The 288,358-nt window shown below is 42.6% G+C and overlaps 4 protein-coding genes across 11 annotated transcripts; 2 read left to right on the forward strand and 2 right to left on the reverse strand.

Moving 5' to 3' along the window:
• Positions 1-3,050: 3,050 nt before the first annotated feature.
• PUM2 (pumilio RNA binding family member 2) lies at positions 3,051-75,987 on the reverse strand. Of its 7 annotated transcripts, none has more exons than XM_042803672.1 (21): positions 75,721-75,984; positions 52,654-52,722; positions 45,084-45,189; positions 44,611-44,798; positions 43,811-43,983; positions 40,243-40,513; positions 39,849-39,942; positions 37,827-37,949; positions 36,519-36,658; positions 34,672-34,810; positions 27,273-27,416; positions 25,945-26,226; positions 20,892-21,128; positions 14,072-14,339; positions 13,386-13,515; positions 11,301-11,435; positions 10,901-11,038; positions 9,114-9,239; positions 8,017-8,138; positions 6,726-6,918; positions 3,051-5,998 (listed from the first exon to the last, which is right to left on the reverse strand). In XM_042803672.1, the coding sequence occupies exons 2-21, from the start codon at positions 52,702-52,704 to the stop codon at positions 5,867-5,869; spliced, it is 3,192 nt and encodes a 1,063-aa protein (XP_042659606.1). In that variant the 5' UTR covers positions 52,705-52,722; positions 75,721-75,984; the 3' UTR covers positions 3,051-5,866. The 7 variants fall into 7 exon arrangements, with proteins under 7 accessions (XP_042659606.1, XP_042659608.1, XP_042659607.1 ...); XM_042803674.1 differs by having other exon boundaries at positions 11,307-11,435; positions 75,721-75,983; XM_042803673.1 differs by having other exon boundaries at positions 11,307-11,435; positions 37,827-37,952; positions 75,721-75,983.
• A 13,539-nt stretch (positions 75,988-89,526) lies between these two features.
• Positions 89,527-100,452, forward strand: LOC104365777 (b(0,+)-type amino acid transporter 1). The gene is made up of 7 exons (XM_033004561.2): positions 89,527-89,644; positions 90,489-91,249; positions 92,821-92,954; positions 95,586-95,715; positions 97,726-97,850; positions 98,295-98,382; positions 100,219-100,452. The coding sequence occupies exons 2-7, from the start codon at positions 90,506-90,508 to the stop codon at positions 100,450-100,452; spliced, it is 1,455 nt and encodes a 484-aa protein (XP_032860452.1). The 5' UTR covers positions 89,527-89,644; positions 90,489-90,505.
• Positions 100,453-119,903: 19,451 nt separating this feature from the next.
• On the reverse strand, positions 119,904-129,776 carry LOC104366734 (ras-like GTP-binding protein rhoA). 2 transcript variants are annotated; one of them, XM_033004571.2, is made up of 5 exons: positions 129,704-129,776; positions 129,147-129,234; positions 124,358-124,462; positions 123,087-123,724; positions 119,904-122,299 (listed from the first exon to the last, which is right to left on the reverse strand). In XM_033004571.2, the coding sequence occupies exon 4, from the start codon at positions 123,720-123,722 to the stop codon at positions 123,132-123,134; it is 591 nt and encodes a 196-aa protein (XP_032860462.1). In that variant the 5' UTR covers positions 123,723-123,724; positions 124,358-124,462; positions 129,147-129,234; positions 129,704-129,776; the 3' UTR covers positions 119,904-122,299; positions 123,087-123,131. The 2 variants fall into 2 exon arrangements, with proteins under 2 accessions (XP_032860462.1, XP_009972006.2); XM_009973704.3 differs by lacking the exons at positions 129,147-129,234; positions 129,704-129,776 and having other exon boundaries at positions 124,358-124,480.
• A 272-nt stretch (positions 129,777-130,048) lies between these two features.
• LOC116964584 (rho-related GTP-binding protein RhoB) lies at positions 130,049-132,411 on the forward strand. The gene has a single exon (XM_033004555.2). The coding sequence runs from the start codon at positions 130,309-130,311 to the stop codon at positions 130,897-130,899; it is 591 nt and encodes a 196-aa protein (XP_032860446.1). The 5' UTR covers positions 130,049-130,308; the 3' UTR covers positions 130,900-132,411.
• The last annotated feature ends 155,947 nt before the right edge of the window (positions 132,412-288,358 follow it).

The raw sequence follows: 288,358 nt of genomic DNA on the forward strand, positions 1-288,358 counted from the left end.
GTTTTGCAGCCTGAGAGGGCACAGCAAACTTGACCTGTAAGCAGAGGGACCTCAGCAGGCTTGGCCAGTTCCCCACCAGTGACATTCCTCTGCAGTGGCCGAGTACCACAGCAGCTCCGCGCTGCTGGGGGTGCGATCTGCAGCCAACAACCCAAGCGTTGGTGAAACTACAGCGTGTGAACCCGCCTTGCGATGGGCAGAGGAGCAGGCTGCCTCCCCCAGACAGCCCCCACCACCTGCGCACCCTTGTGCCACGGGGGGGTTGTCTCCCCCCCACCCCACTTAGGCTTGACTGGGGAAAGACCCGGCAGCTGAGCTGGGGAAGGGCCGTGCGCTGCGCGGCGGCTGCCAGGAAACCTGAACCCTCCAGGAAGGTCTTAAGCTCGGACGAAGCTCGTTAGGGCTGCTCAGCTCAGCTTAGGAAGGGGTTTCTCCCTGTCCTAGGGTCCGTTACATCAGCTGTGGCGCCTGCAACACGACCCTGACTCTAGCTTGTAGGTGTAGATACTTTGGGGTAGGTACTGCGCAGGCGGAGGAAGAAAAGGCAGGCGGCCTTGTGTGCCCCAGAGCACTAACGCTGGTGAGAGGGTGAACGGTTAATTCCTGTGTTTGTTCTTACTAACAAAACAAAGAGGGTCTTTAGAATAGGTCTTCCTACATTTCAGCTGCTATAATAAAAGGCCGCTGGAGCGTTTCCAATTTGGTAATGATGGGGGAATGCTGCTCCCAAAACGTATTTTGCATTAAGTGAGTCTGGGAGAATCAAGGTGGAGACAAGGATCTGGAGAGCAGAACCTACCCACTCCCACCCGCATGCTTTCGGAGTCATGCTCCATCTTGTGCTGTTTGTGATGCAACGACTGGTTCAAGCCCTGCTAAAAGCCCAGCCCAAACTCAGGAGTAGAAAGTGAACCCGCCCAGCTCCTTGTGGTTAGGACATACTCCTGTGAAGTGAGGGAGGTGGATTCAAAACCCCAAGGCTGATAAAATAAACTAATTCGAGAACCTCATTTGCTGGGCAAGTTCCCCAGCCGCAGAGCTGGCGTGCAAGAGGAGCAGGCTCCCTCCGAAGGGCCGACGGAGGAAGCACTCCCGCTCCCCCGCGCTGAGGACCACCAGCAGTTGGGTTAAACCCGTAAGCTTGGTGTTCTCTCCTGGCGCTCTGCCCTGGAGCGGGGTGGTGGCTTCCTGATAGCCTCTATGTTCTGAAACTTAATGCGTAAGGCTGAGTTTTGGTTCGCTCTCCTCAAAAAAAAAAAAAAAAAAAACAGTTGCCTCCTATTCTTAACACAGGCACTGCACTAGCAGGGAGAAGCCCTGGTACCCTCTGGCTCTGGAACGCTGTCACCACTTGACTGCCATCCTTCCATTCTCCCCCTGGGGAGGAGGTGACCTAGGACTGGTCTTTCCATGAAAAGGGTGCTGGTTTTTAACCCCTTCTGACGGAGTGGGGGAGGCCTGGGCTGCTCTGCCTCACGGGAGGGGCTGACACCCCAGGCTCATTCTGCAGCATCACTCAAATTGTCTGTTCCCAGGTTGCAGGATCTACGTTTGCCAAGTACTCCCAGGCCTGCACACTGGCCCTTGAGGAACCAAGCAGAGTCCCAGGAGGGATATGCTGTCCTCGTCAGGAACCAAGTTTCCTCACCCCCAAGCCAAGAGGTACTTGAATTAGCAACTTTTGGGCACAGGCAGTGCGAGTGCTTCTGACACTGCTAACAATAGCAGGAAATACTTCTAACTGAAACTCTTCAAGTGTGCCTGTAGCACACGCTCATGGAAGCACCAGTGCTGCCCGTGGGCGAATGAGACCTTGGGATTGCTTCAGGTGCTCCGGGTAGCTGAGTACGATGTGAACCAGTGTCAGCCAACCAACAGACCCTCCTCCCCCGGCGTGGGCTGGGACAGCCGAGCTCAGACACACGGCACGTGGTTTTTCCCCTTCCTTCCTCAAACGGCAACACAGACCTACGTCATCACCCAACAAAGCTACAAAACAACCTGCCGCTCTGGGGAGACACAATGACCACCCGCCCCTCCCCAGACAAAACTGAGCATCAGAGCACTGCGGCTGACCGGACAGCAACCATTAAACAGCAAATTGCTTTTCTGCAGAGTTAGCATTGCGTTTCCTCCCAGGCACATGACTTAAATGCAATCTGCAATTTTAATGGCCAGTCGCTAGAGCTTGAAATGCTTTTGCAATTGTGCTCTCAGCTTTACTTCCCTGAATGACACGGTGGGAGTTGTTGTCACCTCACTGTTTACCCATTTTCCTAGTTATTAATATGCTGAACATCAAACATTCTCGTGGAACAAAACTGATTGACAAACCTGATAAACCTAATTACCACGCCACTACGCAGTGAGTCACGAGCGTCTCTTCAAATGCCTGTTTCTTAGAGCGAAGAAAAATGACTAAATTGGTTTCTGAATCTCCCACCAGCACTCTAAAACATCTAGACATTATGCCCCCAGAAACCTCAATCTTCCCCATACTCTGATGAAAAAGGATCACTGGATCCATCAGTGATGGAGGTAACAGTGTTATGGTTGTTCTGTCCATGAGGGACCACTTAGGTGAGTAATTTTAACACCAAAAAGCAGACTCACTTCCCCTGCAGTTGGACAGACCACTTTGCTCCACATTTTAAGATAAAAATGGTCCTTCAAAAAAAAAAAAAAAAAAAAACCAAAACAACCCAAAACCTGGGCAGTAACAGAAACTAGCGTGGATCCAGTGATGCAACAGACAGCTAACAATCTCTTGAATGTTCAAGAACTCATCCTGGATCCAGTGGGGTATGAAGAAACTGCTGTCAGGCTGTAGCCTAACTCTACATCAGTGAAAATTTTTTGTAAGACAGTATTAAGGCTGAGCTGCTCAGAACTGGCCTCTGGAAGCTCAGGGTTCTTCAATAATTTACTGATTCCCGTCAGATCACTAGAAACGGGTGTTTTCAAAGCTGAGCTCCGCAGATAGCAGACAAGTCATGTAACTGAGAACATAAAGAATGGCTGGTTTCCTACAGGAAAAACACAAGACCAGATGTATTTCACACAGTGTTATTCACACATTTTCATTTTGATTTTTACAGTATATACATGTGAACATTACATTATTCAATATAAGCCACCTGGAGTCAAACCTAATCAAACTGGTCCATAAACAATCTATATCAAGAAGCAATACTTGAGCAAAAAAAATCTAGTGGTTCTACCCAAAACCTAAAATAGCTGAAAGGAAAAACCAGTGATTTTCATGTTCCTGGAGAGAATTTGTGCAAAATGATTTTAGGAGAGCAAGAGGACAATTATGTTGAAGATACTGAAAGCACTAAGGATGATAGTTCTAGGACTGTTTAAATTCAACCATGGCATGAGTGCTACAGGGACAAAGTACTGGGACATTATCGGTTTCTGCCTGGACATCCCCGAAAGCCCAACTCACTGTCTGAAGAGAACGTCGGCTCTGTGGGTTGTAACACACAGCCTTGGCACGCAGGGAGAAGACGATCACTGCGGAGAATTAATGCGTCCAAGGAAGTGGCTCAGAAGTCATTCTGCGCGCGGCTACGGGAAAGCTGTGGCTCCAGAGACAGGGCTTGTAGCTCTCGAGAGGAATTTTGTGAACTGCCATGCAAAAACTACTTGGCAATTAGAATTGTGCTTGCTAAAAAGAATTAGGCCTACCATCACTTAATGCAGGCACTAAATGACAGATTTAGCAACTGGAAGTTTCAGAACGAGCTTTCTCATTTGCCTATTCATGAGCTAACGCTACCACTAAAGAAAGTAGCGCCTCAGATATATGCTTTAATAAGATTTATGTAAACCTGATATAAACAGTAATAAACAGAATTCCTTATACAAGTTCATACCACTACTACTTTCTTTCCTCATGACCAGACCCCTACCATAATAGCCTTTTATTTGATCAATGCTCAAGACATTGTTTTCAAACTATCTCGTTGATCAAAACTTTAGGTTAAGCCATCCAAATGAATGCTTTACACAAAATACTTACTTCAACAACATACAAAGCACTTTCTTTATCTTTCAGAAACTGAATATACAAAGTAAGCTTTTTCCAAAATATTTCCATAGGCAAAGGATTAAAAAGGATTTTAATTATACACATATGGTCACAATTCTGCCTTAAAAAGATCATTGGGAAATGTACATAAGGCCGCTTGTAAATGTACATTATCTTTATGTTACTGTTACAATGTCATATGTCCAGAGAAAAAAATTGACAGTATCATACATATTTGCTTTACGCTGGGAGAAGGCTATTCAAAAATACAGTACTCTTCTGTACAAAAAAATCATGCCACATTTATTAAGATGGAAGAAGCATTGGTTTCTGTGATAACCAAATATTTCAGTCCATTTCTTAGTACGCTTATTATTCCAACTTAAAATTTGAACAGATTGATTTCCCAAAGTGTCCATATTAACAGAATCAACAGCTGTGTTATAAACAAAAACATAATGTTTCTCACAATAGATAAAAAGAAAGCTGGTTCATATTTTTGAAACCATATAAAGATAGAATTTAAAAAAATCACTCTTGATTTGCTGAAATAAATTTACATTATACAACACTATATGCGAGGGGGAGAAAAGGGAATGGGGATATGAATATACACTAAAATGCAAATTTTTGTCCCAAAAAGGGGTAAAACAAATTACATTTACAGCATGAAGGTTTACAAATGTACATCTGTACAACCAAGGTAAGCATCACTACTAAATTAGCAAGGCTTGTAATAAACATCGAAACGAGAGATTTGTTTTCAAACTGTAAACTTACACCTATTAACTACACGTATACAATGCATATATTTATAGGAAGCAAAAAAGCTATCTGAGTATTTAATCAATCATGCTTAAATGTTGAGCTATCAAGTTACTTTTCAGTGGCCCCTTTTCTCTTCATCAATACCTATGTTTTTGCATCTACATTGAGAAAGCAAAATAAATGCTCAACACTTTCAAATCCTTACAATTCTATATGCAAAATAAAAAAATACAAATCTCTACTCTTCCTGCATTGTAAAACTGACTGTAAAGTTAATACAGGGTTCACTCCTTTTCCAACAGTGTACTGTAGTGAGTGGAAGTACCACCATCATTTTAATCCCTCTACCTTGTACAACAATTAAATATATAAGTATATACAGCACTTATTTTTAATACAGAGCTAGAGAAAACCTTAGGGCACCATTTTAACTGTATCCACAGCAAGTGATGAAAGCTAGTCTTTTAGAGTTTCCATTGTTTTGTAATTTCCTACTTTAATTTGCTGTGCCCTGCTTATTATTTGGATAGTATATTGTGAACCACCAAAATACAACTTAACTTTTCAACATGTTAAATAATGTTTATGCAGCTGATCAATTTTAATCTGGTATAAAAGACTTCACACAAAAGGGAAAAATAAGGATTAATTCTATATACAACTCTATAAACCTGTTGTGCTATGATGCTGGGTAGACCTACCAGATTGCAAGCCAGTGTATTAAAAGAATACTGTACTTTTTCCCTTTAAAAACTATTTCAGTGACTTTACAAGGTAAAAATTTACAAAATATGTGACAGCTATTTTGATACAATTACATCATATACAGGCATTCTGTGCTTTGCCAGCCATCCAATCTGATAGGTCTCCGGATCAGGGCTGGAGATATTTTTTTCTTTTTTTTTTTAATAATTCACTCCCCAAAAATATACACAAGAATAAAAATTTTACAAATGGATGAACAAAGTCAATAAATAGATTTAAAAAAATCAGAACATTTATAGTTAAGTTGTATGTTTTGATTATTCACAATTCAATTTTTCTTCCATTTCTTTTTGTCTTTTACAGCATCCCATTTGGTGGTCCACCAATTGGCCCCAGATCAGCACTGTTCTTCAGGTAATACTTTTCCAACTTGGCCAGAATGTGTTTGCCATAAGTATATTTACGCAGAGTTGTGATGTGGGGTCGAATCTGTAAGAAGAAACCCGTTATTTTTTTTTCCCCCCCCAAAAAAAAATTGAAATAGAGGTTACTACACTTTAAAAATATTATGTAAGAAAATGTCAGAAGCCTGTATTTCAAAGTTTTGGAAGTTTCTGAAAAGGTGTCAAAGTTGGTGATTTTGACTCACCAAACAATTGACGTGTTTATCACAGGAAAAGGGAGGCAACTGCTTTTGTGGGAGTGCCCTGCTGGTGCCTGGGAGAAGCAGAGCTCCTGCAGGAGTATACGGGGCCCTGTGTTAAACAGCCTGGGGCAGTTATGGCAGTAGCACTTTTGTCCATATCTAGATATTCTGAAGTAGAAAATGTGGCTTTATGTTAGGAAGCGTGGGAATCAGTTCTGATGGAACTGCAGAATGGATTTATACCAGCAACAGCAAATAAAAAGAGAAACTTGTATTTCTTCCCTTATATTAACAAACGTGACAGATACACTACATTTTCATATTAAAAGTATTTTCACAGAGAAGCTGGCACAAAGAGAGGATATGAAATCCAATTTTTGAAACTATTCTGTAGATTTACATTTTTAGCTCAGTGCTCAGAGACCTGAATATATTCTCCTTTATCAAGCTCCACTGAATTTAATGTTTATACATCAAGTTCTAGATTACAGAACTACTGAGTTCTACAGCTACCGGGAAAGGTAGTATAGACAGTATCTTCTGAACCAATAAAACCATATACAAATATACCTTGTGCATTATTATCTTCCGCTGAGCAGGTTCAGCCATATCAATCATCTTCTGAACAACATAGTTGGCATACTGGTCCTTCATCATGGTGTATAAGGCACTGTGAGGACCATCATTCTGGCAACAGACCTCATCAATAAGTAAAGCTCTTTCAGCACGAGATGCATGAGTTACACATTTTTCTACCACATTGCTGAAAAATAAGACAAACGCATTCTGTGACTGAAGATGTAACATTTAAGTAGCAATTTTAAATGTATCTGAACAGTTCAAGTATCTTAGCACCACCAAAGAGTACACTGTAAACGCATTAAGTCCCGATTTCCAAATATTTAGTCTGTAATGATTGAGGAAGTTAAAAGATTATATGCTCCTACTCATGTAAAAAGTAATTTTCTGATACTTAGTGTCAAATGTTTCTTTTTTGCAGAGGAAGTCTCTGATCTTCCACATATCTCAGAAGCTGGAAAGGCCATCAATGCTTGTAAGATAGCAGTGATTCTGGTCCTAAATTTGTGTTTTAGAAATTAAGCAAGTACTAGGGAGAGGATTACGAACAGTTTCATTTAGGCAAATAAAAATAAAATCCAGAAAAATTTGCTAGTTTGCATTCAATCAATTTTTAATACAAAATCCCCCATGTCACAGTACATTTCTACTTAATGTTGATGACAAAATTAGTCTCACTACATCATCTAGGATGAATTCTGAGGTGTGTTTCCTTTAGCAAAAGGCAAATAATCTGTATTTCAGCAAAAAGTACTGAAGGATGAGTTTTAGGTTCTAATTCTAGAGTAGTTCAGGACTCCTACAATAGTCTGAGACTTCCTAATGCATAAAAATCCTTGTCAGGCTGAACCACCACTTTTTAAGACCAACCTTTTTATACTTGTAAAATGCCTGGCTGGACTGACAGACAGTCAGGATGTCCCACCTTATCATCAGCATCTCAAGCAAGTTCTGGGAGAGCTTTTCACCTGGTCTGGGGATCCTCACATGGAGACCTGGAACCTGTTCCCCGCACTTGTACACAGTGAACAAAAACCATCCCCATAAACCCATGGAATCTTCTTTGTTTTGCTGCAGAAGAGCATTTCCCCTTTCCCTTTCCCAAACCTAATACACAAATACCACTGTCATTCATCTCTAGAAAAATAGGAAATTTCAGGAGGCAAGTAACACAACAGAAAAACCCCAAACTATCATATTCTTTTTGTAACACAATAAATCAATCTAATACTACAAATCTAAAAGGTTAGTGAATCTTTAACATATGAAGGCCGTGCAATACCTGGCAAATTTGTGCTGACTCAGAGCTAGAACTTTTCCTCTTATTTCTGAAACTATTTTACTCTTGTCCTCAGGACGACCATGCTCCAGTACATGTTGAATAACGTAATTTCCGTATTGATCCTGAAAATAAGATGACTTCAATTTTCTTTTGTGTTCATACCAAGTAATCCACACAGCTTTTGTATATTTGTATAAACTTTCAAGTAACTATTTGCACAGATATAAGGAAAAATACACTAATGTCAACATTACAGAAACAAAGTGATGCAAGAAATATTGCATCAAGAATTACTTAATGGACCACAGAATTTACATGCAAAACATAAATAATCTGTAAAAACAGCATTTTGCTAGAGTGCCTTTTGTCCTCTTAAAGAAAGAAGTGCTCAAAACTGAGAACATCATTCTTTAACAGCTGTAGTATCTCCCTGAAATTTGGTTCCCCAAGACAGTTATAACTAGAAACTTGTATATACAAGACACCATTGCGAAATAAACTAGACTGTGAATATGTAGCAAAAGGCAACTCTTGCCTTTTTATGTGTGGAAATTCCTACTGAACACCGAGTCGCTTCCAGTATTTTAAAGTGATTCTATTTCAAAGCCACTCGTAGCACTCATTTTGTTTGTCTGAGACCAAGACAGGAAATCATGTTGTATAAGGTCTTTTGCCTTCTTTTAGAAAAGATGCCCTTTTTGTGTAAGAATACACAACATTTGTATATTTGACAATGTATTTGTGTTTAGACATTATTAGAAGTTATCTGAAGGACACCTGAGTGAATCAAGACAGAAACTACAAAAAGGCAGTCTTTGTAATAAAACAACAACAAACTAATTCTGTGCATTTACAATGTATATTCGAAGCTACAGTCAAAAGTGTAAGAAAAAGGCTTTTTATATCTTCTTTGCCTCCCAACTTCCAAATGCTTTTTCATTAAAACTATGGAAGGAAAGAAAAACAAAAAATCAATGTCTACAAAACTAAAAAGAGGCAAATGCATTTAAACTATTTCTTAAATTAAGAAATAGGAATAAATTATGACAACTAAATAAAGCTCCAAAATTCATTAAGAAATTAATATATGCACTAACCTGCACTAGCTGTTCTGTGTGTTGATGCAGCTCTTCTAGGATTGGCAAAGTCTGCTCAGCAGTACAGTGTTCCAGAATACGCTGAATTACTCTACAACCATATGGATGAGTTGAAAGTACAAATACCTTAAAATAGGATTGCAAACTGAAGTTAAACCAACTGAAGTTTACAGATATAGTAACATTACCACATTCAAAATGGAATTGAACATGCTTGAACTACTTCTATAAAAAAAAGTTTTGCCTGCCAATATCAGAATTCCATCTCCAGTAGAAGTCAGGAAAAGATGAAAACACAGGTTTTTTTGTGTGTCAAGGACACCAGTAATTATACAACTAAGAAGCCAGATTTTCATAACAATGTTTCTAGCCTACTTAGCTTCAAAGGAAAGCCTGGAAATATGACCCTTAGGTAAATACTGTTCAACTTTTCAAGCCTTCCCTTCAACTTTGTACTTCATTTTCAGATTCTGACATTTATAAAAACAAGGTCGATTATTATGGCTGATTTTCACTAATTTCATATTCCAGCATATACAACTGGCTCCCCGTTACAGATAAAAAGTTCATAAATAAGTATTTAAAACGTACAGTCAAAATCTTGCTTATTCCTTTTGCTTGCTTCTCCAGAAGCCAGGTTTATGTTTTGAGGATTAATTCAGAACATTTAAGAGTCAGTGTTGGTCAGAACTGCACACAATCTCATCTGATTAGACATCGATCTGAACAACACAGGCAGGTGAACAAGATACGTATTGTTACATGGCATGACTGAAGCGTGGCATTTTTCATCTGCCAATTTAGATTAGCTAAAATTTTTTATACATAATGACTTGGAGCTGAGGATGGACAGCCAGTAAATAAACAAGAGTCACAGTTTAGTTTTTAAACTGTAAATAGAGCCCCCCTTGACTATCTCATCTACTCCATACACACTTTTTGATGTAAAAAGACCTGGCCCTAGAAACCTCGGTATGCCATTTACTACCAGCTACAACAGTAATTCAGGTATTGCTCTTGTGTAAAATGTGAGAGGATATTGTAGATTTTGTTTAAAAAACCATTTGGCTATCCATTAAAGTAAAATTTAGTAACACAGCCAAGTTAGTAAGATTTTTACAATTCTTCGAGACTACAAAAGTACGCCTTTGTCTCAGAATATTAAAATCTTATTTAGTTGCAGCATATTCTCTAGCCTGCAGCACAATATCAATCTTATATTATTAACTTTTTTGGAAACAAAACAAAACCCCCAACCTTAAACAAACAAGTACCACCCCCCTTCACTTAACCCTAGCCCATACGTAGGGAACAGATTAGTACATTTCTTCAAAGTATTTCCTTTATGATAGACATTCATTGGGAAACACTGACAGACAGACTTGCAACATAAGCAACAGAAAATGGAAATTTTTATGAAAAATATATGCTAGAGAGCAGATACTTTTTTATTACCTCAAAAATGGCAGTGTTAAAAGTTAAAGGACATTTGAAATGATGTATCACAAAACTCAAACAGAAAGCTTGGCCTTAAGCCAAATACCTCTATGGGTATTTATAATACATCCAAACAGGTCTTTCTAGAGCCTTGTCTCCAACAGATTAATCTTTTTACAGCATGTTAGCTGTCTCTTCGACAGCTTTTCCATTTTATCATCCCCTTTTTTATCCTACTTAAAACAAGCTAACTGCAAAGCCTCAAACACTATCTTGTATCTGCAAATGATGGAAGAAGATCTGCAAATCAAAGCAATCCTACAGAAGAAGAAATGAACTGTTGACACTACCTGTCCTTTGAATGCATCAATGATGAACTGGAGCGACTGGGGTTGAACACATTCAATACATTTTTGTACAACATGGTTTCCATTTTGATCTTTAACACATTTCAGAACATGACCATCGAGCTCTTTCACCATTTCATTCTGGAAAAAAAGATTATCCTTGGCTTTAACAATTGATTTTTTTCCCCCTCCACACCTCAAACAAATATTCCATTTCATCCTACCTGCCCAATCTTCATATTCACTGGTCGTTTACTTGTGTACCTCAGCCTTTTAATTTAAACAACTATTTCAGTCCCTAGGACATTTCATAATGAAGGGAATGATCAACAATTTAAGCAGGCAAAAAGATAGATGTAATAAAAAGGAATAAAATTAAAAAAAAAGTAGTGCTCTAACTTACAATTACCTGCTGGTCAGGTGAGATTGACTCAAGTGCTTTCTGAATAACACGACAACCATACATCTGTAGAGCTAATGGCAAAACATGACCCCGTATGCGTGTTGCTAGGGCTAATTTTTGATCCAGGCTTCCAAACTATAAGAAAATAAATATGCTGTTAACAAATGAAGACATATTGCAGCATGCTGGAATTTAAATGTCACTTTCATGATTTATCACAGGTTTATTGTGTGCCTTGAATGATTTTTCCCTTTATTTTTGGTGGCTACATTTACCAGCATCTTTTATTTTCTAAATGCAAAATTTGTAGTATTCCACATTCTAGTCACATACCTGCTATCAAATGCATGATCTTGAAAGACAACAGAAGAAACTGATGTAGTTTATACTTGCCTGTCTGTACGAATACTTAAGTGCTACAACCCACTTATTTAGACAAATGATACCAGGCAAATTAATTACAGATTACTATAACATATTAATTAAAATCAGATCATCTCTGATTCACTGACCAGGACAAATTTGAGGTATCTTACATCTTATATACAGTAAGCAAGCTGTAACAGGAGGGGGAGGGGCAGGGAAGATCTCAGTCCCTGAAGGAGCTTCTTGGTAACTTCATGTGGCTTAATCACTCATACCATGGGTGCTTCGGGAAATCTAGAAATACTTGGGATTTGCAGAGCAAAATCAAAATGGTTTTGTACACTGGCTGTATTAGAGAATAATTCAAGCAATGTTTTTCAGCAGTAGCTAATTCCTACCCATATTATTCCCTCCACGGTGCTACTACAACCTTCTGTGCTGCTCCATGTTGAGCAGAGTAGAAACCAGTCGAGCTTCATAATACATGTAATTCTGTTCCCAGATGCCCTCACGAGCTCCTGGGTTGTCACAGTACAAGAGACACAACGAAGCTATCATCTGGACAGTCAGCTGGGTGGCACCAGCCAACATTCATGCAGCAATGCTAAGAACTGTCAAACTCCACACCAGTAGTCACCTAAGACTTTGAAGAAAGCTCAAACAACTTTGCCTTCCTACTTAAATAATGAACAAAGTTGCTTACTACACCTCCGGCCTAGTGCACTTTTTTCTTGAAAACTCTTCTGCAGAATTAACATGAAAACAATCAATTGACAATTATTATCTATGTATCCACTCAACCTAACATTACAGAAAAAACGAGCAACTGATGACCCTTGAGCAAGATCAAGATCTTACACACCATACATCAGCCACACTTTGCAGAAGATATTTTGAATTGTAAAAAGAGTATCAAGTAAAAGAAAAAAAAAGTGAGCACATTGTTTCGTAGATTATTCATTAAAATCTACATTCCTGTTTACAGCAACCATCTTGTTTCTTACTGGACGTTTTCCAGTTTCACCTTCTATCTACCCAGATACTTTGATATGGTCCTTGATTTAAAGTGCACTATGCTAGATACCTTTCCTACACAGAACTTCTTCCAGTACACTGATATTGCTTGTTCTTCTCTAAGTCAAATATTGCAACTCTTTGATAAGGTGTTTTTTTTTTTTTAACCTCTTAATTTTTAATAAAAAACAATGCAATTTTAAATACCAGCTTTAGTAATATTTGTTATGTCTTATGACATCCTTTCCTCAAAATTCTTCCACCTCAATACATTTTATGTGAGTTTCTTCATATACAGCACTGGATGAAGTTCACACAGCTATTTATTTGGATGCAAGAGCATTTTCCAGACCCACTCTTTACCAAGATGCAGTAGCCAATAAAAAGTATTGGTTCAAACCTTTGCTCTCCATCATCTGCTCAAAGTGTCTGCAAATTACGCTAAAAGGCTTTAAAAACTTGAGTGCACAGCCTGTCCATTCATCAGTGTTCACTAACGTATGCACCAACAGTGTAAACTGTGCTCGTTATGAAAAAAAGCAGGGGATACAGAACAGAAAACACATGGGCAGTGTTATACGCTTGGGTTCTGTGGTAAAAGTCCAGTAGAACTCTGCTATGATGTTAAGAAAAACCAGTTAAATTTAATCAGATTTTACAGCATTTCATTCGCATTTCTGTTCATACACTTAGTGTTATGCATACCTCAAAGAACTTCTGTATTACATAGTTTCCAAACACATCAGTCATCAATTGATATGCTGCTTGCAGAATCTCATTAAATACCATCTGGCGCTCAGCTGGAGTAGCTCGCTCCAGCTTTTGCTGTATAAATCTAAGTGCAAAAAAATCGTACATTATACTTTCCATAAACAACAGGAAAACCTCTCAAACGCTGTTTCAATGAGACACCTCGAAATTCTAAAGCAAGTACTCAACATTTATAAAACTTATTAAAATGAAAGTAATGCCTTTGCATATAAAAGGATACATTTTAGTAAAATTATACTTAAAAACTTTCATTTGAAAAGGATTAAGGATGAAAAGAATAACAATAACCAAGTACCTGATGATGTATTGCTGAAAAATGGTTTTACATTCCAGATGTCAGATATTTTGTTTTCTTAATCAATGCCTTTTTGATACCTAAATACTAGAGTTTACAAGTCTAGTTACGAGGCTATTTCTACACTGAGAACCTCTACAAGCAGCTAAATTTATACTACTTTTATAATGAAATTTCCTAGAGAAGAAAAAGGTCAGTGTAAGAGCATGTGCTCCAATTAACGGCATGCTTTGTATTAAGATGACTAGCAGCTCATTCAAATGTTTGATGTTAATATAACAGTATCAAAGCAGTAAAATATTATTAACTTTACTATAATAATTACCTAGAACCGTGCTGGTCTTGGGAAAATTCAACAATATGCCCAACAAGGTCTCTTAGTTGAAGATTAGGGAAACGATTGTTTCTGAAATCTTCCAGCAATCGGCTACGTCCAGAAGGCATAATATCAGACCTACTGTAACGAAGGCGTGAAGGAGGGAAGAGCTGACTGGTGGAGCTAAAAAGACTGGAGGTACTTGCCGCACTGCGATACTTTGCTTCAGCTCCAGGTGCTGCAGAAATATAGCGACCACTACCATTTGTCAGTCCTCCTACAAGGAAACAGTTCTGTCAGTAAAAGCCATAAGGAAAACAAGCAACAGCAAAACAGTAAGTGTACTAGAACTATGGATACACCCTGGAGCCAAAGAAAACAACAGTGTTGTCTTGTTATTTGTATTTACCTCATTATGGTTGGAGGAGTTAGTTAGCTTTATCTTCCAATAAATAAAATCATTCTCCTCCTCATTTTATTTTATGTGAAGGGCACCAGGAAAAGAAATGTCATTAGAAGAATATAATGAAGCAGGTAAAGTGAGCACTCACTCAGACTTACAGAAACTTTAGAATTGGGTGCACCTCAGCTTAGTGAGCAGATTTCCACTTCACAAGTAATACTGACTGATACCCTTGTTCGTAGTCTCAAAGTTAGCCAATTGTTTCAAAATAGACCATGAAATCTGAACTACCCTTCACTCCCTACTGAGGTACCTTTCCAACTTGTAGTGTGAAAGGGCATTTTTGGGGAGGCACACATAGTGCCTCTTGTCATGCTGTACCTGTTCTGCAGGATATTTGATGACTTCAGCATCCCACACTTTCAACCTGGTACCTCTTCTGAGCACTAAATATGTCAAACTTCCAACCAGGTAACTAAGAATGCTCTACTTAACTCTAAAACAACTGAAGACACATCAAACTGGCATTCCTTTTAGAAACATGAAGCCTTTTCCTTGCTGCAGAAACATTCATTGATCTTACTACACTACTTTTCCTTACTTTCTAAGAACTGAATTGCCTTCCTATTTTTATGTCCTACTCCTTTTTGCTAATGATTCTACCTACAGCTATCATCATCTCAGTCCTGTGAACTTCTCCTCAAGTATTGCTCTCTAATCAGTTTATTAATCCTCTCTCCCCTCCACTTTACAATAGGCAGCAATTATTACAAGAAGCAGCATGCAAACAAAGCATCTTTCCCAACTACAGTATTATTTTAAAAGGGATACTGCTACTATACTACAAGCAGAAATATTCAAAGACAATTCCCACCTAGAAACCTCAACTCCACTACTTTAAAAAACCCAAACAAAAGCACAGCCTAAAATTACTGATTATGAATTGGAAAAGGAAAGCATTTTCAGCTTCCCTGTGTAGAAAGTGACACAGTAACTGAAAGCCCTTTCAAAGCCAACAGAAAAAGTATCTACATTTGAATTGAAAACAAATTGCAGTATGTGCTGGTTGAATGGTGCTCTATTAAAAAATTAATGTAAAAAAAAAAAAAAAAATCAGCTGACAGTGCCCCAGCCAAGCCTTCTTTTGGTTCCAAGTATTTATAAGGCCAGGCAACAACAGTGTTACAGTGGGCTGGTAATACATTAATGGCAAAGTATCTTTTTCAAAAGGTCAAACTGCAGTACCAGACTCTCAGATGTTAGTGCTCTGCAAGACATACCAAGCATCACATTTATTGCACTGTATAGGATTATGTCCTAAAATAGAAATTAGTATTTATTTTACAATTAGTTTTCAAAATTCAGTGGTAAGAATCAGTAAAGGATCAGTAAATATTTTAAGCCGCACAATACCTTTTAAAAACCACTAGGTTTTCTTTTAAAGTAAAGCCTCTTAATTCTTTACAGTCAGAAAAATCGTTTTTTAACTATCAGTTTTAGTTTCCATCAAACAATCACTATTTCCAGAAAAGAGCCGACAATGACATCATACTAACAGACAAAAAGAGAAGAAACCCAACATTCTGCAGTTGAAGCAGTATGCAGAGTGATGCTCTATAACCATTTCTCTTCTAGGAACAGCCTTCTAAAGAACAAAAAGTTATGCACCTGAAATTATGGTATCTGCCACCTAAATTATTTAAATATCTGAACAAAATCCTAGCTTCCCTGTAAATGCTCTGTAGTAACACTAATGCCACGAGAGGGCAGCAAAGCACGTTTAAAATGAAGTCTTACAGGCTACATTCCTCTTGTAGCATCTCTATTGCTCCACTAATCACATGCTCAATTCTGTGCCAAAAAGAAATAGAGCCAATGGGGCAGTTTTGATTATCTGCTCACCAACTGCATGGCTGTAATTAGCATACACAGTCATGGAATTGCACATGTGAATCAGGAATTGGTTTGGCTTTTTTTTCCCCACTGTAAATTGAGCCTTCATGCAAGTGTAAATTAAATGTCACAATTTATCCAGCAATTAAAACAGAAATTAAGAAACTTAGTAGCTTTTAACAAATATGCTATATACGTGCAGTGGAACTGCACGTATACAATACATTTCACATTCAGGATTATCAAGCCTTTCTTCAGTCTGATTTGGGAACTATCCCTTTTTAAGACTTGGAAGACAACTATGCTGCAACTTGGAGACTCCTGTCTAGCCTGTGAAACTACTTCAGACAATCATGTTAAGCAGGATCATAATACAGGAAGGCTGAAAACATATCCACTGTGCCCAGAAGAACCTGTCATACTTCAAAAGCACACAGAAAGCTTAACCTCGTAAACCCCTCGACCTTATTATAAAAAACAGTGACTTCAGAAGTAATTAGCTTTCCTTCTCACGTAACCTTTTATTACAGCAGCAGTGTTATAACTCAGTGGCAATGTTGCAGATTTGAAAAACAGTAAAACACCCAAAATAAAAGCACACTGTCATAGGTATTTGTTATATGCAGATACACGTGTATACAATGGACTAAATTTCCTAAATACTGTACTCATTACTTTCTCCATCCAAAATCACCACAGCATTAGTGTGGACATTAAGGACACCTGGTCTCCTTCCTGAAAACTCTGAGTGAGAACACCTTCGAAGTGGAAAACTGCAATCTGAATTCTAGTTACCCAAATCCTCCTGGATAGCCTACCACATCCCATGCTCTTCAATAACTGACTCAGGACACTTGTTTTACAGATTCTGATTCCAAACTAGAAAGGTAACAGCCTAGGTCTTATAAATTATTTGGGGAACATAGCCTACTGAATAAAGCACCTAGTCTAAAATGAAGTTTCAGTGCAAACAGCGAAGTTTTAAAAGACTTATCATGCATCAGTGGTCACACAATATAAACTGCTGGGGAATAAAATGCACAGCTCATTTTTCAGATAATCACTTAGCTATCAATTCTGATCTCATTAAACAAAGACCTCTGATGCAATGAATAACATTAATTTGTTTTACAGTGTAATTGAACTTAAATCCTTGTGGCTGGGCCACAGGGAAGAAGAGGCACAGAGGTATAAAGGGGATACAGACAATCTAAAACAGAGCCTTCAAGGACACAAGGCATGTTGTATTACCAACTCCTTAACACAGATAGCACATTTAGTGTAAAGGAGAACATGGAAAAAATATGAAAAACTAGATTTAGGCACATTTATTTGGATAGCATTAGTCTGTTAGTACTTATTACTAAAGTATTTCTTCAATTGTTTCTAACCAAGACATAAAACAGATTTACTGCATGGTAACTGTTGTTTAAATCAGTCAGCAATATTATTTTCTAGTAAAATACATGAGTATATGAACACTTCAAACTTAATTTCTACAAAGTATTTGTTCAACTGTAAAAAAAGTAGCTTCATCTGATCCTCAGCTAAAAATTTCATCTTCGTATGGGAAACTTAATTACACATATATATGTACACAAATATATGTGTGTGTATATATATGTATGTATATTTTATGAATCAGTGCAAGTGCTTAATAATGCCTGGTTTACTGAAGAAGCCCTACAGAGTAGGTACACAGCAGAGGCAATGCAAAGTTCCCCATACTGTCTTGCCCAGGGGCCTTGACTCTTACCCAGAATGACCACTTCTGAAGATAAACCAGCAATCTCAACTACTAACAAGCTTGGCTTGCAACCACAGAAACTAATTACCTCCAAAAGCCCAGATTTAAAAAAATCCTACTCTACACCAAACCCTTAAAATACTGCAATGTACTATCAGAGTAAGCACTACTAATCTAAAAGGATTATTTGTAACAGGAAAAACACTTCCTTTTGTATTTTTTTGTCCCTGGGAGTGAAAGGGTAGTTCAAATTCATGACCTTACTGCTCCAACTGATTACAGTAAAGAAGCAGTTACAGACAACTGAGAAATCCCTTCAAATGCAGGAAAACTGAAGATAGAACAAATTAATCAGCACATTCCTATTTCAGGATGTTGGGTAGGAATTGTTGAAAAGAGATAAAAACAGTAAAATATCACAAATTTCTTGTAAAAGGGAAATTGGTCTTTTAAGCTACAAATTGCAGCAGTGTCTGACAAAGGGGTTATAAAACCATGCACCCTTTCCCAGTATTGTGCTCTAGTATTCTGGTGGCTGAAACAGGAGCAACCGAGTTTGATGTCCATTAAAATAGGAGTTAAACTTAGCTGAACCTGTTGATATAAGCAGGCAGGACAACAAGTTTTGAAGGTGGAGGGAGAGCTGCATTTGACAGGCATTATCAGAATACCAATGGAAACTGCATGCAGACATGAACTTACAATGTTGTTCTACTCTGAAAAGTGACTACGTGATAATCATACCCTTCTTAAAATATATTCCCTGTTTGACTTCAGGTGTAACTTCTCATTTGGTGAAAAGGCTTGTTTACTTTTATTTTTGTACATGGGAACAAAACAAATGCTTCCAAGAGTGACTGATGAACACACCAAAATAAATTTAACAGGACAGACAATTAACTCCAGAAAGTCTTCAACTTTTTGCGATGGTGCACCTTGGATGTAACTGCACAAAGATATGATGTAGGGCACAGTGCAGGAAACGTTTAAAAAAAAATTACTGCATTTTTCTGAAACTAAAAATCCCAAACACCTCAATTTCCAAATTTCAGTCTTATTTGGTAAGGTAGCAAAAAGTTTGTCCATAATTAAGGTCCACTTCATTTAGAAGATGAAGAGGCAGAATATGTGGAAGCCAACAAGGTTGTGTCAATTTTCAGAGTACAACTGTACATTCTGGCCTTTACACGTTGATCTAATACATGATTTTAAATATTTTGCTTAGTTCACACTGCCAAACAGTCCAAAATGGATTAAAATCAGTATTTAACAAATTCTGCTGATAGAGGTAATCCTCTATACTGATCACAGCTTATTTTCTCAGAATTGTCAAAAAGTCTTTTAACATTTATCAAATGTGAAACAACACAAAACTTTAAATGTTTTGAGTTTTAGATAATGCCTTCCAAAATTTGGTTTAAGTATAGTTTTCAGCATTATGAAAACTATCGTGAGAGTACTTTGAAAAGAAAGAAAGAAAAAGATTTCCATGATAACCCCATTGTCAGATGTTCAGAACTTTCTCAAAAGCCTCCATTTGGGCTGAAACTTTCCATGCTTGGTCTCAGCCCAAAGGTGCACTTTGTAGACCTGAAAAAGGAAAAAAGGTAAGTAAAAAAAAATAAAATGTGCTGAAACATTCCCTTGCCCAGTTTATTTCGGGTATTCAGCACTTAACCATGAAGGGAATACTGAACTGTAAATGTAATATATTTAAATTACTTTTAACCTTGTTATACAAATCACTCAACACACTTCTCACTTAAAAGTGTATTTTGGTAGGCACTTCTAATTTTTTTTCCTGTTTTATTTGCACTAACAGAAGTACAAGGCATTACGTGCCTATTAGATGCACAAAACTGTGCACTGAATAGTTACTGGAACAACAGGCAACTCAATCATGTTGAGTACATCCAGTTTCTTTGTATGGATTTTAGCATCCAAATTAAATGACCACAAAAAAGGGAAACAGGGAAAGTTTATCAAGTAACCTCAGGTTAGATGCATTATTTTCTAAACATACTGTAGGCTGTGTTAAGGTTTCTTTAGATTTTTAACAAAATTTTTAAAAGGTTGAGCTCCCATGTCATCTAACTAGCTTAAAAATTTTCTAAAACATTACTATCATCATTCCTTAAAAAATACATCTGATAACAGAGAGCCACCACTGACAAAGCCTTTGCTACTTCTTTCACAAATGCACTTTCTTTTTTTCCACCAGCCTGGTGATAAACTATTGTCTTCCTGGCAAAGCATCTGGGCCATGAGGTAGTAGGCTGATTCAAAAATCACTTTTCAATACATTTTACACTGAGAGCTTTGCTCACTTTTCTACTTTATCATGGAAAAGGGCAGTAGTGAAAGTTACTTCACTGTTAAACACAGTTTCATCTTAAAATGTCCTTAAAGCAGTAATACACTGAAGTAGAACCAAAAATAATGCACCTTTGCCTGCCGTACTGTAGAAGCATAATATAAAAAGGACCAATAAGTCTTACTGGACTCTCTATCAGGCTTCTGCAAGGCAAGAAAACCAGCCGTTGGCCCGATACTGCAAAAAGCTGAGTGCCCTCCACTGTTAAATCAATGAGCATTTGAGCGTGCTCTTCACCTTTCAGGAATGGCCCCTCTTCATTACAAAACTGTTTAACAGCAAAGGTAATGTGACATCTCTTATGCAACATATATTTTACACATAGAAATACATACAAACATACAAACAAAAAGTGGTTTTTTGGTTTTTCATTTTTGTTGGTTTTTTTTTTTTTTTTTTTTTTTTTTTTTACCTAAATGCAAACTGGATGAGGATCCATGTGATGAAAGTGATGGCGGTGGCGTAAGTGAATGTCCTGGCGTTTGGCTTGGCAGAGGCATGCCTATTGGACTTGGAGAGGAGGAAAATCCCAGACTATTGTAAAATGGCTGCCCTATGGGTGCTAGGCTGCTACTAGATCTTTTGTACAAGTCAGAGCTAGTAGATAGAGAATCTCTCCTTGTGGCACTACTACTTGCAGAACTGCCAACTGAAGAAGAAATAAAAAGACCCTAATTACACAGTGTCAACTGAATAAAACCTATCCCCAACTACAGCTGGGCAATAACAGATGCGATCACAACAATTACAGCAATCGTTATGACAAAGACAATTACTGTGATAACCACACATACTTTTAAGTAAATCTAAGTGGGTATAAACATACCACTAAGTAATTTCACCAATGCCCAAGTCTTTCAACATTTCATTCTAGACTTCTCACAGAAATATTGCAGTACTCTGTTTTAATTGCCTGGCTTCAGGCTTTGGGACAAATATGGAAGTTATGAGATTACACTGTCACTTTATAGAATAAATGATTCTAAAAATATTTCTACTAAACTCTTTGATAAAAACTTTTTCCACAGTAAATTATTAGTCAGACAGTGATACCTGATTTCAGGAAAAAGGCTAGAGACAATTGTTTGTTGTTTAAGGGTTCAGAAAATAATCTATGTTGTTATTTATTGTGAACCCCTTCACCTGCAGGAAAAAAAAAAAGACTACTTAAAATTCCCTATGAGAATCATGGTTCTCAAAGAAGTGTTTTGAAAAGATATTATAAAGAGGGAATAGACTAAGAAGAGGAGAAGCAGAGCAGAGACAGGAAAATTAAGGTGAGAAACTAAAAATGTAATTTTACTGCTACCAGTATTTCTGAAAATCAAATTAGACTAGAAGCTTTGGATAACAGTGTATTAGTGAAGGACTGGTTATCCTGCACAGCATCATTCAGCAGGGCGATGAACAGTCTAGGATAAATTAGGAGAACAATAAAAAGTTTTTAGAAATGTTAAATTCTAGTATCTGTTCCATACCAGTGAAATACTAAAATAGAGTGCCTATTTTAAACACTGGAACATTTTTATACTCATGAACAAAACCAAGATTATGGATATTCTGATAACAAAGATGCTTCTTAAGCTGAATTTGGAAAACTGATTTATGTTTCAACTTAAAAAGGAAAAGGTCAGAATTTATACTTCCATAACCTTTACCTCTGTCAGGTACCCTCCCACTAAAGCTGGCAGCATGGCCCAATATAAAGGTTGCCTGACACTTCCCATTTCAAGGCACTAATTTGTTTTCTCGTAACATTAGCAACTTGGCTAATACTTTTCACAGCAGGTACCTGTTTGGACCGAATTTTTCAAACAAGTTCTGCCCAAACAACACTGCCATTTCAGAAAAACAGTCAAGGAAAGATGCTTTACCCTTAGCAAAATAATCCAGCTACCTATTAATTGAGAAGTTAATTCTTTCATGTACTCAGACCAATATGGTAGGAACAGGAGACCTTTATTTTCATGCTCTCTTTGATTTGAGCTAAAAATCTTAGCAAAATCACAGTTCATACAAGTTCAGCACAGATCTGCTACAGACTCATAGCTGAAAACTTAAACTCCTATCCATATACGGCACATGTGAGATTGCTGATAAAGGTTTTCCCTGCAATTGAACTTCTAAGCTTCTGTGTGCCATGCCAAAAATGGACTCTGAAACTGCTGTCCAAGATCCCACCTTGTGTTCGGAAGGCCCATCAAGCAGTGTGGAAAGGAAGTTTTCTACTTCAGATGAAGAGGAGACAAAAGCCAAACATAAGAAATAGACCAGGGAAATAAAAAAAAAAAAAAGGAAGAAAAAACAAGGACCAGGAGGAGTGAAAGGTCAGACAAAGGAGCCAACAAGGAGACTGCAAGAAAAACTGGCAAGCACTTTCAAAACCAGTGGGACTGAGGATGAAAAGAAAGCAGATCTGAGGAAATGTTAGGCTGTAGAAGGTATATGTGACCGTGGGGCAAAGACTGAAATAGTTAGCTGATGATGGGAACATCACACAGTACAAGCAGAAACATATCTGGGAGGGGGAGGGGAAGCGATAGATAAATGTTGCCTGGAAACTGGGAAGGAAGACATACTAGAGGAGAAGCCAGAAGGAAAAGATGCTGTACTAACTAGGCAAGGAGACTGAGAATAAGAAATCAGAAGAGCAAATTAAGGCAACAGTTGAAAGAAATCTCAAGATTTGAGACTAGCTCTACAGGTTCTGGCTCAGCTAGCGAACCATGTGAATGTTAATACCATGCTACATGATGGATTGTTATTTTTCCAACTATGAAAAAAGCTAAGCAAACCTTTGCTTTCTTTCAGGGTTTCTTATTCAGCTAAATTACTGCAGCTTAACAAGCCACTGTGAACCAGCTGAGCTGCATTTTAACACACATATAAAGCTCACAAAAACCAGAAGATAATTTGAATTAGCTTACCTCTCTTCACCACTGTCTATGCTAATGCAATTACTTTACACTCGTTACAAGCCAGAAGCAGGCATCTGAAAAGCTGCTGTAGTTGATCTACTTCTTAGCTACCTGTTAAGCTGCAGTAACTTTATCACTTACATAAACCTTTAAAATGGAGCATGAATAACTTTTATTGTAAAAAAGCAGAGATTGTAAAGTACATACAGCCATTATACGGTATGCTTGCTTCTTCCTGTTTTTGCTTTGTTGTACAGTCATTCAGCTAGAACATGCTCACCTTTGCATTTTTTTTCCCCTGCAACAACTGAAAACGTAAGGGCAAGATCTGTATTGCCATCTGTCGGTCTTCATGGCTATCTTTTAACTGAAATTCAACTTTTACAACACACTGAGGGGAGTTACAAAAGCTGAAACTTCGGCAGATAAAAAAATTAAACTTGTTTTTAATTTGCCTCAACATGCATTAACACCATTTAGTGTAAGTACTCATCTGTATAATTCAATTTTTATATACATACAGCTCAGGAACTCGTAAAAAAATAATCAGGAAGCACTTTTTAAGTGGCTATTATGGCAAGTACAATTTATACTTGGCAGAAGGGCACTTTCAATATATTTTTATTTCAATAATACTACTAAAAATATTCCAGGTTTAGATAGCACCTTTCATCAGCACTTCTCAAACTGCAAAAGCATAAGCTTCCTGTTTCCCTGTGGAAACTACCATGATAATTAAATCACCTAGGATATTGCTGCAAGATTTCAGCATGTGCTGTCTATGCTGAAGGCTTTGGACAAAGCTCTGGAACTGATCTTTGCTATAAGAAAAAGGCTTAATCTCCTGCGTCAGAAAGAACTACGCTGACTCTTCTTAAGTAGACACACAACTAAAATTTGTGTTCTATGGAGATCCTTGTGATAATGCTGGATGAAGACTTTTATGACTTAAAACTATTCTATCTAGAGACTTAAAATGGGTGCACTGCATTAAATATGCAGATATGCTTATCATTATCTCTCAATTAAATGAAACTGTACCTAGAGCAAAACACTGCTGCTAAGAATTCACTGAAATCCTACAAGTAGCTCAGGACAAATTATATGACCAAATACAGCACAATTACTTTGTAAATAAGATTTACCTGCTGTGGTGTTATGGAAGCCCAAGAAATCCTACACAACTGTGAGTAGCCTCTACTTTTCTACTTTTTTTTCAATTATTGTTTTTTAAATTAAAGAAGGTATGTTTAGCATCTCCTACTTAACTTTTTAAAACCAGATATTGGAGAGCATCAGTGTAAAACTTGGTTCTGGATTTCCTAGCATTAGTTTTGTTAAAGTAAATAGTTTTCAAGATTATTTTATGAAAAGCAACACCAAGAAAATCTCTGTGTTGGTATGAAGTGTATCTCATGTCACTATTCACCTCCACTTAGTTACCAAATAACAGGTATAATGTTTTAACACTGAAGGGTGCGTTCTTCCTTCTGTTTTCCCATATATTAAGCTATCTTGTAATAAACTTCACTTTTAAAATTTTTTATAACTTTTGATTTTTTTTTTCCTTTTAAAATTATTTACCTTAAGGCATTTAATTTTGAAAATACTGTTAGAGTACATAAATTTCCCCAATTTCTACCCATCTACAAGATAAGACTATAAACATAATTCACTGATTTTAATAATATAATAATTATTGTTATTATTAATAATAATGATAATAATGATAACGATAATAAAAAATTTGGTGCTGTAAACTTGGAGATTAATAGCCAAAGAAAATATTCTTTAGAAAATACATTTTGCTTGCCTTATTAATAGTGAATCTGAACTATAGAAAACCTACCTTGCATGTTTAAAAACTGCTATAGAGTAGAAACACGATGGCAACATCATTTTTTTTTATGTACAAACAGGTTGATAGTATTTAGGAATGTCTGTTGAAATAATTTAAGGTGCCAAACTTGCACAGAACTATCTAGGCTTAACTGTATCTAAGCTTAAACCTGCTAGAGTTATAACAAAGACTACTCTTGGGTATTAAGTCTTTCTGTTTTATAAATCCTATACAAAATGTTATGGAAGCAAACACCTCAATATTAGATCAAATTTAGAAAGTCATATGCTATTTAATTTTTTAAAATATTAGGAATTTTCCTAACATGAAAATTACAACAAAAGAATGCATCTCTCAAACATTATCAATTGTTATTTTAAGCACAAAACGAAGACTTCCTTGAAAAGAACAAAACTTAATAAAAACAGTAACAAACGTCTGGGGGGCAGAGTACAGTGCTCAATACGAAAAAGTATTTTGGAGGTATCTATGACTACAGGGTATTCTTCAAAAATGCATCTTGTATAAAGAGCCCAAGTGAATTTAAGACCCCTTTTTTCTTCCCCTGTAAGTGGTTTTAAACTTGAATAACCTGTTTTTGCAGTCTTTTTAGAAATTTATCTGTATATAACATGTCTGGATACGGATACATTTTTTTGCTTAACACAGATGTCTCACAGAATTTCCTCACTATATTAACAACCTACCTGATGAGCCAAATCCACCAAGTGCAGAGCCGATAGCTGCTCCTAAAGAGCTGCTACTTCCAAAGCCAAGAGATGTACTTCCTGGTTGGCCAGGACCATGTGAAAAAAGGGAACTGCTCTGGGAGTTACTGGTCAAAGAGTTACTGCCATAAAATGAATTGGACTGTAGGCTACTATTTGTTTGCTGTTGCTGTTGTTGTGGCTGGGCACCAAGTGGCCGAAATAGACCGTTCGTGGCTCCCGCGAGATTGTTTGCTGTTCCTCCAGCTGAAGCAGCTGCAGCTGTAAAACACATGTTTTCAATCATAATTACTCTCTCAAACATTTCTGACTGAAAATGGACTATTCATATCTAAATCATATTTTCTTGAAGCCCTCTTAAACAAGCAGAAATTCACATATTAAAGGACTAAAAGAGATTTTATAGTATTACACAGTCTCAATTACCCGAGGAAAAAAATGAAGACAGCATATGTTGTAGGCTAATCAAGGCTGTAAAACTGTTAATGTAATTGAGGGAATTTTCAGTGTAAACATAAGATATTACTGTTTACTGAACTGTACTTTTATATCCAAAGTTGCATTAGCAGAGTTGCAGATAAGAGTAATTCAAAGACATCTTCAGCTACTAAAGTCAGAAGTGAGTTCTGCATAAAGAAGCTTATAGATTAATTTAACATCTCATTTTCTGACAGATTCATTTAATTAACCTGCTGTATTTTGGATTTTAATTTAGCGAATGCAATAAATATAATGGTTCAGTAAAGTAGTACCAGACCTTATCACTATAAAAAGAGAAAAAAGAAAAGAAGAGAAAAAGAGAAGAAGAAAACTAGAGACTTTTAATATAACTAATTCTCCTCTTCTGCTGTCCATTCTATAGTTTTTTTCCTTGCCACACTTTTCAAGAGAAAAGCATAGCAAGACCCAGAGCACTCCATCTTCTGCCAGGCCGAAGCAATGAAATGATGCTTCCTAGAGGACACCATTTAGGGGACTAATGAGAAGGGCATGTTATATGCATGGGGAGAGGAAAGAGGAAAATGTTCATATCTGACAAGCACCAACATTCGCAGAAACATGCCTGTATATGTATGGGGAGAGACTGTAAATTTGAATTAAGAAAGGAAAACTACATCGCTGAGAAACATCACTGTCTCTCAGAGACAAAGACTAAGGAAGAGCACGTATGGTATATCCTTCACAACTAGAAAACTTCACAGATGTGTACAGAACACATCAACAGTATCAAACAGTAATCAACCAACATTACTGTTAAGATTCAGTACAAAAGTGGAAGAAACCTCCATGCATGATCAAATACTTACCTGCTTGTGCTGCTGCAGAGCTGATTATAACAGGAGTCGAGGCCACCAATCTGACTGGTGCTCCAAGGCCAGTTCTCGCTCCAGGGCCTACTACTAAGGCACCAGTCTGATCATAATAGGCAGTGGGAGCTAGTACTTGATAGCCTAAATAACACAGAATACAAGAATTAGTAGTTCAGACTCACTCGTATAGTCAGCATTTCTTCTCTCCTTGAAATATTCTGACAACAAACTACATGGGGGAAAACAGCATTTCTGCTGTATTGACTTAGAACATCAACTGGACATAAAAAACCACCCTGTGAACATCATAAAACAGTGTGACAAAATCTTATTTAGGAATGCTCTACATAATTTTTTTTAAAACTAGAACAACAGCTATATTTAGTAGTCTAAAGTTGAATTTTATTTTCACGGTTAACAAAGTAAGTTTCTAACACCATAACAAAAAGGTACAGGAACAATGCAACTGGCCATATTTGAATCACTATCAAATCCACTTCTTTCAGCAATTTAAAATATTCTACATTTCTCTTGAACTCCTTTGTACATGGGAAAGGTACTAAAATCTGTACAATTAAAGGGATGAACTAAATGCGAGTTTGGCAATTCCATACATTACTTAGCCACCCTTAGAAGTCCATCTACAAAAACACATTGGGAAAGGAATTCTGTATATGCAGGAATACCTTGGACTAGTCAGTTTCACAATAAATAAAAAAGACTGTGATCCAACTATAATTTCATTCAGTTGACAGTTAAGAGTTAGAACGGGGGAGAAAAAGGAGGAATTTAAAAAGGAAAATGTAGGAAGGAAAACAGGATACAAGATATGAATGAAGGAAAGCAAAAGTTTCAAAGAAGAAACCAACACCAACACCCCCCCCCCCCCCTTTATTTGGGACAAGAGCAAGAGAATTAATTTTAAAGCTCTGACACTTTCTAATGAAGTAAAAGAATTGGAAAAAGAATCCCTAAAAAATAGAAGACAAGAGCTAGGATAACCTAAGAAAGGGTACTGACAATGAAAATATAATACCATCTAATTTTTAGGTTGACTATTCTTATAAAGCAATGAAACAAAACACAAAAAAATTTCAGTATTCCTCCCATGTTCAAATATATACTAATGCTATTAAGAAAAAAGTCAAGATTGCAAAAATCACACATCTATTTTTGTACATGTACCAAGATTTTGCATGCTATTTTAACTCAGTTTCCACTTATGTTCAAAACTAGGTTTGGCAGAACTCTCTCTGAAGTACACTTGGACCTGAACGAAGACCTGGGCTTCTAATTCCAGGTGAGCACCTCAATCTCCAGGCTTCTAAGTCATATTTTCTCCTCAATTTCTAAAACATCTGTGTGATCTCTTCTGCCTAGAAGTCCTGCTCCAGAAACAGAGCTGGAAACACAATCTGCCTACTGGCCTGGTGGTTATGGTACTTTGCAGGGAAGCTGGAGACACAGGTCCAAATTCTATCACGCCATGAAAATCTGGAGATATGAAGGAGACTCAGATAGTAACTGAAGAGGAATGACAAAAATCCAGATATTTAGGTCCAATTCACAGTTCTGGAGATGAACGAACGCACTATGCTCCTTATGAAAACTTGTCATTACTATCATTCCAAACCTGTTTATGCTCACTGCTCACTACCTGTTTTGCATTCCAGGTACATCTACCTTCTCTTTCCCACCAACAGCACAGGAAGACAACTGTCCTCCAAGGAGTTTGTCTGAAAGTTTGGATAAAGGCAACCAAACCAGGTTCTTACAACTGAACTGGTCAGGAAACCTTCGCTATAGGTGCCACTGCCTCTTCCACCTACAGAAGTGTGCTGTGATGTTCCCACACCTTCACCACTAACAAAGGTTGTTACACTGACAAGGTAGGGAAAGGTGACTGCTGCCTGTTTCACTGTAGTTCTGTAGAGAACACAGCACAGAATATTAGATTATTAGTGACAGAGTAGGAAAGCTCTTTATAATACCACATATGTTCCTGTATGCATTAGCAATGTTTAATTACTAGTATGTACATAATTCCTACTTTTACTTACAGCATGTTCAATTGATAATACTATGTTGGTGTCCTGCCATTTGTTACTGCTGTATCATATGAAACAACTTTTTCAGAACTCAGAATTGGCTAATACTTACCAGTATTTACTCTGTCCACCTACTCTCGTCTAATGTTCAAACCCATGGGTAATGCTATAGCTGTATAAAAAAAAGGACTGATCATACATTTACACCCTTGTGCTCATCTGAAACCAATACACAGCATCTTATATGACTTCAGGCCCACAATGTAAACAAGCCTATTTTCCAATGCAAAATAGTTGGGGGGAGAGAGGAGAAAACAAAAAACAAAACAAAACAACCAACCAAACAACCCAAAAAGATAACTTACACAGTTACACAGTATTGTGTAAATTAAATTTACTGAGATTAATACCAATAAAGTCCAATATATTAATTTTAGATCTTCTAAAATAATTGACTAGTAAGACTGCTGAACTAAAGAACAGAAGCAATTTCCACTTGCTTTTTACATTACAAAATGCCCAATTTCTCTTGTTACTTCCTTGTCACTATCTTATCTGTGATGCCACCCACAAACAGGTCATTTAAAATTTGTAATAATAAACTAGGTCATTAGCATCAAGATATTGTCCGTTGCAGAAGGTTCAAGCTATGCGTGAAAAGTGATGGGTGCTTCTGTGTTCCTAATCTCTGAAATGAATACATTCTGACCTGGAATAGAAGGCATCTCGGCTTTCTACTCAAATCTACTAAAACAAAGCAATGCATTTGTGAAATTGCCAAGACCTTGCTAAGTGAATCTGCAGCTTCAAAGGTATAAAATTATTTGCTTTGACATCAAAAACGCTATTTCAGAGAGACCATGTCAGATCAAATAACTGAAGAATGGTCCTTACAGCAAAACTTAAGACTTCTACTTTCCCTTCCTTCACTGTATTCTACAAACCTTGCACCCCACCCCAGAAAGGTGATCACAAAGATAAAAACTATTTCCCAGCCTTCTCTCTTATCAAAGATAAGATGGTGACTTGCCAGATCTCCTCTCTAATTTCCTCTCTCCTCCTGTTTCAGTTTTTATTACCTCTCCATCACATTATCATCTCCCTGTGGCCGTGCAATTTCCCCTCTGAATTAACAACTATCAAAGCTCATTTCAGTGCCTTCACATTCAAGCTTACTGTGGTCTTCCACTGCAACCAAAAAACTAAAACATACTCTGCTTCCTAATCAGTTCCTGATCACACCTTTTATTTTAGAGTTCAACTGCTCTATCTACACTTACTGTCTCCAGATCAGCGAGGAATATGAAAGTAAACAATCTGTTTTACCAGTACTGTGCTTTGCTGAAATGATTTCTACATGTCTCCAAAACCACAGACTCTGAAAACTTTCGGGACTCTTTTCACACAAACCTTAAATGTTCTTAAAGAATGAGAGGAAATCTGTTCTCTTGGCTCCTGCAGCTCATTCTTAGTGTTGCTCTTATCCATCTAGTAATTTCTTCAGTGTCTTTCACTGGATACTTCACACTCTCTTCTCACATTTTTGTATGTAATACCACAAAGCTCTGCCCAGATCTCCTACTCCCTTCCCTCTGTACAACTTCCCTTGCTGATGACACCCAAACGTATGTCAGAGTTTTTCACTTCTCTCTACTGAATTTAAGTTAACAGATGTGACACTTCTTACTGCCAACTCAATTATCTGCCCCTTTTAATGCTACCATCCTGGCACCTCTCTCCCTCGCCCATTCAGGAACATAACCTGCAAGTCACTGTAGAAACCTCTCTCTACGTAGAAAATGTACAGTTTCTCCCTTCTAGACATTCCCAAGATCCAATTACTTTCCTCTGAATACAGATCTGAAAATTTATTCAGCTCTTAATCTTCCATCTTTTCTTAAATGCTGGAAGACTTCACTCCAGTCTCCCAAGCTCACCAAAACCTGAACCACTATAACCTTTAATTTGTTCTGATGAAGATATGCACAGACTTATCTCTGCACTTGTCCTCTCACAAATCAAATCCCGAACTTACTATCCTACCAGTAAATGATTTACTTTCTATAACCATTGTAACTTTGCCAATACTTTAACTCATTGTGTCTTCCACAATTAAATTTGACTTCTATTTCATACTCCCTGGAGGCACAGAATGTATGACCCCGCTGCAGTGTCACACTTCAAATTCCTCTAGGTAATGAAAAATGCAATGCCAACAGACAGAAATTGTTGATTTTAACGTTTTAGATGTGTTTTCCAGCCAACTCCATTTACATGCCCACCTGCATGCTAGTTGCACAGTCAGTGCTAACAGCTTCACTTGCATGAATTCAACAACGCTAAGTTGCTTCTGATCTAGCCAACGCAGTCAACAAAGGCTCTGGAGGGCTGCAGCTGACCCATCATTACACATCTATGTTAGGGTAAACTGAGGAGCTCTGCAGCCTCTGTACAGCAATTGCACTAGGGAGATCTCCACTGAGCACAACGGCTCCTTAGACAACTGGGGTCACAGGTAGATTCCTAAATCTAGATGATTCAGCCACGTCCAGCTGTTGTCTGCGATGAGGACTGGTTTTATTCGTAGAAAAGAATATATACTGATCATAGTGTGACGCAGCTGGGAGAAACCTCTGTCTTTGTCTTGCACGTTTATTCAATCAGACACTGTTTTTTTAAGAATCATTGTTACTGAAAGACTTGCTAAATTAGGACTGGAAGAATTTAAAATGTAATTGCAGAACTCCAATATAAACTGTATTTCACTTTTGATTGTTTTAAAGAAACAAGACTTAACAAAAACATGAAAAGTAACCTGGATTTCAGACATTATCTCTTTGCACTTGAGATAGATATGTACCCTAAGTGCTACATGAATATACCTCCCTAAATAATGAATACAGAAATAGTTGAAATATGAAATTTGAAAAATAAAACAATCCCATAGTTGGGATAGCTCATTAATTTCAACCAACATGAAGGCTGTGGCAAGAAGAAAGCACATGAAACAATTTCAAGACAGCAGTACAGATGAGCTGAATAATATGCTCTCTTTTATTAATTTGCAGCAAAGCCAAACCACAAATATTCTCTCTATAAAGAATATTTGAAAGCTTCAAAGTCAATTTGGACCTATACTTTCTTGTAAAATATATAAGTCAATTGAAACAAGAATTTCACATATTTTCTGCTTGTTTATTACATTATGTGTGTTGTTCAGTGGTTACTACCTGGGATTCACTTAATCACATTTTGGTATCTAGATGTAATTTAGTGATTCTTCACTCAATTTCATAGTAAGTGAATAGAAGGCAGCACCTATGAAGCAAACCCCACTTTATTCTAAATCAGGTAACTAAAATATAGTCAGATGAATCAAGACTAAGAGTTCCTATTTCTCCTCATGAGCTGTAAAAGGAGCCGTAACTATCTAGCTCCAAGACAGACATCTAAAACAGTATCATGATTCCCATCTGAAATGGCTTGTATTAATTTCATCATCCTATATTCTTCTCCTTCACCTAAAAAGAGGAATCACCAGCGCTACCTATGACTCACGGCAAAACCAGCTTATGATGATTGAGAAAATAAGTGTCCTTTTTGTTTATATTTTGAGCCCCATTCCCTGTAAGAGTGTGGTCAGTAAGGTTGAAAGCCAGTTGCACGAAATTCCTATTATATAATTGTCTCAAATACGTTCACATTAATAAATTTTTTCTCTGGCCACACAGGCAAGCAGCAGATGAGATAAAGAAGCAACCTACAATGGATGCTGAATAAAAAGGTTCCTGCCCTCATGCAAAACCTCTTGGGGCTTGTGGAAGAACTAAAAAAAAAACCTTCAAGTCCAATCTTCACAGGACAGACTCTTGCATTACTGAGTTTATGTATGTGACCACTCAGTATTACTTTAAATCATCTGTTTAGAAAGGGGGCCTTTTTTGTGGCTTTTAAGAACTACCCTTGAATTAAGATAGACACTTTTCTTTTTGAAAATAATGCTCTTTTTTATGTCTTCCTGTAATGGAGCCACAAATTCAGGCTGGGTCAAGGTCTCAGACATTGATCTGACTAAAGCTAAATGCCACAGGCTCTTTACAAGGCATGGACCACTCCGCAGTCTTAGAGCTCCATCTCCAAAACAAGAACTAATAAGTAACTATAAACACACCCATACACACACCCCTAAACAACACACAAAAAGTTACAGCTATGCCTTTGAGGCTTTTGCAAAGGTGCTTACAGCATCTCTGATATGCCTCACTGTTTGCAGGCCTTCTCCACTGCTTTGGTGAGGCAGAGATACCACCTGACAGGTGCTGTGACAGTACACTTTGTTGATTCCTCATTTTAGGTGAAAGAGAAAGACGCTAAAAGCTGAAGATACTACTGCATGAGAAGAAATAAAAATAGCAGTTATAAAACAAAACAGACAAGAAAAAGACAAGAGCCAGTCATCTGTTCTGCACCTAGAGGTGTAAAATCTGCTAAGTGTGAGGCAAAGTGCACAATGCAGGCCCAAAGCATCCATCAGCAAACTCCAACTTCTACAGGTTGTGAGGTGTTTCACTGCAGTGCTGACAGAGGAGAGAACCTGTACAAGTCAAATGCATTTGCAGCTGCCATCAATGCTCTCCAACTTAACTATGTAAAATCTTAACTTTCATACTGAAGAATGCTCAAGCATACTTAAATTGTTCTTGCTCAAGTAATTGTACCAAAAACTTAAAAGTGATGCTGAATGTGAGGCTAACACATTGTGCATTTATGACATGCATACTAAGACTAAGACTAACCATTCCCCAGGTAAGTCAGAAGCCACACATGCTAAAAGGATATGAGGCTCCAAGCTTTGGAGTGCTTCCACTTTCAAGAATGTTGTGATCTTCAGAGACAATTAAACAGTAATATTCTTTTACATTTCCTAAATTTGGATTTGGAATTTTAGATTTTATTGTTACTATTATATGCCACTAGTAAAAAATTACTTAAAAAAGACAAATTGATACTTCCTGTTGCATCAGAATAACCAGACAACTCATGACCTTCTAAGGCAGCATGTAGTTGCTTCATTAGATATGAAATTATCCTGCAAAAATCTACGATAGTCCTTGCGTATATATTTGTAACAACAAATACAGAGAAAATGCTCCAAATAAAAAAATGCCAGAGGAATTTCTTGTGCTCTAAGAATTCTGTGCCACTATTTTAACTGAACAACATAAAACTATATAGAAATTAATTCTAAGCAGTTTATCATAAATATAACGGGACTTTGATAGTTAATTTATCTAACACCAATATTTTAACTTTCAGTGATTCTCTTAATCCACTGATAACATACATACCTGGCATGCCTGTAGCAAGACCCTGACCAAAAGCCAAAGCTGGATTTGCTGCTGCAGCTGCTGCAAGTGACTCTGCCTGCTGCCCTTGCTGACCCTGATTGGGAGTAAGTGGGCGCTGAGTTGCACCAGCACGCAGAACCTGGAAAAGACCAATACAACACTCTTTCCTTAAAAGGTAAGAAAACAAGCCCATTATATGCTAAAAAAGGCCTAGAACAGTTGCTTTGCATACTCGATGTCATTTAGCTCTGAATTTAATTTTGAAAATACTTCACCTTATCGGTTTCAAGGATAGCTACATACAGAGAATAAAGGCATAAATTACTTTGCTGACAAATGTGACAATAAAGTATCTGCTCTGGACAAGAGTTCATACATGTTTCATCAATGGTAATGAGTATAAAGTAAGGAAGAAAATCTGTATGAGCAATACATTTATGATCTGCATTATTCATTAATTGAATGCCTGTCCTTCCCTGATAAATGCATTTGTTTACATTATTTTCAGGCAACTGAATGATGTAAGTCTGAATACTTCAGAGCTTGTAGTAACTCATCTAAATAACATTATGCTGCCAACACTGCTGTAAAAAATGCACCCACTAAGTTTTAAGAAGTCACATAACACTCCATCACCATGCAACACAGGCTTATTTTATTACATTCTGACAGCATATCTCTGGGAATCTGACTGAAAAGCAATCTAAATTCTTGGAGCTACTTTATTCCTCTTTGTTAACATAGTATTTTCCAGGTCAAAAATGAGAGAAATACAATTTACAATATATCCCCACAACACACCTTACATGTGATTTGCATAAATTCAGTATTAATATAGAGAAAGGGAAAAAAAAAAACCACTGGAGAGATGATACACATTCAGGTATCAATGAAGTTCACTGATAGCAATCAGTGGGAGGAAAGATCCACCTGAATATTAAAACAGTGATGAAGCTACTGTGGAACTTCATGGTAACTCCAAAGTGAATTCTCATCTTAAATTTTTAAGAATGGCATTGAAATTAACCATATTGCTAATAAAAAAAGAAAAATTTACATTCATTCAAGCATAAGATCATTATAAGATTTGGGTTCTTCCTTTGTGGAAAAAGGCCATTTGTTTATACTTAAAGATCATATAATGGCTTTAAAAACGCATCCAGAGTAACAACAGAAAATTAGCATTTCTTTTAAAGTTACTTAAACACATGTAAATTTAAACAAGTTCTTGTAACAATTGCTTAATCTTGACTTACCCAGGCAAAAATAAAATATGGCACCTGGTGATGTTGTAATACTATTACTCCATCACAGAAAAATATGCAGGGGAATCCTCCTTTCTCATGAAGCAACAAAACTACTGATAACACATTTATTTCCCTACTTTTTAAAGACACAAAGAAAAACGCGTAACATTCAGTTTTCCAGCTAATAAAAACACCAATCAATTTTTCCCCAAGCTTAGACAAATATCCTCCTAATTACTGAAACATCTCTTTTCATCCCCTTACGTTAGCTTTCTATATTAGTTTTTAACTTTACATTGATTTTTTAATAACTGTACACGCAGCATTACCTAGACATAAACATGACATCACAGTGACCTGGATAAAAGGAACTATTTAAAATGGTTTTTATTTTAAAAATTGGGACTGCAAATTAAGTTGAATATTTAATATACAGTAAGTGAATTTTTAAAGACAATGATAATCAGTAATGTAAGGAAATTCATTTATTGGATACAACATCATCTGAATTACATCACATTTTCTAGAAGCTGATCTTTATATACTGAAAATGTTAAGGTAAGGCTTTAAATGCATATCTCCTTTTTATGAAGGACATACCGGTTGCTGTCCCTGTTGTGCCTGTGAAGCTGCTTGCTGATTTGCTGTGGTATTTGCTGCTGCAGCTTGCTGTTGAAATAAATTGGCTGGATACACCCCCCATGGAACACCATAATACTGAGGTGGAACCACAGCAGGACCTAAAAACAGAAAACATGATTATTCCAGCTATTGCAGCTAGTTAAAACAATTGTCTATATTGTTTGTAGCATCCCTCATTAATCTATGTTCTAAATGTCAAAACAGAAATCAGTATTAAAAAGAAATTAATTCCTGTATTAACCAAAATGATAAATGAACACAAGTGGGTTAATTTAAAGGATTCACATCAAACCACACCTTCTTTATGAAAAAATGAATACCCTTGTGAGACTCAGATTACAAAGAAAAAACTTCAAGTAACCAAAGCTTGTATATCAAAGAACGCTCAAAATCAGTTGCCAGGGTTGGAAAAAAGATTTCAAAACATCACAGAATGAACCAAATTCATCCTCCTGATAGTGATAGACCGAGACTTTGATCATCTGTTGTTCTTCCTTTCTGTATGCTTCTTTTGGTTATAAACACAACTACTGCCTCTGCCTCCCCTGACTATGTCACACTCCTCAGAGTGGGCATTTACCTCTTCCAGTCTATTGATAAAGAACATATAGAAGAATGAGCTCTCCGTATCACTGTATTGTAAAAATAATGCATTATGTATACAGATATTTTAGTTCTTTCTACTGCCTCTCCTGTGAAACTACCAACTGGAGATACAGGAGTTTTTCCAAAATGTTATGCTCAGATCTGAGCACTAGCTGGAACTTGAATACTCAGTAGTGTTTCACAGAGGTATCTATTAATTTTAAGAGTTTTTCCTGGGCTTGGGGTTTATCTGTTGTCTGAGCCTGTTGGCACGCTGGAAACCATCTTTATTCTCATGCTCACTGGGAATGAGAAAACCTGGAATTAGAAAATTAATGCACCGAATAAAAACATAGAAGGAAAGGCTGTGTCGTGTTTTGAAAATAATACATACTACTACTGTCAGATGAAACCTTATTAAGGATAAACATTTTTAGAACAGAAGAAACCTAACTGTTGCATATAAAAGTCCAATGGAAATAAATACTTGGAGTTTGGATATAACAGAAATTGAATCCCTTTACATTTTAGTGAAAATTGTCAAAAACGCAGTATTCATTTTCCTACAAGCCCCTCCTTCCTAAAAACACATTTACAGAGAATAAACAGGATGGATTTCAGATTTTTTCTAAGTTCGTTCAATAAAATTATCAAGATAGACACTATAAAGTGTTCGGTTACCTGCTAGGGTAGCTGCTGCAGCCAATCCAGCTGCAGTGTATGGGTCAGTACCTGGAGGAGCAGCACTGATAATGTATGGGTTTGGCACAAAAGCAGCTGGAGCCAAGCCTGCTGAGAATACGCCTGCTACAGTAATAAACAGAGTTTAATTATAGCTAACATACTTAGCAAGCATGATCATATTCAAACCAATCAAATCACAAAGCATATCTGTTAAAATCAGAACTGCTTGTTCTTTGGAATTTTCTAAGAGCAGGTACACCATTACAGAAACCAACACTTCCACACCTTCTCACCAGTCCTTTCTTACTAATCCCAAGGCCTAACAGCTTTGTTTTGCTGGATCTAGAGAATCCAAGAAAATTTATCTTCTATGTATCTATCTACCTTTATATAGAAGGGATTATTCAGAGTGGAATTTAGATAGTTAAAGTTGGGCAAGGTAAAAGTTACACTGATCTTACAACTAAATCTGTATCAGGCAAATCATCTATTGTCTTAAGTGAATCAGCAGATAGAATGAATCACCTGCCAGAGATACAAATCCCTTTTTACTGACAACAGGTAAAAAAAAAAAAAAAATCTAACCACATAGTTTAAAACAGATACTTGGCTTTTAAACAGCCAGTTATGAGATGCTGATCTTATTTTCATGAATCCAAATTTGATAAGGACTGTAATGGAAGGAGACAACCGAAGAAACTCAGTCATCAAACCAAGCATCGCTACCCAGAGTTTCCCCTGTCAGTCAGGTCCACATACTTTCTCCAACACCGAGGCAGCAACTAGTCCAGCAAGCACAGCACATCAAATTATGTTCCTCCTTCCAAATAGGAGGCTTCTTGCTAAATTTCTATCAATATGCATATCAGAGCAGACTGCACTTCAAAGGAGCAATATACAACTGCAGTTTAGAAGTCAAAAGGCAGAAGAGAGGACTTGTGAACTCACACAAACCATCCACCACACTCCCAGCTCTAAGGCTGTACTAGTCAACTACGTAACACTCAAGAGCTGACACTTTTAAACCCCAGCTATAGGCTGCTAATCGCTGTCTCAACAGACCTCACAGTTTACCTAAACAAGCAGGTGGGAAAACTTAATTGTCACCGTATCACGGGAGAACACGGACACATCCGTTTGGAGATGCTGTTTCCTATTTCTGCCTGCTCTTCTGATCCTGAGAACTTTTTCCCCTTAAAGAAGGAAATAGGTGCATACATCTCGATAGCCTCACGGTGGAGAATGGGAAGGGCAGGAATCCTTAAACCTGTCCTACAGCGTCAGGATTTGAGAAGCTCCCTTCCTTGAATAAGGAACTGCTTCCATGTGCATTCCAACCTCCCTCACCCTAAACACACAGCTTCCCCACAGAGGCAGACAAAACTGATGCCACTGAAATATATCCTCCTTGTTCAGTTGATAGCACATTAAGAAATTTATGCATTTAATTCACTCAATTACTTTAAAGGGGCAGGAAAAAAATGCTTGCTAAAGAATTAATTCCATCACCAAGGCACCTGCAAGGATAAAGAGCTACTTGTTTAAAGTTGCCATTAACAAGGAAAAATAAATTAACACAAAAGTTTAATTTCAAAATCCTACTATACAGTGTTTTTTAACTGGATTACTGAAAATACTAGACTGCAGCAGAATAACAGAATTGCATATTTTTTGTTATTTTAGTAAATAAAGCTAGTGTTTTCTATCACTACTTACAGCAGAAAAGCTTTTTTACTTTTTCTCCCATCAAAATTCAACTATTGTGCTACACAAGCAAAAATCATTTTTATTTCCTTGTACACAACTGTTCAAAGTAGGTAAAAAGTTTACACCACAGAAAACTCTCCAAGGACAGGACAGTCTTATGTAGTCATTCTGAGCAGTCTTCAGGAGAACTGATAAAATGGGTCAATTGATCAGTACCTGAATTAGAATGCTGGGGGTAAAACTGAAAGACTATATCCCAGAAACACACCCGCTTTTGCCAGGAATGCCTACTGGACTTTACAAAAACCTCACCTATGTGTGGCTGCTGAGCTGCAGCCAGTGCGTATTGCTGCTGCTGGGCTGCTGTTAACTGTTGAACAGTCAGAGCATTAGTCCTCTGGAAAAGCTATCGGAAAAGAAAAAAAAGATGAATTTCAGTTTTCAAAAGTCAGGGCTACAATATACTGGGATTTACTTAAAACAACAAAAAAAAAAGATTTTAAACCAATCTTCTATCCTAATAAGCTATTAAACTAGAAAATTATGCACCATTATTCTCCCAGATTAAATACACATTTATTTGCCTTTGACTAAGTCACAGACAAACCAAAATTAAATGCATTATGTACTTAAATAACCAATTACCAAAGAGGGTAACGCACAACTTAAAGGACCAATCTGACATGTTTTTAAGTCCAGTACTAACCTGCTGCTGAGAATTGTAGTCAAAAAGTCCTACAGTAGCTCCTGAAGAGTCCATTTGTACCTGATTGCCAGGATAGTCAAACTGTAGAGAATCAAGACCAACTTGTTCCATGGCATCTAGATTCTGATTTTCTGGATTTGAAAACTCTTCTACCAGAGGCTTGTGGGCTGTAGGATTAGGAAGTGGACCTAATCCTTCTGTGGTGCTGGGATTGGGGCCCAAGCGTTCAGCTACTTCTGTTGGGGAGGCTTGTCGACTTCCAGGGGTACGACTGTTCAGAAAAAATTCAAGATAGACTCCTCAGTCTTAAATAGAGCTGTCCATGGACAGAGTACAGCATTTCTATTTTAAAAGGATCTCTGAACTCAGAGACTTTACAAAGGGAAGTGACAGACTGACTTTTAACCAGCATGCATTGATGGCTCAAAATGAAGGAGACATTTCATTTCAAAGCATAATTGTATTTATTTTTTAAAACTTTAAGACTATACAGCTCTTCAAATCACTGTGAGAAAAAAAAAAACCTCTTTGAGGCTGTTTTGAGTGAAATAAAGTAAACTGTGGTCACCTGTAACTTTTGGGATGGTTCTTTATTGCATTTTGGGAGTGACAGGATTATTAGAAAACTCACTGAGAGGTAGTTAAGAAAAAAGGAAATTGTTAAGTGCATCTCGTGCCAAAGGAGAGAAAAAGACAATAAAACTTAAACTGCAAAAGACACACATACAACATAGCAAGTATTTTTCACGTATCAAAAGCAAAGAATACATATTTTTACCTTAAATAAAATGGACTAATAACTGCCTCATTTAGCATTTGACTAAACCATTTAATTTTCTATGCAACTCATTTGATAGACTACACTATACCAGATGATTGGTCAGGGAAAAAAAAAAATGTTCCTAATATAATCCCACTGATTCCATCTCAGTTTCCTTAAGAATAAATATAGACAGTTGTTCCTGAAGAAACCTTTAGGATGGAGCAAAACGTAGGTGTTTGATTTCTGTTGACAGTAAGACAGAGATATGGAGCTAGGAATCATTTACTATGCCAAACTCCTGAAAGTTCAGTTTCCAAATATGAAGGGCTGGTGGTGATTGAGATGTAGATAGATACACTTCCACGTCGCTAGGTGCATTAGTGTTTCAATTCCATCAGAGGGGATGAAAATCTAGCCAATACTACTGACAGAGCCTAGAAAGCAACTCAACTGACTAGTCACTAGGTATTTACTTTAGGGTAAAAGCTGAATTGTCTCATCATCACTGGTAGTACTGACTACATCCCCACTGACTACAGGGAACTTCTGTGCACCTATGAACACCTACAGGCAAATAACTGAAGTGAGATAACAGATTCACATCCTGAACAGATTCCAAACCCTGTATCTGGTTAGATTTAGGGTACCATAATTTGGAGTGGTACCTCACTTTCTGTGTCAGGCCACATTGTTTAGACTACCAATTTCTACTGTCAAAAATTTAAGTCAGCTACTAGGCAGGAGCTGTGTGAGAGAATCTATGATCCCTTAACAGCATTACTGTGTTGGCAGAACTTGATAATTATATATTATTTCTCAGAAAATGTACAGTTAAGTTTGTATTATTTGTGAAAACTGGGATCAAATGCAAAATGTTATCTTGCAAGAAGAAACTATGTTTATTCCAGCAGTATGCTGCCAGACCAGTACTGCTAATTCCAGGACAGAGACACAGCCTTAGTACTACCTGTTCACTTCCCTCTTCAGGGCTCCAAAGTTGAAGTATCTGTTTCTCACTGAAGAACAAGATTAATGCAAAGAAGTCTGATAGTACTTAAGTATTTGCTGAAACCGGGTCTAAAAGCTGTATAGCTAGAAAGCAATCTTTTATTAAGTTTATTCAACAACACTGTATGATTATTACTTTGAACAAAATACTTCAAAGATAAAGCAGTTACACTAGATTTTTTTTAAATGTAGTAATTAACCTCATGACGATCATCTGTAACATACTTGCTACCAACCAAGCATCCTAGCTAGAAACCACGTCTTGATCAATGTACAAAACTTGAGTTTGAAGTCATTTAGTATTCCTTATTTTTCCCAAATGACATACGGTATCAACAAAGCAAAGAAGAAAAGGAAAAAATGCAGTTATTTCAGTATATATTTTAGTTTTTAAAAGCTGTAAGTACAGTAAAAATACAAAGAGGAGGACAGGACAAAGTTTCTTTGTTAATACTTATTTTACCTACTATAAGTTGCTCCTTATATTGGTGCTGTTCTGTTGCTATAGTTAAAGTTGTGTCAATACTTCAATTATAAACCTCTGTTTGGAGGGTTTTATACCACCATTGTATACGGCCCATTTAAATTAGATGGCCTTTTTTTTTTTTTTTTTTGAGAGGTTTACTGGCTTTGGATGCTTTTTTGCACTTGTGTATTTTTTAATAATTTCTCTCTGATACAAAAAGTACTTCGCAAGCAACTATTTAAAAATTGAAATAGATACTGGTAAAGAAAAGCAGTACAAAATTTATTCTGCATTTTCTGCATATAATAATGAAGGTTACTTTGTTTATTGTGCATATTGCAGCATGCATCCGAAAGGAGTTAATTTGAACTTTCTAATATGGTTGGTATTATATTATTTTCAATAACCATTTTGAAAAATAGACTTGAATCCTTTCTTAGCCTCAGGTAAATACATTTTTTACAGGGTAGGAAATACTTACGTATGGGATTGAAACATGCATTTTAATATACTTGTTCAATTATGAACTAATGAAACCATAACTATTCGGTTATGTTCATCACATTAATACAAATTTATGAGCAGCACTCTAGTTTTCTGATCTTGTTAAATCTTCTGTATGACAATTACAAATGCACCACAGTCATTTAAAACCAAAGATTAGTCCTTTAAAAATTCCCAATTTAAAACGCAGATTAGTATTAAGAAAAAAAACAGGCTCATGTGTTGTCATATAGGATTCACAGTTCAAAAGCTTGAGCTTGGTCCAATTTTTTTTCCCCTAAGAAAACAACCAAACCACACCACCATTCTATATTATGAAAAGGTGACATTTAACTGTGTGAATAGGGAAATACATTCTTTCTCCTTAGTCAAATAAAAGTTTTCTATAAAGACTTTTGTGGGGAAATAATTGTATTAGGCTGTGGTATCCACTAGCAAATTAAAAGGAAAATTAAAATTCTGTAGGACTTGCTCTCCACAACAACAATCAGATGAAAAAGTTAGAGTATTAACAAGAAGCAGAGAGAGAAAGGAATTTAGTTTGAAATTAAAAGGGTTAAAATTTTCATCCCTCTTTAATTCACCACATTTTGTAGACACCCATCTACTTTGAATAATTACTATAATAAGATGAATTTGTCTCATGAGAAGTGACACACACACTAATGACATTCTAAGAAACATGTGGCACACTGGGAAAGGGCGGACATGAGGTAGGAAGAATCAGTCTGCAGCTGGGTAATGTTTAAAGCTGACACACAAACCAGAACACTAATAATGCCCTTAGGAGACATGCTCATCTTCTTGAGAAACAGTTAAAAGCTTACTTAAAATCTTTGCAATCGGCATCCATTCCATTTGGCAAACCTCTGCCATTTATTTTAGTAACATCCTCATCATCTCCTTGTTTAAGATCTCTGTTTTTGTCCTCCTCAAATGGAGAAGCCTTGCCTTTCTGATCTCCTTTCTCAGGTCCATCTGTTTCAGCATCTCTAGTGCCCTGAGGAAAAAGAATCTGTTTGATTCTGAATATTGAACAAAACACAATAGGAACACCACAAGGTGACCTAATTCTACACTACAGTGCATGTAAACAATACAAACAGTTTGTTTTCAATGAAATTGCATTTGGTGGGTAACTTGCTCATCAAGTTTCAACCACATGCAATTAATAACTGCCAAAATGTGAAAAGGAATGCCAAGATTTATAATGGAAGAGCTAACTCAACCTTAACTATAGCGGTGCTGTTAAAGCAGTAACACTTCAAATTAGATAAAGTGTATTTTATACAGTTAAAACATCTACTACAAAACAATCCCGTATGGAAACACAGAATATGAAGATCTAGAATAAAGCCCATCACACATTTTAAATTAAGCTATTTACAATCTTTTTCCTATCTTAGGAAAGTACTTTTAAGACAGCTATTTAGTCAAGTTTCCCAAACCACTTCCCTCTTTGGCCCCCTCCAACCAAGGAAGACAGACAGACAGCAACTACATATTTCCTTCTAAAGAGAAGAGTTAAAAAACTGAAAACGGACAAATGGAGTAGAAAATATAACCATGTAAGACAGTAAGATCACAGTAGGGTAACTAGGCAGGCTTAACACAATGCATTACTTACAAAAGCTCCTTTCCTAAACCGGGAATCCAATTTATCAGCTGGAGAGGAACTTAACACATATTCTACCATGCTCACTCCAAGGCCACCACTTTCTGATCGTGGAGACAATACAGCATTTACTTCACTGTTTCCATGAAAACCCTGTCCAGGCTTTCTCTGTACCATAATAGGTTGGGACATAGAATGGTCTGTTAAAAACAAATAAATAAAACTATTGTATTTTTTAAAATACAACTCACAATGTTTTTGCATTTCATTACAGAGGCAATATTAAACAAGACCAAAATTAAATTAAATAAAAAATTCCAAATGCCAGTTTTGAAAAGTGTTATTGGCACACAACAATCAGTACAGAATACATTTTCACAATTAAAGGAAAACTGAATTTAATACACAATTTAAATTCATGTTAGTTTGAAATAACATTTAGTAAACATGACTGATTTTTCAATACATATACATCCAACACTTACGAGGAGCTCCCCATGCAGTCTCTCTCCACTCATCACCAAGGAATATCCCTTTTTGTCCATCTTTTGCTGAATCATCAGGTTCCCAAAACTTTTTGGCAGGTAAAAGCTGTTCCAAAGAACAAATGGTTTTATTTAAAAATATACTTACAAATGGGCAAAAAACAGCAATATTAAGAGAATATACAAGTAATACATTTTAGATACCAATGTTAGCTTGTCCTTGGTTTGAGTGAGGGGTGCGGTTTTTTGGAAGCAGGTAGAGTGGGGGAGTTACAGCAGTGGCCCCCTGTGAGAAGCTTCTCGAAGCTCCCCCTGCTCCAAGTCAGCTCCACCTCTGCACCAAGGCCAAGACAATCAGCTGCGCCTCTGTGATAATGTATTAAAGAAGGGACCTGGTGAGGAGGAGTCGGACTTGTGAGGAGGAGTTGTGGCGGCTGCGTGAACACCAAGGTCAGTGGAGAAATGAAGAAAGGATGGGGGGAGGTGTGCTGGAGCAGAGACTCCCCCTGTATCCTGTGGTGAGACAGCAGGGAGGCTCCCCCTGCCACCCATGAAGATCTACAGTGGAGCAGACACTGATTTATGGCCTGTGAGGGGCCTCATACGGATATTTAAGGTGACTCTTCCCGAAGGAGGCCAGGATACTGTGGGAAGAAGCAGCCCCCACTGTTGTAGTTCAGAGCTGGGAGGATTGCAGCATGCGGGGGTGTCCTACACCGGAGCATCTCAAGAAGGGCTGCAGCCGTGGGAGGGACTTCAGTTGGAGAAAGTTGGTGCCCCACGTCAGAGCAGTGTAAGGAAATGATGTGGTCCGTAGGAGGGACTCATGTCAGAGAAAGTTTGTGGAGGACTATCTCCTGTGAGAGGGGGACAACTATGGAGCACAGGAAACAAGTTCCAGAAGCTCTTCCCACCAAAGATGGAAGAAGTGGCAGCACTGACTGCACCCCCCATTCCCTGCCCCTGCGCCACTGGCGGGAGGAGGTAGAGATATTGGGAGCAGAGCTGAGCCTGGGAAGAAGGGAGGGGTGGGGGGAAGGTGTTCTCAAGATGTGGCAATGCTTCTCATTGTCCTACTCTGTTAAGTCTTGTTGTCAGTGTCTAAAAACCTATGTTCTTTTTTTTCTTCCCCTAATGAACCTGCCTTTTGCCTGTGACCATAATGGGTGATTTGCCCCTCTTGGTCCTATCTTGAATCCCAACCTTTGGCCTATATCCCCTCTTCTCAGCACTGCTGGGAAAGGAGGGAGTGAATGGCTAGGTGGTGCTCAGTTGCCTTCTCAGCTCAAACCACGACACAGCTTTACATAAGGAAGCACGCATTGCCAAGGAATAATTATAAACTCTTAAAAGTTATGTTCTGTTACTGAAGCTAATGCTGTATAAAGAAATTGCTCAGATGACTCACAACAAGACTGAGATTCGGAAGTTATGAGATACAGAATATAGAAGCAGTTGTGAAAAAAGCTAATCAAATTAATCTCTGTATTAAACCATGTCAATCCTCTCAGAAACTTTTAACTAACACTGTCTTCTTTCCATGTTGGCTCAGAATCTTGGTCTTTAACTAATACTATCATGATAATCAGAAACAGCAGCAGTTCATTGTAAAGTTCTGTTCACTTAGAAATGCATCATGTTCTGAATTTTAGAACGTGACTAACACACATGGCGGCAAGTCAGCTCCTTTAGACCATAGGGATCTGCTGGTTACAAATCTGTGACGTTCAAATTTGAAGTTCTACCAATGATTTCATTTAGCTGTGCGATATTTTTTCATTACTACTCTAAAGCAGAAAGTTCCAAGTTAGATCAGTATCACTTCTTGTACTGTTTTCAAGGACAGAAGACTTAGTGCAACATGACAGAAGTACTGCACAAACAAAAATACCTCAAATGTCAGCATCCTTTTTACTTCTGCTACTTATACTTTATTCCTCTAACTTTTCCCATTGGTACCAGTACAACTGCCAAACCCTGCATATCACATTTTCTCTTGAACGTGTAATTAAAAACCTGTTTTCTCAAACTATGTATTACATACTTTACAAGGTCCATCAACTAAAACTACGGTAAAAACAACTTGCAAAAAAAAAAAAAAAATAGGGAAGAGCTCTGAAGACATCCAAATGTAACCTGATACAGCTTTGTTAAAAAAAAAAAAACAAAACAAAACAACAAAAAAAAAAAAAAAAAAAACAACCAAACAAACAAACAAAAAAACCCCATACATTCTGGAGCTTTGATTCTCCTGTTATTTAAGTGACTTAAAAACCCTTCCGAACTTCACAGCTGCTTAGTATGAGCCTGGATTAAACTATTATACAAGAGTATGTTTTTAGTTATTTCTTAATATAGCATTGAAAGAGCTTATGAAAACAGCTTAAAGAAGGGGAAAAGATTGCCATTAGCATGCCACAATATTAATGCTGAAACAAAGGTGACAAGAGCTCCTCTGGAGTAACCTTAAGGATTGTTGATTGCTGGTTTTCTGTGCTGCCCAGAGCTCTCACCAGGAACAGAGTATTTTGACTAGCTAACGTACTAGAATTCCTGGGTTCCTTATAGAAATTCATTAACAAAGAAGGATTCAGAGTGGAGGAAGATGAACAGTCAAAGCTCAGCAAAACTACAGGACAGTATTAAACCTGCAAGAGTGTTACACTTTTATGACCTGTCCTGACAGAGACATCCACTTTCTCAGTGCATGGAAAGATCACCAGGTGTCAACCAAACATACTTCGGCAGCACCAGGGTATTAGGTTTACCCCAAATTTAAGGGGTAAAGTTAGCCATCAGACGACAGAGAAATAGATTAATGGAATTTTACAACTACAACTCAACTAAAAGCAAAATATTATAAATTTTAGATCAACCTATGCAATCTACTCATCCTTTTTAGCTTTCTATCGTACCAAGTTTGCAATACTACTTATTTTTCACTTTGTAGGACAGTGGTACAACAGAAAGTAAGCATTTCATGGTATCTATAAAACCTTGGTTTTGAGAAAGAGAATCATATTTCATTTTAAACACAGTCTGAGACAATTTCAAATATGTGTCCAGCTGAGAGATGAGAGTTAAGAAAAATACAGAAGTGAAGGTGTCACAGACTAAGACAATCTTGTCAGAATAAAACAGATCAACTACTACCTTGAGTGTCAAAAAATCAGCATCACCTTAAAGTATGCTTACCCTGAAATTAGTAAATTCCACTATCAGACAGGTGTTCAGAAAACACAATTTTAAGAATATGCAAATTTAGAAAACACACTGCAATACTGGTTTTGATTTTAAAACTCATTTGCAGGTTTTTTTATCAGAGGGAAAAAACCCATCCACTGGTAGAAAGCAACAACAGTACTCGCTGCAAAAGTACAGGCTGTTTCCAGAGGATTTTGTTGTAGTTTATGGGGGATTTTTTGCTATTGTTTGGGGTTGTTTTTTTTAACCTTTGCTTTTGTTTGTTGCTTGTGGTTTGTTTTTTTTTTGTTTGTTTGTTTGTTTGTTTTGTTTTTGTTTAAACTACATACTCTCAAATTCCAAACAGATATATTCAACTGTTTGCAGTCTTCACCTACGCTGGTAGACAATGAATACAGAATATCCTTAACACAAAACACAATGCATCATCTATACAAGAAGCTAAATTTAAACTGTATCCTATTGAAGATCAAAGATTCACAGAGATTTTCATTAAAATTTGTATACAATAAAAATGATCCTCAAATAATTTAAACAAATTGAACTTTTTTAAAGTTCGTAACTTTGCACCTCCCTGAGGGCCAGTGATTTATATTTATTTTTTAGTTGTTTTTGACAGATGATGGATATGACACACACTATGCTCTTTTTAAAGTGATGGTTTAGCTATTGGATTCCCATATAGCCCTAGCAGCTGTGAACTATTTCATTATGGAACTCAAAAAAAAAAAGAGTACTTTTCAGGAAAACAAAACAGCGTGCTCCTCTTTAACAGACAAGAAAAATCCTCCACTTGATTACTTCTAATGAAAAAGACTTAGTCAAGAAGTCACCACAAATTAATACAAGTGGCTAAAATCATTGTTGCTTTGCCCTTTGATAACATGCACTTTGCTCAGTATTTCCTCCATTTAATACAATAAAAAAAGAAACTTTACAAAGATACATGCAATCCTAATTCAAAATAATGGAGAAGATTGCTGTATTTCTTACTAAACTCTTCCAAGAGTACACTAAAAAGTGTCTTTTTCAGTATCAGTACTGATCCCTGTTATGCCTCTGCCAGATGAACAAAGCCCTTTTCTATGCATAGATAATAACCAATTATGCTAAAGCTGCCTCTTAACCAGCTCTCTGGTAGGTAACTGCACAGTCTCGATTACTGGCTCTTGAATTAAGGATTTCATTATTTTATTTAAGATCAGAAGTTACTCCTACAGAGCCTTCTAAAATTTCTCCAAATGAAGTTTTGACCCCAGAAACGGATGTATTGTCCCTAAAATGAAACTGGTGTGTGCTTTGGCCTTGTAAGTTTCTAGACTAGATGTTATCAAGAAAGATTTAGTTTTGCATTTTGTTAGGCAATTAATTTTATGTATGCCTGTATTAGGTCACACCAAAGGTCCTGAAGCCCACTATGCTGGCCCTGAAATAGCAAACAACAGATGCTTGGAGAAGAGAAATAGCACCATGTGTCAGTATTTCTTCAGAATATTATCATGACCTTAACGGTCACGATAGCTTTTGGGAGCTGGAGCCAGAAGCATCATCTGTGTTTAACCAATTTAACAGCTAAAATTTTAGGAGACATTTAGAGAAAGACGCCTGCAATACAGCAGATCTCTTGCTAATAAAACTTTAGTCTGTTTCTTTACAGAATAAATTAACAAAGAATTGCAAGACAGAAACAGATCAAGGAAACTGTACATCTGGCTCATGTTATGCTGTCCTATTCCTGATACTGATTGATACCAGGCTCCATCTGGATGCAGCTCAGATGGATAGCTTAACAGAAAGATTTCCAGTACAGATTATTTCCACAATGTGTTATGGATTCACAGAATGGTTTAGATTGGAAGGGACCTTAAAGATCATCTAGTTCCAACCCCCCCTACCATGGGCAGGGACACCTTCCACTAGACCAGGTTGCTCAAAGCCCCGTCCAACCTGGCCTTGAACCCTTCCAGGGAGGGGGCAGCCACAGCTTCTCTGGGGAACCTGTGCCAGTGTCTCACCACCCACACAGGGAAGAACTTCTTCCTTAGAGCTCACCTAAATCTATACTTTTTCAGTTTAAAACTGTTAACCCTCATCCTATCCCTACACTCCCTGATAGAGTCCCTCCCTAGCTTTCCTGTGGGTACCCATTGAGTACTGGAAGGCCCCTGTAAGCTCTCTCTGGAGCCTTCTCTTCTCCAGGCTGAACAACCCCAACTCTCTCAGCCTGTCCTCATAGGGGAGGTGCTCCAGTCCCCTGATTGTCTTTGTGGTCTCCCCTCTGGACCCACTCAAGCAGGTCCACGTGCTTCTTATACTGGGGGCCCCAGAGCTGGACACAGCACTGCAGAGGGGGAGAATCCCCTCCCTCTACCTGCTGGCCAAATTTCTCTTGATGCAGCCTAGGACACAGTTGGCTTTCTGCGCTGCGAGCACACATTGCTGGCTCACAGTCTGTTTTCCATCCACTAATACCCCCAAGTCCTTCTCCACAGGGCTGCTCTCAATCCACTCCTCTTCCAGCCTGTATTTGTGCTTGGCATTGCCTCGATGTATATGCAAGGCCTTGCACTTGGCCTTGTTGAACTTGAGGTTTGCACGCCAAGGTCCCTCTGGATGGCATCCCCTTCCCTCCGTGTCACCGCACCACACAGCTCAGTGCTGTTGGCAAACTTGCTGAGGGTGCACTCAAGCCCACCGTCCATGTCTACAACAAAGATGTTAAACAATGCTGGTCCCAACACCCACCTCTGCACATTATGGTACAATGAAAACAGATTTCATACTGTATTCCTTTACATTAGCATATGGACTTGCTTGAGGATTCAGAGTCGGTCTTGATTTTAGTAATGATGTGAAAAGTAAGACGTAACAGCCTCCTAATGCCAAATATTGATTCCCAGTCAGGGAAAAAGACTAAGAAGGGTTAGAATCAGGGACAATAAATTGATTTCAGTTCAAAGAAAAATCTATCCCAAAAGAGAAAATGAAGAAGGGAACAACTTCCCAATAGCCTGAAGCAGATCACTTGACATGACCTCCCTTTCACACCTTTCAAAGTAGACAGGGGGCAGCATGTAAGAATGTAAAACTACCAATTCTACCTTACAAGGGTGTTTATGAGAACATTTCCTTTAGTATTCTGGAAGGTTAGAACAGCCACGTAATCTATTCCAGAACTAATTTATTGTTGTGCAATACATTAAGAAAATTACTAAGTCAACCTAGCTATGTTAACCTCTATTACCTCAAGATACCTGGAAGACACTGTTGAAATTAAAGACATAATAACCTATTAAGTGCAGAGTCACAATATAGTATCCACTTCTGATGCTGTATCACTGTACTAGAACTCTGGCTTTTTGTGCATGTGTTGTTTTTGCTGTGCTTTTTCTTTTTTTAAATGTCTTCACAGATCCACAGAGTATCATGAAAACAAAATCATAATCATGCAGTAGTATCTCCCTCAATCTGAGATAACCTAAAATAAAGATCTGTATGAGCAGTCATATATACCTCCATTTAATTCCCAGACATTTGTGCATGCCTTTACTTTCACTGCTTTCAATCCTTCACAGTACTTTCTGGGTGGCAAAAGAACAAATACCAACATGATTTTTACCCATCCATTCTATCACACTGTTGTGTTCTTAGTTCAACAAGAATTTATTTCATTACCATATCTTGTCAGGGCAAGTAACCTTAACACAGGCTGATTACTTTCTAAACAGTTCAGGGAACTGCATTTGAAGGAGCTAAGTCATCCTCCATGTCTTTTTTTTCTCCCCCTCCTTCAAAAGTATACTGACTCAAAAAACCCTAAACAAACCAAGCCTGTCAAAAAAAGTCCTCCTTTCTTCTAGCTAAATTATATAAGATCGCTCTTCACCCTGGCTAAAATCTTCTTTTAAGGAGTAATTGCCAGTAAAAAAATCATAAATTACCACACATTTCTGCTAGGGTATGCCAGTTTCTGTTTTTTCTGGAGTCAAACCTATTTCAGATCCCAGTCTGCTTGGCTTCTCAGAGGTAGTAAGCAATTGTTTCACTAGCTTAGATACAGTGACACTGAAAACATCGTTTCATAGAACTGCACAAACCTTCCAACAAATTAGCCTGTCACTTCCCCAAGAGTATCAGGCATCTAATAAGACTGATATAGTAACACAGTAGATCTAGAAACAATCATCCCAGTGTTCTTGCAGAGTACTTAGTTTATCTTCAACTTATAACAGAAATTTTCAGTTGCCTGAAAAAATCAATTTGGTCTTAAGAGAAGCTCTTTGTTTCATGTCATATCATTTAAGACTTCTTAAATTGTATCAGCATTTCCAAACCACCAATTCAGTTTTTAGGCCTCAATAATTACCTCTCCCATTCCCCGAGATTCTAGGGCAAGAGCTTGAAACTCATGATTCATCTCATCCACAGATCGAACCTGTAGGGGGAAAAACAAAAGAATGATCCATTAAATGTATTTTCAAAAGTTGAGTTTGTAATGCTCCATAAGATTTTTGACATTTTAAAGCACACACAAAATTTGCTACTCAGTCTAGGCTGAACATGAGTTTAGATGTCACAAACAGATACAGTTAGTAACCAATTTAATGAACCATGCTAATATAACAACATGCAAGAAATTCCGAGAGACTTAAAAATTCTAATCTTCGTACATCCGGATGGAGATCACTCACTATGGAAACAATGACCAATATTACATTTGCAACAAATGCAAAAAAAACAAAAAAAGTGAAATTAAAGATTTGGACATACAGTATCCTTTGGAAAGGAGATGGGCTGTTACACGTAATGTTACTGAGTACACTTAGCAGCAAACAAAGAAAAGCTCACAAGACAGGTCACAAAAGCTACCAGCAACATGTTGCTTTTAAAATCTAGTAACTGACTGCATTATCACAATTTCTCATGCTTTCTTCCAGGAAATAGCACTCTTCCTTCTCTGTCTGTTGTCTTTTTTTGTTTGTTGTAAGTATGAAAGGTGTGTTCCTAAAGCAAGAGTTGTTGCTTCAACAAACCACCTCATTTTCCACAGCATGCAGACACAATGCACCGGGTGCATTCTTTCCTGAGAAAACGGTTTCCACAAGGAATTTTCAAAGCTGTGACAAGCTTAGAAAAACAAATTTAAAAAGGGAAATTCAGAGTTGTTTCTCCCTTCCCCTTCTTCCTCAACAGTGAAATGCGTTAGGGTAAAATGGTAAAGTTATTCCAGTTCAAAGTAAAATTAAGGTTTCCCTCCTGATACCAGTCCTTCCTCAGGAGTTAGTTTCACCTGGTAAACCCATCTGTTTACATTAACAAATAAAACAAAATGAAGTTACTCCATACAGTTGATGACACATCAAGATCACTTTTCAAAAAACACTCAAATACTGGGCAAAGAAACAATCTTGTGCTTTTAATATTCTGGCGCAAACAACTCTGCCAATAAGTTGGAAAAATGTTAACTACCTGTCAATAGATGCTCTGTTCTCAACATTCTACTCTCTAAATACTGCTATTGCCCTGTAATCATTATAAGTCATCAACCTCTGAGGGTGTGTCTGTACTTTTGAGGAATAAATTTCACATCTCAAAGAAATACTTCCTCAGAAAAAAAATTTTAGTTAGGATGGATTCTGAAATCAATTCCCAACAATTTCAGTGAGCTCCTTAGGAACAAATTTAGTTTCACAGTAAATTAGGGGGAGTGGGGAAGGGAGGAGGAAGAAATCAGCATGTTGACCTTTTAAAATGTCAGCATCACTGGCAAGTCAATTAGCTTGATTTTATTATTTTAAAAAACTGAAATAAGATTTTCATGTACCCTTTAAAAAGCTAGACATTTTTTCCAAATGAATTAAAAAATAGATTATTTATAATTTATGTGAAAGAAGCTATTTATTAGCTTCAAGTGATAATCAGATTTTTGTGTACACACACAGAAAAAATTGACTGTAGATGAGGAATTATTTAGAAAGAAAAATCAGAAATTCAAATCTTGAAGACTTCTGAATTTGGATATTACAGTTTCTGAAAACAGAATTTCTTCTATAGATGGCTGAGTTGATTATCTTACTATAAGCCCCTGCCCATGCTGAAGTCACGCACTTTAGTTACAATTACAATCAAATAGTAAATTAGGTACTTCTGACTCAAAAGGTAGCTTTGGTCTAACAGTATCCCTAAACAAAATTTGAAGTAAAAGCTTGCCAAACTATATTTACCATACACACTACCCAAATCACTGTTAGATTAAAAAAAAAAAAGCAAGCTTGAAAGATGTTTAAGTTTTTCAGTTGTGGGTTTTTTGGGGTTGTTTTCTTTTTGGTGTTTGGTCATAGGTTTTTTTATTTGTCTGTTTTTGGGTTTCTGTTTTGGTTTTTCTTTGGGTTTGTTGGTTTTTTGTTTTGCTTGGGGGGTTTTTTGGTTTTGGTTTGGTTTTTTTTTTTTGTTTTTTTTTTTAATTTTTGGTAGTGGTGGTTTTGTTTGGTGTTTTTTTATTCTGCAAGACCTAATACCAAATGCTTATTTTTCACAATCCAGCAAAGTTCAAAAACAGGCCACACACACTTCCAAGTCTCTAAGACAAGACAGTTCAAGAATCAGGGTAATACCACAGCCAACTCCTTTCCTCTCTGAGCAGTTCAGTCAACTCTAAAAAACTGACTTTTTCTGAAACTGTAAATAAACTTTAGTACACTGAACACTGATTTGGCTCACTGACTCCTTTCTTACAAACATGAAATTTAAGGTAGTGTTGTCTGTTACTAACAGCAGAAACAGGAATAATACAGATCATGAATACATGTTTCACAGACCGGTTTACGGACTGGAGAAAATCCAGGCAGCACTAATGTCTTCTCAAGATCTGACTTCTTCAATGCTAGCCCTATCACTACAACAACAGAAGAAAACATCCAGAATAATGACAACCAAGCTAGATCTATGAAGACATACCCTCTCCCTAAAGGAGAAACTGTGGTTAGGATCATCTGTGCTACCAGGAAGTTATTATCTCTAAAGCAGTGCAAACATTCACCTAATTCATACGCTACGGAAACAAACATTAATATATGCTCTTTTTTAACCTAAAATTCAGAATATTCGAAAAAGAATTTATCTGTTTTTATTAATTCCCTGTCATCTGATATAATTTGTAAATCAAGAGGCCTATGAAACATATTGCTCAACATTTACAATTTTTTCCTGGTTTTGGTTGATTACTTTTTTTGCTGTTAGGATTTTTGGTTTGGTTTTGGGATTGTTTGACTTTTTTTTTTTTTCTTTTTTTCCTCACCCCACAATCACTCTGAAGACACTTCTTTCTCCATTTACCACCTACCTGCTTTTAGGATTAGCTGCTAAATCTAATCTTAGTTTTCGGGGAGTTGAATGCTAATAAGTCTTTACAACTAAGAGAAGCTGGAAATGATTCCACACTTCTGATACATATCAGATTATTCCAGATGGCCCCCAAATGATGCACAAATAGGTAATACACACCAAAGTAGTCTTTAGGTATAACAATTCCTCACACACTGCTGCTAAATAGAATGGTTTAAGCATATTCATGAACTTTTCCCCTTTAACATACTGATAGAAAATTCTGATCTTTTTCCCCTTCCACGGAAACTGTATACAACATGCCAGCATGTATTAGTCCATTTTTCATCATAGCATTAGGAATGAGATTTTAACACAAAGTAAAACAGAATTATTTTTTTAGTAGACTCTTTGCTCTTAAAGTGTTTATTCTCTCCCTCCCCCTGAAATTCACAAATGATTTTAAATCTAGAGTCCTACAAAAAAAACCTTCCTTTACTCTGTCAAAACTCCTAGTAAGAGTACTTATTTCTCTCTGTATTTCACTACTACCTCACAATATGCCCATGAGACAATCCTCAATACTGAAGGCTGCAACGTTCAACCAATAAATTGAGTTCATGACAGATCTGAGCACATTTAGCCAACTACTGATGGATGGGACCATCCTTCCATCCTTCACCTAACAGCTTTTACCACTCCCCTTGCATTGAACTTGGCAATTATCAAGTAAAAGCTTTGATTCAGAAGGGTTTTTTCAGTCTTTTTCTGTGCATGAGAATTTCCCCAAATCAGAATTACAGAATGGTTTGGTTTGGAAGGGACCTTAAAGATCATCTAGTTCCAATCCCCCTGCATGGGCAGGGACAGCTCTCCCCTGGCTACACCACCACAGCAGCAACACCACTACATCTGACATGGGGAAAGCAACAAGGAGAAATTGCTTCAGAGCAATGTGGAGTAGTAGTACCTGGCTTAGTGGCAGCTAGATGATAAACCAGAAGCATGAAACAAAGCCCTTACATAATTCAGGACACAACTCATGAGGTAGAGTGTTGACTGGATAGGAATCTAGGATTACTGCAAGAAACATTACTTAAAAATAATATGCATTTCTGGAATCTGGGCACCTAGATTCAGATCTACGAAGTGCTCTCCCCAATAACCCTGAATCCTGCCAGAAATAAGCTTCTAACCATCTTCTTGCAAAAGCAAAGATCAGTCCCTTCTTTGAAAAAAAGAGTTGGAGAAAAAAAAAAAAAAAAAAACAAAACCCACACACCCCCCACCACCCCCCCCCCCAAAAAAAAAAGATACAAAGACTTCATTTTATAAATCAAAAGCAGTTAAAACAGCTAACCAGAAAGTAAAGACACTTTCCCTGCATGAAGAAATTCCAAATCTCATCCTGCCCCTCCCAGGTGGATACTCTAACCACCCTGACAAAGAAAAGAAGGTCACATTTTGAAATGATGGTACTAGGCCAATTCAACACAAAACACCTGGCAATTACAGTACTGACTGGAAGGAAACAGAATCTTCTGTTCGCATTGCAAACGCTTGAGCTTTTTTCTTCATTTTGCTGAATGCTTTAATGCAAAATACCTTTAGTTTTCAACAGGGGTGGTTCTTCTGCAACATTTATCTTATGTATATGCTTATGGTAGAAACTTAGACTTATTAGCAAGGTTAAAAATAATTTGAGAACACTAAAATGGCTACATTTTAAAACACAGTACATAGTTAAACACTGTCTTGTAAAGCCATGCCAGAGACTTGCCTACATATACAAAAAGCTCATTTAACATTTCAGATGGTTAGGCAGCAAGAAAGTACTATATAAAAAATATTTTAATACAAATTAAAATGCTAGATACAAATCTAGTGGAGATTTATAACAAAGGACAATGAGGGAAAACTACACAACAAGCCTAAACTGCAAATCCTCCAACCTCATAAAATACTGTAGTTCAGGGCTGTACATAGAGATATCTCCTCTAGAATATTTTGCCAAATTACCTAAAGTTTCCTTGTTTTGGTTTAGAAGATAGTGCATTCAGATAAAGAAACTCTCAGCAGCTGAACAGACAATTACTGGACTCACAACTGAACTATGTTTTGTATACAAGTTAGTTACAAAATACTAAATATTTTGTGTAACATTTTAAGAAAACAAGACATTTGTTTCATTAAAGCTGCCCTTGGCTAGATTATCTTCCTGTACCTCTTTGAGGCATCAAGGAACCAAAAACTCACTTACTGCCAAACTGGTTAATAAAAGTTGCTGCTCCTGAGTAATTCGAAGTCTACAGGTATGTTGTGTTTTGAAAAGAGATAACATTTTTTGAGCACCATGTATGTAACAGTAATGCAACTGCAGACTTAACCATTCCAAAATGGAGCAGTCCGAATAAACAAGTTGTTAGGCATTTCTGACAAAACACTTCAGCAACCGGTTTTATGTCCTAACACACATTTCCATGGTCATAATCTCAAAAGCGTAATATCTTCCCCCTAATAAGTATTTAACAATTTTCATTACATTAAAAGATAGTGTTTTAAAACCAACTCAGACTTTTTGTAGGCAATGAATTCTTCAATCTCTGCATTTTAGGCTTCTTAACACATTTTGAGATCGAGCTATACTTTTACACTGTATGATCCTTGATACATTCAAATGCTCTAAGAAAACCAAATCTGGTTTGTCAGTCTAGTTGGCCTGGCTCAGCAATTACTCTGGATCTTACTGCTCTTTGTTTTATTTCCCTGTGAACTTTGTATTGTAAACTTGCAAAGCAATCCTACCAGAGCTGAGGACACCAACAATTATATCAAACTAGGAGATGTCAAGGTAGGTTTTCCACAGTATGTAGCAAGGAGGGAGAAAAAAATAAATATATCTACTCAGTCAAAGCACTGCCCAGTCTGCTGAAAAAAATCACAACAGGGCAAGGCGATCATAAGAGCTCACACTTGTATACAACACCTATTGAAAAGAAAGCAAGGAAAAATTTCATTGGAGTATCAGTAATCTGGAAGCATGCACACAGGAGAAAGGAGTTTCCTATGTTTTTAATCAAAAGCAAAGATATATATATATATAAATATGCTGGATAGTGTGTCTCAAGTTACTGCCAAGTTTGGAAATTACAGATCTACTTGCAACAGACCATACAGAGCAAGCGTAACAGGATACCACCTCCCATGAAGAAAAGCAGAGAAAAACGACAGACATCTTGCCACCTCTTTCTGAGCTACATGATGGTTCACTGGCCTAACAAGATTCAGAAGCCTTGGGTTCTGTTCCCAGCTAGGGAATGAAACATGCTCTAAGAAATAGGTAATTGCATTCATTCCCTCCAAATATAAATTCTTCCATCATTTAAGGAACTTACCTCTTCCCTGCAAAGGCTTTCACGCCTGTCTTCCCACCCAACAAGTCCAAGCTTTGTCCCAAGAGTGGCAGAACTGTTAGCACAAGTTTTTCTAAACTACTGTCAGGTGTCCTCAACCTCAGGATTTTAATCCCTACAGTCAAATACTGGCAGAACTACCAGCCTTACATAAATTATTAATAACGCATCTGTACCGAAACCAGATTTTCTAACTATAACAATTACACTGCTTGCTCCATTTGGAAAGCTGAAGTGATATATTCCAAAATAAGTAGGGCATATAGTTTATACTAAATAACTCGACAGGTTTCTCATAGTTTATACTAAATAACTCGACAGGTTTCTCAAAGTCTTTTAATCATGTAAGAAATTATCAAAAGACTTGTAAGATATGTAGAGAACAGGAAGTCAAGATGACAGATTTTGCAGAAGTTTGCAAAATAGAAGTCTAGAAAAGAGACAGTTGATCAAAAGTTGATATATAATTTTACAAAATAGAAGACAAATCCCATAAAAACTCATCCAATGAGTTTTTGTAACCAGGAAATTATTTTTAAAAATTTTCATTAGAACAATTGATTAAAATACTATTTGTCCATACATTTTTTAGCTTATTATTAAAAAGAGCTACAAGAAAAGTTATTTCTTCAAAAAGGGGGCTGACTAGTCCTTTACTGCTTGTAAATCAAACTGAAGAACTTTCTTTTATGTAAGAATATGTACAGGTTTCATCTTCAATGTGAAATAGTTTAGGTGCAATCCTATCCAGTTTGGCAAGACTCTTCACCTTCTCCCTACTACACTCAGACATGCGTATATTATTCTGCACCTCACTGCAAAGCTCCTGCATAAAAATACCACAAACAAAAAAGACACAAAGTACATTCTGAAGTTTTGAAACAACGCTGTGAAATGCAATCTGAGTTACAGTTCTTGTCTAAACATGCTTATTTAATTGGTGATGATTACTTTACATGTACATGACAAATATTTTTTTTCTAATTTTAAAAATCTACACTTTTCTTGTTAAGCTAGTCAGTTAGCATCACCTTCCTACAATAGAGTAATAAATGCTACTGGTGATGCAGAAGTTGAGGAATTCACGAGACAAATTTCTGACCATTATTATTCCATTATATACTGAAAGGCTTTGTCAGCAGTAACACTATACAGCTACTTCTATAAGGAACCTTAATGCTAATTTGCTGCATTGATGCTTTGAGACATCAGCCTTCGTTACTTCATCATTAGCTCTTATTCAAAAACTTTTTTCAGAAGTTTAAAAACTTAAAGAACTTGAGTGCTCTCTAGGGAATATGCTAGTAAAAACAGGCTTAAAACTTTGCCTTTTCTGAAGGTGAAAACTGTGTAAAGCCAAAATTTATCTACACACAAGCAGGAACTAGGGACAATTTATCTCAATATATATTGTAATGATTAGTAAAACATGTAACTTTCATTTTAATAGAGCCAATAAGCTTTTTGTAAATGTGTTAACAAGAATTGGAACAATTAGAATGTACAGGCCTAGAATCAAGTAAAAATTTCCATAAATTAACTTTCTACATTGCAATCAAGCCTTTTGTTTTGCTGATGTGTTTTCTTTAGATATCTAAATTATTTTCACTTTTCTTTTTGCTATCAGAGAATCTGAAACAGAACACAGACACCCCACCCAAAAAGTAAAAAACAAGCTTTAAATTTGTGTTTCAAAAACTACTTATTTTTTAATACCACCTTAAAAAGGATGTGATTATGTTCCTGTGGAACATAATTAAATTATAAAACACTATCATTTATACCCAAGAAAAAGATTTTGTACGCACATATGCACATACACCCCTCCCCCCATTAAAAGTAGGGTTGAGGAAATGACAAAAGTCACTGACAGAATTTTCATGAAACTGTTTTATTTTGTGCTATCATAGCACTGATATCAGAAAAGTTCCTCCCATCCCCAGGAATTCTGGATATATAGCAAGCCCCTTCTTCAGACCATTTACTTTCATTCTTTACTCCTGAACATGGCAGATGCATTTACCGTAACATTCATTTTTCAAGGATATAGTTTTCAAGAACATGAGATGCAAAAACTGAAGTTCTGACAGCAATTCTACCCAGAAGTTTCTGGCATCATGAGTTGTTCTCCCTCGCAGTCCAGTACCCTTTGAACAAGCTCTGTTGGTTTGGGGGTTTTCTCCTCCAGCAGGCAAGAGGAAACCAGGGAGTACCAACACAGTCTGATATTCACAAAGTGGATGTTAAAACCAGAGATGAAGAAACGGAACTACATAGTCTTTAGGCAATGAATTGAATCAAGGGTAGTACAAAAAAAAAAAAAAAAAAAAAAGAAATTCAGAATTCTTAGACTTATCACTCCACTGTTAATAACTAGTTGCTCTAAGGAAAGCTGCTAATAAAACACACAACTTCTCTGTATCACCAGAACAAAGTGCTAGTGAAAAAAAAAGAAGTTTCAAATATATGCCAGTCTGCTTCAAAATCTACCTTGATTCTTCAAGCTTTTAAAGCCTGCATAAGCTCAAGGACAGCCAGAGAACATTAAAACATGTTTCTTTAAACATATTTTAAAATAATTACTATAGGGAAGCATAAGTGTTCTACTTTATCTGTCTACAGCAGGGGAATGGACACTTAAAGAAGTTGCTGTTATCAATTTTTTCAGCTGTTTTCTAAGGATGCTCTCCTTGGACAATATGTGTATTTAAACTAACTGTAAATTTCTACAGTTGCCTAAAAGCTGGAGAAAACAGTCAACTGTAAAAAAACCTAAGGAGACTACTTCTAATTCAATAAGCCTCATTTCTAATTCAGTAAGAGCAGCAGCTCAGCCTTGGACATTAATCTCTCATTAAATGTTGGCCAGCATAGTCTTTCAAAGGAAGAAAAAAAAGAAATCTAAAATAACACCACAGACTTTATACGTATGACAATTAAGCTACAGGAAACAAAGTAGGCTATATACAATTCAAATTGAATAAAAGCTTAGTAACAAAAATTAGTTCAAATACTGGCATTCTTACATCTGTGTAATGACAGATTTAAAGACAAACTTTTAAACCTTTTTACTTAAGAAACCAAAAATTTAAGAGTGCTTATATGTAAAAGTAGTTATCACCACATAAACAGCAGAACTTAGGGTAGACAGGAGGAACTGTGGGAAAAAAAAAATCTTTGAATTACCATCGAACAAAATATAAGGAGGTAATCTTAAAAGCAAAAATTTCCAATTAGATGTCGAAATTCCAGGTTATTCATTCTGATCCAAAATAAAGTATTCCCTCAAATCATTCACCCAACTATATGCTGTCCCCCTGCTACCCTTCACATGTTTACCCACCACTTTGCTCCCTGTGAATTTCAACCTGTTGACTTCAGTAAAGAGAAAACACTTTCACATAACTATTCCTTACTTTCAGAGATACACAAGGGCCCTCTTAACCTTGACTTTAATGTAAACTGTACCAAACCAATGTAGTTCAGAAAACTAAATGTAGCTCCTCCGTGCAATAAAGCATTGTCATACATTTTCATAAGACCCAATTCTGATCACATGAAAAAAAGAAAGCAAACTACATTCTAAACCTGCAGATAGATTAAGAAAAAATAAGTAACACTGACCCAAATTTTAAAGATTATTTTCTTGACACCTTGAATGATGGAAGAAAGTGAGTAAGAAAATATGAAGAAATATACTGCAAATGCAAAACGCGTGAATGACTGCATGTGGCCATTTTCTCCCGAGCTTATTGGCTCTCACCACCTTATCCTGGACATCTATGCAAAACCCTCCTAGAACGCCTACAACAAGTTTTAACTTTGGGACACAACTCCACAACCACATAATAATCATGTTTGGAATGAGGCCTCACTCCTAATCCCACCTAGAACCTAGACCACAGGGGAATAAAATACAGAGAAACTTCAACTGGCTCTGTAAGCAGCCAGCTCAGATCTCTGGTTCCCAGCACTTCAGGCTCCAAGGCGCATGAATATGTGTCAGCTGCTTCCAGCCCCGTTACCTCCAGAAGCAGTGCTACCATTCAGATTTATGCTACTGTCGGTAATTCCTCACAGTCCTGAACTGATTCTGCACAGAGCTACTGCTGCAAAAGTATACAGGATAATTTATCTATATGTAAATAAAACGAAGTACAGAGTTGACCACTTGTTTTGTTGAGACCAGTTTCCCTATGCTAATTACTGAATAAGCACCAAGTACAAAGGAGCTTCAAAGAGCTCTCAGTCTAAGCATAAAACAAATGACAAAGACTGATAGAATGAGAAACTGGATTGGTGAAGAAAGAATAAAGTAGTTGTTCACATTAAGACACTCAACAACAAATGAGTGCCAGGTATTTGGAGACATCAAGGCAGGTAAAAATTTAGAAACTAACTCAAGAAGTATGTCAGCAGAAAAAAGCTGAAGAAAGCACAAACTTTCTTATGAATATACTTAAAAATACAACTAATATTACAATCCACAAAGAGCAGGTAGCAGTTCATAGTTTGATAGCATGAGTCAATATGCAGTGGGTGGGAACTGGTCAAGTATCTCACAAGCTAAAACTATCAGCTGCCGTTCAAAATGTTGGTGAAAAGGTCAGAAACTATCCAGATGTCTCAACACAGCAAATGTAATTAAGGAAGAGTCTCTGAACAAGAGAAATTACATGGAATAAACTTGTTTGCACAAGTCAGATGATTGCAATTACTCTCCTTGTCCTGACAAAAGTTAACATTAAGATATGTGTCAGGCACTACATGTTTGGAACTACTAAAAATACAAATCTGCAAAACTCAACACTGACATTTTCTTCTCTCTAGATAGGCAAGTGATTTAAAGTTTATTACAGAATATTTCTCAGCGCTCTTCTTCCAGTTGAATTACATGAAAACACCTTTCAGAAAGTCACAAAATATTCCTTTATAGCTATTTCAAATAAAAAAAGAGAGAAAAAGACAGGTAAGTTACCTCTTTCCAGCTACGTCTGCTGCCAGAACTGAGTCACAAACTGGTAACAAGGCGAGGTCTCAAATATGCAGGTTGCAAGACATGTAGGTTTTCTGAACATGCAAAAAGCCACCACCTTAAAATTCACCTGAAAAACCTATGATATTTGCTCCAAATTATATAGCACTAGTAAGATAGAAAAATCTCACCAAGAACTTATTAAACAAGGTTGTTTTAACAGGGGATAGAACATTTTCCAAAACAGGCATCAAATGCCCTCCCACCAGCTCTCCCTTAACCACAATGGAAACTCCTTCAAGTCCAAGATTTCTTTTCCTAATTTGTGAGGATTGAAGAATTTTACTAATTTACAAGTTTGAGGCCCTGCTTAAATCATACATCTGGGTTTCTAGTGAAATGGAGCTAAATAATACTGTAATTAATTGAAGAAAATAGCAAAATAAAAAATTAAAACCACTGCAAACTAAACACAGAAAGACAACAACTTCTATGACAGTTATAAATATATAACTTTGTTATATATATATACACGTATAGCAATATTGTAAGTTATATATATATATTAGTTCTATAACACACAGTTGTTGTAGAACCTGTTGATGGCAGAAACAGAAATAAATAATCTTCAGCACAGCTTCAGATGGTTGTTAACTTTACAGGGAGAAGGAGCCATCAATCAGCCAAAATAAAACTTGAGCATTTACTATGATAGACTAGTAATATCAGGAAGGTATTTATGTGCTGTGTAGTTGCTTAGCACTTGAAAGCCTTAAAGTATCTGTTTATGAAAGGTGTTTTGAAAGCACTTTAAAAGTTATATTTCACAATTATACTTTATTTTTAAACTTAAGTTGCAAACAAAGTTAGGAAATCAAAAAATACGGACTGCAAACTCACTGAAGATTTATAGGGACAGTTTTAAGTATAATCTATAAAAGGAAGAACTAATGATTCAGGAAATGCGACTCCCACTGTAAGGTCAGGAAACAGATTATGTTGCTCCCAGTTTGACTGCTGAGATTATGTTCATTGTTCCAAGGGATGCCTACATGACTGTGAAGTCTCATATGGGAAAATTATTTCCCAATTTCCATTGCACAAACATATTAGCATATCTCATTCGAACAACAAACAAAACAATTTATTGTTTAAAATCAAGGCAAAATTTTCACTAGAAATTGTCCATTTTATCCTGGAGGCAAAAACGATAAACACTTGCATAGTTTATTAGTTTAATAACATCCACACATCTTCTCACGGCTATATTAATTCTACTATAGCCCCCATGGAAGTCATGCTGAGTACTTGCAAAAACTGATACATAGAGCTTTCCTCCATACCAGAGAAGTGCTAAAAAGCTCCTGAACTCAGTAAGACTCTTTCCTTTGTTCTCTCAGTGTCCCCCCCCCAAAGGATTTTTCTTTGTTACAGCAGCTATTCACAAAACTTCTCCAGAAGTTCGTAAATTCTAACACAAATGAGTTACAGCAACTGCAGATCAACCAAAGCTTTGTGCAAAGACACAATTTATATTCTTTTGTTTATAGCAACCCTATCCTTTGGATGCTTTGAAAAGGCTGCTACAAACAGAGCATTTATGTGCCGTTCTTTTGCTTATCAACTCTTGCTTCTTCAGAATCTGACAAAGGCTCTGGCAGACCTAGCTGCAGGACTAATGTTTTTACCATCAGTTCCTACCTTTTTCCCTCTATTGTAGGCACAGAGAGCAGAAGCGCAAACAACATGTTAAAATTCACAACCAGATGTATTTAGCTTAAACTGCTGAAGTGTGTAAGTACCTTTGAATGAAGGAGGGAATTAGAGGTCAGATAAGGGAAAAGACAGGACAAATAGCTTGGGCAATATCACACTGCTGTAGCTCTTCACTTCAGCACGTGGGAAGAACACTTGCAAGTACTCCAACATCCACGAAAATATCCTGAGCTTCCCCCAAACCTCATTTCCGTAACTCCAAATATTATGGATTGACTGCTTATCACTAAGACTTTGCATTCCAGACAATTCTTCATTACAGAAATGATGTAAATTAATGACAAACAGATCACTGACTTATCTGCAGCCCCCTGGGCATGTTAACAAAAGGATGATGCCACAGTGGACAGTGGTCTTCCTCAGATGCTGTGCTATCTAAGAGCCTGAAATGCTTTTCTGGTCCTAAGGGAAAGGAAAAAAAAGTCAGAAACCCAGATGAGACAGTTTTTAGACTTAGTGCATTATCCTTTATAGTTCTTTTAAACATGAAATATTTTCAAGGAAGATGAATGAGACCCGGGGACAGTTATTTCTCAGTTAAGAAGTTCATACTTAATCCTGTCCATCAGTGACTAGATGTTCACTACTGTTTTAAAATCAAAGGTGACAATGGCAATCTCCTGACTCAAATTAACACTTCTGGCTTTGACATCTTGTATGGAGGAGCTGCACACTCGTTACCTTTCAGCTGAGTGTCTAAAGATTTTCAGATATCAACTCCAATGAAAATGAGCACTCCTCTAGCCTCTCCCCTCCTTCATGTTGCCAATTATTCTGTATAGCCTCCCATTCTGTCAGCAAAGCTGTTCAACTTTCCAAAGTTTTTGCCATGAGTAACTGCTGTCCATCAATTTTCTGTTGCTACAGCTGAAGCAACCATAGAAGAGCACAGACAGAATGTGAATGTTAACAATACTGCACATTTCTGTGCCTCTTGTTCTGCAGTGTTCTATGAGCCAATGATACTAGTTTTGCATCAGAGTGGCTAGCTAATTTAGACACCGTGTCAAGCATACACTTATCAAAAAGATTTTTCCATCTCAACTAAGTGTTGAATTCCATTCAACTGTGTTGTGTTTGAACTTCCTGTTCTTCTCTTAAATGTGTGTGGCACCTGAAATTTTTCCATCGCATTCTTGATAATTTCCAAATCAGCATATATTAAGCCTCAGTTCTACCATGGAACTCCAGGATAACCCACTTCATCTTTCCCTGTGCTATCAATGGCCTCTAGCACTACTGTGTGTTTCTAGAGAGTATTTCAGTTGGAAAGAACCTTCTAATCCAACTGCCTGACCACATCAGGGCTGACCAAAGGTCAAAGCATGTTATTAATGGCATGAAATGCCTTCCAGCTATTGATACTTCACTGATAATTCCCACAGTTCATTACTTCTCAATAATCCCTATTGAGGGACACTGACAAGCAATTCCTCAATTTTTTAACCAGAGTTAAAATTAGATATCCTACTAAATATTTATCCTTATTTAAGACTTTGTCTTGGCTTGTGCTTAGTAAGATGTTCAGTTCTTTTGAAGACATTTCAGATGGCTTTCAGAAGACCAAGATACTGTTTTCCTATTCTTCACAGGAATTGATTTATTAGAATTAATCAAGTATATTTACTAGCTTCTTATTCTGTTAATCAACTTCTTTAGCACTTCAACTAATTTGAAGATTCTTCAAAATCCATCAGTGATTCCAGACAAGTTGACCTGTTTCTCTTAAAACCAAAATGCCCACAACAACTCCTCTACTTCTGTGTAACACTCAGAGTCAGACAAAAGTATCAGGTATCTTCTGGTACGAAAGTGAATACAAGGTTTTTTTCCATGTTCTGTATTTACTTGAATCTACCTGTTAAGGCCACAGGCTCATGCAAGTTTCTTGCCAAACGGCTAATAGAGTTTACCAAGGTAATCTAAGCAATCCTTATTTTCAGTATATGAAAATTTCTTTTTGTGATTATTTTTGCTAAAAAAACCACTGCTGAATTTACAATTTTCCATTTTTGTATTTCACTTGCTATACACTTTAAGTTCCTACTGAATCAGTGGGGTCAGAGCTCCATTGTCTTTACAAAAAAATGGTTCAGTCCTGCTATGTTTACCTAAAATGTTTTATTACTTTGACATTGTCTTACATTCGACTACACTATGACATGCTAAAATTATACAAAATCAACAGTTTTAAGATATACTTAGATAATGTATGTTGAATCAAATATTTCAATACCTTCATTTCTACTTCTTGTATATAGATACATAGCTATATAACAATCTGGGCAGCTGGCTCTAAGTGGTCCGGCTTGAACAGGGGGGTTGGATCAGTCTATCCCCAAAGGACCCTTCCAACCTCAACCATTCTGTGATATTTATCTACTATACTTTCCTCTATTAATTTTATTTCTGATTTTTCTCTAAATGCATTAAAAAGTCTTTCTTTCCTATGTTAATCTACAGAGATTCTGTCTACCCAGTGCTCATGGAACACAATTGCAACTAAATTCCTTACAGTTGGCATAAATTTAATTTTAGAAAACCCATTTCTTCAGTACTTCTAACTCAAGAGTTGTCCGTTCTTTAAAAGAGAAACAAAACAGTAACTTCTGTCTCAAAATCCCCCAGAAGACCAGTACACAGAGGACACTCACATCAAAGAAGTGAAATGGAGACGTCTCCTGATCTGCACTTGATTTCTGTTAGTTCACATTGCTAAGGAAGAATGGGAGCAGTGAAAAATGGCAGAACATAAAGGCAGTACTGATTACAGTAAGTTGGAAAACACTGTTTTCACAGGGGAAATAATGCACAACAAAGCACGAGTAGTTTCCCCTTCACTGTATCTTCATAATGTATAAAACAATTGAAGCACTTAAAAATTTGAATCCAAAATCTGAATCCCCAATTCAAGTTACCAGAAAACACACACAAGGTTCATGACATTCACCTGCTGGAGGAATGCAGAAATATTTTGATGGACCTAACTGAATTAAACAAAGCTGCTGATTAAGACATGGCTCTGATTCCCACTGGGGATAGAAAGCAGGTGGCAGGAGAGAGATACAACTGTTATTCAGCATTTACTTATCTGTGAATAATTTTATCTACACAATATATCAGCCTTGGGAAATGCTAGTGAAAATCCGCGCTGTTGTTCCTGTAACAGACTGAATATTGGGAAAGAAATACTCAACATTTTCATACTCAGGAAGTATGTCCAAGTGGACAAGTGGAATACTGTACAATTTTATATTTACAGAATTGCCTTTGAGTTTCTGTATAAGTGCAATACAGAATGTGATACAGCATGAAGCAGGATATCAGAAGAAAAAATTTGTTGTTTTGCTAAGCAGATCAAGAGAAAGAAAAAAAATAAGAGTAAAACCAGGAAAAAAAATGCCGAAAGAAATTAAAGAGCAAGAAAAAACAGGTCCATAAAAAGACATAATAGATACTCATGCTTTAAAGGTCAGCAAATGTTGTTTGTTTGCATTTGCTCCTATATTTACTACATTTTTTGAACACATTCTGTAAGTCCTTGGGCTAAGGAAGGTGCACAAAGTTCCTCATGGACTTAAGTTTGGCACATTGCATAAGTCCTAGGGGAAAAAAAGCCATTCCTATCTGAAATTCATAATGAAGTTTTTAAAGAAAAATAAGGAAGATGTATCAAAACAGGATTTTTCTCTTCTAGGTTACTATCTGCAAAAGGAGAAAGCTAAATTTTGATCTACACTTAATTCTACTACTTCTATTTTACCTGAACATTTTTTTTTTTTACCTGCAAGTGTAACAGGTAAGATTGTGTGTTAAATCCGTATTACTACTCATAAAGCCTACCAAAAGTTAGTCTCTTTTCAAACTAAACCAGTTGCTTTGCATAAATTCAAACCTAATGATTTGATGGTACTCTGATAAAAACATAGGTACTTACAGAAATAGGAAATGCTTATGTAAGTTAATGGTTCAAACCGAATATTTCAAAACCATTTTATGCAGTTTCATTTATAACTGCTTTAACAAAATGAATTTGAGTTTTAAGAGTTTGGGTTACTGCAGGCTTTGAAAAACCAACTCACACATATCTTTGTTAAAGATGTGGATTCAATACAAAACACAGGAACTATTTAAATGGAAAAAAAAAAAGCAAAACAAAACAAAACAAAATCAAAGTCAACAACAAACCAAAACATTACCTACTGAATGATCTATATGACTGATTTCTCCTATGGGCCAGCAGTATTTGCTGGAATAGCCACACAACTGCCCTCCAGCCTGTCTCTGGAAGAAACACCCACAACATCACCCTAAGAACATCCACTGAGGGGTGTCTGGGCACTGGAAGCACCTGACACTGCAGCTGCAGGGGTGGTGTGAGGAGTGTTTCCACCTGAATTGGGCCCTGATGTTGCTCCAACTACAGTTTCAGCTGGGGCAACCCCTAATCCAAACCCACTGGCTTCCTGACCAATGTTCACATGCATCATTCCTCAGCTCTCGTGCCAGACCACTTCATTCATGACTAGGACAACACATGGAATGCCCAGTCCACATACATAAAAAGTCTCGATAACATAAAAGGCTTTCCCACATAATTTTAAATATGTAGCTCTTAGGATTAAAAAACTTCAAGCTATGCAAGAACCACATTCATTATAAAAATGTTTATTGATTTCAACTTTAAATTTTAAATACCATTACCAAACTAGGCCTTTAGGAGAAACAAAGCAAACTGGGTTTTTACAAGATAATATATTAATATGGTTGAGTTCCATATATTATAAACGCTTGCCTCCACATATTCCTTTGCTAAAAACAATCAAGATATGATTTTTAATCATAATGGTGGCAGTTTCTTTTACAGTATTACTAAGCACTATGTGTAAAACCACTAATTCTGTCATACTGCTACGTCTGATTTTATACATTTGTAGACTATGTAGTGAAGTAGCACAGCAAACTAACTTGTCTATTTGAGCTATATCTCATTCTTACATGCCAGCCTCAGTTTTTTTCAAATGTGTTAAGCTTTGTAAGGTTCTAACACAGTAATTGACATTAAGCTTCTCTAACCCACATGATAGTACCTTTTGGGGTTTTCACAAAATAGATTTTAGGTTCAGATTAGAATGCAGTTTGCCAACTTGGCTTGAAGCAAGTATAAATGACAACAACAAAAATCTTGCTCCAATATTGACAAAATCCTGTGTGGGAAAGAACACCTGTCCCTAAACACATACACTTAACATTTCCACATATTCTCAAATCTACCATAACTGATGTATTTTCAATATTTTAGTATGTAAATAGACATATAATAAAACCCAAAATACCCCCTACAATCTTAACTAAGTGCTTTTCGAGGGGAAAAAAATGAAAATTAATTTTCAAGTCCAAGAAATGTCTTTTCATGCTGAACAAGTGTAAGTCCAAACAATAAAAACTGACATATATGGAAAGATATTTAATCAGAATTGAACACTCAGTTCTGAAGTTGAAGACAAAAGATACCACAGTCCTCTAATCCCTACACAATTCTACCTTTTTTTTATCTAGACTTATCGACTACTGAATGTCCAATCTTTAGGGAGATATATAATATATAGATAGATATAGAGTAGAAGGATTTTTTTAATAATATCAAACAAACTTCAGTTTGTAACACATAAGATCTAACGCTACTTTGGTTATCATCGATATTTGCTTATTATCAAACATCAGTTCTGCAACTTCTTCAGACTACACGACTAATTCATTGTAGTATGCCCAGAACTAAAGTTGAAGCAATATATGTCATAATGGAGATAAACAGCAAGATACTTGAAAAATATGAGTCAAAACAGGCAGGATTGTTATTTTTAGCTCAAATACACAAAGTCATCTCCAGTGAGTCTAGCTTTGTATTTAATCAATACGCACATGTAAAGACTTACGGAACTGAACACACCAACCCAGCTTTTAATTTCCTCTTTGAAGACATTTCTGAACAAATTCTATATGAAACTTCAGACCAGACACACAGAGAAAAAACGTATACTGCTAGTTCAATGCATTACTCAAAATTCTTCATCAGAGTAACATGCATGAAATCCAAGAGCGAAGTTATAAACATGGGTCTGATACAACTCTTATTTTCATTAGGATTTGCATGCTGAGAGCTTTATAATGGCAAGACAGAGAGTTTTGCCCATAGCTCAGTAACACCGATGAAGCAAGAAGTAACCTATCTTAGAATTCTATGAAAAATTAAAATTGAAAATAATCAGTATTACAAAAGGTACACCAGATTACTTAGTCCAATGTACACAAATTTACATTGCAAAAATCTGCCTTTTAGAAAGGCTGCAGATGGTATTTAGCACAGCCAGTAGAGGACAGAGGATCATGTCAAGTTTAGTGGAAATAGATGCATGTATAGATAGAACAGCTAGCAAAAAAGTCGAGTGTGGATTAATACAGAGATACTTTTGCTACATTTGAGAGTTTTACATTTCTTTCTCAACTCCTAAGATGGTTGTCATAACCTCTTCAGACATACTTCTTCTACATGTCTACAACTGTTCTTAAAAAGCCATGTTTAGGAAAAAAAAAAAAGAAAATATCTGTTAACCAATAATGAAATACAATCTTTAAAGATATTGCTAGAGATGACATCTGGTCTTTATTTGTAAGCTAAACATTTCACATACGAGCTTGAAAAGCTCCTGCCTACTATTCTAAAAGCCACAGCAGGTATTCTGAGTGGGATTCAAACAAAATCCTGTTATAGAGTTTCAGTATACAAGCCGTTACTATAAAATAATTTTATACAACTTGTCTGAAACTACACCCAAGCAGCTAGAACTGAATACGTTTACATGTTCTGATGTCATTTAAAACTCTTTTCTACTATATGACTGTGAAGTGCCTCCAACTTCATTATAAGAAGCACTACATAACTGGTATTTGTTGTTAGAGGAGAAAATAAGCTTTAAAGGAAAGACTTCTTGTCCCATTTCTGAGGCAAGACCTTGGGCACTGGCTTTGTGACAACACTGTAATAGTTGCATTGTGTGGAATAATCAAGACAACAGCTATGTTATGGGTGGGGAAAATTCACATTAAACGAGGTAAGCATTTTCAACTAAATTTATTGAAGAGAAGAGAAAGAAGATTGGTAACTCACATATCTATACATATAATACACACAATGAGAAGTATTTATAAAGCATGTCTACTCTATGTACTGTAGTTCTATGTAGACATATAGAGTTTTATGGAGTTTCCTTTATAGAGTTTCTATTAGAAACTTTTTAAAAGAAAAATACAATGTGCTAATGCTTGTTTCACAGGAGATTCCCAACACAGAAAGAATTTAACATTCAATAGAATTTAGGTTTCTTTTTACTGCAATGGACAGTGAATTTTTATATAATTCCACATTCAAAAAGAAGCATGAAGACATACAAGCAGGAATTCAAACCATCTACTGGATTACTTGCCTCTGTGTATAAAAACTTGGTCTAATCATTTTGGGGTTTTAGAAACCACTGTACAAAGAAAAAAAAAGATGAAGTTATCAAGAATGCTTTTAGAAAATTCTACATATGCTGATTATTCATTACACACTTCACATATCATTAAATCAAGGGGGGAAAAAAACATCTAAAAGTGAACTAGAAAGTGCTGTTGAAAATCAGATCCAGTTCACAATATTCAACAAGCTGATGTTCTGTTAATGTACTTGCCCCAAACACCTGCAATATCTGGACCTACAAGAACACTGCAAAGAAACACCCGAGAACGCAAATCTCGAGGAAAACATACATAAATGTGCACTACAATCCTACATAAGATTTAATATATACTGCCATAATAAGAAGTATGCTCATCAAAAGGCAGGTGAGTCCAGCTTTTTCAGCCAACTGTTACTTGCACTATTAGCTCAATCATGATACCAGATACGAATATAATTGCCTCAGCACCGTGCCAATATTCCTAACACAGAAATAAAAAGTACTATGGAGTGATACTACAGTGTCATTATTATACTGAAGTACCATTTCCTATTAATGCAGAAAAAAAATACTATTCAAATAGCACTGACTTTCCTACATATCCACAATATCCACATAATAAACTGCAGAATCTGCATTACCAAGCAGTTTCTCACATGCATTTGCCTACTAACCATTCTGCTGGGACAAATTCCAAATTTTCAACTCTGAACACTTCAGAAAACTGTCAGGTGATTTAGTGTCATTTCTACACATATAACCCAAATGACAACACCGCTAAAATATCATTTCCCTTTTTATTTGAGTTTCCTTCTCCCACCTACTTAACATATTTATATTTGCACTGACACAAATTGGAGTTGTAGACCAGAGGAAGGTAGACAATAATTCCAGCAGCTTCTCAACAAAACTGTGACTGTTAGTATTTGGTTTTAAGCCTAGACATAACTAAATATAACAAAATACTGTTATATAAGTAAAAACGGTAATATAGGGTAATAATCGTATTTCAAATGTATTCACATCCCACATACCTTAAGAGCTATACCATCAACTCACAATAACTAAAAAGGCCTGATCTCTCAGTTGAGATGCAACAAAGACTTCAGTAAAAGAGAAACCAAAATAAAGCTTAAAGTATTTTGCAGCATAGCAGTGACAAACAATTAGGCGATATGAGAAGTTTTACCGATTCTCATCTGCAATGACCTATATAGCTCATACACGCCTACATCACTCAGAAAAAAGCATCCCAAAATCAGCTGATATAACCTCTTTATCATATCACATATAAAGCATGCTACACATTCTGGTGCTAAGCCATCTTGCTTCAAACAGTAAGCCAGAAGAATATAAAACATCCCGAGTATATTAATTTTCTCTCAAGGAATTAAGAGTCTGAGGTTATGAAATATACGAAAGAGAACAATGCCAAAAAAAAAAAATCTTTGCACAAGGACCGCCAAGGAGATTAAAACCCAAACTGTTAGTTGTAAGCATGATCCACTCAGGGCAGCTGGCATTTTTCTCAACTTTTTGTTATTGTAGTCTGCGCAGACACGTTTGAAGGAAAATTAAAACCTAACACTTCATTGTGTGGTATCAACCACCAAAAGCATTTGGCCTTCTCGCTCCACCCTCAGAAAGCAGGCACTATCTTTAAGAGCACTAAAAAGAAAAATAATACAAGTTTTCACGCTTTCGGTGTACCTAAACAAAGCCCATTTTATCCAAATTCCGCCCGCACTCAATTGTCCGTGGGGCTGCCGAAGCGACGCCCCCAGGTCCCCGGCTCCCCCCGTGCTCCGTACCGAACCCCTATTGTAACACCCCGCGCCGCCTCCGCCCCCCCCCCCCCCCCCCGCGCTTGCCCCAAACTCCCGTCACCCTCACGCGTGTACGCGCCTCTCCCCACCTCAACCCCCGGCCGCTTCCGAGCGCCCTGTCGTGTGTGTCCCTGTCCCCCCCCCCCCCCTCTCCACAGGCTTCTCTCAGGCAACAACTTCGCCCGCTCCGCCCCCCCCCCCCCCCCCCCTCAGCGCCGCTGGGATGTAAACTGCTCCCCAAGTGCCCGCTCCCCTCGGTTCGCCGAGAGCACAATGCCGCCCTCCCCCCGGCGGTACCGCCGCCGCCCGCCCCCCTCACGCCGCCGCCTCCCCTCCCGGCGCTCCCTCCCCACCTCGGCGCCGCTCCCCGGCGAGCCGGGAGGACACAAAGGCAGCGAGGCGCGGGCGGCCGCCGAGCAGGCCCCGCGCTGCCCGGTGACCTGCCACAACATGGCCCCCTCCCGCCCTCCTCCTCCTCCTCCTCCCTCTCCTCTCCCCTCCCCTCCCTCGGCGCGCAGCCGAGGCCGGAGACAAAAGGGGGCTGGAGGAAGGGGGGCCCGCCCGCCCGCTCCGCCCGCCCGCGGCCTAGCCAGCGCGGCCCCGGCCCCCGAGGATACTCACGGGCTGGCTGGCGGCGCTTGCTCGCTGCGATGGAGCCGGAGCGGGCCCTGGGACACCCCTGCCCGCCCGCCGCCCCCTTCCTCCTCCTTCTCCTCCTCTTCCTCCCTCTCGGCGCCTCTCCTTCCTGCCTCCCCTCCCCCCCTTCGGCCGCGAGGGGCTCACAACAACATGGCGGGAGGGCGAGCCCGGCACGCGCGGAGGGAGAGGGACAGCGAGAGCGCGGCAAACCTCCCCCCGCCGCCGCCGCCGCCGCCGCCGCTCGCCCCGGCCGCCGCCACCGCGCATGCGCGCCCCAGCCCGGCAGCGGGAGGGCAGCGAGGGAGAGGGAGGGGGGCGGACCCCAGCCCCTTCCGCCGCGCACCGCGCATGCGCCCTGCCCTGCCACCCCCACCCCACCCACCCCAGCCCCTCAGCGCGGCTGTCCTCTCCCCTCCCGCCAAATAAACCGGCCGGAACAGGGCTGTTGTGGGTTTACTGTTTTGTTGGGGGGGTTTGTTTGGTTGTTTTTTGTGTTTTTTTTTTTTTTGTTTGTTTTTTTTTGTTTTTTTTTTGTTTTTTGTTTTGTTTTATTATTATTCTCAGTTTAGTTTTTCGCTCTCGGGGAGGGGTGGCGGCGGGAGGCGGCGCCCGCCCGGAGGCCTGGGGTTAGGTGACAAAGGGGAAGGCGAGGCCCGTTTTTAGGGGTTCGCGGTGGCTCCTGAGGGCCTGGCTCCCGGGGCCACCCGCGGGAGAGGTTGCCTTGTTTCTGCAATGAACAGAAACGCATCACCGTGGTTATTAATTAACTACTGTGCCGATAGTTACTGGGTGATGATTTCGGGAAGAGTCAACTATCTCCTCCCCTCGAGAGAGTTAAATATAGGATCTCTGATACAGCTGGATGGTTGCTGTTGGTAAATACGGTGCTGGATGCTAGTAAACACTGCTATACGAGCATAAATTCTACTAATTTAGCAGCCCATGAAAAAGAGTGGGACCTCTGCTTGTCAGTGACATTTAAAATTATAGATTCGGCAAGGTAATATGCTTTTTTTGCCTTTTTACCAGTTCTTAAGAGTCTGGTTAGAGAGTGCTCCGTTTCAGATGCCATCCACAGATCAAACCTTCAGACCAAACCCACTTACCAGTCCTGCAGTGGCTGGTGAGAGCACGGCTACCGGCCGTTTTTTCTGTAGGCAGAAAGGAGGCAGGCTCTGCCAGTCCCAGTGCCTCGCTGGGGTACAGCAGGGTGAGAGCAGGTGAGTTAGGGTGCGGGAATACCACGTGTACGGGTGCTGCTGCTGGCAGCAGCAGTTGTGGGGATGAGATGTCTGTGACTACCGTGTCCTTAAAAATAGAGATGGCTTGAAGGAAAGAACCCTCACTGTTTTCACTATTTATAGACATGGTTAAAAACATGAAAGTTCCCAGCTACCAGTAAAGATAGAAACGTTTTCCCAAGAAATTAAAATTACTTCTTCAGCTTAATACAAGTCAGTTGAGTACCCAGATGTCTGCAGTCTGCTGCTGTTCATGTGGCTAATGCCTGGGAACCCGTGTCCTGTCCTGCTGCCACCTTTGGGCTGTCTATAGGGTGGCTGCAGAGCTGAAAAGCCAATTCCTTCACTTGAGAAGGCCTCTAAGTGGTGGCCTCCAAGTCAGCCCTTCCCTTCATGCAGACAGGCTGGGACTGAAGGAAACCCTGTTGGGCTCTTGGCATCTCGAACACTTAAAACAGCTGGTCTACGTTTCTTCAACTCAGACCCTTCTGGGGACCCTACCTGTCCTGGATGATTCTGATCAGTGTTTGTATAAAGCATTAAATGGTCAGGAAGAAGTCAACATGCATTTGGTAAGCGTTAAACTTGAATGACTTCCTCATCAGTCTGCTTCTCAGCTCTGAAAAACCCAGCCTGGTCACAAAACAGAAAAATGTTTCAGGGCAATAAGTTTGGGATTGAGATCAGTTCAGATCTGAGAAATACAATTACTTGGATACTTTCTGAAGTATTTTTCTAGAAAAAAAAAACCCCAAAAAACTACCACCACACATCTCACAATTTAATAATGGTACTAAAATTTTTGGCTCACGCTAAAATAGTTCAAGGAAAGTCTTTCTCTCTTACCTTTGTTCTGAGTGGAAACTTTAAAAGTACTTAATACTTTAGGTAGTTTAACTTGGTACCACCCCATTACAAAATGCTTTTTCTAGCTATTCCTATTTTTAAGGAGGTGTTAACAGCTGACTGTGCTCTGCTTACACTCCAAATGCTTCAGATGAACTCCATTAACACAGTTATGCTTTATTTTTTCTGTGGAAAAGCATCCTCAATGAAAAATACTAAACAAATATACAGTCTACAGTTTAGAAAAGTAGCCAAGGATATGGAAAGCCTAGATGCTGTTGCCTTCCTCCACAGTCTTCCTATGAGACCTTGGGCAAGGTACTTGATTGAAGAGCACTCACAGAAATTGAAAGCCACAGTCCTAACCACCCCCACTTAACTAGTGTTTAATCCTGAAGATGTCTACATTTTCTAAAGCCACAAACCAGGACCTAAACTTCTGCACATGAAAAAAAAATGTCCTACTGTGCCACAACATCCACATCACGCAGCAGTTTTGACAGACAGTGTTGTTAGATCTAGCAGGGTAGCAAATAATTAACCTGGATTTATTAAATCCAGTGTATTCCTCCATGAAAATGAAACAACTAGATGCGGTAGACCTTCTCAAAGCATCTCCAGAAAAGACGCAGGTCCCTACAAAAGCTTGGACTCTTTTAAGGCAAAATGTGCAACATCCTTCACTCCCAGGACTGGGAATCACCCAGATTTATTCCTTTGCTCAAGATTCACAGGTTTGAGTTCCTTAGAGAGAATCCCGAAAACCAGCAGACTACTTTGGCTGCCCTCTGCTGCAGCTGGGCTGTTCTGCAGGGAAAGATTCCAGATCATTGTCTCAGATCTTCTACTTAATGGTCTTGCTGGCCTTGCAGTCATAGAATCATAGAATGGTTTGGGTTGGAAGGGACCTTTAATGGTTGTCTAGTCCAACCCCCCAAGTCTAACTACCCCCAGTCTAATCCCCAGTCTAGCTACCATCTTACTGCTTAAGAGGAGCAGTCATAGACCGGTGAGCCTCCCTCAGTCTTCTGAAATAACAGCTGCAGTTAACGACCTACCACCTTCACAGAAGGACAGCCCTGCAGCTAGGAGGCAGTTAGAGCTATCTGTCCATGTTCCAGAACAGGAGCCTGGAATGGTGGTTTATATCCTTAGCATGTCCCTTGTTAGCTACATCTCTGTAGGATATGCTGATCTGGATGTATGTTTTGTGCATTTACAGGAGCAGATCCCTTTCTGAAGTTACTAATTTTCGCACATACTGTGTAGCAAATTGAGGCACCCAATGCACAATCCTGGATTCCAATTTGTCAACAGACATAGAATTAATTTTAAAAGCAGTGAGTATGAAATACCACATTCACAAGACTTGCTGCTAAATGCATTGCTATAGGCATTTGTTGGTATCTCATGGTTTAGGCCAGCAGTGATCATAATATGTGGGAGGGTTTACTGAGATAAGAGCACTGGCCCAGTGGGACAGGCATCCCCTTTGGCTAGCCTCTTCCCAAGGCCTCAGAGAAATGTGCTTACAAGCCACAGACTCTTCATAGAGCGTGCCTTTCCCATCCACACATCCTTTTGCCCCACCATTGCTTCTCAAACACAGCCTTTCCCCAACATAACCATTCAGCATGCTAATGCAAAGTTGTCTCTTCTATTGCTCTTGACCATGTAACCGGTTCATTAACTCAGCTCCTGCTGCATCTCGTTGTACTGATACTGTTGCCTTAATTCCTACAAGCTACACAGCCTGTTCCTGTCTCAACCCCCTCTCTGATACAGAAACATTTGTCCCTCTATATGCAACTGCACCCATTGTCCAATTTTAATGTTTACAACTATACATCTTTAAGCTTTTTTCCCATGCATTGGAAGAACTCTTCTCAATTACCTTAGTATCCATCAAATTCCCCATTTACCAGAAAAACTGGTACAAAAAGGCCTTCCTTTAGTATGATTCCTGGAAACGCATTTGACAACAACCAGGTTCTCAGCATGCTGAAAAGCCCAGTCTGTTCTATTTCTCAAAACTGTGGTAGTATTTCAATTTGTTTCCCCTACCTGTCTGTGCAACTGTGAATTTCTTCAAGGAAGACCATCTATTCTGTTGGGTTTTCTGGGTTTTTTGGGGACTAGCTAGCAACTGGCATAACATACTGGGCTAGTTCAAATGGGAACCCTTCGATTTAGGACCAACAGAAAATTCTCAGCTGAATTATAATAAATTTTGTCACTAATCCCATTTTTGCACTGACTCATTACTATACTGCTGTTCTAAAATGCGGGGATGCTGTCTTGCCATTCAGTTACATGGTCATTGCTCCTGTAGGCTTGATCAGCTTTTCCAAAGAAGCTGTTCTGCCAGAGGTGTAAAGGAAATGCATGAGAGGAAGCGTCAGCAAATGGAGTGGGCTGCCCTGCAGCACAGGTATTCCTGAGCTTGTCCCGAGAACGAAGTGTCTCTCATGGATAACCTTTGCTAAGTAAGTCCATGCTAGAATGGCAGAGAAGGTATGTGTATACCTCAGCCGATTATGAGGAGGTGAATGACTCAGGGACAAAAGCTGTCTTGCCGGTGAAACAAGCTTCATAAACATACCTCAGTCACAACCACCAGAGACACTCATTGGAACACAACAAGGGTAACTAATGGCATCACTTTGTGTACATGGATGTGAATAGCTTTGGAGTGGCAAAGCCAGAGATAACGCCAGCTGTTTTTTAGATTCACATTCACTTCGTTCACAGTGGCTATCAATGCTTATCTTAAGAAAAAAGCCTAGAAGTGTATTTTTCTTTCCAGTGGAGAATTATGTTCCAGGAACGCTTCGTGCTGAACACAGGCTGTGGCTCTTAGAACTGAAGATTGCATAATTATACTCAGTACAAAGAATGAAACCTCAAAGATGAGCATCAAATTGATTCTCACTCATTTCATATATTAAGCAGTAATGAGTAAACACTCTAATTTCTAAAAAGGGAAAAAAGTTCGAAGAAATATCCCAGGCAATGTAAGTGTTCAGAAGAGCTCTGAATAAGAGGCAGTAATTTTTTTGCTCACATAGAATAAGTTAGTTCAAGAATATTAGAACAAGAAAGAGTGGGAAGAATGTGTTGGGTTTTTTCTCTCCTAAGGAAAAGCATTCTAAGAATCCTAAAAGCATATCCATACATTTTAATTTTGTTGTATAAAGCCTCACCAACGTAACTTGCATGAACTAGAAATTCTCTGTATCTTCAAAAATGAGAAGCTATAGCACAAAGGACAAACTGGAAAAAAGATCTGCAACAGTAATTTGGCTTATTTATTTTCTTTCATCTTAGGTTCATCAACAGCCTGTATCAAATACTGATCCTCCCAGGTACAGCAGGTTCTTCTGATAGGGCTCTGAACAAGCAGCCCAACACCAAGTGGACTTTGCTTAGGCTAATGTTGGACATTTGTGGTCATGTCTGCTTTTGCGGTGTGATCACTAGACTATGTATTTTTCTTCTATCTTAACCATACCTGAAGCTCCCCAGAATTTCCTGTTTTTACAGTGTCAAGGAGGCCAACAACAAGCAACAAAATCTGTCTACATGACCGGACACATTATCTGAATACCAAAACGCAGCACAGCCATATTAGTTCAGAGCTAGTTAGGACCCCCATTCTGACTCACCATAATAGCACAAAGACATACCCACTGGCCCCCATTTCTACGTAGAGAATCCAAATCTTATTCTATGCTGAACGTGCCTTCAGAGCAACAAGGTATAGCACAGTGAATATACATCAACAGAAAGATATTCAGGAAAGGAAATCCTAGCTTGCTTGAGCATAAACTAAATGGTTGAGCACTGTAATACTGAAAAGTAGGTGTCAATGTTATGCATGTATTGCATAAAGTATTGCATAAATAGAGACAGTATATTCATACATACGTGGGCTTACCTTTAATTATATCTGCAGGTTTTACAGACTTCTAAAGTGCCTCTTTACCTTTTTTAAAACCTTTTTCTAAAGTACCTCATTTGTTTTCAGTGCATTCCTCTCCCTAGGCAATTAGTCAAACACAGAACAAAACTAAAAGTTCATCAAGCTGAAATAATGTATTTTTCAATATTGCAAAATTCAGGTTGTTTTTGTGGGTCAGCTCTCTCTCTTGCAGTACAGGACCCCTGTCTTCAGCTAATCTCCTATCAGGGCCCAGCAGCTGTTTGTGCATCTACACCCCCCAGCGCTGGGGTGGGGGCCCAGGGGTGAGCCCGCAGCTGTAGCAGAAAATGGAAGAGGCAGGGCGAGAAGGAAGAGCAGGACTTTGTTTTTCTACAGGACCTGCTGGGGGAGGAACTCGCCACCCACCCAACTGTACCTTTGCTGTTCCTGTAACACAGGGAGCAAAGAGCTTTGCAAGTGGGATGCAGAGATTAGCTGTTCAAGTGGGAATAATCAATTCCCATTCCCCTGGCACAGGAAAAGTAGGCACCAGACCACACCCCGCAGCCTGCGGGTGGCTTTGCCTACTGGCTTGAGCTGGCTCCAGACGGAAATCCAGTTCAGCTGGAAAACTTCTTCCACCATCGTAATACATCCTGTTAGTGGACTGCAAAACAGGAAGTTTATATGTGTAAATAAGAGTGCCTTTCCACTAATTTTGGCTAAGGGCTAAGAATTAGAAGACAGCATCTGTAGATTCATCAATTTGCATTCAGGAGAACAATGCTACTTCAGAGTGATTCTTGGACCTCCTCATTACGTCATGGATTTATCAGCTGACTGCATCACTAACAAGAGTAATTAGAAAGCTGTGATCTGGGACCAGAAAGAGTCCTCCAAGCCTTTAAGCCCAGTTCTTCATACAATCTCAAATGAAAATTTACCAAATAGAATTAAACCCGGGTCCCCAACTCCCACACATACTTCCCCTGGAAGGCCAAGAAAAGATGTGTAATCCATTTCATCCTTCCTTTTATTCATAGCTATTTATAACTTTAACCAAAGCATACAGATGGGAGTAATTACAATCTCAACACATTACTATCTTCCCAAGATCATTAATTTTTCTGTTGGTAAAATTGTACAAGACGAAGCATTAGCTGCAAAATACATGTTTGTTACAACTTCATAAAGCACCAGCCAGAGTTATAAGTGTCATGACCTATGTGACTTTTCTAGGCAAACATTTTGGTTGGTGTTTTTTTTTTTTTTTTTTTTTTTTTTTTTTTTTTTTGTTTTTGTTTTTGTTTTTGTTTTTTTTTTGTTGTTGTTGTTGTTGTTGTTTTGGGTTTTTTTTCTTGATATCTGGCAGAGTCCAAGTGAGGTTATAATTAAACAGTATTAAAATTAATCCCTTGTCCTAGCTTTTTGAGAAGCTAGGCAGTAACTTGCACGGAAGCAGGCTGAGCCCCCTTGTCCCTGACTAAGCTCATCCCAGGAGATCAACCTCACAGTGCTCCAAGTATGGCCCAGCGCCCACTTTACAGCCTATGCCTACTCCACAAACAAAACGTTTGGGGCACGGAGGGCAAAGCCTGCCCTCATGCTGGCCCTGACTGTGTGCTGAAGCACATCCCACCCCAGCGTGGGGGAAGAGCAGCGGGAGGGCGATGTGCCCCACGCGGGTGGGCGTGGGATGCGGGGATCAGTGTGATGCAGGGATAAGCCTACCCAGCCCCACCCCGCCCTTCACACGGTGACCCAGACAAAGCAAACAGGCAGAGGCAGCCCACAAAACTTTCAAGAGCTGCTGCAAGCAGTGTTACTCTATTTTTCTTCCTGGCTGTTGTTCTCTGAGTGGTTTTTCTAACCTCCTAATAGTAGAGCAGATCCTCTGCTCTGCTAGGAGACCAAAACTGGATGCTCCCTCCCTTTTGCGACTCAGGAGAGGAGGGGAGGCCGGCGGGCAAAGAGCCCTCCAGCCTTTTGGGTTATTGGGAGGAAGATGCTGTTGCGGAAGCAGTGGGGCAGGCTGGGGAAGAGAGCTGCCTTCTGTGGGCCTTGAATATTACTTCTGGCCAAGGCTTTCATTAAAAAAATAGGTACCAGCTTTGGTGAAATCTATGAGGCACTGAGTTTAGTACTTTCAGCTACTATGTCCCCTTTTCACGTAAGAAAAACTGGAATGATTTGGACCAGTATTATTACGATGTTTTTGACAAGAATCCTACAGAGGACACTATCGTATCATAGAACGATACCTAAGACAGTGAATATAAAGTTATAGGTTAAGCTCTAAGTGTGTCTTGTAAATGTTTTTAAAATAATAAAACCATTAGTGTTAGTGAAAGTATTGCTATACATCTACTCATAAATGCAGGAATGCATTTCACTGATTAAACAGAATTTTGGAATTGAAAATATAGCCATGTTTTAATTCTGTTTTTAATCTTGCTTGGTAGAAAGTTTTAATGAAAATGTTTATTTGTATTCTGGTATTTAAAATTGCAGCATTCATTTGATAATGATTCTGCAAAACAGACTTCATATAGGAGAAGATAATATAATCTTGAATTAAACTTAATAAATAAATGAAAAAATAATTCCAAAATCTAAAAGGAGTTCTTAAGAGTACAAACAAATGCAAAGAAATTCTTGAGGCTAATTTAAAGTACTTCTAGGAAAAGAAAAAGAAAACAGGACAGGTTTGAAATGCGATGTATACATATACATATATATATACACTGTGTATATATATAGCTCTAAAATCAGGAAATATGGATGTAAACAGCAATGAAGGAAGAAATTTGTATAATATTCCCTTAGTGGGTGAAAGAAAATGTAGCAATGGCACTTCATACAGTACCTGCCTGCAGTGCCAAAATGTGGAGCCCTGGGGCCAGCATCAGTTTAAGACTGTTGATTTTTTGTAGGTTCTTTCTTTTCTTTTTTCTTTTTTTTTTTTTTTTTTTAAATTAAGTCACTGCTGCAACAGCCTGGGGAATGAACCCCTACACAGATACTCCTGTTGCTCTTAATGGGTCACTTAGGATCTTCTCTGGTTGTATTGGCTTCTAACATTTGCAGTATCTAGTGGTAAAATGCAATCCTTAATTTCTTGTTTAGCTTCAGATTGCTATTCTAATCATACCAGAAGCAGCATTATCTTTTCTAATTTTATTATAAACCTTTCTAATAATTATTTTATATTTCTAATAAAAATAAAATGTTTGTAAACTGAACTTTAAGTCACAACTCTTGACCTTTGCAAGCAGCAGTGGGATCAGTGCTCATGAAAGTTGTAATTATTTCCTTTTCAGCTGTGGTTCTTATTTTGTGTTATTCCATCACTTTTCTGTAACAGTTCTTTTATTTAAGAGTACACCCATGCAACATACAAGAGTGGGACAGTTACTGCCCTACGCCCAGCTCAGTAGAACAGCCCAGAGGACATGCAATATGACACTAGTAGCTTCCTCCTGAATACAGTAAGATAACTAAACAAAATATTCAGTATCTGATATACCAAATACATCTGAGATACCAAAACATCTGAGATACCAAATACATCTGAGATACCAAACACATCTGAGATACCAAATACATTTTCTTGCAGAATATCTGTAAAACAAAAGCAAATCTTTCAAAGTTTAAGAGTTGCAGAACCAGAATATGCCGAGCCCTTACTGAGCAAGGCCAGGGAGCCCGGAGCTCACCTTTCTGCAGCCCCGCTGCAGGCTGTCTGCAGACCCAGACAGGAAGCACTAACTCAGCTGACAGTAAATTCTTGTTTTTTAGATTCCTTCTTAATCCCCTGGGCGCAGATCTGCTACTGTAACATGACAGGGAAAGGCAGTAACTGTCCAAACTTAAACAAGCTCCGGTTTAGTGATTATTCCTGTTGTGAAGCCTATGGACATCACGCATTCTCAGAAATGCCTTTTTTCGCCCCATCCTACTCCCAGTAGCCCAAGATGGGTTTTTTCTAGCTGCAGCTACACACTGGCTTTTTTACAGTCCTAGCCAGAGCTTCTTTGCTTCAAGGCATGCCAGGGGCCCTGGTCCTTTGGAGGCAACCAAGCACTGCTGGTCCCTGGGTGCAGATGGGCTGACAGCACCACGAGTGGAGCTCATGGGTCCAGGTCATCTCCAGTGGGATGGTGGCCTAAAGCTGCACTGTTTCGGGGCTCAGATGCGAGCAGAGACAGAGTGTGCTGTAGAGATAGAAGCTTAGAGTCAAACACTATAGGCACCCCTTCCCCAGGCAGATACCTTTATTTAAAGTCCTCATCCCTCTATTTTCACACAGGGCACCTGGGGTGTGTTTTCTCTCTGCCCCAATTTTTCTTCTGGGCTCAAGACCTATTTCAGAGCTCCGCTTTCCTAGCCTTTATTTCCTCCCTCTTTTCAAGCAGGCACCTCTACTTACATTGCAAGTGCAGGCACCAAGATCTGCCTGGCACTGCAGTTCAAAGCCTGCATTTTGGAGGTGATGGTATTCAACTTGGATTTGTGGATTTCCATGTTCTCAAGCGAAGGCCATCAAACCCACATCTTATGCCCTGGATGAGTTCTCTAACCTTTAGTACCTCTCAAACAACTTGGCGGTTATGTTTTTTTTTTATTTAGAAAAAGAAAATATTAACTCCTGCACAATTTTGTAAGCATAATATTAGTGTCTACCTCTAAAGAAACTTGCGGGCAATGGCTTTGGCCACTCCACCCTCAGATTGTGTATTATTTTTAATTCCCATTCTGAGATTTGTAACTCTTTCCCAAGCATGGGTCAGGGAAGCCAAGCCCAGAACTGTGTTCCAAATACCACTCCCAGGACCTAAAATTAAATATTTCAAAATATTTGACCACATATTTTGTCTAGTTCTTAACACTGTCATTGGCCTTTACCTTAAATTAGCTTTCTCTAGTCCTTGTAGCTATTGCTGAGATTAAAATAGCCCTAAGGACATTAAGGGAATTTTAATTTACAACTTGAGTATACCCTATTCGTGTTACCTTAATACCGAAGACCTAATATTTCTTGTAGAGTTTCTTTTTAATCAGTAGTGCAAAATATCAAAACCAAATGTAGACTGAGCCATGTTTCACTGGACAAAGCTGCCTTGTTGTTTAGAGACCAGTAGATGGCAACCACCTATTGCAGTGTCAAAGGTAAGTGGAAAGAGAGTTGTTTAGGTCGTGGATTTATTATGTGACAGCTGGAACAACAAAGCTCTGGTACTCCACATAAGGAGAAAGCAGTACTTTTCTTTTTACTTCTCCTTATACACATCTTTTGAAGGGGAACAGTGCAATGCCCTTTTATATAGTCATTTTTGACAAATTAGAACTGTGACAATCCATTTGACTGAAATATCTTATGGCTGCTCCTTACTGCTAATATCAGTCAAAAAAAGAAAAAGTCAATGGAAAAAAAATCCAAAGCAATCGGTCTGTCTTAGCTTCCACGGGAATAGCCTCAAGTTCTCATGATGATTAATTAGATTCATTATTATTTTAGGTAGAAACATTTAGAACTGAGTAACAATGATCCTGGGATTGGACATAGAACTCCCTTTAGGAACTGACTGAGGCTATTGACGTACCAGTTAATTAATCCTGGTTATCTGAGTGGTCTTACAGAAATTTTTTTTGACATGATCGAGTTTGAAGAAATTCTGATTCTTTCAACAACATTAGATTAAAAGTACTTCATTTCTAGGAGCAAGAACTATAAAGGTTTCAAAAGATCCTCTCAGGCCCTTCAAGAACCTTGCATTTACACTTTAGAAAAGAAGCTCCTTCATTAAAAGAGGAGAACAGTTGTAGAAATATACCTGTAACCTTACTGGAAGGATACTTAACCTGTAGTCGTATTAAGTTTTCCTTTAGCATTGATTTAACCATTTTTTGTGAATATATTTTCAATTAGGATTGGTATACATAATACATGTATGGATACACATAGAGGTAGCGTGTATGTAGTGCAGAAGAAAACAGACCTTTACACCTCTGAAGGATTCCAGCATTGCCTGTATATTGGTTTCGCATGGTAAGGTTTTGGTAGCAGAGAATCTACAGGGGTGGCTTTTGTGAGAAGCTGCTAGAAGCTTCCCCCATGTCCAACAGAGCCAGTGCAGCCAACGCCAAGACGGACCCACCGTTGGCCAAGGCCGAGCCCATCAGTGATGCTGGTAGCACCTCTGGGATAACATATTTAAGAAAGGAGAAAAAACCCTGCACAACAGCAGCTGGAGAGAGGAGCGAGAGTATGGGAAAGAAACAACTCCGCAGGCAAAAGGTCAGTGAAGAAGGAAGGGGAGGAGGTGCTCCAGGCACCAGAGCAGAGATTCCCCTGCAGCCCGTGGTGCAGACCACGGTGAGGCAGGCTGGGTCCTGCAGCCCACGGAAGTTAACGGGGCAGCAGATCCCCACCTGCAGCCTGTGGAGGACCCCACGCAGGAGCAGGTGGGTGCCTGAAGGAGGCTGTGACCAGCCCGTGCTGGAGCGGGTTTGCTGGCAGGACTTGTGACCCCGTGGGGGACCCACGCTGGAGCAGGCTGTTCCTGAAGGACTGCGGGTCGTGGGAGGGACCCACGCTGGAGCAGGGGAAGAGTGTAAGGAGTCCTCCTCCTGCAGAAGGAGTGGCAGAGACAACGTGTGATGGACTGACCACAATCCCCATTCCCCTGCGCTGCTGAAGAGGAGGAGGGACAGAAAATCAGGAGTGAAGTTAAGCCTGGGAAGAAGGGAGGGGTGGGGGGAAAGTGTTGTAAGATTTGGTTTAATTTCTCCTTATCTTACTTTGATTTAATTGGTAATAAATCAAACGATTTTTCCCCAAGCTGAATCTGTTTTGCCCGTGATGGTAACTGGTGAGTGCCTCTTTCCCTGTCCTTATCTCGAACTCTGTCCAGCTGAGGAGGGGAGTGACAGGGCGGCTTTGGTGGGCATTTGGTGTCCAGCCAGGGCCAACCCACCACAGCCTAACACCGTGATTGGCACTTTTAAAAAGAATACACTACAATAGCTAAACCAGCTAACAAGAGCACTGTCACTTAGTAGAAGTAAGACAAAATACTCTGCATTAGTGGGATACCTCCCTCCAAGTTCTCAAGCACTTTGCAAACCATTAACTTGAAATGCGTTAGCTTGCACCTTTGCAGTACAAGGTGCATATGTTTGTTCTGAGAGCTCACATTTTTGCTAGGAAGACTTAAAAAAACCTACTTCATACAGATAAAGTAACCTTTTGTTTTTGTTAAAGCTACAGCTTGATCAGCTGTGAATTTTTGAAAGTGACTTTGAAATCAGGAGAAATCCAGCTGGGATCCATTTCCTAGTGAATACTAGTGAGTTGGTATTAGGAATAGCTTCTAATACCCCTTACAAAACTCTCCAAACTTTTCTTACTATTTCCTTCATCTAGTAATAAGATTTATACTGTAAAAAAAATGTGCTCTTTAATGAAATTTGAGTTCTTTTTTCGCTTCTTTGAAGAAATTAAAGGCCTCCAACCCGATGCTAAAATTTGTGCAACTTTATTTGCTTTAACATGAGAAATTATGTGACTCGTATATGTTGTTTTTCTTATGGGCCCATGAGTTTTGGTAAGAGCTATCTTAGACTTTTCTTGCAGAAAACTGCAAAGCTAGTGGGATGATTAAAAAAAAAAAAAAAAAAAAGCAAGGAAAAAGAAATCTAAATTATTTAGAAGATGAGGAGTTTTTAGACAAACAACAAAAATACTTTTCTGTTTATATCCATGCTTTTTTTAGCTCAAATGGTTGAGGAGGACAGATAATTTTAAAGATTCAAGGTCTGATGCTTCCATGAAGGGCTGAGGAAGGTCTCAGTCCTGTTTTCTGGTACTCATCACAAAAGAAATCTGCAAGAGACTGCCAAGGACAGTAACTCTCCTTCTTTACAGTTGCAGTCAGTGAAGTTTAGTTTAAGTTCAAAGGAATCCATATGGAAATTTCCTTCTGCTCAATTCTTTGTATATGTCACAGTTCACAAAATACACCCTCGTATGCTGTTACAATATTCAGATTTATAGCAGAACCCTCCCCAAAGTCTGAAATTTTACATGTTAGATATCTAGGTAGGGGTCAGTGACATTTCCAAATATACTCTTCTCCTGCACTTTCTAAAATTTGAAAAAGCCAGAATTGCCTCCTGTTGTGCAGAAAAACAGTCTCTGAACTGTTTTTAGCAGAACATTTATTTGTCTTTGATTAAGACACTGTAAATGTTCCTCATTGAGCAAAGCCATAGCATGTTGGGTGATAGGCTTGTTTGTCTGATTACTTTATAGTGGGGAATGAAAATATGTTTGAGCACTAATGCAGGTGCTTGAGCATTGACTTCCAATCAGAGAATAAAGTACAGATTTGCATGGCAATTTTGCTTACCTGATCCTTATTTCAGATGCCCTTTGAAGCATAATTTAAAGGAGAGATTATCAGGGACACAGTCCAGTAAGGTGCTGAGTGATTCTGAGGTGGTGCTGGATGCTATCCAGTACCATTGCTTGCCATGAGATTCAAAGATAATTAGTCTTGGCAGGATCTGAACCATGGTAAATTATCAAGGTAAGACGGATAATGAAAGCATGCAAAACGTGGAAGGTGAGTTTGACAGTGTTCAGTGTGACTTCTGTAATTATTAACTTAACCTTAAAAGCCTGAGATAGTCCTTATTCAAATGCCTCAGTCTTATTCCACATTATCTCCTAACAACAGCTCCTAACATTTCCACAATGAGAAAAAGGAAGACAACAGATTCACCTCATTCAGCCACAGATCTAAGTAAAGGGAAGGAGAAATTAAGACTGAAGCAAGAGGTCGGTCTGATTAGTGGAGTGTCATTAATTGCAGGCACCATGATAGGCTCGGGGATCTTTATGTCCCCTGAATGGGTACTATATCATATGGGGAGCCCTGCCAGCAGCCTGCTTATCTGGGCAGCATGTGGTCTCCTGGCCATGTTTGGAGCCTTGTCGTATGCTGAGCTTGGAACCATAATTAAAGAGTCTGGAGGAGAATACATTTACATCTTGAGGATTTTTGGTTCTTTTCCTGCTTTTCTTTTCGCCTACACTTCTGTTATCCTGGTGAGGCCAGCTGGTTTGGCAGCTGTCTGTCTGAGCTTTGCTGAATATGCCACTGCACCTTTCTACCAAGGATGCTCATCTCCACAGGTTGTCGTCAAATGTACAGCTGCTGCCTGCATCCTGCTTTTAACTATCATCAACTGTCTCAACGTGAGGCTGGCGACATCTATTATGAACATTTTTACAGCTGCCAAACTCTTGGCTTTGTTGGTGATTGTGGTGGGTGGTTTGGTTCTGCTTGCCAAGGGGCAAACTCAGAGTTTTCAAAATGCTTTTCAAAACACAAGTGCAGGTATTGGGGCAGTTGGAGTGGCGTTTTACCAGGGACTCTGGTCCTACGATGGGTGGAACAACCTGAACTATGTAACTGAGGAACTGAAGAAGCCTGAGGTGAGTGAGTGAGCTGGGTTTTCCTTATTTAATCCTACTGCTAATATGTTTGATTCTATCTATAATTGTGGTAAGGTAATCAAGGGATTAGAGCATCGAAGAAAGACTTCTGAGCTTTCCTCCTGATTTGTTCTGTATTCTGAGGCAAGACACCTATGGATGTGTCCATAAAAGATAAAAATTAGTTTCTAAGCAAAATAACAGCCTACCTACAAGAAAGCACTAAAAAACCCCATTGACTGGAAAAAAAGCTATTAGGCAGCACTTGAATTCTTTGGGGATTAGGTTTTGTCTCAGTGTTTAGAGGATTTCACTGTAGACACCTAGATTTATGAAGAAAAACACTCACTGCTATAATCCATAAAGGTTTCTTAACACCACATATTCCCTAAAAGACTTGATCGATAATGTATGCATCAAAAATGCACTTATCTCTCCTCATTGCATGAAGGGGGAACTTCAGGGCAAGCCAAGCTTCACTGGAGAGGGAATATAACTCTCTGAATGACCTATGTCTTTAAACATCTAATTTTAAGGCATTGTTCTGTCCATGCTATAGGCATGGAGGAAGCTGATCTCCATCTCATATCAGCCCTTTCAGTGCTGTATTACCTCTTTTTACAGATCAGACACTACAACAGCAAACAACCCTTTTTTAGAAGGAGCTATGTGAGTGCAGAGTGTATACAGTGTGCTTTCTACCTGTGCAGCACACAATATTTTACAGATTAAATGAAAATACACAGTTAAATATTAACCTTAATGGCATCAAAGATCCTAGGGTCATGTGGGACTCTCTCCCACAGGGCCATGAGCACTGATATTCAGACTCTTGCAGAGTGGAGGCAACAGCATAAGAAATTGCTATATCTTGTCCTACAGTGGGAATGGGGAATGCAAAAATTGATACTTCAGGTTTTTAGATGCAGAAAGTTGCTTTAAGATCACCCAACTAGTTGTTTTTTTTTTTCCAGTGCTTTCAGATGCATAAGGTAGTGTTTGTTGATTTTATTGAGCCTTAAAATGATCTGTGGTGTTCCAAGATAGCATCCTGTCACTAGGAAAAAAAAAAATATATATAATTCCTTCCTAAAGCAAATCCCCTTTGTGCTGCCCTGCTTTGATTTAGACTGTAGAGGAGTTAAATGTGATGTAACACACGCTGGTACTTCATCCTTGTCTGTGGGATGTTCATGTGAAGATGAAGCACACCAGGAGACATAACACACTAGTCAAAATAAATCAGTGTTAAAGTAATCAAGAAGTCTGCCACAGACATCTTGGTCAGCTACAAACCAAAATCTTTTTTAATAAGATTTGGGGGTATTTTGCCTTTTTTAAAGACTAACTTTTGAAATGTACCACTTTACTGTTTTTCTGACATCTTTGGGAGACTGGTGTAAAAACTGCCTTGTGAATCTGGATCTAAGTCTTGTTCTGTGGAAAAGCTTAGTGAGTGGAGGAGTTTGAATGAGAGACGGGTGATGGTAAAGACAAAAATAAACAAAAAAAAAAAGACCAGTGCAGGCATAAAAGTGCTGCACCTAACACTCTTGTCATCCCTTTTCCAGGTGACCCTTCCCAGAGCTTTGATGATTGCCATTCCTTTGGTTACATGCCTGTATTTGCTGGTAAATGTGAGCTACTTAGCAGCCATGACTCCATCTGAACTGCTGTCTTCAGGAGCTGTGGCCGTCACTTGGGGGTGAGCTCTGCACGGGCAACACAGCTGATGCAGTCCAACAAAATACATGTTCTCTCCCAGGTTTCATGAGATTTAGGTGCTATTCTGCTCCAGCTCATGTTTTTCCCGATGGAAAGTGCCCAAAAAGAGGTGTGAAGTGCACACCAGGAGCATCTCCTCACAGATGGTGAGGATACAGCGAAGGTGCATATCCAGACATGGGGACTGGGAGATGCCCCACATTTTAGATATTTCCAGAAAAGTGGAGAGGACAACGTGCTGCCCCACTAATGTGGAGGCAGTGGTTTGGGAGTGAGACAGGAGACAACTGGGTGAATCCTGTTCACTTGGCACCTGGAAATTAGAGCAGACCAGTCTTTTGGTTCAGCTTCCCCATCTGTGAGGAAATGGAAAATGACACTGATCTCTACAGTACCTTTGAGAAGGAGAAGTGTTATGCACAGATTGGGTAGCTTTTGGTCATTATATCTTTAAGTTGGCTTCTGCTTTTCCAGAGTTGCAGAGAAACTATTTGTACCTTCCATCAACCTGAAGTGTTTGGTGATATTAAACAGGCTCTGTGCAAGACAAGGATTTTAGGAAGAGAAGGAAGGGACCATCATGATAGATGTAGGCACCATCGACTTCTAACCGGATGATCTTCCACTAGAACATTCAGCCCTAGTCTAAATATTTCCAAAGACACAGAATGCATGATAGCCCTAAATGATTCAGCTGGCAGAAATTATGTCACAGTATATCCAGAGATTATGCTGCTGCTCATCCACTTCCTAAAAAGTCAGCAGTGGCTTTGCTTCTTTGTGCATTTCACAAGATCTCCAGTTGAAGGTCTGACTGAGCTCTTGCTAGGTATGTTCTCTAATAGCCTTTCATGTCATTGTAAGTAGGAGCTTTTAAAGGTCTAGTGCTTTGTTTGAACAGCTTACAAAGCCTCACTAAGCTGCAGTGTCATGAACTTTCTCTGCACTTCCTTTCCCATCATTCCTGATTAACAAGTTATTTGTGAGCTTCCTCGTTTTTAACACATCTTCTTTTCCTGCCTGATTAACCTTTTCACCCCGAGAGTGCAATTATGGAAGGAACATTGAATTAGCAACCAGAAAGCTGGGCACTCAAAAGCCTGAAGCACAGGTAGATAGCCACAGGCTGAGCAGGGTGTAATGGCTGTGGTTCATGAGCAAGTGATGCAGCTTTTCAGGTCATTAAGAAAAGATGGGAGGAGTATGAAGAAACCAGAGGAGGACTTATCGAATTTAAATACATTTATCTCCCATATAAGAAGAAAACTGCCAGAGAGAAACATTGTTCAGTGGTGAGAAGTCCATGGACAAAAGGAGCTCATGAAACCCTCCCCAGCATTTCTTTGATGCCAGTGATTTAACAGCAACTGCAGATCTCAGTTTGCTCCTAAGAAGTTACTTGCAGTAGTCCCTGTAGTTCATTGTAGTTCATTTGGACCCCCCAGGGTCCAAACAGCAAAGCACCAATCTCATAAATGCGAAATACACAATTGCTAAAGATTTTATTATTAATTTTGTGATATATGTTGTTTTCTCTTGAGATCTTGTGGTTATGGAGTTGCTTGATCATAGGAAATGCCCAGATTCCATCATTTTGAAAAAAGGAAAAATTCTAGTTCTTGTTATTGCAAGTAGCTTAATAACTTGAAGCCTGAAGGACCATAACCCAGATATTAAGCTTATAAACTACATTTTTGAAATTATTCTGGTAGATAAGCTCCTGCCATGATTTTGGAAAGCCCAACTCTTCATTTTTGAACATTTAGGTGATACTAAGGGTACAAATGGCTTAAAGACATACAATTTATATGGAAGTATAAAGTGTTCTAAAAAACTTCTGAATTTTGGATTTTTGCCAATTAGATGAACAATGTGTTTGTTTGTGTATGTGTATATACATGTATGTGATAATTACCCCAAACACCAGCATTTATTACTCAACTAATATTCTTCATGCTGCTTCATTCCGGAAGACAAGCTTCACTTTTAGGTGAGAAGATTATCATATCTTCCAAATATTTACCTTGAACACTATTTGTAACCCTGCTACTTCTTCTGTTATGGAGAAAACAAACCATAAATATCTGAATGTGCTGAATTAATGAACTTCTGGAATTCAAACAATTGCTTTGTCTTAAGCCTGGTTCACAGAGTAGGAGAAATACACATATATGGGATTAAAGGGTTAAATTCTTATGCATATTGTGAAGGAGATTATAATGCAGGATATTTCTTCAGTTGTGGTGGGAACAGTTTTTCTGTGATTTCTAAGCTAATATTGTTGGCTGTTATAGCAGTATCTCCAGGATTCACACCATAGCATCTGTACACAAAAAGGGGGTTTTGTGGGTTGTGACTGCTTTGTAATTACAGTGTAGACGGATGTAGATATATATACACCAGGCAGGAAGAAAGGCTGCTTTTTCTAGGCAAGATAAAGTTACCAGTGACTAAATATTATGGGAACTGGAAGAAGGCTTTAAATCATTATAAACATTTTGGAAAAAGTTTCAGTGAGAATAATGGAGGGAAGAAACCTGTCTGGTTCTACGATGAGTATTCGATACATCTGTGAGCTGGATGTTATGCTGTGAACTCTTTCCCACCTCAGGGACAAAGTCCTGGGCAGTTGGGCATGGCTCATCTCCCTGTCCGTGGCACTGTCTACGTTTGGTTCATCGAACGGCACGTTCTTTAGTGGAGGCCGTGTGTGCTACATTGCTGCAAGGGAAGGCCATATGGTAAGGACGAAAAAAAAAGGGTCTGGCTTGCTTTGAGCAAATTTACCTTCTTGTGACACTAAAACAGAGAAGAAAACACCGCGTACATTCAACTGGTAGAGTGATAGCTCTTTGGTTATGTCTTTCCTGCTCAAACACTTCCTTCCCCATCTTTTTCACATGTAATGTGTATGTTGTCTCCTCTTCCTCAGACACCTAATTTCAGAAAGATACATAATTACATCTAACCTGAATTTTAAGAGCAGCTTTGAAATGAACAACTGAAATACTGCTGTGTTGGAGCAGCTGGCACAGGCTCTGGGGTGACCCAGCCAATATACCTGCCGGGGAGGGGAAACCTGGCCATGCTTGTGTAGTGTAAGGCACCCTTGCTCACGCCAGGAAGGTAGCCCAGCACTGGCAAGCTGCCTTTGGATGAGGTACTGACTACACAAGCTGGTCTCAGGGGTGTTCCAGCCTTCCCAGGAAGTAGTCCTATTCAGATACAGTATAGGATATCTCTGCTTTTCAAGTTTCATAGCAATTACAGGGTGACACTGATCCTTACATCTCCCCTAGCTGGGGTTTTTAATTAGTTTTGTTAGGTGAGGCCAAATCTGGTATCCCAGCAGAGGTCAGGCTGCTGCAGCTCCATGCTCGCTGTTCATCATGTATTCCCAGTGGGCAAACACACACACAAACACAAGTATATAACATATGTATACACACATACAGCAGGACACACAGATCTATACATACAGGCAGACTCAGCACTCACATGAACGCTTGCAGGACCTCATCTTGTTCCCTCTCCGGCTGATTGAGGGTCTGTCAGTGGGAAATATATATATAAACATATGCATGATGTGGGATCCTCCACCAGCTGGGCTTAGACATTCAGTCTTCCCAGTAGCTGCCTCTGGATCCCAGTCTCCTCAGCTGCTGATGCCTGGGCACAGAAGCCCCCGAGGCCACTGCCCCACTTCAGCTGCTGGTCCAGACTCCTCACTCGCAGGCACACCCCCCCACACCCACCCACACTTCTTCACCTTCTCAGTGCTTGGGCTGAGCTGTATTTGCCCTCCTCTGTTCTGAACGGGCATGTTGTGTTCCTCTCAGACCTTTCTGCTACTTTGGTGCTCCCTCCCCCAAACTATCTGGTGTTTCTGCTCTCAGGTGTGAAGGGTACCACCCCACACCAGCTCCACTCCTTGTACGTTGGAGGGAATCTGTAATGTATATGAATGATCAGGTTGGTGGAGATGACTGGGTTGGTAGTTACTGGTTTCAGTGGTTACTGGTTTTGGTGGTTACTGGTTCCACAGCTTCCCTTACTGATGATGGTATTTGCTGTATCTTGGCAAGCTCCGTGCTAAGCAGATCACAGCTGGTCTGAATTTGACCATACCAGACTAAGAGATGAATGCAATATGCCATTTCTCAGACACTCAGCTCTAGCAGAAGTCTTTGCATGATATTTTGGTTGGAAATTAAAAAAAAAAAAAAAAAAAAAAAAGTAAATCCAAAACCAAACCCCTTTTTCATTAAACTTTCTCAATGAACCAAGCAATAAAGACTGTAATAGTTCTCTCCGTGTTCTGGGACAAATCCTAGTGTGCTTTGTGGCTGCATAAATGTTTCAGGAGTAGACCTTGTCTCATTTTCCAGTCAGCCCAATAGAAGTCAAGTCCCAGAGAGACATGACAGAGGGCAGAAGGGTGGTACCATGCACAAGGTTCTGATGATCAGGAAAGCTCTGATTTGACTCAGCCTTTCTCACACTAGTAGTTTGAAAACCTCATCTTGCCTGCATAAACTGAGCATATTTGATATGAAATCAGTGAGACACAATAAAAATATCCTTGAGGGAGGCTTCCATGTTTACACTCCTTGAACTGCTTTTATATTATGCTTATTTGATGATTAAGATTAGCTCTGGCTGCAGGCAGAGCTCCCACCAGCAGCTGAGGGGGATGAGTAAGGATCTCTGCGTTTGTGATATGATGTATATTGTTTTGCTTTGGCTTTCAGCCAGACATTCTGTCTATGGCTCATGTGCGGTGCCTCACACCCTCCCCTGCTCTGCTGTTTACATCTACTGTATCTTTAATAATGATAATATCAGGAAGCTTCACCAGTATCGTGAACTTTTTCAGGTATGTATATGTAGCGTTTCTGTTTGCATCCATTGTGCTTCTGGTTTTTGACATTGTTTTGCAAGTATTTTCTTTATTATTTTTTTTTGAGCCTGGGCTATTGCTTTCTAACCAGTATTGTGGAGGGGAGGGGGGAAGAAAGAAAAGAAAAGTCTTGGGAACCAGCATCTTTGTAACAAACGAATGCTTCTGTCACTATACGCTTAACTGGATGTGATTCATCCTCATATTGAAATTAATCTGTAAGATTCGGATCATTCTAAAATTCTCATTGTTTGTGCTGAAAAGGAAATGAATGGAAGAACTACTAAATTTATATAATTAGTCTCATTTTTAATTGGAGATATGAACATCTGGGATCGGCAAGGCAGGCCTGACATTCCTGGATGATCTCACACCAAAAGTAATGCTGTCTTTTTTTATTTCTTCTTCTTTTTCTTCCAGTTTTATAGCATGGATTTTCTATGGCATGACTATTTCTGGTCTCCTGTATTTAAAAATCAAGAAGCCAGAACTGCCAAGATCTTACAAGGTGAAGTAATAATATAAAATCCTCAAACCCTTTTTCTATATTGCCCAAATGACTAAGAGGGCATTATGAGGGCTGGTTACTTACAGATTATGTGTGGTTGTCCTTTCTTTTTTAATTTCATGTTTTGTCTCAGCAAAGTCAATGAGGGGTAAGATAGTGTGAATATACAGGCATAAGTCAAGGTTGAATTCTCTGTCTTGATAAGCTAATAATGCACTGCCCCCTCACTGTGGAAAATATATCTACTATATCCTCTTTTTTTCTAAGAGATTTAAGAGGAAAATGAAGGATTATTCAGATCAACAATGCAGTCACCTGTTTATGCTCTCAGATCTTGGTCACACTCCTCAGAGGGTAGCCTGGGTGTAAGAACCTTGCAGAGAACAAAAAACTCAGCCAGAATGCCCCAAGTCATTTAAGATGGCCAGGGCACAGGTTTGTTCCCCACAAAACATCTAAGTAGAAGGCAATCAGGAGTTACCTGTTCTTGTCCCTTGGGCCATGAGCTGCAGTGCTTCCTCAGTGACTGAGGGAAATATTTTTACAGAAAAGATGCCAGGAACAGGGGACCCATGAGACCCTGAATGCAGGACAGTGACTTTTCTCTGAGACAAGCTGAATAAACATCCTGGTTCTCATGCTGTTTCTCCAGGAGATAGATGACAGGCTGACACTGCCAGGCTCTGTGAAGCAGTAATTAGTGTCCAATGGGGCTTAGCATGAAGGAGAAAAGCAGTGCTCTATCAAGTCTTCCAGTCACTGGCTTCTGTGGTTCTGTCCTGAAATTCGGATGCGGGAGGAGGACACTCACCCAGCTCGTTGGCTGAATGGGATTTACAGAAAAGAAGTTCTGTTTCTGAAATAGTGTTTCATACACTGTATAAAGCTCCTATGGTCCTCCAAGCCAGTCCTGTGAGGATGTCAGCCCGCTGCAGCCTTTGCTTTGATGGCCTAACTTTCCTTTACTGGAAGCAGCTCATGTCTGCAGATTCCAGGTCAACTGTCAATATATAACTGATGTCCTGCAGGATCTGTATGTGTGTTGGAGGTTTATATTTAGGGAAAAGATTTTCCTTAGTTTGAAAACAACAATTTTTATTAGCACTTTGCCAAAATTGTTAGAACACAGTGGGGAGGGATCAGAGTAGAGCATCCTACTAAGGCAGATGAAGCCCAGCAGCAGGTCTTCTCCATGCTCTCACAGGTAACCATGAACAACATTTCCTTTGGTCTGTGTCAGTGCCCTTTGTGTTGGACAAAAGGCACAAGAGTGAAAAATGGAAAAATCCCAGCTTTAACATACACTTTTTCACCTTGTGAAATTGTTTTGTCTTGTGCAGTCACTAGCCTTTTAAGGAGGGTGGCTTAAAATTTAAATTTAAATCCTTTCTGACCAGACTTGCAGAAATAGCCTCTGAGACTGCCTGTCCAGCGGTCAACACATAAATAAACCTTTTTGCCCAAGGGTGCTAAGGTTATGTGATTTGTGCATGTTGCTCTATGTTTTGTCTACAGTTCAGCTTTTGGATGCAAGGTACTAGGGTGAGCAAGAACAGACATGACACTAAAAACATTAGTTTGCATCTTCAGGTTTAAGAGGGCAGGGAAGACCAGGGATTGGGGGTGTGGTGGTGGTGTAGCTCTTGAAGGGATATTCAACGTTGGAGTGGGGATGGGCTGGGAAACACGATGTCTGGATTAATTGGGATTTGTAGGCAGTACCTCAAGTTGCAGCACAGTTTCATCTAAAAAGCCTTCTGCAGAAGTTTCAGAGTTGTTGAGACCCACAGTGGCCCAGAATTACGTGGTCTTTATGCCAGTGTTTTGCTTTCACAGGTTCCAATTATCATCCCTGTAATCGTGCTGATGGCAGCTGTGTACCTGGTGTTAGCTCCCATCATTGATCAACCCCAAATTGAGATCCTCTACATTGTCCTGTTCATTTTCAGTGGCATCATTCTTTATTTCCCACTAGTTCGCTTCAAGTGCCACCCTTGCTTTTTACAGAGAGTCACTTTACATCTCCAGTTGTTCCTGGAAGTTGCTCCGACCACCAGGGATGCAGACTGAGATAATGTCCTCCTGGCATATGGCTGCCTGCCCCTCGTGGTTTATCCTAGCACCTTGGTTTTCAAGGCTCAGAAAATATTTTTCTGTAAGGGAGAATGAGTAGAATACAAGTGTCACTAAAATATCTAGCTGAGAAAGACTACAGCCATTACTTGTCATGTTTTCTTAAAATTCTGGGGACATGCTTTTCTCATTTTCAGCTCTGCCTTGGCAGATTACATACAGATTCCAAAGGAATATGTGCTTTTGAATTTTCCATCCCAGGAAGAACTGTTTGTCAAAATCTTAGCTCTTATATTTCAAGGCAACAGACAGCAGAAGACTGACAATGAAATATTACTTCTATAGCAGGCTGTGACCCTAAGCCATTCCTGGCAATGCCTTTAATTTTTTCCACCTAGTTCTGCCTACTGTGACCACAGAGCTTCTCAAATAATGCATGGACACACCATGTTCACAATAAAACAACATTTTCTACTCAGGTATTCGCTCTGGGAGTGTGCTCGTTCCTTTATTCTGTGCTTGTTCCCTTGTTCCCTCCAGTCACAGGTGCACAGTCACAACAGTCCTCTCTCTGTCTCAGTACATGGTTCCACCACATTTCATCCCAAATCATCCTACATCTCCCACAAAAAAAAAACTCTGAGTGAGACAAGTGCTATAAAGCTCTGTTAGTTTACCTGGCTGAGAATGCACTTGTTATCTGTGATCCATCCATTTGTGGTGAGGACACAGGCAACATCACTTAAATATTGACAGTGACCCAATACCCTTCCTGTAATTCTCCCAAAGACAAGTAATTTTTCTTGTGACGAAGTGAGCAAAAAAACCCCCAATCTACAGCATATATGCCAACAAGATACTCTCATTTTGAATGAAAGAAATCACATACTGGGCTACATTAGGAGAAGTGTGGGCCAGCAGACCAAGGAAATACTCTGTCCTTTTGGACTCAACACTGATGAGGACACACCTGAAATACCGTGTCCAGTATTGGGCCCTGCTGTTCAAGAGGGAGTTGTGAAGCCATCAGAGCCAGGTTCTTCTTGGTCATGGCAACTAGGGGCAGCAGCCACAAATTGTGGCTTGAGATGTTCCAGCTGGACTTCAGGAACATTTTCTCACCATCAGGGCAGTACAACCGTGGAGTAGTGTGCAGGACAGTGCTGAGATCTCAGTTCTTGTACATTTTCCACCACAGCCGTTTCCACCAATTTCCATGATTCTAAAGGCACAGCACAAGAAAGTCATGGGCTGTACTCTCACCCATGCCTAACACACTGCAGTCGCTGTTGTTTCCCATTACCCTGAGGCTCAGCCCCTTTTCTCTGATTCTAGGGCAGAGATATATGCTGTTTTCTTCCTATTTATCCAGATTGTTTCTGGATAGGACCTGTCTTGTCATAGTCTGAAAAGGTCTGGGTGTTAGTCCCTAAAATGTCTTGTTGTGTCTCAAAGTATTGAATGTTACCCAGGTCAACTTTCTGTCAGCATTTCTTCTGCAGATCTGTACTTAACACTGCATTCCTGAGACGGGGTCACTGGGGTCACTTGGTTCTCCAGGCCCCTCCCAGCCCTTATCAGAGCTGTGTATCTGATTACAACCTCATTCTGCAGTGCCACCCCTTCTTTTCCTCTGAGTGGTGATACCAGCAGCTATAGAGATGCAACAGTCTTTTTTTCCAAGTGTTAGGTATGATAATGGGATTCCCCAGTTGCTGCTCATCTTCTAAATCCTTAGCTTAAACAGTGTTTAGGAGGATTTCCTTCCACTGTTTTTTACTGGAGTTGTCAACAAAGGCCAATGAAGGAACAGTTTTCCCTCCTGAATCCTCTAACAATGCAAAATTCTTGGGTTGCCACCTTGTCTTCCTTTCCTGTATACACTGATGGAGACTGTGCACTTTACTTAAAGGAACAGTGAGCTCAGGAGCTCTAGGTTAACTTCCCACCACTGCCCTAGGCTCTTCATCTGATATCAGGCAAGATTCTTAAATGAGCTGTATCTCAGCTACTTATCTAAAAAATTAGGATAATATTATTTCTCTGATTATAATTTTTTTGAAACAGTCTCTGTTTCCCACACATATTTATGGAGCCTACCACATGGGACTGTGCTCTTTTGAAGATCTACAGTCCATATACAAAAAGTGGGAATTTAAAGACTTATTTAAAGGTTAGACATGCACAATATTTGTGGCTTTTGCCACCTATCCTTGCATACCTAAGTGCAATCAGGGTTGGTATTGTCTGCACATAATTCTTGTGGAACAGGAGTTATAGTCACTTTTATATTATGGGTGTAGTATGCTATAGATGATGAAAAGATGAAAGGACTAAGTGGCTTACTCAAAGTCACACAGAAAATGTGTGGAAATGTGACTGTTTCTCCCAAGGTCCAGACAAGCATTTTTATCATGTAGCCCATCCTTTCTCTCTGTGCACCTGTGACACACAAACAATATTAATGAACACAAAAAGACTTAACACTTTGGATAAGCAGTCTTTGTATGTTATATGTTTATGGATATAGGGGAGCTGAAAAGCTGCAAGTGTAAAATTTTGCACCAGTCTAATTTTCTATAGATATTATTGTCACAAGACTTTCTTTTTATTTATGTCGCCTAGGGTTTGCAAGCACAGGTGTTTATAATGCCAAAACAGGATGCTGAAAGCTCAGAGAATGCCAATATAATTACAATAAAATGGACATTAAAATGAAGTGAGTTGATGTGGTTGTTTCTGTTGTTCATCCAAGAAAAACAATTCCATAGAAGTTTTATTGCATGAACATAAACAATCAGCAGCAGGCTCATCTCTCCTTGGATGGAAGGTTTAACTACATGCGCGGGTGCTTATATGTGCTTACACTCATTTTTCAAAATGATTGCTTATCTATTTCAACCCCAGCATATGCAAATCAGAACCTCTCTTTCTTTCATCAGACATTTGCAATAGAAGTGTTGGGAAGAGGCAGCGTGTCCTTACCATTCATTACTACAGCACAGTCACAAACGTGGTGGTGGGCAGAGCTCTATAGCTGCCATTGTGTGTACAGGTTGTACTGTAAGATCATGCTGGTCCTGTCTGTCTCCGAAGCTCCAGATCCCTGTGACCTGCCCTTCCTTCATGGGCTCTGAGGAAGACTGGACTATTAACATTGCCCTCAAGATAATCATAAGATCTACACTTCACCTCAAGACCCTGAGTATAATTGAAACCCACGCTTCAGCTGGCAACCTGCAACCACCAGTTGCAGGGTTCACCTTGGTGCGTAAAACTGAATGTATTCTGGATCTTTTCCTGACTTCCTCAGAAGCACCAGAGCTGGACTACACCTTGGGACAGTCAAAGATGGTCCAGTGTGTGAAACAGTACAGAAAATCCTCCTTTGGTGATTTCCTGAGAAGCCTTGATCATATGACCAAGTTGAAGTGATTGTCACCATTTGTGGTTGAGGATAAATTTCTCCATGGGTAAGAAAGAACAGAATTCATCATGATTTTAATTTTCCTCTGTTGCAGAAACACAGTTCATCTGCTTGGAATACCTGGGTTTATTTTATCAGTTCACTGCCAGTGCAGAGGGTTTAGTGTTCAGTCTCTCCTGCTCTTTCTTGAGACATAGGGAGTAATGGACTCACTGCAGACTCTCAGCAGTGCTAACTTGTTCTCCAGGTCATCATGCTGAGGGCATTGTAGAGCTTCTGTTTTCAGAGATTAAATAAATACAGCCAACTCTGGGAATCATCGGCTGTTGAAGTGTGGGTTAGAATTGACCTCTGGAGGTCACTAGTCCAACTCCCTGGTTTGAGCAGGACTATTCCCTATACTATATTAGGTCACCCATGACTGTCTCACCAATTATTGGAAAACACAAAGGATAGAGAGCCCACCATCTCTCTGCAGTGCCCTCCTGATAAAGAAATATTCCCAAAGTCCAGTCTGAACCTCTCAAGCCACAGCTTGTGGCTGTTGCCCTTCACAGTATCATATGCTACTGACAAAGAGGTAAGGTCCATCATTTTTGTAACTCTCCTGCGAGGAGTTGTAGGCTGCTGTTAGATTACCTCTTATCCTTCTTTTTGCCAGACTCAACAAGCCCAACTCCCTTATCTCCTTTACATAGGTGATGTGTTCTAGGCCCCTAACCATCTGCTGGACCTTCCCCAGTTCCTCTACTTCCCTTTTGAACTTGGGAGGCATCAGAAAATTGGATGCAACTTTCCAAGCGTGCCCTCACAAGTGTCGAGCCTACAGGGACATTGATGTCCCTTGATCTGCTGACTGTACTTCTCCTAATGTAGGCCACTATGTGTAATCCCAGCTCCTTTCAGCCAGCCAGTTCCTAGCCTGTACTGCCACATGGGGTTATTCCACATCAGATGCAGGACTCCTGCTTCTCACTGCTGAACTGTAGGGTGCATCTGCTGGCCTAATCCTTAAATTTCTCCAGGTGCCTCTGGATTGAAGTTCCACCATTTGGCATGTTGGCCAATCCCCCTAATTTAATAGCACCCGCAAATTTTCTGAGAGCACATTTTATCACATCATCCAAGTTGCCCATGAAGATACTGAACAACATTGGCTCCAGGTTCAATTCTTGTGGCACTTATTAGCAGCTGCTGACCAGATGTCAAGTCACCAATGTAGCCTTATCTTGCTGTGTAAGGTACACACTTCTAAGAGCTTCAGCTGACTCAGTGGAATGCAAAGGCAAACCCTTATTTTATACATTTTGTGCTAATATTAGAGATTTTGGATAGGCTGTGATAAATCTACCCATCAGGATGACTCAGTTTAGCAGCTTAGAGGGATCTGTATCTTGCACTTTATCATTTATTGACTAGTTAGTTGAATGTCATTAGGGTTTTTGTGTATGTAACTCATTCCTCATGGAGAAACAATTTTTGCTAAAAAAGGATGCAGACGCAGGGTCATGCAATAAACAGCTGGTCCTAGGCTTGTGAACTAGCAGTGAGACTAACAGGTAGTGAAATAACCCATTTGTTTTTAAAATTGAGCTACCGTGTCAGATTTGTCCTCGGAGGCGATGAACCCTGTATCTTGAGTGTCTGGCAGATAAATGATCATCTTTTTCTTCTAAAGGTTGGTCATTAATTCTTATTGTTTAATTTCATGGACTATGCCCTGGTTTTCTTGCAGTGAGATGACAGGCAATGGGGGAGCTGAGTAAAGGGAGAATGGGAAGTAAATTGAAAGAGAATTCCTATATGTGCAAGTCTTGGCTCGTGTGTCTGAATTACTTATGTAAAATCCAGACATGGACAACACTGAAGCAGCAAAAATACATGCCCAGAAGTTCAGAAATGCCAGAATAGAAGTTGTTCAGCAGTGACTCCTTTCCATTCTGTTTATATGTTCTGGCCTATTTTTCAGTGCATAATCTGTTTTTTCCATGGCACAACTGTGTCACTAATGGACAAAGTAAAGCCACAGTTCAGTGTTTTGCCTTTTCCCATTGTTCAGTCTGTGGTTGCCATACTTCATCAACAGGTCACGATTCCTCTGAAGAAACGGCTCCAGAACGAACATAGATTTTTCAGCAGAAGGTATGAGCCCTGGCACAAGGAGCATCACCACAGCCTCATTGCTCCCATCTCCTGAATCAGGGATTCAGACCTGCCCCAGGGATCTCTCAGAGTATTGGTCCTGCTGTCCTCCTCCCTTTTTTGTGGCCTTACTCCAGGGCTCTGCATGCCCTCCTTTCTACTCACATCCCACCCTGTTCGCAAGGAGACTAATGAGACCTAAGCCTTGCTGAGCTGTTGTTAACCTTAGTTCATTTGTGTTTGTAAGTAAAAGGAAATCATCTTACTGAAGAGGAAGCAGGAGGGTCATATTATGCCAATACCCTTCTTTCTCCCTGGGCCCAGCAGCCCCTTTTGCCTATAAACTAAATTATGTGTGTAGAGACTGCAGAAATAATGAAGGATTTCATTCTGGCTGAAGGGCTGCTCCTGTAAGCCATACCAGCTGAGCCACCACTTTGGTGTCCTTGGATGGATGCCAGTCCATCAGGGCCACAGAGGCACCTTACAGGCAGGAGCCATGCCTTACACACAGCGAGGAAGGGCAGAGGAGGTTGGATGTGAAATGTGCATTTGAAAATGCCCAGGTGACGCTGCAAAATATCCCAAGGATGGGGGTCCCTGGATCTCCTGTGGCTGCAGAGAACCAGAGCTGTGCCCCTTGGACTCAGCTGAAAAGCTTGGACCAGATCCTGCTGGGGGGGTCGTATCAAGCTCCCCCTGTACCAGGCACAAGTGTGACCGTGGGTGAAGAAGCATATGGTGACTTTTCATCCCTTTGGTGCTGCCTGGACTCCAAGCCACTGTGAGGTCAGAAACGCTCCTTAAAAATCCCCCCGCAGCCTTCACCAACTTCCCAATGGGTTGTCTCACCCAGTTTCCCTCCCCAGCACCAAGTCTTCCTGCTCCTCCTGCCCCGAGGGCTGTGCCACCAACCTGCCCAGCAACCCACTGCCCCTGTTTTTCCACTCTCCTTTAGTTTACTTTGTGCAAAAACCAGCACTCCTCAGATTTGCAATGCAAAAGGCCCCCCCCCCAGGCAACACCGAAATAATTTCCTCAGGAGACCTGAATGTGGGCTAAGGGCTGGGGTCGGTCAGTTGGGAATACCCACGGTAGCGGTGCGGCTGACAGGGATGGATGTGGGCAGGGTGGGCACTGCCCGGCCTTGGGCTGAAACCTCCGCTCAAATGTCCCATCATGATGTCGTGCCCAGGGCGTGGGTGAGGGTCCCAGGGCGTGGGTGAGGGTCCCAGAGTGTGGGTGAGGGTCCCAGGGTGTGGGTGAGGGTCCCAGAGCTTGGGTGAGGGTCCCAGAGCATGGGTGAGGGTCCCAGGGCGTGGGTGAGGGTCCCAGAGCATGGGTGAGGGTCCCAGGGTGTGGGTGAGGGTCCCAGAGCTTGGGTGAGGGTCCCAGGGTGTGGGTGAGGGTCCCAGAGCATGGGTGAGGTTCCCAGAGCGTGGGTGAGGGTCCCAGGGCGTGGGTGAGGTCCCAGAGCATGGGTGAGGGTCCCAGGGCGTGGGTGAGGGTCCCAGAGCATGGGTGAGGGTCCCAGGGTGTGGGTGAGGGTCCCAGGGCATGGGTGAGGGTCCTAGGGTGTGGGTGAGGGTCCCAGAGCATGGGTGAGGGTCCCAGGGCGTGGGTGAGGGTCCCAGGGCATGGGTGAGGGTCCCAGGGTGTGGGTGAGGGTCCCAGAGCGTGGGTGAGGGTCCCAGAGCATGGGTGAGGGTCCCAGGGCGTGGGTGAGGGTCCCAGGGCGTGGGTGAGGGTCCCAGGGCATGGGTGAGGGTTCCAGGGCGTGGGTGAGGGTCCCAGGGCGTGGGTGAGGGTCCCAGGGCATGGGTGAGGGTCCCAGGGCGTGGGTGAGGGTCCCACTGCCCGCAGGCAGCTGAGGGCAGCTCCAGGCCGTAGAGATGAGGTTGCAGAGGAAGGAGGTGCCGGCAGACGGCGGCGGCAGCCGTCTGATGAAGCCCTCGGTAGCATCAGCCTCACCCCTGCGCCGGTGGCAGGCAGAGAAGCGGGACAAACCGCTGAACTGCCCTCGGGGTGGGCAGCAGAGGCCGATGAAGGGATTAGCCCTCATGCCAAGGGAGCTGTTTCGTGGTGCAGCCGCAAGCAGCCAGCGTGCAGCCCCCCTGCTTACCCAGAGCCCTCTCCGTGGTGCCATGGAACGGTTTGATTCGCTGAAATAGCAGAAAAGCTCATTTGGCGGGGCAGGTGAATGGGATCGATTGGCTTTGGTCGTGGTCAGACAAATCCCAGCCCCGGTGCGAGGGAGAGGGGGGGTGTCCTGTGGCTGGAAGTGGGATGGGGAGGGCGAACAAGTCCTGCCCACCTCAGCAGGGGCCTCTTCTCCCTGCGGCCATACCCCACGCACCCACAGTCCAGCACCCACCAGGGCCGCCTGCTGAACAGCACCCTGGAGGCTGCGACCACTGCCCTGCAGCAAGCTCTCCCTGCCCCAGGACAGGGCATTCTCCTGAGGGCCATTGCTCTTTTGCTTAAAGCAGTAGTGGTTAGAAGGGAAGACGGCTTATCAGGCTTAAATCAGCAGGAGTCCTAATGAAGTCAGGCAAATTCATGAAAATTGAATTATTCATGGCTGTATTCAAAACAGCCATTCCCCTGCCATGTTGGAAATCCGGATGAAATGCTTTTCTGCTGGAGCTGCATACCCCCAGAGGTACTTTTGTAGAGCACTTAAAAAACCCAGCTCTGTCTTGTCCTGAGATCAAAGCTGTTTGGGAAGCAGGAACCGCCTCCCAGAGCATGCAGGACCTTGCCCAGCTGAGCTCAGGGCTTGCTGGAAACCCACAGGGTAATACTCAAGACTCAAGTTGTGTAACTGAGGACAAAATGAATCCAATTGTTTCATTACACTATCCAAGGTGAGTGCAAACATATGAACACATGGGATAATGGCAAAGGGTCAATTAGATATAATTTTTCTGTATCTCAGTGATTTGGTGGAAGAAAGTTAGCATTTATTTGTGATGGTTTGTTCCATAACACAGAGAGGTTATAGCTGTTAGGACCTGCATTTTGCTAGGTGCTGTACATACACAGAAGCCCCCTCAAGAATGAAACCTTTTGCCAGAGACCATCTCAGTGTAACTGCACCACACAATGCCTGAACTGTGAGAAGAAACACGCTTCTGTGCTGGGTTTGTGTGTGTGGAGGGTCTTTGGTAGCTGGGAAGGGGGCTACAGCAGTAGCCCCTGTGTGAAGCTTCTTGAAAGCTCCTGCAGCTCCAGGGCCGAGCCAGTTAGTGATGGTGGCTGCACCTCTGTGATAACGTATTTAAGAATGGGAACCTGTCAGGAGGAGTGGGACTTATGGAGTTGTGAGGACAGTGCAAACACCAAGGTCAGTGGAAGAAAGGAGGAGGAAGAGGGGTAGGTGTGCTGGAGCAGAGACTGTCTGTATCCTGTAACGAGGGCAGGGCTGCCCCCCTGCCACCCACGGAGGTCACTGGTGGAGCAGATGCCCACCTGCAGCCTGTGGAGGACCCCACTTCAGAGCAGGTGGTTGCGCCTGAAGGAGGCTGGGACTCTGTGGGAAGCCCCCGCTGTTGTAGTTTGGCACTGGGAGGACTGCAACACGTGGGGGTGACACACACTGGAGCAGCTTGGGAAGTGCTGCGGCCTGTGGGAAGGACTCACACCAAAGTTCGTGGAGGACTGTCTCTTGTGAGAGGGGAACCATGCTGGAGCAGGGAAGAATGCGAGGAGTGTCCCCTCACCTTGAGGAAGCAGGACTGACCCCAACCCCCCATCCCCATCCCCTGCTCCCTGCAAGCTGCCGGGGGAGAGGAGGTAGAGAAAAGAGCAAAGCTGAGCACAGGACGAAGGAAGGGGTGGGGGGGGAAGGTGTTTTTAAGATGTGGTAATGCTTCTCACTGTCCTGCTCTGTCTGTTAAATGTTGTTAGTGTCTGAATTAAAGTGATGTTCTTTTTCTTCCCCTAACTAGTCTGCCTTTGTCTGTGACCCATAATGGGTGAGTCATCTCTCCCTGTCCTTATCTTGATTCCCCAGTGTTTTGCTTTATTTTCTCCTTCCCATTCCTGAGGGGGAATGGGTGAGTGAGTGACTGCGTGGTGCTCAGTTGTCCTCTGAGCTCAGATGACACAGCTTGTGTTTTCCGTGGATGCAGTTTAAGTCCTGAAGCATTTACTGTGCAATTCAGTGTGCTTTGGATCACACATGCAAAGCGTGACCCATGAAAATGCTTTGTGGTACAGTGTTTCCTCCAGAAGCATTTTCTTAAAAGAGGTGAGACTGGCAAACTAACTCAGTTTTCCCTTTCCAGCATTCCCTCAGGTAAGACAGCAGGGGAGTGCATTCCTCTGGGGACAGAAGAAAAACAGTTATCAGTCCACTAGCTCAGCTTGTCCCCAAGGATATATCTCTCTCTCCTGCCTCTCCTGTAGGGAATACCTGGATCCATGCTTGTGCTTATGACATGTGAGCAGTCACACAGATGTCTTGTATTGGTACAGCTTCAAGCAGAAATGGATGTATATACTGCATCATAAAGCTTTCAAAGGAAAGAATACATGTAAGAAAACAACATACCTGCTTTCTTTTGTATAAGGACATAGAAAAAAAAAGTGCAGAAAAGGCAATAACTTTGGCTGTCTGCTCTGAAAATGTCCCAGGCAGATGTAGTGAGCCAGCCATGAAAGGCATTAGCTATAGCTAATTAATTTGCTAAAAGCATTTTGAAAATTATCTTGTTACTTCAACCTGGTAATGACACTGTTTCTTTTTTACTACTCTAAGCAGTGAATTCTCCAGGGTTACGATGCATTATCTGAATTTTCTCAAGCTACTGCCCTGGGACCCATGTTGCCCCCAGGACACTGAGCATCCATTCCATGGGAGGATCCACACTGTCCAGGACACTATCCCAGCATTTTGTGTGGGTGGCTTTGGCTTAGTCTTGGGTTCTATCTTGAAGTTTCTTGAAAAAATCACAGGGATTTTGCCTGGTGGTGAATGCATGGTCCAAAGAAACAGCCAGGAGAAGGGAGAAATGACAACAGAGCAGGGAGGTGAACCTGGATAGATTTTTGCTGTCACTAGGAGAGACAGACCAAGAGATGGACGAGTGAGAAGTTTGTCAGAGCAGGGACAACTCCACAGCCTACAATGCCATCATCTGGGGAAGACTCAGTTTTGGAGCTACCAAATGGAAGGAGAAAATGTATTTGGTGAAAACCAAGGTGAAGGAGTGGAGGAAGGGGGGAAGAGTAACTCAGTGTACAAATTAGATGTATTCTGCATCTTCATATTATGCACCAATGAAAACAGAAACATTTTCCCATCTAACACTGTGGTATTTAGCATGATTTCTTATATGATCATCTAGAAGTAGCTAGAGATGGCACTTGAGATCAGAGCCCCTCTGTGAAGACCCTGCTACAGGTATGGTGATGAGCATCATTCTCCAAAGTGCTTCAGTCCTCAAAGCAATAAGACAGGGAGCAGACTGTCTCAGACCAGCACTGGACTGACCTGCTGCTTCAGGGGTGGAAATCTCACTTCTTCCCTCCACCAGGACACTGAAGAGGTCACCTGGGGAGGTCCAGGTGGACCTCCTGGGCCCTCCTCTCCCCTCAACCCTCTAGCCCTGTTGTTTGCTACTGAGCCCCCCAGGTGGATGGTGGCAGATGTGGCCAAACTGCCCCTTGCTTGCTGCTGAGCTTCTGAAGGCCAGTGCAGCTCCCTCTGAGGGACACACAGGTCTTTCTGAACTTCTTCCCCCAAGTGAGTTTCAGCCCCTTGTCTTGTCCCAGACTTTAGTCTATGAAAACACTGCCAGAAACAGCTTCCTGTCTCTCATGGGTTGGTTGGGTTGGGGGAAGCTTTCAAACAGAAAAATGCATCACCAGAGACGGCGGAGAGAAAATGGGATCCAGATGTGTCCTCCAGCATAAGGTTTTTCTTCCAGAAGGAATTTTCCCACATCTTTCCCCAGATTTGGCTGTCGGGGTTTCTCTCATGACATATGGCCACCTGGCTTCCCTCCAGCTCCCAGCCATCAGCAGCAGCTTCCCAGGCGGAGAAGGTATGACCAAAATACTGCCTGCTCCCTTCCATCACTGCAGCCTGCTGCCTGTCCATCCCCCAGCTCCTGGGAGTGGAGGGCTGATCCTCTTGGGATGATCAGGGGGCTGGAGCACCTCCCTAATGGGGACAGGCTGAGAGAGTTGGGGTTGTTCAGCCTTGAGAAGAGAAGGTTCCAAGGAGACTTACTGTGGCCTTTCAATATATAAAAGGGGCTTATAAGAAAGATGGGGACAAACTTTTTAGCAGGTCTTGTTGCAATAGGACAAGAGGTAATGGTTTTAAACTAAGAGAAGGTAGATTCAGACTAGGTATAAGGAGGACATTTTTTATGATAAGGGTAGTGAAACACTGGAACAGGTTGCCCAGAGAGGTGGTAGATGCCCCATCCCTGGAAACATTCCAGGTCAGGTTGGACGAGGCTCTGAGCAACCTGATCTTGCTCAAGATGTCCCTGCTCATTGCCAGGGGGGTTGGACTAGATGATCTTTAAAGGTCCGTTCCAACTCAACTCAAACCATTCTGTAGTTCTGTGATTCTGTGATTCTTCCTTGGGAGTCCCCAGCGCACAGCCTGCCTGTTGTGAAGACAACAGGGCGCTGAAGTCCTGCTGTATTGACCTGAAATGATGCTTCAGAGCGCACAGAGCATGGAGAGTGGAGCCAAGAACTGAGCCTGGGCTCCTTGCAGCCTCCCTGTCCTGTGCCAGAAATGATGAAACGTTTAATGATTGCATTGAAGTATTGCTGCACTGAGAAAGCTAAGGCAGGAGTCCATATAGCTCAGCGTTTCAAATCCTTTGCCTCACTATTTTTCCAACTACAAAAATGTATTTTTTTTCTCCTAAGCAGACATTTGGCAGCAGAGTTAAATGAACCCTAAGGGCTGTTGTAACTTAGACCCATCTTTGGGAGCCCAGTGATGCATGAGAGTTCTGCCTTTACAAACTCCTAAAAGCACATATCACTGCTGCATCCTGTTTTTCCATTGAGACTTCCAGACATCTTCCATCAGGATGAGAGGGTGGGTTGTAGGAACCTAATATCAGTGCTGTGTCATCTTGTCTGTTTATTTGGTGAATTCAGATTTTCATTTTCATACGTTAGTGCAATAGAGAAACTCAGCAGATAATTCACTTGGGGGAAAAAAAATATGCCTGGGACTGCAAGGTTGAGGAATTTAATTCAAACTCTCTTTCAATAAATGCAACCCATTAAGAGCCTCTTGATTGTCCATTTGAATATTTCAATTTAAATTGCTGCTTAGAAAGAGTAAATAAAATATGCTTCAGTTCTGCAAATTAAATTTATCCTCAGTTAAAGTCCATTGAGAGATACCCCTAGGGTGAATTTGCCCTACATCTCATTTCTGCCCTGGGGTGTTTTCATAGCAGTCTGAGTCATCCAGAGCTCCCAAGCTGAATTAATTTCTGAATCTTATAGTTGATATCCCACAGACAAAGCCACGTCTGTGATTCAGAAAAGCGCTGATTAATCCTAAGCGGGCGGAAGCCAGGCACTGCCGCTTGCTCCTGCCCATTTCCCCCAGACCGCTGGAGTCAGCTGGGCTTTGTGCGTGTCCCGCCTGATGCTGGCTGGCACGGGGGGAAGGCAGACCCGGCAGATGGGATGGGGAAGCCATGTGCGTTGGCAAGAGGGGCCTTTCCCCATCCCAGCAGCTGGCAGCAGCTGCTCTCAAACACATCTCCAGAGGCAGCAGCCAGGAATTCTGCCGCAGCTATGCCCCCTGTAAACCCGGCCAGCACGCCTTTGCTCATGCTGCAGCGTGTTACCGGCTTTATCCCTCCCGGGGGTTCAGCTCCAGCCTCTCCAGCCTGTCGTGGGCCTGCAGGGAAGGTCCTTCCATGGCTTTTACTTTTTGACTGATGGAGAAGCACTGAGCTCCCTTAGGAGGCAGGAGACCTTACCTTGCTGGGGACACCTTGTACCAGGGCCTCATACGGCAACAAGTGATGGTCCACAGCCAGCGAGCTCTGCCGTGGGATTTCTCACGTCCTCCACATGCCGGTGAGGCGTTGAGGAGCCGCGTGCACCAGCAGCGATGCCTCAGGCAGCTGGGTTGTTTTCAACATTTTTGATTCCTCCACTTTTCCCCTGAGCATTCAGCTGCTTTTCGGGCACCAGGCAGAGGCACTGCCCCCACCCACGGAGCAGAAGTCCTGGCGGGGGGACATGACAGAGTCCCCGGCGAGCTCTGAACTCACAGTCCCCTGGTCCTCCTGCACCTTCAGCCGGGCTTGGAAGCCCCTCAGCTGCAGCGAGCGGTGCAAGCCCGGCTGTGCGGGGGCTCTGCAGCCACTGCGCCGGTCCCCGAGCAGCTGCCGGCGGCAGGGCCTGCTGGCGGGCGGTGGGGTGGTTCTCCTGCTGTGCTTTGGCACACAGGCAGATGGTGCCATCAAGATGATTAACGGCACCGAACCCAGTTTGCCAAGAGCCTATTGATTTTTCCGGAAGGGTAACAAATTTTCTTCTCATGTACCAGCACCGAGCCTTAAGTGATCTGCTGTATTGCAGGAGGGAATTCAGCTTTCAGCATGATTTAGGGAGGGCTGTGTTGAATCCAAACACATACCAATATAATCTTTCATGAGTGCTTTCACATACTGCCTTAATAACTAATTAGAAATAAATAACATTTATGTTTAACACTAATTTGTAGCTGAGTTCGGGCAGCAGACTGGGTGACAGGGTTCCTGAGGAGTCACAGTGAGTAAGGATTGACCCTGGGCTCTTCCACTCTCCAGGGGTCTTTGAGATTGCGTGTATGACCGTGTAGAGAAGCAACTGTGGTGCTAGCAGTGCATTAACCTCTTTTCTTGACAGACTGAGAATCTGGGAAGATCTCTGGTTAGCGGAGTTTACCAGGCATGGTGGTTTGCCCTTAAAGCATTTGGACTGTGGGCAGGCAGTAGCAAGGGAGCTCATGAGACAATGCCAGCACCGGCAGCTTCTCACTCTCCTCTGGGGTGGTTCAGCCCCCTGTGTTAGGCACTGTACAAACATGTAATAAAAAGATGGTGCTGAGTTTGCGATCCCATCCCTTGATCCATATGGCTATCGTCACAGAAGTGTGTCAAAAAAGCCTGATAGCTGTTACCATGGCACTTCTCCATATTTGTCTCATTATAAAGCCAAGTCTACCTTGTAATGGTCTTTTTGTTATTTTTCCTCTGCTTTTACCCAGACAGCTTTTACCCAGCTGTCTGGGTAAAAGCAGAGGAAAATAACAAGTTTGGTTTTAAGATGCTGGATGCTGCTCATTCCCGAGCCTTCAGCTTTCCCTCTGTGGCCCCTGCTCCAGGCTGAAGCACTGGCTCAGCAAAGGGGACCATGGAGATGCTCTCACAGCCACAGCAAGGGTCTGACCGAGTCCTGTGGGCCTTGAGCTCCAGTTGTTGGGGGAGAAGCCAGTGTGCCCTTTCCAACAAGATGGAGATGAAGAGAAACAAAAGTCTGAGCTGCCTCCGTCATATTTCAGAGCACCATCATCTGTTGGCAATTTTCTACTAATGCAGCATATACCATGTTTACAGCAGGTCACTGGAAATGTACCTGGACGCATTCATCATTTTTAATAGCAAAGCAGTGCTTTAGTGGAACATTAATTTAAATTTACCTTCCTGCAGAAAACCGGTGGACAGGGAGCCTTCCAAAAGATGCATTTTTATTAGCTCTCTCTTCTACATTTGGCTGCTGATAAATATTTATTTAGACTTACCCTGCCAAAGGCTTTAAACACAGCCACATTTCAACTCCTTCCACAGGTAAGTGGTGGCAAACAGCAGTCAGCGATGGGCACAGCCTACGGGCCGGGCAGCCGCGGGCAAACCCAGAAGTGTCTTTCCATGGTGTCTGGGCAGTGTGGCTAAAGCCTCACCACACGAACATGAAGGAGGTCAGAGGTGGGCTGGGGGGGGCAGAACCCCAATAACGCAGTGGGGGGACGTGAGCCCCCAGTGTGGCCCCTCCCAGGGCTGTCCCGGGGGCCCATCAGCCCAGGGTCCAGGGGGACACCCAGCACCCTGAGCTAAAGGGAGAGGCTCTTACAGGCTGAAGGGGGTAAGTTAATGACTCAGGGGGACAGAACACATTATGGCATGCAGAGGAGGAGAATCTTGGGATTGCACAGGACTGACTATGGGATGTTTAGGGGAGGAAGCAAGGGTGAGGAAAGGGAGGGAAGGAACAGGCATGGGAAAACAGACTGACAAGGGCATAAAGGGGCCAGTGGCATGTACAGTGTTGGCTGGTCCGTATGTCTGTCTGGCCATGCTCTGCGCCTGCTCAGCAGGGCCTGTCTTCTCACTGGACTCCATTTCAGATGCTTTTCCTGGGTGAAGGACTCTCTACTCTGTGTGCTCATGTGTGTTTGGGGGTCTAGGTGAATCCCTGGTGAATGTCAAGCCAGACTAGCTGGTGAGTGGGATAAGGGGCTTTGGGAGACAGGTAGCAACCGTAAGCCTGGGTTGGATGCTGGAGGCACCAGAGGTCTGTGCATTGGCTACTGGAGGGACCAGGAGGTCCTGGCCAGCTACTGGGGAGACCGTGGAGTCTGGAAGTTGGCTGAGGGACCTGTTTGTGTTTGTGCAAGAGCCAACTGGAGATGAGAGGATCCAGGGGACAGCTACTGTGTAGACTGAGTGTCTCAGGCCAGTGGCTAGGGGCATCCATGGTGTATATATGTCTGTATAAAGTACATATATATTCTATTAATGGGTTTTCATCCTGACCAACCATATAGCAGAACAAGATGAGGCCTCTTGGTGCTGTTTGTGTGTGTTGAGTATTTTTGTGTTGCTGACCATGTGCATACATAGATATCTTTTGAATATGTGTGTTTGTGCTCATATGCCCACTGGGAATACATGCTTAGCCCCACTGCCAGCTGGACCTGGGGGCAGGGAGTAGGCAGCCTTGCCTCTACCAGGTCACTGGATTCAGCAGCCTGTGACAATGACCTGTTCACTTGGGCTAGCAGTTGGGCTTGAGCCAAGGATAGCCTCTACAAAGACTGTCCTACTGCCTGAGCAAAAGGATTGAAGGGGAGAAGGTTGCTCTTCTTAATGCCTTCAAGCTTACAAACTCAACCAAAGCTGGATGATGACAGACAGCTAAATTCCCTGTTCCCAGCACCTTGGAACATCCACCTTGCAACACTGACTGGTTGAGAGACACGTGAGCTGACAGAGTTGCTCCCAGTGTCATCGAACTGCTCAGAAACAGTCATTGGCATGATTCATAAATCGGATGTTCCGCTACTGGTCTGCCTCCTCAACAGGCACTGCCCAACAGATGTGCTGAGACAAGTGTCACCCCCTCAAAAGCTGTCTCACCCCGACACAGGAGGTAGCTGCCATAAAGCACGTGTTCAGGAACTGAGCAGATTGAAATGTGAACACATCAGCAGTGTGGAGGTACTTTCAATGATGGACAACTCCACTTGCAGAGATTAAGCTGAACAAAGAGGCTTTCAAGGCCTTAGGGACACCTAAAATTTAGCTTTGGTAAATGAAGTTGCAGTCCTTCTGCCTTTTCATATGCTACTCTGAGCTGCTGTGGAGGAATACCATGATCCAGGCCCATATTTCCATCAAAACATAACAACAAATTACAGGCTCTTGTATCAGTTTGTCATTCTCCAAGTGATTGCAGAGATACACTTTAAGCTGATGAATTATTTAAAACAGATGCAGTACATTTCAGAAAATGAATTTGATTAAGTGGCAAGATATTATGAAGAAAACTGAGACAAAAGCCTAAGAGATTCCATTTTCTTAAAATATAGCACGCTTCCTGTCTGATGATAATTTTGAGTAAACAGATGAATTTGTAGGTAGACTGATAGATTGTCCACTAGGAAGACATCTTTACACAGGAAACTAATACAAAATGGAAAATGGTCTTGCTAAGCAAGACGTATTACCCTTTCTCCACTCCATCCATGAAACAAGCATTGAAAAGGAAATAACACATGGGGCTTTTTTTAGTTTCAAACTTCTCTTTTTTTCCAAAGCCCTGTACTACGTGGGTATGTTTTTGCTAAAGAACTACTGATATGTGACTCTGTAGATGTTACTGAATCTTACAGGTTCTGCCTAAATCTCTGTGCAAAACACATTCTAGATTGTCATGGCTTTCGTGTCTTATCACAGCATGTAGAGCTTTATAGGGAAAAGTCAGATCCTTTATCAGACGAGATTTGGAAGAGGTGTTTGAAGACATAAGTGTCCAGGAGCTTGTCTGTTTTTTCCCAGCAAAGTCAGCTTGTCTACAAACCTTGTCCTGATGATATTCTTAGGCATGCAGGCTACTACAGCACTATTGCATGAAATATGTAAACTATCTTTGCACAGAAAATGGAAAATTGCTCTCACATATTGCCTTATTATTATGTACTGATTTTCTTTCTTTCTTTCTTTCTTTCTTTCTTTCTTTCTTTCTTTCTTTCTTTCTTTCTTTCTTTCTTTCTTTCTTTCTTTCTTTCTTTCTTTCTTTCTTTCTTTCTTTCTTTCTTTCTTTCTTTCTTTCTTTCTTTCTTTCTTTCTTTCTTTCTTTCTTTCTTTCTTTCTTTCTTTCTTTCTTTCTTTCTTTCTTTCTTTCTTTCTTTCTTTCTTTCTTTCTTTCTTTCTTTCTTTCTTTCTTTCTTTCTTTCTTTCTTTCTTTCTTTCTTTCTTTCTTTCTTTCTTTCTTTCTTTCTTTCTTTCTTTCTTTCTTTCTTCTTTCTTTCTTTCTTTCTTTCTTTCTTTCTTTCTTTCTTTCTTTCTTTCTTTCTTTCTTTCTTTCTTTCTTTCTTTCTTTCTTTCTTTCTTTCTTTCTTTCTTTCTTTCTTTCTTTCTTTCTTTCTTTCTTTCTTTCTCTTCTTTCTTTCTTTCTTTCTTTCTTTCTTTCTTTCTTTCTTTCTTTCTTTCTTTCTTTCTTTCTTTCTTTCTTTCTTTCTTTCTTTCTTTCTTTCTTTCTTTCTTTCTTTCTTTCTTTCTTTCTTTCTTTCTTTCTTTCTTTCTTTCTTTCTTTCTTTCTTTCTTTCTTTCTTTCTTTCTTTCTTTCTTTCTTTCTTTCTTTCTTTCTTTCTTTCTTTCTTTCTTTCTTTCTTTCTTTCTTTCTCTTTCTTTCTTTCTTTCTTTCTTTCTTTCTTTCTTTCTTTCTTTCTTTCTTTCTTTCTTTCTTTCTTTCTTTCTTTCTTTCTTTCTTTCTTTCTTTCTTTCTTTCTTTCTTTCTTTCTTTCTTTCTTTCTTTCTTTCTTTCTTTCTTCTTTCTTTCTTTCTTTCTTTCTTTCTTTCTTTCTTTCTTTCTTTCTTTCTTTCTTTCTTTCTTTCTTTCTTTCTTTCTTTCTTTCTTTCTTTCTTTCTTTTCTTTCTTTCTTTCTTTCTTTCATTTCTACTGAAAGACATCAATATAATTTATTTGCATATTTGCTTCATTGCAATCGCAAGAAAAACTCTTATTTAATTGCAATGCATACCGTCATATTCACCTAATATAGTATAAATTCCCCTGCTGTTTCAATCTGACATGTCTTAAACTGTTGTGGTGGGGAGTAAACAGTGTATTTCATCTTAGAAATGGCCCTGTTGAATGATACATGAATGCTCAGCTAATTTCCATCTTCTTTTCCACAGTACTTCTTTCATTTGCTTTTTATTTTCCTTAATAAAAAGTCATATTTAACATTTACATTCACAAAAGTAAAAAAAAAAAAAAAGTTCATAAAACAGTTTGTGATTTTTCTTTCCTCTTCCTTTCCCTTTCCCCCCTCCCTCTTCCTCTCTTTCTTCTCCCCTCCTCTCCCCTCCAGCACTGGAAGAAAGGCTTGCATTAGAAGGGTAGCACCTCTGGCTCAAGTCTAGCCTGGCTATTGACTACTGGCCGTTTGCTTCTATATGGATCCTTCACTATTGATTTTTGTTCCAGGTTTAAGATGTGGGCATGTATCACTTTCCCAGCATCAGTTTTATACAGACTTTGTAGCTCTCTCACAGCTAATATCTGAGCTCTTCACATGCCTGTGTACAACCAGCAGCCCGGCAGGCCGGGGTAGGAAGCCTAACATCAGCTGGAGGGTGTATGTGAGCTGAAGGCTGCAGAGGCTCCTGGAGACACAATTTAAATGGGAAGGATGAACCAGCACCTGCCGAGCTCCATGCTGCTATGGGTGGATGGCTTGCTTCCAGCTACTTTGCAGTGCAGACCTGCACACTCTCTTCTGTATGGTCATACAGACCATAGTTTGCGATGGAATAGAGGAGCAATCCCAGATACATATGTCTTAGGCTAATATCCTGACTACTGGGCTATACCCCCTTCTTTCTGTATCGCAGATCAATGCTGAAATACAAAAAAAAGGAAACTATCCAGTCTGTGGACTTCTCATGGGAGTTGGGTGCCCTAAAAGATGAACAACTGTCCAAATAATTTCTTGAACAGCCACATAGTAACTTGCTCTTGCAAAAGTGTTTTGGGACAGATAAAGAGGAAGAGCATTTGGATATTTTTACAAAAGTGGCAAAAAAGAGAATTTATACAGCTTTAGCAAAAGAATGATGAAAAAACCTCCCACTGATTTCTCTCTCCCAGTTGTGGAGGAGTATACAGTGGAAACAGATTGCCAACTTTTTATTTCACATAAAAACAATAAAAAGGTTAATGTTAAGAAATAGAAACTAAAAACAGTCTAACAACAGTATAATTCAGAGATATGTCAGTGAATACTGGGACTGAAACCAGCTACCCTTATCTTGAACAAAGCACCTTTCTGGAGGAAAATATTTGTTTATTTAGATCGAAAACAGACACCAGTCAGTATTCTGACCAGTGTCCTACTAAGCAACAGGCAATGTAAGCTCAGATTCACCAAAGTGGTCTGAACTTTCCAAGCAGTAAGTGCACAGCATCTTTGCAAAACTGCCTCTCTCCAATCCAATACCTCACATCGGAGGCACCTGAGACACCTGTGTTCTTTAAATTATCTGCTGTCTAATCCTCCCCACCCACAGATACACATATAAAATGGAAATAACAATTTAAATCTATCTACATAAATACAGCTCTTTGAAATGAAGTAACATATTTTACTAACTGAATCAGGAGAGCATTTATGCACAGCACACACATCCGAGTTGCATGGGGAGAAGAGTTTTAAAGTTTGGGTACAATATCAGGTTGCATCCTGGGGATTACTATAGACAGGGAGTAGAGGAAATTGAGGTTAAGAATGGTCCAGGAAGCAAAATAGAAAGGGAATGGAAAACAAGTCAAGAAAAAGAAAGCTCCAAGAAGTAGGTGGTTCACAGTTACTTTAGGCAGCAGTTTAAGTTTCTCGGGTTTGAAAATGGAAATAACACCTACTTATCACCAGGAGGTGGGCTGGTAATTCATGTTGAAACCTGCTTGTGCTCTGAGATTCTTGGAAGAAAGGTACTTTTGGAATATAAAGTGTCATCCTTGAAGCATTTGTTATTATGGCACAGTGTGGTTGTGGACTTCTAAACTGCTACTAAAAAGTGATGTAGAAGGAAATCAGCAACTCATCCAATAATGAATACTTGGCCAACTCCAGTATTTCTACCCATAATACTGTCAATAGACAAATACTGGTGGGAAGAATAGGTAAGAAAAAAATCGTAAGCGTGTATTTTACTAGGTCTCTCACCTGGAAAAGCTGGTTTGCTAAGTGTACAGCTCTAGGTGGCATAATAATTTTATAAATTTGTGTTTATTCTAATTTTGTTTCCCCCTGGGAAAGCATAACCAAGCTGCCAGAGTGATGAAACCAGCACCAAGGAAGTCAGCAAAAGAAAGCGATAAGACTTTCATGTTCTCCTATTTCATGACAGTTATGCTCAATTAGCCCTGTACCTTTACTTCAGGATCAAAAGGGGTTTACTTAAAGCACTTCTCTGTCCACTTACAGCGATACAGTATGTGCCTTCAAATCCTGCAGTCACATTATTTGACTGCTTCCAGAGTTGTGCCTTTAATGTCAGTCCATAACTCAGTTCCTTGGGCTGCCAGCAAGCAGTGCTTCACAGAAGGGAGGAGTATGGAGATGTACCCAGAGTATTTCCATTTTGGTCCATCTCCGTGCCTCTCTGAGATTTTCTGCTTAGGTTGACAGCATGTCTCAGTCTCTTTCCAGATTGTTAATGACTTGCAAAGCTGAGAGCATGGTTGTTGGCATTCTCTTTACTTCATGTCTTCTGCCTGCAAGTGCTAAGGAAAGACAGAATGATTTAAGATACATTCAGACAATAAAGACAAAGAGGTTTAGCGACTGAAGTCTGGGCTTTTTACTTCTCTGCTTTTAAGGCAGGAATTCTATCAAGAACTGGATAACCCTACCCCAGAGCCAGGCTGGTTTACCCCACTTGATTTACCTGTGCCTGAAGAAGAGGTGGAGACAGCACTGCCTATAGTACTGTCATTGTACCCTATGCTGTGCATTGCATTCCTGATAGGTTTATGGAACCAAGCCCAGGCCAGCTCTACGAATGAATTGTAGCAAAAGCCAGACCTGTTCTGCCAGTAGAAACCCACTGCTATTAGCACAGCAGACTATTGGCTATGTGTGTGGTGACACCCTTCCCTAAGGACAACCTTCAAGGAAGCCTGTGGAAGGGAGTGCATACTAGGAAACCTTGTCAGCACAGCTGCTTGCCACTAAGCACTGCTATCAGGAAGCCCGGATTAGATTCACTGAACAACATGCTCTTGAGCTTGTCCTGGTAGTGCTGTTTTAGGTTCCTGTCCTAGTCTGTGTGTATCTCCCTTGACCAAAAAACCTCTGTGGAGAACTGTAGCTTGGTCATTTCCATTTCTCAAGACCAGTACTCAGCTCAAATCTGGAATTGTGCTCTTCAGCCTGTTTTGGAGGTGGGGAAGGAAACAAATCCAATTTTTTAAGTGTGACGCTTCACAGATATAAGGGATTTTTTTCCTCCTGTAACATATAAGGAGTCCTTATAGCACCCACACAACATCAACAAAGACATCTACTTACCTTTCCACATGATGAAATCCAACAGCAAAGCAATGTTAAGTCCTCTTACAGAATTCGGCAGCGCCTGTAGTGCCTCTTTTGCCTCCTTTTCTCATTTAATGCACATTGGCTAATAATCACCAGGGCTGTATCAACACCCTCTTTTGTCTTGGCAGAACACTCCAGGTAAGCATATGCCCCAATGCTGGCAGCTAAAGCTTTTCCTTCTGTGGTGTTAATTGGCTCGTTGCCTGGAGTAGTTGGCTTCTTAATATCTTCATTACCCCTTAGTTCTACCTTGGTAGCCACCAGAATAATAGGTACTGTGGGGCAGAACACTTTGATTTCTGGAACCCAAAAATCAAGGATGTTTTGCTGTAAGTCAGGTCTGTCCACAGAGAAGCACATTAAAATAACGTCAGTGTCCTTGTAGAACACTGAGCGGAGATTTCTGTAACTAACTTCATTCTTCCCTGCCACATCGTAGAGAATTAGTTTCATCTCTTTCCCATCTATCTCTGTGTCAGTGGTATAAGCATCAAACAGAGTTGGCTCGTAGGACTCGGGAAGCTGTTTGTGACACAGAGCAAACAGGAGGCATGTCTTACCACAGCGGTCATCTCCGACTACAGTTATCTTTCTCCTAAGAGCAGCCATTCCTTGAAAACCAAGATAAAGTATGAAATAGATTAATCCCATGCTGGGCATTTTTTTTTTTTTTTTTTAGCTTCTGTGAAGGGTAGAAGGAGGAGAAGAAGGAGATCTCATTAGTTGAAACTCTTCCCCTTATCTCCTTTTTTCTCTCCATACTGCTGCCTTACCTTTGTTCCTTATTTTTTTCCCCTTTTAATTTATCTGGTATCAGAATCTTCTGAAATTGTGAGTATCTTGTTCTTGACTATTATTCTAGGTCAAAAAATGAAGGTGTAAACCAATTCTGGATGTAACCAAGACTCCTGCAGTGCCTTATATTTCTGTTTTATCATCTTAGACACAGTTTACGCTCAATGTTCAGTCCATAACAGATTTCATTTTCTAGATTGAATGACTTAATTTTGTGAGTGCGATGGAGTATAAAACACTGTACTGAACAACTATCCAGATCAATTTTATTAACTACATTTTTCCTGCCATGGTCTGCTAGTGGAATTCTACCAATGGTGGCATCTATCTTGTGTTAAGTCCATGCTGCTTTTGCTCATAGATCTGTTGTAATGTGGAAGTAAGAAAGCGTTCTTAGTCTTCATATATTCACAGTTAATTTATATGAGATAGAAGTTTGTTAGACTTACAGGATAGTAATTTCCAGCATCAACCTTCTCTTTCTTGATGTTCAGTATTAGATAGGTTTCTTCTAATATTGTTGCCGCTTCAGCTTCCATAGGTCACTGCTTCCCCTGCCGAGAGAACTTACCAGCACTCTTCAAAGACTATCATGATGACGACAGTATTTAAAGGAATAGGTCAATGTTTCTTAATATAGCCAACCAATCTACAAAGAGAACCTGATGACATAGTTCTTTTTTAAAGAAAACTACTTCACTGGCAATGAAGTGGAAGTTACACAATTCATTAACAAATCACGGCATGTTTACTTCAGAAGTTTCCTCATTCCTATTGCAAAAGACTCATCCTGAGTGACCATTTCAGTATTGTGTGCCAAACTACTTGTGCGTGTGTGGCTGACAGTACTGGAGTGTAAAACAGCAGGAGACCTGACATTCAGACCCTGAAGACACCTCCTTCCAGATCTGCTGAGGCATCGTAGAGAACTGAATTGCAGAATCAAAGGATGGATGAGGTGGGAAGGGATCATCTAGTCCACCCTGCCCTGCTCAGATCAAGATCAACTACAACGGGCTGCTCAGGACTGTGTCCAGTTGGGTTTTGAATATCTCCAAGAATGGAAGCTCCCCAGCCTCTCTGGGCAGCCTTTTCCAGTGTTTGATCATTCTCAAAGTAGTAAAAAGAAGTCTGTCAACTGAAGAGTATAAAGAGAAAGAACCGTCCAGTGTTAAGGATACTATCTCGAACTCTAGAGATGAAGACTGAATTCCCTGCTAGTTTCTTGGCGTTGGAAAATCCATTTCCACTCTCTTTGTCTCAGTTTTTCTGGTAGACAAAGACTGCAAGGTGTCTGCAACCACAAAAAAACTGAGAACAAAGGGAACCAGAGGTAGATTAGTTTGGTCTCTCTGCAGAGAGAACCGTTTCCAAAGGCATTATTGATGATGCAGATACGTAACTGATTAGTATAATTATGTGGTCAGACCATTTATTTCATACAGCTACAGAAGAGCTCTTCAACTGAGATGAGGGGGTTTAGATCTAAAAATTTTAGCCTAAGGATGAGGAACTTCTTTTTGTTTAGTTTGAAGTGAGCTGGAGACCTGAGGCCACTTCAGTCTTCTGTGGTGGTCTAATTTTACTCTGCCAGACCATATTTCGTGAGTCCTATTCAAGTATGAATCTGATAGTCTTGCTGTAGGAACTTGACAAAATTAAAGTCATCAGCTTCTGACTTGCCCCACTTATTCCCTAGAAGAGCAGTGCCAGCAGGTCCCATACAGATCTTTAGGATCATTAAGGCATTTCTTATTTGGGATGATGTGCTTTCATGTGCACTGAGCCTAAACCTCTGTATGAAAATATACAGGAATACACAGGTCTTTTTCGCCTTCTCTTTTTGTGCCTTGGTATTCCAGTTTCTAAGTAAATCAGTCTGGCTTCTCTGCTGGAAGCACTGATCACAAGGAGATCTGAGAGTTAAATTCTGTTTTTCTTCAGGGATGCTGAAAAGCAACGAACCTCCTGTGACATGCAACAACAAGTGATTTGGTTCCTATATATGTCAGAAACTCTTATCAGCTTAGAAAGACATATGTTTACCATTTCTGTCTGTCCTCCCACATCTACTCAGAGCTTTGTCGCACTAGCTTGTAAACTGCTCATATTTAGCTAGCTCTTGCTTTCCTGACTTCACTGAGAAGCTTTGCCTGCATGAAGACTGCAGGATGCTTGTTGCTAGCGTTACAGTACGTGTCAGCGTGCAGGACCCAGTATGCCACTGCTGGCACATACGGCTCCCTCAGCACATTATGCCACAGCAGGCAATGTACTTACTTGCCTACTTATTGACAAAAAGGAGAAAAATTACCTTCCCTACTGACCTTTCAGGCTTTTGGTACAGATTTATGATTGTACACAAATTATCTGAGTTACAGACATGCCCTTTAGAAAATCTGTTTTGAAAAAAGAGCAAGGGGGGGGGAATATAATCTGGAAACAATCTCCAGCAGTTGACTGGAATTGTCTTCTCAGCAACAAAAAATGCCAACTGGATTAAATCAAGTACAAAACAAAAGGCTGAGTTTTAATCTCAAAACCACCAGCACAAGCAATGAAAGCAAGGAAGTGGTATCTTCTTTCTCCTACTTCATACTTTCCTCATCAATCATACAGATGTATGTGGTGCAGCAGAACTAATGCTCTCCTTAGAGAGTGCACATTTAGGTATTACTGGAAGTGAAATTTCAGCTTGCTTAAAGAAGTATAGTTTAGCATATCATGCAAATTTGATCAGAAAACATAAAAGGTACAACACCAAGTTCAAATTCAGCCCTAAAATATGCGATCTGGCTATACTCCCTGGTGCCTTCCAGACCACGACCATGCTTGAACACAGAATTGGTCCTGGACAAAATTCCCTAAGGAGAGGAAAAAGCCATCTCAACCCAGAGCCTCTTTTCATTACTTTCTTTCCAGGTTTTCCACCTCTGTTCTCAGGCACCACCCCAAGAAGGAAGCCTAAGCACTTCTACAGATTATTATCCACTGTGCTCATTTACATTACTACTGCTGTGCCTCTTTGTGCTGCACTCGCAGCACTGCCATGCTGCTCAGATTCCCATTTTCCCTGATGCATCGATCCAAGCAGGAAGAGAAAAGGATTCCTATCCTTTCTTTTATCCTCTACATCTGATTTCTACTGTTCTTCAAACTGGCTCACTTCATGCTTTCGTGTATGGGCTGGAGAAAGAATGCTCCAGCGAAGAGAAGCAAATATGTATAACTGAAATTATAGTATCAATTAAGGGCCTCCTCATTTCCACTTAGACAGCTCAGGTCAGGTACCACATAGGGCAGTGACGTTTATGGGCTAAATCCACTGCAGGAGAAAGCAGGCATGTAGCACATTTACATTAAGTATGAAACCCAGGCCATGATCAAGTCCCAGGTTTTACACATTTAAATATAAATGTGTGATAACCACTGTGACTTAGGTATTCCCTATAGATTCCATTGCTGGATCTACCTTAGGACAGTGAAATGAGTGCAGTCTCAGCCTTAGTGAGTCACAGGGCTGGGTCTCCTGATGTAAAGCCTCTGAAAAAAAGAAAATACGAAGCATTTGAAACCTAGGTCAAGGAATTACACAGACTTTGCTGCAGTCTTTCTTGCAAAGTGAGAGATGAAACATCAGGCCCTTCGCCTTCTGTGTAACTGTGTGGAAGGCTACAGATGCAAGACTTCACTGGAAAATGGAGCAGTTATAGCTCAGACCATAGCTGGGACCTGGAACTACGTCTGCACTGTTCAGTTACAAGAGTCACTGCCATGGGTTTGACTTGGGTTAGTTGGAGCAGTATTTCCTTAGCATAGTTCGGAAGCTGGGACCAGCAGACAGTTTGGCTAAGGCCACCCTGCTTTGAAGACTTAAAGAGTTGAAGAGTGGGAATGTGGGCCACTTAATTTGCCTTCTCTACACTGCAGCACACAGATAATTGCACTCTGGGTGAACGACAGAGCTTTGAAATGAATAAGCTGCATATTTCCCTACCTTTCGTGACACAGCACAGATGAGATGATCAACGTAATTGCTCATTTGGTTGATTCTTTTTTCTATTTAATGAAGTGTTCTGCTCGTGAGAAGACAAAACCAAATATCCAGGCATGATTCTTCGTGCCACCCAAAACTCAAATAAATACGGATTCAAAAGCACATTTAAGCTGCACCTCTCAGGATCTATAAAGCACTTGTAGTTTACCCTGCTGCCACCCCGAAGGTGGAGCTTTCTGGCTCCCACGCCGGTGGGGCTGCCACGAGGTGGCACTGAATACCAGTGAAAAATCCACCACCGGTTTCACAGAGCAGAAGAGCTTCAAGAGACTTAGAACAGCAAATTTAGATGACTTACAATGTAGAGCAAGTTAACCCTATCTGCCTATCGCAATGGCTCTACATACTTGTGATTATATTTAGAGAAAATAGCTACAAGCTGCCAATGCTCCATCGCCAGAAGGACATGCCAGCATGGGTATGACTTCCACACAGGCAACTTCTTTCGTTTCATGAAGAATTTAAAACTCTGAGAAGTCATAACAAATGTAAACGGACGATGCAAATCAGAAATTTAGCCCGTTAAAAGGCTATAGGTATTGTAGAACACCAATGCCTGTGACTATATTTCTATTTTTTTTTCAAACATCAGTTTGAATTTATTATGTTTGCTTCATGTAAAATATGCTGTACAAACTATGTAAGATCAAGGTACAAATCCATCTGTCACCATCCAGGGTCACGCTCTTTTGACAGTGAGAAATGGGAATGGCAAAAATCTCACAGAAGATGAATTATATTTCAGTGTCTAGGATTATGTGAACCATAAGTGAACCATCTGCCCTATTGACACACACTTCTGTAACTGTCTGCTGCAAGTAACTTGTCAGGCAATTTGATATACTCAGTGAGGCATTTGGTCTTCAAGTGGTTGTTTTTAAACACAATTTTTAATAACAGCCATATTGTTCAGATCACTCATTTTTTGTTTTATTCAGGAATGCCAGCACTGGCTAGCAAAAGAGGACACTTTGGATCCAGCCCTGCGAGGCAGTAGCCACAGGACATCGTTTAGGTGAAGAAGCTTGCAGGGAAGGAGCTTGAGACAACACCCAGTTACAGAGCGAAAGCTGCCACTGGGACAGGGCGAATGCCACCCGTGATTTCAGTGTGAGACTCCACAATGCACGGCTCCACTAACGCACCCAGCCTGAGCCATCTGTTTATGTTGAGGTACTTACACCCTATCCTCCGAGCAATCTGAAACTCCAGCCTTTTGCGCTCATTTATTTTCCGCATTTTTTTTCATGACTGTGACTTCCGATCTCTCTGTAAATTGAGACCAAAAAGGGCATTTCAGTTCAAGCCTGCTACTTCTCCCAGTTTATAATTCCTCCGTTCCCTTTTGGCCATAAAGCTGGCAGGAGAGAGATTCAAACATGATGAATTTTTTCCTTTCAGGAAGGGAAGTGGTTGAGTCCTGCGTTTTGTTTTTTTTTTTTGTTTTTTTTTTTTTTTCAGCGACATCCAGCGCAGGCTTTTGTTTTATTTAACCGCCTGCCATAATCTAAGTTCCGCTTTGCTGGAGCTTTACAGACCGCACCGGGGACGCAGCGGTTTGCCCCGTTTTCCTCGGTTGCTCGCCCGGCCCCTTCGAGCGGGTCACCGCGAGCGGCCGGCGGCGGCCCCGGGGCGGCGGCAGGGACGGGCCCGGCCGCCAGCCCGCCACAGCGGCGCAGGGACGGCGGCACCCAACCGGGGGCGGGGGGGGGGGGGGGCGGTGGAAGGGGGTCCTCACCGGCGGCGAGGCGGAGGACCTGCCCCGGGCTCCTCTGGAGGTGCGGTACCGCTGCCCGCCGAGCGCCGTGAGCCCCTCCCGGAGCCCGGCCCCGCTCGCCTCCCAACCCGCCCCGCCGCCCCGCTCCAGCCCCCCCCCCTCAACCACCCACCCCGATGGCCCCGGCCCGGTGAACACCGCCACCGCCGCCGCCCCCCCGCTTCCCTGCGCCCCGCCTCCCACCAATCGTGGCGCTCTCCGCCGGGGATGACCTCACTCCCTGCCTTCCCATTGGCCGGCTATATTAAGAAAGTCGCGAGCACCTTTAAATAGCGGCGCCGGCCCGCAGCTTGCGGCAGTGGCGGCGGCGTTTCCCCCCGCGAAGGGCCGGGCCGGGCGGTTACCGGCCGGCGGCGCTTGTCTGCGGCCGTAGCGCTCCGCCGAGGCGGGGGCCGGAGGCGCGGTGCCGGTGCGGGGAGAGAGGAGGGCGCGCCCGCCTGCCTGCGCGGGCCCGGCTCGCCACGGTGCCCTGTGAGAAGCGAGAGGAAGGGGGAGGCGGCGGCCGCGGGGAGGAGGGCGCTGCCATCGTCCTGCTGCACGGCAAGGCCAGCTTGGCGAGCCTGGCCATGGCCGCCATCCGCAAGAAGCTGGTGGTGGTGGGGGACGGTGCCTGTGGCAAGACTTGCCTCCTCATCGTCTTCAGCAAGGACGAGTTCCCCGAGGTCTACGTGCCCACCGTCTTTGAGAACTATGTTGCAGACATCGAGGTGGACGGCAAGCAGGTGGAGCTGGCCCTGTGGGACACGGCCGGCCAGGAGGACTATGACCGCCTGCGCCCGCTCTCCTACCCGGACACCGACGTGATCCTCATGTGCTTCTCCGTGGACAGCCCGGACTCGCTGGAGAACATCCCAGAGAAGTGGGTGCCCGAAGTCAAGCACTTCTGCCCCAACGTCCCCATCATCCTGGTGGCCAACAAGAAAGACCTGCGCAACGACGAGCACGTGCGCAACGAGCTGGCCCGCATGAAGCAGGAGCCGGTGCGCACGGAGGATGGCCGCGCCATGGCCATCCGCATCCAGGCCTACGACTACCTGGAGTGCTCGGCCAAGACCAAGGAGGGTGTCCGGGAGGTCTTTGAGACCGCCACCCGGGCGGCCTTGCAGAAGCGCTACGGCACCCAGAACGGCTGCATCAACTGCTGCAAAGTGCTATAGGGTTGCGGCGGGAGCGCGGCGCTGGGCACAGCGCCCGGGTCACCCGTTGTTGGCGGGCGGAGAGGAGCCGGGTTATGCACGCACACGGCATCTGCCTGTCCCCGCTGCTGGGGGCTGGCGGCGAACCGGGGTGGGGGCTGAGGGAGGGAGCATGCTCCCTTAGCCTTGGCTGAAAAGGGGTTGCGCTGGCTCAGCTGTGGGGACAGAGGGAGGGGGGGGGATTGCATGCCCTGAGTCTTGGGAATTACGTGGGGAGGAGCCTTGTCCTACCACCGGCCCCTGCGAGTTAATCGCAGATTCTCAACAACAAAAAGCTGCTGAGGCTGGACTGAGCAAACACTGCACCCGACCCGTCCCCTTTGCCCACCACCTGCTGCTCCCAGCTCCCAGCCAGCCTCCTCTCTTTTGCAAGGGGAGAGCGGTGGAGCTGAGATGCTCCAAGGGACTTCTGCCTCCTGCCTGCATGTGCCTCCCCCCCCAGGCGGGCTGGGGAAGGGGGCTGCATCTCCTGGGCTGCCTGCAGTATCCCCACCTCTCCTGCAGATGTTTCGGCCTGAGCCTGACCTGCTGTGGAAGTTAGTGCCCTGAAGACCGAGACTGGGAGGGGAGGGTCATCCCGAGCAAAGCCTGTATATATCTTACCTTTTCTGTCTTGTGCAAACTGGGGTAGTGCAGGGGGTGCTTATTTACAGTGAGGTGGGGAGGGGGTGCCCAGCTGGGACTTGTGTTGTGCAAAGGAACTTGCCCTGGGTGACTGATGCCTGCTGATAACGCGAGCCTTGAACTGACTTCAGCTGCAGAAGCCACCAGGCTGGAAAGTAAAGCTGAACTGCTCTGACCTCCTTGCTGGACAGCCTCCTCCTGAGGGACAAGGCAGGATGAGCAAGGGGGCAGGGGATGATATTGCCATATTATATCTTGGTGCCTGCTCCTTCCTTTAATGTTGTCTTCTGCAAGTATGTTAATTTGGGTTTATTTAAAAGTTTATTTTCAAAAGAAGTTACTTTGCACAACATGGTGAATTTTTTTTTTTTTTTTAAAGAACTTCAATGCACTTGTCATCTGCATACAACACTGTAGCATTGGAAACATTCTTATTCAGTAACCTCGTCTGGGTCTTGTTTTAAATTGACTTCAACACAAGACAAAAATAAAACCACTGTATCTTTTTGCCTTGGAAAAAAATGGTTGAAAGCACTGTTCTTTGTGCAGTGAGTACATCAGAATTTAATACTAAAGGGCAGTTGAAAGAATCTAGGTTTATTTAAAACTTATTTTCACAGGGTAGCCAACCCAGGTGAAAATAATCTTGTGTTTCTCTGGTTCAGAGAACAAATGTATCCATTTATGTTTGTTTACTTTTCTCCCTATTCCCTCAACAGTGGTACTGAGACTGTTTTTGTTTTTAATAAACTGACATGGCAAAAACTGAGATGTATATGATGTTTACATAAAATTATGAACTGTGTATGCAGTTTTTTATGTAAAGTATTAAAAGATTCTATGCTGACACTTGAGACCAGTGTTGTGATTTATGGAGACTGTCCTCAGCTTGCAACAATACACCTGGATGGTGCTGAGCTAGAGCAGGGATTGTCCCCTGCCTGCAAACGTTTCTGTTTGTATTTTCTCCACTGGCTGAAATACCTGTCTGGCAGCTTTCAGAAGATGGTGGTTTTATTTTCCTTTGGGGGAGCTGCTTCCTTATTTTTTCTGTACAGATGGCAGGTGGAAGTATACTCAAAATTCTGGGTGGTGACTAATCCATCCTTCTTGCTGCTCAGCACAGGGAGCCTCTGTGCCTGCTGAGCTTGGCCTCAGGCTCCCCGTGTTCCTTCCCCCTCTGCCCTTGCTGCCTGTCGGTGGCTGGGGCAAGGTTGAAACAGAAAACTGAAAAGGAGCAGGGACAAGAGGGCTTATTTTTCAAACAGAGTATTTGGATAAAAGCAGTTTTTATTAGCGGCCACCCCTTTGCTTGGGGTGAACACCCCTGTTTGCTGCGGACAGGCTTTGCTGGCTGTTCCACCAGAAGCAGGCAGCCACGCTCGCGCTGCAGCTCTCTCCGAAGCTCCATTTCCTAATCGTGGACCTCGTCGGTTCCCACAGCAGTTTAAGAAGTCTGGGCCTCTCCATGCGGGGGATCCCTGCGGCAAACTCCTTTTGCAGAGGTGTGAGAAAGGAGTTGAGCCTTTCGGTTTTCTACCCTATGAATATCTGCTAGGGTGCGCTGGATTGTTCAGAGATGTTAACAAATATCAAGGAAAGCAAACATAGTGGCTTTTGCTTGTCTGTTCACAGAGGGTTCTGCCAGCTGGTGACTGAAAGCAGACTAACAGACCAGCACAGAAATAGCTCCTTATTTGACAACTGCAAAATCAATCAGAAGTACTGTAGAAATACCTGGGTTTGCATTTTGAAGGCTTCACATGCTAGAGTACACGCTCATTCCATGCTGTGAGTTTATTTCACTGTTCCCTATGATCCTTAATGAAAGACAGTGTCATTTTCACTTAGTTTAGCCAGGATTTCTTAAAAGGTACCTAAGTCCCAGGTTTTGTCTCCAAGGATTTAAATTCTCCTGATATTCTAAGGGTGAGTTTTTTATGTTCAATTTGAGAACCTTAAAATCACTTTTTGGTCCTAAAACATCCTTTGAAAAAAATCTCAGTTTTGGATGTTTAGATGGCCACAGCAAAAGCTCTCATTCTTGCGAAGGCACTCTAAAGGCGAGTTCTGTGCTGCGTAGCACTGTTCTGCGGAATAGCAGCCAGTGATGTTAAAATCAGCATTGGAAACCTTTTCCTTGAACTGATTGCAATAGTTGCAAAACTTAAAAATTCTGTTAGACTGCAGCAGTAACTAATCTTCTCAAAACCTCACAGGACAAAGTGTTAATATTTGTATTTTAAACACTGGGAAATGAGTTAGCACTGCATCCCTGTATAATTAACTATACCAATATTTTCCGCTAAGGTGCTTATAAGGTAATTACATTCATTATTTCCAGTTGGACCTTTGCCCAAGTCAGGGCTACAGCATCTGGCCCAAGGGGGAAAAGCTGCAAGAAAACACATTTCAGTTTTAACTGTGACCTTTCTCTCCTGCTTGTGAAGCTGTGAGTAAGCCGACAGCAACATCAACATGTGGGAGTCCACCCACCGGGGTCGGGTGGTGGGGTCAGAGCCATAACTCATTTTGCTCTGTGCCGCATTGCTGTGCTTGCTCCTCAGCGTCACCGCTTTGGTGGAGGGGGGACACGAGGTGTGGCTCGTCCCACCCTCCTTGACTCAGCCGTGCTGGGATGGCCGGGCCCAGGGCTGCGTTGTGAGAACGTGACCAACTCCACCCCGCAGCTGCATCTCTCTGAGCTTAAGAAGGAAGGTTTGCACACCGCCGGGGCCAGCCAGGCACCCAGCTCAGGGCAGCCCACCCCGCGACCCACACCATGCTTTCAGACAAAGGATGGGTGTCGTGCAGACCTCCTCTTGCTCGTCTTCCAGGCTGTAGGGCCCCTACCTCGTGTTCATTTAGTCCCAGCCTGTATTCTGTAACCTTCTGATTGGAGAAGAGGTGACAGGCAGCGAGTTAGAGCATCAACGGAAGGTCAACAGCCAGCTCATCTCACAGGCCCCAGGGCACACGGCTGGGCATGCAGAGGCTTTCCTGGCTGTGTCCCCATGCCCTCACAGATGTCCCCAGCTGAGGAGAGCTTACACCTTCCCTTACTCTGTTCAGACCAAGTTCAACCTTTGTAAAAAGTGTTTCTTCTGCTGGGAGCCAGAGCTCTGCGGGGGGAGTTTGCTCTGTGATGGTACCAGTGTGTCCTTAGCAGCAAAGCCTGGAAATGTAGAAAAGCCCCACTGAAAGGCCCATTCATCTCCATCATTCTCTGTTCAAGTGAGGAGGCCACTTGTGCACTGCCACCCCGAGACTGGGTTGGACCCTCTGACAGTGTGAGGGTGTCTCGTCTGGGCAGCCTGAAAATGAAACTACCCAGGGAAGGTCAGTACCACCTTCTCCCCTTCTGGATATACAGCAACAGCAGCTGTGAGTAGTCCTTGCATGATCAAAGAGAGGCACTCTGATTAGAAAGTACACTCGGTAGGGTGTGGCAGACAAAGGATAAGTCACCTTTGGTGGGAGAGAGAAGTTAGGAAAAATCCTCGGTACTTTTGGCAAAATGGATTTGAATGCACCTGTTAAGCACTAGAATGAAACTACATGTTTCTGCTAGGTTTTTTTAACTCTGATGCAACTCTACATACTACAGTGGGGTTGCATGAGTGCGAGTAGGTGCAGAATTTGAAGCAGTGTCTTCTTACATGTCTGTCCGTTTTTGCATCAGTAAGTTAATTTAGCTCCATTAGCCTTACCCTGTGTTGGACAGGTTGCAAGTCTGTTTTAGCAATTCAATAAAGAATTGACGCAACCTCCCTGCAGTAAGAGAAAAGAACAAGTAATTTGAGGAAGTCCTTGAGTATTTTACTAGAATCAGTGATACTAACTGTAATTCACTCACAGATTTTATTCCTTGACTGCAGAAAGTAAAAAATGCCAAGTTTGGTCCTTCAGATTTTAGTGGACTGTAGCACTAGTGAATCCATTTCTTTTGGTTTTGCTGGTTCTGTAACAGTGTCCATTTATAAATAGAAATCGCATTAATAACCCATTGAGGTAACTTTAAAGGATGTATCTAAGACAAGCCATTTGCCCCTGCAGCTCCGAAAAATTTTGCAGATCTGGCTAATCCAGTGTGTGCATGCAGATACAGATGCTCCAGGTCAGCGATTCGACCCTTCCTCACAGACAGCCAGCAGACATGGTGGGGTGGAGGAAGCTGATGAGCATCTGCTGCAAGGAAACTTTTGGAGAAAGGTTTAGATCTGATGCTGGAAGAGTCTCTTTGAAAGCTCATGGATCTCCTTGTGGACAACTTTAGATGTGGAGTTCAAGGGAGGGAAGGATTTCAGCTCACTTCAGCAGTCTCGAAGTTACGTGTTTCATCTAAGCTACTTGGCCAAGGTCCCTTTACTGCCTGCAGACAGAAACAGGTAGCTCCAGAGGACCTCTCTACTGCCTGGGAATGGACACCCTCATGGTGTGCAAGGACTTGCAAGTGAAGCTGTGTGAGATGGGCTTTGCCGACACTGCCGCCTGCTCACCTCCCACCAGGCCGGCTCCCACCACCACAGGTCTATTCCCACCAGAAGCATTCACCCCCCCCTTCCAGTTTTACCTGACTGAAAGGTAGGTGTCTGGACTACCTATGTGGTTTCCACGCCCTGGTCAGTCAGCAGAAAGAGCAGGGTATGGTCCCACGTGCGGCTGGGCACATCCAGGCACTGCTGCAGGGGAGCTGCAGTTTCTCTGCTGGGCTGGTGAGCTGAGCTGGATCAGAGTGGGGCTCATCCAGCACTGGTGCTGGCACAGGGCCGGGGCAGGCAGGGAGGGGTGGGAGAAGCGTTGTCAAGGGAGGGAGTCTGAGCAACTTGCTACAGCTGGCAAAGCAACTCCAGAGGGGACAGATGAAGGTGAGATAGTTTGTGAGGGTGGTTGTACCTTCAACATCAGCAAGCCTAGGATCTGGAGTCCGTATGTATACACCTATATGAAATATAAGAGAGCCACTGGAATGAGTTGTCCAGAGAAATTGTGGATGCCCGAACATTGGGAGTGTTCAAGGCCAGGTTGGACGGGGCTTTGAGCAACCTGGTCTAGTGGAAGGTGTCCCTGCCCAGGGCAGGGGGGTTGGTCTAGATGATCTTTAAAGGTTCCTTCCAACCCAAACCACTCTGTGGTTTAAGCACCTGATTTGCGTAGCCTGATATAACGAATGGACGTTTTTTCAATGCCACTAGAGAAAGGGAATGAGTTGAGCTTCTCCCTGCCCTGCTACCCTCTTAAATTTTTCTAAGTTCATGATGAGAGCAAGGAGTTTTCTCCAGGTTTCCTCCTAGTGACAGTGGTAGGCCACAGTCAGTGATAAGCAGGAGCCACATAGATTCAGTTTTGTGGCTACACAGTCATGTCCTGTGCAGAAGGACAGCTCTCTCTCCAGTTCTTCAGAGGGTCCATAAAGCAAGAGGCTTTGTAGTTACCTATAAGAGGTGTCTATATGTGTTAGCAGTATATTATCCATTGATACTTCTGCAGGAAGTACCATTTGGTATAATAACTACGGGGCTATCCGCTTTTCTTACATAATTGAAATATCAAACTCAGGCTAAAAGGTGAGGTGTAAGAGTGGGGGTTAAAACCGGAGGCACTGATGTAATCCCTACACTGAAGCAGAGCAAGAAGAATATTAGATTGGTGCCCACAGTACATACTGAATGTATGCGTAAATTTTCCCCTAGTTTGCTAGTCTGTGTGGGTTTTGTGTGTGTGCTGAATCTCACTTCCAAGTAAAGGAGACCAGTGGGTGGAATTTTGTGCTAAATGCTTAATTCAGTTGCTTTTAGGTCATTCATCCTCTTCTGCATTCAAAGCTTGATGTGGCAGGGCTGGAGATGGGAATCTGGAAACAAAGCGGATTTCCTGGTGGGCTCATTTGCATGATAATGTCCCCTTCCCTCCGGGCTCCCAGGAAGGGGGGGCTGGTGGCAGTTCAGGGAGCCACCCAGGGCTCCCCGGAGGTGGGGAGGGAGGCACCGGCAGGCTTCTGCCCTGGGAGAGCCTTTTCCCCTGCTACTAAGCTTCTGTGCAGTTGGGAGGGTTTTATACAATGAGGGTCGACACTACACTCCTTGCTCTGGGGGGCTCTTCCCTCTGATCAAGCCAGGACTGCTGGATTGGGTCCTGCTGCCCAGAACTCTGGGGTTTGATGGCAGCAGCCTGACCCTTCCCGGTGACAGCTGATTTTCTCCTCCCATGAAAAGAGAGTGAGTTTCAGACCAGGGCTTTTCATAAGGCATATGCAGAGCTAGATGTAGCCACACTGTATAAAAATAAAAAAAAAAAGATGAAAATCCAGCCTTCTGCATTCAGGATTCTTACAGGACTAAACGGGCACTTTGTATTTTCAGCCTCATCAGCCCAGAATACATTGAGGAACATCACTGCCTGGTGTGCAAGTGTAATTTAACATCAGTGATAAAAAGACTTTTTTTTTTTTTCTTCAATTCTGAGGAGAAAATAATCTGTATGTTTTGGGCTTAAACCAACCATGCCCTCATAAGCATTTGAAAGAAATTCCAAATTTCAGGCTACTCTAAAAGTACTCAGAATTAATTTTCATTTTCTCTGACAGCTAGGTGGGAGGGAGACTATAAAGCTGCTAGCATCTAGAGGACTAAGGAGTCTGAATGGGAGAGAGCTTATGTCAAAACAGCTTTGTACCAACCTGCCTTCCCGTGGTGAGGTGATGGGCAGGAAGATGCGTGTTGCTGCCATGTTTGCACTTTATCAATGTGTTCCCAAGCAAGGCACCCTTCAGCTGGGGACAGAAATGAGCTCAGTCCCTCCTGATGGTAATAGGACACTTTGCATTGATAACAATTGCTGCATTTCACTCAAAACACTCCTAAGGATTAACTAGAATGAGATGCTGGCATGACAAAGGCACACATATACTAGTAAAAAGGTAAAAAGGGAAGCAAATTGTAGTAATTACCTTGCAGCTAGGAATTTAGCAAAGGTGTGCCTAATGCCTGGGCTCCTTGTTAACAGCCCGCCTCGGCTCCCACACACGGGTGACCTCTCCTCTTGGGTGGGCTCACTGATTTAACACTGTTGTGTGAAATTCAGAACAACTGTTCTCAGCTGTTATTTAGATGGGAAGATTTCAGACTGGAAGAAAGACTTTGGTGTCTGAAGGCCTCTCTGTCTTTTCCAGCTCTACCACTGGGTTTAATAAAAAGCCATTCCTCCTCTCCACATTCTTCATCTAAGAATGTTCTTAATTCTTCATGGTGCCAGGGAAGCAGCTAAGAATGTCAGGATGCTTCACTTGCATGCTTAGACTGACATAGCTGTAGCAGTGGTACTATGTATTCTGAGACATTGATTTCAGCTGCTTTTTACTCCCTTTAGGATAAGCATGTATTTGAAACAAAGTTCTGAAATTTTACGTCATGTACTAGGCAAAGGAATAAGCTGGATGTATTTCTTCCATGTGATCATGAAAAAATGGTGTCTGCAGTCATTTAAAGGAGTTGAAGCCTGGCCCTTGTGCTCAGTGTAGGTATCAGGTTTAGGGATCCCCATTCCTTTGCACACCCCTGCAGAAATGCCCACTGAAAGTTTCTTTCCTAGCTTGCTCCTTCATTGACTGCTACCCACACCCTGCTAAAGGCAGGGGTAGCTGCCATGCTCTTGCCTCCAGGCAGCTGGTGGTGGGTGCATTTGGAGCCAGCTCCACTCCTGCCCTGGGGCACACTGTTGGACGGGGATGGGGACAGGGGACAGGGGGGCTGGTGCACAAGCACCTTGCAGGGAGGCAGGGTTCCCCTATACCATATAGCAGACAAGGTGTAAATAACGTACTGATTCACCCTGTTGGCGATAGTAAACTTGTGAACTCTTCATTAAACTTTGGGATTATTATTGGTTGTTCTCAGTTTATCAGTGTAGTCACCCCATTACCAGCATAATTGTACAACTGTGGTTGCACTGGTAAAACTCCCCGTGCAATTACGGGCAATGCTGCCCTTTTGTGGGTTAGTGCCCTCCAAGTAGGAGTGTCCATGTGGCAAACTGTGCCAGTGGGATGAGGACACGAAGGTACAAACCCCACACGTTCCTCCGCAGGCAGCAGCCGGCTGGCCGGGAGCGACGAGTAAACCGGAGACACAGCTCAGGCCGCAGTGGCTGAAATTTCACTGCAAAAGTTTCTTGTTTCTCATTTTGCTCCTTTGATCCGTTGAAAAAAGATCAAGTTTCAGGGGAAAATCAGCCAGGACAAGCCACAGAGGGCTAGAATTACCGTCATGCAAAGAAGCAGGGTGAGACAAGATAGGTTTCAGGCTGCAGCCGGTCCTTACTCAACTAAAGCTTGAGTCTGGGACTGATGGGGGGCCACGGCGGCGGCTCTTGTTTTTAAAGATACAGATGTTTAAAATTAAAAGCAATTGTTTATTAGGCATTCCCAGATGATTATTTCATCAAGTAGTCACACACCGGTCTCAGAACTCACAGCTCTTCCACTGTCAGATCATGTTAATTTTGTACATGAATGGTTTTAATAAAGCCAAGAAAAATGCATTCTCAAATGTTAATTTTGCAAGGCAATCCACTGGCTGTGCTTTAAAAATTAACACACACACACACACAAAAAGCAACTCAGAAAGTGCTCACATGCCAAAATTTGCTGGATTAATGGATGAAATGAATGGGGGAGGCAGCAGCAGTGGGGCCGGGCTGTGGGGCTGGTCGGCTTTTCCAGCCCCAGTTTGTGGACCGGGTATGACTCACCTCTTGGCATCACTACTGGGTGGCACTGAGGATCGCTGTGTGCTCTGTGAAATGAAGTGGGGGCCATATCCAGGCTTCAGTCACCAGCTTCACAAACCTACTACCAACAAACCGAAGCAAATTCAAGTAAAGGTTGTGAAGAGATTGCTTTCCTGTCCAGAAACATTTACTTGACAACGTATTAATTTGAGTCTCTATGAAACTATAATAATATTATCCTTACAGGCAATGTGTGCTATTGTTGTTGTTGTTGGGCAGATGCAACTTAATATTTTAAGTCTTTGTCCACCCAGGGTAAAGACCTGGTGGATTCGAGACTGTAGTATGTATTTATGGGCAAGGGAGCTGTTGCAGGTAGGGTTATCGAGGTGTCTTAGCAACACTGTAGATAACACAGATGGATGATATTTTTTCTGGACAAAAGGCAGATCTGCAAAATATATGCAAATAGCTTTGTTAGTGGGATTTCATCCATAATATCAGCAGGATTTAAATTTTCCAGGATTTGTGACTTTCATAACTATTCTGCAGAATTTCCTGACATCTCTCATAAGGTTCTTCGGCCTTTTTTTACATTTTAAATGACTCCGATTAGACAATGCCTGTTGTGTTTGAAAATGATGCTATAAAAATAATGAATAGCCCTGAAGTAAAAAAAAAAAAACAACCAACCTCAAACAAAAAAAACAACAAAAAATCCCCAGCAGTTTCCAAGAAACCATTAGGTATTTTCATCAAAAATCTCCCAGTGCAAAAGGCATCATGCCAGCACTCAGCCACACTGTCTGGGCTACCGTGGTGCTCTGGGACTGATTCCCAGCAAGCTGAGTCCCTTGGCTAAGGGCTGTAGATCCTAGAAAGTAGCAGTCCTGCTTTTCCTAATGATGCTTCATCTGCTGACGGGTTTGTTAACCCCTTCCCTTCCCTGTGACCCAAAGATCTTTCACTGAGACGGCAGGTTGTGTCTCTGGGGAACAGAACACTGAATGACAAAGCCAAGCCCATGGTGAAAGCCAGAATTGCCAGGATTGGGTTTTTTTGTTTGTTTGTTTGTTTGTTTGTTTGTTTGTTTGTTTTTTTAACTGTGGTGGATGTATTATTTGCCACCAAGCAGAGGTTTGATCAACCAGAAGCTGCCTGTGAATTCAGAAGAAATTCATGCTCGTGTTTCACCAGACCTAATGTCAATGTTAGCCCACACTTGGAGCAGGTGACTTCCTGAGGTCCTTCCAATCTAAATTACACTGGTTCTGTATATCGAGGGTTAGTTGTCACTCACAAAGTTGGGAGGGGGTCAATCTCATCTTTCATTTATTATTCCATGGGTAGACCCATGTTCAGATATCTCTCCTCTTTGAGGGACAGCTTCGATGTCATGGTGACTGCCCTGCCCCTCATGATACAGCTGATATGGGTAGCCACCAAGCCTGCACGATCAAAAGTAACCTCTTTCCATTTTGCTAAACCCTGAGGGCATTATTTGAATTGTGAGTTTCACAGGTGAAACAAGGACCAGAGTATCCTGTCCTCACCCACGTGGGACACGAGTGAACTGAGGTGTTTGCTGCAGAGGAGAGGACCTTCACCCAGCTTGCTCTGTCCACTGACCAGGTCTTCTCTAGACCTGCAGCCATGCCCTGCACTGGGAGGACATTACCTTACTGACCATTGGGGTTTGAGGCTGGGATTACTCCACGGCATCTGCTCTTCCACCTATTTCTATACAGCTCTACCAGGGAGCTCATGGGCTTGCACATTGCAACAGGCAGCGTTTGCAGGAGAGGTGAAGCAGGAAGGTCCGTGCCTGCAGCCAGAACCCCTTCCACAGCCCATGCAGCTGACAGGGCCCTGCCAGCAGTCAGGAACCCACCGAGCTGCTCAGGCCCCTCGCAGCCAGCAGCACCGTGCTGATTTCTGGTGTGAGCAGAGCCCGGGCGACTCACCATTGCCAGTGAGTAAATACAGCTTTGATTGCTGACAAACTGAGACGTGCTGCACAATGTTTTTTGTCTTCCGGATGAAAGCTGAGAACCCAGCAAAATCTCACTTGATTGCTGCTTTGCCACCTAATACTGTTTTCCTCGCTTTTTTCCCTGCGCAACATGCAGTGCTGACAGCACCCCGGCTGTCACGCGTATCTGGACAGGGATCCACATGCTCGAGCCGTGGCTCCTGCTCATGTCCTGCCCCCTCAGCAGGACAGGACCACACGGGGAATCAGCCGTTCAGCAGACACGGAGGTCGGGACTCCCCCCCAGCCCACCCACCACTGCCAGCCCAGCAGCCCCTTCCCATCCAGCCACAGCTGGCCTGGGTGTCCCAGGCACTGTCCCTTGGCACGGCCACTCATGGCCAGCGCTGCACCTGAGAGCCCTGGTCCTGGCTGCAGACCCCAGCTTGATCCTCAGTGGGGTATCGGTGTGTTCTCTCTACCCTAGGGCGTGCTAATCACCTGTGATTTTCCCATATTATCAAAATTCCTCTGGAAGTCAGTCAGATTTTAATCTTTTTCCTCTCCTGACCTTTACTTCTGGCATCAGAAAGCTGCTCTGGGCATCACCTCTTTGCACTTGAAATCTGATCTCCAGCCTATTTGTTGCTAATAGATTCCCATTTATTAATATGCCAAGATTAATGAACCTTTTCTCTGGTATAGGAAAACCATATTTCTAAATTACTGAATACATGTATTTCCTGTCTGTACAAACTGAGAGGAGCTGTTGGATCAAATCGGTTCTTAAATGGGAAGCTTTTAAGACTCTGCACTGAGAAGGTTGTGTTTGTCGGTGGTATTCATGTCTTGCCTGTGCACTTCCCAGCCATTTCTGTTTGTCCCTGACTGTTGTCCCTCATCCCACTGTGCATAACGGAGTCTGACAATTTAGAAAGAAAGTAAAAGTCCTTTGTCCTGGTAAGCACCTGAGTTTTGGTCCTTTCCTAAATGTTCCTGGAGGAACTAGATCCTGATGGATGCTCCCACCTTTACAGATGGAAAATTTTCAGCTGGACTTTCATGGGGATGTTTCAGTCCCTGTTTTTCTCTTGAGCATCTCTAGGGGAGCTTAATCGTTCCTGTGATGCAGCAGCACGTGTACAACATTTCCCAGTGTAAGTACAAGCAGGCAAGGACTATTAATTTTGAGTGTTAACCCCAGCCTTTCTTTTGGCTTCATGTGGAGCCATCTTACCTGCGTTTGACAAAGCTTTTGCCATGGGGAACAGTACAGACACAGATATAGCACATTCTCGCGCTGCTGGGGAAGGCAACCAGGCTGAGGCATGGTTTTGGGGGACAACGGAGGTAGCTGCAGCACAGGGAGCTGCAGACTTTCCCCCCCTAGATATAGGGGCATGTGCAGGTGAGGACCCAGCACTGGTGAGCACAGCTCCAGAGCTCCTTTGAGCAGTATCCTGTCGATCTGAGGGTGCACAGTGCACAACGCTCCAGAGCTCCCTTTGCTGCCTCCCCTTGACGAACGCCTCTCACCAGCAGCAAGGCTAAATGAGAACTGGGGGAAGGTGAGAGGGAGCTGAGTCACTGCTGATTCTCATGCTTGGCCCTTTTTTTTTGTGGCCAAAACAACCGATTTTATTTTCCATAGCTGTCAGTCATGGAAAACAGCTTTGTTTTTCTGTTTTAAATGAGGAAGCAAAAATGGCAGTGAAAGCCTGCAACCGCCTATTAATGATTAGGACTGATGGAGCTAGACTGCGCCTGCAGAACATTTATTCCTCCTACACTTTCAGTAATTCAGCTTTGTACTGCAAGATCAACAAATTACTCTTACAAAACTGTGCTGTCAAGCCCGAGGTGTGTGTCCTCTTCCTGCTCAGGCTGTAGTCACTAGCGTAACGAACGAATGCTTCCTTGGTGAGTTCGTGGATTAAGTGTGCGTAGGGCACTGGTTGCTTTTCAGGCTTGCTTAGTGGTTTAGTCAGCTCTGGAAACAGTTTGAATGAGGGTTTTTTTTTTTTAATATTTTAATTTATTTTTTTTTTTTTTTTTTTTTTTTAGCAGCGGAAAATATTCAGCCCCTCCAAAGCCAGCAGCATTCTTCCTGGGCTGGAGAGGATTATCAGCCAGGCACTGCTGGGCCCGCAGGAAGCAGTCGGTGTGGAGGGGGCGTGGGGAGTCCCCTCCTTTCACATCAAACATGTGTCATGCCTGCCAAACTCCCAAACTGCCTGATAACTGGATAAGAAATGTCACTTTTATCTGCATCCCTGCACAGCTCTTATCTGGCTGCAGACATGAACCGCACCGTGTTTGCCCTTCACCCGTGTCATTTTTGGATGGCTGAGGAAACTCTCAGCTCTCCCTGTTCATGTTTTCTCCCTTGTAGATAAGAAGGAAAGGAGGCAGAGGAGGTCCCAGGGACACCTGATTCTCCTCCCTCTCCTCATGTTCATTTATAGCTGACTCACAATGGATTTTTTTCCCCTCTCAGTATTTCTTCTCCTTTTGATGACCAAGTGCTTGTTGTTTACATGACTCAGAAAATGTGAGGCAAAGGAGATACCACCAGGGCATCAAATGCCTGAAAGGTGTTGGACTTGCATCTGTCTGTCTGTCTGTCTTATACTTACATGTATTGTTATCCTGACTGTTTTTCTTCCTTTCAGGCTCTTCAAATCATGCCTTCAGTCTTCCTTACCGTACACAATATATACAGAACCACCCTTCTCCATAGTAACCCCAGCAGGCAGCTAAATATTTAATAGTCTGACAGCATCTTTTTTAGTCATAGAGCTTGTATTTCTGGGGATTACTCAAATTTGGGGTTTCTACATAGTCCATTTAATCCAGCAGCCGATTTCAGGGTCTCTGGGGTTGTCACCGAGTTGTGGGCTCTGCCACAGAAGGTCATGCTGGACTGTTGGTGGGAGGGTTTGATGCTTCAGAAGAGGTTTTCTGGTGAAACCCTTTTTATCAGGAGAAATAAGCTGGGCGTGAGACGCCCACTCAGTCTTTTCATGCCTTGAGGATGGAGGGCTAATGTTCCTTATAAATATGTCTCACTACTGGCTGGGTTGTGCCTAATACCATCAGCCACCCCGAACATTGCTCTGTATCCTCCTCAGCAGGCCTGGCTCACACACACTTCTGGGATTAGTTTCATGTGAACAGTGTTTGGGACAAGGAGGTGATTTAGAAATCCCCTGAAATAGCACTAACAGTGTAGCTCAGAGCGCAGAGGTGCTATACACCAGTTAGCTCATCCCCCTCCCATATGGGACTAGCTACAACACATTTATGCCTGCATCACTGCTTCTGCATTACAGGGTTTATATTTCTTTTGGAGTGCCAATTTTTGTGTGCAGACAAGGCAGACGGCCTGACTCAGAACTGCTTGTGATGCTGAGTTAATTATGCACGATGTAGAAAGCATTGCCTCCTCCACTTTGGCTCCCTTCTGCACCCCTTGGTTTTGTGTCCTGAGGGTTTAATGGGGTGCAGTGGCAGCTGCTGCTCAGCTCCCAGCTCTCGAGGGGGATCAGAAGTTGCCAGCAAGGGCTGCCTTCAGGCGCAGGCACCTGGGGCAGTGGTTGATGGGGCAGAGAAGAGCCACCATCGTGAGCTGCCTTCCTTCCCAGGGCTCCAACACAAGAAAGCTGAGAGGATTGAGCTGGGGAGTGGAGGATGGTCAGAGCCAGTACCAGCAACACCCCAGGCTCATCCTCACTTCCCTGCTCCCTGATGCTGTAGGTCTCCCTGAAGATTTCTTCCCCTGTTCCCCCCTTTCCTAGAACAAACCTTGACTTTTCCTAAAGGCAATATTCAGCTGTGCCAACATCTGCTGAGATGCTGTATTGCAAACTGCCAGCCTGAAGTTGTGTTGAAGCAACAATTACGCCTGCTTGGCAGGCACTGTAAGGCAGCTAAAACCCTGCAGTGTGCCATTGCTTGTTGTTTTTTATAAGCTCCTTTCTGGCAGGAAAAGCGTGGACTGCCTACTAGTGAGTTGATGCATGGCGTCAGGAGCCCTCTGCTCTGCTCTTGGGCCTGCTGCTGATTCTCTTGGGCAAAACACTTCATCCATTTTGATCCCCTCTCCCATCACACAATTCTTACTGTTTCCATCAGTTCAACCAGTATCTAAGAAAACGGGTGTCTTATTTTTGGAGGGCCTCGGGCCCACTGCAAAACACAGTTGAATACACTAATGAGTTAATGCATTTTTCACAATCAAATTTTCACAATATTAAAGTTAGAAGAGATTATCCTAACTTTGTCTCGTTGGTGTCTACACCACCATGGCTACAGCAATGCTGCTGCTTCTGCACACGTCTCTGTTTCTTCTCTGCAGTCGCGGAATAGCAGCAGCACATTGGCATTATTAAAGGCATTGCAAAACCCAGCCAGACTTGTCGCTGCTGGACAAGGAGCTGCACTCTTCTGTGAGAAATGTTAGGACTCAGGAAACTTGCATGGAGATATTTATAGCGTGGCTTCTTCCTGGGAGGGAGACAGACTTATTTCTGAGTACTGGAGAGCGGAAATAGGTCAGCTCTGAAGGTGAAAAGGTATGAAATTCTGCTTGGGGAATACTGCATGACCGGAGTCACATGAATAGGAAACTAGCAGTGGGTAGAGCCAGCACAGCCTCTTCTGCCTCAGCTTGCAATATGTTTGGGACCTCAGGGCCAGATTCTGCCCACTTCATTCAGTGCCAAAACCTGACCCAAATATAAGGAAGGCAGAATCTGGCCATTCATTTTGGATTTCACCCCATTTTTGTTCATTTACCTAGACCTGTGCTAGGCCCCGAATGCTCCTTGGGAAGGAATCTGAGAGATTTTAGGTGCTGATGCAAAGTGACAGGTCTGCAACTTGTGATCAGAACGAATATCCAAAATTGTGTTGGAGTTTCATCCTGCATTTGTGACAGTGGATGAAATTATGTATTGAATACTTGCTGCTTTTCCATTAGCTGTGCTATTTTTGATTTGGACCAAAGTAGCCCCTTAAACAAGAGCTGCTAGCCATTTCACAATTCTGGCTTTTAATCATTGCCAGCTTGTAAATTCCTCCTTCAGAGGCTGAAAGATTTCCAGGGAGCTGACAGAAGTGTTTTATAGAAGTGGCCCCTCTATTCTCCTGGGGAATTACAACCCTATAAGTCTTCATTTTACTTGACATTCCAATTTGCAGCTTCGATGCCACAAGAAATGCCTTGGTTTTCAGCTTAGTGATGAAACTTGTGATATGGCAAGTGTAACAGAAAAATGAAGATCTGTGAAGGCCTAGTTAAGCTTTCCTTTGCTAATGTACATAGCCAGACAGACAGGAAGAAAAACTTCTTTTCAGCTGAGATATTTAGATATATACTTAATGTCAAACATGAAAGCCACGGAAACGCGACTGTGGTGTCTGGCTGTGAATATTGCGGTGAGCCTCGAGCAGCGGGGTCACAGAGCCTGATGGCCAGCCCAAGCACAGAAGAGGACAGTGTCCCCTGGCCGGGCTGGATCGGGCCCTTGACCCGGGGGCTGTGGTCTGGGGGGGCTGCTGCAGCAGCGATGTCTCTCCTCCACCGTGACTGTCCAATGCAGCACAGCCTCTGCAGCACTCGCCTAATTTGTTACCAGCCCCGTCCTTGCCACCCAGTTCCCATACGTGCAGTGTCATCTTTGCCTACTGAAGTGACTCCCTTGCAGTCTCAGCAAGGACTCACAAGCTTGCCTGACAGGTCTGACAGGTCGCTATGATCCCGTTAAACACGCTCTGTGATGAGGCAGTGCTGGTCCAATGTCCAGTTGCTTGGTGGACATCTAGGAACAATATATCACAAATACAGATGCTCTGTTTGGTTGGCTTGATCATAACAGAAGGGAAAAGGAAAGTGCAGAAAGCCTTATCTATCCTCAGAAAGAGTGTGCTTTGCTGCCCTGTTTTATATTCTCTGCCTGTGGGGACACCACCCTGTTTACCAGCTGGAAAAGCTGGGGTTTGCCAGGGTGCAGCTGAAGAGACCAAAGCCTTACGCTCAGAGCAATTCTTGCTCTTCTGCCCAGAAGACCTTCCTCAGACCCAAGGAGCTGTGCCAAGACAGTTACAGTCACACATCCATGGTTGCAAATGAATTAATGGCTGCCTTCCTGACCTGAGGGTTTCATCTTATTTTAATCTCCCATCCTCTTCAGTTCTCTGAAATTTTTACAGGGAGTGACTTCTAAACTAAAAAGGAGATAATTATGGGGCAAAAAGAGCTCTTATGGGCAAGATTTCCCAAAAGCCCAAGAGGTGGCCATCTGCGGGCTTTCCTCTCCATCCCTCAGCACAGGGATGGTTTGTTACCTTGAGTAAGAAGGGATAGGATTTTATTTGATCTACAAAACCCTCATCTCTCCTGCAATAGCCCTGGGCTGCTGTAAGTGAGCTGGAAGTAAAGGACATCCAACTGTGCTTCCGTATTACTTTCTTCTCAGCCACTGGCAAAACAAAGCCCCATAAGGGCTGACATTCTAGTCAAAGAGGGGGTGCCCAGGAGGCAGTTGTGCCTTGAATGGAGATTTGTCTTTCACCTTTTGCTCATGTAACAGGGAGAACTTCATGCATGGGGACATCCCCTTTCCTCCATCTCTTGAATCCCTTATTTCAAACCTGCAGAAGGCTTTTTAGGGATTCCCTGCTTTCTGCAGTGGGCCTTTGGGAATGTGTCTAGGGATAGAACAATTTTCTCTTTGTGCTGGCTTTGCTCCTTGTTTCAAGGCTGTCCAACATGGGAACAGCACCACTGCATCTGGCCCTTGCAAAAATGATCTCCCTTAGCAGAGGTGCTTTTCCCAGCAGGCAAAGGGAGCGGTAATGCTGCTCTGACTGATAAGTTGTGCTGGATGAGGAAAAGTGCTGTAATGCTATAGCTCTCCCTAACCTTGCCATCCCCACTCACATCTACCAAGCTTTTAAGTGGAAGAGGTATCTGCTACCCATCTGTGACCATTTCTCCAGACCATCCTTATTTTCTGCTATGCAGAAGACACAGCAGGACTAGCCTTAGCAATTAAATGCCAAATGAACCAAGAGTGGGCAGTCATCAAGACACACGTGTTGGGGACTGCATTACAAAGGTGCATCTTAAATTTTCCATGCTCTTTACCTTCAGTCTGCTGTTTCCCCCAAAGTATGTCTTAAAGCAAAGAATCGATAAAACTGGGATGACACTTTGGTTATCTTTTCTCTGTGTTTCCACAGGCTGAAGGAGGAAGCTGTGCAGTGAGGTGGGGCCCCAGGGCTGAAGCTGGTAGCCAAGAATTAGCTCTTTGTCTGTGCCAGTAGTTGCTTGCTTTGCTTCCCTTATCAAAGGCAAGTGGTGCCTTTGCTGGTGCACCAAGGAGGCTGTGTGAGGAGGTAGGGTGCCTTTTAAAACTCTTCGGACTCTTTGACATGACTGATGATTTACGTGTGTGTGCTCAGGTGCTAAATGACCTTCCTCTAGCATTTGAAGTTTGGTGAATGAATAACCATCTCTCACCTGGGCAGGGTGGCAGGCTGTGCTGTGCAAGGGCAATGATGAAACCTGGTCAGGCTTCTCCAGCATTAAGGTGACATAAAAGCAGCTTTTCCCCCTCTGACAGCAACCCTATATCATGCCCTTCATGCCTGCTCCCGAAAAGCACAGAGCTTATTTTTGGTGCTGTTTTTGCCTTCTGTGCTGCCAGCCCCACTTCACTCTCAGTCCTGGCATTCCTAGGCTGGAGGTGAAACTATTCAGGTCTCTGGGCTTAACCCCACACGAGTCTTCAAGGAAGAGCACTTATTTGAGGCAATGGGACAGAGCTGAGTCTCTTAGCCCTAAAAATGAGAGGAAGGTGCATGCTGACAAGACAGTGTTGTCAGCTGTGACAAAGCTCACATCTCCCCTAAGAAGGAGGAAAATTATGGCTTCATTTTCAAGGCAACATCTAGATTTATGCATTTAGGGCTGAATCTCCATCTTTGGGTGGTCACGCAGTCACTAAGTTCGATGCTAGCTGTACGTACATCTGTAAGGGATGAATTTGCCTGCTGCTGTGGTGGACTCAGCAGGCAGATAGGACCGCCTTTCCGGGAAAAGGCAGCATTGCCATTTGGTCACAATTGCATGGGATTGTCCCCATCTTTAGGTTCCCTGCAGGCTTTAGGGAAGTGCTGGCTGTCCTAGGCCACTGACCCTCTGCTGTCTGGATCTGCTGAAGCATTCTCCTCCCAGACAAAGCACTTTTCTGCTATTGCATGTAGTCAATATGCCACTCAAGTGGACCAACAGATGCCTTACACAGCTCTGTGAGCTGCTGAATTTATGCTGATTTATTTGTGCTTATGTGAGCCTTGTCTGTTCGTGCAGGTAACACATGATGAGAGCTTTGCCAAGTGCTTGACCCGAGGATGGAGACTGCTTGGTGCAGTGATGAGGGAGGGCACCTACCTTCTCAACACAAGTTACAGGCAGCCACATGTCGTTGTGTGCTGCCTGGTTTGGAGATGGGGCTGTTGCCACAGAATTAGTGCCACCGACACCCCAGCCGAGCTCTCAGGAGACTGAGTGGATGTTCCAAGGAAGGACTGGCCCTAAAAACTGGCATGTGCTCTCATTCCTGAGATGAGTCACCTTTCACTCAGCACAGACTCAGAAAACTGCACAATCTCTCTGCAAACATAAATTGCCAGTCTTGTACATTGGCAAAACACGGCCCTTAGTGACTTTGCACTCATACAGAAAAGTTTGTGTTCAAACAAGATTGACTTTCCTGCTTCTGTGGGTCAGATGGCTGCAAGTATATTAGATTAGTCCCCCTGTTGCCATGGGAATGCTGTAAAAGAGAGCTTCACTGTGGAAAATGGGCAGTGTTTGCTCCTAACATGGCCAAAGCAGGTTGCTTGGCCTTAGGAGCCCAGGGGAGCCCTGTGCCATAGAACAAACTCTCAGGCAGAATTTAGGATTGCGAAGTCTCTAGCTGCCTTAATGAAAAAGTCACATAATGCTTCATCGGGCAAAGAATACTCAAATTGTGAGTTTGCACAGAAAAAAGCAAGTAGGTGGGTTAAAAAAAATGAAACCTCTATAATTAACTTCAATATCTATGTCATGTTACAGTTTGACATGGCAATTTGAACACATGTGCCTAATTTCACTGTGATTTTTTCAGTCCCTCCGACTTGGTTATATTAAGTTATATACATTAAGTAATGGGCAGGTCCATGTTGCACAGGAGGTGCTTGGGGAAGTGCCTGTGAAGAAATGCCTGTGTGTCAGAGGGCTTGATGACAGGCATCCTATGTGCCATGGACTGCTTGGAGCACTTTCAGTGCCAGCGTGAGGTTGCGAAAGGAGTCCTGGAGTTCAGTCGTACCCACAGCACCTACCTGTTCAGTCCTCATCAGAGATCATCTTTGGCTTTCTTCCTCTTGATCCATACAATTGTGCCTTTCACCTGATGCTGGGGGTACTTGGAGAGGAAATCCAGTCTGGGGAAAGAAAAAACCCAACCACTGAAAGCTTCTTTGCTCTGTCCTTCCAACTGCTGCTATTTTTTAACGTATATATGTATCCCAACATCACAGCTTAACCTTAAATGCTTTTGAATTTTAGAAGCGGTCAGATAATATTTGCATTTCAGTTTTGCTTGCTTACCTGGCTAAGACTGCAAGCATGACTGCCACATTCACACAAGAGAGGTTTCACTCATGGCATGGCTAGCCAGGAACACACACAGTAGTAGTGCCAGGGGACTCAACAGGAAAGCCCAGTTGTGTGAGGCTGCCAGCCTTCTTTTGGAGAGTGTTCAAGAGGTTTCAGACTGATGTCCAGATCTCTTATATTTTTCCAAACCATAATTCTAAATATTCTGACAATTATCCATCACTAGACAAAGAATCTTGCAGGCACAGTAAGCCAATGAGGATAGCCTTATGTCGCTTTTCTGTGAATAATCCTCATTTTCATACGTGTTTAGGACATTTAAATTCTCACCTCTCTTGGAAGCACCCTGAAGCTCACAAAGACACATCAACAACTTGTGTGTCAAGGATGAGAGCTGTGATGATCTACTGTTGAAGTTGTCCAAAAGTCTCCTGCTTTGAACATGAGCTCTCCTTCAAACGGCAGATTGTGTTTAGACCTTATCACTCTCTCCAATCTTTAAAAAGTCTCTAAAATCAGCTTATTGCTTTTTGTGGAACAGTCTATCATCTGCCAGCTCTCTGCCTCCTCTGTCCACAGGAAGTTCCCACCTGGCAGTTGCTACCCAGAGACCTCCCCATCTAGCCTCTCACCATGCCAGGGGCTTAGAGGTGGTCAGCATCACCATCGGCACCTTCCCAGGTACACGTCTTGGGACTTCCTAAGTTTGATTGGGATGCTGCCAGGAAAGCAACGTGGAGCACGGCAGTGAGGAGACCTCTAGAACAGAGATAGACTTTGCCTGCTGCCCGTCCCTGCAGGCTTATGCCCCCCTGTTTGCAGTCACACCTTATCTGGGAGAAGGCGTGGAAGAATGAATGAGGTCTGTGTTTGTGTGTGCGTGCTGGGGAAATAGGGGAAAATGGTCAAGAGCTTCTGTGAAGCCTGTTACCTCTGGGGTCCCCAGTGGGTGGTCCCTGCAGCGGTCCCTGAGTGCTCCAGGGACTGCACCTGCATATGCCCCAAGGCTGTGCAAACTGTTTTAGGAAGGTGCTGGAGCCAGAAGGAGCTTCTCATTTCCATCTTCACAACGCTGTGCAGTGACTCACCCTCTCTGGGAGTTGTTCCTGAGGGCAAGAGTGGGAGCGAGGTGTCAGAAACTGAAATAAAACAAAAGTTAGGTTCAGGCCCAAGAAAATTTTTGCTGCTGCTGTGGGTGGATAATGACATAGCCTCCTCAGACACAAGGCAGAGCAGCACAAAACCCAGGCAGCAGGGTGAATACAGGCGAGAACTATTTAAAACTGAAAGGCTGTGCTTTGGATTTTTATGTGAAAGACCTAATTATGGGAACTTAAAATCCTGTCAGAGCAGCTACTTCAGATGATTGAGTGCTAGGTTGCTCACAGCATGGAATAACATTCCCAGGTTGTTTCAGACAAAATGTTTAAGGACCTGTTTCTTTATCTCTTTTCATACAGCCAAACCTTTCTTATGCCAACAGCTTACAGAGATCAAGGCTACTACGCTAGAAATAACTGCTTTGCAGAAGCTGGTCACTCGACTTGGTTGAAAGGTTTTAATCTGAGTCTTTTGCTGTTGCATGGGACAGGGCAATGCAGGACAGAGACAACTCTCACACCAGTGTGCAGCACAGTTGGATGCAACTCCAACAAGAAGATGGAAGTTATATTTGCTGCCTTTTAGGGTAGATTTGATTCAAGCTTTTTAACTCCCTTCAGCAAAAGTAGGAATGCGTTGCAAGTATTAATAAGGTCTTACCCTGGCAGATTTCAAGCTCTTGGGGGTTGTTAGGACAGAAATTCAATAAATACTTCTCTGTGTCATGCTTTGCCTACGTCAGGACAGTAGGATACTGTTGGAAGTAGCTGTTTGCTGTAGAGAAATACCAGTGTTCCTGAGAACAGTTGTGGCCTTGTTTCAAACGGTTACTTGCACTACAATCCTGAGATTTGCCTACATGGTGCAATAATCTCCTTGGTTTAAAGAATGTCCCCTTCATTTTTTCCTCTCACCTATCCCGCAACAAAATACTCTCCCTCCTCAGAAGCACGGGTAAGAAGCCCTCCTGTGAGTGACCAAGACAGCTCCCATGTGGCATGTGCTCCCTTTCCCATACCGTCAGATACAGGATTTATGGAAGGCCACATGTGAGCTTTGCTTTTAGCAGAGCAGAGGATCACACACACATCCAGTGCACGTCACTGCAGCTTTTCACTCCCCGTCCCTCTTGGCCATCCGGCACTAACTCTGTCTGCTCAGGATGCTTTGCTTAGTGTAGGCTCAGATAGGAATCTAGACAGGCATAGCTCCAGCACTGCAACTCCCTGTGAATGGGATTAAGAATAATTAATACTGACATGGAATTAATCATATCTAGTCTGTCTGAAATCTCCTGTTTGTGTCAAGGGGTCTGTGCCTGTACGGGTACACAATAACCTACCCACATTTCTCTTTTTGCGAAGACAATTTTGTTTTATTTTTCTCTCACTTTTCCTGAAGTATAACTCAGTATTGCCCTTTTTACATAATGGAAAGCTGCAAGTTTTAACTCCTTAAGCTTCCCCTTTGTTAGATAAAACACACCCCATTTCTTCAGCCTTTGCCTGTAGGTCATAGTTTCGAATCCTTTCATCATTCTGGCTGCTGTGCTTTAGTCTCCCCAGTTTATCTATGTTCTTTCTAATTGAGCCACAGTGGTCTAGTTGAGGCTTTTCCAGCATGGGCTAGAACAGAACAATTATCTCCTGCCTCACAGAGAACATCTTATGTTAGTTTATGCATCTATATTTTCTGATGCATTATAACTCCAGGTCCTCTTTTGCTGCACTGCTGCCAACCTGCATGTTCTTCATTTGTGTCTGTGCCTCTGGTTCATCCTTCTCAAGTTTATTACTTTGCATGTGTATGCACTGAATTAAATTTTGCAGAATTTGTTTCATTTCTGATTTTTTTCCAAGTTTTTTGATTTTGGAACTTATCTATTGGGATGCTCTTGTTGCCAGCAAATTTTTAAAGTATAACATCATGTTCATCATTCAAAGTGTTCATAGAAATATGGAGTAATACTGGATCTAAAGCAGAGTGCCACAGTACACATTTTAAATGTCTTCTAAGTTTGGTATACTTAGCTGATCATAAAAGACCTTTGAGAAAAATTACATGGCATGCCCTTTTCTATAAATGAAAACATTTTTTTTTTGTAGAAGTATACTCTGTCGATGGTACAGTTCCCAGATTTTTCTGTTTAGCTGTCAGCATTAGTGGCAATCACAGAAACAACCGTGCTAGCTGGTTGGACAGTGTTAGCCATGCAGAGATTTCCTCGTCTGAGTCTGAAATACCACTCACAGTGTATATGGCACCCCCTGGAAAAGCCTGGCTGGCATTTTTTTGTCCTCAGCCAAACCAGTTTTCAAATGCCAAAACTCAGCAGGTGCATGGAAGGATCAGAGAAAAAAATGAGACTTCCCCCCAAAGGGAGTGATTTTTTTTTTTTTTTTTTTTTTAAATGACCTGAACTCACAAGCCAATGTGTTACCTTGCAAATACTCAGAAAGGGCATTTGTTGCCTTTGCATGTAAGGTTTTGGAAACCTTCACGAATCAGACTGGTGGACTATGGAGAAAAATTACTGTATTTTAGTTCTGCTGGTATGTTAATGGGTGGAGGTTGGGGACCTGAGAAGAAAACTGCCTCTAACTTCTCTGCATTGGGTCAAGTGAAGGCAAATTGAGCCTGAACTGAGAGCAACCGAACATGCTTGGTGTGGAGAAGTTCGTGGGGAGTGGAGTGGGGTGGGCAGAGCAGAGCAGAGGACTAAACCTGGAGTGTCATTTATGGCTGTCAAGGGTGATCCTGTGTACTCCTCGACTGGCAGGTGGTGTGTGACTCTTGCTGAAGCCTCTGAGGGGGTTACTGTGACTGTTTCCCTTTGTGGGTTCAATGAACTGGTTGTCACAGCTTGGTGGAGGAGCACTTGTGCAAGTCACACTGGTTTTGTTCTGGCCACCATTTTATGACAGGGAACCGCCATTTTGTTAAACGTTTTAAAATGTACTTTTGTAATCCAAGTGCTTGCCACTGTTCATGTGCTCCAAGCAGGACTTGCAGTTCTGCCAGTTTGCAAGTCAGTCCTTGTTGAAAAATAATTTTGCAAGAGATGTTTAGATCCTGCAGTGCGCAGGGTCACTGATCCCCACAGTCTGGAGAAACACCTTTCTATCTCAAAGTTGATAACTCATCCATTTTCTTTAGTGTAGTAACTTTATATTTTTAAATAGGTTGTTAACTTTAGCTTTAATGATGACCCCTAGTTGAATAAATTTGGTATTAAAAATTACTCTGAAAGAAAAATAATAGGCAGGTGATGCTTTTTCAATGTAATATAGCAGCCGTGTCCATCTTGTGAAACCAGGGTAGGGGCCCAGAACAATGAGATCCTCTGGGATAGGACATAAATGTACATCCTTCCTTCTGGCACGTGCTCGGGCCAGTGCCTCAGTTGAGTCCCTCGTGCAGATCTGCCCATATTGCAGCCAAATCTGGTCCCGTGGCTCCTTCCCTGGTACCCTGCCACAGGGAGATTTCCTCGGGGGAAGCAGGAGAACACAGGAGAGGAGTAGGCAGGTGTCCTGAAGTGAATGGTGAGCTGCAGGAGGGCCCCGGCTTTGCTTTCTTTGTGCGATGCGATGGGATACTGAGCCATGGCCAAGGGTCTTTAGCATTATTGCACACAAGTTATAATTTTGTCCTGGCTTTATGGAAAGCATCTTACATTACAAAACATCAGGGGGTTACCTTTGTATTTATTAATTTCTGACATGTGAAAGCAGACACACTGACTTAAAAGTTAATTCAAAGCTGAGCAAGTAACTTCTCTTTGAAGTTCTGCTCAAAATAGAAGCAAGTTGCAATTTCTTACAGTGGCATTATACTGCTGATTCTGCTGTATGTTGACTTTTATACCAGGCTCATCTGCTCTGTTTTGAGCACCTTCTAGCAGTGAATTAAGTGTTACAACAAATTCTCACAGTCTCTGAACACAGAGACATTTATGATACTACCAGAAATGGCAGAAATCTGATGCACAGCATTTCTAACCAAACCCCAAAGTACTCAATTTGAATGGGGAAGAGGCTTGTGCATGCTTCCCACAATAAACAGCCTTTGGACTGGTGTGATAAAGGCAAATAGACAATAACAATATATCAGGGAATTACAGGAAAAGAAATAGTAATTTCCAATAAAAAATAGGACAGATTTGGAGCATCTGATTCAGTAAAGTCTGTTAAAAATTACAAAAGTGAAAATTCTCACTCAGGGTGATAATTTATCCTTTCTGCTCAGGATTGTCAGGCTCTTTCAAATGCTGATGTGACTCTGAAATAGTTCTCTATCTCAATTTGATGGTAATAGAAATACAGATTTGTGGGTAACAAGCCTGAAGTCAGTGGTGCTCTACATAGGAACGGAACGCTTTCTGCTTTTGAAAGGGATCTAAGACATCATATTTAAGGCTTTAAATCTGGGCAGGTTAGACGGATTCAGATGAGGAAGGGTCTGATGAAATTGCACTCTATAAGGGCCTGCAAGATGAATTTCTAAACTATTGGGGTTTATTTTATAGAACTCCTGGAGCACGTGAACAAACATTGCAGCTTGGGAAAGGACAGATGTAACATCCATCTTTAAAAGCAGGGAAGAAAGAGACCCTATGAATTTGAGACCAGGAGGTCTCTACTTCGGATCCTGGAAGGCCCCTGCACAACCCCACCAACGCTGGGGCTCTGTACTTGCTCTACCATCTAACCCTCACCCTTACCTAGCCCCTCACCCTCACCAGATCAGCAAGGCCAAAATGGACACCCACCCACCACCTAGGGATCCCATACAGAAGTGGCCGAAAGCTGTTGGTGGCCCTCACCTTTCTGTGGCAGCCCCCTTCACAGCCCCATAGGATCAACCTGCTCTGGCTGCTCCATTTATTTCAGCAAAACTACTCTGGTCTAGGTAGGACAGCGAATGAACGGCCTGACATTGCAGAAAACCCAGGCCTCTTGTTACTGGGGCTTCAGCAGCGTGTAGGTAAAGAGAGCTCAGTCCAGCTTGTTTGGACAGGGAAATGAGTCTGGACTCAGGTAAGGGCTGCACTCAGAGCACCCTTAACTGATCTGGAATAGCTCGCAATCTGTAATGTTTTTTTTCCCCTCGGAAGTGGTGTTCTGACTGCTCTGCCCGTTGCTTCCCCTTGGCAAGATCTCTGTTTGTGGTAGGTTTCTTGCTGCATATTTTTGTGCTGAAGATTTGTCCCAGCTCCAGCACTGTGTTCAGCAAAAGGTGTAGCTCTCTGAGGACGGGCTGCTGGTGTAGATCAGGAGAGTGGCACCTTGTGTGGCAGGAGAAACTGCTCTAGTGCAAATTGCAGCTTCTGCTGCCTCAAGTAGGCCCTGATGTTGGCACTGCTTCAGTGGTGTTTAGAATTGAGGGAGATCCCCATGTAAAGAAAAGTTATTTCTGAATTTCTACTAATGAGATAGTCAGAGGTACAAACCACATGCCACCACGTCTCATCCTATACAGATCTAAGAAATGTGAATGCTCTGAGAAAGTGCGGGTCAGCTTGGCTTTGGTCAGTCATCTGCCACAGTTTTTTTTTAAAAAAAATCCAGAAAAGTAGACCACAGCATTTATTTCAAATGCAAAGTGCTGTGTCTTGAACAATGTGCTAAAATATCTCAACACAGAATGAGCCATACAAAATGTTCTACCATAATAAAAAGTCCCAGCAAATGAGGCGGTGAAAATGGCTGAAATGGAACAGGGAGCAAACTTAATGCAGTTTTTTCCAAAAGCTGTTAACAACTCTTACTGCCCAAACTAGTGCATGTGTCAAATGCTCAGCTATATTGCCCTCCAAAGCTGCTGCCTTGGGAAAGAAACCCAAGGAAAATTTGGCACTTTGCCTTCTGACTGCTATCATTTGGCAAATTAACCATTAGTGGTTTTGTTTCAAAGTAATTTGCAGCTTCAGAGGTTTGCATATATTATGTGTCCCTCCCTGCTTTTGTTCTGTGTATCTCGATGCAGCATCAATATTCAGACAGTAGTCAGGGGCTCTTGACTAGCGAGTAGCACAGGCCAACTCCAGTAGACTTCTTCATGGAGTGAGGCTACTGCAGAAAGAGGTGCAGTGTAAACTTGAACTATCACATCTATACTGGAGTAACTGCACAGGCACTGTTTTCAGAAGAACGAAGGTGCTGGTGGCACTCTCAGAACAGCTCTGCTGCTGCATGGTAGAGCATACGAAGTCCAGATCTTTTTTCTATCTTGTCCCATACGGTCTTGGGGAAGAAGTGCATTTGACTATTTTTGTGCCAGGACTGTGAGGTTCTCCCCATTTCCTTTGCTCTCAGAGAGCTGAAGTAGTGATAAGTGAGTTGGAGATTCACAAACAGGGCTTGACTTCACTGAAGTCAATGGAGGAACCAGTGGGGTTTCGCATAATTGCCTGCTGTATGATTTCTAGTTAAACATGCAAAAGAAATATTTTTAAACCCCCTTCTTATAACTATTCTGGATCTAGACAGCTGTTTTTAGAAACAAGAGACCTTTCAGCTTCCTAGTCAACTTCCCTGCTATCACAGAAATCTCTTTTATAAGCTTTTGAAAGAATTCATCTTGAAAGTCTGTTTTCAAAGAAATGTTATTTTTTTGCCTTTGGACGAGATCCTGATCACTTTAGAGGGAAGAAGCCTTCTAATTTTCAGACTAAATATATTTGTGAACAGTCTGTACCTATTTATTCTCCTGCTACTGCTGTACTTTAGGTTAAATGGATCCTTTCCTCTCCTCTGATTGCTTTCCCCTTCCTCCTTGCTGTATTTATAGAAAGCAGTTAACAGACCTTTTTAGCCTCTGGTTTCCTAGGCTCAGAAAGCCAAGCCCTAGATGCCAACCAGAAAGCTATCCTTCCTTGACAGATTTGTTCAGACAAACTTGCTACCAGACCTAGTTTCCTGTACAATATGCATACCTATAATATTTGGGATAGAGGTCATTTAGTCCCTGGTTCAAGTGCATCAGGCTCCTTGACTTTTTTTCCCCTCAGATGCTGTCCTTTCCAGTCTTGTGTGCTTATTGCCTTTTAGTCACCTTGCCTTGTCCACATAATGAACCATGGCATCCTGGTTAAAACATGATAAAGTAGTACTTTTGCTTTCAGGCTTTGCCTATGTTATCCTTAGATGTTACTCCACACCCTTTTTTTCCCTTCCATCCCTTTTTTGTTTGTGAGGTCTGGTCCACATTGGTGTGGGGTGTTTTAGACCCTGCAAGTCCCTTTTCTGCATTCCTGAGAGACTCCCTGCTTGTTCTTAATAACCTTTGAAGCCTTACAATTGTCAGGCTGCTCTTCTGATATTTTTGCAAATAGTTAAAAGCCTGAGAATCTGAAAGATACCCTTGTTCATTCAACAGTGAGATTAAATCACCAGGAGTGTTGTGCTTTTGTTCCATCCCTCTGTAGTGCCTTTTAGCGAATCACAAACATGTGCGAGAGTGGTGCCAGATCACAATGACGCCATTCATCTTGTCCATCATCATCCTGTCCCCGTTTGGCATCACGTTCACTGTGTGCCAGCCCAAGGATATTTCTGGCTTGCCTTAGTGTGAATGTTTTCAGTCATGTCATTCTTACAGAAGCAAGCTGTGTTTTTCTGGTGCAGTGACATTTCTGGGGGGCAGAGGAGAATTTTATGAGAAAAGTCACATTTTCTGTAAGTAGTCACAGCCAAGTTTTCAGAGCTGTAGGAAAACTTCTTATATTTGCCACACTGTGACATGAAATCTCTCAGATCAGCATGACAGAGCTTAATCCAGACTTCTTTCATCCATGCCACGGGGTGGTTGAAGGCTGAAAGTCATCTTGTCCATCCCACTTGGCATGGACTCTTTGGATCTAGCAACAGATGGCTCCTCCTCCTTTGTTTCTTCTCTCTCCCGTATCTGGAGAGGAAATGCAGCATTTGTGTCTCCTTCCCATGAGGATGGATTGTTTTGCTAAATTGTAATTGGTGGCAAAGTTTTTTTTTGTCTCATTAAGCATTTATCTATCAGTTTTCAACTTACTCCTCATGACAACTCAGGTGACTTGGCAATGTGAACCTCTGCTGCTTTTACACTGAGAACTGGAAAAGCTAGAGAATTAATGTCATTCTTTTCCCCTGAGTTGAGATACCACCCCGGGTTTCCTTCTTTGCCGATGGAGAGAAACAGGTGTTTCAGGGATCAATTCATAGGACCCAGTTTAGGTGACTTGTTTAGGATGAGGTGAACAATCCTAAACATGCCATGAAGGGATTCCTGGATGACCAAAGTGGATGCATTTGATTAGATGAAGCCTATCTCAGCTACTAGTGTGGTGTATGAATGCAATGCAGAGAGCTTCTCTACAATACTTTTTTAGGCTTAAGTAGATGGTGCTGAGAGGGCAGAGATGGGAGAAGGGTAGACTTCTCATTTTTTGAGGAGATTTTAGCTTCAGAGAAGACTTACTTTGCTCATAGAGCTGGAGACAGGTATAATATCCACACTCTGGCTCCATTCTTCTGTTTCCCAGTTCCTTCCCTCTAGCAGAAGACCAAGTTTGTTCTCTCTTATGGGACTATCAGATCCCTTAATCCTGCTCCTATGTCCCATTTCAGGTGCTCTGGCTATTTTATTGGGCACTGCTGTTTGATGACATGTCAGAATTTTAACTAATTCTTGCAACATGCTGAATGCCATGCAGTTCTAAGCATGTGTGGAGGTCTGGCTTTAAGAAATGATCAGGATCTGATTAGCTTGTGATCATCTGTTTGTCAGTAACCTCAGATGTTCTTGTTCAGACTTTCCCTCAGGCTGTGAAAGATCTTTCCTCTGAACATCTAAACCCAGGTATTGGTGATTGACACAAGTTGTTTACCCTCCTTGCTGGAGCTGGTTCTAATGCCAGAGACCCAGAGTTGTTGGCAGCTTAAATACTGACAACATAGTCCTTATCTGTGCAAGTGGTCAGCCCACCAGCAGTGCAACTGTCTGTTCCCTCAACCCAGACCTTAAAACGGGATATCACCCATGGCTTGCTTTCATGCCCAACTGGAACGAATGCTTCCCCTGCAAGGAAACTGACCCTCGAGCAAAAAAGCTGTCCTTGCCAACCCTTGCTCCACTCTTCTGAGAGCTGCTCTCCAGGCAAATGAGCAAGCAGTTCTTTTGTAAGGCTTCTGGCAGGGTCCTAGAAGAATTCACCAGCCTGAGGTGAAAATGCACCCGTGACTTCTGGACAGTAGGATTGTTCTGCATGAGCAGCCTCTACAGCCTTTTCCCTGTGGAATGGGACCATCGTGCCAACATCACTGACTGTGCTCTGCCAGACTGCCAGGAAGCGCCAGGGCTGCACAGAGCAGTAAGGCTGTTTAGCAGCTCAGGGAACCCAAGAGCAAGTGTTAGACTTCATGGGATTAACTGCTTATGTTGGAAATGAATGCCTGCAGCAAAGGAAAGAAATCGGAAGCTCACAGAAAGGCCAGCTGAGACAGCAGTGATCTGGGTTATTATGTGAGGGAGGGATGATGCAGACAGAGATGGATGTTCTGTTGTGCGGTTTCAGCTCCTGTCACTTCCATGTTGGGTTTTTGTGAGGTTTAGGACTAATGCTTGCACAACACAACATTGTGCAGTGTCATGGTTTGAGCCCAGCCGGCAGCCAAACACCACGCAGCCACCCACTCCCCCCTCCATTCCAGCAACGAGAAGGGACAAATGAGCCAGGCTTGGGACTTGAGACAGGTCTGGGAGGGGCAGATCACCCATAAAGGTCACAAGCAAAAGGCAGACTCGTTAGGGGAAGAAAGAACATGCATTTATTACAGACACTAACAACAACACGTAACAGAGTAGGACAGTGAGAGGCATTGCCACATCTTGAGAACACCTTCCCCTCACACCTCCCTTCTGCCCAGGCTCAGCTCTGCTCCTGATATCTCTACCTCCTCCCCTCAGCGGCCCAGGGGCAGGGAATGATGGGGTGCAGTCAGTTCTGCCACTTCTTCCATCCTCAGTGGGGGGAGCTTCTGGAACTTGTTCCCCCTGCTCCATCGTGGTCCCCCTCTCACAGGAGACAGTCCACCACAAACTTTCTCCAGCACGAGTCCCTCCCACGGGCTGCAGTGTTCCCCAAGCTGCTCCGGTGTGGGACACTCCCGTGTGCTGCAGTCCTCCCAGCACTGAACAACAACAGTGGGGTCTACCTGCTCCCACAAGACCCCGGCCTTCTTTGGGCACAGGATCTTGATCATGCAGGTGAAAAACACAGGCCATAAATCAGTGTCTGCTCCACCGTAGATCTTCATGGGTGGCAGGGGGGGGGCCGCCCTGCCGTCTCACCACAGGATACAGGGGGGTCTCTGCTCCGGCACACCTCCCCCCTGCTTTCTTCCTCTGTTCCTCCACTGACCTTAGTGTTCACGTAGCTGCAGCAACTCCTCCTCACAAGTCTGACAGCTCGTCACCACGTCCCTTCTTAAATACATTATTGCAGAGACGCAGCCGACTGACTCAATTTTTGTGCAGAAGTGGAGCTGACTCGGAGCTGGGGGAGCTTCAATAATCTTCTCACAGGGGGCCACCCCTATATCCCCGTTCTCTGCTACCAAAACACCCCAACACTCATTCAAATCCAGGACACAGCCCCAGCCACTGGACACCAGGCTGGGGAGGGGGACGGGCTGAGGCCGGGGGGGGCTCGAGGGGGCCAGCAGGCAGCTCAGGGGCTGTCGGGGGGGCAGCGCAGGCCAGGACCGGGGATTTGGCTCTTCCTAGTGAGAGGCCAGAGGCTCCGTACGGCCCCGCATGGGGCCAGGTCTGGGGATGGGGTGACCCTGGCCATGGCCCAGCTGTGCTGAGCTTGGTCCAGCTGGGCTGAGCTTGGTCCAGCTGGGCTGCCATTGTCAGCTCAGCTGGGGGAAGGTCACCTGCCACCATTGTCCCTGCATCACAAATGACACCACAGCTGGTGAAACAGTGACAGCTCCTTGTCACACCTGCATCACAACCACAGGTGTAACAAATATAGATGGGGCTGAGGGAGGCCAGGCGGCATGTTGCCTGTGAGCTGCCAGGTGAGGAGAGCGGCTCCTGAGGCAGGGACTTTGGAAGAGATGAACCCACCCCATGCCACAGCAAGGAGAGTGGTGCCCACAGAGGCATTTATCTGCTATTCCCAGGGCCCCTGCCTGTTGTAGTGCAGCCAGAATACGCGCTGGGGCCTCCATCTTCCCTGTCCCATAGTGGACACCCAACTTCATTGCTGTCCGTGACTTGCTGCCTTGCAGGGCCTGCACTGCTCCCAGCACTGAAGTGCACTGAAGCAGCTGTGGTGTGCCGGGGACCTCCAGGAAGCCGGAGAGCCCACGCTGCCTCTGGAAGCCTGAGGCATAAAGCAAGCCCCAGGTCCCCATCCTCAGGCACCGAGCTGAGGGAGGGTCCTGGCGGTCCTCTGCACAGCAGCTGCCAACAAAGCTGCTGCCCACCTTGGCGGTGCAATGAGGGGAGAGAAGTGAGCAGGGGATGTAGCTGCTGCTCCTCTCCAGGAAAGAACAGACCGCCATGAGATCAGTTCAAGAGACAGATGTTTACCGGGAGAGCTCCTGCTCCTGGTAGGACCTGGAGGGGATCTGCTGCTCGCTGAGTCCGTATCCGCGGGGCGCTGCTGCCCATGGGCACCAGCAAGGGGAAAATCACGGTCATGTTCCGAGGGTCAGGCTGCTCTTTGCACTCCCAAGTAGCAGGATGTGGACAGGTTCCCCACTGGCAAGAGGAGCCTTGTCCCCAGGGCTGCTGCCACCTTGCTGTCGCTGTCCCCTGGCCTCACTGGCAACATGTCCTGATGGCACCCGTCTCTCCCAGTGAGCAAGTTGAGATCCCTGAGAAGCCACTGAATCCTTACCCAGTGCCTCCCAAGGCAGTTATGGGCTTTCCCTATCCCCCAGGAGTCCAGAACATCCCTGAAGCCCCATGGTGACCTGTGACCGGGGCTCCACCCGAACAAAGACCGTGGTGTCCTCAGCCTGGTGCCTGGCAGGCACTGAGGGTCTGCTTCCCATGCCCTTTGTGCTACTTCTTCGGGTCTCTTTACCTCTCCTCTGCTCTATTCTCCTTTCCTTGACCTGCCAAAGTGGGCCTTGCCTGTGCCTAGGAGCTTGGTGCAGGCACTCTCACCTCAGACGAGGATGAGGACAAGCACAGAGCAGCTGCTGCCTGGCAGAGGTGGTGTCTCTGCCCCAGGACTCCTGCGCCTGCAGGCTCTCATGGGGGCATGAGCCTGGTGGGAGCAGACTGCGGCAGAAGGCACTCACGCCGAAAGAGAGGGATCTGTATGGTGGCCCCACACACATGGACCCACTGGGATTGCTGGGCGGCAGCAGCCGTCTTCTGGCCTTCGTTCCTTTTGGCCTTGGCATCAGGTGGACATCTTTCTCCCACTCTCCTTTCTGCACATGGGGCTGCAGCATCAGATGGAGCCCAAGTCTGGGAGCCTTCGCTGTCAGACAGGCTGTGGCGCGGGGCTGTGCTGAATTTGGGGTGGATTCTCGTGGAGCCGTCTCTGTGCTGGGCGCTTCCCTCACCCCTCTCTGCTCCTCGGTGGCCACAGCTCTGCAAGATGCCAGCGAGCTCTGCTGCCAGCGCTGTCTTTAGGTGCCCTGCATTGTCTGGGGACTGCTCCAGCAAAGCCAGCAACTGATTCTTCAGGCGTTTAGCGGCTCGGCTGTCCCCACTGTAATCAGGGAGGGCTGTAAGGAGGTCTTCCAGATGGTTGATCAGAAGGCTGGTCCCTGAAGAGTCTGTAGATGGTGGCAGAGCTGAGGGTGTCTCCTCGTGGGAGGAGTGTTGTTTCTGTGGGAAACTCCTCCTTGGAGGAGCTGCCGTGCCTGAAGGCAACTCACGTGTCCCCATATCCTCACTGGAGCTGCTCTGGCCTCCCAGGTAGTGGCCGGCTTCTTCCATGGTGCTACTCTTCTCCAGTGGCAGCTGGGGTGGCTTGTAGGAGATGCTGGGCCTCTCAGACACCTGGCCTGGTTGCTCTTGGGGAGCTCCCTTGCTCTGCAGTGGTGCCTGCTGAGCCCGGTCAGAAGGAGAAGGACAGTGCACACCCTTTTGAGTCCCAGGCTGCTCCTCCGGGCCAGGCTGCATGCTGGAGGCATGAGCCATGGCTGCTTCATCCATGAGAGTGGGGAGAGACGCCCTTGGAGAGCAGCCAGTGCTGCTTGCCCTGATGGAAGCTGATGAGTTGTGGCTTGAAGGGGACAGACACACCTCTGTAGAGATGGCTTCACTTGCCGTGATGGAACTGGGGAGGTCTTCTCTTGAAGAGTGCAGAGACACCTCTGCAGACGAGCTGGCTTCTGTGTCCGTGATGGAATTCCAGGAGCTGTCACTGCCCTCAGGCATCTCCCAGCTGAGCCTGTGTGAGGAGGAGAAAGGCCTGAGCCCAGCACTCCTGAACAGCCTGGGCCTCTCCCTCCTGCCCCAAAAGGAGATGCCAGGCTGTGTCACTGCCGTGGGGACCCACCCAGCGTGTGTCCAAGCCCCCTCTGTCCTGCCTGCCAGCCACAGCATCTCCCTCTGTCCTGATCAGGAAATGGGGGCACACTGCCAGCTCTGTACCACGGTGGTGTTCAATCCCGCTGCAAGGGCATCACCCCTCAAATTTTGTTTGGGCCCATGGTTGTCCCCATGCTCTTCCCAAGGTTTCTCCCAGCCATGCACCCCATCCCTGTCTCCATGCCCCCCCTCCTCAGTGGCCTCACGTGTCCAGGTATCTTTTCAGGTCCTCTCGAACTGATGGGCTACCTATTTATTATACACACCATCCATCTCTGGGCATGCGGGGCAGCTACCCCCAGCGTTAATGGGACCTCCCCTTGGTAGGGGGCTGCCGGAGGGGGCGGCTATCACGCTGTCTTGGTTTGGGCTGAAATAGAGTTAATATTCCTTTTCAGGGACTAGATGAGTGCTGTGTTTTGGATTTAGCTTTGGGTTTGGTATGGGAAGAATGCTGATAGCACACTGATGTTTTCAGCTGCTACCGAGACTTCAAGGACTCTCCGAGTCCCCATGACCTGCCCGTGCACAAGGGCACAGGGAGCAGGGAGGGAGCATGGACAGAGCACCTGACCCTAACTGGCCAGTGAAATATTCCATATTATGGAACGTCATGCTCACTATATAGAGGAGGGGTGGTCAGGAAGGAGCTCTCTTGCTTCTGGGATTGTGATTGTGGGATCTTGGTATCTTGGGGTTGTTGGCCGGGAACGGGCTGGGTATTGGTTAGCGGGTGGTGAGCAATTACGCTGTACATTGCCTGTTTATATATTTCTTTTTTTTTTCCCCCATCATCATCATCATTCTCGTTTTATTACCATTATTAAACTGTTCCTCTCTCAGCCTGTGAGTCTCCTTTTAACCCTCTAATTCCCTCCCCCATTCCCAGGTGGGGAGGGGGAAGGGAGGGTGACCAGCTGCAGGGGTTGGCTGCCCACCAGGCCCAAACCATGACACAGGCTTCAGTGGGGACAGCTCTACTTACCCTGTCCTTGAGGGCTGTGAAGACTCCAGGGGGACAAAGGCTGCTGGCAGAGGAGACGCAGTGAGTGGATGGGGCATCTCCGGACGGGGATGTGGGCCCGTGGGGTCCGGGGATGTCTTTGCAGGGCACCTGCCCTTACCCACAGCATGCTCACCTCTGGCACCCTTCCCCTTGCTGCCTCTGCGTTGGTGCTTCCTCGGTCTCCCTTCCTACACAGGCACGGAAAGCAGCGAGTGAGAGGGGAACGTCCCCAACAGCCTCAGCCGCACCAGCAAAGCAACAGATCCTGGCCAGGGCCATGCTTGTACCTGTCCCGAGCCCCCTGGCCCAGGCTGGCCAGGGCCCAGCTGGGAAATGGCCTCCCCTGCCAGGCAGGGCCCCTCCAGCCCAACCCTGGGGCTGCTCCTGAGCCCCTGCTGACCCCCTACCCCGCCGGCCGGGGCTCACCTCTGCACCAGCACTGACTCCTGCCTGGGCCTTGGCCACGGTCACCATGAGGCAGTAGGCAATCGTCACGAGCAGCAAGCCCAGGAAAGCGGAGAAGGCGATGAAGGCCTCTGGGCTGGGGAACCATCTCACTTCCCAGCACATGACAGACATGGCTGTAACGTGGCAGAGAGAGCGAGCCAAGCAGAGCTTGAGCAGGAGCAGCTGAACGCAGCTAGCCCAGTCCACTTGCTCCTCCTTCCCAGCTCAGGAGCCGCTCTCCTCCCCCGGCTGCTCACAGGCAAAGTGCTGCCCGGCCTCCCTCAGCCCCGTATATGTATATGTGTTACGCCCGTGATTGTGATGCAGGCGTGACACGGAGCTGTCACTGTTTCACCAGCTGTGGTGTCATTTGTGATGCAGGGACAATGGTGGCAGGTGACCTTCCCCCAGCTGAGCTGACAATGGCAGCACAACTGGACCAAGCTCAGCCCAGCTGGACCAAGCTCAGCACAGCTGGGCCATGGCCAGCTCACCCCATCCCCAGACCTGGCCCCATGCGGGGCCGTACGGAGCCTCTGGCCTCTCACTAGGAAGAGCCAAATCCCCGGTCCTGGCCTGCGCTGCCCCCCCGACAGCCCCTGAGCTGCCTGCTGGCCCCCTCGATCCCCCCCCGGCCTCAGCCCGTCCCCCTCCCCAGCCTGGTGCCCAGTGGCTGGGGCTGCCCCCGCCAGCCCCCTGCTTGCCCTGCTCTCTGGCTGGGGGGGTGAGTTGAGTCCTGGGTGTCAGGCCCTGCCCTACTGCTGTGGGGAGCTGCTTTTTCACCTTTCTCCTCATCTACTGATGTTCTTTGGGTCTACAACACACGTGACATGTTTACTTCACAGCCTGTCCCAAAGTTGTTCATCTACCGCAGCATTTGTTGGCGTGGCACTTTTTCATTAACTGAGGTTCTTTTTCGCAAGTTTGCCAAGTGTATGATATCATGCTGCTGTTGTGGCTTTTGCAGGTAGTTCACTGAAAATTCCCCTTACATTTTATTTTGATTAAGCAGCTCTTTCATAGCTCATCCTCAAGGGTATTCATAATGGCAGCATTACTTCCCCAGTGATTACCAGTTGATAGCAGGATACTTCACCAAACTATACAACCTGTATCATGTCCCTAGGTGATTGCATGTTTGTTATGGGAGCTTTACTACTTGTGTTCATTACCTGTTATCACCACATCAGCTGAAGCCCATGGACTTTGCACTCACTTCCATAAAACAAGAGGTGCTTCAATCAAGAAGTGCTTTTGTCATGGACAAAATCACAAGGAGGAAGCTCAGCACCAGGATCAGGAACCCCAGGAGATTTAAGTAGGAGACAGAGTGCATGGACATGGGCAAAAATCACATTCCCTGGGTATCAGACATCCCTGTAACATGCCAGAGCTTCAAAGAGACAAAGGAGAACCTCCTCATCTGTGGGGCTAAGGAAGTACTGTTGGTTTATTTACTGCTTTTTTCGCCTCCTCAAATCCTCCACAAACAGCTGTGATTCTTTCTCCCAGGATTTTAAAGGAGACTGATATCCTGATCAGGTCTACATTCTCTAATTAGGAAATCCTGAGTAGTATTCCTTGGTCTCAGAGCAAGCAACTGTTATGTGAGCCCTTGATAACTACCAGCACAGGTAGGATGACCTCAGTGGAGCCAGTCTACCATCAGCTCACCCCAGTCCCAAGACATGGCACTGTGCACGGCAATACAAAGCCTGTGGCCTGTCACTAGAAAGGGCAATTACCTTGTTTCTGGCCTATACCAGAACCAAAGCTGTTTCATCATCATAAATGTTACTCAGTGGTCAGTGCACTGAAGAGTGTGTGACAGTTCTTGCATGGGCCAACTCTCATGTCTTATGTCTCTGTCACAGTTCAAATCTCTGCATGTTTTTACAGGAAATAAGTGCTTAGATCACTGAAGTGAGTGAAAAGACTAATCACAGCATACTTTGAGGTTGCAAGAGCCCTATGGGGATCATCTAGTCAACCCCTCTTGTACAAAGCTAGAAGAGGTTGCCCAGGACATTGCACAGTCAGGTTTTGAATATATCCAAGGTCAGAGACCCCACAATTTCTCCTGGTACTCTCTTCCAGTGTTCACCCATCTTCACATTAAAAGTTTTCTCTATCTTCAGAAATTTCCTGTGTTTCTATTTGTGTCCATTATCTCTTTTATTGTCACTGTCACCACTGAGAGGTGTCTGGCTTTCTCTTCTTGACACTCTCCCATCTGATATTTTTATACATTGAAGATCTCCCATGATTATCTGGAAGTCTAGTTTACATGAATACTTTGACTCCTAAACTGTGGAAATATTCATGGCCAAGGACTCCAGTTTTGGGTGAAAACTCTGAGATGCTATGTTGAGTTTCTGTGGTGTGTTTTTTTCATAGCAGGGGAGAGGGCTACAGTGGTGACCCGCTGTGAGAAGCTTCTTGAAAGCTCCCCCAGCTCTGAGTTGGACCTGCCTCTGGCCAGGGCCAAGGCACTCAGCGATGGTGGTTGCGCCTCTGCGATAGCGTATTTAAGAAGGGGAACCTGAGAGGTGGTTGGGGCTTGTGAGAAGTTGCAAGAAGGACAAACACCGAGGTCAGTGAAAGGAAGGGGAAGAACGTGGAGGAGGTGTGCTGGAGCAGAGACCCCTTTATCTCGAGGTGAGATGGCAGGGCTACCCACCCTGCTACCCACCCATGGAGGTCCGCAGTGGAGGAGAGGCTGACCTGAAGTCTGAGGAGAAAGTCACTCCAGGGCTGGCATCTGGGCTTAAAGGAAGCCGGGACTCTGAGGGGAGAAGTGGTGCTTGCTGTTGTGTTTTGGCACTGGGAGGACTCCAACATGCAAGGGTGACCCAAGCTGGAGCAGCACGGGAAAAGCTGCAGCCTATGGGGAGGACTCACTTTGGAGAAGGTTCATGGAGGACTGACTGTCTGCAGTGAGACGGGAGTCACGTGGAGCAGGGGAGGAATATGCAGTGTTCACCCCCTGTCCTGAGAAGGAAGGAGCGGCGAGCTGACTGTAACCCCCATCCCCTGCCCCCTGTGCTGCTGGGGGAGGAGGTAGAGAGATTGGGGATCAGAGGTGAGCCTGGTGAGAAGGGAGAGATGAGGGAGGGTTCCTTCTGGATGTGGTAGCACTTCTCACTGTCCCCACCTTGTCTGTTTGGTGTTGTCTTTGTTAGCATTTGAATTTCTTCCCTTAAGAGTCTGTCTTTTGCCTGTGATCATAATGAGTGAGCTACTCCTCCCTGTCTTTATATGGTCATATTCGCCTTCCTATCTCTGATTGGGGGGTGGGGGGTGTGGGTAAGGAGTGAGTGAGCGGCTGTGTGGTGCTCAGTTGCCCTCTGGGCCTAAACCATGACAGACGAACACACCAAATTCTTGCTCTTCAACAAGGTAATCATGTTGCAGTACACCACCTTGCATTTAGGCTACTGGTACCATCAATCAGAAAGGGATTTTGAAAGTTTCAACCTCAACTTCATGGTTCCTGAAATCAGAAGATCAGTTTTGATCTTCCTTAAATCAGCAATTCTGCTGATAATTTTAGACCCACCACCTTTGTGTGATTGCATGTGCCAAAGCATTCTTTGAATGGTTCTCATTCTGGAGCTAAGTTTGATCTTGGGCACGAATGTCACAAACTTTCTTTCTCACTTCTTGCACACACAACTCCTATGTTGGGCAGGAGCTGGTGTAACATCAAGAGTGCTTGGGTTTCAACCCTTTTTTTTTTTTTTTTTTTAACTTTTTCATTCAATACTTTTTGTTCTTTTCTGACCATGAATGGTTGCATCTTGCCATACAGTTCAGAAAAACACCATGCATTTCTGAGTTGCTACCAGCTTTGGCACAGGCCAGCCTTCTGGCAGTGAACTTTACATTCTTGCAAAAGCTCACAGACTGCTGCACCTTGGGGTTTTTAGTGCAAATTGATTGTTTTTAATAACCCTTTCTGTTACCTGATTTCATTTATCAAAATCTTTTTGTAGAAAACACTCAGCAAACTGAAAACCAGCAAACTGTTATTTCAGGTCAATAACTTAGAGCTTTATCCTTTTCCTGTGCCACATCTCAGCTCTCCTCCCCATCCTGGAAAGAGAATGGTAGCTAGACCCACAGCTCTTTTTCTGTCCTGAAGCAGTGCTTCTGCCGTAGTGTTTGTTGGAGAAGCACCTGCATCATTACCTTCCGTCAGTTTTGACCTGAGCTTCCCAAGCTTTCTTGGTTGTGCTACTTCTGTGGCTTTTACAGATGGTAAAATGTTCCCTCTTAGGAGCAGTTTTGATGATACAGCTCTTTCACAAGCTGTTCTTGAAGGCATTCCCAATAGCAGCATCACAGTGTAATTGTCATTGAAGCTGCTGATACTCCAGAGAATGGTTTATATAAAATGTATCATATTCATTTACCAAAGTGTTGCTCTTTGTCCTCATTACATGTTAACATCACATATGTTACAGGTTGTTACAGGTGGTTGTTAAACCATGGTTAAAAGTCAGGCACGTGGACTTTGTGCTCACTTCCACAAAACAGCAGATACTTCTGATTTTCTTCAGAAATGTATGGGTGTCTTGCTGAATGAAGGTGTGGGGCAATTTTTGTGTAATATGTAAGCATAGAGAAGAGTTGGGAAACTCAAACTAGCTATGACTTGCTGGAGAAGATGAATGATGCAGAAGTACTGTGGGTGCCCATGGTGAAGCTTCCATGCTGTGCCACACCATGAGGGTAGAAGGGATCAGGTCCATGGTAACCTGGGGAATCTCTGCAGTATGCTTCACTGTGCTGCGTGAACATCTTCAGTGATCCTCCCATCAGGCAAAGCAAGTAAAACTGTTCTGTGGGCAAGCTCCAGCCCATGGTCCCCACCTGCTTCCAACATGTGCCTGTGAGCACAAAGCAACAGTGACCATTTCTTGGAGTCTTCTTTCCAAAGCAGGAAGAATGGCATTATGGATGGGAACAGGTAGCATTTTTAGGCAATGAAGAAATGAAGAATTTAGGCTGAGAGAAAGAGAAGGCTTCAGACAGGAAGCCATACAGATTAAAACATTTTTTCTGATCCGTGCCAGATGGCAGTATTTTTCAGCTACCCCCAGTTGACCAGATAGACTTCTAATTTCATCTCTTCCGATGCAGTAACCTAATCTGAAATCCCTGTGTTGCATTAGCAATTTCTTAAGACACCCAACTCCACTCCACGAACAAGTATTTTATGAGATAGCTGAGAAGGAGCATAGAGATCCTCGAGGGACCATTAAATACTAAACATGTAAGCTGTGGCATTAATGCAAGCAGTTAATCCAAAGAGTTATTAATTAAATGTCCAAGTGATGTACTGTATATGAGAGAGGACTCAAGCAGGATTTATGATTCTTAAGGCAAAAATAAAATCAGGAAGAAGAAAATGGAGAAATATAAACATTTTTTTTTCATGGCAAAAATCCATTAAGTTGGATCTATAAACAAGTGTGCATGAAAGCATTAGTTTTTCTAACAGATAAATGACTAAATGTGCTCTGCTCTGGCTTGGTGTTGTAGGAACAAAGGAATAACTTCACAAATGCATTTCAGAACCATTGGAGAGACCTGACTTTAAACAAGCCTTCCAGGATAGATGTTGCATGATCCTTATAGATGTAGGAAGGACATTTTCCCTCTCATACTATGGAGAAGGTGCCTGGATTGTGCTAGTGTTGTTTCCCTGAAACAGCATCAGCGCGAAGGGCCTGCCAGCTGTCTAAACCACATTTAATCTTTCAAATAGCTGTGCAAATCTAGTGAGCATGACTTGCTATAATTCAGTCCTGTCAACGCTGCTCAGAAATGACTGACCTTTTCAGCCCCTTTGCATAAGGAGTGAAGAATCATAACAGGGCATGCTGATAACTACTGAGTAACAGAGAACAAATCTGACATGGTGGTGTCACTCTTCCTACAACACTTATGTGAATGCTGCACCATCAAGGACTGAGGGGTGGCAAGTAGGGCTAAAGGGAGTAGAGCTGGGAAACAACATTGCACAAATCTTTTCAGGGGAGATCCAGCAAGGTCAAAGTAATACAGAAACATACTTACTTGCACAGCATTAGCCCATGTCTTTCTTTTACTTGTCATGGTTTGAGCCCAGAGTGCAATTGAGCACCACACAGCCACTCACTCACCCCTTCCCCCTCAGGGATGGGAAGGAGAAAATGAAGTAAAAGGCTTCAGAATTGAGATAAGGACAGGGAGGGATGACTCACCCATTATGGTCACAGGCAAAAGACAGACTCGTTAGGGGAAGAAAGAGAACACCACTTTAATTCAGACACTAACTATAACAACACTTAAAAGACAGAGTAGGACAGTGAGAAGCACCACCACATCTTAAAAACACCTTCCCCCACCCCTTCTTTCTTTCTGGACTCAGCTCTGCTCCCAGTCTCTCTACCTCCCCCACCCAGTGGTGCAGAGGGGCAGGGGATTGAGGTTATGGTCAGTCTGCTGCTTCTTCCTCCTTGGGCGGAGGACTCCTCACATTCTCCCCTGCTTCGATGTGGTTTTCCTCTCACTGGAGATAGTCCTCCATGAACTTTCTCTGGTGTGAGTCCTTCCCATGGGAGGCAGCCATTCCAATGCTGCTCGAGCGTGGGTCACCCTTACATGTTGCAGTCCTCCCAGCGCTGAACTACAACAGTGGGAGATTCTTCTGCTCTCAGAGTCCAGGCTGCCTTCAGTCACAGCTGCCTACTCCAATATGGGCTCCTCCACAGGCTGCGGGTTGGCCTTCGCTCCACCATGGACCTCCATGGGTGTTGGGGGGGTGGCACTGCTGTCTCACCACAGGATACATGGGGAGTCTGCTCTGGCACACTGTCCCTCCTTCCTCCTTTCTTCCACTGGCCTTGGTGTTTGCACAGGTGTCCTCCTCAGAACTCCTCCTCACAAGTCCCACTCTTCCTGCCAGGTTGCCCTTCTTAAATTCGTTATCACAGAGGTGCAGCCACCATTGCTAATTGGCTCGGCCCTGGCCAGAGATGGGTCCGACTTGGAGCCAGGGGAGCATCAAGAAGCTTCTCACAGGGTCCACCACTGTATCCCTCTCCCCCACTACCAAAAACCCCACCACACAAACACAGCCCACTTGTACAACTCAAGCATATCTTCCTCTGTTTTCCACAGTGAGCAACAGTTCTATTCACCTCTTAATGACTGGCACAAGGCACCATGCTGTCCCACTTCTGCATCTAATATGAATCAACTGTAGAATCATTGTTGCTGAAGTATTCAGCTAAGAAACTTTGGGACATTTAGGTGGGTTGGTGAGATAGCAAAAATTAATGTGGACAGAACTACTGCACAAGTTTCTGAATTGTTTTGGTGGCAAGATCAATGTCAATGCAAAGTAAAGGCTAGGCCTGGAAATGAGGAGGTACTGCCTCCTGATGTATATCTGAGAAGTTAGGGATTGTCGTGGTTTGAGCCTGGTTGGCAGGCATGTGAAAACCACAGGCCATAAATCAGTGTCTGCTCCACCGTAGATCTTCATGGGTGGCAGGGGGGGGCCGCCCTGCCGTCTCACCACAGGATACAGGGGGGTCTCTGCTCCGGCACACCTCCCCCCTCCTTTCTTCCTCCATTCCTCCACTGACCTTGGTGTTCATGCAGCTGCAGCAACTCCCCCTCACAAGTCCAACTGCTCATCACCACGTCCCTTCTTAAATATGTTATTGCAGAGGTGCAGCCGATTGGTTCAGTTTTTGTGCAGATGTGGAGCTGACTTGGAGCTGGGGGAGCTTTGAGAATCTTCTCACAGGGGGCCACCCTTATAGCCCCCTCCCCTGCTACTAAAAAACTCCACCACTCACTCAAACCCAGGACAGGTACATAAGACAATATAATGGAATCTCCACTGGGAAACTGAAGCACCTCACAATCCTTCTTTAGCTAGTGATTACAAGGTGAGACTAGATTGGGAACAGATCTGCTATTCGTATTTTGAAAATGATGTTGAAAACCTAGAGAAGGTGCAGAGAAATCATTTAAGGTACAGAAATCATTCAAGAACTGTATGCAAAAAAATCATAGGGTATAAGATTTTAAAGAGTTAAATCTCCATTTTACAAAGAAGATTGAGGTCAGTACTGTAAACCTAATAAGGAAAAAATACTGCATATATATAAGCCAAATGATCTAGCAGAAAAAGAACAAGAACCAAGAGCTGCATTGCTGATGCCAAAGACATACTAGTCAGAGAACACTGTTTTCTAAGAGATAGTGAAAGAACATTGATGCTGACTATCAGTGGGCACAGTAGATGGCTCTTCTTGATTTCTGCAAGAATAAAGTCTTTCTGGAAGATACACTTTGTTAAGCACAAGCTTGTAGTCCTTGTGCTGAGTAAAGTATGAAAGTCTGAGATATTCCAGAGGCCAAAGCAAATGTTCAGGTAGTTTTTTCTGGCATTAAATTCAGTGTATAATCAGAGATGAATCTATCTAACATTATTTATGAGCTCTGGGTAATGACATAGATGTACAACAGTGTGTAACAGTGCAGAGTTGATACTTAGAAAGGTCAGATCCATCTGCAGAGCCTGATGACAAACTTCATTAAGTGTATCAACTTTAAGTTTTCACCTTATTTGAGCAGTTATCCCTTCTTCCTCACTCCCTTTTGTATTTATTCCTACACAAAGAAGATGCTTCAGACTAACAGAAGGGAGCCTTCGAAGAACAGACCGCTTGTTTTTAGAAAGAAAGGCTGAGAAATATTTAGATATGATACTGCATAGGCAAGGGATAAACTTCCAGGTAAATAAGAGTGGATGGGATTGTGCAAATAAACAAGCAGTTGTATACAGCTTTCAATTCTAGGTTGTGTTTTCACAGAATCATTGGAATGCTGGTTGTAAGCAACCTCTGAAGGTCTCTAGTCCATCCTCAAGCTGAAGGCAGGCCTGTTGCCAGCATCAGACAAAGCCATGGTTGGTCTGATTTACAATTTATCTGTAAGGATGAAGACTCCACAATCCCTTTGTATGTGTGAGGCTTATTGTTCCAGAATTGTATTATTCTCTTGCTTAAGAAGTTTCCCAATCTAATCTTCCTAAAGTGCAACCTCTGGTCATTGCCATCTTGAATGTCAGTATATTCCAGGTTCCATTTCTGACTTAGTCATAGGGGTTTTTTGAGTTAACTTATTCTTGCTTTCTTCACCAGTGGAGATCAGCATGAACCTTGTTCTTTGCAGTGTTACTGGAGTTGTTACAACCTTCCAACATTAAATCATGCTAGACTTGAAATGTTAACATTTCTGTCCATGCCATGAGACAGAATTGCATCTGCTCATGTGTATGTTGATTAGAGGAACTGGGTCCCCCTCAGCATCCCAACACACTCACTGAGGAGGACCCACAGACACAACAGGGAGTGAAAGCATGACAAGATTTGTGGTTGGTAGCATCCATTAATTCACCAGGTGGGATGATCTCGTCAAATGTGACACACACCATTGGTGGATCTGCAAGCCACAGTTCATGCAGCAAATGTAGTACTTGGGGCAGATGGGACTTCTCTGTTCACATCCTTAAGTCTCTTGCTCTGCAGTTCTGCCCATGGAGGGTTTGGGAATCCTGCCTTGGAGCATTGCCTCCTGTGGGCATGGTGAGAGTTGATCTGTCCTGTGGACATTCAGAAGGAAGAAAGACAGGAGGAGACAGGAAACAACTCCAGCTTTCCCTTTGTCAGACTTGTCATGATTTTGCTGCACTGGCTGAGACCTTTAAAGACCCTCATGGCCTATTCTTGATGCCATGTCCAGTGACTGTGTCAAACTGACCTAGGACATGGGCTCCTTAACACCTTACTAGGGTGACACAGCAAAGCTGCTCACCAAATGTGCAGCTCATGTTAAGCCAACCAGTGTATATTGGCATGGTGTGAGGTTTGGAGTGGGAGTTCTTCACAGTTCTATTGCCACCTATATTTCTGCATAATCCGTGACTGGGAACACAGTTACTGAGTCTCATAAGGTAGCACAGTGTGGGAGAACAGCAAGAGAAAATGTGGGGGTGTATTTCTGAGATACCAGTGCTCAATGGTTAGCTTCATTTTGATTTTTGCATGCAGGAAAATAGAGTTGTTTCTTTTTTTGTCTGGGGCTTGCACATTGACACACACTGAAAATTTTGGTTTTGAAAAGGCAGAGATGGGAGCAGAATATCAAGGGTAAAATGACTTGTGCTGAAGACTGTGATAACTGAAATAATGGATAAATCTCATAGCCTAAGTGACACCATGTGTCAGGGTTAGAACTAGAGGAAAAACATTTTCTTTGACAAAAGTTATTTTAGATTTTTGAAGAAATTTATTTCCTTTACTACAACATATTGTTTAAGGTGAAAATTAGACACTTTGTTGTGTTGGACTCTTTTGCTGGGGGTTTGTCTGGGGGAAGGATGGGGGTGGCAAGACCAATAAACCCACCTCCGGGTCTGCTTATGAGAATTTGTCATGGTCTTTTTCAGTGGGCAAGAGTTAACCTAATTTATGTAGTTCTTAGGAAGATTAGACAGATGAAACAATACTGGGAAAAGACAAAAATAAATATGTTTGAAAAATTAAACACATTTGCCCTGACTTACACTCATCTTTGTGCTTGTCGCCCACAAACATCTTGGCAAACAATTTACTAGCGGGAGTGTTTGCTGAAAGAGCAATCTCTAGCTCTGTGCTGCAGAACAGCCAGGGAAACTGCATTTACAGACAGGCTTATTAGAAAACTTGATTATGCTCATTATGTCAGTGTCATTGATAGCGGCTAGTAGGTCCAAAATAGGAAACCCTGCATATTTGATCAGTAGGAAAGGAACTAAGACACGTTGTGTAATGTGCTGGGGAAGAGAGCAAGGTGCTGGGCCAAAAGTGGAGAGCATGTGGTCTGTCACTGGCAACAACCTGAATAAGAAATGAATTAATGAAGTTTATAATCTGTTCATTCTAAGCAGGGAAAACAGTAGACACCTGCTAATTTTTCCCCTCCAAAAAGGGGATGTACATAGATGTACACCCATTCCACTTCGCTGAGCAATTTTCATGTGTTTATGAACTTAAATTTAATTGACAGTCTGTACATTTTAAAAAATGCCTGGAAATCAGGCATCTAGCAGGCAGGCTTCACTAAAGAAGAGCTGTAGCAGAGAAGCTTGCTGCTCAGATCTTACAGCTCTGGGCACAGAGAAGTTTCTCCTTGGCTCACTCAGCAGTGTTTCTGGTTCAAGCCTGGCCTTCGGGTGGTTTGAGGGATGCATGCACAGCAAACGTGGCCATGGCACAGAGGAAATACTGGAAATTGGCTAATTCCTTTTCAGTGCCTTGTCTGCTTCTAACATGTGGCAGAAGCACCTGTGTAAATCAAAAGCAAATTACACTAAGACTTCTATGATCTCCAGACAAACTTCAGCAAATTGCTCTGCTTCCCCCAGCCTCCCAAACAAATCTGCAGGCACAAACTACGTCTTTGTGTGGTCCCTGCTGTCAGGCATGCCTCACAACACTCTGTGGTTGCTTCTTTGAGGAGAGATGGCCAGTTTGCTAGGGAAGCTCCTTGATAAAAGCCTTGAGCAAACTAATTCTTACAGAGAGGGAAGCTGCAGGCAGAACAGGCTTGACTTAGGGAATTTTTACTTATTTCCAAACAGTGCAAATTTCTCATGACTGATTAGGGTATCGGCAAAAAAAGAGGACACAAATAAACAAATTTTACCCCTGACTCACCTTAAAATAAAACACTAATCATCTCCCCTTCTTAGCCTCAACTTCCCTGACTTTCACCCCACATTACAGTTAGCCTGTCCCAATTTCTCTGGTAGCATAAGAGCTTGGGGTTGTGTGTGGAACTATTTCTTGATGCTGCTTTTTGCTTATTTATTTTCTCTGCCACCATTTGCTTCTTTAGGTTTTTCTCTACTGCTCTTTGCTTCTAACTCCTTTTCATGAAGCTGATTCTTAGCATCCCCACTAAGGTGTGGGTCACCTATAACAACCACAGTCCCTCAGGAACGTTTCTACATCAGCATGGGTGCTCACAGCCACAGCCTCTCGGGGTACACTTACCCCCTTTTACATGGGGATCATCCCCCAGTTGTCTATCTCCAGCATCCAACAGCCCCCAGTTTCATTTCTTACTAGTTTGGATTGTGCTAGAGAAGAGAAAATTGTCTTTTGACAAATTTGTCTAGTCATGGAGGTACTCCTGGGATGCCCATGCAGGATCTGGGCTTGTTTTTTTTCTGCCCTGGAGGATGCTGTGCCCCCGGATTGGGGACATGCCTTCTGTGTGTCCTTCATTGTATTCGCTTTATTGAGGTTTGTTTTTTCTTTTCATATAGCTTTTAGCAGTCATATATGAGATTTGCAAATAAACACAAATCCAGGTCTTGGAAGACCTCACAAGAGACTTTACTGACTTCAACAAATTACATAAAATAATGTATTTGATGGAAATCTCTGCATAATGTTTAACAAAACTGCTTATGAAGGGCACATGACATTAATGCAATAAACTGCTTATGTAACTCTAGAATATGTTCAGTTGGTAGTTGGAGTTGAGGGTAGGTGAGGTAACATACAGATTGTAAGATCAACACCTTATTATAAATTTGAGAAGATAGCATGAGATGGCAGCAGGCATTTCTAGAGGACTGCAAGGTTATCTCAAAGTGGTGCATCAGATGACTGTAACACTGCTGCCTTTCCTGCTGAAATGGCCCAAAAGTAATACCTGACTTGCAGTCACGTATAATATACATCTATAGTAGGCTGTACATGCCCCGCTCATGAATGAATAGGATGATCTAGGCAACAAATGGTATATTTGCAGCAATTTTTAAGAACTGACTTTCTACAATGAAGTCTCTGATGTTTTGCATTTGTTTTGTTCCAACCAGGGAGTTTGTGAGAGTAACAGGAAATTGCCAAGGGTTTTGTTGTGATAAAATGCTTACTTGATATTTGCATTAGTGTTAAACTTCTTTCTTCCACCTGCAGTACAAATATATGATATTTTCTACAACTTTCATGAAAAGATATAAAAGGAGACAATGAAATAAGAAATAAGTAAAGTACAGGGACACCTTATTGTGGAAGTACTTTAGCAAACGGTGTATGGAGTGGGTGTGGTGACCTTGAAAATGGATTTAGGCCAGTTTTAGTGACTGTCCAACTGAACTGCAAGGGTGAGGCTGTGGGTAGTGGGAAGTGACAAGAAGCCCCAGAGCAGGCACAGTGTGAGTGGGTTCAGCGGTGGGAGGACAAGCCTGCTGCTCTCTGGGGCAAGTCTGTCCAGGCACTGTTTGGGCTGAAGAATTTCACTCACAGCCTGAGCGTTTGACTGGCCCAGAGGTACTCATTTAATACCTCTTACAGATGCTGCTGGCTTGTTTCAAAGGTACTGAGTGCTCAGAATCTCCCATAAGACCAGGTTATAAATTTGAATCCTCAGGCACTCCAAAGTGGTGGTCGTGTTTCTGGAATATATGGTCCATGTATAGCTCAGATGTAACCTATGTTTGCGGTATATATATCCTTTGAAAGACTCTCTGGAGGTCTGGAGATATTATGCACATATATGAAACTGGTGGGCACATACATCAGCTAGAACAATTACTAATAAATTCAGAGTTACTGCTAATAAATATGCAATGTGTGTCTTGAACACAAATTCACTGTTAGCTATCTTAAAAATAAAAAGGGATTTGCCTGCACCTCAAAACTAGTTGAGCTATGGGTTTTGGTTACCTTGGTTTCATGTTTCTAGTCCTCACATACAAGAATCTGGATCATGCAAACAAACATATAAACCTGGTATGAGACTTGAGGAGTTGTCGCAATAAGCAGTGTGGTAGTTAATTGATTGAGGAATATATCCAGTTCTGTAGTAAACATCAAAAAGTGAGAGTAAGTAGTGATGAAGAGAGTTAAAAAAGTAGAAGTGGACTTGTTCAGTCAGAGCATAGCACTGCCTCAAGTCTATTCGTTGTTTGTCTGTAATGCTTGTTCCCTGTCTCTGATGGTGCAGGGATTGCACTGCTGTTGGGACAAATCTCACTGTGTTTCTGAGCCTCAGACTTCTCTCCCCAGGAACATGGAGCTTTATTCTTCCAGCCCTGGTATAAATTCCACTGTGGTTAGAGTGACACGTGATGCCAAAATTTAAGTTAGCAGAGAAGCAGAAAGCTAAGAGAGGAAATGACTGCCAGCTTCTGAACTTGAGGAGCGTAAGAACACAGAAAGGCATAAAGAGACAGAACCAACTGGAGAACACCAGTTTCCACTTCTGTAAACTCCTAGGTCGATGGGCCAGACTCGTCTTTGGTTGTGCTTCCTTCTCCATCATGAGGGCGGTTGCTCCAAGGATCCCCTCGAATTTCTCTGGAGATATTTCTCTAGAATTTCTCTGAGAAATATTTCTGAGAAAACTTCATCACTGAAGGAAGGCTTGGCAATACTATGCTAATGTCCAACCAGGTGATTTGAAAACCTCCTTGCACTGAATTAGATCTTTAGACCATCCTCTGCTAACACAATAGTCTGAATGCAATGGCAATACTGTATGCTGTGCCCTATGAGTCAAGCAGCTGGATATCCACAATTTTCATAGAGTAATAATTGCAGAGGCTAATAAAACTCTTAATTCAAAATTACTTTGGAAGAGTCCTGTCTTCTCTCTCCCAGACTGTTTTTTCCTATCTGCTCTGACCAGCATAAACAAACCCTTTCTCTATTTTGCATTTACGCATCCAGTTGCTTGGAGTTACTTATCTTGGTCCCTTCTGCATGCAGGCTGATGCTCAGCGGTGACATCGTCATGACTGGGAAGACTTGTGGTGGACTGCTGAGGAAGCTGCTGCAAAGTACATGAAAGGAGGCTAAAGTCAACTCTTAAGATTAAGATCAACTATTTCTCAAAATTTCAAAACATACTTATTACAAGAATATGCACATTGCTTGTCTAGGCTGGTTTCTGGGAATGGGATGCAATGTTTTTTCCCTTATCTGCTTGGATTTTTCTGCATAGACAGTGTGTCTGTCTTCAGTCAGAAGAAAGTGGCAGATTATTTAACATACATCTAAAAAGTGCAACACTCATCTGTGATTCAAATTGGATAATAGGCCATAATACTCAGGGTTACAGAGAGGTCAAAAGGAGAGCTGTTGTTCAAAAAAGGGAGATGTAATTTTTAACCATTATGTTCACTGAAAGACAATGATCATGCTAGTCTACAGGACAAACAATTAAAGACCTCCTGAATCGTTGCTCTGTTATAAAGGAGTTGAACTTTATTTGACCTTTCCACCAGGAGCTAAAATCAGCCAGATTTGCTGACTACATGTTCCTTTTTGCAGTTCTCATTGAAAAAAAAACAGAATTAAGGATAATCTCAATGTGGCTAGCATGCAGGATTTGTTACTTCTGACTGCTTCAAAGCAGAATTTTATATTACCCCTTAGAAAATCAAATTGATATTACCAAAATAAAATTAAAAAAAAAAAAAAAAGGATCCTTATGCTATCTAGAGCAATAAAAATAAAATCTAAAATCTCAGGCATATATTTAAAACAAACTAACCTTCAGAAACTACTAGGGTTGATATTTTCTAGAATGTCTGGCACTGAAATGTGAATCAGCTCTTTCAAGTTTCCAGTTCAATGCATTTTTGTGTAACTATATCCTTATTAATTGTATTCTCTTCGCATTCAAAGGAAACCTGCAAGCTCACACTCACACATGCACATGCAAACATGTGACATCTTCCAGCAAAATCTGTGAATGTAGCAAAACTTACGAGGCAGGATTAATATGGTTGAAAGTAAATACTACCTGTATGGAGGTTTTTGTCAGAAATAATCACTGTGGTCTCCCTCTTGCACTGTGGAGGGAAAAAGTCATTGCTCTAGTGTGATTCATCTCCTGCTAAAGTAGATGTTTGAAATGGGTCAGACACCAATTTCTGTCATTATTTTCAAAGGCTGCCTTCAGTCCCTAGCACAGAAAGAGAGATCTACTTTATAGACATCTAATCATGGGTGAGATGAGCATGAATTATCAGTGTGCCCTTACAGTGAAAGCAGATAGCTACATGCTGGGCTGTTAGAAAAAGCTCAGCAGCAGGTCAGGGAGGTGGTTACTGACCCAGCTTTGGGCAGGCAGTTGGACTGGATGACCTCCCCAAGTCCTTTCCAAACTGAATTACCCTTTCAACCTATCTATTCAGCACTTGTGAGACCGCATCTGCAGTCCAATCTGTTTTGGGCTTCCTGTTCCACAAAAGCTCTGATGAATGAGAGTAAGTCTAGCAAAGGCCACCAACATAGTCCAGGGGCTAGGCTGTGGGCCCCAATCACAGGACTGGAGCATGGGTCGGATGGCTCAAATTGGCTAAAACAAGTGGGTTTGTTCATACTTAAGAAGAGAAAGATACGGGATCCTGCAAATTTCTTCAACTGCCTATGGGAGGAGATAGAGTAGTCAGACTCTTCTTAGAAGTGCCCAGTGAAATGATGAGAGGCAATAGATAAAAACTGGAACAGGAGAAATTCCAATTAATTATAAGGGAATTTTTTTCACCCTGAGGGTGGTCAAACACTGGCACAGGTTGCCCAGAGAGGTTGGAGACACTCAAACCTCAACTGGACAAAGCACCAAGAGATGTGCTCCAGGTTTGCCTTGTTTACAGCAAGCAGCTGGATGAGATGACCTGCAGATATCCCTTCCAATCTGTGCTATTATATGATTCACACTATACAGATATATTTCAGGGATAGTGCTTGTCCTTGGTAGACTCTAGGTTGTTGTTTTCTCTTCCCAACTTTTATTCTTCTATTTTTCTTAAGTTTATACCCTTCTATTTTCAGTAATCTAGTATCAGACCATGATTCTCTGTTTTTTGGTCTGTTTTTGAAGGATGTATTCTCAAAGTGGCTTACATGCCTGAAGACACCTCCTTTAAACATGTCTAATTTGCACATCCAGTGGAGCTGCCCTGAGCTCCCTGTATATCAAGGAAAGGCATCAGAGGTACAGATCATGCAGCTGATTCTGAGATTTTTAGATGCTAGTGTTGGTCATCCCTCCCATATTCAAACAGCTCTCCAGAAAAATGTTTGGCCCGTATCATTTCAATGATTTGGTTACAGCACAGCCTCAGTTCCATTGGCATAACCAAGGAGGCTGTGATGTATGGGATGGGTGTAAGGGAAATGGGGAAGAAAGACATGTTATTTTACCACCAATGCCAAAGCCTCATGGTATCCAAACCTCTGTTCTGATCTCCTGGTTTAGAAACAATGATTCATTTACCCTTGATACTTCTGTCTAAAATGAAGGTATTAAAAAGGAAGCAGTTGTACGCAAAGTCCCAGACAGCTTGACCATATCTGAGGTTTGAAGTGGCAAAACCAACATACTGCTGCAGGCACAGAGCCTTCCCACCCCAAGCTATTGGCCAAGCAGGTCCCTGTTTCATGTTTGCTATCTAAACATGACTGCTTGCCATGGCAACCAGTCAACACTCAAAGTACAAAGTATTTTAAAGCTGCTAACGAAATGTTCCCTTTTTTCATTTACGTGCTGTCATGGATATAGAAAAAGCAGAATATAGTAATAAAGTCACGAGCCCCATTGCTTGCCCCAGCTGAATCTGACTGCAAGGTCCAGAGGCTTATGGGTGGGTTGATTTTGAAGACAAGGACAGTCTAAACATAGTTCTATATTGTGGGATAAGGCAGAAGTTAAAGTTTCAGTTTTATCACTTGTTTCTATTATCAGTCTCGTGTTTAGTGTTTTGCTTAAACTTCAAATTTCGGTAGGCAAGCAATGAGCTGGGAGACTTAATTTAGTTGTTCTAAGACAAAAAACCCAAACTGTGCTTTTCCAGATATTGCAAAAGGATAACTTAAAGGCGATCAAAGAACTTAATTTCCACTAACTTCTCCATCCTTTAATACAAGACTTGGTCTCTCTCAGGTTCGTATTTTTGTCCTAACTTTTGAAATCTCTAAACATCATCTTCATAAATGACATAGGCAAACAGAAGCCTCAAAAAACAAATGGAAAAACCCAACTAACTGAAAGGTATCTTAAAAGTATTAGAATTTTAATTGTTTTATTTATATTATGATTTTCATATTAATGAGGATACATTCTATTTGAGAAGGACTGACTTGTGTGTGCTGGTTGTTTAAATTCCCAAATTCTGAAGTAGCAGAGCTCTGAGTAAATTGCGTGTTAGTGGCACTTTCATTAGGGTTTTGCAGTCTTCATTTCATAAAGAGGACAGGAAAAACAAAGCAAGTTCTGAAGCATCTGAAACAAGAAAAAACTAATCACCCTCTGCAAAAGTGTTATTTCCCTGTCCTCCCAGGAATGCTGAGTTACCCATGCTTAACAGAACACAGCATAAAATGAAGCAACAAGTAGATTAAACTATACATAGGGTATCTTGCTTTGTTTATGACAAGTGAAGAATGTGATGAGCCCTGTGGCCACCCTTCTCTTCCTTTATCCTACCGGCACTTCCTGGAGCAGTGAGTCTACTTGATTTACAGACACAGTTTCCGTGCTTCACAAGATAGCACAGGGGTATGGGGAAAACAGAGAGCTAAAACCAGGCATGAGAGGGATGTGAGCATGGGGACTGTGACAGGGTAGAGAAGCAAAACCTGCAGCTAATCTCTATATTGAACAACAGAGGGGTTGTGAAGTCATGGCAGGAGAATCTGAGTTTGGGTGTGCTGTCATCCAATCCCACTCTGGCAGGGCTCCGTGAGGAGGAAGGTCCTTTTCTGCTGTTGCTAGAATATTTCCTGCTGAAACTTAGTCTGTGTTGCTCACCAGCATAACCCTCTCTCTTGCGGCTCAGTCCTTCGGCCGGCTGGCAATGGCACCTGGTGCCATGCGAGAGACCTGCTGCGTCCGGGCACATGGTTCTTGACACAGAGTCAGCTACCTTTAGCCGTGTCACTGCAATTTATAACTCAGAGCTTCCTCTTCCCATTGATTCTCCTCAGCTCAGTGGAGAGACTGCATCAAACATCCCCCCTTCTGTGAGAAGAGGAGGCCATTAAGGGGTCTTTTAAGGAAGGGGCTTTGTCTCTTGCTGCAAGCTGAACCATTCTTGCAGCGTTTCTGACAAAGGCTGGAGCAGTCACAGCTTTGGTGGGTGGCACTTTCATGGCAATAACAGTGAAACAGCCAAGCCCTTAATACCCTCTTGGAAAATTGCCTTTCATATGTAGTAGAAGAAGGTTTTTAAAGAGGTAGATGCAACATAAGAAATGAAACACAGAGTTCATGCAATTCACCCACTTTGTGCCATGATCCTCTGTGTTATAGTTGCAGCCTGGATTGCAGTTGTTGACACCTGCTGAGGTTGGGGAGTTGTAATAAAATTTTCCATCTAGGAATGAGTAGTACAAATAGTTGGATAGAATTTTGCATACAGATACTGGTTATATAAATTACAGAAATTTGATCAGTTGTTGTTCAGCCTCTGCTTCCAAGAAAGAAGAAAATAAATAACAGGCTTTCTGGAATAGTCAGAATAGTGGATCAAATTTGATCCAATGTGATGCTATTGTCTTCCTGGGATGGGACTTGAGTCTCCTGTTTTAGAGGCTCCAAGGTTTAATGAGGTGTTTCCTTAGTCATTGTGGGAAGGATGCAGTGAGAGTTAAGAGCTGGAGCACTTGGTATGTAACCATAAAAGAAGAGTAAAGAATAGTTTTTTGGAGCAAAAGAGTTTGGTATTTATTGTATCTTCAACCGCTCACTTGCTCTGTGACTGGACAAAAAAGTCTGCAAGGCAGAAACCATCTGCCAGCACAACAATAACTCTGAAGCTCACCTGGATTGCTCAATAAGTCCACATCAAATCTTATCTTCAGAGTCAGGGTAGACGTCAAGGATATAATCAGCAGAACCTTATCCCTTGCCTATCACAAGCTTTAAGCAGAGACTAAGCTCTCCACTATGCATGCCCAGACATAGAGCTGGCATCTAACCACATAGTTGTTTTCTTCTTGGAGGAAGGGAATTATACATGGCATAATGTATATGGCATAACTGCTGTTGCCAATGATCTTGCAGGAGTCTACCGTGTGATTAAAGTACAACAAGTCTTGCTGTCTCCATGTCCTCCTAATAACACAAAGGATATTAACTTGACTAGCAAACTGCCCAAAAAATGAAAAAAATCTTCTCTCTACCAAAGACAGTGAGGTGTCACAATGGTTCCTTGCACTGAGAGAGAAACACATCTGAGCCTGTAGAAACATGCTGCAGCTGTCCCATTGGACTTGAGTCTGGACTACAGGTGGAGATAAGGAAACCTTGCAAATACTTCTGGTGGGGCACTGGTTTTGTCTCCTATGCTACCAAAGACCAGAATTTTTTGATAGTTATTCCATTCCAGGTGTAAAACCTGGTACTGGATTCCAGAGGCCTTGACAGTAACAATCTAGTTTCTTACTTCCTAGCACAAACTAAAAAAATGAAAACTGCAGCAGCAGTTTTCTACATCCCTGGAGTGGACTGCATTGGTATAAACTGACATGGAATCTGGCTTACCTGGATCCTGATGAAAGGAAAGAAAGAGGGCTCCCCGTCCGTCCGTCTGTCCGTCCATCCATACTTCCATCCATCCATCCATCCATCCATCCATCCATCCATCCATCCATCCATCCATCCATCCATCCATCCATCCATCCATCCATCCATCCATCCATCCATCCATCCTCCCTTCCTTCAGGATTTGTCCCTCTCTCGTTCTTTCAGCCCCATATCTCAAGTAGCATTTCACTGTGAAGACTCAAGTCACTGCCTAAGCTAAGGTCTCTGCAGCCTCCAGGGCTAGGTTTGTGGACATTTGTGTGTGATTGCTTTAGAAAATTGGATGCATTTTTCTGAGCTGTTTTTAGTCAGAGACCAAGCAGCTATTTATTATTTTGGAGAGATGTTGTACATTTTCCAGCTCTCAGGAAAAACTTTATTAGTTTTTGGTTGCCACATACTAAGATAAAAAAAAGTGTGTTCTTTCTCTCAGCAAACTGTGAACACTTAAATGGAATAACTCTGGATTTTGCAAGGGGAATGCTTTCTGGAGGAAAGGAACAGCCCTCTGGTTTCACTTAGCAAACTATGAGCTTTGTGCAATATCGTGACCTCTGTTGAAAAGACAGTTGATTAATTATACTATATATTCTGTAACAGTCTTTATGGATTTTAAGCTTACTCACGTATGTATGTACAGTGCTAACCAGTGCTTGGAGAGCACCAGATGATAATGCATCACTGACTGAAGAAATATAACTCCTATGAAAAAAATGATGTCTCTGAGCATTACAAATTTTACTACCACTTGAAAGCAGACTGCCTGTCCCACTTGCAAAATTCCTGGGTAAGAGCCATAGCTTTTCTGCTCAATCAGGATCCTGTTCCCATAGGATTTGAAGGAACGGGAAAAGTTCAACAGCACTTGGTGGCTCCACTCCTTCTTCATCTGGGTAAATGGTTCCTTTGCTTCTCCCTTTGTCCCTTCAACAGCCAGCCTGAAAGAAGGATTCACCCTAAAGCTGCCTCCCTCTCATTTCATGTGAGACCACAGGGGAAGGGAACAGAATGAATGGGAGGAGAGCAGATTCTCCCAAACTGCATCTCTTCTTGATGAACACACACTGGGGTGCAGAAATGATTCAGAACCAGAGCAAAATTAATTGCTAGCCAATGATCAGGCAGACTTTGGGGTGATGAAGGAGGTCTTTTTCTACTTCAGTCACTGACTGGTTGGATTGGGCAAGGTTGAGATGGCCTTCAAATCAGTGCCTAGAGCTTCTTATTGTCTAGTTCCAGGACATCAAAGATATCTAGACCACAGGAAACAGCAGACTCGGGTGCTTTGGAGTCTGGACTCTTTGACTATGGCCTCTAGCTGAAGAGGGATATGTCCTTTGCTCTGTGTGATACCCATTCCTGATGATGATAGTGATACCATAAGAAACCAAGTTAGTGGAATATCTTAATACCGATCTCTCTTTCTCTCTCCCTGTCTATTAAAAAAAAATTGCTTTTATGTGAGCATGAACTCTCAGAATTACACCCTACTTTACATTTACATGGCTATCAGGTACAGCTAGACCCTGTAATGCCAAGGATCTAGCACTGGAGATAGTGTGAAGAGTTGGGTAGAAAAACCATAAAACACTCGGTATATTTTAGAAGGGAGAGGAAACGTTAATGCTTAGAAATATTGGGAAACTTTTGAGATGTCTATAAAGTCAAGAAGTATGAGCAAAATACAGAAACTTTCTGCTGAAATGAAGAAAGCATTTTGGATGATGGATAATTCTGTAGGACTAATATTCACCGAAAACATTTCTGTTATTTATTTGCACTGGGAGTCATGATATGAAACTTTAATTTTTCAAGACAGTTAAAGCAGTATGAATCCAAGTGAATTAATGGAGTTGAAATTCTGTTTTTTCTTGAATCAAAGACAAAATTTCTTTGAGATCATATTGGGCTGGGATTTCTGTCTGAGACTAGAGTTTATTCTGTCAACAACCAACAGCCAAGCGAACTGTGAGAAATCATACACTTCTAGGTTGTTTAGGCTTTTCCTAGATAACCAGGTATCTGATCTCATCACTTCATGGTATTATTGGCACTTTTTGTATCGAAAAACTACAAAATACAGCCAAATGGGGCTGTTAGTTTAGGAGAAATATAGCCAGGATTATGTAAATATTCTTTGGATTTGCTTTGACTGAATTACAGCCACTTATATTTCCTCTGTAAGAATATTTGGCAGAATGAGTTAACTGTGGAATTGTTTACTGACTTTTAAGCAATGATTACAAATCATGCACATAAAGTGATTTTTTGTGCTCAGAATAATGAATCTGGCACAGGAAATATGAACCTGAGAATTACTATTATCCAGTCAGAGATCAAAAATATGCTGTTTGATGTGTGTCTCTAGTCTGAGATTGTATTCACTGAATACAAAAAAAACACCTCTAAAAGAGCTACAGGAAAGAGCTATTTGTGGAGAAAATGTATGAAATAATAATGATTATAAAAGTATTTTTTAAAATCCACAAGAACTTTTCCTTCTGCTCCCAAATTCCCAGAAGACTTTGCCAAATCTGATTCTTGCTCACTATTACACTTGCATGGAAAGTTGAACTATGATTTAATGTATTTCAATGCAAAGTCACAGTGCTTCTTACCTTCTGAAACCCAATAATCTCGGATCTCTGCTTGAACTGTTGATTTCCATGATTTAGTGTTTGCCTTAGATTGAACACTGATGATATCAGTAAACTGTTGCAGCAGGGTTTATCTCTTTTTGCAGTGGCCATGCATTTATCAGGCAGCTGTCAGAACGCACAAAGGGAATTCACAGACCTATAGATAAACACAAGATCATAGAAAATAAAAGAACATATCCATGTCAGCGCACACTCTTCTCTGCACTGCGGCATGGTTCAGCAGGTAACTATGTCTCTGTTCAGTAAAGCACCTACATCTTTGTGTATTGTGGATTTCAGTGGAATTTAACAGAGCAGTTAAGTCCAGTTGCTGAATAAGGTGTATTTAAATGCTTGAATCTATACTATTAATTGCTTGGTAGGTCATCCTTCAGTGCTAATGGACAAATATGAGATACTATTTTTGTTTTAATATTTTCTCTTTCAGAAGTGATTGTAAGATATGCATGGAAATGCACCTCTCCAACAAATTTAAATTACTTACTTAAAATAATTGAACTACTAAAAATAGAAAAGGAAATTCTCAATATATTTCTATACCAATGATACAAAATAAAACTACAGACTTAGAGTGGGTGGTTGTATCTTCCTAAAGTACTTAAAGGTATGAAAGAGGATTCTCACTTAGAAACATTTACATTAACAGTTACCAATTTCCAAAAACTGCACACTTATGGTGACTTGCACAGACTCCTAGAGCACCGATTCCACCTTGGAACAGAGGCAGAGAGGAGCAGATAGTTTGATCAACATCACATAGACCACCCATAGCTCAAACTATATTTGAAGCCATATTTCCTTCTGGGGCAGTAAATGGCCAATCCATCCCACCAGCCCAGAGTCCTTGCACTGCACTGCTGTCCCTTGCACCATCACCCCCAGCAGCAGGAAAGTAGGAGCTGCTGAAATGTTTTATGAGTCTGGGGGCTACTCCTAGTTGATACCTGCCTTTTCCATGCAGTGACCATAACCAGAATGGCTTGTCAGCAGAAGCCCCCTCTCCTGATCGATAGAGAACAGAACACAAACCTGACATCTTCGGTCCCATTATCTGTGAGGGACTTGCCTGTTTGGGAGGTAATTTCTCCGCAGCAGTGCTTGGCAGGCTGTTGACCATAGTGTGATCCTGTGGGTAAGGCAGAAGACTGGGTAGGAAGAGACTTGATCATGCTGGATGCAGGAGGAAAGACAAAGGGAAAGCAAGCATGGTAAGAGTGGGGATGACACATTTTCCCACTGCTAAACCCTGCCTGCCTTCAAGTGGCTGGCACAGGCCCCCTTTTCACCCTGCAAAAAGGTATAATTGAGCCAGTGCTTTCAAAAACAGCGTAAGTTGTGCTCTCTCAGTTTTAAGTATAAAAACCACTTTATTTCATTCAGTCTGTTACCAGCAGTGTTTGCCCTACATAAGTGGCTGCAGTACAGTTGGAGAGGAGCTGCTAGGAGGGTCTATGTAGAAGACAAGTAATTACTTAGAGACAGGCTATCCCTGTGCTCTGCCATGTTGTAACTCACTGTCATGCCACAATGGTATTTTAGACAATTACAACACAGGACTGTGCATTTTTGCACGGATATATTTGCTTGACAAAAAAAGCCTTTATTCACACATGATGGGTAATTGCTCGTCCAAGCATCTCATATAACTGCATGGACACTGGGTGAAGGCAGAACAGGCACAGAGGCCCTTACTTAAAAACAAGGGATCCCAGAAACATGCTGAATGAATTTCTACTGTACATGCTGTCCTATAATTGTAATCCCAGCAGCGTGTGTGTGGCATTCCTGAAAAAGCTCTTGGGAGGGAGGGGAGGAAGAATAAAACAGTATCAAAGAAGAGCCTTGTGGGGTTGATCGGCTTCGAAAGCCATCTTGCTAATTGTTTGCAGGATGCATTCCAGGTTACTGCAAGCCAAGAGACTGCAGGGTTTGTTGGGCTGAACTGAAAATTACAGTGCTTTCTCCTGTCCTTGTATTACTTGACTGATGGGAGTCTCACATCCCCTCAGGCACTTGCAGAAATTAGGATCTGGTGTATACCACTGCAGGGTGTGCTGCTGGTTGGGCTTTGATCAGAATTCAGCCTTTGTTGTTGAAAGGAGATATCTCATCTCAGCAGATTCAAAACGGAGACGGTCTGTTCAAGGCTATTGCCACAGGACTTGTCTCCCCTCTCATTCCCCCAACAAAAGACAAACAAAAGCAAATGACCAGCCAAATTATGTTTTGTTACCACCAAATAGACTGCTGCGAGTCACTCATATATTCATTATTACAAAGTCTGAAAGGCATCATGCTAGGCTGATTTCAAGCAGTTCCCTATTAGCAGTATTTTTTAATGTATCAAAGTCGACTTTCAATTACCGCCCATGACCTTAGTAAAATACTTGGCATTGTACATCTGAAGTTCATGCCACTAAGCCTTGTAATTGAAACAGGCCCAGTAAATATTCAAGAATGAATGACGAGAACCTGCCTATCCTGCTGTGTAAATCACCTGGAATATATGCTCTGTGCTGTATGCTTTCTTCTGTCACCAGTGCTGTTGGGCTTGGTCCACAGCCCACTCCTTGCTAGTACATGCTGGACTGATGGGTGTTGCAGTATTTCAGATTCTTTTATATCAGAAGAACCAGGTTCAAGGTTTAGATGACAGTGAAGGAAGAGAGGTACCAACTAGCCTTGTTCTGCAGTTCTGGATGAAGATTAGGTGCAATGGCAGGTAGCAGACAGGAGGCCAGCTGTGGCTGACTCACTTCATTCAGTCAGTGTTGCCTGTAACTGGGGATCATGCAACCCTGCAGGTTGTGAGGTGTAATTCTGGTGTAGCAAGCCTAAAACCAAAGTGATGGTATAGATCTGGGAGATCCCAGATGTTTCACCAGGTAAGAGGAATGGCAGTTCTGAGTATTGATGCTCATCATGGGATCTGAACACTCTTATCTTCACCTTGAAAGCTCTTTTCTCACTGCACATCTTCTCAGTTTACTTGAGCAGTAGAAATACTCTCTTCATGCCCCTTGAGTGTTTCCTGCCCTTTCTGCCTCCTGTTGAAGTTCACTGTCCTCAGATTAAGCTCTACTCCAACATCAGTGTGGGAGTGGAGGGAATTTGTGCCTTCCTGGATGCCCCTGACATGCCATTTGTCAGTCCCATTGCTATTGTCTCTGGTGATCCTGGGAACTTTCCTGACCAAGTCTTCAGGTTGACAGGGCAGACGCTACAGTTGGGATATAATGGATTAATCATGCTGAATAAATGATTTAGCTGTTGAGCTGACACATAGTGACAGGCCCAGAAATAACTCTTTATTTCATCAGGTATCCAGACACTTTGATGGATGGGAACTACAAGGTAATTCACTGAGGTTAATGGACTGTTATGCCAGAGGCTGACAAAATGAAGACTTCACCAGTTAAACTAGGTCCCAGTGATACTTATATTTGGTGCCAAGCAGGAACTGGATTTAGCTTTCTGCAGAGTAATCGAAAGATATCTCTTACCTGAGTTGAGAATAGTTGTGTATTACAGCAGTCCAGCCTTCCCTCTGCACTTGGTAGCTCCCAGAGGGTACAGATGTGAACAGTCCATAGCTTAACAGGTCACTGCCAACTATATATCCCTTTATATCCCTTTCCTCCTGTTCCCTGGGTGATGCTGAATGGCTTACTTAAATCCTGGGAAAGATGGGGATCCCTGGAAGATAACATGGTCACATAACTACAGATGGGTTAAAAACTGAGAGCACAAGACAGCCTTGTCCTGTTATTTGGGATACAACAGGCAAAGATTGTTCCAGACCCATGAAGGAAAGCAACTGTTAGCCCTAACTAGAGGTTTCTCCCTAAAAATATTAACAAGTGTTCAGACGTAGTGGCTGGTACCATAGAAATTTTTTTAATATTTCTGTCAGGGCACTTAAAGTAACTGAGCACTGGATGTGAGTGTTTGGCTACCCGTCACACACAAACCATTCCTTGGAGACACTAAGGGGATCTCAGATGGCAACTAACCTCAGTCAGCCCCACCAAAATGGATTTCTATTTTGCAAAAGAGATAGCAAGCATGGCCTGACCCTCACACTCCATCATTAAAATTCCTCGGGAACTCCATCCCAGTCAAGGGCAGATTCCAAGTCCTGAGGGTGAGGTCATGTCTGCAGTGAACCCATGACAATAACTGCCATTATATGGCCCTATTTATTCTCTGAAGACACACTAATGTTGCTGCAGTATGAGGCCATGGGCAATAGAAAAGGCCTTCTATTTGTGATTCTACAGTTTTATTAACTTGAAGTTGTTAATCTGTTGTTTCCAATTGACTTGGTCTAGCACAATGGTAATGTCATGGATTGCTGAGCTCTGGTTTATCAATACTAATAAATAAAATATTTTTAAATATTTATTTTTAAATATTTGATTTTTAAAGAAGAGCTGAAGAGGCTGAGTACTTGCATCCAACTTGTCCTGAGAGTATGTGTTGGTATAGCTGCAGTTGGCTTTCGCAGTATTGCTGTCCTTCCACATTTCTCTTCCAGGAGGTTTGTAAATTGTCTTCAAGAGCACAGGGGTTTGAAAACTACCTGGCCAGGATTTTTCAGAGGTTAGCCGAATTTCATTGTGCCTGAATCTGGGATGGAGGCTGAGCAAGTTTAGGGCTTAGGCCTGTCTCTAGTATATGCACTTTATTTTCCTACTTCTGTGCTCTCCCATGTGAATTTATTTTTCTTCATTGTTGGCTATGTTCTACAAGAACTGTTATTCTGTCTAAATAAACCTGTGTGCTCCTGTTTAACCTGAGTAGTGAGAGATTAACAATGGGGCATATCCAGCAAATGTGCTGGATTTTTTAGCATTCATGCACTTTCTATTGAAGTTTGGAGTTCCTGCATCATCCATGCAGGGACCTCAGGAGTGCTCTGCCCTCTGAGTTGGGTTTTCCTTATTCATTACCTTCTCTGTCCTGCAGGAAGGAATGAAATTCTAAAGATTATTCATTTACAGTTTCTGTAGGTACAACATCCTTGTTGCTTTCTTGTGTGCTTCCTTTCTACTAGTAGACAACACTCCTTAAATGGACAACTGTTATCAATGACAATGCTTTATTTTTTTATGCTAAAATTTACAAAGATTTGTTTTCAGTATGCTTTTTCAATACACTACTGAAGCACAGGGGAAGCAATCTGGGGCAAGAGTGAGTTAGTAAGAGCTTATCATGAGGAGATGAAACATAAATAGGAAATACAGTTAAGGCAGCATTATGTAGCCTAGATTTTTCTCCAGTCATTTCTGCCAGTTTGTTTATGTTCTTCAGAGTGAAAAAAATATTTACTTCTTTCAGCACCTTTCTGTTGCCAGTAACCACTGGAGGTTTAAAACAATATGCCAAGTTTGATCCCTTTTATGCCAAGAGAAAGCAGAATTAGCTTCAGGTAGTCTGTGCAGTGAGTGTGGTTAAAGGGAGAGCAGAAAGATGGATATCTCTCTCCCCAGATCCTAACTTCTTTCTCTGCTTGTTAGGTGGCTGAGTGAGGAAGTGATTTAAAACACTTGATGACTTAAAAATTAATATTCTTTCATGATATATTAACAACCACCCCACCACCCCCCTGGCCCTTCTGCTGGAATTATCAAAGAATGCTAATGAAGAATTCAGAAAAGCTATTTTACACAGATCACAACACTCATCCTGATGTGCTCTATGCAATTCTTGGCAGCTGCATGGTTACTGTGTCCAGCTTTTTGTACTGAAAAAGAAATTTATGGTCTTCTTGCTTTATTCATTCTCCTTTCACATAATGCTCCCTGAGCTGTCTCTGAAGATAAATCCTTCTTCAACCTTTAAACATAAATCAGAGTTCAGGGATGACATGCACTCAGAAGATGTCAGCTGTCTATAGCTAGTGTTTTCAGCCTTAAGAGCAGTGAACTGCTTGCTGCAAATTCAGAGAAAGCCTCTTTGCTTTCCACTGCAAATTCTTTCCCTGGGTCATTACAGATCCATGGAAACAGTGCATATGATGCACTAAGAGTTAAAGTTTTTAATCTAATTTTATGTGAGTCTCTGATTTGCTGCCATCCTTTGTCTGACTATTACTGTGTAATGCACAGGCAGTAATTGCAATGCCATTTGTTTCACTGAATTAATTAGTGTGTGTGTAATACTGATCTGATAAAATACGTCTTGTGCAAAACATTTAGCAATAGACATGGCCTGAGCCTTGAGTCTTATGGCTAGTCTGCACTTCAAATTCCTGAAGATTTGTTGCCATTTAGTTCAGGTCTTGGATTCACATTTACCTTTACCCAAAAGAAAAAAAACGGGGTTTAGTTTGATCTGTCTCACAGCTTGGGTGCACGCTTGGCAGCAGTAACCATGGGTGTAGATGTGCCCAGATATCTAGAAGGGGGCAGAGCGTCAGTGGGATCAAGTCTGAGGGCAGAGTGGGAATGGGGCAATGGGCATTTCAGACATCTGGGTAGCTGAGTGCAGCAATGGCTGTGGGACTCTGTAAATGAGGTGTAACCTGACCACAGGCCACGCAGCCATTTTGAAACAGCTTATTAAAAAAGTGAGCATTTCATGGCTCTTGCAAGCAAACCTGCCCACACACGATGGGAGTCAGAGGACTGTGTGTAGGGTGTGGGTGCCTGTTCCTAGTCATCACTACTGCCTGTTCCCACACAGCCTCAGGTTGTTATCTTGTGTGGGACTGTTCCCCTCCATAGATTATTGTTCCCAAATTTTCACACTGGCAAGTTTCACACAGCAAGACACGAAAGGTGTTTGCACTTCTTGAGAACAGGGGCAAGGTCTCCTGAGAGTTCTCTGGAAATCACACCATACAACCCTCCTCAGGCTCTGCTTTTCCAAACAGATCTCCCCCTTCCGTGTACTAAGTCCTTCTGAAGTCTGAGGGTCACTTCTCAGCTCTGGAGGTCAGTTTGCACACATCCAGTCACAGCCATTCCTAGTTTATGTTTATTTAACACCTTAAGCTGCTGTAACTAATCACTGCAGCTCTCTTTTCATGAGTCACCGAGTTTAAAAGTAGACATTTGGTGCATCTGGATTTGTTCCAAGACACATACTTCTGGGTTTTCAGATAGACACATTTTCTCCATTTGTATAATATTTCAGAGGAGTTGTATAATTAATTATTTCTTACCTTAAACAATATGTTACCAAAGTAGAACTCATACCTTTCCTTCTACTTAGTTTTAAGAGATTTCTTTTCCGTCTGAGAAACCACTATAAAATAATAAATTTTTCAACTAAAATAAATATTTTCTAACTCAGGGTCCTCCTCGGAGAGCAAGAATATTAGAAGTTTTTCCATTATGGTTCTCCAGAGAAAAAGGCCTCAGACGTTGCTGGTCAGGGGAATGGATGATTTGGCTAAACCAGTAGCAGTCACTGGCTCCTGTGTGGTTTGCATGAAAATCACAAATTTGCTTCTTGATTTATGTTCGTCTTCTGTACATTGTGTTCCAACTGGCTTTAGCAATGGATGCTGGACAAATTTCTAGTAGATCAAAAGATCTGGCTCCATTAAACATTTAGCTGAGCTGAAGTAGAGGAGTGGCTGAAGGAGAGGCTGGAAAGTTGATCAAAACATTTTCAAGATTTGAAACTGAAAAAGGAGACTAGGGTCTGGCTGCTGTGAAATTTTTGATGTTGCAAAAAACTGCATTTCTCTTTTTGTCATCGTTTAAACTGTGGTGGTAATCAAATTCTCCATCAACTGTTTGGTCAGTTAACAGGGGTATCAATTTGCAGTAAAACTGGAGATAAACTTAGTGTCCTTCATTGAGATTTAGGTTGTTCAATTTGAGTATTGATCATAATCCCTTTGGAAATGGCCTGACCACTTTGGAGATGCCCACCTGTGGTTATAAGAGGGAGAGGTACAGAACTGACTGTAAAAGTGGTTTTCTTGCTATGACTGCATCTCTGGGTCAGATTGGAAAGGACTGGGGCAGGAAATTCAGCAGATTAAACCATTCTGCTTGGAAATTACAGAGTATGGAGGGGTAGAAGGTAAGAATCCACTAGAAAATTTTACCTAGCTGTCCTACATATGTGTCAAACTGACTGCCTGCTGCAGACTGGGGCTTACAGAGACTAATGTCTGGTGTCTTCGTTCTTTGCTTCAAATCATAGCCTTTTTTTGCTATCACTTTTACTTTCACTGGTCTAAAGCATCGCTCTAAACCTCTTAACTTTAAATCTTTTGCAGAAATCTTCTCTTAAAGCATGTGTGAAGCAAAGTATCATCGGGCAGAGCTGGAAAATCCCTCTGTGCACCACCATTTCTGTGGCTCTGCACCGTGGTGGAAGAGGGAGCTTTGGTGCACCTTGGCAATTCATGTCTGGAAGACAGGAGCTGTGAAATGGTGACAACTTCAAGAAAGCAGGTATGGCTTCCTCAGTCACCTACACCAGCTACCTGAAAAAAAATTGAGAACATGTATTCAGTATGCATCTGTGATAGATTTTGTGTAGCCACACCATGGTGAAGACCACAGGACTCCAAGAGCTCTGGTCCCCTGGGACCATCAGCAGCTCTGAGGGGACACCAAGACTGTGAGTTGAGTGTCAGTTAGGCCTTCCATGACTCAACCAGTGCATTTTCCATTGTCACTGAATGTATGCCCTAAGGTGCCAGCTCCTGTTGAAATCTTTGCTGGAGTTTCCTAGCATACCTTCTGCAGGGTCCTCATTGAGGCTGGCAGGCTGTGATGTCAGAGCATGCCTGCCTTGGATGGCTGACAGTCTGGCCCTTGGGGTTTGCCATGATACTTGTGCTGGTTTTTGAACAGATTTTTTAAAGTATGCCTTCCAGCAGCCCTTTGAACTCTGTGGCTGGAAGTGATGAATGGGTGGTCAGTGAAAAGACTTGGAAATAAACTGCTGATTCAATTATGAATGAAATTAGCCTATCCGGCACTATTAAAATAAATATTTTCCTTACATAGACTAGAGAAGGGTGTGATTTTACAGCTGTGTCCACAGTCAGGGTGATGTAAGAGCCCAGAGACATTTCTGATGCAAGAGAAGTCAGTTGAAGTTGAGCAAAAGCTGTTGCTGAATGTGGGAACATATTTTTGGTGATGAAACATCCTTAGTTAGAAGTCTTTTTCTTTTGGGTGATTTAATAAGTACTGGAGAACACATCCCAGAGAAATCTGCCAAAAATTTTCAGATCTCAGTCAATTGCTTCCCTCCCTTCTCTTCCCTCCCTGGCCCAATTATGTCCTTTTTTTTTTTTTTTTTTAAATTTTTTATTTTTTATTAGTAGTATATTAGTTTATTATTATGCACCCCTACAGCTTTCTGCACTGCCATTAGGTGTTTGTGCCTTTTAGACACTGTTAGCTTAACTGTGCATATCACATGCTTCATCTCCTTTGAACAGTAAAGTAGTTCACTGGGATGGCATTTAAACTACCTGACTGGTCTTCAGGTGAGTGCCATGATGTGAATAAGGGTGTTTGTGTCTTTCCAAACAAATGCTCTGGGGTCTTAGCAGAGGTGACTATATGCCACTGCATGGATTCTGCTCACTCTTTTTTTGGAAGGACCTCAGAGAGCCAAAGAGACTTCAAATACTAAAGCAACACTGTGAGAGATAGTAGATATGTCTGTTGGCACCGCCAACTGGTGCTTTGCAGTCACCCTCTGAATGGTGGGGCAAGCTTCATACTGGGAAACACTGGTATGGAAGTGTCTGTCCTGCACTTGCAGGGACACCTTGGAGGACACACTCAGCTCTAAGCTGAGTACTCAGTCATGTAAGTCACTGGAGATCCAAAGTCACTGAATGTGCCTCCAGGGACATCAGATGAAGGTCTGGCATGAACTAAGAGAGAAGCACAGTCCCACATTGTACATCCATGCCCCAGTTCTTGGGGAGTTGCAGGATTACTCCTGGTGAGGAAGGGTGGCATGGTCAGGATCCTTATGCCAGCCTTCCTGCACATGGTGTTGACCTGCCCGGGAGCTAATTGCTGCTCCACAGGCATTAGGGCTGATAAGAGTCAGTAAGAACTGTCATGAAACTACACCTGAGAAGGTGATGGACACCCACTGAAATTGCAGAAAGCTTATTGATTCCCTGCTGGTATGTCAGTGGATGGCAAGTTCCCTTTCTCCTTTAGGTACTATGGGAGAAAAATCTGTCATTGTTCTTGCAGATCAATGGGAAGTACAGTAGCTGTAGTAGTCTCAGGTGAGCCCCAAGAGTCTAACAGCTTCTTAGTCATAAAATGATATTCTGAAGATATAGTGCTCACTATCCTCTGTGTGCAAGCCTTTATCAATACCTTTTTTTAAGAACATAAATAATGTCCAGCAAAGTACATTGATCAAGGATCAGCTATCATTCTGAGATGCACAACTTCTTGTACAAATATTATTTTTAAGAAACACTAATGGATTTTACTTTACAATAGCTTACTCCCTTCCAAAGCACTTCCAAGCGCATGGGAAACATGACATCTAGTAAATGTTCCTGGACAGGAATTGCAGATTTTGACACCATCATCATAGGAACCTTTGGCCCATGAAGACGGATAAAGTGATGGTGACTGCAGTATCTCACTATTGATATTCAAAAGAGAAGGTCCCAGACACTCCCACCTAGGGCACCATGGCCTGCTGGTAGTGTAATGCATTGCATGATAGCTATAAGCAGAGAAGTGGTATAAGTGCTAGATATTGAATCAGGATAGCTGGTCCTAGATGTCAGTGATCCCTTGTGTGACTATGGACAAAAATATTTAAGTAATCTACTTGTTTCCTTTCCTGGCAGGGTGATCAGTGATATCCACCTTAGTAAAGCTCTAGGAGAAATGAGAAGTGTAAAGATGTGTAAGGTTAGACTTGATGATCAGGGTTATGAGGGAATTACATAATCAGAATTCAGCACCTTTACACTATAAAACGACTCTCAAAATCATGCAAGACCCCAGAAAAAGGATTAAGAAACTAAAATTCATACTGAATGCTAAGGGTCATGCTTCCCCCTTTACAGTGTCCTTTCTGCTTTATAGCATCAGCATGCATGGAAATCCAGGGAAGTAAATATGCTTCTGTTTGTTTGTTTGTTTATTCAAGCTTCATGCAGCCCTGAAATTGAGGGAGTGCTGCAAGACTGGCCTTATAACTCATGATGAGCTTGGTAATTGAAGGGTAAAAGGTAAAGATAATAATGTTGTCTATTTGAACAAGAGGTAGAATGGATTTGATTGGGTGATGAATATTATGAAAACAAATGCTTGTTTTCTCTGTATGTGTATATTTGTGTGTATGTGCACAGACTGTCCTCCCTCTAGTGACTATGGAAAAGCTGATGATGGGACTAATAGCAAGATTAGAAAAAAAGAAATAATAAAACAAAAACAAAAGGCCATCCTCCATGCTGATTATACTCCAGCTACAAGCTCTTTGAAAATGTTTATGAAAACTCTGTGTCAAGATATACAATACAATTTTAGTATTCAAACCTAAATAGAAAGCATAATTTTGTAGCTGCTGTAGCTGCTGTACCTTAAGTCAAACTTTTTCAGGAGTTTCTTTTCAGGGGTGTTCCTTTTCACCATTTGAAAAAGATCCTTTTTACTCTCTTGCTGCCTGAGGAATGGCTGGGAGAAACACGGCAGTTAATGGAATTAAAGAGTGAGGCTTATTTTACCCCCTACAGAAATTACTTTTTTCCTCACTTGCATTTTACTCTGCAGTGACTAGTGTGGCATTACTTGAACCCCCTTGCAGGAGTCCTGCTACCTTTGGACAGCTGAGCTAAATTGATGGGGAGGCACAAGAGAGGAATTCCAGGTCTTTTAATATTTTGGGTGTTGTCTATCCATCTCACTTTATACATCTCTGAAAATGTTTTGGCCAAGACATTCTGAAAAGGATGAAAGTCCAAGACCAACCTATGTCTGAGGATTTTAGAAATAAACCAAACCAAATCAGCATTCTCAGCAGTTTCCATTAATATGGAGTTTCTGGGGTTGTCATCATTGGGTTAAGCTGTGGTTCTTCCATCTCATTTTGAATCTACTCACCTAAGCAAACTACCCACTGATGTGGACAACTTCTGAAAGCTCAAAACCCAAAGCCAAGTCCTTAAATGAATGCATTCACAGATTACTCAGATGTGAGATGCAGGAGATGAAGGTCAAAGATGCAGCAGGCCAGCCCAGATTTACCCAAAACATGTACTCATGAAGAAGTTCTGCTGGGCCCAGGAGGGGGAAGTCTCATCCTTCCCCTGTACATCCAGGGTATCTTAGAATCACAGAATCACAGAATGGTTTAGGTTGGAAGGGACCTTAAAGATCATCTAGTTCCAACCCCCTGCCATGGGCAGGGACACCTTCCACTAGATCAGGTTGCTCAAAGCCCTGTCCAATCTGGCCTTGAGTGGGATGGGACATCCACAAATTCTCTGTTCCAATGCATCACCTCTCTCACAGTGAAGAATTTCTTCCTTATATCTAACATAAATCTGCCCTCTTTCAGTTTAAAGCCATTACCTCTTGTCCTTTCACTACATACCCTTGTAAAATGTCCCTCCCCATCTTTCTTGTAGGCCCCCTTTAAGTACTGGAAGGCTGCTATAAGGTCTCCCTGGAGCCTTCTCTTCTCCCGGCTGAACAAACCCAACTCTCTCGCCCTGTCTCCATAAGAGAGGTGCTCCAACCCCCCCTGACCATCTTCATGGCCCTCCTCTGCACCCACTCGACAACATCCATGGCCTTCTTACATTGTGGGGCCCCAGAGCTGGACACAGCACTGCAGAGGGGGGTCTCACAAGAGTGGAGTAGAGGGGCAGAATCCCCTCCCTCAATCTGCTGGCCACACTTCTCTTGATGCAGCTCAAGACATAGTTGGCTTTCTGGGCTGTGAGTGCACATTGCTGACTCACAGTCAGTTTTCCACCCACTAACACCCCCAAGCCCTTCTCTGCAGGGCTGCTTTCAATCCACTCATTGCCCAGCCTGTATTTGTGCTTGGGATTGCCTTGACCCACATGCAGGACCTTGCACTTGGCCTTGTTGAACTTCATGAGGTTCTTCCTTTCTGTTTGTCTCCCCTGAGCTTTCTGAGATATAAATTGCTTTTGCTTTAAACAGAGTATTTAATTTAACCAGGCAATAATGAGTTTAAAAAGAAATATGATATATAAGACACTGGAAATGGTTTCAGAATAAGCAGCCAGGGACCACCATGGAGTCAAAGGAGTATCTAAAAAATCTGTGCATGAAAACACACCCTTACTTGCTGTATGTTGTAACTCATCCTAAAGATATTCCTGGAAAACTCAACAAGAAATTCTGACTTCTTTAGCGAGAGACATCTAAAATCATGCACTGTTAAATTTCATTCATTAGGTTACTACCTCAAGAGCTCTCATTTGCAAGTGTATACCCGGCCAACCTGTCATCAGAACTACTTATAGAGATATTTTAGGGCAGCTACAGAAAAAAATGAGAAATACATTAACCCCTGATTGTGTGTACCCCTTTTGAGGTGTCTGTGCCACAAAATGTGGTATTCTATGGAGGCTGAGCTCTCTACAGCAGGGCTGGTCCCAGTAAATGGGTTGAGTACAAACAAACTTGAATATTATTTTGACTTTGACAAAGAAAGTGAAAAAAGAATATAGAAAATATTTTCTTCCAGAATTTTTCCAGCGCCTTTCTCTCCTCCTTCAAGTAACAACCTAAGCTAAAATACTTCTAAATAGGAGTTTTCCATTCATATTTTTCTTCACCTGGACCCTCATTTTGCTTGTTTAGTGGAGAATAGAATAAACAGAGCAGAAAAAAGAGGGATAAAAAGCAAATGGTGAAATGTAGTGTTTTGTTCCTCTGAACTGGGCTCATACTAGGGAATTTGTATTATAATTAATTTCTTATGATATACAGCAGATTGGATGATATTTCCTCCTGGCCTAGTTTCCCATGACACTGAGGATCTATGAACACCTTAAGAAATCTTTCAAATAAGGTCAGTATCTGAAACTGAAGAAATCTGGAGGTCGTCCTTTGGCCCAGTGAGCATGACATAGGTATGCAAGAAGCAGGTGAGAAAGGACTAAGGAGGACTATATTTGGCTTGCCACCATTGACAAGGGGCATAATGCTGGATGAAGAGAGAGAGTCACAGTGTCTTCTTTCTCAGGAGTCTACTTTGACTCCAACTCAGGTCCTCTCTTCTTCTATTCCCATGAGTTTTTCCACAGCAATGGCATGTTTTCCTTATGAAGGACAGAAAGCACCTTCTATTTTAGCCCAATTTCTAGCCTGAAGGCTAGGTCATGTCCCTGTAAGGGCTGATATAGGTGATGGTGAAAGCTCCTAGGCCACTGTACAGAAGGAGCCACCCACCTACCAAAGCAAGCTCAATTTTCTGAACTCCTGGTGGAGGAGAACCTCTGCTTGCACCTGAGGGACATGCGACACGGCCAGCACCCATTCCTGTTAATTGGTTCTTGGTAGGTCCCTGATCATTAAGTCACCCTTCAGAGTTGCCCATGGTGGACAGACAGAGGTAGCTCCTGGCGTGGTCACTCCAGACAGCCTCAGAAACAGCAGGTCTGCACAGGAGCACTGCCAGGAGTCTAGACACCAGATTTGGGTGATCTGAATCACCCTTGAGATACCTTACCCATCTAACTTGTACTTGTCGTGCCTAACCAGTTTGGGTGCCTAAAGCAGGAGGTTTTGGCATCAGCCTTCCATGCAGATTAATTAGGTTCAAGTCCCTGATCTGGTGAACAGTTAATTGTCTGTATAAAACTGAAAATCTCAAACCAAAAGGGCTGAAAAAGCCAGCAGCCTAATGAGTGCTTCATGCCCCTGAGAGCCCAGGCCTCAGTCCCCTTTGCAAATCAAAACAAGCACAGCTAATCTGATCTTAAATCTCTTTCATCCTAGGTGAGAGTCCTAACCACAGCCTTGTGGGCTGTCTGCCTGTCTCTCCACTCTTTCATTTAAAGGAAAACTGTAAAATAACTCTCTTTTTCTTCATATGGAAATGGGAAGCATTTCTGAAATCCCAGGAATATTTGCAAGGCAGGAAAAACATTTCCTGCCCAGCCGCAGCCACAGGTCACGATCACAGCCCTCTGAGGCTGTGTATGGGCTCTCTATGATTGTGTGTTATACGCAAATGGGTTCACTTTTATGAATGTATCATAATTTTTTAACTTCTAAAGTATTATTTCAGTGTGAGAACAGCCCCAGACCTGATGAATATACCTTTGTGTGCAGTTCCCTAAGTACAGTATTTCTAGGGTAACAGTCATGGACTTAAAAGCCAGCTGAGATCTTGGAGGAAACTTTATTAAAAATAGTCTATCTGTCTGGAATAAGAGACCAGAGTTTGCAATGTAAAATAGTTGCTTATGAAAAATACATTTTTCTTAAGTGAAACAGAACATAGTCTTTCTGGCAAAAAGCCAGAAGTTGAGTTTCTTTTCCAAAAGTTGTCAAAAAGCAGACAACAAAAAATGCCTGTCACATTTAGAATTTCACATTCTGTGTGACTTGGTGAGCAGATTAACTACAGATCAGGAAAAAAAAACTTCCAGCACAGTTCAAAGAAGGCAGCCAAAATGGGATGGGGGGAAGAACCGACCTCAAATAACCTTTTTCCTCCCTGCTGCGGGCACCCAAGGATTCTGGCTGTCTGGGGGCCACGTGTGCTTCCACCTCTAGGCATTGATGTGTAGACATGTTCATGGAGGTTTGTCTTTTGGAGGTGGATTGATTGTCTCTTTTGTCGACATGTAGTGTTAGTGGGAGCAAGCAGTAAGAAGGTGGGTCCTGAGGAGGCTGGTGAGAGGGCGAGACCTCATATGCCAAAGCATCCTTCCCGTGGAGGAAGCCTGCTACTTTGCTTTTCTGCTGTGGTCCTTGAGACAGCGTTGCACATGGCAGTACTGGATCAGGCCCTTCAACAGCTCCTGTTTTTACCAGTGACCACATTGTGATGGTTGGTTCATCACCACTACTTTTAACAGAGTGTTGGCAAGGTATTGCTTGTTGTTTCGTATACGCCTCTAGCATTTTACCTAAGAGGCAGAGGAGTTTTAGTGATGTGTGAAGTTATTCCTTGAACAGCAAGATCCACTTGGTAGCTTTTAAGGAACACAGGAAGGGAAAATTTCCTTTTCTCTCAGAATAGATTTTCACTTTGGCAAAAACTTTATGTTCTTTTTCTTTTTTGTTGAAATAAAACAGAACTGGAAAAGCTTTTCAAAATGCTAAATTTTGCAGTTTAGTTGCTCTGCACCTTCCTTTTTCCTCATGAAGAAAAAAAATACCACCTGGAAACCATCCCTCTGATGTGTAGACAACATTTCCTTAGGCCAGGGAATGATGTGAACTCCCATTTCCTGCATCCTGGGGTTGTGTATTATGGGAAAAAGACGTTCCCGCAGAGGGTGGGAATGGGTCTCTCCACCCCATGGGGCTGTAAATGCTGTCCAAGTGAGGCACCCTTGAGTGAGGTGAGGCTTGACACCACCTCGAGGTTTCTCAGCGACTGGCTTACCTGGATCCTTGCCCGCTGGGCTGGTTTGTGGCTCATGCTTTCAGAAAACTATTTAGGGAGCCCAAACGCCTTGCTCAGCTCTGTTGTATGAGACAGTCAGTGCCTGGGAACAAACTGTTGTGCATCTCAGTGCTGTGATGCCTACACCCTTTGTGGGTCTTGTCCCAGGTGTCAATGTCTCCTTAGAAAAGTGGATTTAGGCTTCAAAAGTGCTTAATGCTGCTTAGCTCTTCACCAGCACTACTAGCAATGTCAGCTCTCCCCACATATGACCGAGCATGCATGATGTAAAAAATAGGAAACTCGGTACGAAAACCCTTCCTCTTTCTCACATCCTAAACCAAAGACAAAATTCGTGTCTTTTTGCCCTTGCTTGCAGGCACAGTGAAGGGTATATGAAGGGTCTATCGCAGGTGCTTAATTGCGAATAACTCTGGAAAAAAAGATGTTGGTTTTCAGCATCTTGTGTTTCCTGAATATGTTCTTCATCTGAAATTTAACGTTCCTGCTTTAGCCACTACAGGTATATCAAATTCATTGTGTTATAACAGTGCTATTAGTCCTGATTAGTATTTTACTTCGTTTTATCAGAGCATGGTGTACCATACCTTAGGAAGTGAGAGTGGATGGGAATCATAAATTAATAAAGATTGTTAATGAATAAGGGTCTTGCAAAATCAGCATGATGGGTCACCAGTGGGAAGGAAATTCTTGTGTGGTTGGAGAATGAACCTTGTAAAGAATATCAGAGCAAAGCAGCTTCTCATCAGTCATTAAGATTGTAGCTAAGACATATGACATTGAGGGGACACCAAAATATTGTAAAACAGGGGTCAGATATGAAGGAAGCCCTAAGAGATAGATATACTTACCCTGAGAAAATGGCCTGCAGGCTATTACTCTGATATTCAGTAGATGACTATGTGGAGAGGGGATTGTTTGTCTTTCAGGAAAATTCTTTTTTGTTGTACATTAATAACAGTTGCACAGGTTTAAGAAGGTCTGGCTTTTAGGACACAGGTATGAACAAGGTTAAAAAAAAATTTTTTTCTGAAAGCAGGACTGCAGCGGTGTGCCAGAACATTGGCATGTTATTTTGCAGCACATTTCCATGTTAGACCTGAACCTCAGTCCTTCCAGACAGCAATACTGTACTTCAGAAAGACTGTTCTGTAACAAGTGCTACACCATCTTATTTATTTTCCCCTAAGAAGCACTTCTGTCTTTGGCAATAACAGCTGTATCAAAAAAGTAGTAAGAAATCCTTAGATTAACTATATTTAGTATTTCCTAAAATCAAAGCATTATATTAAGTGATTCACTTCCTTTTGTTTTGAGGTATAATTACTTGTGCTAAATTATGCTCAGGAAAGTGATTAAAAGAAATTTGCCCTCCAGAGAAAAATGTAGGAAAGATTAAAAGGCTTGCTTTTTTTTTTTTTACTCTGTAAAACAATGTTCTTTTTTATTATTTTTTAAGAGGGTGGCATTAAATTGCAGTGCTAGAGACATAAAGGAAAATTAAATAGAAAACATATTTTAAAGGGAAGCTGAAACTGATGATGAGAAAAGCTGGTGAGAAAAAAACTAGAGAGGAGGTAAGTAGAATCACACTCCAGAAGGACTTTGAAAGCTTCAAGCTCTTTCCTCTGAGATTAAAGCATACCACTACTGGGGGAGATGGCCTGTGAGGTGAGAGTTAACCTTATGATAATGAATTACATTTCAAAAGAAGGTTTGAAATCCCTGGATGTCTGTTTTGATGTTAATTGCAAAGCAAGTTTAGTGCTATTAAAGCATTGGCAACCTAGAAAATTACCAGAATAATTCTGTTCAGACAATCTTGAGGTACCTGAATAATTTTTTTGTAGCTCTTTGTGCCAGTGCAACCAGCATGGTCTTGCTTCTCTTGCAGTAAATGGCAAAATGGACTCTAAAGATATATTAAAGTTTAATTTTAACAAAGGAGAGAATTAGCAAAATGGAAGTCCCTTGTCTCATTTTCACATCCCAGTGTAGTAGGACTCAGTCCTCTGAATCAAGTGACCATCTTCTCAAATATGTGGAGATCTATTCCTTCCATAGAAGTCAGAAATCTACAGTGTATGCCTGGAAGCCTAATGAGTGTTATGAACTTGAAAATCAAGATTTAAAGAGGGGTTAATTTTGTCAGTAGCTATCATGACTGTATAATGCCCATGAAACAAATTTAATGCATGCTTAGTTTTCAGTTTTCATAATTTCATTCAACCAGGATATCATGTTTCAACATTAATCATAATACAACACAACACTATGAGTATGTGAGTAAAATACACCCAAAATCCAGTTCTAGCATGAAACACTGCCAAATCAATAGAACTATATTGACATTATTTTTAATTCCTTTGGCAATGTATATCTTGTAATAAGATCTTCTGTCTTGAATTTGATGGCATGAAGTTATCATAAAGATCCCTTCTCATCTTCTAACTAATCTCCAAGAAAATCAGTGCAATTAAGTTAATTATATGCATATGGACAAATCAGTGCCATCCTCATGTTCAGAAAAAGCTTGTCTCCATGGAAAAATTTTCCAAAGCATATAGTGCTGAATAAGCTTTTTATATTCCATACTATTTAGCATGATTCCAACTCAGACTAATATTTTTGGACTAAAATTCACTTTTGTTTTGGAGTACAGTTTGCACATAAGGGGATATTCTGGGATGCTTATTGTGAAATCGTTTATTTTACAATTAGATAATTTCTCCATGGAGAAAGACCAAAGGTTTCTCTGCAACACCTTCAGGATCTCAAAAACTTAGAGACAGAGTAAATGTTATTTATTTCTGTTAAGGTGTGTTTTACACAGCCAGAAAGGACTCCTTTTTGAAAGGAGAATCATGCCTAAACATACCTAGGATAATTATTTGGGTTCTGAAAGCATATCATGTTAGGAGAGATTTCAAGAACTCAGTTAATTTAGCACATAAAGGAGAAGGTTAAGTAGTGGCTTGATCACAGTTTACCCAGAAAAGGTATTTGGTAACATGTTTGGGTTTTTTTTTTTTTTTTTTTTTTTTTTTTTCCAATTAATGGACAAGGCATTAACAGGAACCAAATTACGGGAAGTTCAAGCTAGACATACTCAGACAGAAAGAAAAGCAAACTTTTTAACAGTTATTAGAACCATTATCCCTCTGGAAGAATTTGCCAAAATGTGATAGATTTACTATCCCTTACATTTAAGTGTGGTATTAATAACACTGAAACGAGCCATGGAACTGCTTGCTAAAAGATGTTGAGGATGCTAAAGCTTTCCATGGGTCCAACAGGCATTAGAACAAATTCATTGAAGAAAAATTGAGAACGGTTAAACTCCCCAAAAGACTCCAGCTCTGACTCAGGAAATCACTGAACCACAGGGCCTATTGGCCATGAGGGCAAGCAATACATGTCCTGTTTTGCATCCATCTGGCTAGACTCCATCCCTTTTCCTTCCCTAAACAGGGAAGTCTTGTCCATAATCACCATCTGGGAATGGTCTCTGGCCTGGCTGTCTCCCAGGCAGTGCCTCAGCATTATCTCGAAGAGCTGGCCAGGGCCAAACCTGAGCCAGGGAGAGTGCTAAGTCAAGTGGTGTGAGTAATTTGGGGCAGCACTGGGGCCAGCATCTCTGTTCTCATCACTTCACTGGTACTAATATAACCAAGGAGCCCACAGACTGCTTCTAAGGAGGTTTGTGGAAGATAACTGCAAAAAGCAAGTAGCTAGTCGGGAAACTTAAATTCACTACAGAGTTGGGAAACTTAAATTCACTGCAGACAACCTGCAATTCCTCTGGAAATCTGGCAACCGTGTGTGGGCTGGGTAACATTCAGACCCCCACTTTGTTTCAAGCTGGGGCTGTTGGGCTGGCTGCAGGAGTCCAGGGGTAAGCTTCCATGGCTTTTGTGCCACTGGTGGCCAGGCAAATGCTCACAGATATCCCTTCTGTCCCTAAAAACCTCTGGCTTTAAGCACTTAATGTGTCACTGCTATTGTTGCTTCAATGGTGTTGGAGGGGCTGCACTGACTAGGTAAACCTGAAAAAGAGCTGATGCCATAAGAACCTCATGTAACCAAAAGCCACAGAGCATAGCAATGACTGCACATTTTTTGCATTACAATTTTTCACATATAATGAGAAAATGGCCTTAACTAACAGCATGTAGACCAATTGCACAAGTAAGAAGAATGAAAACTTAGTCAATAGATACCTTATTTTTTATAAGTCCCATGCTATTATATATTTTTAAGGGTTTAAGTGCTTTTATGTTATCTGAGGTATGTGCTTCAGGGATGTATAAAAAGAAAAAAATGAAAAGAAAGAACTGATAGTAAAGAACATCAAAATGCAGTAAAATTTTGCTCTTTGATAAATTTTAGGCAAAGAAATAATGAAAGGACGAGGATGCATGATTATCTCACTGTTGGAGAAAGATCTAAAGAACTTATCAATCTTCTTTGAAATGACAGTCATAATACTCTTCATAGCAGTTTGGGGGTCTCTCCCTCATCAGCATTTTCCGACAAATAAATAGAGAAAAAAAAAATCCTTTAATGTAATCTTTTAAACAGAGAGTCTTTTGTTTTATAGCTGTGCAAAGAGACTTCAAAGAGAAATCTTGGCTATTGCTTTGAAGAAATCATTGTTCACAGATATTCTAGATTGTCTGAATGCCTCTTTGCATTAAATATAACTTAAGTGATACCCTTTATTATTTGATTTTATAGGATTTCCCTTTTACACACAGAGTTTTTCACATCATACAATTTTAAAGTTGTGGAAGGAATAAAAAAGTCAATGCAGAAGTTTTTTTGTTATGCTGCAGGCCAGCAGTCATAATGGCTAAAGCCTCATCTCATTTTGCCTTGAAACTCCCCACCTTTACTTTTAGGTCATGGGTAATATACTGCCAATTTTGTTTCAACTTCACTGATAAGGCTGTAGCATTCAGTGTGTAATAATTAGTCCTGTGGCTGCTTATCAGCATCATTTCTCATCTTGGCATTAGTAAGAATTGGACAGAGTGAGGGGAAATGGTGTGGAAATAAGAATATCTACTGGCATTGACACTGGCCAATAGGAACTAGATTCTTTCAGAGGATTGAATTTAAAATACCATTTCCATCAATTCATGGAAAGTTATAAGCCCTTCCCCAATGTTTTCTATATTACAGGCTGATAAAATTCAGTACAATTGAAAGCCTGAATTAGAAACTGTCTACTTTCAGAAACAAAGACAACACTCTGCCCTCTATTCTAAATCTACCTCCTTCATCATGACACATTACAAGTTGTACTCTAATCTTTTAAGAAGAACCACCAACTCTTCAAGGTTCTCATAGGAATGACTGAAGACTAATGATGACTAATATAATTTTTCTGGCAGTTGACTGATTATTTTGAAATATATTGTCATCAAATATGTCCAACAGTCACATGTTTAGTTAAAAGGATGCTTTCCTGTAGACCTGCCATAGGTGACAGTCAAAAGATTGAATGCAAGTAATTCTGCTTTGCTGACAATAGACATTCAAACAACATTTTCTTTCACAAATAATAAAAAATTTCTTCACAAACTATGTAGCCATTCATTTGCCTACCACTTAAATCTGTCAGCCTGTGGTCTGGATGGAGGCAGACCATATCAGTGGATCATAATGCCAAATTATAATTTAGATCATGATTTCCACTGGCATGATCACTTTTTTTTTGACTAGAAACTTTACCAGACACTCTTGAGCATTTTCTGTATTTGTCCATGGTTTCCAGATGTTCACTGACCAACTTTGAGTTAACGGGGAATAAATCTCTCTGGGCTGCTGTGCATCCAGAAACCTTTGTCATGCTCATGGTGTGTGTACAGGTGAAGTCTGATGCTTTTGGAAAGTGTCGCAGTTACTGTGCCAGCACAGCACAGTTGCTGTGTGACTGAGCAATAGTTCTCACTGCCACTGTGTTGGGCAGATTTATTGCACATGTGTGTATCGGCTGTACTCTGCAGGTACAGTAGACTTACAATTCTGGGAAGTGCTGAACTTACGCCATGTGACTATAGCTGTTTGATATGTACAGTCAACATGAAATATATTAGAAGGGTAGGACCTGCCGGAGGGAGCAGGTTGGGCATTCATGCCAAGGTAGCTGTAGACTTCCTGGACATGTGGACATATATTTTACCCTGAGAAATTTTAGACATGAATATGTCAACCCAGACTTAAGGGATGACATGAAGAATCATGAGTTTACCTGTTGCTGCAAGTGTGTAACATAATCCAAATGATGTGAGACTAAAAAAAAATAAGAAAAATGTTTCTCTATATTCCATAGAGGACCTGAGAAGAAATGGTACAGAGTGGTAAGACTGTGGGCGTTTAGTTTTAAGATTATAAAAATTCAGAAAATCCCTAGTTGAGATTCTAATTCTGTGGTTTATCAGCCCTCAAAATTCATCACATATCAAAAGAAATCCCTTTCCGCCCACCTCTTTCTTTGCATTCACTATCAACCAATGTATGTTACTGCACTTCATCAGTTGCATTTCATTGTATTTATGCAAATAACTTCCTTAGTTACAGCTGCAGGAATAGACTGGGGAGACAGACTGGCAAATATAGCACAGCTTTTCCTCTGAGAACTTCATCTACAGCCCTAAAATCATGCCAGCACCTGCTTGGTTTGGTGAATTTCTCTGTAATAACCAAAACGTGTTGTTCAGGCTCTTCAGGTCCAAGTGGTAAAATCAGTGTAGGAAGACAGCCTGGGAAGCTTCAGAGCTGTCTTTCAAGTCTTTTAGCTTTTATCTTTCGGATGTGATTTGAAATAGAGTTTTGGATCTCTCCTAGACACTGATTTTTTCCCACCCATTTTCTGATGAATTATCCACTTTGTCCCTTCCAGCCCAAGGCTGAAATTATGTCATTATGGTCCATGTCTGCAAGTTCAAGCTGAATTTTTATTGATGATGAATATGTTCAGATAATGTTTTTAAAAAATAAGCTATTTTTTCCTATTTTTCAATAGTAAAGGGAGGCATGAAACAGTACAAATATTAACTAGAAGCCAGAAGACAGGGGCGTATTAGAGCCTCTTTGAGCAGAACCTCAATGCAGTAAGGGAGGGTCATGTTTCTCTGGGGAGAGGTCCTGGCACTCTAGTGAGAGATCCTGGTTTAACTAAGGAAGGAATAAAGTCAGAGAAGACAAACATTTGTGTTACTTCCTGCATAAAAATAAAGAGGTGTTATACTCTGAAAGAGGAGGTGGGTCTCTTACCATCTTAATAAGGTGCATGTGCTTTTGCGTTGTCCATGGGTAAAATAATTCATTGTGTGGTAATAAATGTGGAGCAAAACTTCTATTTCCCCCCAATTTGTTAGATGTGGTGACTGTACAGTTAAAGTGTAACTTGGAAAGGTCACATCTCTGGGGAGTTGCCAGGAGGGTGCCTCACAGGCCAACCTGGCAGCTGGAGCAGGTGGGATGGTTGTGGGTGCACTGATGGCTTGTTCATCATCCTCCATCTTCTTATCCATCACTCCCCTGCCCTCTGGGAGAATAGATTTGTCTGAGGCTTACAAGACACGTCCAAAAGTTTCAGTTAAGAGGTGCTACAGAGATGCAAAAAACTGATACTGTCAAATCATTCCTGAGATGACCAAGATTTTAAATGTTTTTTCTGCCCATACTAAAGATGGTAGAGTCACTGCTTTTGAATGGGGAGGATATACTTGCCACAGGCTGATCCTGTGTCTAATGTGTAATTTTTCTCTTTACCTCCCTCCCATTCCAGTAGGCACTAAAATCTGCCTCAGTGTCAAGTTTCAGGAAAAGTTCTGATTTTCACATGCTCAGCAGAGACTCACTTGGACTTTTTGATTTGCACCCCAAATGATGTGTCTGAACTGAGCATGCTCCAGTTCAGAGATGTACATGACCTTCCCAGTGATGGCAGTGTACTGCCAGGTCTGAGAGCATAGAGATTATCTCCATCATGTCCCTGAATCCTACTGAGCCCAGGCAGTAGGGATGTTGCTGCTTGAACTGACTTGAAAGAGAAGGGAAAAGAAATTAGGAGAGGGAACTGGATGGGATGAAGGTGAGATGTGGGGGATAGAAAAGGTGGAAAAATAAGGGAGAACTGGAAATGCATAGTAAAGAGAATGGATACAGGAGACTGAGAATGGCTGCTCAATGAGATAAGGACTGGGAAGGGAGAGGAATAGGGACAAGGCTTGCGAGATGGGGAGACTGGGGCTTTGGTGAGTGGAGAAATGATATGACAGGCCTGGAGCTGGGACAGTTTGGAGGAGAAAGGATGGAAGAGCTCAGTCAGGGACTAGATGTGAAGGAGAGTACATGCGAGCTTAGTTGCCAAACATCTGGCCAAAGTCTCTCCTTTTTCAGGCTGTTCTTCCAATAGGGGGGTGGCAGCCTGGACCACTGCCAGTGACTCCGCTAGCACCAGTGGAGGGGCACACCGCTGCAGCACAGTGTTCATCTCACTTTTCTGAAAACAAACAAGCAAATGCCCCCCTGGAATTTAAATATACAAATGTCTTCTGTTAAAAGACTGTCACTGAGGTTGCACAATTAGTCACTCAAAAGTCAGGGCTGGCTGTGCATTTTCGGTTCACTTTCCTTGGAGATAGGCACGTAAGTAAATCAAAGGCATCTCCATGTTTGGGCAGCCTTAACTCTGACATTTCCTAATCAATGTGCTTTTGCTTTTGCTTTTCCTGAGAAAATTCCTCAGGAACTTTCACAAATAAAGTCTTGGTTTTTGTTTCCTGTTTTTTTCCCCAGGACTTGAAAAAAAAAAAAAAAAGATATTTTTAATGCAAGCTGTGTTCTCTCAGGATGAACAGAACAGGAATTGTTAGCATAACACTGAAGACAGTACTATTATTACTTAACTTTAATCCTTAAAACTGTATCAAAATGAGCATGCAGTCTTACTTCTGCCATTCCCTTTACAGTGTACTTGACTGCTGCCTTTACAAAATATTTTTATCATGGTTTTGTGTAGGTGACTGCACGTTTGTAAGAAAAAGATATGCCATCTTTTTTTCTTAGCTCACTCATCCCCATGCTGTGATGAAAAACTGGTGTGTTTATATGTGTACAAGTATGGCTGTGTGTATAAATTAGAGATTTTGCAGCTGAATCAGGAGATGTGTTTCTGCAGCAGACAGAGCTGCCTTTCTCCCCCTAGGCCATCGAGCCAGTTCCTTGCTCTGAACTGTGCAGCCGAGAGGCGGCAATGGTGCTTCTAGCCCTCTTACACCATTAAACATAATTGTTTGCATCCCAGAAGAAAGCTACGGAGCCAATAATAGGGAGCCAAACCCAACTTCAGCCCTGGCTACCTGGAATCTTTCCATTGACCTTAATAGGAATGTGATCAGACCCCAGCTATAAACAGCTCAAAAGAGATAATGTAGATGCTTATTTTGTTTTCCTTTGAACCGCTTCATGTGTTGCACTTAGACATGTTTTCTTAGCATCACGTTCACTCTGTAGTTGGCAGGTACCATTATTTAACTTTTACCCGCCAACTTTGCAGTCATCATGTCTTTGTGTTGGCCTATGTGTTGGTAGGCTGAAGCAAGACTCTGGGTGTGCTGGTGCTTGCAGGAGAGATCTTTTCCTCTTGCTTTCCATCCTTCTTTTCCTCTTTACCTGTTGTCTGTGTTCTGAGCTGCCTATGTGAGCTAAGCTTAGCTTTGGAGTTGCAGCTTTTCACAAATGTTGGAGGAGCATCTTTTTGTGAAGGGGGTGGAACAAGGCACAGTTAAGGACAAAAAGTGCCTGTTTCTAGGGTTTGAAATTTGATTAAAAAATAAAGGTAAAGCCTTTAAGGAGTCAGGATGGAGGAGTGTCTTTTCATCATGCAGTTTTGTTGTCAACTGTGCAGCCTGGGGACATGTACATGAGAAGAAAGGCTACAGAGAGTCAGAGCTCAGCTCTCTGCTGGGATGCCAAACCTCAGGTGGTTTGGCAGGTTCAGAGACATCAGTGTCCCCTTGCTGTCGTTGGAGGTGTGGGGGCAGTGAGGCTAGGCAGCCCCAACACTAAGGCCTTGTGCCCCACTCTGACCTCTCAGCTGGTAGAGCTGCTGCTCACTCAGGGCAGGGACGGGTTGATCCAAGGAGGTTGAAGGCTCTTGTTAAACAGGCGTTTCCTTTTTTTTTTTTTGTCACCCATGTGCAAAAAGGGGCTCAGACAGGCTTCAGCAGCCTGTTTTCCTGGGGTTTGGCCAGGCCTTTTACAGCATGTGTGATTTCCAGGTGAGCTCCCACCCCAGCGCTGGGCAGCCTGCCCTAGGGACAATCCTTGGCGCTGTCTTGGATGGAGTCAACTTAAATAGTACCCCTCTGCTCCAGAAGTCAATACTCCCAAAGCACTTGGGCTTCTCTGTTCCTTTCACTGGGAAGGCAGTGAATTTCTCTGGATTTGGAAAAATGAAGCTTTAAATTCCTTGGTCTGCAGCTGCTTCTGCAAACAGTGTCACACAGACAAGCTTCATAGTATCAGACTATTTGGCTCAGTATCGCCCTTTATAAAATATATATTTTCTTGATCAGTTGAGCACTGGCAATTCCCTTGGTTCTGTAGAGGACATGAAAGAATAGGTTTTGATGCCCCAGGGTACTTGTAATGTGCAGTGTTTTAAGGGAAAGGACCTCACTTCATGTAATGCTTTGGATTATTGTTCTTGAATATCCTGTTTCACGTTATTTATTGCTGCAGATTTTTTTTTTTTTATTGTCTCGTTCCCAAGCAATAAAACAAATTGTTGTAACACAGAGACAAATCAAAAGAAAAAGGATTGTTTCACTTTAGGGATGTTTTGGCTCTCCTAATGGACTTCATGGTGGCCTCTGGCTCTCCCAGCATGGGGCAAACTGAAAGTCCAGACCTGCACACTGTGGGGAGCATGGCTCTGGCCCAAAGCACCATGGCTCATTCCTGTTTCTGGTTAGGCTGTCGTGGACTCTCAAGGCAGAGGAAGGTGCACTGTTACTTTCTGAGCAAGATTTCCAGGTAGACATGTGAATTGCATTGTAAATAAGAGACACAGAAGGGTCTGGCTTTCTCGGGTTCAGTTGTATTGAATTATAAGATAAGATAAGAGCGCTTATCCTGATCATCATCTGTGCAAGGACAGATTTTGGCCCTGTGTGCAGGCTCTTGACTTGCACAATACAAGGAAAAGTGATGCCAGAACATAAATTAAGAAACATGAATGGGTAAAACACAAAGGAGGTTATTTTGTGCTAATAGTTTAGCAAAGGCATTCAGACACTTCTAAAGTTAGCACATTGTGCTGCCAAGAGAAACAGTGCAGCAAGGGAAAAATACCTCACTGGATAGCTGTCTACCAGCAGATACGTCCTGTTTTTCAGCCCAGACAAACACAGTGTGCCTCTGCCAAGTATACACTTCAGTTTTCTTTGCCTTATGTGGGATAAATACTTCCCACCTCTTGCAAAGTTATTATAGTAATTAATGAAAAATCAAAGCTGTACCTGATAATAATGTGGTGCTTTATCTGTAGTAAAAACTTTTAATCACAAAAATTACCTTGTCTCCTCAATTAGTTGAAACCTTGCTTAGCCTGTAATAGAGACTGCCTAATTCACATGTGGCTGCTGGTTGCTCTTCCCAGCACTGCTAGTAGCTTCAGTTAGCATTGTATCAGAGGTACTGCAAAGCAGAACTGTGTGAGAAGCAAAATAGGTTTGGCAAATGTGCATTTTATGAACAAAAATGCTGCTCTAAAAATACATTGCCTTGCTCACACTAAGATCTGAGAACTTTGGAAAACCCATGTTTGAAGTTGCCATACAGCTTTACTTGGGCTTCCCTGTCCTTGTTTTATAATACAACTGTAAACATGAGTCATGTAATTAAAGCCCTTATCAAGTACATATGCAAAAGTAGACTAAATGAAGGACACATTAGCAATCTTATTCTGGTACTTCTCAACTTCTGAGTGCCCGATGCTGCAGTCTGAATGTTCATGCGATCTAATTTTCTCCTGTAACATAGACCATACTAAATATCCCCCAAGTAACAACACCTGTCACTGCAATATCAAAGGGGCTCAGCTGTGCACTGTATATTGTAAGTAATTACAGTAAGTAGAGAGTCTTTGTTATTTTCCTATCACATAGGGCCCTGCATAAGCACCTGCGGGGTTACTTGTCCTCTCTGCTGTGGAGCTCCTCGCTGCAGGAGCCAGTGATATAGCCCAGAAACGTGAGGTACTGCTGGGCTCGGCCAGCCTTGGCATGACTTGCTCTGAGCCCATTTGCAAAGAGAGAGGTTGCTGCCACAAATGAAGTGAGCAGGAGGCTCTGCTGAGGGGCTGAAAGAGTCACAGCAGGGACAGGTTAATGGTTATTACTGATTTTATTGCTAATACTAAGCAATCAGGTGTCTGGGATCCCCCTGGCCTGGGTGACAGTGATGTGAGCTGTGGCTGTGGCTGAGCCCTGAGGCTGGGTCTTGCCTCTGGAACAACCCTTCCCCACCTGCATAAGCCCCCCACGGCTGAGAGCAAGGCTGATCTTGGATCTGGGCCTACGGGGTCTGGAGAAGCTGCTGTCACTCGCTAAACTCCTCCTTATATCTGTCCCAGTTGCACAGCCGAGCTGGGCATCCAGATGAGCAGTTTTGGCTTTGCTGGCTCCTTGCAGGCACCCACCAACCTGCGGTACACCCAGGAGCACCTCGGCATCTCTGAAGTCCCAGCAGATTAATAAACTCTTCCTCCAAGCAGACTAGCAGCATGCAGAGTTAGCCACGTGCAGAGCCTCTGAAGAAACAGGGTCTTTGTGGTAATATGTCCCTTTTACCTTTAGCCTAGGGTTGCCATTTCAGTATATAAATCAGTTAAAGTTTTGGCAGTGGATTAACTTGATATAAACCACATAGCATTCCTCCTCCACCAACATGTCCAGTCTGTAATTTATATTCTTTTTTTGATAGACTTCTTTTCTGAGAACAATGCATCATCATTCATTTTAAAGCTAGATTGTTTTGCAGTGTTTGATAGATCAATCCTGGCACTTAGAAAGCTGGCATCCAGATGTACAGCTTGCAAAAAAATATTCTCTTGTTCAAGGGAGCAGTAGTGGTATGAGATCACCTTATATGGAACTTGCTATCTCCCCCTGTTAGCAGAGAATTGATTTCTTTTGCAATGAAAATTCCTCAGAGCAATCCTTTACCATTTGTAAAAGAAGTACAAATAGGGAAAGTACAAGCCAGTGCATTCAGAGCGAGAAATTATTAACAGTAATGTAACTTAATGTCATGACAGCAGGGATAAATTTGGATCGTGGACTCTGGAGTTAAGGTTCAAGAAATAGCAATCTTCATTTAAAGTTGCAACCCGGAAATTAATCAGGGTGAATAATATGGTAATATATGAACAGCAGCATTTAGAAACTCCAAAGGGTTTCAAGGCTCTGTTGAAGCAAGCACATATCCTAATAGACAGACCTGCCTCAGAGAGTTTACAGTCTTGTGAGTCTAGGCTGATAAACAGTGGGATAAAGGACAGATTAATATGCCCATTTTGCAAACAAGGAATCAAGCCACAGCATGATTAAGAGCTAAATTTACAAAAAGGGTGCAGGCTTTCCAGTGCTTTGCTCTCAGGTGCTTTGCTTGCTGGAGGCCAGCACAGTGCCAGCAAACTCATGGCTCCTGAATGGCTGCATGGAAGAAGTGCCAAAGGATGGGATCTGCCAAAAAAGGAGCTCGTGATGCACAGGAGGTGTGATTCATCCTCAGGAAACAGTGAGAGGGGGGATGGAGGGATGGAGGGATGGAGGGATGGGGACACCTCCCTCTGAAGAGACCTCAGTGCTTGTCTCTGCATTTCCGGGCTCTTATTCAGCCTCTGTTCTCGGTAAGTCATTTGTCCTCACACCCAAGGTGCCAAATACTTGAGAATATTTGCTCTGAGGAGCTGCCTACAGCCTAGTAGCTAGGTTTCATGTTTGCTCTGCTCCTCAACAAGTCTCAGCAAGCAGCAAAAATAATTTGGGGAGCAAACGGTCTGTAGGTGTCACTGGGGGGGGGCTGAGAGGCAGACAAACCACAGCTCAGTCCTGTCCCACCTGGGACAGCCCGTCTGCATCAGCAGATGTAGGAGCAGGGGCTTCAGGTACCGTGACGGGATGCAGGAGGATGTCAGGGGATCTTTCCCAGCTGTGTAACCCAGTGCAGCTCCCATCGTGACATTCCTCCTTCTGGATCAAGCCCAAGACTCCTTCTGTTAAAACAACTGAATTTGGTAGATTTAATTTCGCTAATATTCCTCTCTTTTTTTATTCAGTTTGTTAGCAGTATGTTGTGGCACAGATGACAACCACTGTAAACACAGCCTCTTTGCAAGGGGGATCACAGAAATCATGTCTTCTGGTCAGAGGAGCTCTCCCCAGAGCTTTGCCTGTACCATGCAGAAGCAATGGTTTCCCACCTTTTGTGCCAGCGTCTCATCCTTTCGCATGTTCCTTCCCAAAATGCTACCTCTAATATTACAGTGGAACACTGGGCATTAGTAATAAATAAATGCAAGGATTGGTTTAGCAGAGGAGGTTAAGGATTCAATAGCCCCCCTGCCTCCTGTCCCTGTCAGAAGAGATGTGGATCTGTTGTGTCACAGCATATCCCTGTCGGAGCTGTGCCCACACGGCTGTGGACGCTGCCTCAGTGCCAGGTTTTTAACATCCTCCCCCAGGAAATGCCCGGGGAGGTGCCGATGCTGTTCCCAGCAGCTGATTACTAGATATTAACTACAACGAGAGCTGCTTAAGATGTAATGCTGTATGCCCACGGTAAAATCCTGGCCTAAAGCGATCTGAGTGCAGGTGAATCCTGCAGGCAGGCAGAAACCTGCTTCAGCTTTATCCTGTGAGCTGCCGGCCGGGGTTGGGGGGCTGCCCGGCACTGCGGCACAGCGGAACCCCTATTCCCGGGGAGCCCCCTGTGCAAAGCCACTACTCACTTTTAAATTCAGTGTTTACTGGCTATAAAATACACGAAAACCAGGCAGGGAAAGATGACTAAATGTCACAGGAAAGTGAAAATGGATCTCAAGTCAAATGTAAAACTAACTGTTCACAGATAGGGGGGGGGAGCTCTGTTTTTCCCAGTGCTACACAGTACTGTAAAAACTAGGGTCTTAGGGAAGGTGAAAGTGGTGTTGTCCAGAGCAGGGTCTGTAATCTGGGTCCTTTTGCAGGGTGATGCTTTGATATTAGTTATCCATTTTTCTGCCATCAAAAAAAAAAAGGGAGATTCTTCTTCCTGGCAAGAGAATGCAGTAGCCTCAGTTCCTCTCTGCTCTTTGTACTGAATTACTTAAACACATTGTATTGCAAAGCACTAAACCATCCCAAAGCCCACTTTTACACATAAGCAGTGCTTTATATTCTGTTCTGTTGTTGCCAGACCTTCCCCTACATTTCTGCCTAGATCTTAATTTTCTTAGATGCTACCTTTCTTTATTTATGTTTAATAGAGCACAAAAAAAAGTATGTTCTTGGAAAAGAGTGTTGCAAGTTTGCAGATTTCTGTCTTCACCTTTTAATGAGCTTTTCTGCTCAGAAAACATGACATACTTGAAAAATGTAAATTGAACATATTTTATGCTTACAAAAGAAAATATATTTTCAAAATAGATGTGTGTCTCTTTCAAAGCCTTTGAGGTGAGTTATTCAGCTGGGATTAAAGTGTATTATGTCTTACCATCAATAAATATGTCCATTTAAATGAGAGGCAGGGCTGTGTTTTCTCAAAGCTGTGTTTTCACATTGCTTTGTTTTATAGTTAGATATTACTTCTGAGATGGCTCCAGGTTTAAAATCTGCTTGTTTCTTAAGTAGAAATGAATAACATAATTTTGGCTTTTCAGTTTGTAGAGAAAGGATTTATATACAAGTTGCACATTTTCACTGATCTGGAAACAGAGTGGTTTTAATTAGGCTCTATAGAGCAGACATGAATGAGAAAGTAAGTAAAAAAACCCTCTTGTTTTACATGCTGAGTTCTGACACCAAATGTAAGAACAACAAAGCTCCTCTGTGTGCTTCCCCAAAGGTCGTTTATTGTGGTCTGCTATTGTTGTGCCTGTGTTACACACATACTTGTGTGTGAGCAGCTCTTTTATTTTCCTCATCATCCTTATTTCTAGGTCATGATGCCAGCTGTGATGAGCAGATATGCTCCTATTGTCTATCATAAGTCAGTGCCTGGGGAAGTGCAGGAGATGGGAAGATATCTGACTGCATCTCTTTCCTCTCTGATTATAGCAGCTAAGCAGGCAAATGGAAGGAATACAGATGAAGAAAGTAATTGAAGCCCAGTTCCTCCAAGGCATTTAAACATATTTTTCAAACCTTTGAGGATCTCAGCACTTCTCTGCTCGCAGCAGACGGAAAGGGAGGGACTGTGACTGTAGACACATATAAGGATCATGGTCTCTTGCCGATTCCCTCCCTTTCATCCCTGCAGGTGATGGGTTGACTGTTGTTGCGTTATGGTTGGTGTACCAGCAGTGTCCGTAACCCACTGGAGGTGTCTGCAAGGTGTTTTTAAATATACGTGCCATTCAAGGAAGGCATGCTTTGTCTGCAAGAAAATACGAATGTTATGGTAGAGCAGATCATTGGGCTGTTGCAGCTGGTATTGGCATTGAGTAGAGAGGCTGGATGGTGAAGTGACATAGAAATAAATTTCCCTTCTCAGCCTCATGTTCTTAATCATATTTAACAGTAAACCCAAGGGAAACCAACTCCCTGCGTCCAGGGGACTTTGGCTACATCAACACTAGTAAACCAAACGCTGCCAGAGCCCGGTCTCTGCCCTGAGGCAGGCTGGCTTGTCTGCCCTGGTCTATGCCATGGACCTCTCTTTACCTCCAGAGCTGTGTGGCTATGTCAACTGCTTTTGGAAATGGTCCCTGCTTTGTGCTGTCTCCTGAGAAATGAGTGGGAGAGCAGTAGCATATCCAGGCCAAAAGCCTGCCGACAGAAAATTGAATTTCCATGCCCAGTCTAGTGCCCTGGCATTTTTAATTTAGTAGAATGCTGCACCTTGTATCTCCAAGGTTCACACTAGACCAGTGACATCTTTTAAAAAGAATATGGTTTATTCTGAATGCACATCAAACTAGTGTGTTGAGTGGGACTAGCAACATTTCCAAAGCACACCTTGGGTTTTAGAACTGAGGATGCATATTTGGCTCTTAGTACACATTTTTCAAGATCTCCAGAGAATGTGCCTGCCAAATATCTATGACTACTACATGCAGTATATTTTCTTGCGTGTATGGAGTGTGAAGGCTGTGAGCAATATGTCTGCTATGAGACTTTTAGCTTGGCCCTTAATTTTCAGTAGATGGACACCAAGGGTACTAAGCCAGATTGATTGATTTGTCTCAGCCTGAACTGTTAAGATTTGTCGCTGCTGAGGGCACTCTGACAACAGGACAGAACTCTCACCAATATCCTGCAACAATCCTCACAGTCTCCTGCCCTGTAGGCTGAGACAGTGAGAGGGAGCAGAGAAGCTGAGAGCTTCCTGGGCTGTTGGGGCAGTGGGAGCCGCAAACCCACAGCGTGACTACCAGCTCTCTGTGCAGTCAGCAGTGATATCTTAAAATTAGATTTTCCCCTCTCTCCCCACTACATATAGATTGCTGGGCTTTGGTAGTTAAGGATCTGAGATGGCTCCTTCTGCACTTGGTGCAAGGCTGGACCATTAGCTGATGTAACGCTTGGATGCAACAGTCCCATGTTGCTGTCTGTCCCTATTCTGGACATCATCCCATTTGGTCTATTTTAGTGAAAGCCTTTAGCCATTTTCCTAATAATGTCTCTGGTATCTGGGTTGTTTACCTCTCTGACCCTGCGAGGAGACCAAGCAGGAGGTATACTCCACAAAATGCAGTGATATTATTTAAAAAGGGAAAGAGAAGAAAAACTGATGTACCAGCTCCTCTTTAACAGAAAAAAGAGCAAGAAGAGATGGGTAGACAGCAAATTTCTATTTCTATTCTGTGTGTGGATGATACTGTTTAAACATAACTGAGCTGACTGACAATTACAGGAGTGATATTTATTTAGATATTCCTGAAACTTCATTATTGTCTAGGATGCCCTTTGTGAGAGAACAGTTCTTGTTGACAGACAGCATTTGTGCACCGAGAGGCTGATGGAGAATATTTATGTTATCTCTTGCTAACAGGAAAGATATTTACTCCCTTCCAGTGACTTGATGCTCTGTGTGATGGTCAAAGGCTGGGTTAATTTTATGAGGTTGCTTTTCAGTTGCCACAGGTGGATGTCATTTGAGATGCAACAATACAAAGTGTTGGCCTCACACAGGATGGACCAGCCAGGATATGGTGTGATGAACAGACTGGAAAATCACAGTCTCCTAAATCATTTTGTCAGTTCTGCTTTTTTTAGTAACAAACCAGAAAAAACTGTGCTCCTTGCCCCAGAGAAAATAGGAACTTTTAAAGTGAGACTTTTCACTCCCATGTGGCATCTAGTTGCCTGTTACAGCCAGACAGTGGCCTTTATAGTTCTTATTTTTTTCAAGGAATCTGCCTCATAATAATAATAGCCAGCACTGGGCAAATGCTCCTTGACAGCATCTCAGGGACTTCAGAGTCAGGAGTCAGCAAGGGGCCATTTCCCTGGGGTTGTCTGGAGGTAGCCACGCAGTTTTTGAGGCCAGTAGAGTTTAATAATATGGATGAGGCCATTTAGTCTCAGGGCAGGGCACAGATGCAGCTGGGACTCAACGTGGGTGTGTGGGTACAGAGTGGCAGTGGACAGGATATATTAGACAAAATGGTTGAGACAGAAGCAAATTAGTCAAAACTGTACTTGCAGTCCAGATGGTTAGGAGCCTTGCACCTGCAATGTTATTCACTTATTTATAGTGAAACCAGAACAGGAAAAAATCCCCTGAGGAATCCTGAGCCATGGCCTTGGCTGGCATCACTTAATGTGCGTCAGCAGAACATGGCTGGGTTCAGCCTCAATGGTTTGGACCGAAATACCCTGGAGAAATGGAAACTCAGCACTGCAAACCACCAAGTAACCTTGTGAAATGGTGACACGGGCACCAGTCTGGATCTGCTCCAGGAAAAGCCTTTCTCACCTTTCTAATCAGTGGGCATCTCACTGGGGAGTGCAGGAAAATCATTGCCTTTTTACCCGATGTGCTTTCTGTAATTTACTGTTCTCATTATAGAACACAAGATGATTTTTCATAGTGAGTCTGGAGGGAACTGGAACTGCGCAAGCAATGTCCAGACTCTCGTGTCAGAGCCTAGTTAATGTCTAAGCTGCTAAATGCCTACCTTCTTACAAATAACATATCATAACATGGCCTGCTAGTGCTGTGAGGAAGACGGAAAATTTCATAAGGGTGGTGAATCTGAAGTACAAAATCTGAATGTTGACTTCCAAAGGTTTGAAATCTATACAAAACAGGATCTGGAAAGATCTTCTGATTCTCCACCTATTAACAAGTGTCAGTTTTTCTTGGCACTGACAAACCCTGGTTACTAGAAATGAGGACAGGTGTTACTGAATGCATTGACATACCACAGCATTTGAGTACTGAAATGGGAAGGGCACCGCTGGATACATTTTTGGGTTTTTTCTCCTCTATGTATCTGATACAGACTCTAAGTGCTGGGAGAAGACTAAGGCTGAGAGGTGATGGTGCTCCCTGGCCTCTCTCCATGTCTTTCCAAGTGCTGCCCCTTACTCTTAGTGAGGGCACAGAGCATCTCCTGCTGCCAGCTCTCTTCCTTCCCTGGTCCTTCTCAAATGGGAATTAGCTCTGTCTTCCCCTACAGCCACAGCTGATGGCACAGAGCAGGCCTCGAGGGCAAGTTTAGCCTCCAAAATGTGCCTCCAGAAATGTCCTCTTGAAAAAAAGCTCTCACACTGTGTGCACTCTGTGAAAGCCTGTGCTCCAGGCTATGATCTGGCTACCCTCCTCACCCTCAGGAACACTGAGGTAAGTGATATTGTTGAAGACAGTTCTGTAAAAAATAAACTGACAAGGCTGCATGTATAAACTCTGCACCCAGCGTGAATTTCCAACTATGCCAGCAAGAACAGAAACACACTACTCAAGCTGTGTCCTTAGACTATGGGACACCAAGGTGCTTATACTCTGAATTTCAAATACATGCACTTGTAAGGAATTGACCTTGCAAGACCTGCTGATGCCCTGAAACAAAAGGATTTATACTGCTTTTAAAATCATATTCTCAGATCTGTTATTCCTATTATCCATATAAATGTCTAATCCTCTTTTGAATTGTGCTAAGCTCTTGGCACTGGTACTGTCTTGTGAAGTAGGTTCCAATGTTGTAATATTTTTTGAAGCCTTTTTTTTTTTTTTTGACATTATGTAGTTTTTGGCTTGCAATTTCATTAAATACCCTCTCTTTCTTGTATTATGAGAGGAAAAATAACTGCCCTTCCTCTTCATCACTTTACCCTTGTATTATTTTGTTTACTTCAAACACTTCTAATTAACCTTTTCCTGAGATAAGGGATCCCCATCTCTGTCTTCTCTCTGGTGATTGCTGTGTGTCCCTGAACACATCCTGTGCCTTGTTCTAGTGGGATCAAGGTAGGAGCTACAAGCAGATAATAATGTGACAAGCCTATTTGATGAAAACATTCAAGGAGAGCATAAACGTGAGAATATTACAATCTCTATTTGAACAATAAGCAAGCAGAAAAATGGCTGAATTAATCGAGTAAATTATTCCCTATAAATTACTTGTCCAGTTTTGTCTCTAGCACTTAAACATAATAGTGACCAACTAATTAAAAACTGTAGAACCAAATTTATCATCTTTAACAGAAAGAAACATTGTGCTTAGGGTATTTGAAGGCTGAACTTAGACATTTACCTTTAATTATCCATACTGATATGATGTATTTAATCGCTGGTTGTTGTAACAAAATTTTAAATAAAAAATAGTCACTGTTTAATAACCTCAACAACTTTATCCCAAATGTTCTTTACTTAATGCACTCCTGTATTTTGTGTAAGGACAAAGAATGGATAACTCCTGAAAGGGGAGGATTATTCAGTTTTTTGTTTTAAAGTTTCAAAGAGCATTTCAAATGCCAGAATTATTTATGTAACGTTTCTGAAAATGAAAATCTTTGAAATGCTTGCAATTGATTAAAAACATACTGTGAAAGAACTGCACTGACAGGAACTGCTATTTATGTAGGATGAAAGCCAGCCCTGTTGATCTGATTTTATATTGTAATAGACAGGATTGTTGATCATGTCTTTTCATGGCAGGTGCTCTAAGTGTTTCGTGCATGGCTCTCTCCCAGCTTCACTCAACCTCTCTGTTGCATTGGTAACCTTTCCTGAGCTTCTTCCGTTGTGAAGAACATGCAGGCAATGACGTGCTGACGAGCAGTCCAGACATCAATTTTCACCTCATGGCCATCTGAAACCTTTCATGTGGTGTTTGGGAAATTGCTTGAGCCTCGCTGAGAGCTTTCCTCCTTACTTCCTTTCTAGTACTGTCCTGAACATGTTTCTTAACCAGACTGAGGTTTCTTACATCTTAGAAAAATACCTAAATAGGTAATCTTCCATGCACAATAAAAGCTGGTGGCATTTTATATTGAGAACATTTAATGGGCTGATATTTTATTTGTCTTCACAGAATTTAATTAAATTTTGGCAGGTATTTTATAACTGCTCAAAAAATCAGAAAGAGCCTTTCTGGTGCTCTGGGTAATATTGTAAGTTGTGCCTGCATGAAGAACACCATTGACTGAAGCTGCACTGTCTGGTAGGTTGGAGCTAAGAAACCTTGGAGGGCTCTGTCAGGATGAGAAGGTCACGGAGAGGTTTCAGAACATGGATTCCCACTCAGGTGGCTGTCCGGGCAGTGACAGGGGGGATGGAGGGTGGTCTGGCACAAGTCTCTACTCCTTGCCCCATGTCCTGAACTTCTCCAGGGGCTGAAGAGAGACTTTGCTCAAGAAGGTCTTGATGTCCATGAGCACTGAGTGCAGCTGGCTGCTGAATCTGCAGCATGAACAGAGGCCTGTCGAAATACTTTCCTTCTCCCGAGGCACAAGGCAATACAGCATCCTTCTCACCTCCCCAAAACCTCATCTTCAGGGTGAGAGGGGCAGTGAGTTTGTAGGGAGAGCTTGATACGGGTGGTCCCAAGGTCTGAGGGGGGTCTGGGAGCAGCAGTGATGCTTCCTTGGCCATCTCCAAACATAAGAGTTTGTACAAAATATCTAAATGCTAACTACATTTTATATTCAGAAAAAGAAATGGCAGCCTGCAGTTTCCAAGAATGACCCAGAAAAATCTGCCTGCAACCAACATTGTCTTAATTTATAACACAATTTGGACGATTTGAAATAAAAATTATCCCAGTCATAGCTCTGGGTCTATTTACAGGGCAAATTCATGGTGTAAAAAGGGCACCAGATAGGTGAAATTTGGTATATGCTGCCCCAAACTGAGAACAGCAGCTTTATATGTTCTAATTTGATTAGTAGCAGATTAACATTTTAGACCAAGTATTATAATAAGTCTATAAATTGGAAAACCAGTTTCTCACAATACTCAATAATTCAATTCCTGGTTTCATCCCATAATGTCCAACAGGAAGAGTAGGAACCCATTTAAGGCAAATGTGAATGAACAAAACTGGTTTTATACTGGATTTGTAGCTTTGCTCCTTTGCAACTCTGGCTCTTATTATCACACAAAGCAGATTGCAAAACATGTAAAATCTAATAATATGAAAACATAAACCGGTAAATCATCTATCAGAAAAGTCTTCAGGATGGATATTTTAAAAGTGAAATTACGCCTTACTCATATCAAACAGGAATAAGCATAACCCCTCAAAACCAACAGAATGAACAAGTATTTGAGGGCTGGGGGACTGTCTGGGACTGCAGGCACAGTCTGCTCTGTAAAGAGGTGCAACAAGCGGCTCTTTGCAGAGAAGCACTGGTGTTCCTGGGGAGGCACAGGGCCAAAGCTGGAGTGACTGAGCAAGGCAGGATGTGAATTACGCCCTGTGAAACACATTGCCTGCGGTGTCATATTGCATGGAGAAGTGGAATGTATACATAAACCATGGAAAATGATTAATTTACAGGGAGTTATAGGCACAGAGGTTGCGTCACTGACAGCCCATCCAAATCCCCTGATCTTATCCAAATTCTTAAGTTATTTCCTAATAATCCATATAATTAGAATTTTCAAAGAACGGTAATTATGCCCATTAAAGTTTTAGTAACAGCATGTTTACATTATAAAATAGCGTCAGCTATGTATGAAGCAGATAAATATTAACGCAAGTCAAAACTCATAAACTTTTCTCTCCCTGTTCCAGTTGCTTGCCAGGGCCCTGCTGAACACAGCTGAAAAGAGCTGGCAGCAGAAGGCAGCTTCAGGGGAGTCTGAAGACACTTATATTTGTAGAACCATAGCATGGTTTGGGTTGGAAGGGACCTGAAAGATCATCCAGTTCCACCCCCCCTGCCATGGGCAGGGCCCCCTTCCCCCAGCCCAGGGGGCTCCCAGCCCCGTCCAACCTGGCCTTGAACCCTTCCAGGGAGGGGGCAGCCACAGCTTCTCTGGGCAACCTGTGCCAGTGCCTCACCACCCTTGCAGTAAATAATTTCTTCCTTATATCCAACCTAAATCAACCCTCTTTCTGTTTAAAACCATGACGCCTTGTCCTATCCCTACCCTCCCTGATAAAGAGTCCCTCCCCATCTTTCCTGTACCCCCTTTAAGCACTGGGATGCCGCTCAGAGGTGTCCCCAGAGCCTTCTCTTGTCCAGGCTGAACATTCTCAACTCTCTCAGCCTGTCCTCACAGGGGAGATGCTCCAGCCCACTGATCGTCTTTGTGGCCTCCTCTGGATTCACTCAAACAGGTCCGTGTCCTTCTTATGTTGGGGTCCCCAGAGCTGGACACAGCACTTAAGGAGGGGGTCTCACCAGAGCAGAGCAGAGGGGCAGAATCCCCTCCCTCTACCTGCTGGCCACACTGCTCTTGATGCAGCCCAGGATATGGTTGGCTTTCTGGGCTGTGAGTGCACATTGACAGGTCATATTGTTCATCTGGAAAGCAAATCAAAGGATGTCATTAATTTTCTGGCAAATGATAGCACTAGAATAGCTCAAATGCCAAAATAGTTTCCTTGTGAGGTTGCTTTAGTTATAATCAATAAGAATCTAATTTTGGGGCAGAAACCATGTCACCAGTAAGGATAGTTGTTCCGTGTTGTGCATGTGCTGTGGGTTCCTGGCTGGCAGAAGATCTGGATGTTGTAACAGCAGGCATAGACATAAAGGGCACGGCAGCAGCCTGCATCGATGGGCAGAGGCTGGCTGCATGGCTGGCGCTCTCCTGATGACAATTCCGATGATGCTGAGCAGGAGAGCAGGCAGTCTGTGGAGAGGGTTTGCCATGTAGCAGCGTGACAATTTTCATTTCCCCCCCCAAGAAATGATGGATTAAAATCTTTGTGAAGGATTCTGAGTCACTCGTGGATCCAGCAAGGCAGCTGTGGGTTTGGGGAAGCTGGTTTGCCTCTTCCCCTATTGCCTTCCTGTTGTTTCCTCTCTGTCAGCACTGTGACTCTGTCATTTCACAGCAGGGGTAGTTTTGAATTTAGCTATCATGATGCACACAATCAGTATTAAATTCTTTGCTTCCTTATATTAATTTACTGCAGTGATACTTTTATTTTCCCACACTGAGGCTCCTGCAAGGGCCTCTGTGTGGTGCTGGTTGTGTCTATGGTGGTTTGCAGTCTGTTTTCCCCACACACGTGCCTGTTTTATTCTTAGAACAAACTTACTTGCTGATGGTATCTTCTGTCCTTTCTGTCTCTGTTTGGGTGTCTACTGAGAAACTTTCCACTAAGATAAAATTTTGTCTGCCTGAATAGCTCAGTTAGCCAGTTACACAGACACTGAATAGCATAGGCACAAGCCCAGTCTCTAGTGATATGCTAATTTTCTTAGCTCTATTTCTGTGGCTCCATTGCTTGCCTACGTCTTGGTATAAAATCACTGCATCTTTAATAGAACTTAAAAAATCCTGTGTAATCTTGCAACTATTAGTTGCATTATACTTCATACAAAAATGGTGGCTGTGTGTGTAAAAGTCATCAGACCTGTGGCTGTGTGTGTAAAAGTCATCAGACCTATTCCCGCAGTTTCCTCTCTCACTACTTACCTTCTGCAATTTTATCACAGTAGTACAGAGGGCTATAGAGCAAAATCAGAGCAGGACAAACATTTTTCAAAACCACTGCAAAATACAGACACTTCCACCAAGGGTTAGCAGTCTGAATGACCAAGAGGGTAGAGGAAGTGTGGTCCTTTCATATTCAGAAAAAATATCTTAGAGATAAAAGAAGTGACATATAGGTCTGATGGTGCTGAGAAGTTGTTTCTGAAGCTCAGGGGAAGGAAGTGTTACCCACAGCACTTGGGGAGGACAGCACTTGATTTCTTCATAGCATATGCCAAGGAAAATATTCAAACGCTTTAAATTAGTAGGGCTATCAAGGTAGTTATCAGCTTGTGTGATCAGCAAGGAACGAAACATGCATAGTACAACCAAATAAATGTACAATCTACCCATGGGAACTAGGTGGACCACAGCAGATTAACACCCTGTCAGGGTGACACAGAGCACGTATGGAGCCCCACCACATCGTGCGTGGAAGATGTGCTCATCACTGTGATGGCGGGAGAGTTGGAGCTGCTTTATCCACTGAAAACCATTTCCATGTGAATAGTATGGAGTTATTTATTGTATTCCCTCTGGAGCTGGGAATTGTTTGCTTAACTCCCCATGCTGCCTGTGGAGGACGGTTCACACCATAAGCAGCAGCCACCAAACTTCTCAGGGCTGCGACACTGCTGCAAAAATAGAAGCAGAGCCCTGCTTTAAAACAGTTTGAAACTGCTACATTGCTCAAGCAGTGTGGTGCCACAGGGAGAAGCACAAAAGGGGAAGCAGTCTTTTATCATAAATCATGGTTTCCTTTCGAGTCCTATAGGGAGGGGATGGGTCACGGGCTGGAGCACAGCCTCAACTGCTGTGGATGAAAAGGCGTTTCTGTTCAGTGAGTGTTCATTGATCTGTGTGAAAAGAGTTGGTGGAGACCAAGCCGCCCACTCCCTCCCAAGGCTTATCCTTTCAGGGCTGTGTGGGTGGATGCTCTGAGCACATCTGCTCGTGGGAAGCCTGCTCGTGGCCAGAGGACTCCGGCTTTCTCTAGCAGTGGAAACACAAGTTTGTCTTTTTTTTTTTTAAAAAAAAAAAAAAAGGTTGGAGCTGCTTTGACTTACAGGAAATGTTTCTGTCTCTCAATTATAGAAGCAAGACTAAGTCCTCGGTGATTCAGAGGTGGGAGGTGGATGGACTGGAGGTTAAGGAGGTGGCCTCTGTCTCTGGAGGGCAGCAGCCAGGCTGTGGCTCTGTTGGCTGAGCACTTCATCAGAAGTGTGGTGGTACCTGCACCTGCCTTCACCAGCCCCAGCCTCCCAGGACACAAAAGATACCAAATGTTGTCACAGGCAGCTCTGTACCTTGTGTAGTTGGTTTATTTGCTTGCAGCCCTTTGTGTTCCTCCCCCCTGCCTTCTGCTCTGGGCTCCCAGACCCAGCTACTGGGAATTGCCCTGGCCACAGGTAAGGTAAGGATGTCCACACTGAACCCACAATCTCCAGAGGAGTCTTCCATCTTTGAGTCTGTAAGGGCTGCTCTTCTCTCTCCCCAAGCACTTCTGGGATTTAGCTGCACCACTGTAACTTATATTTAGAAATTCAAATAAGAGAGCATGTTGGGTACCCAGTTGCTGTGGCAGTATGGGAACAGTGGGAATAAAATGTCCCAGTTGTTTCCAGACTTTTGACTTGGGTTTGCTCTTATGTTTTTGTGCACTGCTTTGATCTCTAATCTATAAGGCTCTGTTCATCTCAGAAGCTGCAGTCCAGTTTCAAATTATCCAAAGAAACATGCAGATGGTCTGAACATTTCAAACAAAGTTTATCCATTTAAACTACAGGGTTTCAAGTGTCCCAGGTCACCGAGCAGTTAATTAATTTCCAAACCCTTTGTGTAACGTGTCTAACTCTTCACCTCATCACTGTTCCTCATTCTGGGACAAAAAATGGATTTTCTCCTTGCTTCTGGAACTGTTATTCAACCAGGCATTTGCTATTTCAACTGCTGTGCTCTGAAAAGCTTTGCAGTGCATATTATTTCAGATGGTTCATAGGAAACCAATTTTAGCTGTGACAAAATGTTCTGAACTTGCTACCACATTTTTATTGCTCTTTGGCTCTGGATTGATTTTCTCTTATTAGCTGGAGCTGACTGTGGCTTTTTTTATCAGACAGTCCTGGAAAGCAGCAAATCAGTCTGGAGCTCAGCTGCACAAAGTGAAGTTCCTTTGCTTATTGATGCATGCTTTTAGATCACTTAAAGTGTAACAAGAGTCAGCAATTTAGCTGAATTGGTTTGGTTTTCAGCTTTGATTGAAATTCACAGTTTAGAACATTAGCAGAATTAATTTGCTGGAGATTCTTATCTTTCCCAGATAATTTGAATGAAGTGAGGTATGTAAGTGTATGTACTTTGCAAGCTGTTATCTTCACCATTTCAAAATAAGATTGATTCAGGCAAAAAGCTTTAAAATCCAAGCAGAGGTTGATTGCTGGAGGCCTTGACTGGAGAAGAGTGTTTTGATTTTGCCTGGAGTTTGTAGGGACAGCTTGATACCGTGGTTTTGCAGAGCTGAGGAGGGAGATGAAGGCAGTTTTGACAGCAACAAATGTCATTTAAAAACAGAGAGAGCAAAGATGCCTGGCTGCGGGAAGCAGATAATCCTGGCTAATATTTTTAATGGAAACTCCTTAGGTGGGAAATGGCATCTGAGGAACCTGTGGGAGACAATATGCAGCTGGGAGACAAAGCTGAAGAAGATCCTGGAGTTCAGGCAGGGCTTTGAGGATACTACAGAGGGGGTGTTAGGCAGCTGAATATTTTGAGGTGTATGTTGAATTAGACGATTAATCCACAGGAAGAAAAATGACCTAGGGGAGCCTGTGATCATGGGGGCAGGTGAAGCAGCTTAACCAGACTTGAAGCATGTACTGAGTGAGCTAGAGAAGGGAAAGGAGAAACACAGAGAGGAGAAGGCATTGGGAGGGCAGCCCAGAGAAAGGTGAAGAAGCAGAGGTAGCCGTGGGATGTAATTGGGAACGAGATACCCCATCATGGAGGCAGAGCTGAAATACCTTTACCCCCACCCTGATGCTCTCAGAGCTTCACTCTCCTGCTGGACCTTGGTTTCATGCCAGTAGGAGTGCAAATGTTTGGGTCCAGGCAGGCAACACACAGACAAGTCAGATGTGAACAAGATAGCCAGGAAAGGAGTAAAACCTATGGGAGAGGCCTGAGCTTTGCTCGCAAAGCTGCCTGAGCAGCCAGAGCCAGGGGAATCTCCAGATGACCCTCAGGGGAAGAGACACCACCAGACACCACATCATCAGGCTGCATCATCTGATGACCATCCTTAAATTCATACAAACCTGGTGTGCTGTTGTAGGAGACCCTGGAGAGCAAGAGTCTGTATTAGAGCTGAGGGTTGATGACCCATGTAGAACAGGATTTTACACTGATAATTTTTGCCAGAATAACCTCATAGAAACATGGAATGGTTTGGGTTGGAAGGGACCTTTAAAGACCACTTAGTCCACTCCCCCTGTCATGGGCAGGGACATCTTTCACTAGATCAGGTTGCTCAGAGCCCCGTCCAACCTGACTTTGAACACTTCTAAGGAAGGGACACCCACAACTTCTCTGGGCAACCTGTTTCAGTGTCTCACCATCCTCATAGTAAAGAATTTTTTCCTTATGTCACACCTAAGTGTCTACCCTTTTTCAGCTTAAAACCCTTGCCCCTTGTCCTGTCAATACAGGCCATGGTAAAAAGTGTCTCCAACTGTCTGCTTACCCCTTTCCTCTCCCATACAGCTCCCTATGGTTTTGTTTGGGTGTTTTTATACCCAGCAGGAAATATGATGGTTGTTTATTGCTAGACACTGATTTATTTTTAGTGTTGCAGTATACATATTCACTTCTTGGTCTGAAAATGATAGCATGACACAGTTTGATTTTACAGTGGAGACTCACGTTAGCATGATTATTTTCAGCATTGAATAGTCCTGCACTCAGCGAAGGTGCTCATATTTTTGAGATAGTTTGTCCATCTTTTAGTATTAGTATTTCCTTGCCTAGCATTTATGCCTGTGAAAAGAGGTTTCCTACGATAAAAGTCACTAAAAAATTTTCCAGTGAGAAGAAGATAAGCATCTAAATACACCTTCTTTCAAATACAGTTTCAGATCGTCCCTGCTTGGAAAAGGGGGATCTCTGTAAATAAGTAAGGTATGGCAGTGATCCCACTAGAGAAAGGGCTATGGCAAGCATCACTGGGAAAAGATTTCCTTTCTTATGCACAGGGATCTGTACAACTGTCAGCAGTATTTGCTCTCCAGTGATTCCCGGGCTTGCTAGGCAGGCTGCCAGCAGATGAAGTGAGATGGTCAGCTCCGCTCTGAAGACGACATGCTGAGGAAGAGCTGCAGAGACCAGACCCCAGCGTTCAGTGCCCTGGCAGTGCCTGTCTACCAGCTGATGCTGCATCTCCGCTAGCTGCTGGGCTCCAGCACTGGTCCCATCGCCTGGTCCTCAGCACTAGCTTCCCTCTCATCTGGTAAAATTTAAGGATGAAAACAGACTGCCTGCCTCAGCTCGCCCTTAAAAGGAAAGGAAAATTTGCTGAGCAGCTTTAGTGGCCTTCAGGGTCTTCCCTTAGGAGAAACAAAGAGCTTTGCCACCAGTTCCCCGGAACAAGCTACAACATCAATGCCTTTAAGGGCTGCAAAATATGAAAGATAATAAAACTGTCAAAGAAAGCTTTAAAGTCCAATGTGTGGGAGTAACACAAAGGGCACCAAGCAAGACAAATAAATACATGGCTGCAAAGACTTTTTTGTTGTACCACAAATTACGTAGAATGCTGTGGGCACGGGGAGAAGCCTTATGGTTTCGCTCTCAGTGGTGGTTTTCCGCTGCAGGTGATAAGTATGTCACATCAGTTGTCATCTGGATCTTGTTTCCTCAAAGCATTTAAAAAATGTTCCAAGCTACATTTCCAATATATTCCACTGAACACCTCCAAAACCACACCAGAATAAGTGAATTAACAGCAGCAGTTCACATTTAGAAGCTCTAAGGATTACGGAATGCTCATGCAGTATAAGTAAATCCTCCATTTATGAACATTAAAATTATTATTTTTATCCAAAGTTGGGCACAAGGGAAAATAAGACTAATTTTAAAAGCACTGAGCACTCAAGAGCTCTGATTTGTGAAAGAGCCATAGGCTGCTGAATACATTTGCAGATCGAGTCACTTATTGCAATGCTTACATTTTAATTTAGAAAACTAATGCTAAGAACTAAATTATGAAAACTTTGCCTTGACAAGAACACAAAATATCATGTGATAGATGTAAACCAGAAGAAAGACAGGGGATGTGATTTCTGATTTTATTGCCAATCCTAGTGTGTCCCAGCTCTCTGAATATTTATTGTGAGTCTTAAAAGTTCTGTGCCATCAGACATGAATCGCAGGATTTTTGGAAACCCTGAGAATGTACCCTGGAGACATCACATCCAGAAGGATGGCAAAGAGGCTCTCTATTGAAAATTTGTGTGGCATAGTTGATTTCTTGATTGTGCAGCCGGACAGAGAAGTTGGGAGAAAAATTAGCTGTCAGTCAAACCCAATGTGTTCTGCAGCTTTGTAGGCATTCCTCTCTAGGTCAAAAGTCCTTTTGAAAAATAGTGTTTCATTTCAGCTAAACAAGCCAACTTAGGCCTGTGATTAAATGTCTCTTTTTTGGTATCTGTGGGAAAAAGAAAGAGCAGATTAAGAATATAGGTGTAAAAAGTGGGTCTCTGTCTTTTTTTACAGCATAGTTTAGGTTTGACAAGATTCTCTCAAGTTAGAGGCAATCCAAGTTGAAAATGCCTTTCTTCTCCCTGACGGTGCATGAACCTGTATTCAGGAAAAGGCTGTAAATCCAGGATTTATTGGGCAATGAGGGGGGGAAGGTGAGCAACAGTCCTTGCTGCTGAGGCTGCCCAGGTAAGTCTCTTGGGAGGAGCACACCCAGGCGTCCCAGGAGCCCCAGGTCCCAGCTCCATCCAGCTCCCCTGACACCATGTCCAGGGCAAGGCATGAGCTGCTGTCTCTTCCCAGCAGCCAACCTCCATATCCTGACATAGGATCCAAGCAGCTGGTTAGTGTTACACTGTGCAAATCCACTTGCATCATGCCACAAGAGCACAGAATTTTACTGCTATGTATGCCTGAGCTCCAAAGATCCCATCTGCTTGCCATGTTTCTGCTTAAAAGTGCTGCTGGGTAGGAATTAAAACAAAAGTGATATCCCCACGCGAAAAGAGAAAAATTGTAGAAGTTACCTTTTTCCGGAATGAAAGTATTCAGGTGCTTTACTGGCTACTTGCAGCAGACGAATTCTGACTGATTAAAATATAGTGTTTAAATACAGTCAGATAAACAGGCGCATGATAATTTTATAATCCCGTGTGTAACTTCTTCAAGGATCAAGTCTGCTAAGGAATTAACTCTAGTTAGTGTGTATGTATTGCTACTCTCTGTTGGGTGCTGGGACTGGTCACATTAAGTGCACGTAGGATGGATTAAAAAATAAAGGCTTATTTCTGTCAAAGTGTTAAGCCTCCAGAAGTACTCATTCTATGGTGTTTAGAATGGATATTCTTTTATTTAAACCAAACCAAAACATCACTAGTGTCTGAGCGTTGTCAACATCCTTTTTGGTACATTTCCAGTAATAATTTTGAGAAATGCAATTGCCTAACTGTAGATTTGGGGATCTTGTGAGGAGCTAGGATGAGAAGGGCTGAGCTGGCAGCCCAGCATCAAAAAAAGAAGAGATGAAACCCCCAAATCCCACATGGTATCAGAGGGATTGTACGTGGGAACAAAAGCTTCGGAGAAGACATTTCCTCTGTCTTTGAGGCACATCTTCACTGCTTTTTGAAGATTGGACGTGTAGCTCAGATTCAAACCCCCATCTCTTCTAAAAGTCTTGGCTGGGGAGGGAAGTTGTCTATTAGGGAATGGCTGAAACAATTTCTCATGTGGAAGACAGCCTCAAATGTATTTCAGATTGCTTTCTCCAGAAGGCTTGTTTTGGCCCCTTGTTCCAGCTAACAGCCTGCAGTCTCAGGCTTGTGTTAAAATGATCTCTGTACTGAGTGACCACATTTACTGCAAATGTTGCCCATCCATGATTTGCAAAAGGTCAGTAATATATTTTTATACACTAAATAGAAAGTGTAAAAGTAAAGTGCAGTCTTCCACAAATAACTTATTTTACAGAATAGCTTTTCTGAGAGCTGGGCCGTTACTATATAAGTGGCTTTTATTCCAAAGAGTTTTCTAATCTGCATGCATACACTGTTTATTCTGGGCATCTTACTGAGCAGCCATCCCTGAGCAACACACTATAAGTGCACTCCTATTCTTTCAGGCATCACTCATTCAATACTAAATCTTTACTATACAGATCCATCCAGAGATTACACATCCCTCACAGTAAAATGAATGTGACTGCTGAATATGTTGGAGATTGCTAAAACTGAAACAATGGATGTTGGAGCTTTCTTTTCTCTCCTCCCTCTGCAGATCACTTTTTTTTTTTTTTTTTTCTTGTCAGATATTTATTTTTAAGCCTAAAAATCTAAAGTTGGATTCATATGCTGAGGATGAGGCTTTATGAAATAAACTTGTAGGCTAAAGTGATTCCAGTTTTATAGGGAGAGAGACAAAGAAGGAGTAGAACCATCCTAAAATAGCAAGCATCAAGGAGGGGAGTGTGAGAGGCTATGAGCAACTTCCTCTCCGAGAAAAAATTCAGGATACGGTTTTCTGGGAAAAAAAACAGTAACTGTTTGTCTGATGGTTATTTTAGTGTAAATAAAACAGCATGTTTTACAATTGAGTGGGAGACTTGTATTAGAATTCATAGTCCTCCTTTATTCTCCTGAAGTAATGACATTACGATTCCTACTAGCCAGCTTGTTTATGTATTAAGTATTTCTGCCTTCTTTTTACCTTTGGGTTTATGTAATGCCCAGACTTTGCTAGTGATATTTATATAGTACTGGAGATGGACTAAGGTCCAAGGCACATGGTGGAGAGAAAAGCAGAGAGAGGAATAAAGAGACATGGAGATTTGGAGGAGGTAAGAGCACTGTGTGGGATTCACCCATGTGTATGAGTCCAGATATAGGATCATTTGGACAGAGTCCACCCCGGGGTTTGTGGTAAGTTAGCAATATCACTGTACAAGCCCACTTCACAATGGTTGTAGCATCTTCAGATATGGGCAAACACTGGAGACTGTGATGGCTGTGGAACTATCTATCTGCATTTAGATGAGTTTTTCTGCAATGGTTTCTTTTAGTTGTGGTGCCAGTTAGATTAGTGGAGTCCAGGCACATTGTTCATGTAAAACAAAACCCACAAGACCATGAAAACGTTAAACGGTCAGATACCTTTGATTTCCCAAATGACACTGTGTGCTCTGTGCCACTGACTTGAACAAGAGATGTCTTTTGATGTTCATACAGAACTGAACTTGACTATAAATGGGGCCGTGATGGGCCTGTCAGGAGAGAGTGAGAACTACTGTGTCTCTTCAGTACTTCAAAGTAACAAAGGTTCCCATCAGTTTTAATTTTAAATCCCATATTTTCTCTAGTTTCCTCACTGAGGGGACACCTCAATTCTTACCATGGGTGTTGTGATGAGTCCTTTTCCCGCTTTGTTCTCCACTTCTTGATGTTTGTGTTTGTTTCCTAATCTGCTTATGAAGGTCTGCATAATATTCCCCATGAAACACAGCCTGATGCCAGCATGCAGCATTATTACCCAAGCCACGTGCCCCACAAGAGCAGCTAAGGGGGAACAAGGACTCTAAAGATCCAGTAAATGCACGTAGAGGAGGACAGTTAACCACTGAAAGAATTTCCAAGGGCACATATGGGCTCTTTGCTACCTGAAATAATAAAAGCAAGACTAGACAGCTTTCTAAGAGATTGGCAGCCTTCTATCCATGATGGGCAAGTATCTTTGTCATACATGACATTGCTTGTGCCCTAATAAATAAAAAATTAGGTCTGAGGCTATGAGGAGAGCAATATGTGTTGTTCCTCCCAGAATATGACTTGCTGTTGTGTAGCCCAGGGACAGGGGAAACTGGGGACCAATGCTGTGGTTCACTAGCAAGTCTGAGGCATGACTTGTTGAACTGATGTTGCTCGCGGGAGTTTTAGAGAAGACATTCAGTAGTCTGCCTCAGCCTTGAAATCTAAGGATAAATAACTGAATCAATTGAAACCAATGGGAGCTTTGCTCTGGATTTGTCAGGAACTAGCATTTCACTCTTTGACATCTGTGCCTCTCTCTGGCTCTCCTGTGAACTTCTGAGGAGCATGAAAAAGAGTCTGTACTCCCTTTTGTTAGACAAAATGACCAGTGAGGGCTGACACTCATGAGACGTACTGGTTCTTGTTTGACTTGAAGCCCTTCGTGCTGCACAGACACCTTCACCACTGTGCTAGAGAGCACAGGGCAGGTTCAGACCCTGAGGAGTGGGAACAAACAGGTCCCTGATGACCTGGCTCCTCCATCCTGCAGAGCAAAAGCACTTGCACAATACCAGACTTTCCACAGTCATGAAATATTTACTAGTCTCGTATCCAGCATAATAGCAGGAGGATATATCTGTACTTTTCATTCTTTTATCCAGACACTGTCACATCTTTGAACTTCCTGTTTGGTAGACTTGTTCCCTGTAAAGAGGGCTCCATGGCTTTGTTTCAGCACCTGTCAAATAGGGAATTACTTCTCGTAATAACATGTGCTGTCGCTTTCTGTTTACAAATATGGCCTTTTCTTCTCGGAAGCCGTGTACTGCACAGCCCAGGGGCCATGCTTCCTGGCAAGCTGGCTGGATAGTCCATTACTCACTTTCAAGGAAATCAACTCAGCTTGAGTTCGTGATTCTCAGAGCCAGGACACAGTGCTTGTAGCAAGGCAGAGATTAAACAAAGCTTGTATTTTTTCCCTATGCAGGCTGTGACATTTGTTGTTTCCCAGTGCGGTGTCTTACCCTTCCCTGGAACATGTTCAAGACACTAGGGAGGTCCCAGAGCTGTTAGGCTGGACAAGAACCCCAGTTTTTCACACCCCTTGGTTGTCTAACAACACAGCCTGGGGGCGGAGTAAGCTCTGCCTGAATAAGAAGGGAAGGGATTTTCGTATCCATGTCCCCTACCCAGTGTGGGGAGGCTGGAATCCCCCCCTGGCTGCTGGAAGGTCGGAGTTACCTTCAGCCTTCTCTGTCCTGCTGAACCCCTGTTTATAGCCTCTAGATATGAGCATATAGGCATGACCATTTATTGTGTTATTAATGGAAATAACTACCAGTAATAAATCTTCTGTATGTGCCATATTAGAAAGCACTCAAGTCAACAAATAAACATTAAGAATTGACCCTGAAGTGAGGAGCTGTGAAGATGTACCTTGCAGGGCTGTTCCCCTGTGGGAATGAGGGAGGGAGGAGGCATAGCTTTGTGCACATCCACGGGCTGATGCTTGGTTGTGCTTACAACGCTTACAAGAGTCCTCTGTTGAGATCAAAGATTCAGCTCATCTCAGGGTCAAGCCAGGACCATGGGAGTGTTTTCAGCTGTCCCCTTCTCCCACAGACACAGCCTGTCCCTCCCTCTCATTTTCCTGATGCATTTACAGCAGTTAGGATCATCTAAGTGTTGACTGCCCTCTGTGAGTCTTCAAGCCTCATGATTTTCATGTGGTCCACACACATGTCTGTGCATCTTTACCTGGGTTGAAAATGACACTGCAAAAAAACCCAAACAACCAACAACAGTCACGTATCTACCTCAGGGATGCATACTTGAGTCCTTCTGTCACGGCCCAGTCAGAGATTACATACAATTCAGTCTATCATGTGGCCAGGTTCATCTTGTCTGGACTAAATTCCGCAGTACATGAAGCAAGGACTTCATATTACTATTTTAACTAGTAGTATATCACATGAAAATGATCCCGCACCCCTGTTCACTGGTGTAATAATACACTAATGCAGCTCCAGATTTTTTGACTTCTTTTGGGATATGTGTGGCATGAGGATAGCCATCTGCCTCAATCTGGGCAACACCAAGACTGATCTAAGGAGAACAAGCTCTTCTGGACATGGGTGAGGTTTGAGTCCAACACTTCCAGGGTAAGGAAGTGCCTAATGACAACACATGCTTACAGGGTTAGGGGTAGTGTCGTTACATAGGGGGGAGAAGGAGATGGATGCAGGTCTCCTGAGCAGCCCCGGAGAGCATTCTAGGTACCAAACTGTCTGATGTTGGAGTGGGGCTTTCTAAATCCTGGGTTTTGTGGATGTTTCACTTTACATAAAACAATTAATTTTTATTTGGGCCAGCAACAGCTATAATGTGCTAGGGGTTGTGAGTCTCAAGGTTGGTGGATGAGATGTGCAGTGGCTGCTTCAATAAACGTGTACTCATTTTATAATACTAGAACTCCTTTAACAGCAGACACAAAGCAAGTCCTATCCTTCCACATCGTGTAGTTTGCACTCTACATAGTGATGGGAGACTTGAATCTAGGAGAATCTAAACCAGATCTCCAGTGTCTGATGTTGTACCTGTACTAATGAGTGAATAAATCAGCCAAACCCCTGTTTTCTCATTACTATGACAATGTCATGTCCCAGCTTACTTCCATGATAATCTCTTCCCTTCCAAGTAAGGAGGCTTCTCTCTGTGCTGTGCCAAAACTACGATGGAGACTGCGCTAAGACTCCTACAGGATGGACAAGGGGTGTGTGAAGTACCAGGGTCGTGGTCCAGCCCTCTCCCTGCTCACCTTATTGATATATATAGGTACAGTCTGTCTGTTCACTGCTCCTCTGTTCATCTTTGTTCTGCAAGAAAGAAAGGACTGACCAGGCTTACATGTCTAATTCTAGTTGAAGGGAAATGACTTTCTCTTGCAGAGACAGAGTCAAATCTTTGCTTCTCTGCTTAGCCTTAGTGGATAATTTGGTCAGTTTTCCTGTATCATCTGTAAATCTCTTTTTAATGGCATCTCTCACCATGAATCACAACCTGGGGCAGTGAACTGTAAAATCTGAGCCTTACCACAAAGACTATGGGCAGTACTTAGATAAATCCCAGTTGTGAATCACTCTTATGTTTTACATTTGCTATGAAATGTCAGACTGTGCACTTTCCATAGGAGGCAGCTGGAATATAAACATGGGGATATCTGACTGCCAGCAGCCACCCTCAGCCCCAGTCAGTTTCTCCCTTGCATCTTTTCTGTCAGTTTGAGAATTGGCCCAGACGTTTTTCTCTCCTGCTCACCAGTCCTGGTGGTCTGGAGCAGAGACCTCACTGATTTCCCCTTCATTTCACATGCCGTATGCACTTACTCAGTGGGCTCCATCACCACGCTCTTCATTGTCAAGTGACAGGTTGCTGGCAGTGGTATGTACACTTGATGCACAACAGCACCCCTGCACTCCTTCTCCCCTTCCTATCTCCTTTAAACAGATCATGTTTTAAGATTGGAGTTATGAGAGCAATCCCAGCAGGCCAGAGCTAAGCTCCTGAGTTCATAGCCCCCATCAATTTGCATGATTTCTAGCTCCTCTGAGTGCCTTGCCACGCTTGTAACAAGTGTTTTAAGAGCTCATTGCTCTGCTTATGGCATCAATCCTTATCATCTGTCTCTGATCAGGACCATATTTGCACTTAGACTTCATCTAACAAGAGGCTGAAGGCCATTCTGAGGCATGGAGCGCCCTCAATTTCTACTGAGGCCTGCCTGATGTTTGCTTCATGCCCCTTCCTTCCCTTTTTACTCGGGAGTAGGCCAGAGAACCTAGTCCTTGGCTCTTTTGCTGGTGGAATCTGGGGACCTGCTGGATCTGAGACACTCCATCTAACCAGAGTCATGAAGGAGACAGCCTCCCCACGGGTCCGTGTGCTCTGTCCAGATTTGGGCTGCAGCCTACCCTATCCGCTCCCTTTGCACAGCCCTGTGAGCGTGACAGAGCAGCAGAAAGCAGCCCTGGGCAGAGACCTGTGCTGGTTTTGGCTGAGATAGAGTTAATTTTCTTCATAGTAGCTATTATGGGTGTCTGATTTAGATTTGTGCTGAAAAGTGTTGATAAAGCAGAGATGTCTGAGTTATTGCTCAGCAGTGCTTACAGAGCATCAAGGCCTTTTCTGCTCCTCACCCCACCCCACCAGTGAGTAGGCTGGGGGTGCACAAGGAGTTGGGAGGGGACACAGTTGGGACAGCTGAGCCCAACGGACCAAAGGGGTATCCGATACCATATGGTGTCATGCTCACATATAAAGCTGGGGGAAGAAGAAAGGAAAGGGGGACACTCAGAGTTATGGAGATGGTCTTCCCAAGTCACCATTGCACATGATGGAGCCCGGCTGTCCTGGAGGTGGCTGAGTACTTGCTTGCCGATGGGAAGTCGTGAATGAATTCCTTCTTTTGCTTTGCCTGTGCACATAGCTTTTGCTTTGCCTATTAAACTGTCCTTATCTCAACCCATGAGTTTTCTCATTTTTACACTTCTGATTCTCTCCCCCATCCCATGGAGGGGACTGAGTGAGCAGTTGTATGAGACTTAGTTGCTGGCTCAGGTTAAACCATGACAAGATCCCTCCAGCACTTCGGGGCAGATCTAGCCTAGTTCACAAGTCCTCCAGTGTTGGCAAGACAGCTAGAAGGGACAAGGATGAGTGCACTCAGGACAGAGGAGAGCAGAGGCACTGTAACCACACTGCTCTTTCCCTGTTGACAAGATAAGGTGGGGACAACAGCCCCCTTTGAATATGATTACTACTGTCCATCAGCAAATACACAGGGATGAACTCAGCATCTGTCCCTGCCAGTGTAAAAGACAAACTGCACACATGTCATCACCCCATCTCTCTGCTCCACCAAGAACAGTGTTTAAAATGCAGCACATTTTTGAATGCTTTATTGGGTCAGGGTCCAAATTAATTTGGATAGGAGAGATACAGAGTTTAAGTGAAGACAAGCTGGAGGTGAGGATGGTTGGTTGTTTATTCCCAGACATGGTTCTTGTGAGCAGTGTAGCTCATGTGCTGGCCATGCTGCTGATCCCAAAGGACTGTGCACAGCCTTTCCCCACTGTCTGCAGGGAGTCTCATCAGCGCTGCCATGTTGCAGGGTCCTGCTGACTAATGCTATGCCAGCAACACTGTCATAGGGCTGCCGCTAGCCTGGGTGGTGGTTGCTAACAGCACTGTGTGACCAAACTACTTTAGAGGAATGGAGAAGTATTAACACACATGTATTGTGCTCCTACAATCAGTCAGTTGAGGTCTGGTGGCCAGGCCAAAGAATTTGGACCTCCTGGGCTCTGCTTCTTGATCTGGAAATGGTACAGAAAGTGCTTCTGCTCCAATGGAAACCAAGTCACACTCTTCATTTGAGTGGGCTTGAAGTGGGTGATTTAAGCCCCATCAGTTGAGCCTGTGATTGCTGAATTGCAACTTCTTGTTTGTTTTGGGACCACGCCTGGAAACATCGTGTATGAATCAGAGTGCTGCTGTGCTAGATACTGTAGAAATACAGAACAAAATAGAGACCTGAGTACATCTAACTTGCAAAATGTTAGGCTGGTGCCACTCAGTGATGAAGACACAGCACTGGTTGCTTTAACTCTTGCATGGATAACTTTTGGATTGTAGCATGCCTTGAAATTGCTTCAGTGCTCACTGTAGGAACTCAGATTAGCCTGCCATGCTGGTGCTGGCTTGCAGCAGGCATAGCAGTAATGACCAGACAACTGGTCATGTTCTTGCTCTTATTTCTAAATAGATTTTTTTTACATGTTGGAGGAGGAGGGGGGATGAGGGTGCATTTGAGACCATCTTGGAGGCTGGAGAGAATAGAAAGGCAGTATGGAATGTTACCACTTTATGGACCTAAAAGTTCACCCCAAAAAACTTCTGTGGGAGGTTAAATCAGTAAAGAACATATAAGTGAATGAACTAGGACTGGCTGTTTCTAAAAAAAGTCTTGTTTGCATTGAATAAGAATGCAGGCTGAAGCTTTCATTTTCTTAGATCTTTATTAGTGTTTGCAGCCCTTGAAGCTGCAGATGTCCACACAGTAAGTAAGTACAGAGCATGCCCAGGGCAGACACAGAGGGAGGGAAAGGAAGGAAGAGAACATTGCTCCATATTCATGTTTCCTTGGAGCTGGAAAACCACCCAGTACCAGATGGTGATTCAGTGCCAGTGTAAGAGGAGGCTGCAGCTGATGCACAAAATCTTCTGGCCCCAGAAGACTCTTTGGGTGATTAGGACTGGCTGAAGGATGCAAATGTCCCAGACCTCTCTCTCGTCTCACCACAGAAATTCCTGAAAGTAGTGCAGAATGAGTACCACCTCTGTGTCAGGGATATCCTGCAAACTGGGGGCATTTTCATGTGCCAGGTACCATTCAATTATGGCCCTTGCAGGTGATGTGAGGGCAGGATGGAGATCTGGGCCACCACTTGTGGTGTTTCCCCCCATTATTTCAGTAGCAATAATGCCAGTGACACCAGCCAGGGAGCTTTATCCCTGACCTGCTGTTCAGGGAACCATTGCAGTTACTGCAGTGGGTTTCTTTTTTTGCCTTTTTTTTTTGTTTTGTTTTGTTTGTTTGTTTGTTTGTTTGTTGTTTTTGTGTGTGTGTGTGTGTTTGTTTGTTTGTTTGTTTGTTTGTTTTAGCACAGAGCATATTTACAGAAAAAGCAGCTGGAGCATGTTCTAGATATTTTCCTGAGATGAGAATGCCCCATGCTCACCGCCTGCAGTGAGTGCTGACCCACCAGTGGCACAGGAAGCACTGGGGCAGCTGAAGGCTGCTGCTCTGTGCAGGTTGAGGAAATTCAGAGCACAGCAAATTTTGGGTACCCGTCCCAGTGAGCGCCCAGGTCCGGGCTTCTGTCTGACAGCCATGTGTGTGACTGCTTGGGCTGGGAAGGATAACTGTGGGACAGCCCATGTCCTTATGGGAGCAGCCAATTGGTTTTAGGAGAGTGGTGTGAGAAGGGACTGTGCTGATACCAGCTCTTAGGGCTGCATGTTTTTTATACCTGAATCCTAAAGATGTTGTTCTGAGTAAGTGTCTTTAATTTTGTGGGTGAGCTCCAGACTGTTTTCTCCAAAACTCATAGAATCACAGAATGGTTTGTCTTGGAAGGGACCTTTAAAGATCATCCAGTTCAACTCCCCTGCCATTGGCAGGGACATCTTTCACTAGATCATGTTGCTCAAAGCCCCGTCCAACCTGGCCTTGAACACTTCCAGTGATGGAGCATCCACAACTTCTCTGGGCAACCTGTTCCACTGTCTCACCACCCTTATAGTTTAATTAAATTAAAGCTTAAGGGCATGAAAAAAAAACATTGAAAGTCCAAGCAAACATCTCTTCTTCTCTCTGCCTCTCTCCCTTGTGCTCCTGCTTGAAAAGCAAGAAGCCCTTTTGGCATCCTCACCAGTGCTGCCTCTGTGGGGTACCCAACTTCCCGGCAGGCGAGACATGTCTTGAAGCCCAGGATTCCTTCTCTGCAGAGCGACAGCAAACAAACAGAGCTGGTGCCGTGGGGATGGGGTGGTCTGTCTGGGAGCAGGTCCTTCCTCGACAGGCTGTGGGCTGATGGGGCCAGTTTTCCTCTGGTGGAGCTCGGGCAGCCCCCAGCAGCCTGAAGGAATGACTGGAATTCATCGTGCCCTGCCAGCAGCCCCTGCAAGTCTCGCCAACAAGAAGACAAGAAATGCCCGTGCTTTATCTGCTGGGAGGTTTTGAACAATTGGTAGGAAACAGGGCAGAATAAATAGTGCTGCTCGACCTCTGGCTTTTGCCCTTTTGTCCACAGAAGTTCAAGAAATTCCAGGGGCTGGGAGCCAAACATCTGTGTTTCCCCTCGGGAGGTGTCAAATGCTGTGTTCCCCCCATGAATTGTGCAAGATATATTTAGAAAATGAGATTCAGAAACCACCAGCGAGTGGGCGAGTACATCTGAGCTGTTGCTCTCCTGGCAGAAAGTTTGCATAAGCTTCGGTGCATATTTATATCTTCATCCACATGCACTGGGTCCTGCATACATAAACACGAACTGACAGGCACTGAATTTTGTAAGTCTGGGCTTGTTTTGTTGATTCCAATAATTTTAAAAAACGGGGATTTGAGGACTGTGGGCCTAATTTCTAAGCTGAAATGTAGGCAACCTGTGCTATATGTGACATCCTAAGGAAGCCGAAATGTCTGCTGTGGTTAGGAGGTGGGCACAGAGTTTGCAGCAGTAAGGGATCAAAGTCCAAAGAACATCTTAAAAAGCACTGTGCACTGCTGGTAGGCAATTAAATTGATCCTGATGCTACTTTTAAAAAGAACATCTGGGAGACCAGCAGGCTCTAGAGCTTCCCACTTCTGCACCCAGGCATTTCACAGCTCACCAGCATCCAAGCTTCTCAGGGGTCCCCAGTGATGGACCAAGATCCTCCTGTGGGCTGGGAATAACTAACCCATCTGGTATTCTCAAGCATGGAACTTTCCTCCAGGACTGCTGCTTGTAGAAGCAGCAGCTCCAAGCTTCCAGCGGACTTCAGGGGACTGCAGCGGGCAATCTGTGTGAGTCCCGTGTCTTTTCCAGGGAAAGCAATAAAGGGTGAATCTAGCCCATACCCGGAGCCTCGGCTCTGCAGCAGCTGTCCTGCTAGCTTGAACAGAGCATTTCCAGCATCAGTGCTCAGAGCAGGGCTACAAAATGTCTACTTTTTCAGTAGCACTTTGAGTTCCCACTCTCATCTGTGTGAAAGTGCTGTGTGTCACGAGGACCACTTCTCTTACCACCAACATTAATACCTAAGCTGATAACAGCATTGGATGAGTACACCAGTGTTCAGTTTGAAGTTGGAAACATTTAATTTTGATAAAATCCGTGGTGGGGGATCCCCATGTAGACTTCTGCTTGTTTCTGAAGAACAAGGTCTTATCTTAATTGCATCAACCACCACCACCATCTATAATGTTTTTAGCTTAGGACCTTGTTTTCCCAGATGACAGACATGTGAGAGCTAGGGTATGGTGGCACATCTGGCACCAGAAATAATGCACCACCTCCTCCTCCTGAGAAGCTGAAGGCTGGAGAACAAGTGTGAAAGTCCAGAAGGAGCCCATGGAGCAAAGAACTGCAATGGTCCCAAAATGTGGTTTGCTCCTCATGGTATTGCATGTGATGAGACAAAACACCTGGACTCAGATGCCTCTTGGATGAGCAGCTTGGACTCACATTGCATGATGGCTGAAAAAAGGAGAAGCTTGGGGTTAAATAAAAGTTTCAAAGAAATTCTACCTTATCACACTTCATTTCCTAGGCTGCAAAAATGGGAAAACTGCCCTCCCAGTTTTCTTATGGGCTAGGTTTAGTAGTGTCTGTGAGGAGCTACTGGGAGAAATGATTCATGAATACCAACAAATGAAAAATAATAAACTAATAAGAAGTTGAGTTACAGTAATTTGTTGTTTAAACATACTCAGTTTGTCTTTCTGCCCTTTGGTGGGCATATGGGAAAAGAGTACATCAGGTCTCCTGATGGCTTATGGGGAACAGTTTGTGTTCAGGATATTGCCAAATTCCGGCAGAATTTCTCCCAAGGATCTGAGGAACTCTTCACGGCAACCAAGATCCTTACCAGTTTGTCTTGTGTCCACTCTGCATGTGTTTTGAATCCTGATGATATATGTGGGATGACTGTAAGGTGGTTGTTACAAACTGTTCCCTGAGACATTTCACCATGACACTCAGGACAGGATATACAATACTATTAAAATAATTCGTTACCAAGTTCCTTATGCTGATCCATTGCCAACTTGTTTAGCAATACTTCCCTGTGCACTCTCCATTTGCCATAAACAGGCACTCCTGCAGTGGAGTGCATCTGGAATCTCGAGTATATTTTTGCAAGACATAAAGAAAAGCTGTGTGTCTCCATAGCAGATTATAATATTTTGATATTTCCCAGATCGCTTGTGCTCTCACGCTTTAACAGTACCCAGAGTCTTTCAGAAGAACGCTCAACATACACGTGCCCTAAATAATGTAAGCTCTGTGCTTGTGATATTTATAGTATGCAAACTTGCCCATTTCTGCCTGTGTTGTTTCAAAAAAATTCTTGAGTGATGGCATTTTTCATCTTTAGTGTATTTTTCTTTAGTTCTGAGCACAGAACATATTTGTAATTACTGCCATTATTGCTGTTGGTTGCCTTATTAAGCCTACAAAGTGCACTCAAATTTAAAGGTAGAATTCTAATTACAGCACAGGCTTGGGGAGAAAGGACAGCATTTGGAGGTAGAAAGCACTTACATGAACACCAGTATGCTTCCAAGAGAAGAGGCAGTGCATATTGCAGTCACTTCCACTTCACAGAAATGACGCTGTTTTATTTTTAAGTTCTTGTATCTGAGCATCCCTCTCTGAAGCTCAGGAAAGGATGTGTGACATCTTGTGCCATCGTTTGTGTGGGATCACAATGGCTACGCATATCAGGGAATTGTTTCGGGGGTCATCCAGCCCCCCTCTAACGGCTGCAATGAATCAAGCTGCGTGCAGCCATCAGATAATCCCACAGAAGAATTCAAAACAGGCTTATCTCCAAAATACAGAGAGAAAATAGAAGTATGTGAGCGTCATTGTAAATGGTTTGTTGGAGTGACAGAAGTGTGTAAACTCTTTGTGATGTTGTGTAACATTGCTCTGTACATGTTGTTCTCCTCCTTCTGCTTCTGCAAATCAACCATTTAATGTAATTATAGCTGCTATTGGCAAAAGGCACTGATAGCACTAGCTAGCTTCTGAAGAAAACTGCTGCTGAGATGGGAGTGCTTTCGGCTCAGAGACATTTAGAAAGAGATTGAGAGGACACTCATCTTTCAGTCTTATGCTGTCCAGTGATAAATGATCTTATTGTTCCCTTGAAGATGTTTTCCTCTAGATTATAAATAATGACCCGGAGCGGCCAAAACTCAGGCCTTTTTCCCATCCCTTTTTTAAGGAACTGTGTTATCACTATCTCTGGTCACATTTTGTCCAGATTTGGAATCCCAGAGACTGAATCCAGAGCATCATTTACAGGGTTATGAAAACTAGACTTACATGGATGCCTGTTTACATGGAAGACTCCTTAGGACAGATACTCAACTGATGTGAGAACTCAGATCCAACCAGAAGATGTGTATATATGTCTAGGTGTGTATTCACTTATTATGTACATATATCTGACTAGTCTCTGTAAAGAGCTTCTAACTCTTCTAGCAGAATTGTTGCTTTGGTGGGCTTTTACCAAGAGGGACAGAACGTTACTGACCGGGTTTAGGTGGCTTTCAAGGGAATTTAACTTGGATATTGTAACAGCTTGTCTCAGCTGACTCTGCAGAGAGCTGTGGGCTGGCAGTCCTGGGCAGCAGATGGTTTTAATTCTCTTGAATTTACTGCTTGATGCCTCAGGCTCCCTCCTGCCATAGCATCAGTGACAACGCAAGTGTCGGGTTGAGGCTTTGGCACAAAACCTGAGCAAAACCTTTGAATTTCCTAAATCACAGCAAACTAACCCCTGGCTCTGCACTTTCTCTAGTGGAAGAAGAGTTCTGCATCCTTGCCTGGCACAGGCACTCTCCCCGCACACTGAGTAAAGGCACTCGAGCTGTGCTGGAGGATTTACTATCTCCTGTCCCAGCAGGTAGCAGTGGCCACCCTTTGCCCATTCTCACTGTATCTTACAATATTGGTAGTCCAGGCAGGAATATGGCAGAGGTATGAAGCTCAAACAGGAGGGTGTGATTCACATTATGAACTTGCAAAGGGGAAACTGCTGTCTGACGTGTGCTAGCTCTTGTCTTTTCATAAAAACATCTTTAAAATCAGAGGAGTAGAAATGTATTTCTGATTTTCATAAAAAAAAAAAAAGAAAGAGGAAGTATTATTTGAAATTATCCTCCAGGTTTTGTTCTTCAGTGACAAATCACAATAGATTAAGTTACATAAAGCAGCATTTTCATGGTGCCATGCCCAAGGCCACTCAGAGGAGATGAGTTTGTAGTTGACTGCAGCAAGGACTCGATGAGACTTGGGGGTTCTTTTGCTGGGTGCTGTACAAACACAGAGCAAAAGTAGGGCTCTGCTCTGGAAACAGGCAAGCAGTAGAAAGAAGAAAGGATAACTCTCACCCTTGAACACATGGGCATCAAAGGGATTGCTGGTTAAAATCTTAGCCAGCACTTGGTTTAGCTGCTGCCAAAGAAAGGATGCTGTATTAATGGGACGTTTAGTTTGACTGCTCTGATAATTTGGTTTTATTTTCAGCATCACTCAGAAAGTCTGAGGCAGTGCTAGTGCCTGAACTGAGATATTTTCAGTCTCAGTACAGGGCATGCACCAGAACATATGGCAAGTGTGTATTATGATGATGGCATGTTTCTTAACCTGAAATTTTCTCAAAAAACTTTAGAAACTTCTGGAAGTTTCTCAAGCACAAAATGTTCATGAAGTCAGGGGATAATTGAGATTGTAAGGCACCTCTGGAGAGACCATAGTACAGCTTTTCACCTTTGCCTAAAGCAGGTCTGAAAGCCTTAAGTGTCAAGAAGCATCAGCCTGGAGCGTTCCCTCAAACCCCACTATTGCAATGCCATACCTTCTACCCATTCAAATCAACAAGCCTTTTCCCAGAAACTTTAAATCTACCAATGTCTGTCTTTTTACTAGCACTGCTTCTGTCTAATCTGATCACACAGCACTTCAAAAGGCCTGGCCCACCCTGTTCAAGCCCTTACATCTTTCTGGACTGTGGTTTTATATTTCTTCCCTAAGAGCAGGTGTCTTTTGCTGTCACCGTCCCCATGCGGGGTCAGGGAGCCTGCCGTGGCACAGTACGAGATGCTGGGCCTGGGGCTGAGCCTTGGGATGTGCAAAGTCATGTCACCAGAGCAAACTGTGCTCAGAAACCCTGGCAGGCACTTTGGTGGCTGAGCAAACAAAGCAGCCGCCCAACACCATGCAGGAGTGACCCTTGTTTTGTGAGATTTACACAAGGATAATCCGAGCTGACAAGTTGCGATCCCCACCTCGGAGGCATTTCTGCCATCCCTTTGGGCTCAAGCAACAGCCAGCTCTGTTTGGATAAAGCCAGAACGAGCTGTGTTCCTCACGGCTTTGCTGTTTTGCGCCTGTGTTTGTGGGTTTCCCTTTTTGGGTTTCTGAACAGCAGTGAGCTGACAGGCCACTTTTGATCTCAGAAACCAGTTTGGCGCAGGCAGGACCCTGACAAGTCCCTTCATGCCCCTCACCCCTTCTCCAGTACCCTCAGCCCCGGCCAGGGGTTGTCAACACGGCCTCTGCATTTTCGTGCTTTTCCTGCTGGGTCTGCTTGAGACATGCCAGCTATGGTAGTTATTTTATTGTTGTGGTTACCTGGAGAAGGGCTATTTTAACACGTAACTGTTCGTGCTTTACTTATTTGAAATGCTTTCTGCGAATGCCTCACACTGGGCTTGACTTTGAAGGAATTTTTATTTGAGCAACTTCACATTCTTCCAAGCTTTCACTCTTTGTTATGCTTCATACCCTTAATTACAGCTCTAAAAGAGCAAAGAGGAGACTCTGTGGTAGTCCTTACAGTTCAGGCTGGGATCCAAGAAGCCCAGTTGCCCCTTCCCAACCCTGGGAGAACCCATGGTGGGACATTAAAGTCTTTCCAAGGGAGCCCACAGCATTACCAGCTCCCAGACATCCCAGAGTGTAAGCCACAGCATGGCAATAGTGAGAGCAATATAAATCTGACATAAATCAAAGTTCTTTGACGCCCTTTCCCATTGTGTACACAAACACCATGTTCAAGTGAATCAGTGAAATCAAAGCAGCATGATGAGAGAAGTCGATTCAGGATTCATGCACATGTCACTGGCAGCAGAATCTGCCTGTTGTATATTAAAAAACTAAAACAAAAAAGTACTTACAATTTTTCTGAAATATTTAAGACTTGGATGAATAGCTGTCTCAAGATTATTCAGATGTGCTTTTGCTACAGCACCATATGCATTAAAAAAATCAGATTATCTCTGTATGTGAGCATCTGTATTGAGTGAAGGATGGACATAACCGCATGTTGGGGCAAGTACACATAAGAAGTCTGGTGGAAATCCTGTACAGGAAGTGTTCAGCAGTTAAAACGTGACTGGAAAATAATAATAACATTAAGCAAAATCAAATTTATACCCAACATTGGTGTTTAGGGACTTCATTTTTTTAAATTCCCCCTGCTGAGAAGCAAGTTTCAAACCAATGACTCTAAATAAAGAAAACTTGTTTTCTTGGATGCTCAGTGAAAAAGAGGAAACTCGGTTTATTTTGTTGTACTTTGCAATGTGCAGTAAACCACAATGGCCTGCACATTCCTCTGATTTTTGCATAGTTCATGTAAAAGACATTTATCACTTAAGAAGGGCATGATAATATTGGTGGCATTGATCACTCTTCCTGTTAGGACAAGGTAAGAAAGCTAGGTGTAAAAGAAGTGAACATTCATACACGCATTTACTAGTGAAGACACTGACCTCCAGAGAGTCATATTCAAATGATAAACCTGAAGGGTTTAACTTTGTCTTTGCAAGCTAATGTAGCACTTTAGAGCAAGAAAGCAGAGAGACACCGAGATGAGGATTCAGGCAGAAGTGGTTTCTGGTTTCCTGTGCAGTCACTGAGGACAGACTACCTAGCCCAACAGCACATCTGCTTAACTCCATCAGCCATGCAGGGGTGGGTCAGGCAGGAGAGAGCAGACTTTCAAATTTACACCATAGCAATCATGACGGCAAAGGCCACAGCGCCTTAAATCTCTCTAAATCAGGGCTGCCTGTGCTGGCCTTGGCGCTCCTTCAGGCAGCCAGGTCAGGGAGCTGAGCAGTCTGAAAATTAATCTCCTCTTTGTCTTGGCTGCATTTGCAGCCGTGGCAGTTGGTTGACAGTGCAGTGGCAGGAGAGCTGTTACCAGCTCCAATACACTACTGGGGTGTGGGAAGGATTGGTCCTGCAGTGCTGCTCCTCAAGACAATGTCTGGTCCTACCACTGTGCTCAGCTTTAGCCCCAGGGACATCCTTCATCCCGCGGGCCAGGACTGGGCATGGAGCCGTGCTTTGGTAGCTTGTGTAGCACAGAGGCAGCAGCTCCCGGCTAGGGCTGAAGCAAACTGCCGGCTTGGCCAGGGCTGCTGCTCACTGCTCTCAGTATCCCAGTTCCCATCACACCTGGGAGACACGGGATGCTCTCATGGGGTTTCAACCACTGAATGGAAGAGCTGGTTTAACTGGCCACATCTTTGCTGGAGTTCAAGCTCCATTTGGTGGTAATAACTGAAGTGTGCAGTGCCTGGGGTTTCTCATGTGCTATACTGCTTAAGTGACTTGCTAGTGAGCTCATCAGGGGATTTGAATGGGCCAGTTGAAATAGTTTATCCAGCTCATCGGCCTAGCTGTTTAGGGGGGCATTAGGGGGCATGGTTAAGTAGCAAAAAATTAATATGAGCCATTCGTAGCCTTGACGTATTTTTCCTTTGACTTCGTGGCTGCTGTTGCAACCAGACTGCGTTCCTGACTTGCTGAAGCAGAAGGCATGGCAGGCTCAGCACACAAACACAGCGCTTCCTCCAGAAAGTTTTGTTTACAAAGGTGCTAATAATAAATAAGGAGGTTACTTGGTCATGAACATGTTTTCAGAGGTTGGGCCTGGACACCCTGAAAACCTTTTGTCTCTTGTAAAAGCCAGATTTGGGTTGCTGCAGGGAGGGAACCAGAGTTCAAAGTGTGAGGTCCTATTTGAGTTTCAGGGTTTATTCTTATCTCTGTACTGGACAAATCACAGCAGCAAACCCACAGCAGATCTGGAGGGGAGGGGTGGGCAAGGGCTGGAGGCTGGTGTCAGTCATGACAAGGAGATAGGACAGTCTTAGGGTTCAGCTGTTCCCCAGAGCAGGTCTGCAGTGTTGGGGGTGCATCGGGAGGGCAAGGAAGGGAGGCAGGTGCCTGGTGGGGGGGGACAACGTGGGTTCTCACTCTAGCTCCAGCTATTGGACTCCCCCCATTCACAGTGCCTCTTTAACAGCACAGCAAGCCTGGCCCCAAAAACTCCTGGGGCCCATCATGGTGAGGCACTGAACCATCGATACAAATCTGCATGCTGCGATGTTGTGTGTGGTATGAAACCTGCTGCAGGGGAGGTATGTGGAGAGAGAGAGAGGGAGAGAAATGCTTGGGATTATTTCTGTTTTGTACCCAAGGGTACCATTTGCTGATATAAGTATTCTTAGCAGAATAAAATACTTTTTATTGAAACATTTTTTTTTGCTTGCTGGCAGCCACTCGGCTCCAATTATCTCTTCCATCGTATCCCTTGAAGCCAGGCTCCGAGGTAAACAAGTAAAAACCTGACAGCTGGAATGCAAAGCTTCAGCTGAGACTGAAAGCTTTTACAAGATCACATTCTGCATATTTATATTGTCTGGGATATCAGCAATGGAAAGGAAAAAAGAGATTTCCTAATCTCACTAGAGAAAACACCTCGCTGCCCCACCTTTGAGGAATCTCCAGTCCACAGCAAAGGCTTCATCCATCCCAATTAGCAAAAAGCCCAAGCAGGCACACTCACAGCTTGCTCCTGATCTGGATTTCCCACATTCCCAACCTTTCGGGTGTAACTCACTGAGAAATTATTTTGCATTAGAAAAAAGGGTCCCATGCAATGAAAATGTTTTACAAAGCCATGTTGATTAGCCTGAAGTTTTACTTCAAAAGAGAAGAAGGTTCCCATCATGTAGATGTGTCAAATTTCAGCATAATTTCAGAATAAAACATCTTTCTTATTATTTTGAAGTGGGTTTTTTAATTTGCTATTTCATAGCACTGTTCAGTATCACAGCTAAAAATTTAAAAATTAAATCTTAACAAAACAATACTTTTAAGAGAATATTATTTTGGTGAAGACACATGACATTTCAGGATGATCCATAACTGGTGTGAAAACAAACTCAAATCACCATGTCCCTCGCAACCCAAAATTTTAATCCTGGCTCTATGTCTTCTTGAAGACCTGTTGGGCAAGTGGGAGAGGAGAGAAAACTACGGTTGATTTTTACCATGACAAGGACAGCGTCTCAACAACAGCTCACTCGAGATATGTTAGTGCAGCCTTCTACTTAAAAACACAGGTTTTAATTTCTTCTACTGTTTTTTGGGCAGAGGGAAAAAAAATCTTGGTGTACCCGGGATAATTTTTTCAAGAAAATTATATTGTTTTCTCATCTGCTACAGAGCAATTCAGATTTTACATTTCTCCAGAGAGAGGAATAAACTCCAGACTAAGACTTGCCTGGAAGATGGTTCTCTGAGGGAAAGTCTTCTGCCTAGTTGTGAACCTCTGCTGCAGCAACACCATCAGCATACTGACACAGTGCAAGGCACTGCGTGCAGAATGTAACTGTGCCAGGTTGTAGCATCCATATCAGTGAGATCTTGTCTGCATTTGCACAGACAAGGCAGTTCTCTTTTCATTTATTTTAAACTTCATTCATTGGGTCAGCTCAGTGCCCTTGCTCCTGCTCACTGTATCAGATCAGGTCAGTGATCAGGTTTGAAAATCAGTCCATCAAAAAAACCTAAAACCTGAACTAAACCTATTTTCCAGTCAGATAAGCAAAGCCATTGCATGAAACTTCCAGTGTCACTCAATAAAAATGGTGAGGAAGGGGGAGAAGACTGCAGGGATGTTGGAAGGGCAGGACCTCTCCTTTTTATTAGCAGCTCAACCATTGGGGTTAAGCGGCATCCTTGGAAGGACACAGTTTGATTTTGGTCTTCTGGGACCCTCCAGTTTCAAGTGGTAAAAATTTATTGTATTGATGCCATCATCTGTGCTCAATGCACATCTATAAATGCCATGAATATATCTAGGTATTATGAGCACATCCCAGCCATAGTCCCCTAGGCCTGACATACACATAGAAGAGCTGTAACCTGGATGTGCAAAACCTGTTCCCATGCAGTCAGCCCTTCCCCAGATAGGGTAATCTTCCATTTGTGTTATAAAAAGCCTCCATTTTTCATAGATGACTTTCAGTGAGCTCCACATTTGGCCTGTATAATTCATCTGCTGACCTTGCCCCGCCTGGCCAGGGCTGTGCCCCGCTCCTTTTGCTGTTCAATGACACCCAGAGGATTAATGCTATTTCGTTCCTCCCAGCCTGACGTGCTTCCCACTGGAGGCAGAGCCCAGTGCTGCTGAGAGCTGGGCTGGGTGCAACCACAAACAGCTGTTCAAAGTCTGTGCAGAGACAAAAATCTCCAGCTGTAGCTGTCTGTTCAGATATGTGTTTAGAGAGGTCAAGGCAATGCAATATGAGAAATATATTCTTAGAGGGCATGGATTCAAAGGGGTGGCATGTAAGGGGGTTAGGAGAGACCAGCCCCATGGCAGTCGACATGGTACTGCGCAACAATCAAAGTGCTGAGCTGTGCCTGTGCAGCAGGATGCAGCAGATGACCCGAATTTGATTTTACAAGTGAAATGTTAAACAAGTTGAATGGAAAATGTTTGTATTAAAAATATGTTAATGCTCCTGGGTGAAAATCTGAAGCTTAGCATTCAGCTGGCTCTCATGAACACCCTGGAGAACTAGGAAATGTGAGGAGAGTGGCTCAGAGTTATCTTCCTCATCTTCTCCCCCAATCCTAAGGCTACTGAGTGCTAAAAAAAGCCCTTGGCATATTTAGGCCTTCTGACTTCTCTAAACTGTCTACTGACTCCATTTCTGAAGGCTGCCTCCCAGACAGGGATGAACCAGAGCACTGTGATCTATGCTTGTCCTATTGAGGTGCAAGAATCAGAAGAGATGAGGGAAAAGTGGCTGTGGAAGACTTAGCACAGAGCTGGAACACAGTCCTGGATGCCCACTTTCTACAGAAAAGCTTCAGTGATCTCCTTCAGGCAGCTCTAAGCATGCTGGAGGGGTGGGAAGGGACAGAGCTTTACTTCTCACTGGCAGCTGGCCCAGAGCAGGGGATCCAAATATCTGAGCGCAGACATCTATAGAGTTGATGCCTGCATCTGAGCCAGCTGTCTGGGGCTCCCAGTAAAGTTGATGGAGAGAAACAGACTATTTGAGGATGTGAATAATTCGTGATGCTGTGATTAATTCTTGATGCTGTGGGAGCCTGGGTCAGGACAGAGGATCTGCTTCTGTTGCAGTCTAGAGGAATGACGCCTACACTAAGGGACTCAGAATTAATGAGGTTTGGGTTTCTTGTTCATTTTCTGCTACAGGGTCAGTACACAGGGCTCATGACCAGCTGGGATGCCTTCTCTAAGGTCCCTCATAAAGAGTCTTGAGGGTGTTGAGTGATGTGCCTGGGCAAAGACTGTGACAAGAGACAGGAGCCTGATGTACGTCTTCAACTCTTACCTTGAAGCTCTTGCTAGGAAGCTTCCACTGCATGGTTCACAAGGAGAGGCTAAGTTTCCTGCCAAGCTGCTAGGCTTTCTAGGTGCAGTTGAATAGTGGATGCGAGGTTGTGCCAAAGCGTTGCACTTGGCACATGGGGTGTCAGGGCAGAGAGAGATCACAGCCCCACAGGATAGCCCTCACGGTTCTGGCTGTGGGGCTTGGCCATGCCAGGGGCATGGTTTTCAGACTGTGTAGTGCTGCAGCTTCTGGGTTCTGGCAGATCTGGGACTGTGGAGAATGGGCTAAACTGGGGCATGGGAATGTGAGGCAATAAATGCTGTAGCTCTCCAGGTTGAACCTACTACAGAAAATTTGGGGGAGCTGGGGATGCAGGTGTGGCATAGCTGGGCTCTGCGATGGAGCAGCATACAGGCTGTGGCTGTGGGAGCCAGGCAATCTGGGATAGGACAAGGAGGGGCTGGGGAGACAGGGATTACATGGGACCATAATGCCAGCTGTGCTGGAGGCATGACGGGGATCTTCATGTTCAGATCCTCTGAACATGACTTCTGATGGCAGGAATTTTGGCCATGCCCCAAAGAAGGCATGATGATTAAAGTAGGTGCAAGACTGTGATTCTGCTCTGAGGGTCATCAGCTCAGTTTAGGCACCACTTACCTCTTAGGGTAAGAGCTACATGGTCAGTTATACCTATGAGTGTGACATGTAGTTGTCCAGACTCAGGAATAAGAACAGATGGGGTGGTAAAAGGTTTGGAAGGTGGATTTGGAGGTGGCGATGAATTCTACTTAGCTCCTAAGAGAGCATGCCACTGAAAGGGCTCCAGCCAGCCCTTTCTCCCATGCGAAAGTGGAAAGAAAGTACCAATATTCTTGTTAGATCTATACAAGGTTATGATCTTGGTCTTGCCTTCTTGTCTTGGGTGAGGCTGAGGAATGCCAGCTGCTTTGACAACCTCTGCACCTTCTTCCAGGACAATTTCCTTTACCTGGGGACCTCACCCAAAGAATTGCTTTCGGCACAGTGTACAAATGGTGTTTTTGTACAGTTTACTGTGCGGTTTGACATGACTTCTAGCTAGAACAACCTCGATGGTGCTTCTCATTCTGCTCCAGAGGAAGCTGAGCTGAAAGACAATACTCAGAGGCAGGCAGGGATGATACCATGCATCCAAGCTGTGAGATCCTCTTGAGAAAACCTGCTATGCACAAATAAAGTGTGTTAGAGAAAGTATAAGCAGATAAGGCAGGTGTGTGTAGGTTGAAATGCAAAGTCAGGGGCTGGTGTGATAGATTTATGACAAGACTGGAGGAGAGCCTGAGGAGATCTACCTATTATAGTTTAAAAAATGGCCTCGTCAGAAGACTGTCATGAGTGCTCGACTGTGCAAATTTATGACATGCAGTGGGAGTGATCATGTCTTCTGTACGAGCTGGTTAGAAAAAAACTTGTTTTTTTCCTTGAAAAATGTTCACAAAAGTGCAATAGGAGTTTTTTTCATCAAGAAAGTTGGTTGCCCATTGTGGGGAAAAAAGTTCCTACATTAAGGGTAACAGAAAACCGATCTTTTTTTGGTTGAAAATTGAAATTCCAATGTCTTTTTCTAATTTATTTTTTTTTTTCACTTCCAGATTTTAATTTTAAAGCAAGCAGACTTTTTTTCAGAAATACGCTTAAGTCCTTGAAAACTTTTTTTTTTTTCTTGAAAATATTTTACAGTGAAATATGTCAACTTCTCTTCTTAACCATTATTGCCACCTACCCACAAAAGTAGCTCCCATATGCTGCCAGATAATCTCAGCAGTATATGATTTAGTCATAAGAAATAAATATTTCCGTGTGCTGTATGGAAACAAGTCTTCATTTTAGGCATAATGTGGATTTGAAGTTTTCTGACAGGTGCTTTAAGAGCGTAGTCATGGAGTAGGCTGCAGGTAAGTGTCCTCAGTGCCATCAGTGGGGGACCATAGCCAAAGCACTTGCCCTGTGAGGAAATACTAAGGGATGTGGATTTTTTTAACCTGGAAAAGAGGTGCTTTGGGGAAACCTAATGGCAACCTGCCAGTGTCTGCCAGAGGAGACAGAGTTAGGCTGGTTTTGAAGGTGCGTGGCAGCAAGAAGAGAGACAGTGGTCATAAATTGTTCATGGGAGGTACAAACATGTTGTAGAGAAAAGTTTTGCGCCATAAGGATAGTCAAGCACTGGAGCAGGTTGCCCAGAGAGGTTGTGCAGTCTGCAGGGCTGGCTTGCATGCAAGTGAGAGAAAGCGATTTCCAGCTAATGGGTTATTTACTGAGAAGAAGGTGAGTTGCATGTTCTACATTAATGAGCTTTTAGGAGAGAAATATCAAAGGCAGTAGTAAGCCCCACACAAATGCCAGTAGTTTTGTAGCTGGGCATTTCCCTGTAACGTTATGTCCCACCAGGTGGGAAAAGGAACTGTACATCTGCCAGCAAGATAAATATCTCTACAACTGAAAAAAATATGATAAAATACACGCAGGTCACCATTATCATGTGTATGTTAGGATGAATATCTACTGTTTCCCAAAATGTCTTGTATCTCTGTCTTCCCCTCTTCATCAGGTGACAAGATCAGTTGACAACTTTTTCTTACTTGGATTAAAAATAACCATTCTTCTCACAAGAGGTAATAGGTAAATTATAAATTTGTGGGCACAGAGCAATACAATATTAAGTTAGGAGAGAATTTATCCCTAACTTATCCACTCCACTATGATGGAGGTTCATAAATCAGAATCTAACTTTTAGCTCCTGAGTAGGGTTGCCCCTCTAAATGTAGCACATTTTTTGTAAGCCAAAGCAGTGCGTTATATATAGGATAGTTGTATCATATTATCTTTTGAACAACGGCCCTTCTAAAACTAGTGGCAGTTATAGGCTGTCTTTTTCAAGGCATGGATTTTATATATGAGATAAATATGCCTTTTCAAGGCAAGGTTTTTATATATGAGATATACATGCTTTTTCAAGGCATGGATTTTATATATTGGATTTTATATATGAGAAGAACATATATTGATAACATTTTACAGAAGCTGTCATCCCTCGTCCAACCAAGGAAGTGGATATTTTTTAATTTTAATTTGTACATGTTTTTCTTAGTGTGTCTTCAATTACCATTTTGTGAATGTCCATTCAGCTTAAATGTTTCTTCAAATATGCAAGCCCAAAACTGGGAAACAATAACCAGATCTTTGCAGAAAGCAGGTATTTTCACATCCATTTATTGTCTCCTGTAGGGAATAACTTCTCTTACATTTTGATATGCAGAATTGAAAAACTCTACAAGATTTCAGAGGATCTCCTGATACCAAGAAATGGGCAGTAATAAATTGTCTTCCTTTTCTTCTACAACCTTCAAGGACAGAACAGATTCAAGGACCCCTTTGCATAACTTTCTTTGAGATTAGACGCATTCATCCACTTTAGAGGTACCTAGCATTTAAAGCTGATGCTGGGTAACAGGGTCAAGTAGTGAATGGTATAATATTAGACTCACCAACATTTATAAATCTCCAGGTTAGACTACGGAGAATTAGCTGTCATGCTTCAGAGCATCCACTGGTTCTCAGAGGGGCAGGTAAGAATTTGTCCCTTCTCCCTTCTTTATATTACTATTACAGGGACTAAATTAAGACTTAAATGAGCTGCACTTTTTCTTGGTGTTTGTTTTAGATTTAATTGACTAATGACCAGACTGGAGATACTGAGTCTCCTGATTTTCATTATCTAATGTTGGTCATGCTGTGGTTGTGAGAGCAAGATGGCTGTAGGAAATGGCCTCAACTTGTGTCACTGTAGGTGTATTCAAGTTAAGCTGTATGAAGAATAAATAGAAGTATATTGTTTGCCATGGTTGTCAGTATCCTAAAGAATGAATTTTGATAAATTGAGGAAAGTCACCTGGACCGAGGAGCTCAGAGTCTGCACAGTTGAAAAAATTGATTTCTTTAAGGCACAGCTACTAAAACTATCTAGAACTGGTATTTCAAAGAAGAAAATATGCAAGGAAGGTCAGTGCTAGAGTAAGTAGACAATTAATGAAGTTTAGAAAAAAAAAAAAAAAGACTGACAAATATAGACAGCTGTGTCAGAGCTAGGGAAAGGGAGATGTAAAATGAGAACTGCTGAGTGCAGATATAAGTTAGACCTGACAGATATCAAGTAGCAAAATGTTCTTTGCCCATATGAATAGAACAAGAAGAATGAAAGAAGTGAGGACCAAGTACAGACCAAGGATACTCTAGCTATAGTTCCCAGACTAAAAATCTTCACTTAAGCACCTAATTAAGGACTTAAGCAGAATTTAAACCCCAAAAGCAGCTGCCTCCTTTTCTGTAATGACCTGGTTAGAGTTCAGGAGTGCTATTCTGCTTGCATGATCCCATGTTACCTTCATTGCATGTTTTTACTTGCAAGTGGCTGTGCAAATCACCGTTTAGGAAGGATTGCCAAGGTACAGAGTATATGGGGTAGGCAGGTTTGCTCAGGATGACAGTTGACAGCATAATAGCAACAAAAAGTAATGTACCTTTATCCCTACAGTGGAGAAATGGCGTGAGTGAGCAGGAGAGGCCATGAAAGTACAGAGGAATTGATCAGATAATAGTAGCAAAACTGCACAGACTGCACACGAGGTCAGGACCACAGAAATGAGGATGGGGAGAGGAGAGCTGATATTCAGGCTAAGAGGAGCTGAGTTTTTAGCAAATGCAGTACCGTGAGGATTTAAAGAGTTTTTTTAAAGGTTGAGCTAGGTAAACCTCATTACTGTGGTTGGCTAAATCTGCCTGAATCGCTTGCTTACAGATGTTACAGTATAAACCTCACTCTGTTATAATTTTAGGAGATTTACTAAATAGCTTTTCTGTTGTGATGTGCAGATAAAATGTCCTGCTTTTCTTGCCCTCACCAGTTCTGTCCCCTTTTATTCCAGCAGTCAATTGTCTGGAGATGAATGAGTGTTTGGGAAGATCTGATTCCCAGTATTTAACTTCATAATAAGATAGGGACAGTCAGGTAGATTGAGCCAGAACCACTTTTACTGACACCATGTCTTCTCTGTTGTTTCTAGGGGGTTGGACATAAGGAGACCTCATGCTCTCATTGGGGTTGATGTGATGGAGGAAATAGTGGTCACACAAGTAAGACTGAATTTGGATTGAGATGATCTGAAATAATTTCTCAACTCAACTGAGATTTTACTTGTCTCCATCTGAATGAAAAAAAAAAAAACCAAACAGGCCATTCATTTGCTACTTACTGTAAAGCATCCAGAAAGAGGAAATGTATAAAATATCTTGTGAACAAGCAAGACCTGCTAGGAAACTATATTATGTTCCTTTATGTTCAACAGGCTGGAAAGTCTTAATGTTTCCTGTCATGTTAAACTTCCTCTATGTTTTATAAATTATTTCTGGATGCAAAACATTTTCTAGTGCCTTGGCCCTGTTCTCAGGAAAGCATGCTGAGGCAAGATCCCTGATACATAAAACACTCAAATGGATGTCCTTTTGGTTCATTGCCAAGTGCTGTAGATTTTAAAATATTCCAAAACAGGTCCTGCATAATGAAATGAAGCTATGCAGATTATCATCACCTGGAAAAAGCGAGAATTGCTTTACTGGAGGGAGGGATTGCAAAAGTGGTGAAAATAATTTTATATGTTTCATGCTGATTTGAACTGAGAAACTAAGCTGAACTGAGCTAAATTGTCATTTGTCTCTGTTTAGAGCAGCAAACCTGGAGAAGCAAAGAAGAGTGCAAAATATATTCTCTCATACTCCTGGTGTTAGGGAAAGGTCACCACTGGATCTCCCAGAGAGCATACAGGACCCCATGCCAGGGATAAGGAAGAAAAGAGGGCTCAGTTCCTTCCTCCTTCCACTCTGCCACTTGAACAAACCCAGCCAAGAGGTGGGTGAAGCTGCTGACACCTGATGTAACTTGCCCAGATCAGCAGGACTCCCAGGATCTTTGCTTTCTCCTGGCATTTGCTCAGGGGCATTGCACCTCTGCTCATTAACTGTAGGCAGGGCTGGGGCACGGCAGCCAGTGCCCAGGAGAACACAATGAATCCATTGCAAACCAAGCTAAACGTGCTCGCTGCAACAATCCTGCTGCTATTTCGTCAGGTCAATGTGTAATTGTTTCTGTTGCTGGAGGGCTCCATCACCCCCTTCATTAAAATGCAAATTTTACATTAATTAAAAATGCTGGGAGCATTTGCACAATTTATGACCAAATCTTAAGAGTCCGGCAACCCCCACAATGGGGAGGGGCAGCAAGAGAGTTTTAAAACTGCTGAAATAAATCCTTATCTCAGAACACTGGGGATGTTTTAGCTGATAAAGGAGGTTCTTCCTGGACTTTTAAAATTAATTTGTTCTTCATAGATTGGAAAACAGACAAAGCAGAAGAGACTCAAGCAGAATTTTATTATTACAGATAAACCTACCATCTAAAACTATTCACACACAAGAAAAAGGAAGAAAAATCCCAGCTTATGCTGTAATACAGCAATAAGCCTGTGATCTCATTTCTGCTCAACTCTCTTTTCCCAACATTAAATTTTACATATTTCTCTGTATAGCCGATCGACTCCTACAGCTCTATGAAGGCAGCTCCTACGATCCCTCACTTTCAATTGGAGTAAATCCCATCTGGTTCTAACTTGTCAGTAAAATTTCTTTTGCGGTGTGTTGAGGTGAATGGGGAGCTGCTCCCTGGTGTGACATAACAGGCCAGCAAGATGAGACACTCTCCAGGAGGTTGTGGCTGCCTGATTTCCATGTGCTGATGTAGGACCTCTCCATGTGTTGATCTGGGACCTTTCCACCTGATCTCTTCTCTGAGGTGAGGAGCTGGAGCAGTGCTGGGAGAGTCTGGGCTCACTGGTGGTCTTCACCTTGCTCTCTTACTGAGACAGCTGAAGTGGAGTCCATGTCTGGCAGCTGGGAAGATAGGATTAGTCAGGGGGATGAAACCCTCCATGTCACCTTGTGACATATTCGTGGCATTTGAAAGCACCCGCCCATCTTGGTAGTGCATGTTTGGGTGACTGGAGACTGTTCAGTTTGCTTGAGGTGAGGAAAGTGTCTGATATCCCCAGGGCAAAATGCCTGGGGAGAGGGATCAGGCTGTAGGAAGTCTTCGTTGTTTCACGGGACACCTTATATCTATGGCTGGAGGCTTTATCTCCTATCTGGATTCACCTATCCCAGCTTGAATTTCTAGTGCTTTCAGCTTACCAGGACGCAGTCTTTTCCCTTATTTTCCTCAAGCCATTAGCAATTCCCATCTGGTTTACATCTGTCTGCCTTTAGAAAAGCCTGTGGCAAACCTGCTCCTTACCTCTTCTGGGCACAAGCAAATCACAATGTGTCACTGGGGAAAAGAAAACATCCCCGCAGCTGCAAAAATAAACCTGATGTGAAAATACCTTCCCCCTTGGAAGTTAAATAAATGCCAAGTGAGTGTGGCAGCCCTTTGCCCTCCCTGGCCTCCTTGCAGGTGCAGGAGAAGCAGCGGTGACCAGTGAGCATCACCTGTGCCTGCCTGACCGTGCCCGTGGTGCGTGGGGAGAGCAGGTCAGGCTGGCACAGGACTCGCGCCAAATCTGATTCCGTAAGCGCCCACCTCCACTGCCTCTCATGTGTTTGAGCCTTCTATTTCTGTTCTTCAGCTCCCAGACAGGATAATCACATACACCCAGTTCCAGCAATGTCTGTCCAGTGCCTGTTTCTGGTACACATATAAATCAGCAGCAATTTCTATCAAGGTAAATTTTGTTACTCATTATAAAATTGGCATAAGTTGGGTCAGAATTAAGCCTCCTGAGGGTTGTTAATGGGCCCTGGAGAACCTAGGTATATGTGTGTATGTGCATGCATACACTAGCAAGAGGAAGGGAGGCAAGAACTCAAAATACAGCTATTATTCACATTGCAATGCTACCATAACGAGCCTGCCTGGGATGAGATGGGATCCTGTAGCACCAAGTGCTACACAAGCCAGGAATAAAGCAAAGGTTCCTTCTGTAAAGATCCCACTCTCTTGTTTACTGACAGGTACAACAGGTGAATGAAATGAAAATGTGGGAGTGTGGAAGGATGGGATAATTATAGACACTTGCTTTTTCCCAGCTTCACTGTAGGCACAGTGATACTGCTGGGGCCCAGATCATGTGTGACTTTTTGCAGAGTTTCAGGCATTGCCAGGCCTGGTCTGTCATTTATGCAGAGTGACCGAATACAGGCAGTAATTTCTGCGAGGCAAAGCTCTTTATGTCTCCCTGTAGATCATACGGTGCATACTGAATTGTTCTGGTCGTAGATAAATGGTCTGTGAGAATTCAGTATCATCTGAGATGAAATTATTGGGATTGTTTCCACATTCTCAGCCCTGGTAGTTAAATGTATTAATAAAAGAAATGAAAGATGATTTGTTTTTCGTTTGGTTGAACTATTCCAAGATTTCAGGGGAAAAAAAATAAAATCATCCTGATAGGTCCACAGTTATAAATAGCAGTGCTGCATGCACTGGAGTAAATGCTGCATTCCTCTGGGTACTTGTAAGAAAAAGGATCAAGAGAATATGAAACTTGTAAAATTTATGATGGTCCTTGGACGGATGTGATGTGTTAGTAGAGGCAAGGCACATACCAAACATGAAGCTGACTAGCCACTGAAGATTTATCTCTCCCAGCATCTCTGTCCCGATGGCACCATATGTTTATATGGAGTGTAGGTTTATTATTAGAAATTGAAGGTCTGCCTCATCACTTCTTACTGGAATATCATGGATTTTTTTTCTGAAGGACACTGGGAGTAATCCACGCTCCCACTTACGTCCTAGGTTTATTTTGGTTTAAAGTAAAATCTAAAATATGTGTTCTTTTTTCTTAACAAGGAACAGGATTCCTAAAACTAGAGAAACAGAGCAGGCAGCAGCCGGCCACCTCATTTCCATATCTGTTGCTGTAAAACTGTGTCTTCATATGTAAAGCTTTTATAAAAATTTACATTTTCCCGGTACTGTACACACAACCCATCATTCAAGCTGGATATAAAACAACGTCCCTGCCTGAAAAGCTGCCAAAAATCCAGGAGCGTCCCCAGTCTGCAGCAGGAATAGCCCTGAAAGCTGTCAAAACAGAGGAAGTGAGAGAGGGGGATGGGGGTGGATGTGTTCCCCAAGCAGCTAGGGAGCCCAGGACAGGCTGAAGCTCCTCACCCCCGTGCCCTGGTTTGCCCCATCAGTGGCAGGGATGTGGTGGTGGGGCAGAGCCCGGCGTGGCTGCACCAGGCTGGCGAGAAGGACACTCGTGGGAAATGCAATGGGCAAAGGAGGGCCAAGTGTGCCGTGGGACCTGACGGGAGGGGGTGGCTCAGGGAAACCAGCCAGGACGGAGGCATTGCCCAGCTCAGCACCCTACCCTGAGCACGCAGACAGCCGAAAACACACGCCGTGGTTTTGGTTACCTGTCCTTTGCAGCTGGGGGGATGCGAGCCATAATTTGCTGGAGGAAAATGAGCTGACTGCTTTCCCAGGCACTTGTTTCCAGGAGCCAGCGGCAGATGGGGATGCCCCTGGAATGGTGCCCCCCCCAGACTGGGAAGGGAGGGTCCCTTGCACCCTCTGCTGAGACTTCAGACCTGCTGGTAGCAGGAAATGATATTTCATATGATCACACCCTTGGGTAGTTGTGGTAACTAAAATAATATTACGTACTCCATGGAGATGGGATTGTTGTGGTTAAGCAATGTGTAACCCATGCTGTTAGGCAGTTCCTGCTTACAGTGAGGGCTACATTATGTTTATTGTCATTTTACTTTACTTATGGTCTAAGGTGTTGCTTTCTTCTAGTATAATGCAGGACTATGTGAGTTTGTCAGTTTTTCTGCCCTGCAAGGCTGCTCTCAGGTCATAGTTAACCCAAGGACAGAAACACAATGTTTTAGGGTATATCCTCACTGGTGAGTTTAACCAGCCAGGAACAGTTCCCCGGTCTCAGGCAGGTGGTCTGTCCATTAGTGTCGTCTCCAGTCAGGCTTGCCACATCCAAACAGCCAGCTGGGAACAGTCTCCAACTCCTGTTATTCCCTAAACTGTCCTTGGGGACTGTGAGGACAGTACTGGTGGCCCAGACCTAAACCACACTATGTCAGTGCTGCCAGTTTAACTGTACATGTGATCAAGTTTCAGGGCCTAAACTTGCAAACCTGGACCTTCAGGATGAGTTTATTAGTACAGATGTAACTTCTATTTTTTCCATGAGGAAGGAGAGGAAACAGGAAAAACTTCTCACCTATTTACATTAACTATTATGTTGCTTAACCAAAATGATGCCTAGTAATACATTAACTTGTCTGGAGTCTGTTTAGGTTTTGGTTTCACAAGTGATAAGAGACTGTGTACATCACCTCTGCTGTGAAAGGACATGGAAAAAGCAGCAGAAGGCCGTGGGCATTACCTCGGTGGCTCAGATCTGGGCTATAGGTGCAGACCCAGTGTTTTTGAGGAGAGCACCACTGCCTGCAGTTTGGTCTGGGCCAAAAACAACACCCCACTGGCTTAATGGCATGCATTGTTTGTTTTTTTAGCTGAGATGGAGCCAGTAATACCAATTTTGGATTTACTGGTGTAATTAAGCATCACGTGCTTAAAAGTTAACTGTCTGATCCCAGGTGGAGCAGCGTCAGTAGGGCTGAGGGACTTCTGTCTCTTGGTAGGTTTGGCCATCAGAAATACATTTTTAATCACATATTGAATGCTTGGAAGAAACAGGGGTCCAAGCAGGGCCGACCCCAGCCTCGTGTAAATAAATCTAATCTCTCTCTCACCTTCTTAATTTTGTTTTTGTGTTGCAAAGACCCCAAACACTTCCTTGTACAAAATGAAAATGCACAGAGAGTCATTCCTTGAAGTGATGCTTATTCTTCAGGCTGGCAGCATTTCAACCCTTAGACCAACCTTCTAAGACAAAAATTGCCCAACTAGCTGAAGACCTCCTTCTGTTTCTTGATCAATGTGTTCAGCTTCTGTTGATTTATAGGATCTGTGACTTCATGACCTCAACACGTGCTCTGAAGAAAGCGAGTTTGTTCCAGAAACCGGGAGCTACCTGCTGAAAAACAAAGCAAAGGGAGATGGATTCAGTCAGTTTCTGTGCACGGTGTCTGGCGCTCGGGTGCCCCGTGCCGTCAGGACTGCAAAGCGTGCAGAAGGTGCTGCTCCTCATGGAGCACCTTTGTGCTGCTCAGCTGGGAGGCAGCGGAAGGGAGAGATGGCATTTGCCATTCACTTTCTGAGGTGCTCAGTGCTTCCCTCCCCCCATCACCCCACTTGCTGCAGGTCCTCCTCTGTCCCCAGCAGCCCCAGGGCATTGCTGGGGTGGCTAATTGTCTCTGAGCACCGGCTCCCAGTCCAGCCCAGCCTGGAGGATGCTGTGCCGTGGAGGGGCCACAAGAACACAGCTTGGTTAGAGTCATGGCATGGTCTGATCACGGACACTCTGATGTATTTTCCATATCTGAGTAGAAAAAGCATCACCTGCAACTCTGCCCCAGTGTAAAGGTAACCAAATCGATCTTGTGTGTCTGCAATTAGCAAGTCCTCACAGACTTTCAACAAAGCCAGAAAGAAGAAAGACAGAACAGCGATAACGGAGGGACAGCTTTCTGCACACACTGAGCTGGCAAGGACACAAAGGACGCACACAGAGGATTCAATTTTTTTTTTTCCAATTTCATCTGACATTTAGCAATCGTAACTTTTCATTTGAGTAATAAATGGGTTTGTCCTTTTCAGCAAAACTGCTGTGGACATATTGTTCCCTTTATGGTGTGTTTTGCTGAATTCCAGATGTTGCTGTTTATTCAAGACAAAGTTCATCCAAGGAAGGATCAAGAAAAAAAGTTTTTCTGAAAACAAAAAACAAAAGAAAAGATTTTGAGAGCAGTTAATTTGTGTAGGTATTACTGTTATATGGAGCTTTACACTGAGCTGAATTACAGCAATGCAGTGAATCATTCTGAGGGAGTGAAAATGACTGTCAGTGCTTGCTTCCCCCATTAACCTTTTTTAATGTGAACTTGTAAAATAATATGTGGCCTGGGAGATGAGGAACAAGTGACTACTCATTGAGATAGCCTCCACAGGAGAAATCAGTATCTTTCTTGATGTGATGCTGAAAGAAATAACCCTTTGCTTATCCAGTTTACTCCTGGGTTAAGTGCCACTCTCTACAGGCAGAGATGGAGCAACCAGGGGAAATACATGATTAAAGATGGTGCTTATTTGGGTTATGCCCTCATTGTTTCTGTCTCACATGAGATCCCTAGTGTGCTAGGTACTGTACAAAGCAAAATCCAATCCACGCTAGGGCATTTATATGCTAAATCAAGACACTATATGCTTTGCTCAGAGACAAGAAGATGAAACATTCTTCAGTTGCTTTCTCAAGAAGTACAAAAGCATTGTTTGCATTTTAATTAGCTTTTAGTCTTTGGAATGGAGGCCGAGGAGAGTCAGACTGTTGGTGCTGTGCGGCCTTCCCCTGGGAGGAGCAGGAGCAGGGAGAGAAGCAGAGGGAGTCAATGCGGTGTACCACCCACTAAATAGGATATCGCTGCACTTGTGTTTGCTCATGCACAGATTTGAAACATTTGAACACTGAGTTAACTCGGTTCCCACCAGCAATGCATGTAAGGTGCACTAGCAAAGAGCAAATTCCAGCTGTGGCGAATGTTCAGCACTCACATTTTGGGCTACCCTGTTCTGCAAGTGCCCCTGCCCTTTGGGAGAGACATCTCCATCCCCTCTCCCGACAGGGAACCAGTCCTTCTGGAACCATCCAGGGGGTTGCAGACCAGCCTTGGGGTGGCTCTGAATAGCAAACCTCTGACTATACTCCCATCTTAGTTTCTGGAGTGAGAAGATGATTTAAAGCTGAATTTAGTCCCTTGGCATAACTAAACTGAGCCTGTGAATTTGCCTCCAGTTTTGGTAGATTTCCTCCATACTGGAAAGGAAAATAAACAAAATAAAACCAAGAGGTTTGTTCTGTTTGCAGGGAAGGTATTCACAAAAGTGTCTTGCTACTTGCTGTTGCTAGCTGAAGGCTACTGAGATATTTAGCAGCCTATTTGAACTAATTGCACTCTCTGGAACTGCATGTTCAGATCCTAATTCAGCCTTTCATCCCTGTCAAGTGGGATGAAACCACTGCTCATGGGTAACCAACCCCTGCATGAGGAGGTTTCAAAGTGTGGGTATATCCTGCCTGCCCATCCAGCACTGGGCTGCTGCAACGAAGGACAGAACAGGAGAGAGAGGCTTCTCTGTGACCAAGGGGCATGATGGAGAGGTTTCCTGGAGCCTTTGGGGGCTGGGAAACACCTCCTCAGGAAGCCAAGGGGCTGATATCTCCCCAGTCATAAGGAGGTGGAAATAGAGGTGTGTGGCTTTATGTCTGAAGACACCTTATGCTGAGCTGGAAATGAGCAGAAATGCAAGATCGGCACAAAGCACAAAAAGTAGGTAGCTATCCCCTGGCCAGATTTAATGTTTGGCAAGTTCTTCAGCAACCTTTCCCTTCAGCAACCCTTGGAGTGCTCCAAGAGCTTGTCAGGCAGGCTGGCTCTTACCGAGTTGAGCTTGGTCTGTGCAGATGCGAGGGATTAATTGCAGGGACACATGCAGTCTGAGGGGCCTGCCTGTGCTGGCTGCCCACAGCTCTCCCACCAACCTGTAGCAAACCCTGCAACCCATCCTGTGACGGATTCGGGGTGGCCTTGACGTCGGTTTCTGGGTGTCAGCAGGAGACTGCCACACAGACAGAAATGCTGGTGATGCCGAGCAAAGGGTTCCTTCCAGGCTGAATCTGGATCCGTGTCTTTAGCTCTGTGCAAGACATCCCAGGAGGAAGGGAAGGACATGTCAGTGCTGGGAGTGATCACCCTGAAGCAGCACAGCTGAGGGGCAAACTGAAGAATAAAATGTGAAATGCTTGTGCTCAGCCAGATTTTTTCAAGTGCCTTTGCCTCTGCTCGTGAAGAGGTTTGATCTTGTTTCCCCCAGGAGTATTTTCTCCCTGCTCAGAAGGAACAGAGGCACTAATGGGCAGTTGTCCTTATGAGCCATGCTTCCTGCCACAAAACTACTAAAACAGTGACTTGACAGCTCCCTGGGGTTTCTGTTCCCCTCAGGTTTGGTATCTCCTTAATTAAAAACTCACTAGACATCAAATAGACTTTTTTTTTTTTTTTTTTTTTTTTGGTTTTGCTGCCTTTGGGAAGGGGGAAGGGAAAACAACCTCTCCTCTACTTGCTAGCAGGAATATTTACCTATGGACACAGCCTAATCTTACTTTTAAGCAAACAGATCAATATTTGCTTTTCACCATATTGAAACTTGCTGTTAGTATTCCTGGTACAGAAATTAATAAGCATGGATGTTAGGGGCCAGAAATTTGTCTGGTATGTGTAGGAATATTCTGCTTCAATTCAGCAGAGTTAGTTTATTCCACCAGAGAAGCTGTCCTTATATTTTTCATAGTGGTACCAAATTTTGTTTCAAAAATGAAGTTATAATCAAGATAGAAAAGAAATTATGAATGGAACATTAACTGCATGATACCAAACAAGAATCAGCAATGGGCACCTGGAGGGCTAGAGGCTAGATTCATTTTAGGGAGGGGAGTGCTGATGCAGGTTGGGTAACTGCTATCCCCTTGCCTGACTGCCTGAACCTACATATCTCAAGTTTCTCAGGTCATAGGATTATTTATATTTGCTTACATTACAGTGTCTGTTAGGAGCACTAATGCATCATTCCTTTTGTGTTTGCCATGAGGAAATACATAGCATTAGACAATCTACACAGATAAGGTAAGTAGAAAGTGGGAGATAACATTATTGTTATACCTATTGATGGGCTTGGAAGATTAAGGGAGGGATGTTACAGGACATGCCTGTGGCAGCCTGTGGCAGATGGAGCAGCTGAAGACTGATCTCCTAAGACCCTGGTTAGTGCCTTCCTTGTAAGACCAACTCTCCACTGAGAACACCCTTATCTCATTGGGAGAAATTAAATTTGAGATATGCCAACCAGCCCTGTAACAGGATCTTTCCAAAACAGCGATGTATTTTGCAAATAGATATATTTTTATTTTGCAAGTTAGTAATAGGGACCCAATGGATCCACCACAGTTAGTGCTGCCATTGGTTTGGTGGGCATGTGGGAGCCAGCAGAGCTGGACCAAGCTCCATCCCCCGTGGTGTCTGAGGAGATGAGATAGGGTGAAATGCCCTTCCTGCACCACCAAGCCAGGAGGGCCACAAAACATTTCCACATCTCTGGTTTGTGTTCACTCTCCTGAACACAAGCAATCTCCCCAGCTGAGACTTGTCCTGTTTCCAGAATAGGGTGGTGAAAGGGGGATAAACTTAATTACATATGTCCCAGCTAAGAGCATGTATTTAGTTATTTGAGATGGAGCAGAGCTGCTGGGCAGCTCTTAGCACTGCTACAATCTGCCCCTGTCCTAGATCTGTGTTTTCTGTGCATACAGTAGTCTGCGATGGAAGAAAACCACAGTCTGCTGACACTTTCCACACATGATGTTAGCAGGTCAATCTCAACATCGGTTCATGGACATACATGTTCTAAGGACTTCCCCTCTGTTTTGTACAGTCCTGAACTGTAGTAATAACTACTAATGCCTGCCTCTAATGATATTAGTAACAGTATCACTGATGATGCTCTGAAGTCAGCTTCTAGTGAGTATTGCCATGGTCAAGACTAGGTGCTGGACTATATTCTCTGGGTCTGTAAACACCTCGCTGTGTAATATGATGGCCAAGCTGGTGTCCTTGCATTGTCAGACGTTATCTATGACATGTAAACAGCATGTTTTCCCCTTCCTCCTTGATTCCCTGATGTATCTCAGTGCATTAACGTCACCCTGTGTTATGCTGCCATACTGAATGACATCAATGGCTGTGCAGTAACATGACCACTGGGGTTGGCAATGGGTACTCCTAGAAATAGGAGCGTAGTGCTGTCTACATGTCTGGTGCCAGCCAGGAGGTCAGGGTTCCCACAGCAGGTCACCTTTGAAATTCTTCTTGGTCCCTGAATGACCATCCTGCACTGTCACTTCTGGTTTAGTATGTCATTAGTAGGTATTTTAATACCATGGTGTCAACATCTTAACTAGTCAGAGAGGGCTCCCTTCCCTTACTCCCAAAATTACACATGGGTTCCCAAAATTATCCTGTCATGACAGTGAAAGGCAGAGACTTCAAGCTGTGTGTTTGCCCTGGCTGAAGCAGAGAGAGAAGCAGAGGGGTACTGCCCCACACCCTGCCTGGGGACACAGAGCTCACTAGGAGTGGTGGCAGGGAGGGACATGGGTTTAATCACCAAACAGAGCACTCAGGAGCTGGAACATGTCCACCACACAGTGGCATGATCTGAGAAGCCATTTAAGGTCTCAGCTGGAAAACAAACATAGAAAAGATAACCACGGATTACAAGGATGTTTGATATCTATGTACATATACTGTTTTGACAGCAGAAATTATAAACAGATCATTTTTGTTGACCTGTGCCCTACAATCTGTTTGAAAGCAATTCCTGTCTTTTATCAGAGAAACTGATGGTGGAAAACACTGCTTGCATGGAAAATATTGTCTTGGTCTTCTCTTGTCCAATGATTTATTTCCTTATTCTGATTAACCAAGCTAATACTCATACTTCCTTGGCACTACCTGAGTGTGAGTCCCCATGGTGCTAGTGCTGACTGTTTGGATGGGTCTGCGCTGATGAGTCACAGCTGAAATGTCTGTGATGGACTGATAAAAGGAGGATGACACTTTAGGCAGCACAAACCATGAGAGCCACACATAGCAGCCTATTCCATAATACTTTCACCAGTGGTAGAGGAGGAAAGTGGAAAAGGGAGATACAAGAAGGAAAGAGGCAATAGGAGGAAAAGCAGGGCATGGATCAGAGTAAACAGCAAGGACACAGAAAAGAACATTTCAAAAGCAGAGGAAAGTGGCTCCCACATAGAAATATGTTCTGCTTTGTCCTGCTTACTTAACAAATGTGCTGCAGGCTTCTCACACATGACAGAGCTAGAGAACAAGGCTGTTCCAGCATGTTGCTCCTCCTCACTATTAGACCTGACCCGCTGTTTGCGCTTCCCTTCTTGAGAGAGCAACAAGGTGCAGGCAGGAGACTGGGGCTCCAGGCCATCCTTCCTGGGATGTGAGGTAAGGCCAGCAAGACAGTAAACATCTAGGAGGTGGCAGATTTGACGAAACAGTTGATGCTGTGTTACTGCCAGGGTCTGGTGCTACGAGCAAGGCAGGAACTGTAAGGAGAATAAAACTCTCTCAGACTGCTAGAAGCAGATCCTGCTGTTTAGGCTGGTTTCACTCTCCTCTGATATGTGTAGGCAATAGTCAGTGGTACCTGTGTGATAGCGATAGCAATGCTGTACCTGTGATGGCCTGAGAATTTTGCTCAATTAATCTAAGAGATTAGACCTCTCTTTACAAACCTGGGTGGAAAAGGAGAATGGCAGCTCTTTTTTACATACTATCATCTTGAAGTGTGTTTCTCTGGGGCTGAGGTCCAGCAGCTTCCAAGAAACTGCTCCCCAGGGACAGAGACCTCGCTAGGCCTATGTCTGTGTCACCCCAGCGATTGATCTGTTCAGTCATCACTGAAAAACCTCCTTATGGAATTATTATTGCAGACCATTTGCTGGTCTGGATCAGTGCCTTCCTCTTGCAGATGTATTTGTCCTTAGGTCTTCCCTTAGCACTGTTGCTGCCAGGGCCGTAACTGGGCTTTCATTGTTGTAGTTAAAAGAGTTATTAAAGCTACAGAGGATGCAAAATTAGAGACAGGCCAGACTGCTTCCCCAACCTTCACCCTGAGATTGGTTTTCATCTGCATGCTATTGTGTTAGAAATCTGTATTCATGGAATACATTCTTAATACGAAAGCAAAAGAGACCTCTTGTCTGGCTTTGCTCTGCCTACCTGCTGCTGGCCAGACACATTGCTCCCAGGAGATGATAGCCAACTGGGTGGTAATTTGAATCTGCTTCTCTCATTTCTAAAGCACTGATTTTTGACCCCAGCCCTGTGGTCTGAATTAGGCCTTTTCCAACTCTGACTTAACTCAGTTGTCACTAGTACCTCCCCAGACCTTGGGTTCATGCCATCACCGCTGCTCTGCGTGGTCAGCAGTTCACTGCTCCTCTCTGCAGCCAGGTGTGTGTTCAACTCCATCGTGCAGAGTGCAACATCATGAGGCCACCTGCTTTGAAATGGCTCGTGGCTACACTCTTGTCCTAAAAACAGGGTAGACACAGAGAAACTGCCTAGTGGGAATAGTCCATAGTTCATGCCCTGTCTGGCAGTTGCTTGTGAGAGTGTTAGATGGACTGAGGACAAAACCCGTGTCAACAATGGAGCTAATATCCTATCGGCATGGAAGGCTCCAGGCATGTCCCCTAGTCTTATTTGATTTCTTAAATCAGACACGACCCAAATTACCTAACTACAGTAAGCTGTGTAGGGAAAATATCAGTCTAATTCTCTGTAGAAGACAAAGCCTCACTCTGGCAGCACTACAGATCCTGCCTAAGGTTCCATACAAAGCCTGAGGGCTCTTGGTGGTGGAGGGAAGACAACGGGCTGCATCTCCTGCCCAGTTCTGTGCTCATGTCATGGGTGCTTGCAGCTGCCGGGCAGTGCTTGTGCTGCTACTTTTGCAGTCTCTTGCTCCCAGATATTTCACAGACACAGAAGCACAAAAAAACTGAGTAATCACATTTTTACTGGGGCATTTTCTACAGGATCGGGGCAGGAAACATCTGCTTCAGAGACTGCGGCAGCCTGAGTAATCAAATGAGTTGTGGCAAAATGGGGAATAAACACGACCAGTGCATAACAAAGTGGTGTCTGGTAGCAAATTCCTCTTGTCGGAAAAAAACCTGAAACTTACCCTTGTTTCCCCAAATCCTCTCTGTGTCCCAGCTAAGCCCTGACAATCTCAAGCATCCCAGGCATGCAAGGAAATACTGTTGACGACAGGCAGCCAGAGGCCAGGGAGAGGGGATGGAGCTCAGGAAGTCTGTACCCCTGACAATGAAAGAAATACTGTGCAGAGAGTATATTCTGGGTCATAAAAGGGTTTCCCCGGTGCGCAATCAGTCTGAGACAATTTTCTATTTAAAGTCCCCAGCTGTAGCCTGAGGAAGGGGCAGCAGAGCACCAAGTGAATCATCCATCCTGTCTGAGAGAATCCCAAGGTGGGAGATTTCCTGTATTCAGAAAGAAAACAAGATACGCAGTTGCTGCTGGTGTCAGAGGGGAACCCAACACCATCTAATGGGGACCTCGATGAGGTCATCTGGGAACCCAGATGTAGTGCTCATTTGCTATTAATTCCTCAAACTCGGAAAAACAAGGACCACGGACTTTCTCGCTGATGAGTATATTATTCTGGAGTAGGTCCACAAATGGGTGCAGGCTGCCCCACCACAAAGACCAGCTACAGTCGGGTTGTACCAGTGGAAGAGGTGGGTCATGGCCACTGGTACCGCACCCTTCCCTGCCACTGGAGGCGATGGGAGCCTCTTATACCTGCTCCATTGCCCATGAAGGCAGACTGTGATCAAGGCAATCAAGTCCATCCCTGCACTTGTTCACAAGCTACATAAGTATTTTACTATCTCCTCACCTCATAAAAGGACTTCTGCTGCAAATTATTCATCAAGAGGAAGAAGCTTCAAGTTACAAAACACTGTAATTCACTGAATCCACACTGAATCATGTCCATACTCAGCATGCAAGGAAGATTTCAGTCACAGGAATGCTTAAAGTGCTGTCTGCAATGAATAAAGGTGTGAAGATGATAAAATATAGGGCAGCGTTAGCTTAGCTAGATCTATTTAGACCCAGTTATCAACAATGCTTAATTTTTTCATTGGTGTTTGAAGCTAAACTTCATGTCATTTTGTACATTTAAAATAGAGAAAAATGGGATTTTCAAATTTTGGGGGGGTCTAATTTTCTCCTCTTTGAAGTGAAAGCATCCTAGAGAGCACAGAAAAACAAGTGCATGCCTTACCAAGAAAGCTGCAGTCAGGCATGCAAAATGCTGATCTGCTGAAAATTCAGTGCACTGATACAATCACTCTCACATCATTTTGATAAATTAACTTTTTATGGGCAGGTTGCATATTGGATCAGACAGTTTTTATCTGTGTCACTCCAGCTTCATGAAAGATGAAAAAGACGTAGTAGGTCACCTAGTCTGTCAGGCAAAGGCTATCCTACCAATACAGTTTTTGAGAACCTGGACTATTTCCTAGTGAGTAACACTTGCAACCATTTTTTATAGCAGATTATGCTAACCTCAGAAAACATTTTCATTTATTTGACTTAGCTTTGCATTATCTCTAAATTAGGCATTATGCACTTTCAAAACCAATCCTCTTTTTTTTTTTTGTAATTCATTAGATTAGAGAAGTAAATTTCTGCTTGAAATATTTGGTAAACAAATAAAGGAAAATATCTTTGTCTGCAAGTGTGCTACAGATGCAGTCATCACTGATGGTGTCTTTATGGAATAAGTTTGTAAATGTTTGACAGGAGAGGTGGGATTTGTCCGATCAACTCCAGATGTTCACACTGTAAACTTCTGCCTATGAGCTAAGTGTCTAGACTGTTTTTATAGTCAACAGAGAAATACAGGCACTTCAGGATACATTCTTCCTTATCCTCATGTCTACAGCAGCTCTGATATTGCACCCTGAAAACCTCTGTTTCTTTCCACTGGCTGTAAAGGGAACCTGGAGTGACTAACACTGATGCAGATGTCCAGGCTATGTCTGCACCAGAAAACTAAAATGCCAGGGATCATTCTCTAGCACTGAAGATGGGAGGCAAGGAATAGCACTAAATGCTCTTTCCTTCAAAAGTAGTGAGGTTCCCCCAAAGTGAGGGGAGGCCTTTGGGAGAGCACTAAGTGGGTCAGGTTGAAATAATACTGGGGACTGTTCTAGCAGCTGGCATGGTCTAGCACTGTGGATGGCCAAGCTACAGAAGGAAACTGTGATAGTTGGCCAAGAAGCAGACATTTATTTTGTAGACATGTCAAGTAAGAGAAGTGGATCCTACTAAATGTCTTGGAGGTGCTCTGGTCCTCTTCTGCTGCCTTCAGGGCCTATAGATGTGAATTATTTGGTTGCTACTTGGATGCTGTTGCTGTTTCTTCTGCAGGGACTATGGTTGTTGGTTCATATTTGGCTGCTCTGATCTTCCTTATCCTTTCTGAAGAATTAGGGTATTTTTTGTCAGCGTCTCTAGCTCTTTTCATAAGCCATGCAGGAAGAGGATGGCTCATTTGCCTCTGTAGTTTTCCCTAAAAGGATTTCCCTCCATTTGTGCTGATGGAAGGATTAAGCTTTTCACTTGCTATTTGGTGATTATTAAAATCACTGGGGATAGGATTTCAAGATCAAGTAATGCCTTTGCTAAATCCAAAGGGCTTCCCAAGTGAACTTTTGCTGCACCTTTGATGTCAACATATTGCTCTTCCCATCCATACCAGAGTCAATTGCCGACTGCACCCACCGAAGCAGCAATATCCTTTCGCAAACCCTCAGTCTGGTTTGAGCATTAACTGTCAATATAATGGAAAAATTCAATCCTTTTTTAATCTAGATTTGAATAGTAGAAAAACACTGTATTACGTTCACTTTTTCACAGTAAAAATTGCTTATTTGTAAACTGCTTCATTATTTTGATGTAAAATTTCTCATTTTCCATTTTTCAGTGGCTCTCTCTTTTGCCTGCAAGACATAAGTGCCACTGTCACCAAGAGCTATGGCTGTGGGTACGTACCATGCATGCTAAACTTATCAAAGGCAGATTCTGAATACAGTTTTAGTGGTGCGAGTATAGCATAACTGTGACCATAGTCTGTCTGCTAGGGAAATAACACCTGAAATAATATCATATATCTGAGACACCTGATTCTTTGTATTTTTTTGGCTTTATCTTAGCAGTTTCAGTGAGGCTTCTCCATACAATAGCATAAATCAGAGGCAAGTCTGACCCCAGACACTGAGGATGGGCAGAAAGAAAAATAAAACTGAAAACCGAGGAATGGATGTTTCAGTTCAACTGCAACAGAACAAGTAGCAAAAACGGGATGTGAGAATCTGAGGGGAATCTAGAAATCCTGACGTGGCATTATAACTGCTTCTTTTTAGCGCTGACATCTTGCTCTTTGATGATGCGTTACTAAGTATTTTTATCCATATGCCTTCTCTTCCATGTAAAAATACCAGTTTTCAATTAAGGAATCTTATTTTGTAGTGAGTGGATAGATTTTATTCCCGAAGCTTTAAAACAGAAGAAGAAAATATTGGGAGGGAGAGTGCTGATTTATGTCACAGAAAAAATTCCTACAGAGAAGTTCTTGAAAATTGGTCTCCAGACCAATTTTTGCACAAATGAAAAGTGCCATGAAAAATTATAATCCCTATTAATTAAATCTTTTGGTGTTAGAGAACAAACGGAGGCACATCTGAATGCTGAAGGGATTTGTAATGTGACTCAGTCTTTTTGCCTGTAGGTCACCGCTTCAGCTTTGGTGTGGGCTAGTAGCAACCAAAAGTCATTATTCTCTGACAGATGTTTGGAGACCTCTGGGAAATGGGTTTGTGTTATCCTGCTAGCAGTGATAGAGTGACTGATGTAGCATCAAGTAATCTATCCTCCCTACAGGGGGTAATTGGTATTTTCCCCCATGATAGCAAACGGAGAGACTGTAGCTAAAACAGGCATAAAGCAAAATTATCATCCTGTCATTGTATCACCAACATCAGCCACATCGTTATTATTTTCAGCCCCCCCAGTGCTGATGCTATGTGCACTTTGCCAGCATGTGTCTGGACACCAAACACAGGCAGTATCAGCAGGATACCCTGGCACCCCAGAGGCTGGTATCACCCTCCTTATCAGTAATGCTCACACGGAAATAAGAGTTTGGGAGGGGAAGGGAGGTGAACTTCTAAGCACTTCCTAGGACCTGTCATTCCTTCATACCACGCGTGCTGTCTGTGATGGCACAGCTTCTGTTTGTTTCTGTACATGAAACACGGGCACAAAGCAGTATAAATGACCTGGTCAGCCTCCTCCTGCCCGACTCCCCTGCCATTCACTCCTGCCCCCCTGAGACCTTGGCTTGGTCTCCTGACCGATGGCATCAGCATGTGCACGTCTGGCTCCAGTGCTCCTGTGAGCGTGCGATCACATTAACCAGAGTGCCCAAGGCAGATTTAGGTGGGCTGCTGAAGTAAAATATCAGCAAGCTTTGCGTGAGGGAAAGCTGGCAGAATGCATTTGGGCCTTGTTGGCACTCTGCATTTTTGCTAAACTTTTGCAATTTTGCAAAAATTTGCAAAGAAAGTGTCTCCATCACGTATTTTGTCTGGTACCAACACTCCCCAAACCTAGGTTTGTTGTCCCATTGAATTTTAGTTTTAGAGATGCTGACTCACATCACATCTATCTCAGTTTACCCTGACCACATAAGAAAATTGACGTCCAACCTCCACTGGGGTTTCCTGTTATTTCCTTGGTGGAGACTGACAGATAGGGGGATCTGCACCCAGACGCTCATTCCTGACAGACTTTGTTTCCCATATTTTTCTTATCTATTTGCCTCGCCACATTCTCAGCTGCCCTCATGAGTGGATACAGCCTCCTCTAGTCAGTGGTTCATTTCATTCAAAAATAAAGGTTCAAGCCAGATGCATTTTCCTCTAGAGAGGCCTGTTTCCCTCCACTGACTGAAAGCCGCTTTGAATCATGTGGTCAGACTTAGATGTGTACTTTTCAGATGCCTAACAGAAGGACACCTGCATCTTAGTATGAGCGTTTCTAGAGAGAGCTGACAAAATGCAGCCAAAATTCAGAATAAGCAAAAAAAAAAAAAAAAATACTTTGGAGACCTGGAAAAATATGCTAAGAGAGTTAAGGTGATCAGTTTGATTTATATAGGAAAAGAAGATTTAGTGGCAACTCAGTTACAGTCAATAAAAAGGTTAAAATGTTAAAGTATTTTTTAAATCTAATGGAGAAAGACATGACAAGAAGCAGTGGCTGGAAGCTGAAGCCAGAAAAATTCAAGTGCAGTCTCATAAACTATAACTCCCATAAAGCATTGTGCCACCAAGGGAAAATGAAGTTTAATGTTGATCCTGACTCAAAGCAGATCATTGCTGGGGGGTGACATCTGTGCTACCAGCCGCAACAAACATTTAAGCATTGGGACTATCTGAATGTTGTGATCAGACTCCAAGGGTGTGCAACTGGCCAGTGTGTAGTTTGAGTAAGCACAGTCCAAACTAGGGATTCAGTTACATATTAAGAGGTGCCTGGTGCTATCTGAGGAGTTCTGGGCAGTCTGAGATATCCACACAGGACTGGCCAGACACAGCACAAGACCTACAGGAGACCCTTTTGGAGCAGAAGGTAGGAGCTAGGAAGGATACATTAAAAATCTGCAAAGGTGCTAGACTATGATAAGGAGGTGGTTGAATCTAGTCCCAGTTGTCTAGAATCCCCTTACAGCCAGTGGAGAGCTGTAAGTAGGCTGTCCACAAACAGGGGTCTGAAATAAATCTGATGAACTATAATATGAAAACACCTATTTATTTCCCCACATTGCAAAAGGAGAGCAGGGAAATTGGCTTGGGTGTTGGTGTCTTGCTGTAGGTATCTAATGTTAAGTGAGATTAATCCAACACTCAGTGACTAAATGAAAAGTTCCTCTACCATAGCAATGGTTTTAGATATTTTATTGGAGACTAAATTGCAAAATTTTCAGTTTTCAGTCTGAATTTTGGACAGTAATAAACAACCAAAGGCCAGAAATTCCATGTTTTTGCTTAGGCCAAACTAAACAAATAAACCAGACTACAAAAATTATTCCAGTGCTCTCAATGAAAGAAAAGCATACACCCACTGAAATTAGGAATGTTCATTTCTCTGTCAGAAACATCCTGGACCAACTTGTGAAGTTTGATGAATACATAGCCAGTGACGTGTGAGTAGACTTCTTGTTGCTCCCCAGAAGTCTCTTTGAATATAGATTCCCAGCAGCTAGATAACAATTCCATGTAAACATGCATGTAGTTGTGTAATGTCCAAGCATAAGACTCTGAAAGTTTCTAAGCAATACATAGTGAAGCAACCAGGAAAGAAAAGGAAAGGAAGAAATAAACCAACCCATAGTAAGGGAAAGATCAGAAGATCATTTGCTCCAGTTGCCTTTGACATTGTGTTGCTGCTGTAGCTAAGGCAACATAAACCTTCCCTAACTCTCTGCTTTGTCTCTCCAGCTATAGTAGACCATTGTCCCCTTTTAATGTCTCTACTTTCTACCAATCCTGCACATGATTAATTTCATAGTCTATGGCTGAATCATGAAGGAAAGTGCAGGGAAGTGGCAGCAAAGACAAATAACATGATCAAGGCTGGTAGAGGCGTGGGACACTGAAGCCAGGAAGATGTGGGCAGGGCAGTGGTACTTTGCCCCGGTGCATACCAGGTGCTGTAGGAGAGGCATGTTGTACCACACACACCCTGCAAACACAGCCACTGGAAGAGTTAGAGCTGCAAGTGAGCAGAGGCACGCAGAGGTCTAGATTATTTTTAGGGACCTAAAATTAACAGCCTTCTTTCCTGAATCACTGAGAAAACATTGTTTGTGGGTGCTTTCTGCTAGGAAATGCACAATACCTCTAAAGGTGTGTTTACCTGCTGTGTGTGCTGGTTAGACCTCAGAGGGTGGACAGAAAGAAAAGGCAATATCTGAATCAGTCACAAATGGGTCATTTAGGACAAGCAGATTATCACATTAAATTGACTGACAAGTGCTAGAGCCACAGGCCAAGATGTCCCTATTGTCCCCAAAGGACACTGTGCCACCATCTGGGCCATGCCATGGCCTCTCGTCTTGAAGTGGTGGTGAGGATGGGTTTGGGCAAGATCCCAAAGTTCATAGCAGAGGCATGGGGGAGATGCACTATAGTATCTGCTAGTAAACTGTGGCATCAGGCCTTCAATCTGGCCACTGCAACAGCACCAGCTGCACTCTTAAATTACTAAAAGCCCTAGTTCAGCTTTATTTGAGGTTAACTTGTCCTTTTCAAACAACTCCCAGCACCTCATGGTCACCACAACCCTAGGACTATTCCCTTCTGTTTTGAAAATCAGCAGGGCTTGGCAGTCTGGACCCAAGCAGACCATGCTGGCTACCTTCAGGAACAGAAAATATGCTCTGGCAGTGTTTTGTTTGCTCTTTAGATGAAGCTGTGATGTCTGAACAGCAGGAATGAGACTCACAAAAGTTTGTAAGTCAAAGCCCTGAGGAAATATGTGTGTTTTTAAGGTGTTGGCAAGGC

Source organism: Tyto alba, unplaced genomic scaffold (assembly GCF_018691265.1).
Source record: "Tyto alba isolate M040663 unplaced genomic scaffold, T.alba_DEE_v4.0 Super-Scaffold_40, whole genome shotgun sequence".
NCBI lineage: Eukaryota > Metazoa > Chordata > Aves > Strigiformes > Tytonidae > Tyto > Tyto alba.

Coding starts and splice junctions, on each gene's coding strand:
- PUM2 (XM_042803671.1), bottom strand. CDS start 52,704: ATGAATCATGAGTTTCAAGCTCTTGCCCTAGAATCTCGGGGAATGGGA. Junction 36,659..37,826: donor TGCAGCAGCTACCCTAGCAG/GTAACCGAACAC, acceptor TTCTGTTTTTAG/GTCCTGCTGTGGTTCCACCT. Junction 9,240..10,900: donor TTGATGCATTCAAAGGACAG/GTAGTGTCAACA, acceptor TCCTATTTTAAG/GTATTTGTACTTTCAACTCA.
- LOC104365777 (XM_033004561.2), top strand. CDS start 90,506: ATGAGAAAAAGGAAGACAACAGATTCACCTCATTCAGCCACAGATCTA. Junction 91,250..92,820: donor AGGAACTGAAGAAGCCTGAG/GTGAGTGAGTGA, acceptor TCCCTTTTCCAG/GTGACCCTTCCCAGAGCTTT. Junction 95,716..97,725: donor CTGCAAGGGAAGGCCATATG/GTAAGGACGAAA, acceptor TTTGGCTTTCAG/CCAGACATTCTGTCTATGGC.
- LOC104366734 (XM_033004571.2), bottom strand. CDS start 123,722: ATGGCTGCTCTTAGGAGAAAGATAACTGTAGTCGGAGATGACCGCTGT.
- LOC116964584 (XM_033004555.2), top strand. CDS start 130,309: ATGGCCGCCATCCGCAAGAAGCTGGTGGTGGTGGGGGACGGTGCCTGT.